This window comes from Gambusia affinis, linkage group LG01 (genome assembly GCF_019740435.1).
Source record: "Gambusia affinis linkage group LG01, SWU_Gaff_1.0, whole genome shotgun sequence".
Lineage (NCBI taxonomy): Eukaryota > Metazoa > Chordata > Actinopteri > Cyprinodontiformes > Poeciliidae > Gambusia > Gambusia affinis.
The window spans coordinates 8,785,623-9,014,175 of record NC_057868.1 but is presented as its reverse complement, the minus strand read 5'-3'; the positions used below and the strand labels follow the sequence as shown (position 1 = coordinate 9,014,175).

General features: G+C 39.8%; 8 protein-coding genes and 1 non-coding gene across 29 annotated transcripts; 3 read left to right on the top strand and 6 right to left on the bottom strand.

Annotated features, from left to right (window-relative positions):
- The first annotated feature begins 57,156 nt into the window (after window positions 1–57,156).
- tardbpa (TAR DNA binding protein a) lies at window positions 57,157–63,845 on the top strand. 3 transcript variants are annotated; one of them, XR_006371222.1, is made up of 7 exons: window positions 57,160–57,891; window positions 59,287–59,450; window positions 59,577–59,717; window positions 59,910–60,080; window positions 60,538–60,622; window positions 61,423–61,569; window positions 62,336–63,845. XR_006371222.1 is itself a non-coding variant. In XM_044123053.1 (6 exons), the coding sequence occupies exons 1-6, from the start codon at window positions 57,651–57,653 to the stop codon at window positions 61,515–61,517; spliced, it is 897 nt and encodes a 298-aa protein (XP_043978988.1). In that variant the 5' UTR covers window positions 57,160–57,650; the 3' UTR covers window positions 61,518–62,329. The 3 variants fall into 3 exon arrangements, 2 of the variants coding, with proteins under 2 accessions (XP_043978981.1, XP_043978988.1); XM_044123053.1 differs by lacking the exon at window positions 62,336–63,845 and having other exon boundaries at window positions 61,423–62,329; XM_044123046.1 differs by lacking the exon at window positions 62,336–63,845 and having other exon boundaries at window positions 57,157–57,891; window positions 60,538–62,329.
- A 940-nt stretch (window positions 63,846–64,785) lies between these two features.
- On the top strand, window positions 64,786–65,001 carry LOC122840532. The gene has a single exon (XR_006372255.1). It is a non-coding gene; the product is annotated as a small nucleolar RNA U3 (small nucleolar RNA).
- A 1,100-nt stretch (window positions 65,002–66,101) lies between these two features.
- On the bottom strand, window positions 66,102–73,086 carry pgd (phosphogluconate dehydrogenase). The gene is made up of 13 exons (XM_044123034.1): window positions 72,937–73,086; window positions 72,448–72,523; window positions 72,159–72,338; window positions 71,340–71,405; window positions 71,127–71,245; window positions 70,941–71,010; window positions 70,714–70,848; window positions 70,429–70,618; window positions 69,435–69,565; window positions 68,537–68,670; window positions 68,135–68,234; window positions 67,640–67,762; window positions 66,102–66,631 (listed from the first exon to the last, which is right to left on the bottom strand). Exons 1-13 carry the CDS (start codon window positions 72,942–72,944, stop codon window positions 66,512–66,514), a joined length of 1,452 nt encoding a protein of 483 aa, XP_043978969.1. The 5' UTR covers window positions 72,945–73,086; the 3' UTR covers window positions 66,102–66,511.
- A 471-nt stretch (window positions 73,087–73,557) lies between these two features.
- On the bottom strand, window positions 73,558–135,279 carry kif1b (kinesin family member 1B). Of its 14 annotated transcripts, XM_044122937.1 has the most exons (50): window positions 135,029–135,279; window positions 133,375–133,526; window positions 116,226–116,302; window positions 115,949–116,128; window positions 115,626–115,694; window positions 115,214–115,392; window positions 114,504–114,615; window positions 112,919–112,996; window positions 112,759–112,824; window positions 112,572–112,589; window positions 112,211–112,286; window positions 111,748–111,826; window positions 111,486–111,628; window positions 110,873–110,914; window positions 110,336–110,407; window positions 108,537–108,670; window positions 107,626–107,705; window positions 106,666–106,741; window positions 105,518–105,597; window positions 105,067–105,173; window positions 104,504–104,587; window positions 104,129–104,309; window positions 103,965–104,037; window positions 94,488–94,593; window positions 93,634–93,782; window positions 92,054–92,232; window positions 91,548–91,688; window positions 90,010–90,264; window positions 87,765–87,883; window positions 87,447–87,532; window positions 87,150–87,279; window positions 86,705–86,858; window positions 86,443–86,533; window positions 86,236–86,354; window positions 85,743–85,798; window positions 83,773–83,881; window positions 83,604–83,670; window positions 83,380–83,464; window positions 82,906–83,011; window positions 81,722–81,836; window positions 81,514–81,647; window positions 80,706–80,767; window positions 80,472–80,617; window positions 79,238–79,498; window positions 79,088–79,159; window positions 78,884–79,005; window positions 77,976–78,128; window positions 77,594–77,786; window positions 76,641–76,759; window positions 73,558–76,556 (listed from the first exon to the last, which is right to left on the bottom strand). In XM_044122937.1, exons 2-50 carry the CDS (start codon window positions 133,478–133,480, stop codon window positions 76,514–76,516), a joined length of 5,484 nt encoding a protein of 1,827 aa, XP_043978872.1. In that variant the 5' UTR covers window positions 133,481–133,526; window positions 135,029–135,279; the 3' UTR covers window positions 73,558–76,513. The 14 variants fall into 14 exon arrangements, with proteins under 14 accessions (XP_043978872.1, XP_043978857.1, XP_043978862.1 ...); XM_044122922.1 differs by lacking the exon at window positions 110,336–110,407 and having other exon boundaries at window positions 108,537–108,748; XM_044122927.1 differs by lacking the exon at window positions 110,336–110,407 and having other exon boundaries at window positions 90,010–90,261; window positions 108,537–108,748.
- Window positions 135,280–137,514: 2,235 nt separating this feature from the next.
- Window positions 137,515–154,297, bottom strand: ube4b (ubiquitination factor E4B, UFD2 homolog (S. cerevisiae)). 2 transcript variants are annotated; one of them, XM_044122901.1, is made up of 29 exons: window positions 153,949–154,297; window positions 152,504–152,723; window positions 150,966–151,101; window positions 150,686–150,773; window positions 150,342–150,486; window positions 149,982–150,207; window positions 149,317–149,787; window positions 148,381–148,488; window positions 147,396–147,537; window positions 147,006–147,106; window positions 146,770–146,884; window positions 145,033–145,116; window positions 144,716–144,772; window positions 144,155–144,271; window positions 143,818–143,916; window positions 143,615–143,728; window positions 143,237–143,435; window positions 142,925–143,063; window positions 142,752–142,851; window positions 142,402–142,529; window positions 142,155–142,253; window positions 141,765–142,000; window positions 140,955–141,081; window positions 140,688–140,832; window positions 140,114–140,248; window positions 139,752–139,943; window positions 139,399–139,573; window positions 137,952–138,098; window positions 137,515–137,794 (listed from the first exon to the last, which is right to left on the bottom strand). In XM_044122901.1, exons 1-29 carry the CDS (start codon window positions 153,970–153,972, stop codon window positions 137,730–137,732), a joined length of 4,134 nt encoding a protein of 1,377 aa, XP_043978836.1. In that variant the 5' UTR covers window positions 153,973–154,297; the 3' UTR covers window positions 137,515–137,729. The 2 variants fall into 2 exon arrangements, with proteins under 2 accessions (XP_043978836.1, XP_043978844.1); XM_044122909.1 differs by lacking the exons at window positions 148,381–148,488; window positions 149,317–149,787 and having other exon boundaries at window positions 153,949–154,294.
- A 1,022-nt stretch (window positions 154,298–155,319) lies between these two features.
- On the bottom strand, window positions 155,320–157,078 carry rbp7a (retinol binding protein 7a, cellular). Its single transcript, XM_044122887.1, has 4 exons — window positions 156,869–157,078; window positions 156,480–156,658; window positions 156,247–156,348; window positions 155,320–156,156 (listed from the first exon to the last, which is right to left on the bottom strand). Exons 1-4 carry the CDS (start codon window positions 156,939–156,941, stop codon window positions 156,097–156,099), a joined length of 414 nt encoding a protein of 137 aa, XP_043978822.1. The 5' UTR covers window positions 156,942–157,078; the 3' UTR covers window positions 155,320–156,096.
- A 574-nt stretch (window positions 157,079–157,652) lies between these two features.
- On the bottom strand, window positions 157,653–162,063 carry LOC122834434 (nicotinamide/nicotinic acid mononucleotide adenylyltransferase 1-like). Of its 2 annotated transcripts, none has more exons than XM_044122866.1 (5): window positions 161,977–162,063; window positions 161,536–161,675; window positions 160,632–160,815; window positions 159,315–159,439; window positions 157,653–158,306 (listed from the first exon to the last, which is right to left on the bottom strand). In XM_044122866.1, exons 2-5 carry the CDS (start codon window positions 161,648–161,650, stop codon window positions 157,903–157,905), a joined length of 828 nt encoding a protein of 275 aa, XP_043978801.1. In that variant the 5' UTR covers window positions 161,651–161,675; window positions 161,977–162,063; the 3' UTR covers window positions 157,653–157,902. The 2 variants fall into 2 exon arrangements, with proteins under 2 accessions (XP_043978801.1, XP_043978809.1); XM_044122874.1 differs by having other exon boundaries at window positions 160,632–160,779.
- A 43-nt stretch (window positions 162,064–162,106) lies between these two features.
- On the top strand, window positions 162,107–164,677 carry lzic (leucine zipper and CTNNBIP1 domain containing). Its single transcript, XM_044122851.1, has 7 exons — window positions 162,107–162,326; window positions 162,546–162,671; window positions 162,767–162,902; window positions 163,447–163,545; window positions 164,116–164,211; window positions 164,387–164,468; window positions 164,564–164,677. The coding sequence occupies exons 2-7, from the start codon at window positions 162,571–162,573 to the stop codon at window positions 164,617–164,619; spliced, it is 570 nt and encodes a 189-aa protein (XP_043978786.1). The 5' UTR covers window positions 162,107–162,326; window positions 162,546–162,570; the 3' UTR covers window positions 164,620–164,677.
- Window positions 164,678–166,687: 2,010 nt separating this feature from the next.
- Window positions 166,688–208,425, bottom strand: clstn1 (calsyntenin 1). 4 transcript variants are annotated; one of them, XM_044122811.1, is made up of 19 exons: window positions 208,135–208,425; window positions 191,996–192,118; window positions 188,844–188,873; window positions 187,184–187,379; window positions 181,920–182,128; window positions 181,323–181,472; window positions 181,045–181,230; window positions 180,037–180,285; window positions 179,116–179,237; window positions 178,861–179,023; window positions 178,376–178,426; window positions 177,312–177,469; window positions 176,217–176,365; window positions 175,853–176,097; window positions 174,444–174,614; window positions 174,211–174,356; window positions 173,974–174,109; window positions 173,117–173,301; window positions 166,688–170,593 (listed from the first exon to the last, which is right to left on the bottom strand). In XM_044122811.1, the coding sequence occupies exons 1-19, from the start codon at window positions 208,214–208,216 to the stop codon at window positions 170,399–170,401; spliced, it is 2,946 nt and encodes a 981-aa protein (XP_043978746.1). In that variant the 5' UTR covers window positions 208,217–208,425; the 3' UTR covers window positions 166,688–170,398. The 4 variants fall into 4 exon arrangements, with proteins under 4 accessions (XP_043978746.1, XP_043978765.1, XP_043978755.1 ...); XM_044122830.1 differs by lacking the exon at window positions 178,376–178,426 and having other exon boundaries at window positions 208,135–208,401; XM_044122820.1 differs by lacking the exon at window positions 188,844–188,873 and having other exon boundaries at window positions 208,135–208,401.
- Window positions 208,426–228,553: the final 20,128 nt, after the last annotated feature.

Sequence of the window (228,553 nt, the reverse complement as noted above, 5' to 3'; positions counted from 1 at the left end):
TCCATGCAGCCAAATTAGCATTTTATGAACCATTTATACAACATAGAGAACTACTTTTTGTTGTCAGTGAAGCACAAGACCAGTTCACATCTATTTAGGTAAAAGGATGTGCCAGTGGCCAACCCAAATAAAGCTTTTATTACCAGGAAGGTAGGAATTGCAGTTTTTATTTAACCATTGGCAGTGCAGGCCTATTTGAGCATGCCTGTAACCTACACTGCAGTAAACCTAAATTTGACACCCATGTTGCCTCACATGCTAAAACTAAAAACTAGAATTTATATACTACTTTTTTTTTTTTTTTTTTTTTGCATGGACAATATTTTCAATAATTTTAAGTTAGGAATATCAGTGCCCAGCTCACTTGTATAAAAAGTGCTATTAGTAGGCTCAGATCTCTATGTAGCTTAAGCACTGGCCTGGTGATGTCTAAATATACTATGAACTATATTTTACTCTGGCTATATGACAGTGACAGTTAGTTGGATAAGAAATTGTATGAGCAGATGAGAACATCGTATAGTTGTGAATTTCCTCCTGTGTTATTTTATGACAACTAAACCACTGTCTTTGTAATTTCTATGTTAACTTTCCCTGATTTGTGATTGTGACCCATAAAACGACAAATGTTTTACCTCATCTCCTTGTCTCTGATTGGCACAGTTCACAACAACTCAGAATCTTAATTTTTAACTTAAAAAAAAAACTCAGAAGAACCTGAGATTCAAAAACCAAATTACCCTTTTTATTGCCTGAAGTTATTTTTTTACGTTTTTACTAAAACACATGTTTTCACACGGATTGGACTTCAAATTAAAAACACAAAGTTTTTATGAGGAGGAGAGGTTTGTCCCATGGAGCTCTTTTAGTCACACCCCTGCTGTCTCTCCTCTAAATGCATCCTGTTTTGACCTATGAGATGTGAAATTGCTATAAAACGTGTAATCTGACTCTGTGTAACATTTGTTCCAGAATGTCAGCCCTCTCATCTGAGAGTGTAATGCCAAACATTTATTGCTGTAATTTGCAGCCAATACACCCCAAGAGTTATTCAGGTGTGAAGAAAGTAAGCTGGCACGCTGAAGCGCTTTTTTCTAGTATTCTATTAAACTCCAATTATCTCCCCTTCACTGCTTATTGAGCACTGATTTCTGAAATTTACCAAACTATTTGTTGAAAATTTGTCAAAAATTTTGCAGCTTGAAAAAGTTGTTACATAATGAAAAAAACAAACAAAAAGAATAAAAATGATTGCAGCTGTCTGACAGTTATGTGTGTTTGACAGCAATATCAACTCAAATGCCCATTTTACTGTCATCAAAATAAGTTTCAAATTGCAAGTAAGTGATACTATATTACTCTGGGCCACAAGAAGATAGTTAAATATAAAGTGTTGGGAATTTAGAAGAAAGAGGAGTCAAACGTTTTACTAGGACACTATCCATGCTGCTACAAAAATGTTTTTTCTGGCTGCAAAGCGTTGCTCAAAAACTTTAACATTTTGTTCCTTTTTTTTTTTTTTTAATGAACAATTTTGGTGAGTGGAAAAGACAAGCGCGCCTCCACGGGCGACTGAACTGCACACTTGCACGATGCTGATCGAAGTCGACTTATTTTCAGTCACATTGCATGAAGGAGCCAATGAAGTGGCGTTTGCCTTAATTAAATGAAGACATGTACAAATCTCCTTTAGCAGGTGGCAATCTTCTGGAAGGTAACTGTGGTGGCAGCTGCCTATGTATGGTAAACAGAGAGCATTTTTGAAAAGTGATGGTGACTAATAGGAAGAGGAGGAGGGCGGGAGGACGGTTGGACAGCTGTCGCCATGCCCACCTCACTGTGCTGACTTGGAGCGAAAAGGCCGTTCAAGCCTTTGTATACGTTTCTCCAAGAACATCTCAGCACTGTGTACACCTAGTGTTTGAGGCGGCGCAGAGGCACATTTGGTGTGACAGATGCACACAGCACCAGGAGCAGCAGAGGACAGGAGCTGCAGAACATCAGCCTGTGAATACAGAACCTCTTAAAAAAATAAAATAAAATAAAAAATAAAAAATGAAACGCTTTCTTATTTTGCCACTTTGCTTCACCTCAGATTTCAGTGGATTTCATTGGGATTTTCTGTCACAGAATGACACCCACTAGACCAGTCTAACAAAAAGCTATTATTTGATCTGTATCATCCCAATGGATCTCTGGCCGTATGTTGAGGGTTGTTCACTGCTGCTATATCTATATCTATTAGGTGTCTCAATCAAATAAGAGTATTCCCACAGCATAACGCTGCCACCATTCTGTTTTGCACTTTGTTTCATGTGTTTGCTTTGCTCCCTGCATCACTCTTCCAGCTCCAAAATATTCACTATGCATATACACACACATTTTTACATTTTTATTTACCAAAAATGTCCAAAAACTGAGGACACTTTTTCTTCTGCTTCATTATTTGCTTCCTTGTGTGTATATGTCACATAAAACCTCTGTTAAAGACATCAAGGTTTATGGTTTAAACTTGATCAATTCTAGCGGGCGGGAATTTCTTTCGGAGAAAAATGTCATATTTGTCTGTTTAACAAGCACAAAGCATTCAGATACAAATATTGTTTAAGCGTCTCCCTGATCCTTGTTGTTTGCCTCTTCACTCATGGCGGCAATATGATTTCTCCATCTAAGATATTTACATGTTTAGCCGGCAAACAATGAGAGGTAGGTGGCTACTTCCTCAATCACTTCCAACAGGAAATTAACATGTGGGTCCTCCGCGAAAACCGCCGTATCGCGGCAATCTCAACTTTTCCAGAGACAAACTGTATATTCTCAAATAAGAGACCCATTTAGGTCTGTGTTCAAAGCGCATTGTGTGCGGCGATATCTCAGAAAAAATAATTACAGAAGCTGTAATCACGTGCTCACAGTGAGAGAGAGAGAGAGAGAGAGAGAGAGAGAGAGAGAAACAATCCTTTCGTCAACAACAGTGCTGGCCACCACACCATATGGTGATGATAAGACGAGCAGGTAAAATCTAATTTTAATAAATTCCTAATCAGCTTGGAAGACTACTGAAACAACATAGTTAATGCAAATGTGTAGAGTCAGCAAGGTCTTCCACAGCTGCGTTTTTTAATAAGATTTGAGAGGCATTACAACGGCACTGCAGTCAATGTCACGTTGAGCAGCTCCTTCTGTCTGTGACTCCTGCAGACGGGGGAGAAAAAAGATCAGACAAATAAGGGTGGCAAGAGGAGGAAAACATGGTCACCTGTTTCAAAAGAGCTGAAATCTGATCTCTGGAGAGGGTGAGAGAGGCATATTTGGAGGTACTGTATGGCACATATCATCTCCCTGTGATCATTCACGCTTTCTAATTACAGAAGGTGAAGAGGGCCATAATTTTATCGTATTTGTTTTGCATCACTGCAAAAATAGAAAATGAGGGCTTGCCAAGCTGCACCAATTTACTTCATTTCGACCTTGATTAAAAGAAAATTAATTGCCACATCTCTCATTATGTTGCAAGCAGCATTTGGTGACGTGAATGGGGGGAAAAAATACAAATAAAAGGCAATGGCTCTAAGGGAATTGACCCGGTTGTTTCAAGAAATGTACATATTGCTTAAATGTTCTTTCTGTTGAGGAAATCTACCACTTGTTTGGGTTCATTGTAGTTTCTTTTAGAAGTGCTTGATTTTGAGCCAGGCCAAGTTTATGAAGTTGCCTAAAACGTATCTAAAAATTGAGAAAACAAACCTGTTCACTTCCAAAGTTATCAGAACCCATTTAACTTCTTCACATCCATAATGTGAAATCTGAAATAGACTGTAATCAGAAATTACAGCTGCAAAAACTTTGAGGTACAGTGGGAAGTATTTAAACCCCTTTAAATTTTTCACTCTTTGTTTCATTGAAGCCAATTTATGGAAGTAAATATGTGCCATCAGAATTTGAATAAAAAATACCTCTGAAATTTGAATGTTGTATATTAGTGCTTACTTTTTCAGTATTAAAATAAATTCAGAATATATTTTTAACCTAAAAAAAAATTCAATGTCATTATTTTTGCAGTAAAAAAAAATTCGGTGTAATTTTTTTTACATGGTTGCAATTTTCAGTTATTAAAAAAATTCACATTCCTATTTCAAAGTGATCAAATTTTCAATATACATATTTTTCACAGTTTAAATTTTCAGTGTTAAAAAATTCAGCATATAAAAAATTCAACTTTTCAAAATTCAAATGCAATATTTTCGTTGTCCTCCAATTCAACTTGCTCAAATTCGCCGTCTCAAATTCAGCGTCTAAAAATTCGCTGTAAAAATGGCCAAGGTTACTTCAGGTCACAGACATTAGCAATGGATGTCCGATTCCAACATCCACCTAATCACGTGACACAACCGTCATATTGAAGAAATACCAGCATCACCCAGGCTGGCGACCATGGAGGCGAACGCAAACCCAACGGTGAGTTTAATGCTTTCATATTTCTATAGTATATTTTATTTTGTGCATGAAGTTTGATACATTATCTTAAAGCCTGATTTAAAACACGGGTTGGGCCGTTGTTAATCTTACACCGTGTAGTGCCGGCATATTACATGTTGCTACCTCCTAGCACCCCCAGCCCCTCCCCGCTGTCCCACGTCCAATTTCCCCAGTTTTATTTCAAAAAGAAATACCACTTGGGTCAAGTCTAGAATCTTTAAAGAGAACTGATGGGTGGCGACATTCTGGGTTGTTTGTATGTTGTCTTAGGTGAGACTGAGACAGGCAGTCTTAGTAAAGTCGTAATTTTTCAGGAGATGCTACCGCTTATATGTCTGCCTTGTGTGCTTCAAAGAGGGGCTGTGAACACTTTCCGACATTAATTATAACCACAACCCCATTCTGATCAGCTACCGTATTGTTCAGGTGACTTCATTACAACATCATCCAAAATACTGCTTCTCTTATCTGACAATTGTTGATATACAATATTAATTTACATTCTTTTTACTTTGCCTAAAACCTCGTTCTGTTACCTAGCAACACTATAAACAACCGCCTTTGTTTTTTCAGTTGATTTTAACTAATTTTCAAGAAAATATATGCTTGTAAGTACATCTGTTAACTTATTTTAGATTAAATATCATAATTTAATTTAGATTACTGTGACTTCTCAATGCTGACCTACTGATGTCAAAATACTTTTTTATTTTACTGACAATTTTTTAAATGTTTTTTTTCTTTTTTCTCTTTTCAAGGAACTTTTGCTGAATCATATTTTTGATAGACTCCGTGATCGTTTGGAGCAGGAAGAAGCAGTTTTATATCTGGGAAGAGTGTGCACAATCAAAGGTTTGTACAAATGACAAGTTTCAATATGTGATGCTTTTGAATGTCTATAGTAACATTAGCTTTGTGTGGTCTTCAATATGATGAGATTTGAAGGGCAGTTTTTAATTGTTTATTACTCCATAATTGAAGGACTGAGCGACTGTGGAGAGATCTGTGGACGGCTGTAACGTGCATCTATTATGACGTGCTACACTACCTTAAAGAAGAGGGATACCTGGACATTTCAAATGAAGCACTCCTCTTCTGTTGCCATTAAGTCTTCCTGCCATGTCTGCAGGATGATCTGGATACTTTCTGCAGTGGCTGGGACAATCACCCACTTCGAACTGAAGCAACATGACTCCTAACCTGCTCTGGGTTCTTGGTCGTACACATCATCCAATTCCTGAACCCCACGGTGCCTTGACAGAGGTTATAAAGATTATAACGGAGGCTCAGATGTATTTGCTGAACATTTTATGTTCAGATTTTTATTTAATAACAATAGCTGAATAACGGCAAACGGCTGTTTGTAACCAAGCAACCAAAATCACCAGAAGGCAATCATGTTTTAACAAGATAACTATCACATTTTAATAAGATACATATGACGTTATAACGTGATAGCGCTCAATTTTTTTTCCTGTGACAGCAATACGCTTCCGTGCCAGTTTAAAAATTCACCATTTATGAAATGTAAAGCAAAATGCTGATCATGTTACCACAGAGGTGAATTTTAGTGCTTTTATGGTAGACATGTCAGAGAACAAAAATGTTCTAAATTTGTAATTTGTTTGTTTTTTTTCTTTACTCAAAAGGAACCCATTAGGTACATTTGTACATTGTTGTATTGCTTTACATTACTTGAATTATAAGAATCAGAAAAAGTTTTGTCTTATGTTGTTTATTTTCTAATACCTAAAGCATATATGAACTCATCTAAGTACATTCAATAAAATTTTGCATAAAAAAACAATTTCAGTTTCATATTTAAAACTGCCTGTACAAACAGTACTGACTCAGAGAAATGAAATATCTACTCTGAACATTGTGTTATTCTAGTTCCTCTAGTTTTGAATTTGACAAAACTAGAGAAATTAGAGTAACAGCAATGTTGTCGCTCTAATGAGTAATACATATGATCACATTTAAACATATGTATCGAACTTGTGATCTGACAAAATCAGAAAATTGAATTGATTCTACATTTCAACAAAACTGTTTTGTTTTAACAAACTGATTCACAAACAAAGAACTGCTACAGCTTAAATGTAGATTGTGGGTTTTTTTTGTTTTTGTTTTTTAACAGGTCGATCACTCAAAGCAAGCCAAAGCCAGACTGCGTAGAGGAAATGCATGCTACAAAATCCTCACTGAAAGAGTTGTAATTCCAGTAGTGACAAGGAATTCTTAGTGTTTTGTAGTTTCCACGAACAATCTCCACAGACAGACTTGCTGGCAGATTTTCCCATCCAGTCCAGAATTTCATCATGTCTCCTCTTCCTCCACTCCGTGGTCTTTCAGTTAGTAAATTAAGTAAGTGGCTTGCAGATTCAACAATAGCATCCTGACTACCCTGTAGTCACAAAATATATAAAAGACAAAGTAGCAGTTGAAAAAGGATTAGTTAAAAAGAAATTTACACTTCATGAGAATGATCACTTTTACTCAGGAAAGCTCTGTGCTGTAGGGTTCCCACCTTTCAGAAATTAAAATAAGGATCTAGCAGATGGAAAGTGTCATTCTATTTCACTAGAGAAACTAAAACTGCAGTACCATAAGTTTTAAAGAATAAAGAGACAGTATAATTTCTTCAGTTTCCCTCTTAACGTTTTAAAAAGACGCAGGTTGAGAGCGGCTCACCACGACTGCTAACTCTCTTTTGCACCCTAGTGTTTCTAGGCAACCGTGACATCATCAATGGTCCAAAGCGTTCTGGGGTCCTTACTAGCTCCCGCCACATTAGCTGAGCTTAACATGTCTTGTGTTTTATTTTTGTAATTATTGTTACACTAAATGTTTATATGCATGTGATAGGCGTTACTGTCGGACATACAGAAATACCGAACAAATCGCGTCTCGTTACGGGGCGATTCCGTATTTTACGAAAGGGATGGCAATCTTACTGTGCTCTTCTCTCATTAAAATTATAGAAACTATATAAAACACAAATAAATCTACAATTTGTAAGATTAACAACGGCCCAACCCGTGTTTTAAATCAGGCTTTAAGATAATGTATCAAACTTCATGCACAAAATAAAATATACTATAGAAATATGAAAGCATTAAACTCACCGTTGGGTTTATGTCAGCCTCATGGTCGCCAGCCTGGGTGATGCTGGTATTTCTTCAATATGACGGTTGTGTCACGTGATTAGGTGGATGTTGGAATCGGACATCCATTGCTAATGTCTGTGACCTGAAGTAACCTTGGCCATTTTTACAGCGAATTTTTAGACGCTGAATTTGAGACGGCGAATTTGAGCAAGTTGAATTGGAGGACAACGAAAATATTGCATTTGAATTTTGAAAAGTTGAATTTTTTATATACTGAATTTTTTAACACTGAAAATTTAAACTGTGAAAAATATGTATATTGAAAATTTGATGACTTTGAAATAGGAATGTGAATTTTTTTAATAACTGAAAATTGCAACCATGTAAAAAAAATTACACCGAATTGTTTTTTACTGCAAAAATAATGACATTGAATTTTTTTTAGGTTAAAAATATATTCTGAATTTATTTTAATACTGAAAAAGTAAGCACTAATATACAACATTCAAATTTCAGAGGTATTTTTTATTCAAATTCTGATGGCACATATTTACTTCCATACCAATTGCTAAAATCAAATCAGTTCATACTATTTCTCATTAATATCCACTCAGCATCCCAGGATATAAACGATCTTGTTGTATTTCTGATGGTGTGTTTAGTGTCTTTGTCTTGCTGGAAGGTGAATGACCATCCTAAGTCTTTTTGCCAGGAAAATAGACATTTTATAGCTTTTCTTTTAACATGGTTTTCTTACTGCTTTCTACATAAGTGCTTCACGCATTGGAGTTGTGGATGTCCGCAGCTCCTCCAGAGTTACTGTGGCCTTCTTGGCTGGTTCTCTGATTAAGGCTTCCATTGCTTTACATGTCTTTTTAGGCTGGGTTTGTACAAGCTTGGCATTTTCAGATGGTGAGCTGCACGGAGCTCTGCGAGATGTTCAGAGCTGGAGATATTTTTTTTTACAAGCAAACTCTGCTTCAAACTTCTCCACATCTTTCTCCTTGACCTGTCTGCTATGTTCTTTGGGCATCGTGATGCTCATTGTTCACTAACAAACCTCTGACGCCTTCACAGAATAGCTGGATTAATGCTGAGATTAGTTTAGGAAAAAGGTTAACTTTAATTGCAACCTATGAGACTTCTCACAAGATTTTATTTTTGGATATCAGTGTAAAGGGAACTGAATACAAATGTTAGATTTTTTTGTCCTCCAAGCTACGGATCATTTCTACTTCTACTTCAAAGTCATATACCGCTTTGTGTTGGTCTTTATTAAATCCTAATAAAGTACATTTAGGTTTGCGGTTGTAACCTGACAAAATATGAAACAGTTTGCGGGATATCAATGTTTAGGCAAAGCACTGGAAATCCCGTTCAGACTACACCAGCCTTCGCGTCTCCTCCTCTCCCCGGGGCAACACATGTCTCGATGGATCATCTTCAGGAGTTTTCAGTAACCTGCGGTGTGTGATTACATGAGAATTTGTCCCAGAGAGGGCTTCCAGGAGGAGCAAAATGCTAAATGCTATTTTTGAACTGAAATTCGCCATCAAGCGGCTGCACCTGTTTCCCTGGGAGAGTAAACAGAACAGACACTTGACGGAGAAAGGCTCGTCCCCTAACACGCACCAAAATCTGAAATATTTATTAGCTTTTGACACTCTTTAAAGTCGCAGCCTGGGACAAAGAGTACCCTGTTCCTCTTGCACTTGTTGGGCTATACATAACATCCCGCCCCTTTGCTTCACCCTGCTGCTCTAGCTGCTCATGTGACCGCAGAGACAGAGGCAGGTCGACCCTACACCTATTTGCGGTTGGGTCCAATCAAAAGGTCTAAAACTCTGTGTTCTGGTGTGAACATGTCCCATGTTAATATTTCATGGTCAGTCTTGAACTTGCAGGCGAGCGCGGGGGCGCCGGAATCACTATTTGCCATGCCTCGTCAAGCCAGCCGTCGTGACAGCGATGGGGACATTTGAATAATTGATTGAAATAATGTAAAGTAATCTGGCCAGCTTTCATTCTTGGCTCACCTTCCCCTAATTCTGAGATGGCTCTCAGTTGACAGGGGACAGTAGGGACATTTAAGGACATGGGAGTAACATGGAGGAGGACATTTTACCCACCATTACCCATCGTCTCTTATTTCCCAACTGGTCTTAACGGTGAAGTTGTGGTAAATAAAATGGCGTATTACACCCGCCCCTCAATGAGGCATGCAATCTGTAATATGAGCAAGAATAGGCGCTGTCTTTGTGCGTAATATAAATATGTAGCGCTTTGCTGTTACTTCATGGGAGATTTAAGGAAATCGCTTCCCCTTTTGTTCCCTCATCCTCCGCTTGACTTAATAATTTTCACAAATAAAATAAAACCTGCATTAAAGCCTTTTGGTCATGCATGACGAAGCATCCTTACTCAATGAGTTTAAGCAACCAGACAGCTGTTACACTCACAGAGGGAGAATTTAGAAGAGAAGATGCCTGAGAGTAAGAGCGAGGAACGTTTCCATTGCTTTTCAAAAGTATTCACACCCCTCAAACGTTTTCTCACCTGGCCGTTTCAGAACCCTGAAGTTCAAAATGCATTTTATTGGAAATTTGAGTGACAGATTGACACCAATTGGTCTATCATTGTGAAAAAGTAATCTGGAGTGAGCTATACATCAGCATCAGCATTATGCCCTTTTTTACTCTGAAACCCCTGAATAAAATCATATAATTTCCTGTTTTATTATGTACATTCAATATGAATGAAGCTGTACTGTGAAGATCTAAGAGGTTTTGTTGTAGGAAAGCTGTGAGCAAACAACATCATGAAGCTCAGAATGGAAACTTTTCGGGCAACATGTAAAACTAACACTGCACATCATCATCAACACATCATTCCCATGAATTAAACATATCATTGGTAGCATCATGCTGCGGGCTTTCTTTTCTTTATCAAAGTTGGGGGGCATGCGGCCAGACTGGGTTGCCGGTTCACCTTCCAGCAGGATAATAACACTAAACCTACGACCAGAGCTCTGATAAACTGGATTAGATGAACATAGATTTATATGGAAAAATGGCCCAGTCAAAGCCCAGAGCTAGATCTTATGGAAAGTCTGTGACATCAGTCACTACAACGGCAACTAAACGTCGTTACACAAAGCATTTGTTCAGTGGAGCTGAATATAAATGCACAACACACTTTTCAGATATTAAGAGATTTTCTTTACACTTCATACTTGGTGTTTGTCTATATTACTCAAAGTGTAATATGAAATGAAAAAATCATGAACAACATATAATGATCTTTGATTTTGTTGTGATCTAAGAGCTCTTCACACTTTTAGGTCTCTCGACGGCTAAACCATTCAAATATTGTTGATTAATGCTGCCGATTGAAAAAGACGAACACAGCCGTAATTTTAAAAAGCAAAACCTGCAACTTGTACCTGGCAGGCGTTTGGCTTTTGGTTAATAAGTGCTTAACTCCAGTTTTTCCTCACTCGCCGAGAACGTTCTTAACAAGTAACAGCTAATAGATTTGTTCTTAAGTCTGACTCTGGGTGTCCTTCAGGATTTCACTGCCAGCTTCTGCAGGCATTTGCTGAAACACCGCGGGGACGTACGGCGTTCCTCACAGTGTTCTGGCGGGTACAGCAAATCACCTGATAGGCTGTTTATCCTTGAAAGCTTCATTGAATACCTAAAACTCCCCTGGCAGGAGCGCAACTTGACATGTCTGTCCTCGCTACAGCTGCTATTGTGTGCACAAACCGGTGTCATTTAACACACGGCCATAATTCAGAGAGGATGTGAAAAAAGAAAACAAAAGGAAAGTTGAAAAAAAAAGGAAAACTTAATCACATGCAGGGGTGCAGTTTGTCTTTGATATGGCAGCCAATAGTTCTTCTACTCCTCCTCTCTTGTAGCAAATAGCGGGCAGCCACTGAAAGTGTTCAGTTTTAGGACATAGGGGTCACACCTGTTGTGGAATATGATAGAAGGCTTATTTATAAACTTTCTGAGCTCTAAATTCCTCCTTCAGAGAAAACGCTGACGCTCAGAGGGCGAAGGGGGGAGCTGAAAAGTTGGTTTAAAAGCTCAGCAGCAAATGTACGAGCAGGAGAAATGAGCAAGACACAAACTCATCACACAAAGTTAAACGTTTTGGGTGAAAGAATGGGACCTTCGCATTCAATCAGAGCCATTTCTGTTTAGACCTTTTGCAGAGTAAAGCATGCAGTTTTAAAATAAACATATAATGCACAATATAATACACGTCGGCGTTCTCCTCTCAACTGCTACCGCTGCGAAAACACTCTTTAAATCATGTCACTTTGTGTATTCGGAATGACCTTCACTGAGTCTTGGTGGTAATTTGAAAAGCAAACACCACACAAGGATGGCCTCTGCTAGACGCTGCGCTTTGTTCCCTAAAAAAGGCAAAAAGGTGCTATTGGGTCCACGGCAGAGCGTCTCAACATATTGCCTAAATTTAGGTGCTGAGTTATGGCTCAGGAGATATCTGTGTGAACTCCCGTGAAGGATGAAAAGGTCGGACAATGCTGAGTGGATTCTGAGAGGAAGAGGGGAGAAGTTATGGCTGTGGGGGAGAGATCTGTGGTGACTGAATGACACGACAGGTACAGCTTGGTAAACATCCGACAAAGAAACCTTTTGCAGTTGAAAAAAACATATGTGTTTTTTTATTTTCTTAGCATGCTTCACGTTTTAACGTAACTGGGCATATTAAATGTTACATATACACTGTGTAATATTTTATTTAGTTGCAGTTTCTTGAAAAACTAATCAAACTCTGTGAAGATTTTTACATTTTGCCTCTTTAGAGTCACAAGTCTAAATGCATTTTCAGGGATTTTCAGAAACTTTAAAGCTGGAAGTAAAAGTCATATGGTTTTAAGTTGATTTAAGTTACGATTTTTAGCAAAACTCAGGAAAATGTTAAGTATTTTGGTATTCATTTTTACTTTGACACGTCTTTATAATTCTGACTTTAGAATATGTAACTTCACCTAATTTGTAAATAGAGTCAGTTTGTGAGTATTTATCAGTATAAATCCACCTGTTCTGTGAAGGCCTCAGGAAGTTGTGAGAGAACATTAACAAACACTATATACACCTTAACGCAGTGGTCCCTAACCTTTTCATTACCACGGACCGGTCAAGACTTAGCTATTTTGCTGCGGCCTGGGGGTTGGGGGTGTTTGCTATGTTGGGGGTTTTACTGGATTTTCTTCTGGAATCAGGACATTCTTGAGTGGAATTGGTTTGTGTGTGGTGTGTTGTTCCTGTCGTGTGGCTGGACACACGAACAGACCGAACTTGTTGGACGTTTTTGAAGGCGTCATTGCCTCATTAGCGAGCAGGTCACCATATCATGCAGAGCTGACTTGGAATGTGGGAGTCACCGGTCCAGGATAAATCCATTCTCCTCTCTCTTCTCTGGGCCTTTTCCCCGTCACAAAGAAACTTTTCAAAGACATCTGATCTGTTTCTTATTCATTTTGCTGCTTGTGGGCTCAATGTTGGTGCGCAAGACGCAATCGAGAGAATCTGGTTAAAGGATTTTCAAAATAAAAGATCCTCCAGACTCAAATAATACATAAAACGGAAATATTTAATTATTTATTGCGCGGCCCGGTACCAATTCCGCGGCCGGGGGTTGGGAACCACTGCCTTAACGTTTAAAAGCTGGGTTAAGTTATAAAACAATGTTCACAATGTTGAATATCTCATGGAGAACTGTTCAGTCCATCATCCAGAAATGGAAATGGTGACATGGCCTTCAAGCAAAGCTGACACAGTGGTGGCAGCATCATGGTGCGGGGATGCATTTTACAGCAGTGCACAGAAGCTGGTTAGGTTGGATGGAATTAAGGATGGAGTTCAATACATTACAGTCCCAGAAGAACACCTGGTGACAACAGGTGACAAACTGAGGTTTCTCCTCAAGCAGGACAACGACCCTGTGCAATTAGCCAGAGCTACAAAGGGATGCATTAGGTCAAAGTATACTCATGTGTTAGAATGACCTAGTCAAAAAATTTAATCTTTTGTAAGACCTCTACAAGATTTATAGCCTGCAGATGTGCAAAGCTGGTAAAGAGTTACCCCAGAAACTTCCACCTGTAACTGCACCGTATAAGTTTTATCAGGCGATAAAATGCAAATAGACAATTTTCCAATTTATACTTCTTCCTCCTTCATAGTTACTTACTGCTTAGAGTTGGATTATCGCTTAAAATCCCACTAAAACTCCTTGAAGATTGTGGTTGTGACCTGACAAACAGAAAAGCTCAAGGGGTCTGAATACTTTTGCAAAGAACTGTACAGGTCACACATACACACACACAAAAAAAAACCAGGAAAACCATACATTCATTTAGCATCAGAGGTGTCACAGTCCAGATAATTTACAGAGTTTGGCTCTAAATCTTCCACCAGGAAGACACTAATAGAAGCGTCATCATATTCTGCTGAGCCCCTCTCTCCGTCACTCTTGCTGTGCCATGCAATGTTATGTTCCCTTAACATTTAGCAGGGTTCAAGTCATTCTGCACTCCTCAGGCAGCTGCGATGGCTGGATTGCGCGTAAGTAAGCAGACACTGCACTTTATTATAGACATCTGGGTATAATATTAGTCACCTCTGCCAATACCAGCAAACCCTAACAGGCGGACCACGTGACAAGGCGCAACAGCAGACAAATCGATGGTACAAAACAGATTGCGCTGCAGAAGATTCCCCTCCTTTTTGCTGACAGGCTGCGGGACAGTTTGTGCTTTAAAAAATAGCGACATCTTTTAAGGTGACCCCCAGAGTGCTTCTTATAAAATTACAAGAGACAGAAATCCATTTGCAACCGTGCTATAACACTGAGATTACATTGTTACTTTAGAGCCTCGGCGCAAATTAATTTGAGGTTCATTTCATGTATTATATAAATGGATGGTGGCGAGAAAATTAAATCCCAGCAATGCGCATTTCTTTATATTGTTTTATTTTCTGCAGAGGGTGTTTTGGATCACTGTGCTTTGCCGTTCAATTGGCCAGCGGGGCAAGGTTCCAGTAGATTTAACTCTTTTATGGCCTCAGCTGTCAGAAGGAGGAGAGGACAAACACAATCAAGCATGTGTTGTTTGCGAGAATAAAACGAAAGGACTAAATATCTCCAGATCTATGTTGTGGGAGGATATTTAGAGAATATCTGCTGAAAATGTGGAAAAACGTCATGCTTGGGAGCACCTGCATTTTACTCGCTCGCGTTCACCTGCCACTGACGCCCAGTTATTGTATCCTGATGATTTAAGGTGTATTTACTCAGAGGAGACTGCAGGACTGTAAAATGAAAAGTTCTGTTATTGGATTACTTAGTTTGCCTTACACTTTTATTTTCAGCTGTAAGTCATGTCGTAAGTGCAGCTTGTCAGGAAAAAATAAAGGCCAAGCTTTTTAAAAGTCCGGCGGGTGATCGGACCGCTTGATGCAATTTAACAGGAGAGTTTAAAAATATGACTCATGCATGTAGGAGATTTATAACTGTAGTTTATAGATATACGTGTATATTTTTTTTCTTTTTAATATGTTGTTAAATTGGTAAAAAAAAAATAATGTGGAATTCATCAGTTTTTATTTTCACAATGTTTCAGTAGTTCTAGGATGTTTTATTGGATGCTTTTTATGATAAAGTGTCACATTAGCGAGCAACTCCCCTTTTCATGCTCTGCTGCCTCCAGGATTCCGACAAATTGTAAAATTATATGCTTTTCAAAACTGTAATTCAATATCTATAGAACATTTAGCTGGTTGAGTTGTACTTGTGCATTCTGCAAAACTCAGAAAGTCAGATTTAGCAGTGTGAAAGAAGATATTTACACAGAATTTGATAACCACTATTTCAAAAGCTTTGTCACTATAAAAAAAATCTTGAATAAATACAGATTTTTTTAGGGTGCAGTTAATGATCTCTGATCCCTTTGTTTTGTAAAAATCCTTCCTTAAAATGTTAATGTGAGTACTTTACTACACCCTTCAACTAAGTTTTAAACTATGTAGATTTAGAGGATTTTGTCTTTGTCAGTAGCTCCAAATATGATTGATTGACTTTGCTCTTATGTTAGATCAGAAAAACACTTTATTCTTTACAAACATGAGATGTTTGTCTTTTAAATGATAAAAATCAAGACCAAACCAGTTGTTCACACGCTGTTTTCTTACTTCTGCAGCTTTGGAAAAGTAATCAAATCCATACTTTTCAAGTGTGTGCAGAAACCTTTTGGGCCCGGATAAACACAGTGGCTTCTCGCTGGCTGGGCCCTGCACCCTTTGGATCCGACACCAGTCACACATATGGAAGGGGTTCAGAGCGTGTCGTCGGTGCCGCCCTGTCAGGTAAGAGTATCTGAGCGCCTCGTCTCCTATCTGGGGACCTTGGAGCCATGTGTCGACATGCATCGCAGTGTTAGCTACATCGCCTGGTCATATCGGGGACAGGAAAGAAGTGGCGGAACAGAAGCGCTCCAGATGTTCTTCATCAGTGGGCCACAGGGGAAGTCTGTTACCGCAACACCTGGCTCATTCTGCTCGGAGCTCGGCGGCGCAGCAGTGATGCTCCGCTGCAGTCTGGCTAGCTGACTGGAAATAGACTGCTTGAGGATGGCACACACAGCACAAAATGCATGGACTGTGTGTCAGGAAGAATAGCCAATTGAAACAATGGCATGTGCATGACATAAAGTGCTCATGTTGTCATTTAGAATCAATGTCAGAGCAGTTTAGCTCCAGTAATGTGCATCTTAAACTGGGAAAACACTAAGAAGCTTTCATTTTCTTTAATGTGAAGCTGTTTTATCATCTGAGTCAGTAATCTTGAGCATACCGAACACCCCTGACTCCTAGCTTTGACCTTAACCACGACTGATTTGGAGCATTCACGCCGCAGAAAGAAGCATCTGAGAGCATGCAGAGGACAGCGAGGAGGGCAGAAACCCAGGTGAAAAATGACAGATGCCACGCTCAATAACACCAACGTTACCATCTCCTTGACCCCTCAGGTCATCAAACAGCGACCCAAACTCGTCTATATATTTTCCCTTGCGGGATCAATGTTGGCATAAATTTGAGGCCTCAATGACAAGAATAATTTAGAAGTGATCTATAAATGAGACAATGTTGCTCGCCATGTTTATTGATGCACAGCATTTGCCTTGATTGACAGTAAGCATGGGGCTGATTACCAGTGTCAAGATGTGCCAAGGTTTCAAAACCACTAGAATTCCCCATTAAACCACTATTATGGTTAAAATGACCCTTTAACACGATTTCAGAAAATGTTGTAGTGTGATCAGGGGTTTTCCACGGCTGAATGGAGAAGAGGGGTACAGTGCTCCCCCTCACATACCCACAAACCTGTTGCTGCGTGCTGCTCCACAGCTGGCTGAAAGAAGAGAACTACACTTTTCCCACATAGGGGAATATTTGATAAGTTGCTGACATTTTTCAGAAACTTTTTTTTTAAGATAGGGAATTGTAGAAATATTCCACAGTCAGAATTGATGGTAATTAACTAGAAGCTAAGGGTAATCCAAACAGAAATCCAAACATTTTGTTTACATCCAGGAGGTATTTGCAAGTAAAACATTAATAACATACATTACATAAAAATACCTCAAAATATCAAAATGTATGTGTCACTGGTCAGTGCTTCCACAGTCATGTTCTAGACTCAGTAAAGTGGCTTCAACAGTCCAGGCTTAAATTATATGAGCTGGATGAATGCATTTAAGTGTATTTAAGGGCGTGGCCTTAATCACACTGGAGTAAGCAGCTACCTATATGTATGTGACTCAGAAAGAGCATTTATGTCCTTAAAAGATTATTGTTTGACTCATGTTTTGGATCAAATGTTTATTTTCCCAAATCATGTTTTAAATTCCTGGTCGGGCCAAACTTATAAATTCTAAATGACAAGGTGGGAGTTCCCATATTCATGCCCACTTTTATCTAAAGTTTATGTTTGAAGATCAGAACAATAAATTTATAATTTAATTAACGACATTATGACTGTATGTCATAGTAGTTTAGCAGAATACATGCTTCTTTTCGGTTTTAAATATAAAAGCAGCTGGATGACAGTTCTAGCGGCTTTTTGTTTAAACATCACAAAAAAAGGGTTTTGTGTAAAAATATCCTAAGAAATAAAACTAAAAAAAAATCTCTGACATGCAGCTAAATGTGCGTGTGTGCGTGTGTATTGAGCACACCTTACACTATTTGGTGGCTTCATCTGATGAGTTCAAGTGTGTACTGAGTAATCGATGTGCTCTGATTTTCTTCTGCTTTTTTGCTCTGATCAGCAAAGATAGGAAGGACAAATTGTTTAAGGTGTCTGAATAAATAATTATATTTATGCTGAGCCCAACATACACCACCCTCCACCCCCTTACTTAAGTCAAATGAGTCTGACTTGAACCCCCTCCAGGGATCACAAGAAAAGCAATAAATGTGTGAAATGTAAACTGTCATTAATGAGCCTCTTTAAATGATTATTTTTCTTTTTCACAGTTTTAGATTTTTTGTGTGTGTGTGTGTGCATTTTTCCAAAAATGTTGTATAAAAACAGACATCAAAATAAGGATTTAAACTGCAAACCTGTCTAACAGAGCCTGTGCAGACACCATTTTCCTGCTTAGAGGACAAGATTATTGGACTTCACGCTAATACTGTTTTGCAAAGCATAAAAGCCTCTCGCTGATAAATATTAATTTGAGCCTTCATGATGTATTTGAAAATTCCAGCTAAAATGTCACCACATGGAACATTAATGTAATATTTCAAGGCCTGAGAGCAATACTCATATTGATTGCATTTATTCGACTCTGGGGAGGAGAAATAATTCTTCAGTGTGGAGACACATCTGGTAGCCAAAGATGCGGAGCAGGGAATGAGAAAATGCAAAATAACAATAAAAAATAATAGGACTTGTATTTAAATGCATTATCCTCCGGAATTGTTTGGATACCAATGCCCTCAGATTGCAGCCCAGAAAAAGACAGATGCAGCCGGGTCTTTTTACTGCTACCTCTGAAAGGTTTAATTTTCTATGAAGTGTTTAATAACCAACAAGAGAGGCGCAGATCGTTTGCATTCAGCTATTTTCTCTCTTAGCTGCCTGCCATTCGCAGCAGGTTCCCCCACCATAGGATAAAACTCAGCAGCTAGGGAAACATCTCATGCGCTGCACTTTGCAGATCTGCATTTGCTCGTCTGGAGACAACTTTCAAGATTCTGTCCTTTGTTTGCAACGATATTGACTATCAGGGAGTCGAGGCGTCAGAGTGTCTTTGTGCAAATGAAGAGAAATCTGAGAAACAGCACTTTGACCCTGAGCCCATCCATCATCAGTTCTGCAGGCTGTATTATTAAGTGGATTATTTGCTCGTTTGGGTCTTAAATTTGATAACTTATGTTTTAATTAAGCATTTCCGTTCACTTTATGGCCAAATGAGGTAGCTTCTGTCTGTAAGATCCAAAGTGATAAACAAGATCTCTAATAAAGTCTGTGTGCCCTTAAACCAAACAGTTAACGACTCAGAGACGCCTGCCTCCAAGGTGTTAGTTACAGTTAAGGGGGGGAATGTCACAAACTTCTCTTAAAACATGTGGGACAGTCTGGGAAAAAGTGTCTTTACCACACTACACAGTGCGTACAGCAGAGAATATGACTGCACTTTTAAACAAATGCACCAAATAAAAGACATCTGACAAAAAAAAAAAAAAAAATCAAAATCAAAAACTTTTTTCATGTTGACCAGATTTGATACTCTGTACGCTTGTGGCTGATACGACACGGCTAAAGCGCCCCCCACTGGCGCTTTTTGGTACTGACCCTTGTACTTCAAGCTCTTAGGAGCTCCAACGGATAAGATGCATGCAGCATCTATCTATCTATCTATCTATCTATCTATCTATCTATCTATCTATCTATCTATCTATCTATCTATCTATCTATCTATCTATCTATCTATCTATCTATCTATTCTTTAGCCAGCTGAAAAAACAGGAATGTAATCAAGAATATGCAAAAAAAGTCACTGTTTAAATATTTTCACATATCCCTTTGACACTTATTTTAATAAGAAAAAAAAAATCTGTAAAGAAGACACAGAGTAAACTGTGTCAGCTTAAAACATCCGTTAAAGTAAATTTCTTCTGACGGAAGTCGTGGGACATTAGTCTTAAGAAGTCAGATAATATTCTGTCTGTGAGGCTTAGTGTAACAGAAAATAACTTTTTACATCATAAGTGATGTATTACTTTATTCTGTCTTGTCCTGAAATGATACAAACTGTAGAAAAACAACATTGATTGTTAATTGAGTAACAGATTTTCATAATGGAGAGAAGAAATATGTAAGATGGAGGATGATGCTGCCTGTTCCAAATAAAAGGCATCTTTTAAGTGACAACTTGCATATCTAGAGCTAATTAGCAACAAGCTAATCGATTACACTGAAATATTGGACAAAAACTAAAGATGTATTCATACCCCTCGAACTTTTTTCACATTTTGTCCGTCAGAAATTATGATTAAAGCTCCCACAAGGTAGTAGGTACAACAAAAATATGTAAAAGTGTTCTCTGAAAAGATCAAATCAAACCCTGTACATCAAATGAATACAGGCATCACCATGTTGAAACATAGTGGTGGCAGCATCATGCTGCTGGAAGACTGTTTTGAGGTTGCAAAAGATTTAACACTGGGGCATTGAATCATATTTCAGCAGGACAATAAGCATACAAATACAGCCAGAGCTAATGAAATGGTTTTGATTATGAAAAGGTGCAGAGGGAGCACAAATTACTTCACAATTATGCACTGATTTTGTTGGTCTAGACTCTAGAGCATAAAATCCTGACAAACAAAACACAGAAGTTCATGGGTATAATGTTAAAATAGAGCACAGGTATAGGAGACAAACAAACATTTTGCAAGGCTCTGTAAAATTAGTTCACCAGCTTTGGTGCAGACAGTTCCCTTCTTGTCTCACTTTTGACTCGAGCCTCATTTTCAAGCTTCCACCACGGCTCATCTGAACTACCCTTCAGGGTGTTCTTTCACTCCTCCACGTCACAGGGAACCAACACGTTTTCTCCAAAATCACAACAATAAACATTCAGCCAAGAACGTGCTAAATAATGGATTTGCTCAAAAACCCAAGACAACTCCTTCAAAAAGCAAATACCTTTTACCACCATCTGCAGCTGGCACCTGGGAAGATGGGCTTTGTGTGCAGCAGAGTGAGGAGGGAAATCAGAGTTTTGGCTCAGACAATGTGAACATTTAAATAAGAAATGGAATCTGAGCCCGACTGTTTACTTTGTTCCTCAATTCCCGCATCGGTTTATATATGAAAGCAACATGAAAAAAATAAAAAATAAATAAAGGAAAGAAACAGAAACATTTTGAGAGTGAAGAGGAAACAGAGATATCTGTCTGTCAATCCAGCTACCGATCCTGCCATCTAGACCTGCCTGTTTTCGAACCGTTACAACATGTGACACGTACCAGAAGTGTGTAGCTGACTGTTTTGGGCTAAACGAGTTGGCCAGGGTATCAACGGCCGCATCAGTGAGATGGCTTCACAATGACAGGTGATTTAATGGCTGTCACAGCAGCACCACAAGAGAAGAGACACAGGATTCCAGTCAAAGCCAATGTTTGGTGATGAATCGCTGTCACGCCAGAGGTAAATGCAACACTAATAGACACAGGAATATCTACTGTTAGCCAGTTTAGCTAATGAGCGTGTTCTTTCAGAGAGGTGGTGTCACTTTTGTGGGTTGGATCCATACAGTAAGGAGAGAAATGAGGGAGCTTGTATTGGACTGGGTGTAATGAGAGTCATAGTCAAACGATTGTGAAAAGCTCGACGGAGGAGCGCAAACATTTATTACAATAAGGAACAAAATGCACATATTTTATAGCATATAGAATACAGATGCATTGTGTATTAGAAGCAATAAATTGAGCTCTGCTACAGTAAAATCCTAAAACATTTGTTTGTAAACACAAAATGATTTTCTGACATTTTCTACTTTAGACATGTCACTCTTTTAAAACTATGTCGGCCCAAATAATATTTAAAGATGACCTTACTAGATTAATAGGAACCAATAGTTACTTTCCTTATTGCTAATATCTTTCCTTTTTGGCGTTGTGTTGACTGTTCTGGACGGGCAAATAGCTGTGACCTCTTCTTTTAATCTGCTGTTGATCAACCACATAAGTGCATTTGACTCAGTATTTGGCTCTATGTCTAGAATTTTCTATTGAATACTGTATCAAATGTTTTTGGTCATTACTACTAAGAGGCATTAAGATTTGTCAATGGTGGGCAGCAGCATTGATTTTGCTATAACATTATCATTATTGTTGTTATTCCTTACTAATCTGCCGTAAGTCCATTATCTGTTAATATATTTTACAACTAAGTCAGCTTGAAATATTTAGGTCTAAAATTAACCATAACTTTGGGATTTTAACCTCGCAAAGACCAGATTGCTAACATGCAAATACAGTGTGAACTGGATATGGGAGTTAAATTAAGCACAATTTCATGTAATATAGGTTTTATTTAGAGATAGTGTTTGGTCGTTTTATAGTTGTGTATTTACTGAATGAGTAAAATCACTTTTTTTCTTTTTAAGTTTGATTTATCTTGTTAGTGTCTGTTTTTTATATGTTCAAAATAATGGTTTCATTCATTCTCAGCTTCATTATTTATTGCAAAAAAGAAAAAAACAACTAAGAAAAATCAAATAAGTTTTCCAGTGTATAATTATATTGTTATCATTATGGGATAATGATAGTTATTACCAGGTCGTAAACTTTCTCCATGTTATCTTGAATCTAACATGAGCTTGGAAAACCTGTCATTGAACATAACAAAAGCAAAATGCAATGCCCAATGGCAAGACCTTGTTCAAAAGGTAGAAAAAGGACGTCTTCCATCTGAACAACTGAAAAGTGGTTGGTAACTTAAAAGAGAAAAGACATCCATTTAAAGATGTCAAGTGATGGTTAAATATTGTAAAATATGAAATCCTGGCTTCCTCCAGAAGTTCTTTAGTAAGGCTGGATTTAAACAAGACCTGTGGACTAAAAGTGGAGAGTTTCCAACATACAGCAGTTTCTGGCAATAGACAAGGACAGACCAACCTTAAATAGTCATAAAAAGATCTCCATGGACCCCAAGTGTTTAGAGGTATGTGTGAGAAACTACATCCACTTTTTCTCCTTGAATGAAGGAGTCAAATGCTGCTAGTCAAATGCACTTAAGTAGCTGATCAACAGCAGAATAAGTGTATCCATAAAACAAGAGGTTACAGCTATTTGCCTGTCCTGAACATTCAGTCTCTCAACACAAAGATATTAGCAATTATCTAAGGAAAGTAACAATTGGTACCGATTAATCTACTAGGGTCATCTCCAGACAATTTGGAGCCCAGAATCCGTGGGAAAGATCATTTACAGGGTTAAAGAGAGCCACCAATCTTCCAGCCTAGGTTACAGAACGCATCGCTTGAGAAACTGAAACAAAGCCAAAGCCCTTTGCTACACTGATACCCTCAGCGTAGAAAAGGTAGCATGTTATCACAACATATTTTTTTTTAAAAATGTGTTGTGATATGTGGCTCATTTTTATTTGATTTAGGTAGAAAGACAATTTTTTGGAGATAGGCTTAGAAAGTTGGGTCTAAGCAAACTAAAGAGGTTATAAACTACTTTCTTTGGACAGATGTGCAAAAGTGAACATTTCTATTGCTTTTGTTGTTGCTTTGTCAGAGACATGTTGCCTCATGCAGTATGACGTTACAACAAAACGTCAGAAAAAAGGTTTAGACAACAAAAATGTCAGACATAAGGCTGTAGTTTATTAGAGAGCATAATTTTTTTTAAAATAGTAACTTTTTAACTGGTCTAAAACCATGCAAACAATCAAAGTGATCTGATTTTTTTTAAAATCTGAAATGCAATGCAGTCTCGTTTAATTACAACATTCATTCATTGCTTAACTGGTCGCAGTCGAAAACATGATTTTGCCTTTTCAATTTTTATTTGTGATTTTCAGAAATTACTCACAGCGACGTGGATCGCTCTTTGCAAACTTGCTCTTTGAGAATGTCCACCTGGAAGGGCATCCTTAATGCCACACTGTGTGCTGTCAGTCTGTAAAGTATGGGGGGGGGCTTCTTTTTGCTGATAGGGAAGTATTTGGTTTCCAGCTCAGATCAGTCAGCATTAAATCAGGTCCAGTGATACTCAGAGTGGAGACTTTCTTTAAGGAGGAAGGTCATGGGAAGTGTTAGCGTAACACCGGGGCAGAAGCTGACACAGGCAGGCACAACCACCATCAGGTTGACTTCTAGATAGAGTGGCTTGAAAAACTATTCACAACCGTTGAGCTTTTTTTCTATTTTGTGACTTAATGCTACAGAATTAATTGTATTATATTAGGTTTTGTTTTTTTGTTTTTTTGGGGGGTGGGGGGTTAATAGATCAGCAGGAAGGGAAAAAATACATAGTTTTCCTAGATTTTCACAAATCAGTCAGTATTTTTGTAAAAACACCTCTCACTGCAGATATAGCTGCATGGATTTGGCAGCCTTGTACATGTAGAGCCTTCCCACAGATTCAATTAGATTTAGACCAGCGCTTCTACCACATGAATATACTTTGATCTAAGCCACTGCCTTGTAGCTCCAGCTTTATGTCTGGGGTAATTGTCCAGCTGTTTAGTTGAAGTGTCATGTCATTTATGGTAACATTTCTTGCAGAATTTCCTTGTGTTCAGCTCTGCTCATCTTCCAGATTCCAGCTGATCAAAAGCATCCACTCAGCATGATGCTGCCACCACCGTATGTCACTGTAGGAATGGTGTGCTTGGGCTGATGAGTTTGTTTTTAGCCACACACAAGATTTAGCATGTAGACAAGAAAGTTTAGTTTCTGTTACACACCTTCTTCAATATATCTGTGTGTCCTACATGATCGGAGAGAACGTTTAAATTTCAGCAATGTCTGTCTTTTTGCCACCTGCCCCACTGTTTTTTAAAGTCTTCCCCCCACTTCTCTCGGCGTTGTGTTGGTATGTCACATGAAATCCCAACTATATAAATTTAAGTTTGTGGTTGTAAAGTGCCAAAATGTTAAAAACCAGCCCATAACGCCGTTTCCCTCCATGGGATCAGATTTATTGGAAGTCAACCAAGAAAACTGTAAGTTTGGATTTCTTGTCTGATTTCTGGTCTTGCTTTAAATTTCCACACAACCTTTATGCCGTTAAGAAACACAGATTGTGAGAAGAAAACAAGAACTAAGCTCCAGAGCTCAGAAAAAGCCGCAGACAAATTTTTAAAAAGCGTCTTCTAACATTTTGTCAAATCACACCAAACCTCTGTCGTCCAAGCAAAACAAATGCAGAAGCTTGTCTGCTTTCTCCCCTCTGCGCCTCTGCTAATATGCAGGATTTCTGATCCTCATGCGACATTTCCAGTCTCTCCAGCAGCTTTTGTGGGATCACAGACTGGTGCTCGTATTTCAATTTCATGTACTGGAGCCAATGTAGATTTACAAATGTGCCGATATAAACTGAGAACCACAAAAAAGCTCAAGTCACTGATCTCACAATTACTTAGTCCCGTTGGCCATCCACCCAGTCTTTGAACTGCCTTCCTGCCCTGGAACGAGATGTGGCAGCTCCACATGACGTCGCTCGATTCACAGAGGATTCACAATTACTTCGTGGTCTGTTGCGATTACAGAAGCCAAAAAAAAAAAGCAGTCCTGAAGCCTGTTGGCCTAATTTGTCTTGTTGGGGGTCTCGCTTAGCCCCCACCCCCGCCCCTGCACCCATGTAACTCACCGTATGCCTAACACCCGACCCCATCCTACAACCCCCCTCACCCCAACACATTCAGCCTCGAGTCCTCAATTGCTTGTTTAACTTGACACATAATTACTGTGGAAATATTTGTGTATTTTGTATGAGTGCCACAAACTGCATTGCAACCAACTGCCAAGTCCTCGCAGCTCCCTCTGCAGCTATCGCAGCCAGAATCCCTGATTAAAACAAGATGCTTTCATTAGAGCCAGCTTTGGAAGAAATCACTCCCAGAGATGGGCCTCTCCCTGCCAAGCCCTGCCGCACTCGCATTTGCCATGTGTGGAAATGCCTGCATGCTCTTTCTACCAAAAAGGGGCTCTCTTATTTTCGTTCGAACCCAAATGTGCTACTGAATCACAGCTCCTCCATCAAAGTGGCGCTCTAAGAGCCCACAGTGGAACTCCACTCAACATGAAACATTGCTCCTAAAACCAAAAAGAGACGTTATTACTGTAAAAAAAAAAAAAAAAATCCCTTGGAGTTTGAGGTCACGGCTATAATTTTTCACAAAGAACCCTTTAATTTCGTACTTATTTAATAGCTTTTTATAATACGATTATGGTATTATGCATAAAATGAGCACTTTTAAAAAGACATAAAAGGAAATTAAGTAGACGCCTTAATTTTAATGACGCTCCTCGGTTTGTGCTTGCATTATTGCTATTTTAATTCTAGGATTTTTCCAAGAAGTAATTTCTTTTAAATTAAAGAAAAGTTCCACACATTTATTTTCATATATTATGGGGGTATAAAGATCTATTACAAGTCAGTTTTAATATAAATTTATTGCCGCATTCTCCACCTGAAGCATGAATGTTAAAATGCCACATTCAGCTTTATTTCCAGTGTTTAAAAAATACTTAGCAAATGCATTTGGCAACACTATTGATGAGAATGTTTGCCGATCAAACATTGGGTTTTGTTCAATTAAATTGTCGGGTTACAACAACATCAAACTTCAGTGTGTTTGTGTTTTCTGCTCTAGTACAAATTATTCAAATGACTAAATGGCCTCTTTAGCATTTAATCAACTTCTGGAGAGATCCGGTAGCAGACCAGTCATCCCTGCTGAACCAGGAAACATCTGAAACATACAGGACACCACAACTTGAGAACTGACTATGTAGTTTTTAGTTTTTGCTTCATCCAATCAGATGTCCTTCGAACTCATGCTGCTTGTGTACATTTCTTGAATCAAACTCCACAAGAGACTTTTCCTCTTTCCTCTTCATTTTATGACTTCTCTTTATGACAAATAGTTCTGGCAACAGATTATCCCTCCTGAGCTGCTGCTTTTCTTACTAGTGCTCTCCTTGCGTAGCTATAGAGCAAACACGGACAGTCATCTTTTGGCCGTTTTGCATTTCTAAACATTTCTGGCAAATGTTCAAGTTTTCGGACATTGTTCTACAACCTAAGTCTATTTTACGCTGTTTTCCCTGACCTGTCTGCAGGATTTCTTGACCTTCTTGGTCCTGTTTGTTTTCCAATGTTTACCAACCTCTATGACTCAAAGAACAGCTCAATTTATACTATATCACACAGCTAGACCTCTGCTTACTAATTGCAATGATTGTCATGGATTTTATTTAACTGTATTTGAATTTTTTTTATTTATTTTTTTTTAAAAGCTGAATAAAATTCCATGTCATGTTTATAAATTGAAATTTGTGATTGTAAGTTAACAAAATGAGAAAAAGTTATGAACAGTTTTACAATGCACCGCAATGCATGTTCAGCAAAATTATTGAGTCTGCTTTTATAGCTGGTAAATATCTTGCAAATAAGCAGTGGTGTGAGAGACGTGACTGTAGCAGGTGAAATGCTCTGTGACAAGCAGTGAAGTCATCCTCCAGAGGCAGTGACAGGCGTCTGAAGGGTCCGGGTCCGCTCGGCCCGTCAGCTTTGACTCACCGCTGGCCCCGAATCATCAAAACAAAACAAAGTCTGAGGAGTCGCCGCTTGATGTCTGTCGTACAACTTTTAGATCCCACTTTGTTTCCTCATTTTGTTCACTTATGCACAAAAAAATGTTTGAGAAATAGAAGCAACTGGCATCCGATTTCAGGAGCAAAATAAGTCAAATAGGACACTCGAGACAGGGCTGGGGGGCACTTTTGGGGTAAATTGGGACCTCATTCACAATATCCAAAGCAAATTATCTTCATTAGATTTCCAAAACCATAGCTGTGATTTGTCAAGCTGTGAATGATAATGAAGTTGTCTGGTTAATGAAGGACTGAAGATGCTTCCACAATCATGATCATCTTCTATATAACCCTTATGAATATTTAAGGATCTTTAATTCTGTGTACAGTATAATTACGTGCTGGAGCCTGGCGTCGCCGCAGACTTCACAGATAAAGTATGTAATGGAGGAAGACAGACCTGGCTATATTTTATTAATCATTGGGATTAATTAACTGGTGATAATTTCGGATGTTACAGGATCGACGGGGAACCGTGAAAGAAGGAAATGTGCAATGAAGAAGATGAACGCATTTCTGTGAAATTTAAGTGTGAGAACAGAAACAGGAACTCACCTTCGTAGCTCACGCAGGAGATGTTCAGTGCTTGTATACCAGGCGAAATGTATATTTGAGGGACTTTCACTGTAAAATCAGTGATTGGGCCCCTGAATGTTTCTTATTCTTCACATTGCTCGAGTTATTTGGCTGGCAGCAGAAAAAAGGGACATGTTCGTTTTCCTGCTTTGGGAGTAAACTGGAGAAGATTTGAGTCTCATCGTGGAAATCCTCAGTCAAATAAAACAAAGTGGGGCTGCATCGATGCTCTGTCTTGTTTTATATGATGGCTTGAAATAAATGAACTTTAAATGGAACCTTGGCAGCGATTCGAGCTATTGATCGATTGGAGCAGGAGCTGAAGTTTAAGGGCACAGCTTTGCCGGGGCTGGGGCTGTAACTGGAGTAATGAAATTGATTAGGCCAAGGGAGGGGGGGTGACAAGCCAGTAGAGTCAAGCCCTTGATGTAAGGAAACAAGAGTGCCACCTAATTGGGGTGTAATATGGGTCTTTAGAGGACATTAAGCACACAAGTGGCGGAAGGAACGCCACTCTGCTGGATGGAGCCAAGATGATGTTGCACCGGTATTATTATTTGGTAATTATTCACTCAGATGATTGGATTATGAGAATCAAAACTAAGAGTCCAGCCAAGGGTCATCTAGTCGCCAAACTGTAGAAGTAGTCTGAGCAGAGTCTCTAAAATTGAAATACGGCTCAAAGTAAGGCAGGAAAAGAAATACAGATTGGTCAAACGAAACAAGGGACAGTTCACTTGAAGATGTGTTTCGTCTTTATGTTCAATAAAAATTACAAAATTACATAGTAAGACTTGATGCTCTGTTTTGTTCCCTAACCAAGGGGTTGGACATCCTATGTTCAGGGTGTGTGGCTCTTACACAGTGTCTCTTAAAATCTCTGGCCAAAACAAAAATAATTGAGAATATTAATTGAAAAGAAAGGTAATACAACTAGTTTTAACTGTTTTTACGAGTATTTGTGATCAAATGTCGTTCCTTTATTCTTGAATCAGCCATGTGTGTTCACAGGTGAACTGCAGCAGACCCAATGAAAACCTCACGAGGAGGCACAGATGGTTGAGGACCAACCGCTCAAGGGTTTTCCTCCGATGTTTCGTCTGAGTTACTGGAAACAAAATGACTTTTTGACCTTCCTCCATACGAAAACCTGTAAAACTGACAATCTACTGACATGTTTAGTCTAAAACAGTAAAAGATTTTCGCAAACAATTTTTTGAAAACATGCATATTCACGTTTCAAGCTTGTAAAGTAAAGCAGAGTGATTAATTATGATTAATCACAGCATGAGAGTGTGATCAATCTGCTTAAATTGTATAACCTATTGACAGTACTAACATATGATGCTCTGGAAAAAAATAAGAGACCACTTAAAATGATCAGTTTCTCTGATTTTACTTTTTATAGGTACACTGTAGGTTTGAGTAAAATGAACATTTTTCTTTTATTCTATGAACTGCTGACAACATGTTTCCAAAATTCAAAGCAAAAATGTAGTAGTTATTTGCAGAAAATGAGAAATGATCAAAATTACGAAAAAAAAAAAATGCAGCGCTTTCAGGCCTCAAGTAATGCAAAGAAAACAAGTTCATGTTCATTTAGAAACAACAGCACTAATGTTTTAGTTCAGAAATTAATATTTAGTGAAACAACCATGAGGTTTTTAATGGGGTTCAATGGGGTTTTCTTCCAGAGCTGTATATCTTTACCAGTAAATGTGGAGTTAAATGTCCAGTTAATATTTTAATATAAGAAATTAGAGGAACAGGGCTTGGATGTTTGTCCAGGTAAAGATATTCCCGTCAAGAATCACCGCTCCACATTTTACAGAATAAAATCACTTCTACTCTTTGGTATTCCTTTGACTGATGCAAAGATTTTTTTTTTAAATCAGAGCATTTCTAATCAGTTTTATTATTATTATTATTATTATTATTATTATTATTATTATTACTGTGTGTCTGACTACTTTCAGAAGTAAAACAGAAAAACAGCCCTCCTCACGTCCTCATGGCTGTTATTAACTCTGGAGTAACTCCGGCTGGGATCACAGCGAGTGCACTGTCCCACTGCCAGCAGAGGACCTGTCCAGTGCATGGGGGCATTTATCTCCTGGCCTGAACTGTCTCTCTCAACAGGACGGCCAGAAGTTACGGTGCATTACAAGCACTTAGCGTAGTGATATCAAGGTTCACCTCCGATTTTCAATCTCAGGCCAGAATAGTGGGCTGGGAGGCCGTCATTAAAAAGCCATTACATGCCCATATTTCATATCCCACTCTCTCCTGTGTTTCAAGGTGTTAAAAGCTCAATGTATATTTCCTCTATATTTAAGCAGCAGGACAACGGAGCAGCATATAGCATCTCACCAGCAGCCATTGACCTTGGCCTAGCCAGCCTTCATTAGCTTTTAGACACTTATCAGTCATAACTGGGTTTGTCCTCTCCGCAACGTTTCCTCCTTCACTTCACTTAGGCTGGAAAATAATGGCTGAAATCCATTTATCTGCCATTTCCAACAAGTGCGTGACATTAACAAATTATCTACTTTTCACTAAGTATGGCCAAGGTACCCTCTAAAGGATTCCTCCAGTCCGCTGGCCAAGGTCAGACCTTTTTAGAAACTGCCTCGTTTTGCTTCCTCCTGAGCTATTTTCTTTCCAGCCCATCTTTAAATATTCATTCTGCTTTTGCATGCCGGGCTGAGATTTTATGAGCACCATCAGCCGTATTTCTCCAAACACACATCTTTATTTGTTTCTGAATATTTATGCTCCACTCCGACTTTATAACTCACATCCTAGGAAAACATTGATCCAAGAGGCAAATGAATCTAATTAGGACCTCTTTCTTCTGTGCTAGATATTGACTCGTTTGAAAGGTGCCTCTCTCCATTCCAAGCAAATGTCTCTGGAATGCTAAGTCCCAATCCCTTTAAGGAAAACTTCTGAACGCTGATGAGATATTTTCGTCCATAAATGCTGTCCTGCTCAGATCCACTGTGGCGCCTTGATAATGTATTGCTTTAATTGCAGGATGTCATCAGTGAGCTAATTTCCACTTTTCTGCGACCCCTGGGCAGCATAATCTTTCCTCCCCTATTTGCAGACGTTTATTGTTCTTTTTGAATGCAGTGCTGTCAAAACGTATTTCCCCTCTTAACAGACTCCCACCTTCTGTCTTTCTTTTTTCGTTGTTGTTGTCAGATCATCAAAAATTTAAAATCAGTTGAAAATCATCCAACTCAAAGGCAGTTTTCAAACAATGATTTGAATCATTGAGGGAAGACAAAACTGCGCAATTTGCCCACGTCTGAAAATAAGAGTTTCAATTTCATGAGCCACCTCCAGACATGATTACTACCTGAACTGTGAGAAATCCCTTGATGGTACAGAATCTGTCCGACAACATGAAGTGGACTAGAAGAGCCGCGAGAGTTCAAGGAAGAAAGCCACCGCCACTGTCTGTTTCACATCACCATTACCGAGTTATTGGGAAAATGTTCTGTGGACTAACAAAGTAGGAAGCTCTGTAAACCAGTACATCTAATATGAAATCAAAACAGCTTTCAGAGGGCTGCACAGTGGCGCAGTTGGTAACACTGTTGCCTTGCAGCAAGAAGGTCCTGGGTTCGATTCCCGGCCGGGGATCTTTCTGCATGGAGTTTGCATGTTCTCCCTGTGCATGCGTGGGTTCTCTCCGGGTTCTCCGGCTTCCTCCCACAGTCCAAAAACATGACTGTCAGGTTAATTGGTTTCTCTAAATTCTCCCTAGGTGTGAGTGTGTGTATGAATGGTTGTTTGTCCTGTATGTCTTTGTGTTGCCCTGCGACAGACTGGCGACCTGTCCAGGGTGAACCCGCCTCTCGCCCGGGACGCAGCTGGAGATTGGCACCAGCAACACTCCAGACTCCATTTAGGGAAGAAGGGTGTAAAGAAAATGGATGGATGGATGGAACAGCTTTCAGAAAAAGCTGTGGTGTCGCAGGGATTAAGCACAACCCACAAAAGGCGCCACAGTTGCAAGTTCGATTCCCGGTCAGAACATGTTTTTTTATTTTCATTTGTTTGTGTTAGAACAACAAACTGCATTTCATTTATTCATTTTGAGAAGTTGCCGCTTCTTTTCTCTCTGTCTTTACCTACTTTCCTGTCTTTGCACTTTCAAATGAAGGCCATTAGAGCCAAAAAAAAAAAAACCCTTTAAAAGAATAAGAACATCATATCTAGACCCGGTGCTCACCAGTCTATGTCAAAAGCAACTCTGGAAATCCTCGTCTAAATAAAAACGAAAGAAAAGAAAAACCAAAATGAAGGTTTTGAAGTGGCCTAGTCAAAGTGCAGACTAAAATCTGATAGGAAATACCCTCCGATGTAGCTGAATTAAGCAATTCTGCAAAGAAGAGTGGATTAAAGTTCCTCCGCAGTCATGGAAAAGACTCATTGTCATTTTTCATAAACCCTTGACGATAGATGTTGCCCCTTACTGACAACACAATTTACGAAGTTCAGGGGGAGATTATTTTCAAAACACAGCTGATTTAAAAATTAAACCAACATTCAACTAATGGCTTTATTCCGATTTAAAATTGTTTGAAGATCTCCAGTACAAAACTGTGACAAAACAGAGAAAACCTGTAAGGGGGTAAATACTTTTTCACTGAACAGTAACTGAATAAAAATTTAAAAAATTACATTTTTCAAGCGTCTTGTGAAAGCAGAGCCACAGTGTAATCTCTGCAGCACACACTCACACATGCAGAGTCTCGACCCGTCAATCTGGCCAGCAAGGACACCGGGGGGGAAGTGATGATGTACCATTAGTCAAGAATCATCTCAGCTGAGAAGAATCTTTGTTCTTGACACAGAAAACTTGTGCTCCGTCTCGATCAGCAAGGAAATGGGGCCTGGCGAGGCGTGCGTCGACTTGCATTTGTCTTGAGTTGCTCTCCCAAGGCACCAGCACTTGTTCACAGCATCACGCCGTCGGCTTTGATGTAAAGCCCCTGCATTTTTTGCCATTTTGCACAAACCCGAATCTAAAATATTCTGTCGCATTCCATGTAGCTGATTCCTATTTAAAGCGGTCATGATTATTTTATTTTGCTACATTAATGGAAGTACATTTGGGCTGCAGGAGGACGGTTGGTGAGGAATTTGCAATTCACATTCCCCCTGCATGATTACATTAAGAGTATGTTGTGTCATGGTTGATTAATGTATCGTGTTTTGCTTAAAACAGGATTAAAATATGAAAAGAGACAGAAATTATTCTATTACAAAGAATGATCAATTTTTAATCACCCACTCAGAGGGAGAAAAATGCGGCAGAGAGGAGTGCACTGATCGAGATTCTGCAGCAATTTGTAGCGACGGCCAGAGACACATTCAAAATAAACCCAGACTGAGCTTTTATTATGTGAAGCTTGACTACAACAGATGACTATCAATGCATACCGGATGTATGCGCTGCACAATACTGCATGGCACATTTATGTTAAGCCTAACAAGCTCATTGTAGTGTGTAAAACCTATTTCAACTTGTATAATCTTGTTATTTACTGTAGACATCCTTATAATTACAGAAGCAGTCTTAAAATTTAATGAGCTGTCTTTAATTTCAAGGAGTGACCTCTCATGAAGGCATTAATAACTGAGAAATACAAGCCAGAGAAGAGCTTTAAACTGGCAAGAATGAGATTTTTTCTTATTTTTATGAAATGCTCTTTCTATTTGGAAAATAAAAGCTCAATTTAGTCAAGTAATTAACATGAATATTGCAGAGTTGGAGATTTTGGTTGTGTCAGGAACTGTTGTTTTTTTTTTTCTTAGACAAAGTGTACGCGGTTATAAACATGGACATCCAATCCCACTTTCAGCCATTTAGCCTGACCATGGGTTACTATGAATTAAAAAGAGGGGCCTTTATGTGCGACCCCACAGCACAAAAGGCTACATCCATAACTTATAGAGACAGCGAGGCCATTAGCTGCCACTGCCGGGCCACCTTTACATAAGACGGGGTGGAGGGACTAATCACTGAGCTGAGAAGTCAAACTGCGGTTGGATGTCCGCTCTACCCAGAACCCACTGCATTTACAAAGAAATCCAAAAACTGTTAGGGCCACTCAGAAATATTCTTCTCGTGTACAGTATGTGTTTTTCATCTTCATTTGTCTGTGTTAGAGCAACAAGCTGCATTTCATTTATTCATTTTGAGATTCCATGTGATGGATCAAATTGGTAGAGCGTTTTCAAATGTGTAACCACTTTTCACTGCAAATGCTACTGCAAGTCTTTTCGGACATGGGAAGAATTTCTTATTTACTCTTCTTTGCTAAACAGCTTGATCTCAGTCAGACGGGATGGCGAGCGTCTCTGAACATCATTTTTTAAGCTTTTCCAAAGAAATCTCATTTGTGATGCACAGGGATAGTGTTTTCAGGGTTCGTGCAGCATTTCGTATGCAGGTCAGGAGGTTACATTTTTCTAGCATCTACCCAAAGAACCCCTTTTCATATGTTTGCTGTTTCCTGTATACGATCTGTGGTAAACTACATGGAATTTATTCAGTAAATGCCAGATTTTTGCAGAGCACAGCCAATAGATGAGTTGCTTTTTTTTTTTTTCCACCTGAGCTGTTCTTTACAGCAGTTCCTCCAGAGTAACCGTGGGCCTCTGGGTCAGGCTGTTAGGTGAATGGATTTGTCTTGGTTTGTTTTCTGTCATGCAAAACTTTTTTAATTTTTGGAAAATGGATTGAACAATATATTTTACATTATTTTATACTGCTATCATCTTTGAAATAAAACATAAGATGATAAATACAAATGCACAGCAGATGTTTTAAGCTTTAAATCATAAAAAACTTATTGAAAACCCAACTTAATTTTCTTCCCCTTAACAATTATGAACTACCAACTATTTGTCTGTGAAATAAAGTGATAAAATTTGGAAAGGTTTAAGGATTCTGAATACTTTTCCCGAAGCACCCTAGCTCCACTTTGAGCAGTGTTTCAGGTCTCCTTACGCTTAATTTATCTGTCAGCATCTGAGATCAGTTAACATCAACTTGTGGGTGAATGGAAGTCTATTTAAGATGAAAATAAAAAATCCCCATTCAATTAAATCCATATGACTTTCCAAATGCGGGGGAGAAATCAAAATGTCTCTGAAAAGCCAATTATTAATGCTGAAGCAGTGCTTTGTCAGAGGGCAAGTAAAGACAACAAAGAGTGACTGCTGAACCAGAACCACATGGACTCAGGGTGATGATACCAACAGAGAAAACAACAAACCATTAGCAGAGTGAATCCCGTCTGAGCTGCACGCTGTCTGCAGTGTAACGACTGCTGGGTGACTTAATGTAACTACTTTTAGATTATCTTTATTTTCTGCTATTTACGAGCCATATTGTGTTTCAACTGAAGACCCCAGGAAAGCAGAAGCAGCCGCTTCAACGTGAGCGAATGTTGACGTTCCCTTTCTAATCTTTTTAAATAAAGTGTAACACAAGTGTATTTCGATTGTGCTTTGTCTAAAGCGGTTATGCTTAATGTAAAGTTGCAAGTTCTGCAGAAATAAGGTAAATGATACCGTGTATCCTCCTTAAAAAGGGTTTGCAAACCATTTGGTCTGACTGCTCTTCATATTACCTTAATGTCTCCCAAAAGGCCAAAGCCAGGAATGAATTATTGATAGCCATCATATGGATTGCACACTGTGGCTCCACATGCCTATTAGAGGGTTTTGTTCATTCATTTACGCTAGCTTGGACTGCTGCCTCGAACGACGCATCACTCGTCTTCTTTTACTTTTATCCATTAACTGTTAACAATAACTGACTTCATGCAGCTCTTTTGCTAAACAATTAAAACACAGGATTGCTGCGAGTTTGCAGCATGTTGCGTGTTGTGCGATGTAGTGGCGCTTTCACTGACTCTAACCTGACCTTTGACATATTTGGTTAACCTGCAGACAACCTGAGACAAGCATCTGGGGTGAAACAAGAGGCTAGGATGTTAATTGCAAAGTTTAACAAAAAAAAAAAAGCAGAAACCTGATTTTGCTGATTCCCCTGAGAACTAATGTTGGACTGTCTTATAAAAGGTCCCCCAGTCTCCCAGCAGTGATTTATTGCTGAATTCCAGTCATTTTCAATACATTATAGTTTTCAAATTGTGTTTAAATTGAGTGTAGAGGAGAAAAAGCCATTAGGAGATGCAGAAATGAAGATTATATTTAAATATTCATGTAGATGGTACCTTATTATTGAATCTGTACACTAACAAAATCAATATTAAGTGCAGCTTGACATAAATTTATTTATGAATTTCGACTTTCTAAGTACTTGCGTTTTTTCACTTAAAAAAGGATGAGCATAATGCTGTAATGATATCAAAACAGAGTGTCAGGGTGCATTAGTCTGAGATTTTATGAACCCGCACATAAAAACTCAGGAGCGTCCCCGCAGAAGTGCTTACTGTGCAGAAATGTCGCTTTTTACAAACATCAGTCATTTTACAGCCCCGTATCGCGGCACGCTCCTCGGCTGTGGGTGATAGTTAGAGAAAGATGCAGTCATCCTGTTTGTCCTAAATCAGATCTTTGCAGTAAGCCTACTTGTATTAAGGCTTGGGAGTGGGACTGTGTAACATTTAATTATAATGGATGTCTCTCGTCGTGCCTAACCTGTCCCCCTAACTCCTCCTTGTTTCCAGGCCATGTCTTTGTTTAGACAACAGTCCAATGTGACATTTATGACATGAGGACGCTGCAGTTCAGAGAATTTTCCCATCGCAGGAGTCTTAATACGGCAGCGTAAATATTATGTGAGTGGCTGTCGCTTGTTTAAAACCTCGAGGATAATTATAAATGCTCCACTGGTAATAAAGGATCGGCTTGCTTTCTTTTACATTTCAGTTACTGTCGGAAGATTAAACGAGAAACGGCAACATTTTTTCCCTGAATGTCAAGATTTTATCGTGCTTTAGAAAAAAAAAGTGTTTGATCCCATACAGATCTTCTGTTTTTGGTCTTTTATCTCACAGAAATGTTTCACAATATGCAAAGAAAAATTAGATTTCATGATAAGGTAATTATAAAATGTTTTATTTGACAAGTAAATGCTGGACTAAATGTAATCTGCAATTTGCAAATCATAACTTTATTTACTCAGGGGTAAGAAGGCTATATGAACCAATCTGACCCCAAGTCAAAATAAAAACTGCCCCCTAAACCTAATAACTGGTTCCACCACCATTTGCCATTTACACCATTTACCGTACAGTGACTATTTTACATTTTTGTTCCACTCTTCTTTGCAGAATTGTTTTAATTCAGCCAGATTAGAGGATTTTCTAACATGAATGACTGCTTAACATCATGCCACAGCATCTTAATTAGATTAAAGTCTGAACTTTAAATAGACCACTCCAATACCTTCATTTTGCTTTTCTTGAGCCATTTAGAGGTCCACTTGGTCATAGAAGGCAGAATTCATAGTTCTGGTGTTTTATGGTAAATTACAGAGGACCACTAAACAACCACCGCAAAGTTCAGCTGCCATCTTCTTCTAAAATGTGGAGTCCTGAAACCTTTGAAATGACTTTGTAAACCTTTCCAGAGTGGCAGGCATCCATTTTTTTATGTCTTTATTTCTTGAATTTCTTTAGATTTGGGCATGGTGTGTTGCTTTTTGAGATATTTTAGCCTACCTCATGTAGTCAGACAGGTCTTGTTTCAGAGATTGTTTTTTGATTGAACTGGTCTAGCAGTAATCAGGGCTGAGTAGCCTTTTCCAACAAATGTGATTGATCACACATCTTTTTTTTTTCCCTAGGTCAAGGTACCGTAGGTTTGAGTAGCTTCTTTTCCTGTAACAAATGAAACAATAATTTAAAAACTTAGCTTGTATTTACTTGGGTTATCTTTTTCTAATAATGCAATTTGCTCAATGAGTTGGGACATTTAAGATAATTTAATAACAAAAACAGAATAAATCTGCAAAGGAGTAAATCCGTTTTAACAGCCTCGTATGCTGACGATAGATCTCAAATCATTTTCAATTTTTATGCCTTTTCAAAACAGTTTTCCCTTCTTTTTTTTATAGAAATGTGAGCAAAGTTAAAAGGCTCTTTATTGGGGCAGTCACATCTCTGGCACAAGATGATGCCATAAAAGCAGGAAGGCATTGAAAAGCAAAACATCAATCTGAACTAAGAGGGGGGAAGCAATAAATCAGTGAATCATAGCCTTCCGCCCCGCCTTTAAAATCATTTAAACAGATTCAAAAACCCCTGATTCTGCTCGGGTCTGTCTGTAAGCACCCTTATAAAGCCTTTATGTGCCTCAGACACAGGGGATAAAACCGCAAAACCCTATTGAGAGACAGGGGGTAGAAAAAAGGGCATTGTTCCTGAGAAGTGGAAGCTTTAAATGTTTGTATCGGTATCAGCATCAGGAGGCGGAGATGGCCGAGTAAAGATCGAGGAAGTCATCTATCCAAAGCAATCCTCTCTAATAGGTTTTACAAAGACTCTCAGGTTTCTGTTTCAGTGCATCAGTCCGTTCATATCTACAGTTGGAAAATTTACTTAGGTTTATCAGATGCACCGTGCATCCGAATTATGGCAATTTACTTATTTTCCTGTTTAAAAACATACCTGGAGCTGGTTAAGTTCAGGGCTGGTGGCTGGAGTGTATGAGGACGTGTAAGTATATCTCTGAGTCATCTGATCTTCCCCTCTGAATATTAGATTACAGCAAAGTTTTAAACGAAATAAGAACTGCTATATTATGTTTGGAAACTTCTGTGATTATAATAAATTTAAAGCGGCAGAAAGTTTACAAATGAAATTATTCAGGTGCCAAAGAAGCAAAATATTTAAGTAGACAAGCACATTAAACATCTTTTATTTTAGTACAAGTTATATTCTACTTATTATATTTTTGCTTTAAATTTGAAGGGTATTGTAACACTGTTTTTTGTTTTGCCAAGAATGTTCACATATCTAAAAAAAATTCTTGTTACGTTGGTCTAAAAGAGAAGAAGAAAAGAGCATTTTTTGTTGTTGTTCTTTACAGTTCCAAGTGTTCAACTTTGTCAGAACAGAGTATATAGCTTTTGAAGCGTTGTCACTAATTTATGTGCAACAAATCCCTACCTGAGGAAATAAAGTTCACTTCTGTTCAAAGCAGTTTAGTCTGCAGTGAAAATGCTGTCAAAATTCATTGAAATGCAGTGTGGATTTCTCATTGTTAGAGGGAATGTGACAAAGTACATACAACCTGGAGGGGGGAAAAATGTGTTAAAGACTGTGAACGTTCGCACAATGTGCTAAACGCGATATTTTGACGGGAATTAATTTTTTTCAACATGTATCCAGAAAAACAGAATCCGATAATAAGGTAATAAATGAAATGCATGGCCCAAGCTGCTAATAAGGGATGTATACAGGTGAAAGTCATTAGCAGTAAAGCTTTAGTGTTTAGAGGAGAAGCTCATTTATTTTTACAGCTCTGTTCATTCATGTTTTTGCCTGAATATGATGTGTTTTTACCTGAAAGAGTGTTTTTCTGGTGGTAATGAGACCACTGTTTAGTGCTTCTTCGCACTGCTTATGTGTCCTCTGTCTGTTTCAACCCCTCAGTCTTCCTACATCCCTGTTCACCCAAGAAATGGACTCATAAAAACCATTCATGCTAAATGAAAAAGGGCACCGTAAAGCTGCATTACACCGGGATACACTCCTCTGCACCTTCCATCCTTATCAATATCACCCTTCGTCTCCTCACATATCTCTCCTCTTCCTGGTCCTCTCGAAACAAAGCATAAAAGCCTTAGAAAGAGGCACAATCTGTCATTCCTGTAATATAAGATAAAAGTCTTTAAAAGCTGAAGCACAAGTTTTTTTTCTTTCCTCCTTCAGCCAGCAGCTTTAAGACTCCTCCATGAGATTAGCAGCATAAAGAACAATATATTACGCCCAGAAGAGCTTAGTGAGCACTGTCTGCTTCCATACATATAAGTCAATTTATATTAGAATTTCCATACATGCATTTTCCTGTTACCACCAATATGCAAAAATGGTATTTACTAACAAATACTGCATAATGCACTAGAGGCGAGGCATCAATAACTGTATTTTAGGACTTAGGAGAAAATGCAAAAAGGCAGAGCATAAAGATGGCTCCTATAAAAGTGCACCACATTAAACAGGAAAATGTCAAAAATAAAAAAGATGGCTCCGTGCTCGGGAGACGGCAAGTCATTTATCTGTGAAGAGGGAGGAGGAAATAAAGAGCTTCCATGGCAGCTCTTGTGTATTTCATACACTAACAAAGTCAGGTTATCTGTTTCCTGCTGCCAGTCCTCCAGCCTCCATCAGAGACCAGCAGAGAAAGAGGACAGGCTAAAAACATCCTTCATGTTCTGAGCTCTTCTGTTAAAGTTAAGAAAAACGCATCCTTTCTTCGCTTGCATATTGTGATAGTTGTCTGATCCATTTATTTGAAAAGGGTTAAAATAGCTGATTTGGAAATGCAATCTTGAATAAAAAACCTTCCGTTATACCTAGTTCAGGTGCACCAGTACTCCGCATAACACATATTCTCCTCTGAGCAGAGAAACAATGCTCTGCAGGTTTTTGTGCCGAGGTGTACTGTTGCTTCTGTTGCATTTTCTCCCACTGGTTTGACATTCAAGATCTCTCAATTATGTATGAACGGCAAGCAATATCCTTTACCGCCAGGCCCCGATGCAACATATTTCATTTTCAGGGGCGGTGGAGCACAATCAGACCCTCTGCGTAATTACGACTTATTAAAAATGATCCCAAATTATCGGCAGGATCTGAGAGCCTGTGTTTGTGTCCAAACTGAAAACAGTTCCCCAGATTTTCTCCCAGACAACTTCCCTTGGGTGAACTTTCTGTCATCAAACATCACTGTCCTTAGATCTCAGAAGACTACGAATTAATTAACAACAGTGATTGAATTTATACACATGTGCATGTTTATTCCACAAAGCACCAATTAATTCTTTTTTTTTTTTCTTGGATGGTCAGACATGACTAGTCATTAGAAAATCTATGGCAACCTAACTCAACAGAAACGTGAAAGACAGAAATAAATTGGTTGCAAGGAATCTTGTATATTTCTATAAGCAAAGATGCTAACAAATTATGTTGGAGGCTGTTGCACAGACCTACAAGAGGACTGGAATAAAAACACCACAACTGAAAACAAATCCTGTTTTACAGCGTGTTCAAATGTTCCCCCTAATGAGCGGAACAAACTTTTTAGAGAACTTTGAGGTCTACTTTGGATTTCTTTCATACGATGAACTTGAACTGATTAAAAACTTGACTTAAAAGGACTTTCCATTCACAAAGTGCCATTTTATAGCATAATCGAGTAACTGTTACCTGTAATTCTGATAAAAAGGCTTATATCTATCTATCTATTAATAGATATCTATCTTTATATATATAAAGATAGATGTCTTTATATATATCAAACTTAAAAAGAATTGATGACTTGAAATTAGAGAAATTTGTTTCTCTTTGGGAAACGGGTAATCTGGAAAAATTGAGCTCCTCTAGCTTCTCCCAGAGCTCCTAGTGCTAACTAGAAACAACCAATCAGTGCCAGGAGGAGGGTCATAGCGCTGTCAATCATGACCATGTGCGTGCCGCTACACCCTTCTAACCTAACCCACTTGCTGTGCTTCTTTCCATCAGCAGAGCCTGTCTAGGCTAGTTAGCATGACCACCGATGAAGGCAGATTAACAGTTTTCCTGGAAAGGTAAGTTGATTCCTTGCACATTTTGCAGTGAGTTCACAAAGTTGACTGACAGTGCCAAGAGTCCTCCTCCTGACTCTGATTGGTTGTTTTAGGTCAGGAGTGCGTTTCTTCAGACGACAATAGAAGCGCAGAGAGGAGATTGATCTTTTCTCATAATATACTGTTCACTGGCATGGTGACGGTTTTAGCAAATATGTAAAAGACATACTTTTTGTAAAAGTTACATACTCCAGCAACTATTCAATAATGATTGTTTTATAAATGGAGAAAATATTTGACTGCTTTTGGCAGAAAGACAAATTTTTTACCCTTCGAGACAACAGCACGGGAACAGTTGTGTGTGTGTGTTTGTTTGTGTGTGTGTGTGTGTGTGTGTGTGGGGGGGGGGGTGCACGTGTGTATGTAAGCAGGCACAGTTCATCCCGTCATTGCTGTGTCTTCAAACTTCACTTTTTTTAACTGTCAACACCCTCTGTATGAAAAGTTACCCCTTTGTGAACTACTTCACGGCGGGATTGTGAAATTAGTTTAAAGTGTCTCAGTGGTGAACTAGGAGCATAAATTAATTAAGTTTTAACCTCTGTGAACCGAATTTACAGCTTGTCCTTGTTAGGGATTTACTAGCGCTACAGTAGAATTATAAAAGCTAACATTAGCTCTGCATCTGCTTCTACAGGAAGTTAAAAAGCAGCAGTTTAACACTTCCACTATTTGTTGCTTGAAAAAAAAGAGACATTGACTTTGTTTTTCTGGAGATACATTGCAGAGAGTCTGTTCTTTGGTCTTGCTCAATTTTACCCATTTCATATGTTGATAAAGCTTGTACAATGAGCAAATAAGACTTGGCTTAGTGAGTGATGATATTAGTTTTTGAATTTAAGACCCATTTCACTTTCTACCTATAAAAGGAGAACATGTTATGAGAGCTACTTCATCAGGTGCCCAGCTAAATTAAAGACGTATGAGTGAAAAGATCAACAGAGAATACACTAAATGAAAATAAGATGGCAAAGGCTACGTCGGAAATACTACGAGAAGAAAATGTTAACTGTAAAAACGGTAGAACAGACTAACTCAAAATTTTAACTGTAAAGACATTTAATAAGTTTCAGCACGTCAGTCAAATTTAGAACGAGATCCTTTTAAAAGTTAAGCTGGCACGATACAAGGTAGAAGCTAGTGTTAGCGCTGTAGCCCGGCTAACTGCTGCAAAAGATAATATCAGCAGCTAGCAAATGGATGCTAATTTTAAATGTTTGTTTAAAAACTTGCATATGCTTAAAAGAGAAGGCAAAGATGTTTGGTCAGACTGTCTTTGCTTTGTGTTGCCTATTATTTGATCATGCAGAACTTTGACATGTTTCTAATTTAGGGTAAACTACTGTAGATGTGATTGACAGAACTTTAAATACAGTAAAATCCGTATTCACATGGTAAAATTCTGCGTTTGCCAGAATTTTGCCATATTTTATCGTAAATTAGAGATGTTTTTTTTCTTACAGACCATGAATCTTTTTTGTTATTGTTCTAGACAGAGCACCTGACAGTGGTGGTATTGGTTAGAACCTTGTGGGAAATATAATGAAACAGAAGTTGAGGTTTCTCATATTTAAAAATCCAATAGGCCTACAGCTACAATAAACGGTAGTTGCACTACAGTAATAAATTGTTGGGTGTGTTATTATTATTATCATTTTTTTCATCAAATCTGTAGTACCAGCCCATGCCTGGTTGTTATCATCTTCTATTGTTAATTTAATTCATCACAACAAAGATCCACATTGTAAATTCTTCTTTTTTTTTTTATTTGTTTTTGTCTTACATGTTATGACTTCTGAGGGAAATCAAATGCAATAACCCTCTATTAGTTTATTTGTAGCAATTCCCTCTTAGAAAAGAAAAATTATTTCCAGCCTGTCTGACCCTCAGTGCCTTGTTATACTTCTGTGACTAGTTTTCACTCCTGATACACAGTCTCACAATAAAGAAAACACAGTTCAGCACAGAAAAGACATCTCAAACATCATGTTTACCCTTCACACAACACGGCGAAATTAAAAATGGATGAGTGCCCCATCCATTATTTCAGCCTCCAAATGGCAAAATCTGTATAAAGCTCTGAGTATCCGTCTGGGTGAAAATAAATAAATCAACTATGCACTTCAGCATTTCCTACCCTTTTTTTTCATGCAGATGATGTGTGTTTGCAGAGGGCACAGCCTGCTCTTGAAAACATGATGAGCTTTCCAAGCTTATATAAATAAACCAAGTGTTTATTTTTTTTCTTAATTAGATTTCACATCTTTTCTGTTAATTCGGCCGATTTTGTCACTTTTCTCAGGCAGCGCATGTAACATTTAGACAACTCTGTACTTGTCTCAGACCCACTTTCCCAGTTGAATCCTCCCAATCTGAAGTCCCCTAATTTGTGAACACGGCGGTGTCAGAAGCAATTTTGCTGTAAAGTCACTAATTACATGCAACATCGACGCAATGTGGGGGGAAAACGTTAAAAATTTAGCACCACAAGACAAATGGAAAAATGCGTGCTGAAACAAGGAAAAGAGGCTCTAACATTCACGGTTTTCCAATAAATAATACATGACTTTTTAAATATTTTTTCATACTTCCTCGCTTTACGAAGACTCGCCCAGACTGGCTCCAGTGTCACTCTCATTCCTGTCCCCTAAAATAAAAAAAGTATGTGTTTATGACTTTTCACATGCAGCCCTGCTGTTTGCATCCACTCATTAAGGGAAAAGTTTTCTATATGAGGCATTGTTCTCTCGGGCTGGATCCATTAGCAGCCTGTGTGTATGGAGCTGGAAAAACAATGGGAGGAAAAAAAACAAAGCGTGTTCATTTTAAACTAATTAGTACATGACAAAACACAAGTACGTTCTCTTCCTCTGCAATAAACCATTTGAGGACAACCTGGACCCGATCGGGGCCCTGCAATTTGGAGAGGGACGAATCTGAATTAGCGGAGTCAAAATGAGATGTACTTCTTCTATTTTACGGCAACAGCTGGAGTGTGGTTCTGTTGGCGGTGATATGTGCAGCGTAAAGGTGACAGGAAGTCTGATAGACTGTTGGTGCATCAAGTCGATGGCAGCACAACACAACCTGGCTTCTGACATGCCGGGACGGCGGTGCAAACAACTTTTTGAAGGCATTTCTCACAGCTCCCTTTACACAGTAATTATATTCCAAATCATTATGTGTTGTAAAATCTATTGACCCCTGGTAAACTTGTATTTACCAAGCTGGAACAGTTAATGAAATAGTCTTTTAATTAGCTCTCCTCTTAAGGGTGGAACTTCTGACGAGGGTCCCCCGCTTTGTCTCCGTTTCGTGGCCGACTGAAGTGTGCAGATCCACTGTTCCAAGATAAAACAGCAATGTCTTAATTAAGACTTACCGTTTAGCTGTTTACAGTCTAACTCGAGCGGCGCCATTGTACCATGGGGACGGCACCTGCCCGTTACAGAAATACTCACCACTCTACAAATCAATAATACTATATCATAATTTCTTCTTTTGTTGTTTTGTTTTTCTATTTTTGAAGGGTCGTTTTTCAAGCTTGACTGATTGAAAGTGGTCCGACTACTCAAGGTAACAACTGGAAGGGGGGTGGTGGAGTGTGGAGTGGAGAGTGGAGCGGGTGGGGTTTCTTTGCAGCTTGTATAATGCAGTCTTTGGCAGGCTCTCTCTTTGTGTTGGATACATTAGGATGGAAATGTGCACCAACTTAAAAATGCTCATGTGAAAAAACATGGAATGTATTAAATTAATGGTCTCTTTTGCCTCGGGGCAAGTAATGAAAAGGGACCCCCAATGAGTTCATTTTTCACGGCTTTGGTTATGCATTCAACACTCTAATTGAATTTCAATGTAAGTTTTACAAAGTCTTTATTATAGCGACTTTTGATGTAAATTACATGTGATCTGTCGCGGGACTTTGGCCCATTAAGTAATTTAATTGTGACATGCACTTTCTATCTGCACACTTCTTGCCTTTATGCCTAATTCTTCCTCATCTACTTTGTCAGTTTCTTCTGTTATTAGTGCTGTTCATGAGGATAGAAGAAATTAGGCTGCAAATGCTCTCTGCAGCTTTCAGGTTAGGAGATGTAAAAGCATACCTGATAGCTAAATGTTTTTTATATACTTACAAAAACCGTCTATCTACCCAACTACCCATCTATCTATCTATCATCATGAGTCCATGATTTCCACTTATTTTGTGGAAAATTAAAGCCAGAGTCTCGAATTAATGGAGAGAAAATTTCAGACGTCCTCACAATCTGATTGCAAAGTTGAGATCTGATTTCTGATGTAGTTGTACTGAAGTCTGACTGATGAAATAAAAATGTACTTAAACAGATTGTTACCATTGACATACCTGTCAGGGGTTTGTTAATCGTACCCTGACAGGCTGGAGGTTATTTATATTGACTCAAGAAATTTGTTTATTTGAGAAAACAAGGCAGACATCTCTCAGACAATAATGAAACAATGTAAAAGGAGTATTATTTTTTAAGATACTTATAATTTCTACTTTATTTTCTTTTAAAGGCATGCCAAAAACTATTTATACCATTCTTTTTTTCTCCGCATCAGGGGGTCTTTTTGTGGGCTCTAGTGTCCCTTACATGACAGTAGGCTAACAGGAAGGGGGGATGGAGAGGGGGGAAGACATGCGGCAAATGTCGTCGGGTCCGGGAATCGAACCCGCGACAGCCGTGACGAGGACTCAAGGCCTCCAAATGTGGGTTGTGCTATCCCCTACGCCACCACAGCACGCCCATTTATACCATTCTTAATGATCAATGGAAAAAAAAACAGCAGTCAAACCCTTCCTACAACTGCTGACCAGATTTTTGCATGTTTCCACTATTGTCTTGACTATTTCACTTTGGTCATGATCTCCAACTCTTTGAAAATGAAAGGTCTCTCTGCCATCACCCTAATCTCTAACTCCCTTCAAAGATTCACTTAGTTTCAAGTTGAGGATGCGACTGGGTCAATCAAACACGTCCAGCCAAAAGAAACCTAATAATAATTTACTTATATTACATGGAGTGAAAACCCTTTATCTCTCTGTGGTGTGAGTAATTTTAGAATAATTTTTGGCCTAACTATGAATCTGTTCATTTTCATAAAACATTTCAGATACATGAAGGAACAAGAGAGTTCTCTACTTTCCTATTGACGTTATTCTCAAAGTCACTGGCTCCAAGTCTTCCTCAGTTCAACGTAATCTTTTTGCATAGCTCTGAACTCACTTAACATTTGGTTAAGGCATTTTGTCTAACTTCCAATTTCCAGGTTTGGACATGTGTAACTTCACTTATAACAACATGTCGTAAATAATCTGAACATTTATAGAGTATTTTGTGTCCCAGACTCATTTGCATAAACACTGCTAAACACAATTATTTTCTCCTTCCCAGTTTCATTATGTTCTTGCAAGCAGTCAGACTTTCTTGTAATGAGCTTAAGGTGGATCTTTATGTACTTTGTTGATCTATGGTGACAACTTTTTTTTCTTTCAGGTTTTTACAGAGGCCACGTGCCTCTATAAAACTGGGCTGGCAGAACCTGCAGATGGTACTTAAAAGTCAAAAGAAGGATGTTTGCAGATGAGTGCACACATTTTATCTGAGAAAAGCCGATTATTCTATGAAGTACAGTGAAATTGTCTATGATTTTCAGATTTATGCTTCTCAGAGACATTTCTCCACCTCTGCATGTGTAAAAAGATTTTAAACGGTGACCTCTCATTTCTTTTGCGAACATTTCCAAACTGGAAGTCAGCTTTCTGTCTCCATCTAGTGTTTTTGTCAACAGTGGCTTATTGAGCTCTCAAGCATCTTGAACATAAATAGAAAACCTCTTTTCCTGTAACATTTTAGAAACAGAAAAGTGTTTAAAATAAAATGTACGCACTCTGAGACGACGGAAATCTTCATCCGAAATTGTACACAGAACTTGCAAGGCGACATGCGAGCGATCCATCTGAAGCACGGAGACCGAATTGACCCGATCATTAAGTAAGGAGGAAGAGGCTTGACCTGATATTTCCTCTGTTGTTTGGTCAGGAAAGGGACGTTATTGTAAAAAGGCCTGTAAAGACAAATAACCCCTCTGTTGCCATGGCAAAGGCACAAACAGTGGCGGCTGAAGACAAAAGAGCGCGGGACGATAAATCCAACACTGTCAATTTTGTTTAGTTTTGAGGGTGTTTTTGTGGGAAATATGGTTTCAAAACAAGTGGTCACGTCAGCTTTTCCACACCGAAAGGGAAGTCAGATCGGGGGGTTTTTTTCATCTTTTTTTTTTTTTTTTTTGAAACCAGCCACATTTTCTTCTTGGGCCCTTTTTTCCAAGGCTACGACATCCTGATTGGTAATAGGAACATCTGACAGCATATTTTGCCTCTGGATCAGGAAACTCCTTGTACAGCTGTATACATGTTTTTATAGCCTTTGGCGGAAAGGGTATTGTCTTTAAAGAAGGACGCTTTGTCCAGCCTTCAAATTTAAGTGGAAAACCATCCAAGCAACTATGTTTTGTTTTTTTTTTCCTCATATGGTCAACAACGACGAATGAACCACGCAGATCTGTGACATGCTTCAGATCAAGAAGGGTTCGGCTTGTTAGAAGACATCCTGGTTAAAAAAAAAATTAATAATTGTCAACCTGAATTCTTTATACAATTCAGTATAAAGAAAGGAACAGAGGGTGTTCCTCAAAAATACCCATTCAAACAGCCGGTCCATCTCGCTTCACCTTTAAGCACGTCCTCTCTCAGCATTACCCACTCTGATGAAGAGTGGTTATGTCGCTCAAATACAAGAGCTAGACACCAAAGAGTCTCTACAGCCGCACACAGTGAGATCTCTGCCCTCTAAGAAACCTTAAGACATTGCCAGAGCTGTGTTTTATCTTGACAGTTTGTTTCACTTTGTTTGCGTTTTGTCTGTGAAGCTTTGGGATGAAAGAACAGCCTCTGTGAGCTGCGTCTGATTAGAATCTAATTGTTAACATTCGCTGCGCGTCATTTTTTTATTATTTTTTTTTTCTCCCCCGTCGTCAGGTACGGGCCTCTTCCCCGTTACGTTGGGGGGACTCTCCCCTTTCTGCTCGCTCCTGTGTTTTACTCAAGTACTAGTTAGCACCGAGGTGGCAGGAGAGGAGCCCCCAGCTCGACATCATCGACAACAACAACAACAACAACAACAAACAGGAATTGATGGCGAGTGTTTATTATCTGGTTTAATTGCTCCTCATCTGGAGGATCTGACAGTTGCGGTTAATGAGCGAGGGAGAGGAGGCACACGCTGCTGGCAGCCTGTTTCACCGTGGAAGACGTGGAAGTGTATGTGGGTGTGGGTTTGTGGCGAGAAGAGGATGGATCGCATTCCTAGCTCAATGGAAGATGAAACATCAGACTGCATTAGGCCGCTACATGCGATTTTTGTAGCGTGCGCGCTAGCGAGATCACCTGTACAGTACCTTGTAAAAGTGTTCACACCTTGTGAGCAGAAGCTTAAAGCAAGGGTAAGTTGTAAAAGCTTTGAACGTCTCGCAAAACAATGTTCAGTCTGTGGTCTCAAAAAGGAATGAGTATTGCACAAATGCGAACCTTAATGACAGGCTGGATGAAAAGAGCATCGGGGAAACAGCCAAAAGAACCTTGGTCACTCTGGAGGAGATGCAGAAACTCACAGCTTGGAAGAGTCAACCAAAAGGACAACTGTTTAAAGAAAGCCATGATAACCTATGTTCGCTGTTTGCCAAAAACTCATGTAAGGGACTGAAAACATGTGGAAGATAATCTGATCAAAGAGGAACCAAAATATTTAATCCCGCACCTATTGATTATGTGTTGCCTAAACCTAACACTCAGTAAAGCTATGTTAGAGAATAGTTAAGACTTTCAAATTTGGCTTCCATTCAATCTCAATGGCCATTGAGTCAGTCTGTGCAGATGAATTAACCGAAATGTCAGTGTGTTAGAGACGTATATGATCCTACAACGCAACGACTCAGTGGGGCTAAATACAAATGCACTTTTTTGATATTGTCTACATTTTGCATCATTTATCTCCTACTTCAAAATAACACGTTGCTTTTTTGGTGGCCCATCACATAAAATCAGATTTACAGGCACAGTACCAACACAGCACTGTAGGTCTGAATTGGCTTAAAGCAAGGGTAAGTTGTAAAAGCTTTGAACATCTCACAAAACTCTGGCGTGAGTCCTGTACAGTAACCAGATCATCTGCAAAGGCAGGATATCATTGAAATCGGGCCTCTTCCTCAGTTTTTCATATGGCCCGCAGCACACCTGGCTCACATCCAGTCAGGTACAGCTTGACTCAAAGAACCATTATGATCAAGTAGACAGGAGACCTGGAGGATGAGAGTACTAAAACAGAGAAAAAATAATAATAATAATTTTGAATTGGACAAGGGAAGCCTGCTTTTACACATAGCAAAATAAACACACACCACCACAACTATGCCACCAGAGACTCCTTCTCCCATTCATAAATTTCTCCTCCTGAGAAAAACCAGCATTTCTCAAATAGGCCATACCCACCCCTTGCCTTGCCTCAGCTCAGTGGGCCCACATGGGAACAATTAGTGGTGTGCATAAGTTTGGCCAAGATCTGTATAGCAACCGGCCACATCTGTTTTTATTTACCTTTTTTGCTAGAGAATGCCAAGAGGACATCTGCTACTGTGCAATGCAACTGTGGTTACATGCGTGGTTGACCCATGATTCTGTAATTACCCGCTGAAAGAGATGAAGAGGCTCGGCAAACCACTCAGAGCCACACATAGCCTTCCTCCAACCTCCTCTTCCTCCCTCGTGTGTCTCTCCGTTGGCATGTGAACCCTGTCTGCCTTGCAGAAGTGTCATTTAACGGCTTAAAGTTGCACACAATAATGATTTTCACTTCATGTTGGCATCGTTAAGTCTCCTTTAATGGCTCCTTATTTCAATCAAAGTGGGATTAAATGCATCTGCTTGAGAGGAAATGAAACGAGATACACTCACCTACTTTCCTGATCTGATTGCTTGTTTGTGGTCACATGACAGAAGCTGCACGGTTTTGTTGCTGAGCCTTCTGGTTTTATAACAGTGCACATTTTCTGTGGTTTTGCACTTTCATGGTTGAGTCTGCAGAAATGCTCAAACAACACGCGGCGGGTGAAGACAAGAAGATATGCAAAAACAAAGAAAGGAAAGACTTTACTAGTTTCAATTATTTTTCCAAAAACCTAAGACGACCAGTAAGGAGGACCTGTTTATAGCAGCAATGAGTGATTATCTGCAATGACAATGAAGACCATATATGGATCACTTAACAGGAGCAATATGTGTGTGTGTGTGTGTGTGTGTGTGTTGGGGGCTGGGTGCTACCATGCTTAGCATCCCCCAGATGAGCAAACCATATGCTCCGACTGAAATTACAACAAAAAAGAAACAGTATAACATGAAAGAGATTTTTTAACTTTGTAAAGACACTTAACAGTCGATGCACAGAAAGGCTAATAGCCGCAATAGGCCACATGAAAAGAAGGAGGATGTTGGTGTGCCTTTTTTCTTTTTTTTTGCAGAGCTTATTCCATTTCCTGTTCATGAGTTCACAGAGCAGATGGGAACCAAAGGCTCTAGGAAGTTTAGATTTTCTGCCCCATGGCCCATTGTATATGATGCATGTAACTGCAAAACATTGCGCTGTTGTCATCTACAGAAGCTTTGGTGCATGTCAAGAGGTCACAATAACAAAGGTGACAAGAAAAAGGCTTATCTTTGGAGCAAAAACATGTATTTCTTTACCTCAGATTTCTTTACAAATATGCAATTCTGTTTTGCATAATTATGTTTGTGATAAGGTGAAAGCAAGAGAATACAGCAAAAATATTGGCAATGCAATATTACCCTGTGTAATTTATATTTTGGGTTATGACATGTTTGGGGTATAACATGATTTATAGCATAATTAAAAATTAGTCTGTTTGTGCGGGAACAAAAACTCGCAAAACTGGTTCGCTTGGAACAGGCCTGGAGGGCAAGCTGCAGCCTATTAAAAAATACTGTAAAAAACAGTCAATACTGCCCTCTCCTGGAGGTTAGGAAGACTGCAGTAATGACAGGTAAAGCTTCGTCCAGCTCAGAGCTGATTGAGACAACCAGAATATAATACCAAAGAAACATGGCACGATGTAACTAAAATATTTAGTTTTATTCTGTTTAGCTATGAGACGAAATTAACTTGGTGTTTGTGTCTTCTGCTGCTCAGAGAAAGGGATGCACTTATTTTAGATCACCTGCACCTGTCAACGTCTGGATTATCTCCCCTGCTGGCAGAGGACAGCTCACATTTCTCCTTATTCAATCGACCTTAGCGAAGGTAAACATATGCATGGAGTAAAGGTGGCAAATTAAGCAAAACTGAAGATATATTGATACCTGAAAATGTAAAGATGGATTTAAAAAAAAACGAGGCAAAAAATAGAAAGAGGAAAACTTTTTTTTTCTGCTTTGGAGAAGTAGTCACACCCATTGAATACTTTTTTTTTTTTTACATCCTGTCAGGTTACAACATGCTTTACTTGTAACACCTGTTTTTTCCCCCAATACAAATCTGACAATTGTGTATTCATTATTGAGGCAGTATTTTTGTAGGGACACTTTTGGCATAATGTTTTAGTGTATTTCTCTAGCAGTTCTGCACATGTTGATACTCATATTTTTATTTTTTTTTTGCACTGAAAAGCTAAATTTCAGTCTGATTGTAAAACATTTGTGAGCATCAATTTTTAAGTCTTATAGATTCTCAATTAGACCTGTGCTGATGCGACACAAATTGGCTCAGACTGTGAGATTAGGATCATTGCCCTGTTGGAACGTGAACCTCTTCCCCAGTTTCAACTCCTTTATAGCGTCTAACAGTTTTTCTCCCTGAATTACCTTGTGTTGACCCATTTATCCTTCTATTTTTGCAAACCAGTCACACATTACAAAAAAACCCAGCTGCAACGCTTCCCTCAGCACAATCTGTGGGTTCAGATCACCTGAGTCTTTGTGTTCATTTCCAGTCCTAAAATACTTTTCTGCTAGGATTCCTGAAATTGTCCAAAGCTTTAACTCTGCTTTACGCAGCAGAAATCTCAATAGAGTCCAGATGTTCGTAGATAAACCAGACATGTCAGAGACATTTTGCTGTCAAAGCAACGACTTGTCAATAGTAGATCTTAATTCCTAATGTTAGGCACTTAGTCTATTAAATCTCACTTTAGGCAGAGGGTGAAAAAACTCAGCACAAAGTGTTCAGGTTAGGCATGACTGAGTGACAAACAAAAACAGAGCCAAGTGTGGCTCTATTAAATGCAGCGGAGGAGCTAATGGTCACAATAACATCCAATAATTAATCACCTCTTTAGTTTTACTGTGTTCATCATCGGCACACTCACCTTCGGATGGCACTATGTTCTCCATGCTCCAATGCATTTTGTGATTTGTCTCTTTGAAGGTGAGCACATCTACTCTGTGGCACGCCTGCGGGAGATGTTTGTTATCAGCACAGGGCTGTAATTGCTTATAGCTGCTTACCTTTTGAGCAAATGTGTGAAAAGTTTGTTGCTGCATCACACAACATTTGTGTTGTGTCATTTTAAAGTTTAGCCAAAAAAATTTACCTGTACTGTAGCACTATCCTTGATTTGCAGTATTTGCATTGCAAGAATGGTTAGTCACCAATTGTATGGTCTCCTCCTCGCTGAACACCAGTGAGCACCAGAGCTTCATCATTGCATTTTATTTATCATTGCTACCTCATCTGGTCAAACCCACGCATTGATTCAAAATTAGAACCAATACGTGGGTAAAATCAACTCTTATTTGGAGTTGATGTTATTAATAACATCAACTCCAAGAAGATAACAAATGTTCTTAAAAGTGAAAAAAATCAATAAGAGCAAATATCTGGAGAAACAACCTGGGTCTAATTTGTTGTGCATGAGTCTGTGAAACGCTAAACTTCTGGTCCTGTGTATAAGTTGGTGTCACTAAATTAGAACATGATTACCTAAGCTCTGTCCATCTAGTCATATCATCAATGGAAAAATGTTTGCCTTGAAGCTCAAATTATTTCCCTTAATGATGGGCTTGGTCACATTTTTTCACCATCAGCAATCAGAATGGACCTTACCAGAGGGGCCGCTTTTCATTGGATGATGCCCATTCTACGTAATAGCGCGGCTACAACGTGCGTGGACGTCACACAAACACATGCTAATGTAATGCTAGACTACTACCATACTAGCGTACCAGCATAAAGTTTTCGCATCAACAATCGAAAAATAATGGTTCTCCATTGCCAGTGGGGTATTTGTAGTGGTGATGTCAGATATCCTGATCGTATATGTGGTCGGAAAATTCACAGATTTCCAAAATCAGGAGCAGAATGCCATGCTTGGATCAAAGCTTGTGCACGACCGCATGAGCAGCTCAACTTTGTAGGATCTACAAAAACAAAGGAGTGTGTGCTAGTGTAAGTATTATTGCTTTGCTTTAATAGTTAAAGCAAAGCAATAATACGTCTTGCTTTTTAAAAATTTATTAATTCATTGATTGATTAATTAATTGATTAATTAATTAGCATTTTGTCGGCAGGGATGGGCCAACAGCGTCCCATCCTTATCTCACACCAGCAGACGGAGCCCGAGTGCACACATGATGTGTCTGCTACACAGTCTTATGTTAGCTAAACAGATCAATATGCAATGTGTACTGTATCTGACATACACTAAAGATTTTATTTTAGCAGAAAAGGCTATGGACGAAACTGTTACTTGTGTTAGCCACTCTAGCACCAAGTGCAGTGTATCAGGCTAGCCACACTCAAACATTTGCCAACACACCACAGGAATCATCCACTGATTTCAAAAGTAACCAACAAAACGATGAATGCCCGACTTACCCAGCCTTGCAAGAACAATAGGCATCAGTGATCTTGTCCACATCTATATCGACGCTGAGGGTGTGAGGATCTGCCGTTTTCCTCATCGACCGAAAGCATTTTGCTATGACGTGCACAATTTTGGAGGCATCGCGCCTCAAGTACCTTTATCTCATCTAAAAACAATGACAAGAACTTGTTAGTTCCTCTGTCCATTGTTGTAGATGATATTTGTTCAAAATTAGGCAGAAATGATGCACTAATTGAGACGGAAATACTCCGCAAAGAATCAGACCAAGTGGAAGACGCCATGTTTACATAGAAACTTCCATAGAAACAAAGCGCCGCGAGGCTTTATTTGTGAGACTTCAGATTTTCTAGGTCAGTTGTGGGCGGAGCTTGGTGCCACCTGGAGTTTAGTTCCACTTTTCATGTCAGTGGTAATTAAAGTTATCTTCAGTGACATGCGGTGAGGTTCATGGCTGGTGAGGCACTGACTTAATCAAAATCGTTAGACCCCCTGCATGTTATTGTTTACATGCGGAAATTTCGCGCATGCGGACAACATTGAAGGGCAAAAAGACTACTTTCACATGCCATCCATAGCCGCGCTGCCAAGGCAGAATAATTCCGTTAACTCAATGAAACTTGGAAATATAGATATTATTAATTTTATGCTATGCTGTGCTGCAAAGGGGAAACCCGTTGAAGTACAACTAAACCACCATTTTCTCGCTCTCTCTATCAGCCAAGCTACACGTAGACTTGTCGTGTGTAGCTCCCCTTGTCTACTCTATCACTAGCTCGCTGTTACTGTCTCTTACTCTGCAGACGCGGAGTCACAATGTCTGGGATCATGAGCGCCCCCTGCCATGAGGCAAAATAACTGCCTGCCTCACCTCGAGGCTGTTCTCTGCTGTTTCTGATCGCTCCTCAGCGCACAGTTGGTGACACTGTATATTATATAGGTAAGCTAAATGATGGTTATTAAATCCAGGTGAAGCTCAGCTCGTTGCTGCCTCACCAGCTTTACTTCCGAGCATGTGAATGGGAAATTGCGAAAATTCAGCGATTTTGAAGAAAAAATTATCAAAATTGGTTAAGCTAAATGAAAAATAAATACTTTATAGTACAAAACACAGGGTGAAAATAGCAATATAGATTATCTTATCATTAAATTATTCTTCCATGATGACAGCACGTCACTGGTTATCATACATTGGAGAACAAACAAGGTCACAAGCTGAAGGTATTGGATCAGTCACACTGTCTGATAACAGCTTTGAGAAGAGAACCATCTTGGGTCACAATGTCTTTTTTATTATTGCACTAAAACTGTAAATTAAGTGACTTTTGTTACATATCTTTCTCTACCAAACTTTTGCAAATACTTTCAATTTTATTTTCGTCTTCAACTTTGGGATTTAATAAATGATAATCAGGTAATTCTTTGTAAGACCGGACTCAAGTCAATCATGACCCAGCCCATACTTTGATATTTGAGCCCTCTCCTTTCTGCATTGCAGAAAACACAACCTGCTTTACAGAAACGCACATGAATCCAGAATTTAATTCACTTTCAAATGTAGAAAATGAAAGAATTTATTAATTTCACTTAATACATGTAGGTTTTTCTAGCAATGCTTATAATCCACACAAATGCTTTCTAATAGTATATAAGAGACTGTATTGCTTGCTTCTGCTTTCTGTATGTCTTTCTGATGTGACACTCCCAACCAAAGTTCAGTTATTTTGTTTATTACTAAGAGTATTATGCAGAAAAATTATAGTTTGAAGGGATTTACCTCCAACATAACCATTTTATTTCTTATTTGTTGTATGTAGTAAGTCTCTACACCAGCCTGTTTTATTTCAGCATTGTCTGCACAGAATAAAGACTATACAGAGTAATTAATATTTATAACAATTATTTTTAGGAATTTTTGATACAAATTCACGGTAATTATTTTAAGTTTGCTATACATTTTTAAAAAGTATATATCCAATTTTCCAGAATATTAAGTGAGTCCCTTTTGTTTTGGTTTTAACGTGAGTCGTCGTGGTTTTGCCTTAAAAAGACGTCACTTCGCTTAAGATTTGTAAATCAAAAACCGCAAGACAATAACATTATCAAAACATCAAAAACACGAACTATAATTTATTAATAGCGATTACCAGTGGTAATAATTTTTATTTCATTTATTTTACTTTTCGACCTCCCCTACAGAGACATGAAAGTGAGCTGTTCCAGTATGATGATGTCATCTTTACAAGGTGAGCGGCCATTTTGTTAGCCGTGTGTAGCTGTGCAGATTTCGTTAATCAATTTTCACCGAAAACAACAACTTCTGGAGGTTTTTGTTTACATTGTGTTTTCGATTCCGTACTTGTAAGCCGGAATAAGAATTGTTTACTCGCTGACATTAAACATAGTCATTCATTTTCCGAGCTGCTTTGAGTTTGCTAGTTCTTTAGCTAGCTGGCTAACTTGTTTACGTGTTCCGTTGAGAGAAAACATCGGGCTTTCATGACCGCCAGCTTTTAAATGTTACAACTGTCAAATGAGCACGGTTTGTCCGCTCCTGACTGCCGTTGCTGTACATTTGTATCTTTTATTTAAACCGAAGAAATTTTGAGCCACGTTTAAGACCTTCCAACTCGCGTTGCACCTCAGTAGTTAACCAGCAACTTGAGCTCCGTCATCAGCTGACTGCTCTCGGACCAGCGCTCAGCCATCCCGGAGCAACATGTCAGAGCTGTACATTAGGGTGGCTGAGGATGAGAACGAGGAGCCCATGGAGATTCCCTCAGAGGACGATGGGACTGTTCTACTATCCTCGGTATCAGCTCAGTTCCCGGGGGCTTGCGGTCTTCGGTACAGAAACCCGGAGTCCCAGTGCATGAGGGGGGTCCGGCTGGTGGAGGGCGTCCTGCATGCACCAGAGAGCAGCTGGGGAAACCTGGTCTACGTCGTCAACTATCCCAAAGGTGAGACAGGATATGCGTTTTCCTGTTGTTTATCACCAGACTGTCTGCAAACGTTAGCCTGTATTCAAAGCGAGTGTGCAGTCTGTCAGTTTAGCAGCTATTGCACAAAACCCACTATAAAATGCTATTTTTATTCTGCATTACTAGTTGTGTTACGTTGTAATCAAATGCCTAAAGACAGCAAAAGCTAACTCAAAGCACAGTACAGAGGCTTTCTTTAGAGTTTGCTGTGAAAACAATACTTATCAACCACATCAAAACTCCTTCATAAACTTCTCACTGTTTCAAAAAATAAATAAATTTCAAGGTTATCTATATAGAATGTATCTTTCAGGCATAGTTCAAAAAGTAGTATAATTAAGAATACAACACAAAAGCACAAAACTAACATACAGACAAGTCAAGAAATCACAAGTTACATTAGGTAAATGATCAACATAATTCAACAGAAATAATTTGCTCTCCTAAGGTATTAAAAGCCATCCAGTAATAATTTGGTTTTAGATGAGGAGTAGTTTGGTCCAGAACATAAGAGCTACAAGTGCCTGTCCATTCGGAGCATCATTAAATGAGCAAAAACATGTTTAAAACCACATATAAAATGAAGAAGGGCCAATAATAAGAACCAATTAAACTGTGGATCCAGCGTTTTAAGACTTCAAAATACAACAGAGTTCTAACATTAAAAATGGATCCCCATGCGTCTGACCAAATCTGTTTGTCAAAGTGAAGGTTTGAATTAAACATCAAGGTTTGATGTGTGACTTTTGAAAAGGACGCAAGCCATTCAGATCTGTATGAGAAGTGTCAGAGGCAGGATACGAATGAAACAAGACATTATATGTTCTGAAGATGAAGCCTAAAGAAATCATCCATTTGTAAAAATAAAACTCCACAAGTGAGAGAGAGGAGCTAAAAAAAAAAAAAAAAAAAGAAAAACAATATCAAGTCCTGTCAGACAGGTAAGACCTGAAGCAGTCTGACCTCAGTATTGTGGCATTAAAGGACAAATGAAACTGTCGGGTCAAAAGCTAAAGTCAAACCGAGTTTCCTGAATCTGTACACCAAAAAAAAAGTCTTGAGTTTAAATGCTTTCAAAGAAAATCAGGATATGTGATTGTGGCTTGTGACATAAGGTTTTTATTTTTTATTTTTTTACAAATTTATTAAAAACCTGTAGCAAATGTTACCTGTCAGTAAGTCCTGACATTTAAGCTGAAGCTGCATCATTAATAAACGTAGCTATATATCAAATACATATAATGGCACAGAATAAATTGCCTTGGTTCATAGTTGATTCTGTGGATGTTTACTTTCCGTTCTCTGTGCGTCTAATTAGATTTTTGTGATTGTGTTATTTTTTTCTTATGCCAGTATATTATTTGTTCTTTGCAGATAACAAAAGGAAGATGGAGGAAATCGACGCAGCGTCGGCTGTTAAAATCAAAAGAGGTTTTCAGAAAACGTCAGACCTCATAGTCCTCGGGTTGCCTTGGAAAACAACAGAACAAGACTTGAAGGATTATTTTAGCACCTTTGGGGAGGTCATTATGGTGCAGGTACTAATGTCTCATTTAACTTTAAATGCTCCTGTTTTTCCCCCCCTCATATTAAGCTCTAACTATACTGAATAGCAATTTTAAAGTGGAAATTAATCTGGCATTCTCACTCTTTGCTGTTTCCAGGTGAAGAGAGATGCAAAAACTGGCAACTCAAAAGGTTTTGGGTTCGTCCGCTTTGCAGACTATGAGACGCAAACTAAAGTCATTGCTCAGAGACACATGATTGACGGACGATGGTGTGACTGCAAACTTCCGAACTCAAAGGTTATCAGGACACCATAACAGAATACTCTAGGAAATGAGAATCTGATGTTTTCTTTCGCTGTTAAGATTTAGTCGCATTCCTTCGTTATCAATGTTTAGAAGATTGGAAAATCACTTTTTAAGTCATCACAATAGATTGAACATAATCAATCGCTCTGTCTATAATCTGACTGGGCTTCTTTCTCTCCCCAGGCATCTCCCGATGAACCGATGCGGAGCCGCAAAATCTTTGTTGGCCGCTGCACAGAGGACATGACGACGGACGACCTGAGGCAGTACTTCATGCAGTACGGCGAAGTCACTGATGTCTTCATTCCCAAACCTTTCCGGGCCTTTGCATTTGTCACGTTTGCTGATGATCAGGTAAGAGCTGCTACTCCTCACTTACACTGAACAGTAGCTCAAATTTTAAGATAGCTGATGTTACAGTAAAAAATGAATAGCATTCACACCTCTCAGACATTTTTCACGTTATTTATTTCATATCCACAAATGTTTGTGTACATTAAACTTGAATTATTTTACAGAAGTGAATGGGTTAAAACTTAATTTTTTTTTGTAAAAACAAATGAAGTACATACATTTTCTTTCCCCTTTAAAAGTAAGAGCTCCCTTATAGTTGATCTATCACCACAATTGTCCCTAAAATTACACTGAAGTCTGCAGTTGTAATGCGTGAACTTTTGAAAGGGGTTTATACTTTTGCAAAGCATTGAATTAATAAAGAAAGCACAAACTATTAGGAATAGATTTGCTCAGCCGTAGACTGAAGTAAACAACAGTCTGTGGTGTTAAATGTTCTCCTTCTGTTCTTCCCTAGGTCGCCCAGGCTCTGTGTGGAGAGGACCTGATCATCAAGGGCGTCAGCGTGCACATCTCCAACGCTGAGCCCAAACACAATAACAGTAGGCAAATGATGGATCGGGGTCGGTTTGGGGCTGGCGGGTTCAGTCAGGGGTACGGCAGTAATCGCGGGGGGCTAGGCAGCGGTAGTGGAGGGGTTAACTTTGGGGCTCTGGGCCTTAACCCAGCGATGGTGGCAGCAGCTCAGGCAGCGCTGCAGAGCAGCTGGGGAATGATGGGCATGCTGGCTAACCAGCAGGGCTTGACCACAGCGGCCGGCACAGCCTCTACCACCAGAGATCAGACGTATAGCTCTGCCAGCACCAGCTACAGCAGCCCCAGCTCAGCCAGCCTGGGCTGGGCCGGAGGCACTAACACGGCCTCCAGCAGCGGCTTCAGCTCCGGCTTTGGCACGTCAATGGAGTCGAAGTCTTCTAGCTGGGGAATGTAGAGCTAGGTGAGAGTTGATGTTTTCTCTCGCTGTTAGGCAAATCTGGTAAGTATACCTACAGGAAGGAATGGCTTATATCTTATTTAAGAAAGAAACACTGCCTTTTATTTTATTAAAAGCGAACATTTCTACTGGTGTGACTGACAGTGTAGTCATGCATTGAATGGGTAAAGCATTTAGTTTGTGGAATCCCCCTACGTAGTTTTGTTTGTGAGAATATGTTACGAAGAGACGGCCGTGCATGCACCATAACTACTTATAAACGTGCACGAGTATGTTGAGGTCTCCCTGCAGTCCGTCGAAAGCTGGCTGTCAGATAATTATATCAATTTATGCATCATATTGTATTTCTTTGTTTTGTTTTGTTTTTCTTTTCTTTTGGAAACGCCTTCATGAACGTTTCTTCCGCAGTTCACCAACTCTTTCACAATTTCCCGGGAGGAGTCGCTTCATTGGCTGCAATGTTCGGCAGATCTCAGTATCCCTTCCCCTCCTCCCACGTGTAAATGCTTTATCGTCCGAGAACACAGCTTCACTCCGCGTATACAGTGTTAGACGGTGGGTGTTGCCTTTCTTTTCTCTCCCCTGCCCCTCTTTTTTTTTTCCCCCCTCTTTTAGGGATATAGAAATCTTGTCTGCCCCTGTCGCTTTTTGATCTCGATGAGTGGATTTGGTGTTGGACCGAATGAGAGTGAGCAAAAGGAAGGAAAGCAAGAACTGTTTGTGCTTTATTTATATATTTTTGAAAGACAAATGCCTGGGAGAGGTGAGAAGAACCTGTGGCTTTGTGCGAGTGTGAGAGGAAGAAGCAAAGTACGTGTGTGTTCTCAGTGACCATCACAAGGACATTTCTTGCATCTCAAGACCCCTGAGTTTTCTGCTTACTCGTATCGTTTTTCTATCCATCCCTGATTTTTTTTTTTACATTTAAAGAAAAAAAAAACACTGAATTGTCAAGTGCTATAAATATCTGTATCTTTCAGTAGATCTTTTCTTGCTGTCCAATGCGATGTGAATGCTCGTCTTATTTTCTCCTTGTTACCACCCTCTTTGTGTGAAAATGTGACTTTGTTTGTGAAGTCTGTGTGAAGGGAGGGGGAAAACACTGAAAGAGTGCTGAAGTTTGGAAGATGTTCCTGGTGAATGTTTGAATAGTTCCCATTGAAAGTTTGTGTTTGAAGTGGTTTCGAATGCATTTTTCTATGTTTTGTGAATCAAAGGGAAGTGTGAAATAAAACTTAATTTAACTAGGGAAAATACCCTCTTGACAAAGACTTGTTTTTGACTTTAATTGAACTGCCAACACTTTAATTCACATGTCTAGGGTCGCCGGATTTGGAAAAAGCCAGATTTTCTTCTGAGCCCCAGTTTGGAGTCGGCGACGCTTGATGACGAAGCCGAAATCGCCTTAAATCTGGGAAGGATCTACGTCGCCTCATTAGCAAGAAACATTCGACCACTCAGCTAGAGTGATATCAAAATTTTATTCACATATTTGTTTGTTTTGACACATTGGGACCAAAGTCATCCTGCTTGTTAGAAATTTCATTTTGTCCTCCAAAAACTGTTCAATTCTACCTCACTAGATCATGTTCAGAAATACTTCACACGTATAAAACCTTATATTATTTATTGTGATCAAAAGTTGTATAGGCATAGCAGGATATGTTGATAGCTGTTTACTTTCATGAAGACGTGCATTGGCATTTTTCAGTATAAAGACCTGAGCGCAAAATCACACTTTGTGTATTGATACTAGTGTTGCAATGTAAAATAAAAAGTAGTTTTTTTTTTTTGTTTTGTTTTTTTAAGTTGTATGTGGTCTCAGTTTTGGTAAGCATGTTATTTTTTACTTCAGATTAGCTGATAGTTTTGTAGGGTTATATATTATTATTTATTCAGTGCTGTGATTTTCATTTAAGACCTCAGATTTACAACTTCTTCTTTTTTTTTTTTTTTTTTAAGTGAGACTGGTGTATGGATTAATTACATACAAAATTATATTTCAGGTGAATGCTTTTTGTTTGTTTTTATGATAAAAAGCTAGAAATTAATGTCTTCAAATATTTGAATTTGACCTAAGATCAAGTTGTAACAAACGAATTTGAATAGAGCGATATTGTGTTGCACGTCATGAGATCTTTCACATTCTGACCGACTGACGCACAAGTTGCGATGAAAAGGAGTCGTGTCCCCCCCCCCAACTATTGGTTAAGCAGTCATGCAATTCTGCAAAGTGTTACTTTTTCTCAATTGCTTTGGCGCATTTCTCTGCTTGGAATCTGTTTTATTTTTATGACTAATTCAACTTCTACAACATTTAGTCACCATATGTCTCATCATTTTTCAACAAATTGTTATTGCTTTCAGACACGAATCGATTGCTTCCATGAAATTCTAACGTCATTTGCTTATGTCAGTCCAAATGAACTATACTTCTGAATCCTGGATAGTCATTCCCTATACGTCATTTCATTGCTGGAATCGTTACATACCAAACTGTTGAGCTAGTTTTCAAAATCTGTCAAAATTCTGCATTATGTTTTATTTCTTTAAAAAGTCTGCCAAGTTGAGCAATTTCTCTCAGTAAACCTCAACTTTGATTAATATTGTTTACAGTTGTGTAAAGCTTTTCTCTGTTGTAAAAAAAGTTTGTACTTGGCTTATGCATAATTCTGTGAAAAAACAACTGCATAGAGCATAATGCAGTAAAAATGTGACGCATTTGTATGCAGGTCAAGGTTGTGTTAACAAACAAGGAATTGTACTTTGGTTTTCAAGCACTCACAGCTTTCAAAATAAAATTTAGAGGAAATAAAGATAACTGAGCAATATGTGCAAGTATTTGCAGACATTCTTTTATCATAAAGAAAAAAGATTGTTGTGACCATGCAAAAGTGCTTATTTTGTTTCACAGCAGAGCAAACGACTAGACAGTAGTGGCGTATAAGTGTCCTGAATAAGTACAGTAATGTGTAACTAAACTACTTTTTAAACGCCTGTGCAAGTAGTGTAGTGTTCTTTAGCATTTTCAGGTAGTGTCAGCAAGGTCTGACGTTCTTGCATGAAAAGATGACAAAGCCACTTCACTATCTTCTCCACAAACATGCCAGGACTTTTGTTTTAGATGCCACTGAGTTTCATTGACCTGCATATTTGCTTTTGGAGGAATTAACTATCCATTTTGAGCGAGAGTTACAGGCTACGAGTTTTTAATTGCATTTATCATATACATCACGTATATATGCCTTTCTATTGATCATGTTTGTTATTTGGCTTCATTTAGGAACACTGAAGACCGCATACTTATTGAATAGCGACCCCCAGTTTGCATGTAGCAAACCGTGATACGGGGACAGTGCCTCTGTTGTTAGCATATTCTACCACATGGGATAGTAGCATCTGAGCTGTGGAACGCTAAAACGCAGTGCCTTGTGGGTAACAAGAGAAGATAAATATATAAACTCCTACTTATATCCGAGTTTTTCCTATTTTAATGCAGCATTTATATTTAAGGTATGAGTTATGATTCTGTTTTATGTATAGCTAAATTTCTGGAAGTTGAGAGGTCACCTATTTTATGTAAATAAGCATAATTTGCAACAGGATGCTTTATACTTGTAACTATTGTAATTAAAACCACCAAAATGGGGTTTGTGTATATGTATTAAGTTTTACATTAATTACCTGTAGAGATTTCAACGCGTTATCTGCACCGTCATTGAGAAGGGCAAGGGGTTTGTACAAGAAGATGTGGAGGAGGTTTGATGAGTCAAGACTATACTTTCAGGGATCATTTCTATAGTTTGTGACTTGAGAAATGCGTTTCTAATCTGTATGGTCTCGCTAACCACGATGAAGAGTAGGTGATACTCTATCCTGAGCGGGAAGCTTGCAAAGAAAGGTGACCGACGTCACGTGTTCCTTGCATTTGATGACCGTTCACTGTCTCCTTGGAGACAGCGAGGGCTGGAGTATGATCAGAGTGGTTGTGAGCACATTGTTAAATAAAATCGCATATCTTTTATTTAAACTTCAGAAAGAGTTGAGAACTAATCCTAAGTATTTTCATACGGTTATGTGGTGAAATCCACCCTTTTTCCACTGTGATGTTAATCTGACCTTCAGATTACCAAAACTATTTCTACGTGTGCATTAAGCTATAAACACTCAAAAGACATGAATCATATATTTTTTTCTTCTCTGCCTGAAGGCAAATCAGTCCAACTTCTCTTAATTAAGGTCATTTAGAATTATCAAAATTATTTATACTTGCCACAACCACAAGTAATGGGAATATGTGAATATTTATTTACTTATTTACTTCAAAATAAGGACGATTACCATCGATGAGGGAAAGCCCAGATGATGACGTCGTGGCTTCGGAAACTTCTAGTAAGTTAATTGACACATTTGATTTAATTGGAAGCACACCTGGAACACACCGCTTAAGACATCAGGAAGAGAATCATGCAGCTGCACAGGTCTGGTTCATCCTTGAGAACAATTTCCAGATGCTTGAAGGCGCCGCGTTTAAACTGTTCAAACAATGATATGCCAGTACAGACATGATGGGAATGTCCAGCCTTCACACCACTTTGGAAGGAGGCGGGTTCTGTGTTCCAGAGAGGGAACATTCTGATCTGATTGTGCAAATTATCCTCAATAAAATGAAAAAGAAAAGACTTTGTGAAGAGGTTGCTGAACCCGGTAAGACAGTAGTGAAATGTGTTTTTGTATCCAATGTATTTAAACTTCTGGTTTTATCGAGTAATTTGAGACGGATTAAATATCCTTCCACAATAGAGTGCTGGACCTTTGGCCTCATTCCTCCTGACTGGAAGGATTTATCATGCTCTGCTAGGATAGTAGCATGTTCATATTTGTAATGTAAGGTGTTCAACTTGACTAGTTGGAGTGTAGCTACAGTCTTCCTCCAGCAGGTTGTGCTGTGGCACCTTGATTATTTCAAGGGATCTTTTTTCAACGCTACTACGGGAGTCTGTGATGAGTTTCCTAATTTAGAGTTACACACAAACAAACCTTAGCCTTGTTCACAGCTCACACGGTGTAAGGACCATCAAAGCTAATTATAAAGGGATTGAGATCTTTATTTAGCCTTTTACAGATCAGTGCAGCGCTTCACCTTAATCCAGTGTTAACGCTGGGTCCAACACGACTGATGAACGTTAGCCTCGTGTCCAGATGAGGTCAGCGGGTTGTTGTGTGTGATTGTTGCTACATCAGAACAGATCAGAAGTAGAAAGCCAACGCACAAACACTATGGTCCCATTTCTTGATAAATAAAACTGCAAGAGGTCTCTGAAGAGTAAAAGTCAGGATGAAGCTGAGGTTGGTTATGAAAGCTGGAAGGTGGGACACAGGCTCTTCTTTTCCAAGCAACGTCCTCTTTTACTCATCTTATTTGTGGTTGTTTTTTGTTTTGTTTTTTCATTATTTTTTGTTTGTTTGTTTTTTAGCACCAGGTGAGGGTGGGTTGTTAAGCGTTGTAGGAAGAAGAGGAGACGTTTCCGCCGTGGCCCGTCCAGTTGGTGTGGATGTAATGCCCGGGGTTTGAAAGCAGCTCGTATGTGTGAGCGCCAAAGTAGTCCCTCTGGGCCTGGAAACAACAAAATCAAAACTACATGAGCACCACTTGATCTTGCTCACATCTGAACCACAAATGCCAATGTGTTCAATTGTAGTTTTTATGTGATGGATCAACACATTAGTACATTATCTTGAACTGGAAGGAAAGCTATAGTTTTTAAATATTTTTAAATCAAATTACAAAAAAAAAAAAAAAAAAAAAAAAAGCATGTTTATTTGAATTCAGCTTTCCTGAATTAATTCAGCAAAAACACACATCTGCAGCTCTTTTAGGGTATGTCTCCACCAGCTTCATGCAGCTACATTCTTTGCCAAAGATCGGCTAGATTTAGGTCCAGACTTTGACTAGGCCATTTTAACACTTGCATAAAATTTGCTCTAAACCAGTGTACTGTAGGTGTTCGAACCCCGGTGTCCAGTCTTTAAAACCTCCAACAGGTGTTCTTACAGGATTCATCTACCCGTCATCCCAGTAGATGAATGGGTAGATGAATGATGTGATGCTGCCCATCACCTCATGTTACGACAGAGGTGATGGGCAGCATTTCCTCTCACACACAGTGTTTTACGTGTACACCAAAAATTTCAACTTCCGATTCATTTGACGATGACTTCTGCTGTCTCTCCAGCCTGATTTTTAACAGAACGCCAACTTGCCTTGCTCCAAAAATAATAAGACTGCTTCTCTGACTAAGCAGTCTTGGTCACAATGGTTGATGGATTGAACAGTGCTCCATTAGACGTCCAAATCTTTAACATAAATTCTCCACAACTTCCTCCCTGACCTGTCTACGGTCTTGTGGTCTACGTCGTGCTGGACTATTACATAAAACCACAGCAGTTTGTGGTCGTAATACGACGAAATGTGGAAAAACTGAATGTACATGTGGTCACAGAAACAGTTCCCAACATGCAGCTCCTACATGTTCTCTGTGTGTAATCTGACCCCCTCGCCCCCTTTAAGACTCGACCCTCCGCTCAGTGGGAGCCGATTCGCAGCAGCTGTTGCCGTGTTTACCTGCAGCAGGTTGGCAGGCAGCATGTCGTGTCTGTATCCGTCGTAGAAGGACAGAGCCGTGGTGAAGCAGGGCATCGGGATGCCGTGCTGGACGCCGGCGCAGACCGTTCTGCGCCACGACTCCTAAAGACAGAAGGTAAAAAATTAAAAAATGAGAGCTTCATCCAAGCTGCTTACATACAGCACATCTGGTCGGGAAGAACAGATTTTATATTTGCAGCAAGTGCTAAACGTGTGAATCTGTCTAAATTAAAATAGGTTCAGTAAATTTTAAAATAAGGACGTCTTGAAATCGGCTGCCAGGCTTCGTTTTCCCAACAACTTGGACCGAATTTACTTGATCCGAAATGGAAAGAGATCTTAGCAGACAGATGAAAGTTGCAGCAACAAGTCACAGCTTTGCATCACAGCTTTTCTTTGTAACAAGAAGGAAATGGACTTTGTCAATGTGGCTGTTGTAAGCTTGGGTTTGCTCGACTTCCCACTTCCTCATACCTGGCAGTCTTGCACAGCATTACTGAAAAAATTGTCCAGCAACAAGTTCTGCAGGTCAGCGTCTCGGTCAAACGCCTCTTTGATTTTACCGAGGAAAACACTGGAGAGAGAGAGAGAGATGTTGTATGTAATTTAGATTGATGCAACACTTTCCATCAGATAATCAATCACTGTCTCATCATTCTTCACTCCATCTGACTGTAAAGGGAAGGTCACACTTTCTTCCACTAAAATTCCTACATTACAACACAACACAACAACAACAACAACAAAAACGATCCAATTTAACTTCCTTAACATCACAGCAGTAAAAGCTTTTTGTCTCAGCTTTACTGAGAAAGACGTTCCACTGAAGCCTTATGCATCATAAAATGAGGATGAAACACGGCTGAGGAGTAGCACCTTCGGATGATGCAGCCTCCTCGCCACATCAGGGCGATGGCGCCGTAGTTGAGCGTCCAGCCGAACTCTTTGGCCGCCTGCCGCAGCAGCATGAAGCCCTGCGCGTAGGAAATGATCTTGGAGGCGTAGAGAGCCTGCAGAAACGAAAACGATCGCTTTAACAGGGCAGGATGTGTCAACGTTAGGACACTTTCATAAAACCTGCGAGAACTGCAGCTTGTCCTTCATAATAACTTGGAAAGCAACGATATTAAACTGAGCCACACTTTTCTACATGTATCCATTTTTACGACATTCTTGAGTTAATTCAGTTTAGGCTTTCTGAACTTTCTAAGAGATTCAACGACTGCAGCAAAGCAAAACTCAAACTCTGTTTTAGGTCAAATAAAATCCTCCTGTCAGCAGCAACAACAGTAAACTTAATAATAGTAAGTTATGGTGTTTACAAACCTTCATTAGTGTTACTTTTCCGTTTAATCTATTGTTATTTTTAGCTTAGTTTACCAGATTTTGGGAGCAACATTTGTGTTTATCAGGTTCTGACACATCTGTAGCCAAAAATGCAGATGAGATTTTGTGATGCTTTATTTCCTCGGATAAGCCGCAGCGCAATAAAATCTAATAAACAGCACAATTTTCAGCTCCGCGTTGGCCATCTGGAAAGCAGATTGTGCAGGTAGCTAACAATGTACTGAGACAAACACATTTTGAAATTAAAGTTCTGAAATATTTGACAAATGCTACAATTTTGACTTTAATACTGAATATTATTGTTGTCGTTTTAACCCCTTAACTGCCAGCCTGAAAACGTTTCCATGTTATCCAAACGGTCTGTAATGATAATAATAAAATAATAATAATAATAATAATTATGTATTTCAGGAGCCCAATTCTCCACCTTCCTAATGTCCTCCAGGAAAGAAGCCTTGTTGCCGTTGAATTTGACCCCCTGGGGCCCGGAGAGGCTGCGGCTGGCCTGGACCCGCTCTTCCTTCAGAGAGGACAGGCATCTGGCAAAGACGGCCTCCCCTGAGACGCAGGAAAGAAGGGAGGGGGAGAGAATACGAAATCTCTCAGCAGACGTAGAGGAGCTAACGTGAAAGCAGCACAATCTCGTCAACAGAGCACTGTTAAGTTACAATCAGCATGACTCGGCATTATTTATGTAGGCGTGTCACAGAAAGCAGAAATCTTAAGGTTTAACACATAAATAATAAAATCCTTTCCTACTGTAGAGACTCTTGTTTAGTCAGCATGACTTTGCGAAAAACAAACTTTCCAGTTAGATGATGCAAGAGAAAAACTGATGAGGCCTCTGAAATCCCCCCCCCGACCCCCATATGCATACTGCTCCACACAAGCTGGGACACTCCTCACACAATGGAGCTCTTTTTAGTGTGCGGCGGCCGACAGTAGCAGAGCGGACGGCATTAAAAAAAAGCTAATCCTAACAAAGCCTGGATGGGTTTGGTAACGGGCCGGTTCATGCTAAAATAGATCAACTTTTTCTCTCTGAGCTGATTTACTTACAGTCGTGCCCTAAAGTGAGTTCTCTCTGTTTTTGTAATGTTCTTCATTTACTTCGGAGATAATCACAACAATACAAAAGTAAACAACAAATCCAAATCCTTCTTATGTCACTAGAGAGGAGCAGGCAGCCAGAAAAGCCTCCAATCTTCTTAACCTGCAGCCTAATAGCAATCACATCTAACAAACGCTTGTTGACTTGAAATAAATCTGACCTTTACTCTTTAATAACTGTCTGGCGCTGTAATCCTAGCAGGTGTGTCCTAATCCTTTTTGTTACAAGGTGTGGAGTTTACTGAAAGAAACCAGAACTGCAGGAAGATGAAGGGAAACGAGAAACTTCCTGATTTCTGATTTCCTCCTACCGATTAAAGTGACGGGTGTGCCGTACTCCAGGGCTGAAATGGCCGTCCATTTCCCCGTGCCCTTCTGTCCGGCGCTGTCACGGATCTTGGGCAACAGGTGCGTCCCATCGGCATCCTTGTATTTAAGGATGTTGGCCGTGATCTCAATCAGGAAGGAGTCCAGCTCTGTCTTGTTCCAGCTGTCGAACGCCTGACCATTTGAAAACAGAAGGGAGTTAACGCGGCACCGACAAGAGACGGGGAAAAAAAATAACGTCGACGGACGCTCTTCTCCCCAAACCTCACCTGCGCCATCTCATCGTGGTCCATCTCCAGGACGTCCTTCATCAGGTGGTAGGCCTCGCAGATCAGCTGCATGTCTCCATACTCGATGCCGTTGTGAACCATTTTTACGAAGTGACCCGCGCCCTCGTCCCCGACCTGCCTCGCAAACGCACAACGACGTCAGCCTGACGCCGCGCAGCCTGAGCCGCTGGATCCTAAATGTTTAAAGAAGACGCGGCTGCACCCACCCAGTCACAGCAAGGCTCTCCTGTCCCAACCTTAGCAGCAATGCTCTGGAAGATGTCTTTAATATGTGGCCTTTAGAAACGAATAACGTCAAATGTTTATATTTAACCAGCCAATTGCAAACGTTAACTTTTAACCAGGAGAGGAAAAAGAAAAGGCGACTTTCAGTATTTTGTTTTAGGACCCACCAGGCCTCCTTATGTCCCCCTGGCATGAGCGAGGGTCCATAGCGAGCTCCCTCCTCTCCACCGCTCACTCCGCTCCCAACGAACAGCAAGCCCTTCTCTTTCAGGCTCTTACACCGCCGCTGTGTGACCAAAACACAAGAGCAACTTTGAAAATTTATGCTGGGAGATGAAACAAAAAAAAGAAAACGTTTCTGCCAAACTTCTATGACTTACAGTCGTGTCTCTGTACTCAGAGTTGCCTCCATCGATAATGATGTCTCCGGCTTGTAACAGAGGAACCTGTGAAAGAAAAAAAATTTTAAAAAATGATTGGATCTTAAAGTGGATTTAAGATGAAGGCATACTGAGCTTTTACAAATGAAATGATTTCATAATCGTTTACAGCTTATGTGAAAACACTCCAAAGTTTAAAATGGAGATGCACCAATCATCTCAGCTGATGCTGAATTTCTCTCTTTTTTTTTTTTAAGTCCGAGCTGATGATTTCAGATTTCTTTTCTACAGATTGTCGGTTTTAAATTCAACAGAAAATGAAATTATAACAATATTCTTAACTTGATTTCTTTTTTAAAATTATACTCCCCAAAATTTGTCAATTTTTACGCTGTTTATTGCTGTCTTTATAGACCACAACTTGTTTTTTTTTATTGTTTATGTATTCAATGAGTATGAAAAATTATTACCTCCCTCTCTATGCCACATAAATGAACAGTTCTGCCTTTCCCCACCTTTCTACTCTCTTCTCTTGCTTACGAGAATGAAAAACATGGCTGTTTAGTTTTCATTTCCACACCTTAAATATATCTGTATACCTGGTGTTTATTCTGGCATTTCAGCAGCAGTAGGAATAATTACTCCATCTCTAGTTAAAATGAGTTCAGGTTGGCCATTTTGTTTTAAATCTTTGTGCAAATATATAGAAAGGATTGCATGTTTATCAAAGGTATCATACAATTGGACTCTTAAGAATACAATACTTCATAGTTTAGCATGACATTTGTTTTCTTGATGTTTTGGTAGAAAAACACCAACCAGTTTATCAATGAAGTCATCCACTGCCTGTCCAGCCTTAACCAACAGGATGATCCTCCTGGGCTTCTTCAGCTTGGACACCATGTCCTCCAGGGACTCGGCTCCGACCACCTTCGAGCCCTTTGCCTCGTTCTGCAGGAAGTCGTGCACCTTGGAGACGGTTCTGTTGTAAGCGCAGACCTGCAGAGCAGAGATGTTGCTCATACTGACGAGGGGAAAAAAATCCACAACAACAGCAGAACATGATGTACCAAGGAGAAATGTAAATAAAAGAAAGTCAGGGTCTTACCACAAAGCCATGGTCGTTCATGTTCATGATGAGGTTCTGGCCCATGACAGCCAACCCAATCAGTGCAATGTCTGCTCTGAAATCAAGAGGAGTATTTTAATATATAATGTCAGGACCTGACGGCATGTTGGCATCAGACTGAAATACTAAAAAAACTTTTACATCACTTTGGTATGGGTTTCCTGGCTCTTTTACTAAAGTAAAGGGCCTTTAGATCAGAGCCCAAGATGACTTCAATTCCCAGAGTACAATGTGATTACTGAGTCACTAATCCGTGTAGTTTTACATGTTAAATGTCATGTCAAATATTTATTTGTACTTATGGTTAGAGGTTTTTAGATACTCAGGAAGAAAACTACTAAAACTTTGCAACAGAGAAGAATACCCCTTTTAAAACAGGATAAGGAACTGCTAAATCTAAAGCATAAACGTCGACAACCAATTGTTGTGCCACTGCCAAAATAAGTACAGCGTATTTAGAAAACTTACTGAGCCATGATTTTCCTCGGGTAAAGTAGCTGAAAGGTAAGACGAGGTAAAATGAGAGTCGTGCTGCTTCTCCTCGGGTTCTCCTCTCTTGGTGCTTGCTTCCTCCTTCCTCTGTTCCAAACATGATCCAACAGATTACGTACGCCCACGTACAGCATCCACCAATCAGAGGGCGCCTAGATGACACAACGCACTTTGGCCGAGAATTCTAATTGGTCCACAACGCTGACCAGAGACATCCTGCCTCCTATTGGCTGGTTCGGTGCTCAATCACGTTACACCCTATGGAACTGGTTACACCCACATTGAAGCTTTACGGCTTGGCTAAAGTGCGCCTGTTAAAAATTGTAATAGAGAATCAAAATTTTTAAAAATGAAAGGCGGCCTCTCGGCTCACGTTTTAATTTCATGTGACTAAACATTTCCATTCATTTCTAAACTCTTGACTGAAACAATTTAACCCTTAGCTTTATACATACGGTAAATAAAAAAAATACACTGAAGAAAAATATTAAATGGGAATTCAGTAAACTTTGTCATAAACCTAAAACTAAACTTTGTAAAAATAAATAAATAAATAATGAATGTTAAACTGTTCATGAAAGTAAAATAAAAGACGAATGAAGACGTTTTTTTATTTTATTTTGATGACGGCATTTGACAAAATAGTGTTTGTTGCTAGTTTCATAATTGGTTCTTGTGTTACTTTTATTAGCTGTGCTGTTCAAATAAACTTCACTTGACAAAGAAAAAAAAAAAAAGCAGGCATCACACATTCTGCTAAAGCAGTTTGCATTTTTCGTTTTTTATTGTTGCCTCATTCACTAAACAGTTCAGTGGTGCAAGATTACCATACACAGAGTTAGGATATCTGCATGACACATCTATGCTATACAGCGGATGGATTATAATTATTACAAATACAGTAAACATATTTACAGTTTAGTTCAAGCTCCGTACAACATAGATATTTACAAAATAAGTATGAAAATGAAACCAGTCTGACAAATAATGTACAGCAGTAAAATGTTCAGGTCTTGTCCTTTTATTCTTCTTAATGCACAAATCCCAAAGATACTGTCAGAGGGGGGCTGATGGAGATATCAGGACTAGTTTTGTTTGAAAGGCATCAACGGAAAAAAGAAAAAAGTCACATTAAAGAGTTCCATCATAATTTTAGTCTATAGCTACGATGTGTTATATTCCCTGATAATAGATTAAATAAACTAATAAAAATCACCTTTTATTAAGATTTCAGACACCTGGCCACCATGCGCCGTTAGCAAATATCTCTTCAAAAGACGAAAGCAGACTTCTGAACCGCTTTCTGGTAAAGAGGAAGCACTAATGTAACTCGCCTCCATGAGAAAAAAAAAAAAAAAAAGGTGCAGTGGGTCACATCTTAGGTCCCTTTTAAAGAAACGGTGAAAAACAACAAAAACCAAACACCCTAAATCCTACATTCAACTCTCTCTCACTCTCAGTTCAGGCTGCCAAATCTTCATTTGGATCACTATGAGCAGAACAACTAAACCGCACAGACTTCACTTGATCAGTTAGTTGAACCTTTTATTAATATGTGCAAAGAGCTGCAAACTAATATGTACATTTTAAAAAAAAAAAACGATAAACACATAATCCATAATATACTTCTGAAAATTACCCACTGGGGTGAAAATGTTTGCTCTGATGTTCTTCCACATGAAAAAGCACCACTTTTCCCCCCCATCTCCTAATAAATGCATAGATGCACGGTTTATATCCTACGATGAGTTCTGCAAGCACTTCCTGACCAGCAGGTTTCCTGACCTGTGATTGGAGGCTAACTTATCGCAGGCACCTCTGTCTCTGCTCTCGTGTCAGGTGAGACCGCGGGCGAACTGCTGGTTGGTAGGCCAGAGTTTAACTACGCCCTTCCACGCAGAGACAGAGGCACCAAGCAAACATCCTCACCAACAAAAAAAAGCAAAAAAACCCTTTCTCCATGTCGTCCCTTTCATCTTTTCATCCAGTGTAGCTTTGATATGTGCTCTCGTTCTTGTTCCTGAAGCTCGGATACAATCCTGCATTACCTGACCTTGCTATAGATGCGAGTTAATGTGCAAAAACAAAAAGTGCAACACGAGTAAATGCTGGTTAAAAAGAAAGAAAAAAAAAGTAAATGCCCTTTTTTACATTTCAAATAACACAAAGAAACTTTGAGAGATGAAAATTATTTTAAAAAGAAGGGGCAAAAAAGAGTTAGATGGGTTGTTGGTTCCTATGCAATTCAGGAAGCTGAACAGAAAATGAAGAAGTGGTCATGTTTGTTGGTGCTGAAATGGACAAAACTTAATTTTAGAGGTTTTACCCAACGAGGGGAATGTTTCATCATCCTCCTCCTCAGGCTGTGCCTGAGCAGCTTCATCACCTTGCATATTCTCGCAACCCAGCAACTTCTTCACTTCTAATCGCGTCTTTAGTTTCACGCACATGTGACAGTGGGGTAACAAAGTTTGGGTTTATGTTAGCTGTAGAAGCAGAAAGAACAGCCTACCGTGGGATTTGAGCATTGCAGTGTTTTAAGCAATGAGCTGTTCTCTCTCTCTCTCTCTCCCGTACCTCCCCCTCTCACGTCCTTCTTACGGTGGAACACCAAACGGAAAAATAAGTACTCCTGCAGGAACTACCCGTACAAAAGTTGTACATTTTTGCTTCTTTTTACCCAGTAAGCAAGTTTTGTTTGTTGTATTTTTTAAATATTTGCACAAATGCTCAAACTGACACTGGCACTACCTGGGAGTTGGTGTAAGTACAGTGGCTGAGAGGCGGGATCCAAGCATCACGGATGATTCGGTGCTGAGCTCGACAGGATTTCGCTTGGAATTTTAAAGTTTCGCTTCGCAATTCTCTACTAGCTAACAATTTAAAAAAAAGAAAAGCAATACCAGTAGTAAGTAATAGAGCATAACTAAGAGATTGCTTTGATATATTTGCAGATTTTTTACTTTTTTTTTTTTTTTTTGCAATTTGAGTTGTTTTCAGGAAGCAAACCTGGTGTTCTCCTGGGGACTGCTGCTGCACTTTTTATCCGAGCACGTTATCAAAAACCAAAACGCAAAAAGTTAAATGAAACTTATTTTGGGAGACAAATAACACTGATAAGACTTTTTTTTGTTTGTTTGTTGTTGGGTTTTTTTTACAGATGATTGGCAAACTGAAAATTAGATTTTTTGGAGAGCCGTGCACACACAAGTAGACTACTACGACATGCTACAAGTCAGGAAGTTCAGGAATGACGACAAAGCGGAAAGAAATCAGACCCGTCGTAAAAATTTAAAACACAAAAAAGCCGAGGGGGGGAGGAGAAGAAGAAGAAGAGCTCGGGGCGCCGGAGGGACGGGAGGGGATGGGCCGGGGAGAGGCAAAGTTCAACGGAGCTTAAACGTTTAGTCGCATGAAAAGTAGAGACTTAAGCCACAAGTCTACTTACAAGAGGAAACCTTTAAGACTCACAATAATTAATAAGTGTTAACACTTTGTTTGATCAGAGGCTGCTCAGAGAGAGCGAGAGCCGCGCAGATTCCTTCGGCTCCGCTCAGTTCTTCATCAGGCCGCTGCGCCTCCTCGCCAGCTTCGATCTGAGGGGACGACATGTTGCGGTGAGGCAAAGGTGCATTCATTCAGGAGGAACTGAAGACGGCATATGTAAAATGTAAAAGTACCTTATCGTCCCTGCCAGCAGAGGGTTAAAGGCGTACAGCCAGTCGTTCATATCTTTCTCATTGTTGGCCTGCAGAAGGATTCCTCGATGCTTTGTGCACACCGCAAACGTGTTGGGAGTCTGCAAACATCAAATATACATCATGAGACACAGCTTTATCAGACTGACTGGAAAAGTTACTTTTCCGAGGTGGAGAGACTAAATAATTTGATTTAAGCCAACGATTTTCCATAAGAAGAAGTGGGTGCATTGACATGCACTGAATGAAAGAAAAGTTGAGAGAGTACTCTCCCCTTTAGGCGCCACCAAAAAACTCATAGTATAATTCTGGCTGGACATTTGATCTTATCAGCACTAGCAGATCTCCTCTGAGTTGGTTGGTTTCCTGGCAAAGATCCTGCTTGGTTTCGATCAAGACCATTCCAGAACTCTTTCTATCTCGGTTCTTCTCGGTCCATATGTTGATGTGACGCTAAGCTCACCAGCGGAGACACTCGTGTTCCAGAATATTCCTGAGTTGTTACTGAACATCACTGGTCTTACATCTGAGGGTCACAGTTCAGGTCAGATGGTTGATATTTGGACAGGGTTGAGTGTCATGACAAAATAATCTCAAAAGGCAAACTGAAGCAGCATTAAGCTCCAGGATGTTTTATGAACCAATCCTGCCAAAGGAAGAGGCCTAAAGTCCAAGCATCAGGTTTCTCTTACACCCACAGAGGGACACTTATTCTGACACATTTAAAGAGGTCTTGATTGATGAAAATCCACAATAAAGTAATGGCTCTAGTTCATAAAAAAAAAATTACTGACGCTGTATGTTGTATAATCAATCCACCCTGGAAAAAGAAGCAGCTCAAACAGATCAACGAAAGCCCAAAGATAATATGACATTTACACTTATTATGAGAGAATTTAAACTTCTGATTTAAAGAAGCCAAAACAGACGAGCACCTTGAGCATGGCCTGCTGGTCTTCGCTGTATTCCACCTGGGCTGTGGAGAGGTTGAGGACGCCTCGCTCCACCGGGTCCTTGTCGCTGTTGTAGATGAAGACGTACGGGCGGCGAACGACCACAAAGTGCTTCACCCACGTGTTGGAGCGCGGCTCCATGAAGCTGAGGAAACCTTTCTTAGACACCACAGACCTGAGATGAAGCAAATATATATTTAAACATTTTAAATGACCTTGTTACTTTGTTTTCCTAATTATCTGACGCTCTGACATCCTCCAGGATGCACACATGCATGTTTGCCTTGAAGCTGAAATAACTCCTTTACTACACAACTGCTGCAGGTCAGACAATTCAGATGAGCCGCCATCATTTATTACTAACCCCGGCCTCATTTCCTCAATATCAGGCACCAAGTTTAAGAACTCGTTCTTTCCAGCCCGAGCAAGATAGGACATCTCCAGAGTGGGAACCATTGGGAAGTTCTCATAGTCCGAGCAGGAGGGACTGGAGGCACGGGAGTTGTTCTCTGGGGTCCTTTAAGACAGAAAGCCGAGTTAATGTCAGAATTATCCACCGTATGATTTAAATGTGCTCGTATTGCATTATGTTGTAAACAACGGCTTGCCACTTCCTTCACGCAGACAGATTGTTTTATAAGATTTTGTTGTCCGACCATCAAACTTGCTTTATTTTTAGTAAATCTATTGTATCGATTGCTCTGACATTTAAATAGATTTAAAACAAAATATTCTGCCCATTTTTAATGTAAACCTTTTTCATACATTATTAAAAATACACTAAAAGACCGAAATAAACAAATATTTCAGTTCATTTTTTTAAGTACCGTAAGAAGAAACTAAACTGCAATGAAACAGAATACATTGCATTCTGTTTCAAAGTTGTTTTTTTTCATTTTGGTGTTTATTTTAACATAAAAATGTGATAAGTCCAGCTGCTTCTGCTCCATTTAATAAGGCCGCAATTATTAATGTTGATTATTTTTTGGATTAACTGATTAATAATCAGATAGCAAAAGGTGCTGATAAGAGATTTTCCTTTAACAGAATTTGAACCAGGTGAAGCTAAATCTATGAATGTTTTTACCACAATACAACAACAGAGAAAAGGCTTTCTTTTTGTATCTTAAATGCCAACTGTGTAAAGTTTTTGTTTACATTTATTTCGTAAATGTTAAAACTAGCTGAAAAAAAAAAAAACAATAATCAAAACAGCTAATATACACATCCTCCGTGGCTAATAATGCACCAATATCAGGAGAACATTATTACTTTTGGTCTAAGGAGCTGCAGCGGGAGTCAGCCAGGGAGGGGCAGGTGGAGGAGGGCGTGAGGGTGGCGCTGCTCAAGCTGGTCACCGATGGGTCCCGTCCGATGGGCGAGATGTCAGACAGCTGGAGAGAAAGGCAAAACGTTACGCAGGTTCACGCGTTCAAACGTGATCGGAGCGAGGAAAACATCCAAATCGTTTCTCACCTTGCAGTCGCTGATGCTGTTCACCACCTGGCTGTATTCGCTGTTGAAGGTGTGCGTCAGCAGGCGCAGACACTGCAACACAACATCCGTCAGTTCCAGGAAGCTCAGAAATCACCGGCGTGTGTCTGGCCGTGTGGGGTTTCTCCTCACCTTGGAGGCGAGCTCCTTCTCGCGGTCCACCAGGCTCTCGATGTCCGCCGAGTCGTAGCCGCTGCTCTCACTCGGCGTGATGGCGCTTTCGCAAGTGGCGCTGGAGATCTGCGAGGAGATGGAGGTGGAGGTGGACAGGGTCCCCGAGCTCATGCTGGGGGACAGAGAGTCGCTCAGGGACTTGGCGATGGGAGTCGTTCCCACAGGAGGCGCCTCTACCAGCTTCTCCCTCAGCAGGAGGAAGTGACGGGTCTTCTCCACCTGAGGGGAGGTACGAGTCGCGTTTCTTTTATTTTTACATCATCAGGTGTTATTTGAACTGCATGTTTTCACAGCAGCAAAAGAACATGACAGAGAAAGGGAACTAAGCCTGTCGCCATAAGCAATTAATCGCATGATAAATTAAACTGAGCTCGGTAACTTCCATTGTGATGATTAATATTTTTTTCGAGGGGCAATTTTGTTTTCCAGAGACTTCATAATTCATTTTATTCATGGCTTCGCTTGTATATAGGTTGTTATTTCAGTTTTATGTTTTGTTTTATTTTGGATATTTAAAATGTCTTCTAGTTGCAGTGTCAAGTAGGGGTGCACCCATAAATCGACCCCGATTTCCTTAATTTTGGGAGATCCGTGATCATTTTTAATACTTGCATGTGGAACCGATCAGATCCACCGATTTTATCTACTTTGGCAAAGGTCTAAAAATCAGCCACTGCCCTCTTTTGCTCTGCTATGACAGAGGTTTGACTGACAGACCCATGGTCATGTCTGCACGTTTGCTATACTTAGAACATTTCAGACAAAAAAATAATAATAATAAATCACTATTCCTTTTAAAGATTGGTCATCAGCGACCATATGGGAAACTGCAATAGGTGCACCCCAAATGTTAAACACTCTTTACAAAATTAAAGTAACTTGGTCTTTGAAGTTGCAATGTTACGCTATTATTAATATATTACTTGAAAATTGACTCAAAACATTGCTCTGACACATTATCGTGCAATAATTATTGGGACAATTTATCGTCCAGATAAATTTGAGGGGAATTTCACTTTTACACTTTGTTCTGTCTTTCACATAGGGTCAATATATTCCTGCCAGTGTTTTTTTTTTTTTGACCAACTGGTTTATAAAAGTTTAGCATCCAACCTTCCTGTGAGTAATTAAAAATGATTTAAAACATATTTTTTCAACATGTGAATGTGAAATTTGATTTCCAAACTCCCACCTCATGCAGCTGCTCGAGTTTCTCCAGCTCCCACTGGTGCTCCAGGATCAAACTGTCCCCTCTGGGCCTCCATCCGGCCAGATTCTCCTCCCCTCGCACGTAGGCCACTGAAGTGTCCAGAACCTTCCTCCTCCTCCGCTGCATCCCTGTGCAGGAGAACCCGGCTTGTTAACACAAAAGGCAAAAAAAAACAACTATTCAGATTCTTCTTTAAATAATTTTCTCCTTGTTTACCAGGGCTTCCGGTGTCAGACATCTTGCACAGGCTGAGCTCATAGATGCCGGTGACGCGATTACTGTAACAAAGGAGCAAAAAATAAGTAAAATAAATGAAAAATTCTGCCAAAAGAGTATGAAGCAGGTAATAATTGGACATGATTGTATGGTCAAAAACCAAAAGAATACAATTTATTTATGGTCAGTGAACACACCATACCTAAACACAAACAGGGCTTTATTGACTACACTTATCAAAGTGGCAGTTATTACTCCACAAACAAGTCTTAATGTTAGCTATTCAAAGTACCAGAGAAGTACTTAAAATAATTAATACATAAGAAGAATTAAAGGAGTAAGAAGGTGTTTTTCTGCTGTTTGATAAAACTACTTTTAAGCTTCAGACCAGCAGACAACAGAAATACTGAATGTTTTACAGCAACATTCTCCCTCAGTAATGGAAAGGCTGGATGTAGAAATATTTGTAGCCATCTGTAAATCTCTGAGAAGTGTCCTTATTCTCAGGGGAACACACACACAGACATCACTGATTACAATTACTACAGCCGATCATTTCATTTATTCTACGAGGCACCAAAGACAATGTAAAACATCAATTCAAATATTTCTGTCGGAGTTTTCCACCGACGGTAAAATCATGTTTTACACTCCCGGTCAAAAAGCAAAATTGTAATCAGCAGGCTAAAGTTGTACACAAAAAAAAGAAGCTCAAAATTCAGATTGGCTTCTTTTATTGGAGTGTTATACATATTTATTATTATTATTATTAATAGATGCACCAAAGTGCATCAACCTGCAGGCTTACCAGTCAGGAGTTTTGGAGTACCCACTCCCAAAGAGGTTCCTGAGAGAACGTGGCGGGGAGATCTTAGCGTCCCGGGAGTAGAACACCATGCAGATGTCTTTAGTGATGATGGCGGGCTGGATGCAGTGGTCCAGCTGAAAGCAGAATGTGAGTGAGCCGGCATCCGAGACGCAGCGAGATCGCCGTGAGACACAGCGGAAAGACAAACCTCCAGATATGCAGACAGAGTCATGTAGATCTTCTCTCCATACGGAGTGACTCGGTTTAGCAGGAGGGAGTTGTGCAGCGAGCTGTCCCACACAGCTTCAAAGCGATAGAACGTTCTGAGGGGGAAAAAAAACAAAAAAACAGAGGAAAGCAACAAGAGTTGAGCTTTCTCGTTTGAAAAAAAAAACACTGCTGTTGTGTTTCTCGTTGTGACATGGAAGGTTGGGATTTGGCTAAAGAACTGGTGTGTGGATGTGCACAGGTCTAGATGGCTGAAAACGAAACTTTCTCACAGGTTCATGGTGACAGGATGCCAGGACAAACACAGAGAAAGACACAAAGACAAGACACAAAATAGGAGCTGGAACATACTGAGAATAAAGTTCAGCATGATGCAACTAAAAGTAAAGCTACCTTTTTGAATATACTGATATGTATTATTTTTACAAACCAATTCCTTTTCGGTGAGGTTACATTTATCCTCGTCTACCAGCAGGGGGAGCATTTACCCACAGACAGTGACCTTACTGAATTTTAGGGTAATTAAAACAAAAAAACCAAAAGAATTTAATCAAATTGAGGTCACAGTAGGTCAGCTCACAACTTTTATTTATACTAAAGTCACAAACAAATAAATCTATAAAAGTAGTACTGATCAGGGCGCATTTGTCCATCAACATTTTGAGCTGAGATTTTTAGGAAATGAATGTTAATGGAAACAAAGAGATATCTTATGCAATACGCAGGGAAGGGGCTTAGGAACCAAAAATCTATTAAACGTATTTCTAAGAGTCTACAGGTTCTAAAAGAGAGACATAAAGGTCCTTCATTGAAGGTCTTATGCTCTCTGATGAATGGTACCTATCAATATCCTTATCAATAGAAAGCCTGAGGACAATCAAGAGTCCAGCAGCAGCAGGAGGAAAGAGTGCACAGAATAAAAAGAGAAGCACAAAGAGTCAGGCGACAGAAACAATAAAAATCAACAACTTTAAATTAAAACAACAACAGAAAGCTCATGCAATGAATTCATTTTACCCTCAGAAACTATAAAGACAAGAACATTTTCACATATTTAAACACCAAAACATAAAAAGCCTGCACAACAACAAACCGATGGATTTATCCCCTTGTCAGGTTTAAAGTTCATCAGAGCCAAAGTGACTCAGAGTCCAGTTCACCTACCTGTTAGTGTTGTGGGTTGACTTGATATTCTTGGCAGAAATGATGTTCAGGGACAGGACGGCGTCGGCCGCGCTGTCGTCCACCTCGGCCTTGTTCCTGATGCGACCTGATGGAGAATACAACGGCATGACGCGTCAATACGGTCGCTGAGACTTCTTCCAGTGAGCAATAAAAAAAATTTATACACACACACACACACACACACACACACTACAAACATCTGGTCAGAGTCCAGAGGCTGAATGTGAAAAATGTGAAAAGTAATTATTTGGTCCATCTGTGGCAGCTGCAGTATATAAAAAGCTTAGAAAGAGAAGCTGCCTTAAGCAAAACAGAAGCCTCTCTCCTCTCCCAAAGGTACGTGTGGTATATTCACAGTAAAGCCTCTTCTAAAGGGTTTATCCTCACTTTTTTACCCCGTGTTACTGTGCAGTTTCCATTAGATCAAGTGAAGCTCACAGACAGATGGCTCACCTACAACCAGCTCACGAACATCCTTCCAGTGGAGCTCGCTGCCCTTCTCGTGTATAAGAGTCACTGTGATCCTCCGCTGGATCCCCTGCAGAAAAAGATGAAAGGAGATCAAGATTGCAGCTTAAAAACCACGGCAACAGAAACAACTTATACATTAGTATTATCATAGATAGACAAGTCTTTATCTTATGAGTTTTGGGGAGTGGAAAATGTTCTACCCTTACCTGGTGCAAAAGGTAGGTGCCATGGCAGGGCAATCCGCCACTGTGGTCCACTATGGCCGGGATGTACCTGTGTGTGGACAAAACCAGGTTAGACTTTATCGATAGGCTTCGATGCGTTTTAAGAGGCTGGATTCATCCCCCCGGGAATGGTGCAGAGAGACACACTCACTCTCCGGTCGGCTCCAGCTCGCTTATCTCGAACCAGACGAGCAGGTCGTACTTGCTGACACACTGACCCAGGTTGGACTTGGTGATGGTGTTCAGCTTGGTGGCTGGAACTATCAAAAAAAACAAAAACAACAACCATCAGATAAGTATTTTAAATTCGATATTCCACTGAATTTCAGTGTTTAATACAAGACAACATAGTCATGTCGTACGGGCACATTGCTGAGTCTAGTGGATTATACAGGGCTTTGCAAAGGTAGAAAAGCTTTTTTGTTTTCATCAAAATCCCAACCATAAACTTCAGTGTGTTTTTTGCGGACATTGTGATAGAAAACAACAAAGTGAAGGCAAATTTTTACAAATGAAAATATGAAAACTATAAGGTGTATTTGATTTTTTTCCCCCCCGTTTAATTAGTAAATAAAGTCCCTTGCAATTTAATCCAGAGGATCGTTAGAGAACATTAGTGAACAAACAACCTCATGAAGACCAAGACACACAGCCAACAGGTCAGGGACAAAAAAAAACGGTAAATCACCCTGAACCCAAATATCCTACAGTAAAACAGAGGTGGCAGCATCATGCTACGGGGACGCTGTTCAGACTGCGTGCGATTCTTCAACAAAACCTGGGAGAGGCCGAAACTATCTGAGCCTCAACATGCATCCAATCTACAATCTATTGACCTATAGATCAAAGTATACTGATGTGCAAGGTCGGCCTAGTCAAAGTCCAGACCTAAAATCCAATTGACATTTTGTGGCAAGAGATGAAAAGAGACCATCACAGACTGATCTGACTGAGCCTGAGATTCCTTACAAAGAATGGGCAAAAACTTCTGTTTATAGATGTGACAAAGCATTTCCAAGTAGAAAAGCATGCCACACTTTTCAGATTTTGATTAGTAGAAGCTTTTTTTGTTGTTGTTGATAACCCACATATCGTTGTTCTTCCTTTTATTGAAGTATTTCATTACAGCATCACAAATGTGAGAAATCAATGAGTGTGAATACTTTTGCAAGGGCCTGACTGAAAGGTGAAGACAGTGTGAGGAGTCAAATCACAGATCACACCAACACTGACCGCTCCCTGCTGTCTGACACATCAGCAGTATTATGCTGCTGATGAAACCAGCTAATCTCTCATTTCTGTCATACCTAGCTCGACACTATTCAACTGCCCTCCGTAGTCTAATCAGCTGTCTTTTGAGATTAATTGCCATTTTACAACCTGGGACGCAATTTAAATTTCTGCAAATATGGGACATCTACTGGAAGGTAGGAGCTCCAGTCAGTCTAAGCAGCAAGGGGAGGTTTGAGCTGAGACGTCGGGACCCAAACGTGTCCGCAGCCATCACTGCAGTGCTCCGATGTGCACCTGCAGGCACGGAGCAGCACGAGAACAAAGCGCTAGTCTAATCACAAAACAGCATCTAGAGGCGGGGGGGGAAGCTAATGCCTCAACTGCTACCAAGTCCTGAGTACCAACCGTGGTGCTTAGGCACAGTGAACACGGGGTCGTGCAGCGCTGAGAGGAAGGGGAAGTGTGAGAGCTGGTCAGCCTCGTCCTCCAGGCTGGCCACGGCGGAGGAGGCGAGGGCGTTGGCGTGCTCGGATAACGTGTCCAGCACTGTGCCGTTAACATAGCCTCTCACGAGGTAGCAGATCAACTCGATCTTACGGGTGTGGTCTGGATGGGCGATGTGTGTTTGTGTGTGTGAACGGCAGAAAAGATGGGTGAGTACATGTGTGGGGGGGAAAAAAGAAGAGTGGGGAAAAAAAAAAAAGGCAGGACAGAGTTGGGTAAGAGGATTATAGAAAAATGATTCAATAAGACAAAAAGGGATCCAAAGGAAGCGAGAAATGAAAAAAGGACACGTGACGTATGATTACGTAACAAAGTCAAAGTTACGGGGAAATGATGGTGACAGAACATTTCACTATATCGCGGTGTTGTGTGATGATTAGTTACCTGGTTTGGACAGAGGCATGGGGATCGGGTAGTATTTCCGTGACGGTGTTGGAGGACTGTTAAAAAGAGCAAGAAAGGACATTTTAGTGAAAAATGTGTCTTCAATGAAGAACCTTTACCCTAACCGTTGAATATTTCCACATTTTGTTACATTTAAGTCACACATTTTTATATGTATTTAATATGGTGGGCCATCAGAAAATAGTTCCCTGTGTGAATAATTTGTAAACCACATTTTGCTGCAAGCGCTGAGGAATACCTTTTTTGCCCTGCAACTTTTAGATGTGCCTCTGCTGCACCACACCTGAATAGAATAATTAGGTCATTGGCAGGACTCTGGAGAACTGATCTACACAAGGAGGAGGTAATTAAGCCATTTCATTCCAGTGTTTTGTATCTGTGGCACATCTAAACTGTGCAGGACAGCGAGCGGCCTTTGAGGACTGGAGTTTGACACCCCTGCCACAGAAGGTATTTTTTAAAAGCTGCCAACCTGATCAGGTCCTGGCCGTGGATGTGCAGCGGGTGCTGCTGATAGTGGCCGAACACCTCGAACACGATGGGCTTGCTCTTAATGTACTCAATAAAAGACTCTGTGACCTCCACTGAAACCTGCAAAAAAAAAGAAAAGAAAAATTTAGTTTCTGGTCATCAGGAACAGTTTGGATTAGAGGAATGACGTCCACATGTCTGTACTCACATTCTGGACGTGGTAGAAACCCAGCGGAGCTCCTTTGCCGATGTTCTTCAGAGGCTCGGTGGAGAAGGCCTCATCGTGGCGGTGGAGAAAACTGTAGCAAAACGTGAACGCAAGTCAGATTGATTAAATTAATTCAATTTACACACAAACATGTAATGCTGTTGCAGTTTTCCTAAGCTGAAGGCTTCGTGAAGCATCGCAAACCGATAATTCCAGGCAATCTAAACAGCGCTGCTCTTATTTTTGAAGAATGTCGACTCACTTGAACTGGCAAAAGATGTCGGCGTACTCGGGTGGGACGCCGCTGGCCTGGAGGACAGTCACGCGGAAGGTGAAGATGCTCCCCACCTCCAGCTGGCCTGCCAGACCCTCACTGTGACACAGCTTGGCGTCTGGGATGTTGCCCAGCTTCAGGTCTGAGGAGAACAACAGGGTCATCAAAAATTACCACAAAAAAAACTTACAGCTGCTGGCGTGTGAACTGCTCCTCTTTATTCATCATTCCTGCCTTTCACAAATTTGTTTTTTTTTTTTTAGCTTTGTAAAAATCTTCTCACACAGCAAATAAAAGCCCCTGCATTCGCCTCATTTACACGACAAAGCTCAACTCTGGATCCAGCAGGGACATCTGCATAGCGTGTTCTCCGGCGAAGGGCAGAAGAGGCTGAGAATTTACGAGTGGAGAGGTGAAAGTCTGGCGGCCGTACCCATGTCGTTGATTCTGTTGAGCTCCTCGGAGGGTGTGATGACCTCTGAGCTCTGACCCTGACCCTCCACAATGCGCAGTTCCTCCAGGGACAAGCCAGAGCGGGTCATAACCGTAGAGGGAAAGTCATTCTGATTGGATGGATAAAAGTCGGAGACATTAGCACGTAGCTGGTCTAGACAGGGTTTGAGTTTTTAAAGTTTCTTTACCAAGTTGGTATTTTTGGAGAGGAAAAAAAAGAAAGAAAGAAATAAAGCGTCTTGAGTTTCAAACTGCTTTCATGTGACTCCAGACTCACCTTTTTGAAGTATTCATCATCAAAAGAAATCTTGGCAGTCCCCGACTGTCTAACCCCGGACCCGTAATCTGGAGCCTCCTCGTCAGCTAGAAAAGAAACAAGCCCTCCTTTTATCCTGATCTGTCACCAACCTAAACTGTCAAAGCACATCAAAGGGAATAAATAAAGGATCTGAGGGAATCTCTGCGTTGCCAGCAAATCGGATCCCTCAGGACTCTCCCACATGCTGCCATTGGAATCTCAAAGCCGAACTTAGAGCTACACATATTTTGTTGGTGTAATAATCCCGGAGCATTAGAGATCTCATTAATTACTCACCAGCTATGGCCTGGACCCCCACGCGCAGGAAGCCTCGCACCTCGCCCTTTTCTGTAACTATGGCAACCCGGTGAACAAGCGGCACAGGATACAGCAAGTTGCTCAGGTACACAAAAGCTCTGAGAGCAAAAAAAAAAAAAAAGGGAAAAGAGAAACAATGAACAACCGCTGCAGCTGTGAGTCGCTACGCATCATTAACTGTAGCATTTATTTAGCATCTGAAGGTGAAACGCAGAGGTTTAAAAATGTAACATGTTTGGGACAAGTTATTAACAAATATATACAGTAAAATATTAGTGACGGCAAAGTAAATTAAAAGGCAAAAAAGACAATGTAATGAGCAAGAGCTACTTAAAATCTCTTATTGTACTTAATAGCTACATTTTTGTGTCTCAAAGTTTAACAGTGGAATGACTGATCAGCAGATTGCAGCAGTAAAAGCATTTTGCAGTGTTGGCCATTGGCCGTGCTGGTGTCACTGACATTTCGTTACGCAAGAGATGATTTGCAATTGCAGCGCTCCTAGCTACACGCTGTAACAACCTGCAGCCGTTCAATGAAGACTAAAGCCCAAAACCAAAGCACAAGACATCCATCTGTAAAATATCTGAAGTGAAAGTGATGCAGGGACCAACCTGCACCCATGTGTTGTCTTATTTGGATGCACCGACACCACTTATTGCTAAGATATTATGTTTTCAGGAGGAGCTTCTCCATTTTGGGTTAGTCTGTGGTTACTTATGTTGCTACTTGTGTCGCAAATTAAAAGTAGCAAATCGACCAGTCTGCCACAGGCCTTTTTTTACTGAACATGCATCAGTTTACATTCACTTCAGGGATATTTATACATATGTACAATTTTCTATCATCTGTTGAGTCTAGAGGAAGTAGTGTAAGGTAAGGTAGCTACAGGTTATTGTGATTGGAACCGCAGAGTAAATGATCACATTTCAGGAGCAACCAAACAGAACCAAAATAAATGTAAACGAGGCGGCAACACATAGTTAAATATAATTAGGTCCGAGATTTCAACTCTTGTGACTGTTTGCCTCCAAAATTACTGAAAAGAAAGAAAACTAAACTACAAAAAAAATAAAAAAATAAAAAAAAAACAGCTGAACCTCACTGGTTTGAGCCTATGGGTATGAAGTGATACAACATGAAAAGGCAACGTGTTGGTGCAAAAACAGGTGCGCAAACTGGGCAATTTTACTTGGAGGTGTTAACAGCACTCAGTTATATGAAACCTAACTCTATTCAATGCATTTTAATTACTTAAAACCTGCAGATTATAAGCTGTTTTCCAGCTATATGACCATATGCATGAGCTATCGCCCGTTTTAAAAAGCAAAACTAAACATTGAAAAATTCTCTAATTTCCATTAAACAGAGTTACTTAGTAAGTTTTAGTCAGGAATCACTGGAAGCAAGCTAACGCAACCAATGCATAATAAATTAAACACAGCTGTCAGCTACACCATGAGTCAACAATATATATATATATATATTTTTTTTTTTGCAAAACAACATATGAAGCATTAACCTTCACATTATTATAGATGTTTTTTAGACTGCTTTAAAGGCATTTTTTGTGGTTTTGTTTTTATTTCAACTGCTAAATACACCCACTAAAGAAAGTAGATGATAAACTGTTTTCCCCAATCGGTCAAATGACAAAAGTCTGAGTTCAAACATTTCCGAAATGAAATGATTTCAAAGTAAAACAACAAACAAAACGAAAATAACGAAACAAATCAAAATGAAAACAACCCAAGTTTAACAACTGAAAAAGCCAAAAAAAAGGACAAGTACTTAGTTTTCTTAATCACAACAAATAGGCCGTTTTGACAGACAGATGGGAGTTAATGCAGTCAGCAGAGTGTGGTGGAGGAGGATGAGACATCTCACAGGAGGACGACGGCAGGAGGTGATGCAGGCTTTTCATCGTTTCTAGTCCAAATTAAAAGTAGATTTTCGACAGCCGACCTCAGAGCACAGGAGGATGACAAATTACGTTAAATTAAAATAATACTCCACTTATTTCCTGCTTCTCTGAGTCTGAGAAGAACAACAACTACTATTACATGTGCCTCCGTTTCTTCAATTTAATTATTTTCAATCATACTCTTATCTTCGATACTTCAGCTACTCTTCACTGCATTCAATTAAAGTAAAACAAGCCAACAGCAGCTCTCCTGTCCCAGCCTCTGTGTGCAGAGGAAGAGGAAACGCCCAGATCACCGACCTTCCCACCAGGATGAACCAGGGGGAGCGGTCATAGAAGGGGTCCTGCCCGTCGCTGAAGATGTCCGAGCCCTCTTCGGTGCCTGCATCCGAGCTCGTGTCGTCCACAAACGCCTCGTCGTCTATGAAGTCCGACATCTCGCTCTGGCGCTCGTCCGCCAGCTCGGTGATCTCAGAGTCGGAGGTGGAGAACGTGGGCGAGGGCGTTCGGTCGGCCAGGTGCTCGTTGACGCAGCCGTTGAAGATGGGAGAGCTGCTGGGGGAGCGAAGGTTTGGGAACGGCGGCGAGGGTAACAGTGGAGTCAAAGAAGAGTTAAAAAAAAAAAAAAAAAAAGCTTCAGAAGCTTTGTGAGGCATCAGTGATCTCATTTCATTTTGAAAAATTCCTGCTGTTTTTCTAGGTTTTAAGGGTTCCTACACATTTTTCATTTAAATATTTTAGACTTCTGGAGACTTAACTCTCCAGAGCTCTCAGTCCTTTGCAGAACATAAAATCCTAAAGCTCACTATATCTTTGCAGGAGATATTTCAAAAGTGGATTCGAATGGGAAATCTTCAAAAATAAATTAAAAGGATGGAAAGAGAAAAAAACAACAACAACAAAAAAACAGGACAAGTGAAAATATTTATCCAGACCTGAAAAATACTCAGATCAAATTCCACACTTGTCCAAACTGTGTAGGAACCCTGCTTCAATTCAAATAATTAAAAAGGTAAAAAGAAAGCCTCACTTTTCACTGCATTAATTACAAGCATTCATTTAAAGCAAAAGCCACTTTTGCTTTAAATAAGCTTATCAGTTTAGGATTCACTTCATAAAGAGCCGGCATTAAACCAATCGCAGGTGTCACAGCAAATACCAGGAATGGTATTTTAAACCAACATGAATAACAGCACATTAATGGATTAGCATGTAAATCTCCTCACGTACGCCGTCTGGAAGAGGATAAAACACAAAACGGCAACATCCCCACCTCATGTTTGCATGAATTATAGAACGCATCAGGAAGAGCATAGCAAACAGTGACGATACAAAGTGATGCAGAAATAAAGGGAACACAACAAATGGTCACAAAATCACAAAATGTGATATGAAATAAAATAAATACACATTCAAATTAATAATAATAAAAAAACAACAAATAAAATGGATAAACAAATTTAAATAATGAACAAAACATCATCTGGTATAAATGACAAAACTTGATGTGGGAAACATGTGACATGACTGACAAATGAATCTCCAATGAGAAGTGATGGCATGGAAAAATAAAATGCATGAAGAAATCCTAAAAGCTTCAGTACAGCTTTGGTAAATAATACCGTAAAAAAAATAAAATAAATTTAACACAAACAAATAACACAATCTAATTGCTCTTCTTAAAATGTAGCAACATTTTTTTAAGCCAACTTAAATACCTGATAATGGTAACCAACCCTTCCCTGGTACTGTTTAACAAATTTGTTACAAAAGCACAAAAAAAGCAAGAACCAAAACCATTTCGTTGAAATGTGTAGTGTTCATAGTCGGCTACAAACCTCCCCACGAGCTTAAACCAGTGGAAACGGTCGTAGAACGGGTCGTTTCCTGTCAGAGCTCCCTCTCCATCGCCGTCCTGGTGAGTGGAGGCCATTTCTCCAGCGCGGTCGTACATCTCCCTCATCTGCTCCAGCCTCTGCCTGTAAATGACCACATGCACTCAGGATTAATGGATGCAGGGTAGGAATCTACAGCTCACAAAAAGAAAAAACAAAAACTGGACGGGGAGAGAAACTGATGATGTTTAGATGATTTGAATTTGACTATTTTCTTTGTAGAAATAAAAAAAAAAAAGAAGGCAAAAATAATTCAAAACAATGGATTTTTAAGATACTGTATATAAATGACTTCCTTCACATTTTTGAAACTCCTGTTATAGATGCCTATATCTAAAGTCAGAGCAATAATCGAACAGTTTGCAACAACTGTAGTAGAAGACACCGTGTAGTCCAACTACACTCATGGCCACATCGTGTGTGTGTGTGCAAATTGAGGTAATTATTACTTGAGTTTTTCCAGGGACCAGTAGTGTGTAGCTCCATTCTTCAGGTCCTGAACCTCGACGGCGACCACGGTGCGAGGGAAGGGTCTCGGTTCGCGTTCCTTCTCCGGCTCCGGGGGCAGGAGTTCAGGGGGCAGCGGAGAGTACAGCGTGTCTGTCAGCAGGACGAACTGGAACTGGACCTGAGGAGGAGGGAGAATTCAGAAAGGACGTCACCCTCAACGAGTCGCTTCAGCCTCAAACTATTACCAAAACGTGACTTTAAAACATGCAGAGAATGAAAACTCAAGATGGAAAACACCGTGGGAAGTGACTCTTCTGTAGCATCTTGCAGTTTATGTGGAGTGTAAATCCCTTGGCTTCCTGGTGGAAGGTAAACTACAGCAAACCAGCTTTAGATTTGCTCCCACTTCCATTTATCTAAGTGACAGTGGATCAATGGTGCATACTGGATGATTTAAAAGTCAGACTAGAGCACCGTTCCTCTAACATTCCCCCCCACCACCACATTCAGTCAACATTACATTAAAGTGTCACATCCTGAGCAGGTAGATGTAAAACTGTGAGGGAGATGCAACGTTTTAGCTAAATAATATCAAAAGTAAGACACGCAGAGTCCACCAGAGTCATCATGTGTACTTTGGTCTCAGTTTTCTGTTGTGACTGTCAAAAACTGTTTCACTTCTAAACATCAGCGGATGCTTTGGGTTTCCCCCGTGACGCCCTGGACTGCCTGAAGACATCACACGCGTTTGTGTTTAGAAATCTAGCCGGCAGACTATGCCAAGTATCATTTCTAGTCGCACGAACTATTAGAGGATCATTTAAAAGCTGCAAGAACGAGAGAGAGACAGATGCCACCCAAAAACACCCCAAATGAGAAATGCAATTCAATAATAACTGTCTTCTCCTGGGACAAACCAGTCTAATTCAGTCAAATCCAATTCGATCCAAAATTGTCATACATAAAAATACCAATATGACCAAAACTGCCCATCTAAAGTAGACCTACTTATTTACTTATTTTTGCCTGATCATGCAATAAGTATTAAGAACAGGCCAGTTAAAATATTTTTGTATTTTAACTGGATAATCCCAGAAACTCTCTGATCCAATTAAAGTTCTGACTTTGATCCACTGAGAAAAGGTTAAGCATAAATTACCCAACAGCGCCACTCACTAAGGATGATGTACATTTCATATTTCTGTATTATAAACAATTTCCGGAACATTTCAGAAATATACCAAATAATATTTGACCTTTTTTGGTAAGGGACAAGACCCGACTTTAAATGAAAAAAACTAATTTGCAATCTAAATTTGATGCGTTTCACCTCCAGCAGATGCAATTAATCCACATTTTCCTCAGTCTTGTGATTTCATCACCATTCTCCATCAGCTTTTGGCCTCTTGGACCCAATTTATCTTTACTTATTTGAGGAATCAAAGTTTACCCAAACGACTCATTATTGGCCTGCAGAGCGGGATTGCATTACCAAATATTGCATCAGACCAGTCCTCTGTTATTGCAGTATAACGCACATTGTTATATTCATCATTAACAGCAGCATGATTTCTCTCACTTTTTTCTTCAGCTCCACACTGATGGCGTTGGCCTCCTTCAGGTACACGGCGTTCCCCCACAGCTGGTCACGCAGGGAGGTGAACTGATGGTACCGCCACTTCCTGAAGGCCCACTGAGCCAGCTCAAACTCATGCTGCGTCCACGGCACTGTGGAAAACACACCAAGCAGAGGTGACATTAACACAATGCTCATGGCGCATTTTAAAGGCAAATTAGACCAGGGGAAACATATTCTGAAAGGTTTTTACAGAACCGTTTGGATGGTTTAAACCTCTCCACGGGTTCAAAGAATGTTAGATTAATGGAAGAAAATCAGCATAATTCATAATGTGGAATCCTGTAGGCACATTTCCTGCAAGAAATGACTGTGCAGAGACAGTAAGGCCGTTTTAAAATCCAAACTGGACTATGTTTCCAATTCAGCTCCACACAATTTCTAAAAGTGTCAACTTACCAGCAGCAGCTGGACTTAAAACTTCAAGCAGGATGATGAAGAAATGGAAAATGAAATAAGAGGAACTACAGTTGTCTGACTTTTTAAAACAACTTGTAGCCAATGGGCTGAAACATTAAAATAGTACGGTCATTTAAACATCTAGTACTTAACATAAACTGTTATGTTGGATTAGATTTAATGAATCTATAGTCTGACTTCAAGCAGAACCTTTTGGAGGGAAATTAGAATGACTATTAATATCTTAGAATAAAAGATGACTATAAAAAAATTATATACGCACATCCCAGTAATTTAGGCTCTGGACACAGAAAGTGGAAGAAAACACACAGCTCATTTATTTATATACTTTTCACTCATGGCTAATGCAGCGAAAGAAACATCTTCTTAGTACACACCTTCCTCCTCTTCTTCCTCCTCCAGCTCTGCCTCATCGGGCGTCTCTGCGACCAGAGAGCGCGTCTCCACCTGCTTCTGGAGCTCCTGCAGTTTGCTCTCGTAAACCTGGACACCAACACACAGGGGGACATGGACAGCTGTCCATCAGCTGCACACACAGGTGAAATCAGCAACACAATTCAGCCCGAATAACAGCCCAGGACTGACGCCAGGAACTTTGCTGCTGAAAACTTTGATCACTTATCCAAACAAGATTGTCTGCAACAAAGGCGTAAGTTTACTTTTTTTTTTGCACAATCTAGAATGATGGGCTTATTTAAGTATGTTGCAACATGTCAGTACGCATTAAACAGCAGAATACTTCTGTACATTGTGTAAAAATATTATGTATTACTTGGAACAACAAAAAAATAAAACATTTCCAAACCGATTTGATTTGTAAATCAGAGAGCAAAATCCATCAGCATGCATTATTAAAACTTAAAATGCCAAGTGATTTTTTTTTTATGTTTCATTTTTTTGCTTCAGTGGGAGAAGAAGGGAACCGGGAGAAGCCGAGTCAAATGTAATCCAATGAGGGGCGCCATCATCACCACCATCATCATCATCATCATCAGAGAAGGACAGGCAGGCTGTGGTCCCGATGACCTCATCCTGTTTGTTCACAGTCTTCTGGGAAACAATGAAGTCTTTTCATCTGGTGCTGACCTCCTTCGCCTCGCTGCTGAGAACTACCGACACCCGAACTCTCTGCTCGACTGAGAGAAGACTTACGGTGTAAAGCTGGCAGAACCGTCACTATTGTAAGAAACGTCATACATTAGAATCAGATTCACAATGCGCATATAAAGTGTTTAAATATTTTAGAAATGTAGTACTTATAGGCTTTCAAAAAGCCAAATTTAAGCCTCTTTTCAACACACATGCATTTGTGCAACACTATCAGTGTATGATGATCGCAATCATGAGAAACAAGATGGATTTTAACAGATTACAATTCACATGAGTAGACTACTGGACTCTACCTTTTCAGGGCTTTTCACCTCGTCTTTCACAGCTTCTAAAATATTAAGTGCTGCATCCGTCCTCATCACAACATTTTTAAGATACCTGAACTAAACTCTGCTTCTGACACCTGTTGTTTTGTTAGGGACTTCATTTCAGCAACACTCTTCTCGAGCAAGTTTTTTTGTTTTTTTTTAAATCACCTGGCATTAATGTGAGCATGTGCTGCAAAGCTTTATTATTGGCTCGTATATTCCTTTCCAACAAACTGTTTTCACTCTTTACAGAGACATTCCCAGCAAACAGAGAGTGTGCTGGCTGCTGCACTATCCTGTCCTTCAGTGTCATGTGACCTGCTTCTGCAGACTGTCCTAAACCCCCGCGCACGCACGCCCACACACACACACACACACACACACACGCACACATACACACATTTCTTTCTGCTCAGGGAGCAGATGAAACACTAGTTAAGTTTCTTCACCTTCAAAGCAAAATGCTAAGTAGGGCTACTTGGTAAGGAAAAACAATATGTAAAATAATAATGAAATGAGTTCATGTTTAAATTATGATTACTAAACACAAGAAATTAGTTTTTCATTTAGGTATGCAACCGACATCGACCACCTGGATAGACAAAAAATGTTGACAAAACCAACAAATTCAGTGATTTACCTCAGAGCAGCAGTTTAAGTCAGATAAAGAATATCATATTTACTTCCTGCCTAAATGAGGAGGTCTGGCTCCAGCTGGTGATGGACTGGAGCAGCCAGGCATCATGGAGAGGGAGTAGCCCACGACAGAAACCCACTGGTCTTTGAGCTGCGCAAGAACATTATGTACTTCCCCAAGTCTCCAAAGAATTTACAACATCACCAGAAAAAGCTGCAGAATTGTCAAAAGTCAGGAGAGGGCTATGGAAACTTGCTAAATATGTCGACAACATTGCTGACTGGACAGCACTGGTTCAGGTGGATCTTCAGACAGACAGAAGCATAATTGCAAATCTGAATATGGCCAGAAAACTAAAGAATTGATTTTTTTTGATGATTACGAGGCATTTTGATTACATGATGCCAAAACCCTAGTCAGGGTTTCCCTCAGTGTATTATAAGCCTGGCGGGCCACCAGGCTTTACTTGCCCCCCACCTGGCTAATTGTTGTGTCTTTATTTAAATCTGTACTTGTACACCAGCAACAGTAAAGACAGATTAAGCTATGGTTTATAGTTGACACATTGAACTGTGCCTCCCCCTCACCTTTCCATTGACCTCATGCTATTATTTCACTTTATGATGCCTGCACGTGCACCTCCAAATGTTTTGTAACTTTCAATATTTTTCCAACAGAAAAACATGATGGGCTGCTAGTGGACTGCCCTAGCGCTCCTACACCCAGCATAGCAGGTTTTCTGGAGGAAACCCTGCAAATGCCACGTTTATGAAGTAAGAGAATAGTTTTCTTTGTAGGATTTATCCACACATTAACTGGGCTACCCTGTGACAGACTGGTGACCTGTCCAGGGTGACCCCGCCTCTCGCCCGGGACGCAGCTGGAGATAGGCACCCTCCCCAATAGGGAAGAAGGGTGTTCAGATAATGGATGGATGGATGGATTAACTGGGCTACCATTAAAATATGGTATGAGCCAAATTATTAGGAGTCATTCAGCATAGCACTTCAGGCAACTGAAGACATCGAGGGAAGGAGAAAATTGTGAGTTTCTTAAGAGAAAAAAAAAAATGTAAGTGGGGTTCCACATGCTCAGTGGTAGAGCAGACACATCATATTCACAGTCCTCAATGCAGATCCGGTCCGATTCCTGTCAATCTACTAAGGAGTAAAGGCAATTAATTCCCCAAAGACTTTATGAAAATAAAAACATCTGGGGTTGAATGTGTCGCTTTGGAGGCATCTATTGAAACAGAAGTCATCCTGCAGAGACTTGAGTTTCTGCTGTCAAGACAACCTACCAATGCAGTTCCATGAACATCACTGATGTACATGGAACACCACAATAGTAAACAATGAGCTACTGATGAAATTCAGAGCTTTGGGAATTGCAGAGTCAAAAATCCATAATTAAATGAGTATGACTAAAAGTCCTGATCGGGATCTCTGTAGGTCTACAATTTTATCCTGTACAGTATTGAAGAAAAACAAACAAAAATAAAACTCTTTCGTAGAAAATCTTCAAATAAAAGTAGGTAATTTTATTTCAGTCATCATTTGAAAAATAAATTCTCCAGCAACACACTTGTGTCCTTTTGTTTTGCAAATATACTTGTAAATAATATTCATCAGGTCTTATAGGTTTGGAGAAAACACCTAATAAACTGTAAAAGCAACAGCACACACAGTCAAAATGAGGCACATACTGATGATTCAACAACAAGATGTACAACACTTGTATAGAGGTTATGTGCTTTTCAGAAGAAAAGAATACTGTACAGAGTTCATTTGATGTTTTATGCATACTTTCCAGTCTAACTGGTCAACATCAGAACTGGAGCAATTCCGTAATCGCTTTTTTATAAGGAGCAGGTCCTATAAGATATAACATGCAAAAATAGATAGTCAGAGAGGGACAGTAATCATTACATTCAGTCTGATAGTCTTTAAAACATCTTCCTTAACCATTTGTTTCTGATTATATGTTATGAAGGACATCTGATATCAAGTTATGAGAATTATTGGGATGTTTGAAAGCTGCAGATGGAGCAAGTAAAAGTCATGAACAGGCAAACCTTTCTGCTAAAACTATTCCAAGCAGCTACAGCACAGAACAATCAAAGGGAAAAACAGATGCATTTCTCCGAATGATTGGATTTTTCTGTCTGGATCCAACAAAAACTGAACAGTCCTCAAAATCTCATTTAATATGGACATTTCTCCTGAATAACAAGTATGCAAACATTTCAAGTCGTTGCCCTTCCTCCAACATTTTTTAAAGGCCAGACTTTGGGAACCATGACAACACTCAGTGGGTATCCATTGACACAAAGTGAGCTCTGTGCTTACCCAATGAACCACAAGACTAAAATTTTAAGGCTGGACCAAATAAAAAAAAAAAAAAAAAGTAGTACAATTTACATGATGAAGATTTTATGACTTGGGGGGAGGGAGGGGGAAACTGCTGAATTCTTCAGAAAGGTTTGGACTATAAACTTAATATCTCAGCTGTGTGTCTCAGCATTTCAGCATTAAATCCTTAATGAGCTCCAAGATTTGAAGAAAGAATAGATATCTGATAGGGGGAGGGAAAAAAAAATCTTAAAAATCAAGATACAGGTTAAAAATAACCATCACTGTGCTCCCTGGGTAAATACACGGCTTGGAGTGGAAAAATACTTTAACAAAAGTGGTGGCAGTTACATGAAAAAAAGCACAAGAAAGGATACAAATAACAGAGCTGCTTGCAAAAACAACTGAACCTTTTGGTGTGTTGTGAAGTTTCTTAAAAAAAAAGAAAAGAAGAAAAAGAGCTAGCACAGTGAATACATAGGAAAAGAAAAGGAAAATACTGAATCGCAAATGCATAGCAGGGTTAATAAAGTTAGTGCATAAAAAGGCACTTATTGAATATCACAAACAATTACTACGATTTCAGTCTCAAGTTAAAAAAGGCGCACCTTTCACTGGTGCTTCAAGTTCTTCAAATTTAAATGAGCAAGAATAGTTTGATTGCTAAGTAGGGAGAATGGTGATTTATGATTTGTATTAAAAGAAAATGTCTAAAATTGCAAGAAGGACTCGTCTTTTTTTCCATCTGGAACTCAGTCAAATGGCACAAAAATGAAATAAATACCAACTGCCTTCTGTTCCTCATTTGGGCAATAACATGCCGTAGGGCTGTGGCTTGAAACATTCGTCATCAAATCAATACTAAAATGATAAAAATGTAAACTCGGAGATTCAAACAGGAGCATAATTTTGGCAAATCAAAGCATGACTCATGAATTGTCGTACATGCTGATAAATGGACAGGCGAAGCGTTGCTCTCCTGTTAAAAATAACCCCCTTATCGTCTTGTTGGCTTTAAATCCTTGTGACTCTCTCAATGCTCCTGAAGACGACCGACACACACATACACACAATGCAGCAAAAACTGATAAAAATGAGGAATAACATGATCATGATGATGAGAAAAGGTCTCTCTTTTTTTTTTTTACATTTTGAACAACACTTGGATCAACCTGTAACACATTTATCAAGTGCAGTAGTCCCAGTCAGTTTTGCTGTTGTGATCTGTAATGCGTTTGCCTAAAAGTAATAGTGTTTGAAACTAGCTCTGTCCCTCGGTCAGTCAGACTGCCGTCTCTCTGCTGGCTTTTAGATTGGGAGCGGACATTTGCCTGCGCATTCGTGGAGGCGGCTGAAAGCTGAAAGGAGGGATAGCGTGGTCGGCGTGGTGGTACTGCTGGTAGCCGCCGAAGCCAGCGTCTGTGTACATCACGCCATTGTAGTGGCACGGCGGATGCTGGTAGTGAGGCGGCGGCTGCGCTGGTGGGTTGGGGTGGTAGAAAGCCTGCGTGTGTCTCCTGTTCTCGGGCGGCTGCAGAGACTCCATGGACCCCGAGGGCCGCCGGCGGTGGTTAAAAGAGTTGCTGCGGGCGCGTTCGTGCAGCTGCTGGGTGTTCCTATAGTTTTGTCTGTGACCCTGGTTTAAACCTTGCTCCGAGTCTCTGCGGCGCTGAACTGATGTGTTCGGCAGAGGCGGGGTGACGTGGACGACTGAGGCAGCCATCTTGTCTCTGGGCTGCACTGCTTCTTCAGCAGGGCTTTCTCCTTCCTCTTCCTCTACAGCTTCTTTGGGCACCTTTAGCTCTATGACTTGCTGGTCTGTAATGATGATATGAGTACCTGGACTCCATGAGTTGCGGTGCTTGGGGTTACTTTTGAAGGGGAAGCGCAGCTTACGGTCTTCTGGTGGGATAAAGCGGTGAGGTCCAGGATGTCGGCGGAGCTGCTTGGAGATTTCTTGCTGCTGGAGGTTCTTGAGGCGTACCTGCTCTTGGCGCATCCAGCGCATGTGACCTCGCTTTATGGTGGAGTCGTCCCCTGCGCATTGGCATGTTTGTGCATCCACGTCCTCTTCCTCTGGCTTCTCCTGCACCGGAAATTTCTCTTCCCGAGGGCTTGGGGTTCTAGTCGCACTAGTGGGAGCTCCTGCCACGGGAGGCTTTTCTTGGCCCTCCGGGGTGATGAGAGGAAGAACCTTTTCCATTTTCACCATTTTATTCCTGAGGGCACGGATCTCCTCGTCCTTCATGTTATTCTGCTTCTTCACCTCCTGCAGGATGTCCTCTAGTTTATCAATGTGCACTTTGAGATCGTCCATCACTACTCCTCCGGGCCGAGCGCCATTTGTAATGGCGTCCTCAATGCGCTCGTCGCCGACCCCGACAGTGTCCCAAACATCCCGAGCCACGGCTCTCCACGAGTCCCGCTCGTTCGGGTCCTTCTTGCAGTAGCTCGCACAGAGCTCCTTCATCTTCACGATAGCCAGAGCCTCGATCTCCTGCCGTGTGTGGCGGAAATCATTCAGTGCTACCTCGTAACAGATCTCTTTCACCGCCTGGATCTTCAGATCGGAGATGGTCACCCACTTGGAGTCCTTGGTGATGCGCCGGCGTTGGGGGATCTGGTACATTTTAACTGGTTCTCTTTTTTTCCCACTGCTGGGTAAGCCACATTTTTTCACTATGGTCTGCAGCTTGCTGGGCGGCAGCTTTTCCCTCAGGGAAGTGATCAGTCTCCAGCTCTCTTCACAAGACCGCTTATCTGAGTCATCCCCACTATCAGAGTCTCCATCCTTGAGAAAACAACAAACCAAAATGGTTCCCAAAAAAAAAGGAGAAATTACAATGGGAAATCAGGGAGAAGGATGAAAGAATGGTTTTAAAAAAAGAATGACTACAAAAAAAAGGTATGAATATGCAACATGGGAACATAAACCTAGAGCAAAGTCGGAGTCATGGGCCAATTAAAGAGAATTTCCCTGGATTTGTAGGACTTTCTTTGCAAAAAAAACAAACAAACCCTTTTTATAAATTATATTCTATGTATTTAGCAATAGGGATGTCCTGATCAAAGGAATGCATCAGACTTCGTTTGCAATCTGACCTGATTAAATGGCCAGTGTTTTCTCTCATCAGGTGAGTCTCTGAATAAACTCACCTCACACTATCTGTTTCACTGTCTGTGATTGTGAAAACAAAGACTAGCAAAACTAGACTAGCTGGATTAATGAGCTTGGTGTGCTCAGATATTCACACGCAGTAAAGAACTTCGCAGAAAGCAACAACACTATACTTTAAAAGTCGAGCTATTTAAAGCAACTTGCCAAGTTTATGAAGCAATACAACTGAGTTGTTACAGGCCAAATTACCGGTAATGTATAATATCAAAACTTTCTGAAAACATGTTAAAATTGGCCAATAAATTCAGAGAACCTGTTTAAACCAAAACCTTGTTCAGAAAATTCTCATTTTAATTTACCAAAAACTGTCCACAAAATAACCCTAGTCAGAAGAATGGATCCTGCAATATCCAGAGCATCATTGGTGATAACTTATAATGGAATATATTAATGCATGTAATAGTGTTTGACTGTATTTTAAAGATACTGAATTTTCAAACATGTCTACAGAATTGATATTGGACTGCAACATGGTATATATACAAGTGCCTGTTCTTAAATCACAACAAATCTTGATCAGGACAACCCTACTTTGCATACATCGCAACGGTAAAAGATGTATGGCGCCATGCAGAGTCACCTCAAGAATTTCACTCAAACTCAAGATGGGAAAAGAAACTCAAATGCAACAGTGGCTTCATTGACATTCTTCTCAGTTTTCTGTATCTTTACCACTTAAACGGCCACAGTGGTATAAATTTATCATTTTTTTAAATAATTGGGAGCAAATTTTCAAGATGATTGTGTTTCCTTTGTTGCATATTAATAATAAAAGTAAAAGCATGTCTATAATGATCAGAAAGGAAATAACAGACGATAGTTGCTGGTTGGCGCACTTTTCTAATGATTTGTGATATTCCTCTTCTTAATTGAAAGTTTTACAATTTGACAGCTGGATCCCAAACATGCGACAGCGGCATGCACATAGGTGGACTTTGGAGCCTTAGTCCAGAAGGTTTGAGTGGCTTTAGTGTTAGCGGCGAGTTAGAAGACAGAGTGTTGTTGCAGCTGATCAGAAAGTCAGTAGAGAAGACGACCAGCAGTGAGGGCAAGTGTTAATTCACTACAAAAAAGTTGTTAGTTGGAAAAACAAAATGCAGTTTCTCATTTTTTAAATTTTTTTTTTTTGTAGACAACAAACATTACAGATCACAACCAGTCGACACTGACGGTCAGTTTTATTGTGTGTGTGTGTGAGACTATGCCTGAAGCCAGAAATGGGCATGTGATGTCTCTGGTAAAGCGATACTTTAATGGCTGACGTTTTTGCAGATGATCCCACGGAAATATGAGAAAGGTCTTTGTGTCGTTTAACTGTGAGCAGCGAGAACTCCACTGTGAAGCCGCGCCCTCAGTGCGCTACGCTAACAAAGAGAGGTAGCCAAAGAAGTCAATGAGAAACCACATTGTCACTATCTGTCAAAAAATAAATAAATCTACAGCAGGAATATTTTAGTTACCACAATGCATTGAAATACGTCAGCAACTGCATTGAAGAAATGAAACTCAGGACAAAAACCAGAGCAAGAAAACTAGAGGAGAGATCTAATCCAAGCAAATCAACAGCCACTTCAAAGAGTTGAACAGCTCAGCGGTAAACACTGCAACTTAGTCCAGAACCAGTAGGAGTTAAGAAAACATGCTAATAACATGAACCATGCAAAAGCAGCATCTTTTCAGAAGAGAAGGGAAACCTGTGGTTTAGTAACACCAGGTATTTGGTTTAAAAACATTTTGTGTTTTTCATATCAAATCTGATTTATCTTCAAGGTGCTGTTTTGCAAGACTCAGATCTACAATCAGAAACATAAGAAAAGTAGGAAATGGGGAATTTGGAAAGTTGAGCAATCTAAGTCTTGATCGACTTTCTATGGAAAAATTTCAGTTAAACTCAGAAACGGACACAAATTAAAAGCTCATCTGTCTCAAACCAGAAAACTTCCATGCAAGAAGAACAGACATGCACCAGAAGTAAAAATGTAATTCACACACTCAGTTCACAAGGTCCCAATTTAAACTAGTATTTAAGAAACTAAGCAGAGCTTAGAGAATCCTGGTTTTGAATTTTCTATGTGGAAATACATTTTCCTAAAAAAAATTCCACACAAAACAACCCAAATTAGGTAAATCAGTCTAGAAGCTGCTTCTAGCTAAAACAAAATTAGCTTAAAGTAAAAAGTACTATAAAACCTCACTCAGCACTATTCTCTCTCAAACATTTTTAGGAAAGTCAAGTGGGTCTTGATTTTTTCCATCTTATCCCAACTCACCAATCGCTGTTGCTCCAGTAGCTGGTCTGCTTCTTCCTTCTCCTTTTTGTACAAAATTTCCATCTCGGTGAGCCTTCATAGGTGCAGAAAGAATGTTGTGATAAAGTCAGACAAAAACAAAAACCTAGACCTTTCAAACAACGAATGGAGGACGGCTCCAATACCTTTTCTCCATTTCCTGCTTCATGTCGATGCCCTGTTTCTCCAGGAGCTCTCGCTGAGCAAATGTCCAGTCCACAGGCTCGACGGGGGTCTCAGCGGTCGGCGTTTTCTCCCGTTCAGCTCGAGCCTGCTCCGGGTGGTTAAAGCGGAACACGTGGTTCTTTCCCATAATGATGCGGTTGCCTGAACAAAGGTGGATCCCAGGAGTTTCAGAGAAAGTCAACCAAACATGAACATCTCGAATTTTATGTGGTCCAACACCCTCATAAACCAAAAATAAAAAAATATATATAACTACCCATAAAATCGTCACAGAATCAAAAACATTTACATTTCTAGTTTTAAATAGATAAAATAGCTAAACAAAGGACACGTACCTGAACGAAGTTGGATTGCTTCCTCAACCCGTTTGCCATTGACATAGGTTTCAGATCCCTCACATGGCACCAACATGACAATAACTTCAGAGTGGGAAAAAAACAATTATCAGACTTAATAGTTTACCATCAATTAAAACTGAGTCAAAGAGTAATGGGTTTATGTTCTGATTATAGACAATGGCAGCCTATTTTTTCAAACATTTAACCACTTTTATTCACTTACAAAACATGCATGGTAGCATCTGAATGTATTTCTGGAGCAAATTAAATTCAGAACATTTAATTTTAGCTTGATTTTTTGCTCTCCAAATAATTTTTATTTTCTAGTTTTTCTACTTTTAGAAGATATGGTCAAATTTTTTAAAACAAAGTATTGAGATAAAAATAAACCAAAAAACATGGTGAGTAGAAAAAACATTAACTTAATTTCACAAAGCTTTAGTTTTAAGTGCTTCCATCTTTAGAAATTACTCTAAGCCTTTTATCAACAACCCATTATGCACCATAATAAATAAATATAAACATTAACCAACTGGGAAGAAAAATAATTGACGTCCCACCATCTCCATTGGCGTTTCTTTCACTTCGGAAGATGCAGTGTTCTTCCTTGATGTGGGCTCCACTTAGAACAATGTCCTGTCTCCTCTCAGCGTCAGCCTGACCGACCCTGTCACAAACACAGAGTCCATTTTGAGAGACCAGGTCTTCTGTTTCGCTGTCAACCATTTAGAAAATGTAGCAGATGTCAATTAGACCCACTGAGGCAACACGCGCAAGAGGCTAGATCTAAAGTAATGTTCTCATCAGTCGGTGCCCCCCAGCAGAGGAATAATGTAACCAAATACCTCAAAAGAATAGTCTACTAAAAGGACAAGGAGAGAACAGTCACATAAGATGGAATAAAATGCTGGCAGTGCCAGATTTTAAGCCTCTGACTCCTCAGGTTTCCATTGCTAGACATAAAACATTAGAAAATGTGCAGAGCCTCTGAAACTTGTAGGTTTTGGTTACCTTGTAATCCCATCTTTGATATAGTAGAGCAGACACTCAGACATTAGAGGATCCTCATTCAGGTTGACCAGGTGTGGAGTCTGTAGAAGAACAGAAAAGAAAAAGGAATTAAGATCACCACAAAACCTTTCACCAGCTTCAGGCAGCTGTTCTACATCTTCTGTCACACCAGGGAAAAATTAACAATTGTGGTTTTCTAAAGTATCTGATGCATCACAAACAAACTACGGGTGATCCTACGGGCTACGAATGCAAATACAAACTAACCTTCTTTGGGGAAAACACCCCATTAAAGTCTGTATAAAGATCACAAGGCTTCTCTCTGAAATGCTAACCCGTGGAAAGGAAGACAACAAAAGGACAAAAATTTCAGTAAAAGAAACTGAATATGAAGATATGAACAAAAAAACAAAAAATAAGAAGCAGAAAATAATGTGCAGCAGCCAGGCATTATTTCTCTAGAACACAACATTTGGAAGAGGTTTTCTAAATCCAAAGCCGATTATTATTCTGATTTTGTTAACAATTGCACACAAACATAAATTGGAGTTTTTTTACTGACGCCACACACTGCTGCTTCTACTTGCAGTGGAGATGGAAAGCCTAGTAAGGCTAATAGCTTAAATAAGAGACTTTGGCAGTAAAAGGTCTGAATCATCAGAGTGGAACAGAGTAGCATTTTTAAATAATACACCACTGTAAATGATCTGACTTCTAACTAAAAACAAGTCATAAAAGCATAAAAGTTTAGTTCTAAACCATGGGAACAAGCACAGAATAGATACTACATTACGACCCCTAATTCTAGGGACCAATCTACTGCTGGAAAGATACTTTTGTCTAATCATTCAACTAAACAAACCTTCTTGGCAGAAAAGCAATCAAATTGCTCCTCTAATGCTCCGTCACAGCTAAGCTGAGTAGGTGGAAAAAAAAAAAAAAAAAGAAAGAAAGTGGAAAGAATGACAGAATGACCGAGTGGATTGTGAGAGAAATGCTGACAGTAAAGGGAGGGCTCTCTTGGGGGAAAAAAGATAAGTTGGAAAACAGAAGTGATGGGAGACAAGGCAAGTATCCACACCCAGAGGAATTATGACTGATTTCCCCTCCATCAATGCCGCTCGGCGTGTCATCCTTTCCTTCCCTACCTTTTTTGGAGAGAACACACCCAAAGTGCCTCCGTCTTCACGGATTGCCACGCCCATCTCTGCAAGCAGGGCCTCCCTGTAAGGAAGACAACATGTATGTGTACTCAGACAACAGCGTTGCATAGTCAATAAGGACTTCGTAAAGAATGTTACACCTCTTTCTGATGTCTTTTAATTTCATAAGACATCTCTAATGAGAACTGGAAGAGGATGAGACCTAACAACAGACTAGAGTAAGTGATTTTGTCTGACTCAAGAGGATGGACAGCAGCAGGACTGCAGCCACAGATGAGTGGATAAAGGAGAAAAAAAAAAAGAGTGCAAGAAGGGTGTTTGTGCAGCAGCGCAAGGCGACCAAGACAAGGGAAATGGACAGAATTGGTGCGGCGGAAAGTGAGAAAAGCAGCAAAGAGGAATGAAGAGACAGTAGCAAGAGGTCTGATTGCAAGTTCTAAAGATTTAAAGATGAAAATTAAAGGCATTAAAATGTAAGGAAGAAGAGAGAAAAATCAGCAGGGCGCGTCATTTAGAAACAGAGCATTTTCCACTGAGCTCTCCAGGGAGATGTCAAGAAAACCACATTTAGCTTTACACACAATAATAAATAATAATAATAAAAAAAAATACAGTTTCAAGCAGCAGAGTAATAGATGAAAGCGAAAAAGAAAGAGATCTGTGTGAGACAAACAACACCTGTCACATCCACACATAAAACCCAGCAGGAAGTAGGCCTGCACAGCGGATTGCCTGATTGGGAAAGTCGAACACAAACAGCGCCTGACGTCACGGAGGTGTGGGGGCTGCTTTTCAAAGCCGTCACACCAGCCGACACGCATCGAAGGCAGACTATGAATCCCAATTAGGTCTGACGGGGTGGATGCACATGGAGGACACGCGCTCCTTCCCCCCCTTTCAGGATATGCATATGGAAATAAGAATACGGCGTCTGATTGTACTGACCTCTCCATGCGGATTGCTTCTGTCTTCCGTAGTTTCTCCTCCCAGGTTTCATTGAGCTCAGCAATGATCTTTTCTGATTCCTGAAAACAAAAGTGGAAAAACCCCCAAAAAGAAACAGCTTAGCGTATTTTAGTTAAACAAACCTCTTTGTGGACTTATTCTCATGTACTAGTAAGAAACAGCTTTAATTATTTAGGCTGAGGCATTTTCTTTTGAAATTAAAAAGGGGCTGATTTGGACTCTTAAAGCAGGGCAAGTTGTTACATTTTGCAGTCATTGGCTTTTTATTAAAACATCATAACAGTAAATATTTAATGAAGCAGATCACAGGCATACAGTGTAAAAACAGTGCTTGGGGAGAATCACATCTATAAGAGGCATAAATGTTGACCTTCACTAAAATGTTTATTGTTTTCATTCAACTAAACATGATGATGTGCCTCACTGTGATCGCTACGAGCCAATAAGAATTGAATCTATTTTCGGCTTATTTCCTCTGTATTTGCGTCGGTGCTTGACGTCACTGGGATGACAGACAGATTGGGAGCCATGGTTGTCATGGAAACTGCAGCTCCAGCTCAAGGCGGGCTCTTGCAGCCTCTATGTTGTTGCCTTGTCTAAACAGCAAGAGCGTACACAGGAGCATAGGAGCGATATGAAGCTCGGAGAGGACACACGTGGATTTAGATGAGAAGTTTTATCGGCGTGGGGGCCAACATTGAAGCACTAGTATTTAGATATTCAACAATATTGTTAAACAAAAGCAAAAGCTGTGGTATTAAGGTTTTTACTTGAAGCCGATTTCAAATTTGGAAGCTTAACAACGACTCTCCGCTTCTTACTGGTGTGCAGAAGTGCTTTACTTACATTTTGACTACAGTAGGAGCACAAGTGTTGTTTACTCCAATTACCTTGAGTCTTTCAATGGCCTCCTCTCCTCCAGGTGTGGACATGATGCGTTCCTGGATGCTGGTGACCGACTGAAGACCCCCCTGGTTGCACAATGCGCCAGAGGACGGAGAAGCTGTCAGGGAACCAATAGGGGCTGTGGAGAAATGGCCAGGGCGTTGGTTCTCTGAGGCTATCAAGTATCTATTCTTATTGTTCTGAATGTCTTTGAGGTCTGAGCCAGCAACAAGAAAGAGAGAAAGATAGAAGTGGGGGGGAGGCCCAGGGTTTAGGGTGGAGGGAGTAAACACATAAATGAAGGAACCAAACATCAAATAGGAAGATAAAGGGAAATAGAAAGATTTTGAGGGGGGAAGGACACAGGAGGGGAAAGACCAATGTAAGACACACATTTTACATCAGAGGGTTAAGACAAACAACCACAATGCAAATTATCTACAGAAAGCAGCAGTTTTCACTCTAGGAGATTCACTGGTCCCATTCAACACCATTCAGAGAAGAATGACTAGAGCTCAGCATGCACTCACATTCACTACTATTTTAAATACGAGTCAGCATTACAGACCCTGTGTGAAAACTGCTGTTAATTTATTAACTACAGGATGGAAGTGAGATGGAGACTGCAAGAGAGTGCAAGAAGAGAAACCAACTGACATGCTGCCAAAGTCCAGTCTGCAGATTGGTTGATTAATTTGCTCTACACATGCGGTCTTAAGAGTCAGAAACACAGCAAAGCAGCAGCTGCCTCACTGAAACGATGGCCATGAAGGTAATTAAGGTGGCCTGGAATGTGCTCTCTAGAAGATCCAAACACTCAAAAAGAAGATGAAAATTTGGAGTGATCAGTTCATGTGGGGCATGTAGGCTTAAAACGGAAAACATTACCTAAAAAACTGAGTAGCAGTAATGATTCATTGTTATTTATGTTTTGAACATGAATTATTTTCCAAGCTAATTGATGTACTTATAATTGCTTAAAATCTACAGCTTCAATGTGAGTCTTCCAGCCAACATAAGTTCACCAAGATGATTTATACACAACTTTATTTAATAAATTCCCACTGGAAACAAAAGCCTGTTACAGGTTAAGGCTAATCAACTTACCGCTCATGGAGCTAACATTAGCTTAGATGTCAGAAACAACTATGCATTACATGTTTAAACTGTACAAGCTAAAATTATCAGTTGTCTTTATAAATTACCACAACATTTTTTTCTTCCAACTCATTAACTAGTCCACTTGCAGGAGTTTATATGAAGCTACATGGCAACAATTGGTAGTAAATTGTTAAAACTCTATAGCTAAAATAGCTAACGCAATTAGCTTCAGACTTACTTGCAACCTCAATTTTCCTTTTAACACTCTTGTGTATAGTTAATACACAAGAGCATATTAGTTATACACTTCTCTATATAATTAATGAAGTGAGGAAAAATGGCCATGTTGCTTATATTGCTTAGTTAGTTAGCAATTGTCTGACAGCAAAGAAGAAAAAAATGAATGAACTTTTACTCAAACATTTGCAACTTTTACATGTTCCTATATATAAAACTGAAAAAGCAAGGATCTGATAATTAAATTTTGAAATAAAAGAACTTTTGAATTTCCTAAACTTTGCACCACTCATTACAAAGAGCAAGTGAGCAACTACCTTTGGTTCCATTTCCAAAGAGAGGGCAGAGGTGTATTAGCACAGGGCACACTACAAAATTATTCAAACTATTAAAGCAAACTACGTTAGTCAACTCCATATACATATACACTTCTGAAGCGACTACTTATAAGTAAAAGTATATGCACCTTTCCGTATGTAGATCTGAGCCTCGCTTTGAGAACTCAGAAGTGCCATTCTAAAGCTTTGAGCAGTGTCACCTGCGGTGGATGATTAGTGAAAGAAAACAGAATAAAAAGCAGCAAGAACCAATGGCAGCAAGAAAAGAAGCGTCAGACAGTGAGTGAGAGAAGGTGAGACATGGTTATAAAATGATCAATGGCGGAGAGACTGATGTACTACTTTAAATTTATACATAGCAGGATTTAAACCTGCAAAAAAAAAAAAAAAAAGCAGCTGCCTCACCCCATCATTCTAAAAAAATAACAGAAGAGCAAGCACGAAGCATAGTAACCTACTGGCATGCTAACCTTTGCCAAATCAGACTACCTACAAAAGCCTTGCATTTCTGAGTCTTATTTCTTAAGCCATTTATGGCTCTTAAGCAAATGCATGCAAAGCTGGCAGCAGACTTATTATATAAGCAGTGGGGGTCCTAAGCAATTAGCCTTTGGAATTTTGGCAAATAGTGATATACAAAACATAACTGGCACACATATACACACATTTGATTCCACTTCCTGGGTAATCATCGCCCATTGGATCAACTAAAGGGGAGGGAGCAGGAAGAGATGAGAAGGATCAGAAGTCAGTGCTAGTATGAGAGGAATAACTTGGAGAAATATTTTAGCGCTAAATGGAAATGATGACAAGGACGAGACGCAAGGTCATAGACTGACCGGTTAGATGCCAAGTTATTACACAAGATATAAGCAAACATTAGCAAGTAGGCAGTTTATTATACATTGCGACACTTTGTAATTATTCATACTGACACTGCTGTCTCTTTCCTAATTGACAGGCCTGTGAGCCATTACTCTTGTGTGTAGCTAATGAACTGAGATATTTCCATCTGGTTTACTTTTTGTTGTCAGGCACAATAGAGGAAAGCATACTTTCCATCGGGAACCCAAATACAAATTTCATAGGAGAAAATAATAAATCAATACCTACCAATCAAAGTGTATTTTGAAAGCATATTATTCTGAATTAAGCACAAGTACAGACACTTGGATAGGAGGGAACGTGAACGGCACAGAGCTTTGAGACAGCAATGAACAGAGAAGTTGTTGCCAGCTTGATGGAGGCAGTGTCTGAACAGTGTGGCTGTGCACTCACTGTCCAGGATGTCTCCCAGGCCCTGAGCGCGGAGCAGCTCCTTCAGTCGGGCCACTTCGTCCTTCAGCTCACGCACCAACTTATTGTTGGGATCCTCATTGATAACAGCGTTGCATTTGATGTTCTTGGCTCGGTCAGCGTAGCTACCAAAAAATTAAAAAATCCCCATCAGGATTCATTTGTGAGAGTTTCAACTATTCAGCTTGTGTTTTTTTGTTTTTGTTTTTTTGCTGTTAATTTGAGCTCATAGCAATAATCTTACCGAAGTGTACTGAGAGTTTCATCGTAGTTGATATCTGCAGGACTGAGGGCAGCTACCATGGCTGTTCTTGAATTACCACCTGATGAGAAACGTTGAGGAGGCATTTCAGTCATTACTTTGAATATTTTTTTTTCCCCCTACAGTAAATTAAATAGTAAAATTTACAGAAGCGAGGAAGGGCTGAAGATGCACTCTGTGCTCTTTAAATGCCTCTTCCGAAGATAGTAGGAGCTTCTCGTATTATTAGTTTGAAATACAGTCTGCTGACAGTGTTCTTCTTAAACTTGGCTCAGGGTAAGGAACACTTGCTCTGGATATTTTTTTCTTCCTTTTATATATTACCACTTCATTTTCTGTTACACAAATGGGTCACTTGCTATGCAAAAATAAAGACTTCGAAACACGTGAGAGATGAAGATTTCAACAGATTAGCACATTTATCAAGTATCACTAAGGTTCATACCAAGGTTCTCCCTCAGCAGCCAGGTCAGAACAGAATCTCTGTAAGGGATGAAGTCCGACTTTTTCTTTTTCTTGCTCTGCAAAGGAACAAAATTGCTCAAATTAAAGCTGGAAAATAGGTTTTAAGAAATTCTCAGTATAACAATTTTTCATAAAAAAAAAAAAAAAAACACTGTGAATCACAATACAGGCAGAAAACTATTCTAATGACTGTCTGCATAATTTTGCATGTTGCCTAAAAGCACTGAACATTAGGCGATGAAACAGGAAGAGTTGAGTCTGTGTAACTTTATTAACAGTATGAACATCGATGAAATGATGACGTTTTTGGACATTAGTGCTTTGGCTGTCAAAGTGTTTACCTTGCTGGTACAGTTATCCTGTGTAAGCAGGCATTGAAAGGACAAGAGGAGAGAAAACAGAGGGGCAGACGTTACAGCATGCCAGGCGACAAACACGCCCCGAGAATGCAGGGTCAAGTTCAAGAGAGGAAAGTAAGGCCGCAGGAGGAGGAAAGAACTGGTAGAAAAACAGGCATAAAGCGCTTACCACTTCAGCCAAGGCAGAGATGACTTTCCCTAATGTGGTGAGAGATTTGTTGATATTTGCTCCCTCCTGAAATAAAACAAAACATATTAATTAGAACACATAGGAATGATATCCACTGTCGATTGGTGATGCTTTGTGCCACTTTAGGTGAGACTCTTACCTTTAGCCTGGTACCTTTGGCTCCAGTGGAATCTGCACGTTCACTTCCTGCCAAATCTACCAGACTAATTTTACTGACCTGAGGAGAGAGTGCGAATCCATAAGATGCCAGACTTTATAAATAAATTAGATTTGCATTAAGGAAGTCTAAAGGGTGGTAGGCTATGGTACGACAAAAAAAACAAATAGATTTTTTTCCACACATTTAGATAATGGGCATCGATACAAGAGGCTCTGATGAAATAACGATATTTCTCTTCAGATGAGAAATATGATTGAACATAGAAACCACAATCACTCTTATACAATTTAGTCAGTGATTATAATGTCAGAAACATATGATGCAGAACTAAAACCGTTTCTATAATCTAACCCAGTGAGTTTATCCGTCACGTATTTCACATGGTTCAACTGGGAAGAGTTATGAACGAAACGTGATCACCAAATTAGATCAAGAGTTAGTCTCACCTAAACACAGCACTTTAAACCAGAGATTACTGACCTCATAAGAGGACCAAGTATTATAGAGAAATATCTACAACATCAACATTTAAGAGGCAAGTGGTTAAAATTCATCCAAATACACATTTAAGCATTCCTGCTTGGTGACATGCAGCCTGGCAGTAAAAACCGATAGAGTGGCTGAAAACAATGGCCATTGTTTTCAAAATAACAGCGATCTTTGTGTCTTTACAGCGTCAGAGGAAATGCTGGAAGTCAAATCTAAAATGGCTCAGTTTCCCCCCCTTCTCCATTCATGGCTGAATTAAGCCATTTTCCCAAAATCACAACAGAATGTAAATTTTCTAAACAGTTGTTTAAGTCAGTCTGGCGAAAGCAAATGCAAATATTTTCTTAAATTATAACACATTTCAAAGACACATATTTGATGGGGGGGGGGTTCAAAATACCCCTGTTGTCATTAGGCAATACTTTAGTTTTAGGCAATGCATTGGCCAGGCCACAAGAACTCGTTCTTTGTTGATGGGTCTAAACATTTTTGAATCATTAACCTCTTGAAAAACAAAATAGTGGGCCAATTTCAATTTACTTGTGGAGTTAATCGGATTTTTAGTTCGTATCTCCTGCTGTTAAGGATTTCATGAAGCCATGTATGCTAACAAGGCTTCCAGGATCTCCAAAAAACAAAAAACAGGCCACCAGCATTACACACCCTACATCACACTAAACAGTTTACACTTCATCATACTAAGCTAGTGCGGTTTAGTGTGGGCATTAATCCACACTGGTTTAGTGGGGCATGAGATATTTTCCCAAATATTCACCCGTTCTTTCATGCCAAACCCACCTAAAGTACGTAAAGCTAAAAAACAGACTTAAATTTTTATTTTTTTAGCCGGTGATCAACAGAAATGAGCATCTGAGTCATGTAATACCAATAAGAAAATCCAAGAAACTATTAAAAACTCCAAAGTAAAGTACACATATAAAAAAACTGCTTCTGCTACTTTAATTTCATAGTGGGTACCAACAATCGCGCCATCATTGATTCTGCTAAAAACAATGAACTCTCAACATTTAACCACAAAGGATAAATGTTTCTAAGGGTTACTGCCTGGTCTGACCTTTTCTGTGGTGAGGTCCGTCTCGCTGTCATGTTTCTTCTGTGTGAAGACGATGGTGAAAACTGCATGGGACCTGCTGCTGGTCTCGTTCATGTTGGTAGCAGCAACAGTTCTGTGTGTAAGCACACAGGGACGTAGTTACCAAATCGCATCAAAACAGACATTAAACTGATGCTACCTCTATTAAATTAGTCGCTGTGAAAAAAGCTGTATGAATAGTTTTGGGTGTTGCATGCACCATCATCTCTGGGCTTTACACCTATTAGGGTGAATTGAGTCCAGGGGATTAGTTTGTGTAGCGGAGGGGGATAATATTGTGAGGACTCCATACAGAAAGTGTACAAGGCACACTGTGAAGAACGGCCACAAGGGAGACGCAGGCTTTACACGCCACGTTCTGGATATAAGCCCTCTGAGTCAGCAGAGGGAGATTAAAGCAGAGTTCACTCCTCCTCACAGCAGCTTTCACAACACAGCAGAACATCCATGCATTTCCCATTCTGTAAGTTCTTCATGTGTAAAATGTGGGTTAGCAGTAAATGAATGAGAAGTGATTTAGCATAATTGGAGGACTCAGATCTAGCATCTTAAACTACTCATGCTGTCGGTACAGAACTCACTTCAGGTTTAGGGTGAATATTGTCTTACCAATCATTCTATATATTCCCATCTTCCCTTATGTCTCACCTTGACGTAGGGGCTTAACTTACCTTGCTTTGTTTCCTGCATCCATTAAATCAGCAATGTCTGTGTAGGATGTAACAGCTAGCTTGGACAGGTCCTCCACATAGGGACCCAGCAGCGGATGCTCTCGCACCCTCAGGTTCCCTTTGTTCTTAGGATTGAGCAAATCTCGCACCCGTTCACAGTAGATCTCCATGTAACTCACCTAAAAAATAAAAAATAAAAAAAATAAAAATATGTCAGCATACATTTTAAGTTTCAGAGTTTATGTTCTGGAAGGCTGAGGATTTAAAAAACATATTAGTAACTCTAAACAGGTACATCGATCTATATTCGAAACTTTCTGGGAGATAAAGGCTGAAAAAAACCCTGCTAAATATTGTGAGTGAGTCACCAGGTTGGCAATAGTGGAATAACCATTGTAAATTGTAAATGTACCTCCACTGAGTAGGACAGTTCCTCTTTGTTGCAGTCTTCATTGATCTTCTCAAACAGATCTTCACAAAGCTGGAACACAGAAAAAGAAGACTGTTAATTTACATTAACTGAATTTGGAAATAATAAACAGAAGGGACAAAGAAAAAAAAGCAAGTGAAAAAGGCAAAACATTTAACAACTTAATCACATGATCTCAATGATTAATAAAGATCCACAGAGCGAATGTTCAAGAGAACACCTCTAATAATTCAGAAAAAAAGTGTTGTTTTTAAAGGTGCAAAACCGCTTTATTCTGTGTAAAGCAATCATAAAAAAATACAAACCATGGGAATGATTCCTTCCTGTCCCTCCTCCTGCTTGCCCATCATGGTGTAGGATTTGCCAGCTCCAGTCTGGCCGTAGGCAAAGATGCAGACGTTGTAGCCCTCGAAAGCATGCTCTAGCATTTCCTTTCCGATGTCGTTGTACACACGGTTCTGTGATGCAAAGCAGGGGTCTTCTGGCTGCAAGGTGGGAAATAAAGCATTAGGATTTGCAACTGTTTAGGCTCCCAACAGATATTAAAAATACATTTTCCAACAATCTGCATGTCTTACTCACCGTGGTGTGTGACCAGTAGGAGTAATCGAAGCTGAAGGTTTTTGCTGGTTCTTTGGGGGCTTTGGGGTTCAGGATAGCTGAGGAGATGATGGAAACATAAGGAAAAAGGTTAAAAACATCTGGGGTGGTATGATTCACTTATTACATCTTTGTTCATACAGTTTCAATTAAAACCTACAGCGACGGAGTAACATGTATAATGAAACCAAAGAATAAATTACACATTCCCTTCTATGGCTTTTAAATGTCAACTACAGGTTTTAAATAATTCAATGCAGCGTAGCAAATTATAATTCATTAATTTTTTTGTTGGTTTGAAAAATACTACCCGTTGCACACTTTTTTCTCTTTAATTAAAATAAAAATCTGAATCAGCAAGTCAGACCTCAAAAAAGGACCAGAAATATCTAATATGCATTTATCCACTGTTTATGTTATGCTTTGCTGCCAAAGAGGCATTTTTGAATCCCAGCACCAGGAGTGATATATTTGAACTTAAAAGTCACGAGTCAGTGACACATTACATCTGCTTTTATCTTTTTTAAGGAACATAAAACGGTTCAAGTCTTCTCAACCAGAGTGACTTTATTCTCTAATGAAAGTTAAGCCAGAGTGAAATAACTAATAGATTTGATTAAACTTGTCGCAATCAGCAATGAATCACATGATAAATAAAAAAAAAATTATCTCTATTATTTCTATTGTGATGATTAATGTACTTTGAATGGTGATTTTGTTTACAGAGGTGTCATAATCAATTTCCGTTATGATTTCAGTTGCATTTTATTTCTTTTTATTTATTGTTTTTGGTTGTTGTGTTTTTATTTTGGATATTTAAAATGTCTTCCAGTTCCAGTGTTGCATGTTCTTTACTAGATTAAAGTTTAATTGGTCTCTGAGAGGGCAAGCTTGCATTATTATGCCATTATTTTACAGTGATTGTTACTAAACAATATTATCGCAATAATTTCTGGGATAGTGCATTTGTTATCGTGGCAAACCTATCTTTTAGCACCAACATACTCGAACGGTTCTGCTACATTTCACCTGCTTCACACGTGCTGACACAGTGTTTCCACACAGCCCAGCCGGTCCCCGAAGCCACACAAGCATTTCTTGATGGGAAAGAATCTGCTACTATGTCTGGTATGTCGTCCCCCTCAACCACGCTGGTTGGTACCCGCAGGACAAGAGTCCCGGCTTCATGGCTGCCCGCTGTAAATGTAAATGTAATGCAGACGGAGAAGGATGCTGCTCTGTTTGGATGAACTCGCGCTACAGCAACCGAAAGCTTAAGAGTGAATGTTTGCTCGTCTTTAATTTAAAAACATTACAAGGGAGCCCAAACTATTATTACGAGCAACATACTGAATGTGTGCATGCTGCGTTTATATTTGCAATCTTCCAGAAGAGGTGTATAGTGCCAGCTCCAGGGCTGTAATTAGCGTTGTTGTATTTAATTGTGTCCTGAAGCTGATGAGCAAATTCAAGCCCCTTTGGCTCCTTCAAATCAGGGTGCTTGAGAGGCTTTTTGCAACGAGATGTCGCCAACAGAGTGCCTTATATGCTCAGAGGAATTCAGCGCACTTATCAATAATGCAGGAGAAGAGGAGGGACAGGGATTGCATATCGCCCTCCATGGGTCACATCATGCTGACAGGAAAGCACTGCATGTCCTCTGAGCTGCTTTGCATTTAATACGCGGCGATTACGTCTGCACCGAAACAAGCTTTCTTTAAATAAAAACGATGCATTTGCTTCCGCGCTCTGCAAGCTTCAGGTTAAGGTGCTCGGCCACTGCTTCCATATTGGGCCCTGGAAGAGGATACAGAGAGATGGGTGGCTAAATAAAGACCATTTTCACCTCTGACCTGCCTCCGGAGGGAAACTGGAGAGTTGGCATGAAGAAATCAAGGGGGGGATTTAGGTTACCGATGCCCCTCTTGGCCTTTCCTGGAACAATCTACAGTTGCTATTAATGAGCTGCCACCCTTAGCTCGAGAGGCTACACAGCGGTACGAATGAAAGATATTGGCACAGAGGAGCTTTGGCGGCAGGTGGATGGGGAAATCTCAGCCTAGGGAATCAACAACTGCATTCCAGCAGGACAAAGCACTTTCTGAAATTCCTAAAGAGCATTTCTGGATTCCTATCAGAGGTATGGTGTTACTTAGACCTGTCGCGATAAACAAGAAATCGATTAATTGTACGATAAATTAAAACTATCTACGTCATTTTAATTATCGCCTTTATCGTCTCTTCCAGCCTTTTTCTCTTTCTGTTGATGACGCTATATGAAAAAAGGCTCAACTCCGGTGCTCTCCACTGACCCTCCCTTCCTCATTTCCTTAGTGTAATGTCCAGCGCACACGACACCATCTTAGTGCTGTCAGTCGATTGTCGGCCCATTTTCAAAATCTGAGACCACACATTAGCCGACAGACATCCTTGGTATAACGGTTCCATCAGGTTCGATCGAGCCGTGTGATGTCCAACAATGGGCACCAAATAATAGCTATAAGTCCAGTTAACTAATTTTAAAACCAGGAATTAATCAATGTTTTACTACAATCTATCTGCAACGCATGCAGCTCTAGTGTCAGCGTAACATCCTGACTGAATGAAAATCATTAGAACCGATTTATTTTAACGAAGAACAGCTGAAAAGTTACCGGGTTCATCAACGTAGCGATTTCGCTCCAACTCCTCCCATCGTCATTTCTATATTCTTTCCACGAAATGTTTTATAACCATTAATGTTGTTTCCACATATTATCTCCAATGTCCGCTGGACTTCGGGTCGCGCCGTGTCAGCTGTTTGGGATTCCCCTCGGTAATTTCCCCTCAGAAAGCAGGAGCAGAATCCGGCTTTCTGATTGGCTACCTGTCACATTCAACAGGCTGCGTTAACGATCCCAGTGGGGAAAACCCTGATTTAGATCGGAGCGCCACAACGATCTAGCGTAACACACCACACACTACAGGATGATCACAAGCCACAATCTTAGTACGATAAAAGTTCTAAGATTGTCATAAGGGGAAAATGTAGGTGTGAACTAACATGTAGTGTGAACTATTGCATCAGGTAGTCGATGTGCCCATCTTCTCTATTTAAATCTAAGGATTACTGAAGGGCAATATGGTAAACAGACTTTATAATCTGCACTCTTTTGTTGAATGCAGTATTTATTTACACTTTGGCTTTAAGTTATTTCGTTTTTATTCAAGTACCTTTTTGTTAATGGAGACTGAGAATCAATTTTATTTTTATTTTTGGTTGTTTTGTTTATCAGTTCCAGTGTTAAGTGTTCTTTTTAAAATAAAGTGTATCTATCTTTGCCAGGAAATTGCATGCATTATTACGTCATTTCCATTAAATCAGTGTAAAAAGGTTTTCAAACAATACTATCGTCTATCGCAATAGTTTTTTGAGACAATTAATCGTTCAGCAAAATTTGCTATCGTGACAGGCCTAGTGTTACTGTTTAGAATAAAAAGCTATTCAATCATTCTTATGCAGCATGCTCGGCACTTTTGACCACTCAAAGCATAAAGTGTGTCACTGCGTCAATGTATCAGATGAATTAGTTCTTATTAAAGAGAAAGATAGGAGGGGCATTTGATGCTATTGTACACAAAAGTAATAAAAATATCCTTTTGGACCAGAAACCAGCATATGCCCTCTGATATTTTACAACTCACAACATACTTGAATGTCACAAATTGGCTCAATGAGGAAACAAACCCAGCGGGTCTGCAGTAAACGCAGACACATTTACACTTAAACTCCAGCAGGAGTTGCACTCCTCCATCTTGAGACGGAAGACGCATTTTTGCTGCCTCATAAACGACGTCATAAAATCTGTCCCTCTCAACCATGGCAACAGGTATAGGACCAGACTCCGGTTGCCATAACAACTTCAACTTGGCACAATCGGAGGGGATGGGGGGCGGTGGTGGGGGGTGGAGGATGCGGCACGCTGCGTTCCCTTTTTCTCTCTCCTCTCCAGCATTCCTCATCACCGATCGCTAAAAATTGCTTTAAAATACAGATCTGTGAACAATGACTGTCTATTTAAGTATGGATTTATGGCTTATGGCGGTTCCAACACAGGAAACGTACAGAAAAGCCGGTACTGAAAAGCTGTGGGATTTGTAACGTAAGACATTAAGCCACTTATAGCGTCGGATCCCATAAGTGATGATAACTTTCTCTACCCAAGGTTTTTTAAGTAAACCACTGATACAAAAGGTATGCAGGTGCAGCCGTTGATATCATCATATACTTCATATATAGTCAGAATTCATCATTGATTTTTATTTGCTTTAAAGGTTCCATGCATAATTGAGACAATTTATTCAAAATTCACTGAAATGTTATGTGCAGAAAAGCTACTGAAGGCCAAAAAAGGCCATGAGAAAAACTTACTTTCCCCCAATTAGAGCTGCACTGCATCCATAGATGCAATTCAGGACTGGGATTATGCAAGCACACCACAGGAGCTCTCTATTTCAAAGCAAGGTAGGTAGCTGTTAACTAACCACATCCTGCCATCCAGAGAGCATCACTCAGCTGGTTATAGCTGGGAGACATTTTCTGCTACAGCATACAACACGGGGTCTCATAATCCAAGCAGGAAAGCTTAGAAGAAAAAAAAAAAACAACACACCTCCCTAATTAGGCTGTTAGGAGGTCTCCAAGCACCAGATGGGGACTAAAAGCTTTCGCCTTTCACCTGAGACACGCAGAGAGAGTCTAAAATGGCTGAACACATCAGCCTCTCTTTTCAAGCGAACCTCTAGGGAACTGCTAGCTGTTCGCTCAGGCTGATCAATGCCAATTTAGGATCGCAAGAAGGAGAGGGTGGCAGGAAGTGAACCCATATGTAGACTTTAAAAGGAAACAAAGAAATGCCCCGCTAAAAAACAGTGCAGACAATCAAGAGGATCTACAATTCTGCAGCAGAACTGAAAGAAAAGAGAAAACTAGCAAACACCAAGACGGCTGCATGAACTGAACGCACTCAGCATGTTCATGTTCGGTTCATGCGAGGAGTTTTAAGAGCGTCATGCAGTTCCAGAAAATGTTCTGTTCAATGAGATGTCTGTTGCTGAATACAAAGCTCCTTAGTCTATCCTTACACACCAGCTGATATTGCGGTAATTCATTTGAACATTTCATTTCCCATGGCAACCTTATTTCATTCAGAGCGTAGGGAGCTTGACTCCAGTTGCCACCGAGTTGGAGGAGGCAGCCAACACCGTCGACGCGTCTCCTGATCTCACAGGTACATCAGAAGGACAGGTGAGATGTGTCTATTTAAACCAGCATCCACGTTTGAAGATGAAGTATTATCTCATTTAGATTTTCTCCTTCAACTCACTAAGAGATCGGTAAAACAGTACGATGAAACAAAACCTTTCTAAAAACCTGGTATACCTTAATACAGCCCTTAAAACATTGAGGGAGAAAACAGTCTAAAGATTTTCTTTTAGTGCCGACGAGAGTTAAAATACGATCATCTAATTAAAGCACTAGAACAAAATTTGAAGAATTTTTGTCCTTCTATCACACAAGTTAAATATGAACATTTACTTCAACTCTGACTTTTTCATGTAACTTCCCTGCTACCTCTGTGAATAACAAATGAGCCAATGACAAACTTTTTACAAACCCCAAAAGAGCAACACAATCCTTCAGTACGTGGCAACATGAGCATTTTATCCTAACACTGATTAAACCAGCAGAATACAAACATGAATAATTATGTGAGTAATACTAACTAAGTTACTAAGGTGCTGGTGAAGTTTCGCAGAGTTGTTCCTTTCTATTCAGGTAGTTTCATTATTTGACTTTTGCCAGGGTGAGTTGTTAAGACATTTACTTGGCAACAAGCACAGCTGGCTGAAAGAAGACTAACACTTTCCCCTTGTGAATAAGGATGTCGCAAAAAAAAACAAAACAATTAATTTTATTATGAATTCAAATGAGCTCTGTAACTTCAATTTTATCCTACGGGATAAAATTATGCTGTTATCAATATGGTGTACTGCAAACCATATTACTTGAAAATGGTCTCAAAACAGCCATATTATTGTTTATCACAATAGTTTCTGGGACAATTTATGATTCAGTAAAATTTGTTTTTATGACTGTCCCACTTGTCCACAAGAAAGATTCACCTGTTTCGGAATAAGACAGAACAGTCGATGGCGCTGCAAAAACTACAATAACTCAGGTTATGCCATTTTAAATTTACAGTTAGGAAGCTATAGGCTGCACTGTAGAAGCAATATTTTAAATAATTGCAATTAAATTGTGTTACACATTTGTTAGATTTTTTTTTTTTTTTTCTGTAAGCAAAATTAAACTGTTGGATTTTTACTCGGACTTATTCACAAATGCCTGTGACCAGAGCTGCACAATGTCTCTATGTTATATTAATCTGTGCCAAACACAGAAGACAGTTTAAATGCAATATTTGGTAGATAATTCGATTTCAAGTGCCATGCAGATACACACTACATGCTAAAGACACATTTGGCCAGTTGGACCGACCTTCATTATTCACAACTAAGCCTGTTGTTATATATTTAGCTGGACAACAAATTGTCCCCAGTAATCATTGCAATAAACAATAATATTGTCGCTTTAAAACCATTTTCAAGTAATATAGAGATAGTGGCGTAGTAATGCTAGTTCACCCTGTCAAAAACCAATAAACTTTCATTTTATAAAGAACACTTAAGACTGGCACTGGAAGCTATTTTAAATATCCAAAATAAAAACACATCAACCAAAAACAACAAAACAGAAATAAAAAAACACAAAACTGAAGACATGAATAAAATGGATTGTGACGTAAACAAAATTGCAGCTAAAAAAAAAAGGAAATAATCAAGCTCATGTTAATTTATCATATGATTGATCGATTAGTTGCTTATTGTGACAGGCTTGTTCACAACCAATATTGTTATCGCAATATTAAACAACATTTTCAAGAGCATCTTCTCCTTATATTGCGCAGTTTTACATATATTTACTGGATATCTGAGATAATTATCACCCGTTGAGTATTTTATTATTTGATAGCACATAAAAGAGTCGCTCCCTTTGTTTTTCCTCACCATTTCCAGGTGATTCAGAAACAAAAATCCAGGAGCATATTAGGGCCGCATGCCGTTTCCCTATACATCTTCATAGTCTGCCTGCCTGCCTGCGTCACCGTTTCTGCATGAGCGCCGAAGCAAAACAGTTGCTGACATGAGACCAAGCTGAACCACAGTAACGCTAATTTGGCTATTTCGTCTCCAACAGGAAGCACGAGGCTGGAATGAGGTGGATGCTGAGGGGACCTCAGAAATGTTCTGCGCGTTTTCATTTGTGCTATGGCATACTGTCTGTGTGTGATGACCGTTACCAAGGCTGCAGCGCGGGTGACAGAGTTATCGCTGGCTGCAAGGCTAAAAGTAGCGTGTGAGCACTGCTTGGCACATTTGACAAACAGCTGAGCTTCCTGCAGCCACAACACAAGCCGTACAACATCTCCAAAACAGACAACGTGTCCCACTGATCGCATTGCGATTTCACCAGAGGTCTCATAAATATTCCACAAACGCAGAAAACTTTCCAGACAGGAGTTTGTCTAGTCATAGGAAGAATGTTCTATACTAAATCACTTGTGACAAGGTTTCTACTCTCTAAAGCACACTTTGAGATTCACCTGGTACTCTGAGAGAATGTACCAAAAGTTGGAAAGATATAGATAAAAAAAAAACAAAAAAACTCCATTGTTAGAAGGCAGATCACATCATATTTCTCTTCCTACGGGGGAGAAAACAAAAGGTGAAAAATAAAAAATAAAAGAAGGACAGGAAGACACCAGGACAAAGCATTGAATGCGGGGTAATGCAGCTGACAACGGGGTCTGCAGAAAACATTAGGTAATTTGTTATGACAAGGCTTTATGTGCCCAGTCCTCCTTTGTAACAATGACTCTTTTCACACTGCTGTCCTCCTCCCTCTCCCTTTGTTAAAAGAAAAAAGGTCCTCCAACTGGATAATTCGGCTTTAAAGTGATGAAGTTCTATTAAATATAAACTCCTCAACAAATATAAAAGGGCTACATTTGTTTTAAAGCAGAAGAATAACTTTCTTATAATTGTGCCTAGGTCTAACTCGAGCAGGAACTAAGAGCTACAGGAAGTCGATGTTGAAGCGCAGCAGTCTGCAGACCTAGAGGGCCATTGTCGGTTTGGGTGCATCCCTACTCCGGCTTGCCTGAATCAGATCCATAAAACCTGCTGACATGCCAACATCGGGTGTGTTGCATCCAGTAGTTGCAGGAAGCTGGCCCTCCAGGACTTGGAGTTGCTGACCTCTGTGTGGATCAGGATTCCCATTGAACTCCCACAACCTATCGAACTTAAAAGGATTGTGTCGGACGTTTAAGGTGACATCAAGTAGGAGAGAGCAGGTTCGACACATTTGGCAACAGGTTTTCCCTCTTCTTAATCAAGAGGAGTAAAAACACAATCCCACAAGCTACTGACAGAAAGTCAAAGCAATAGCTGAAAGCATGTCTGAGAACATAAATTTGCATTTAACCTTATTACCAAAAAAAAAACAAAAAAACATTAATTTAGTCCCCATCCCAGATTTACACCAAACAGACAAAAAAAGTGACACATACATATAAATAAAGTGACTATAGACGGGGTCGCTCGCTGAACTAGAAAGCAGTGGAGGAGGTCACAGTGTTGGTCTTTATGCCAGCTGTTCCCGTTCTGCTCTGCTGTCTATTTATACAGCAGCAGATGGCAGTTAGTGCTTCGCATGCCGACAGACTGTCAGTGACAGGAAGGAATGGACAGATTTCAGCCGCCCAATCTTTCCGCTGAACTCCCGAGCCAAACCTTACATACACCGCTCCCTGACACCAAACTGGGGGCGCAAGCGCCTTTGATAGCAGCAGCTTAGACGGGCTCAGCGGCCGGGGATCAGAATAACAGCGACTGAAGGGGAGGTTTCTAGAAGAGAAAACACGCCAAGTCAGCAGGACTCCATTCAGAAGCAAAACAAACAGAACTTCAACAAAGAGAGGGGACACAAGGCAGCCCGTTAGCTGATGTGTTGGGTTTAAACTCAAGAGGGGGAAATTATTACCACAATGGCAAAAAATAAATAAAAATAAAAAATACATTTCCCCGGTCAGCAAATGCACCAAATGATATCACTTTGCGGCAACAATCTTTGGTGCCGACGAGGTTAAATTCAATGCTCAAAGCTAGTTTGCAGCATTCCTTATGTTTTAAATCCGTTCCTTTAAAAAGGAAAACTAGTTTTTACACCTTATTGACAAAGAGTGGCTCTTTCAGACATAACAGGGAGGGTGAACATGGCACAGAAATACTGTTCTGCTTGATTTCAACTTGATTTGGAAGACGCAGAGTTTGGAAATGTTGGAAAGACTTCAGGAAACCCAAGAATTTATTCCAAAGGGAAAAGCTCTCTGCTGAGATTATATGCTAAACCCAGATCAAAATGTCAACTGTAATTATGTACCGTTTTAAAATACTAATAAGGTCCTGTTTTACAGCGACTCCTATGCCACACAGTGTGACATCCCCTCTGCTCCCAGTAAATATAGAATGCCATTTGAGTATCTGGTAAAAGAGCTATTGTTCAGGAATCAGGATCAGCAGTCTGACGAGAGCATCTCTAACCAGGAGAGGACTTAAAACTTCACGAATGATGCCTCAAAAGTCAAAAGATATTTCTCAACACGTCCTGTGTCATGAAAAACATTCAGAACAGCACCATAATTTTTCTTTTGGGAAGTGAGATTGTAAATCTGATACAACGAAACAAGCAGTTCTTTCACATTTTTTTTTTTTTCTGTAAGCGGAAATGGCTTCTACCTTTCAGCTCAGCTTTATTTACTAAAACAGTATTGTCACATCCTGGATTTTTGTTTGAATTTCATTCTGCTGTTTTGATAATTCAAACACTTCTGTGCTCCACACTCATAAAAATTTAAATTGTGCCTTCCAAATATCCATTTATTTTTGACCATCAGTAAATTCAAAAGGAATCAATTGCCCTAAATCTCTTAACATGACAGAGGAGTTTCCCAATTTGCCTGAAAACAGCAGTGGGGATTATCATATGATCCGAGCAGAGCAGCTGAGTGGGAACAACAGTGTAAACCAGGCGAGGCGGTGCAGACGGGGGAAAAACACACACAGCCCCGTGCATTCATGGCACACAACAGGCGCCCATTTTACAGAGCGGTGACCTGGATTTCCTCGACCAGCATCCCCTCAGCAACTCAACTCTCACTTTAAATGCTTTCTGCCTTTTATATAATCATGACATCATGAACACGGAGGGGACAGAAAAATCTATCAGAATCAACTTTTCTTTGATGCTCGTCTAAAGAAAGAGACTTTTCAGGTAGATTTTATTGTGCATTTTGCATGTTTGAACATAAAATCAGCTTCACACTGATGCCTTAATACATTTGCAAAATTATTATGGTTACAAAAATAACTTTGTTCACACACAAAATAATCCCGAATCAGCTTCTTGGCCACCAACAAGCTAGCCGTGCTACGACTGCAAAGCTGGGGAGCTCGTTTCTGCATGCAACCCTTGGAATCTGGAAGAAAAACAACAATACGCTCACTAGTCTGGAGCGAAAACAGAGAAAACGAAGGCACAAAAACGCCGTGCTCTTAAAATGTGGGAAAGTTCAGCCTTTTAAACAGAGCTGAGGCAGCGAACCAAACAAAGGTAAAAGAATCAAAGAGGGAGCATCGTATCGGGAAAACAAACATGTCTTTATCTGCTTCGTCATCGAGGCATGGATGAACGAATGCGGGCGGAGGGAAAAAAAGAAGAGAAAAACACTGCCGGTTGTGGTGTAGAGAAGATGGTGGCGACGCTGGATTTGACCATCTTCATTGAAACATAATCTACATCCAGCCGGACACGCCCAGCAAGAACAACCGCTTCTTCCCTTCAAGTGCCATGTAGCTAAAAGTACGGAGTCGAAACATTGATGTTTACATTCTTAGCCGTCATGCAATACCTGCAGGGAGCCAACAAGTCCCAACACACATGCAGACTCATAAAGGTCCGTCTTCAGTGATAAGAAGAACAAAGGACGCTGGGAGTGCCGATATGCCAGGACTCTCATCTCAGCATCCCTGAGTCACTCAAACCTGAATGAGACCGTCTGAGTTCAGACTAAATAAAAGCAGCTTCTGTTATCAATGATTCACTTTGGTACTGAAAGTTCACAACAATTATTCTACGCGCCGAGCATTTTTAATCCCGAGTCGTTCGTGTCAAAGCAATCTGCTACAATGGTAAACCTCAGTGTGGTTATGTGATGCTGCCTCACGCTGCGCTGCACGTGAACAGCGCTCGTGCTCGACTTTCACCGTCTCTGCTGCCGAGGATGCGATTAACTACCTCCACTCACTCAAGAGTGGGGGTCGTTATTAGCTCATCCGATATCCAATATTTCCTCCGAAAAGCTCGCTCCAATTGCACCGAGCTCATTTGCAAGCTGCTGGAACAAAATGTGAGCTGTAAAAAAAAATGAAGAAAAAAAGAAGAAAAGGACTGAAATGAACTGAGCAAGTCAGTGCAGGAAATTGGTGTTCTCACAGCTATTTGGCACCTTTACTCACTTTTGAAAGAACAACAGAACTAACTTTTATGAAGCACACAGCCTGTTCTGCTATTCCTCATTATTAGCTGTACTTCTTCTATTTGTTGTTTAATTGCAACAAGTACTTTTAATACGGACTTCAGAGCCTGAAACAACAAACTACAAAAACGGACAATTTTAAACAGGAACGGTTACTTGACTGAGGCAGATCTATGAGGCGCAGTGGAGCCGACGATTACGTAGTTCCTTCAGTATTTGAAGAAACTGATCACTTTGCTCTTCTGACCTCGGCCACGTCAAGTGCATTCCAGTCTGTGGGATTCCTCTCGCGGCTTTTTACTGCCATGCTGTCAGTTGTCATTCATTTCCAAACACTTATTAATAAAAAAAATTATTTAGTACTAATTAACAAAGTCCCAATGGCTCAGTGGAAAGTTTTAGTGCAGCTTCAAGTAATGCTGATTTGTAATCTAAAAACTAATTACTGAGTAAATCATAAACGATTTGTTTAACGAGTAGATTACTTTAAATTATTTTTAATCATAGCGACTGAATTTCTAATAATCAGAGATATAATAATGTTTACTCCACCCCAAACATTTGGAGAAAAAGGTAAGAAATCTCTTCAATCCTCACTTGAAGCTAAAGATGCAAAGAGAAGCCAGCTGGTGACTGGCGCTAGCTGGACTGTGGATTATTCAATGATTTATGTGGCGCGAATGTGCCACACTCCTGCTCTTCTAATCGGCATAAAATCTGTTCAGATTTAAAGGCAGCGTCTTTAATTTATCAATATATTAATAAAAGCTGAAGTCAGAGGAAGCCCACAGGCACAACCTGCTATTTAAAAGGGAAAAGGTTTTAGGCTTTTCTGTCGTTTATTCAGGCTTCAAGAGTGCAAGCGAAAGCTAAACGTTCAACAAACAACAGGACGGTGAGTGGAGTCAGCATTTAGGGAATCTCAGCGTTAAAGTAGAGGTAAATATTCTCTAAGGAATAAACTCTTTATTGAAAATAGTTCTTAAGGGGCGTGCTCAGGTGGCGTAGAGGGTAGCGCGCCCCACGCTTGGAGGCCTTCACTCCTCAACGCGGCCGTCGCGGGTTCGATTCCCGGACCCAACGACATTTGCCGCATATCTTCCCCCCTTTCCTTCCCTCCTTCCTGTCAGCCTACTGTTGTATAAGGGACACTAGAGCCCACAAAAAGAACCCCCTGGTGGGGAAAAAAAAGAAAAAAGAAAATAGTTCTTAAAATTAAAATTCCTGAAGAGAAACTGGAATTGGCTAAAATTAGCATCGGCGAGTCAAATCTGTACGAAACCAAAGATCGCAAACTAACCTCAAAATTCAGTTTGTTGGCATCTCCGTGTAAAACTGGCAACAGTTACCCAACATATTTACTGCCAACACAATCCATTACAACACACTCTCCAATTTAGCCTTTAAAAAGCACAGGTAAACCTAGAATATTTGTGAGAAGTCACTGCATCACTACAAATAATCAAAGTTGAGAAATGCAGCTCTCCAGTGGGAATATGGGAGTATATCCAGGAAAACCCTCATGGGTCAGAAGGATTACGGCGGCAGGGCGTGGCGGCCTGAGGCAAGCCTGGTGGATTATTGGTCCTAATTGGGTCAATCGTACATGTGTGAACAGGATTCATCACACCAATGTTTATCCCTCAAACAAATATCTCCCTGAATGTCCCACTAGTATTCCTTTCAATGTCAATACCTCATAAATAGCAGATAATAGAGTTATTTCTGCTGCCTGTTCGTATGCGTTAACAGACAGCGAAGCAGAGCTCGTTTCCTCCCGGTGGGGATTTTCTAATGTCACCAACCACTCAGCTCTTACTGAGAGGACACTCAGTGGCATTATACCTGAAAGGTGAAGGTTTAATTGATGTGGTGACCTTTTGGTTGCTTTATCAGCTTGTCACTTTGTTTATACTTCAACACTGGGCATAATACTGAACAGCATTCAGTTCGTGAATATGTGAAAAAGGCTTCGCCATTCATCTGATCTGAAAGACGAACGAGTCGTGGTTCTGCAGTCAGATTTTTTATTTTATTTATTTTTTCTGCTCACTGGCTTAAAGAGAACCGACATAGTTTACATAACAAGATGGAGACGAGCCTGAATATCATGAACTGAATGAATGCTGTGGATTATTTAACATTTGAAACACCAATACAGATCAGTAGAACTGGCCGCTACATCTCTCCTTTATAACCACATTAGCTCTGGTATGTTTCAGGGCCGTTACTGAAAGAGGGCCTTTGCCTATTTCCAGGCTGGCTGCAGAGGCCACGCACGCTGGATAATCAATTTGCTGCTACTCTGCATGCATCCAATCCCTGACAGCCCTCTGTGCATTGTGAAAAGACTGGGGGACGGAGGGGAAGACGGCTCGTCCTGCTCTTCCTGCCCCCCAGCTCTCTCTTGCTCTGTGCTGTCGACACAAGCACACGGATGGACACATATGCCCTTGAGCCACCACAATAGGGGGAGTGTCATGGCCCCTCGCAAACATCTGCCAAACACCTACACGCTGACCAAGCAACTCGATGAAAAATGCCAGACTGCATGCAGTCCCGTTTAAGCCCAGAAAACCCTTGAAAATAGCATGAAAATGCATGTTAAAGGCAGCGTTTGGTTAGCTCTCTCTGACCAAATATTGAGTTAATTTATACAAAGCGCAATATACAAATTGCTTAAGCATGTTTTATTACATCGAGCAGCTATGACTCAGAATTACCTCACACTAATGTGATTTTTTTCAGTCAAGCACAAAATCAACCAGCCAGTGATTAAAGTCAGAGTTTTTTTTTTTCGCATGGTGCTGTTCAGTGATCCAGAGGTCAAGAACCAGAAATACATTTTTTCCCTCTCCATTCTTTAAATGTATCAAATTAGAGTTTCCTTTGATACAGAAAAAATCTGACATCAACTAAGGCTGAAAACAAAATCTGTATGTCAGATCCAAAATATCAGAATCAGCCAGTACAAAAAAAAACAAAGAAAAAGATTTTCGCCTACACTTCTGATGACATTTGGGTGTTACACACTACAGACCCAAATAGAAAAGCACAGAGAAATAGTGTGCTGGCCAGAATCGTCCAATTAACAGATTGATCAGTCCTGACCAATGTCCGGATGGTTGAAACTTTAAGAACTTAATTCCAAAGAATTTATTTTAAAAAGCAAATCGTTTTTCCTCTTCAAGTCAAGAGTTGTCAGCATTTGGACTCAAAGAGAGAGTGAGATGTTCAAAGGATAAAAGAAAGGGTGAATGGAAAAGACTGGAAATAGACATAATATCAAACTATTTCAAAGGTGGGTACCCTTAATCATTCAGCCTCTACTGGATTTGACAAGGTTTTCTTCTTCAAAACCGCATAAAGTTCATACTGGTTTATCCGTCATGTGATCAGTAATGAGAAGATTTTTTTTTTCACCTCTGATTGGAAACTATTCAGATGAGTCACGTCCATGAGATAAGAAAATAAGCCAAGGCAATGTTATGAAAACACACGCACAAACAAAAAAACAAAAGTATTTCCTGGAGTCTCAAACAGGTCATTATGAATTTGAGGCTGAAACCACGCTAGTCCAATATGCTAAATATGACAAGTCAGGATGTTTGAGGCAATCTGCTAGAGCATAAACGATATGTACATCAAATCGCCGTAAATGTAATAACCCCTACATGTTGGACTCAGTAGGTGCAGTTAAAACTCTCAGCATCCTAATAGGACAGCGTTCTCAGCATACCATCTGCAATGAAGACCTGATGAAAGAAGAGCATGGCTCCCTGCCAGCCTCTCTCTCTCTGTTCTGCAATCTGGCCATGTGATGAGGAGGTAGAGCAGGCGGTGCTGCAGCCTACTCCTCTCCCTTACTTCCACGCTCGCTGACTAACCCCCACCTTAAAAACGCTGCATATGCCACTGCAGTTCTGCCAGAAACCACAAGTTCCCCTCTAGCTTCTTTTGGGTGACATTGGAATGATGTAAACCCGAGGATATGGAGTAAAGAAAAGTACTGGGGATTTAACAAATCCTCTTTTTGGTAGACTGCGAGAGATAAAGAGCAAGTGAGGCACATCTAGGAGGGACACTTGATCTTATAGGAGATTCATACAAGCTTAGACTAATGAGGCTGATAAGACTGACAGGAGAAGAGCTGAGGAAAGCTAGAGAGACTGTAAGAAAAACAAGTTTCCTCTGCCAGACGTTGTCGTGTTACTGGGTCATTCGCCGGTTCTGCTAGCGTCAGGGGGGACGGTGTTAATCATCGGACCGAAGCAGGACATACAGCACTGTCATGACTAAGGAGGCAGCTAATACTTCACAGCACCTGATGACTCACGATCACAAATAAGCAGGTTGATCACATGACTTTTAAAAAGAACATTTTCTTTTTCCTTTATTCTTTTAAGACACACTTCATATCCACAAGGATGCCTCAGTTAGGATATTAGAGTATGTGACCTATTCAATTAAAACATTTTTAATTTACAGCATCTCGATCTGGCATCAGTTCTTTTTATTAGCCAGTTACAAACCCTGTCGCTTGTTTCAGCCCGTCTTATTCGTGTTTAAAAGTCCTGTGGCCTAGAGACCGATAAAAGAATCACAACTTTGGCACCAGTACATCACTACCTTACTTACTCATCTCTTGAACGTGTTGTTAAAGGGGATGAGAAAAAACTAACAACAAAAGGGCATTACAAATTAATAATTAATAGAAATTCAGAGATAGCTTTCCCTCGCAATACAGATTTCCATCTTATTTGACGTCTGAACTGCAAATTTTAGATTTCACCAATTCAGCTTTTTTTTTATTATTATTTTAAAAGAACACACAAAAAAATGAAGATGTGCTTCGAGTTTCTTAACCAACTTGTTGACTGACTGCTGCATCCCCAATAATTATGTCAATAAATCGCTTTGGTTTTTTAGAAACAAACAAAAAACAGAAAACCACGTGAAGTAAAAAGTTCACTAAGTGAATGAATAACTTTAATCGATAACGTTTTATTTGCATCTAGAAGGTGCAACACAAACTGTTAGTGTAAGCCCAGAGATAATGCAATCATAAACTACAGAGCCACAACAATGGCTGTGATTGAGCCCCGATGAACTGGGTGGTGATTGCAGGTTGGTCTTTATAGTGACCTCCGGGTCTCCCCTGTCAGGAACCAACTGTGGATTTCTCCCACAGACTCCTCAGGCATGTAGGCCCCAATCAGAGGGGGAGGATTTCCCCTCTGCAAGCCCTTTATTCCCTTTCAGTCTGTTTTGCCTTAACCGTCCGCCATTCAGTTTGCTCGTTCTCCGGCTCTTAGCAAAAGACCTCCAGAAGAGAACAGCACTTGGGAGGACGTGCAGACAAACCTGCATGAACTCGAAGACGTGGTTTGTGAGGTACGCTCTCATGTGCGTGCCAGTACATTACTTACTTGTAGTGTTTCCTTGCATCTGAATGATACATTTTGACTCCTTGCCCGTTTCCCTGGAGTTGAAGGGTCGGACTCGAACAGCAACTTTTACAGACGCCCCAGACATTCTTGCTGCTCAGGTCGGACTCCCAAGTAAGACTGCTTTTATATTCCTCCAAAAGAAAAAACACACAAAAGCAGCATAAGTACATCTGCGTAATCGAAAGTATTTTACCAAAATGCTAAACAGAATCCACTCAATACATAGGTTCTATATCAGCCCTACAGGCATTTAAGAATAACATATAGTACATATTATTTATCTGTCAGTTGTGGCATGTAACAGTTTTCCATTTTTGTCTGTGTAGAGTCAGTAGTCAGTCTGCAGGGTTGATTATTAAAGCTTTAGTGCCCACAAACAATCTATGTTTAACTTATTTGAAGAATAGTATATTTTCTTTTTTCCAAATCACCCAATAGTCTACTAGGTCATGTTTTAAGGTAATTGTACACAAATGTCCAGATTTGTGTACAATTACTATATATATATACATATATATATAAAAGAAATCTAAGATGAACATCTTGTAAATTTGAAGCAGAATATTCTTTACTGCTGTTTTTAATGGTAAAAATATATTCCACAGTAAAGAGCATTTGATTGAATCAAAGAACTATAACAAGTTAAGAAACCAAATTTACACTGGCTACAGGAAAAGACAACATTAGTCAGGGATTATTAAGCATTTCATGGAAATATCTATAATAAAATTTTAAATTAAGCAACTTCTTGTTATTTCTGACCCCAACTGTTCTATTTTCTAACTTACAAATAGTTATTACATCTTTAGGAATGTTCTCTCCCCTCTTAACATTCAAAAGTGGACACCCAAACATAATTGTTTAATGGGCCTCATTCAATCTTGGGTCGCCACTGTATCTATGATTTTACTAGATTACAACCCGTGCTTCTTTCTGTTCGCTTTTAGCCCATTTCAGCTCTAGATTCCCAAATTGTCTCTTGTTTTTTTCCATATTCTAGCAGTCAGCCATACTTGCTGAAGCATACGCCCATGAAATTCTATCTCCCCCCTTTTTCTTGCTGAGGGCTACCGCGGGACAACGAGCCCGGGGGCCCCGTCTGCTGCATGCGACTCTGCATTGGTGCAAATAAAGAGCGTCCATTTCTAGCACTTGAAAATTAAATTCGCCGATGTTAAGAAGTGGGCTAATCCTCCTCTGCTGAATGTTGTGGGAAGAAGAGTTAAGGCTCCCATTAGCAGCGTAGGCTGGGACGCACTGTTCACGTTTATTCAGCACGAAAGGTTAAAACCACTTACTGGAGTTTTAAACCATAATTGTAATATTTGTTCCTTTGAACACTGCTAAGACATACCGAAAGGTTTGTAGTTGGGGTTTCTATCAACATTAAGAGCAAGCAGCTAACCAACTATGCATAAACGTAACACCTTTGAACTAACATCATTTACTTTGCTTATTTCATAAAAATAAAAGTAAGCGTACATTCCGTGACGTAAAAATGCAACAGACACGCAGCTCTATGACTAATGTTGGCACCAACAGACAGCTGCTCGCCAGCAGAAATTAATCTGACATAACAACCATTAAGATTATACGCATAATGCGTGTACCCAGACCGATCGTTCACACTCACGTTTGACGACTCTATCCAAGGCGGCACCACGGGACAGTGGGGAGAAGTAACGTTAGCTTGCGGGCGTCAGGATGTGTTGGTGCTTTTTAATCAGAATCTGCACACACGTAAACTGCTACAATGTCCGCTTCCGTGGAAAACACCCATTATAGCGGTATCCTCCGTCGTATGGATATGTAAAGTATAAAATGTGAACAAAGTGACTCGGTGAAATAGCTTGGTTTTTTTTTTCCCCCCGTAGCGACAGAAAAAAAGCGGCCGCCCGTCTGCGCCCGAGCGAAAATGGAAATCGATGGATCGCCTTGATTTACCGAAGAGATTACGTCAACTCCCCTTCAACGTGCTGACTGACAGGCCAACGGACCAATCAGCGCAGAGAGTTGGGTGACTAAGACATCAAGGAGCCAATGAAATCGGAAATCTGGGGTGTGGGTGGAGCCTCTCTCTCTCCATTTTTCTACCGTGACGCCACACTGCAGGATTTCTACCCCACCTCTCCCAGCGCCGCTGTCACTGTGACGCTAGGGTCACCCAAAACCAGCGCCGCCTAGCGCGGAATTGAATGAGCCTTTTCTAATGATAAAGAATGCGTCCTGCAAAACTATTTTTTATTAACAATAAAGGAAACCAAAAGGACGGTTTATGGTGCAGTCCCTCTGTATGTTTTTATGTAATGTATGCATTAATATCTACAACAGAATAGCACTAACGTTGTAAGGCTTTTTGAATTAAAATTTAAATTCTTTTTAGTGGCAAATTATACACTTTGTATTCTTAAATTGGCTACATAGCCTTCATCAATTTTATAATTATGAAAAGGGCTTTTTCAGCTGAATTTGTTTTACAAAATAAACAGTTTTTCTTTGTAACAGGTAATTTTGTTCTTGAATCTTAAAATAGGGTGAACATATTTAATTTCCTTAGTATTTATAATAAGGTTTTTCTTAGTGCATGTCAATGCTTCAGCCAAGATCAGAGTCTGCCTATTTTCCGACCTGCATGTTAAATCAGATTTTTCTTTCCTTTTTTATATACATATTTTTGGGTCATTAAATGGTAGTCTGGTCATTTTCTAGTAATCAATCAAATGAATCTTTGTCTATGATCTTTTTGACATCAAGCAGAATCAGTTAAATACTACTAAAAACACTTTTTTTAAAACTGCCTTTGAAGCAATTTTGCTTTTCATGTCTTTTCACATATCAGAACACTAGTCTTAAAAGGAAATTGCAACATTGTATTGACTAGAAAAAGTGAGCAGTGCATCTAACATAGTCATATCAAATAGACATTGTAGTGATCAGTGAGAATGAAATACACGTTTGAGGTTTCTGAAGCTTATTTTAAGCCTCAGAAACATGAACATAATGTATTTTTATTTACATTTAATGGAAATTTCTGTACTCAAGAGATGCTCATGGTAAACCTATCTAATTTCAAACTACACCAAAAAAACCACCTTTTTCTATTATTTAACCCCTGCTTTGCTTTCAATTAATTTGTCTGGTTTAATGTGTAAAGGTGGATGATTTAACAGAATCAGGTGCTAGTTATGGAGGACAGATTCTGACATAACTGGCAATAAACAGAAATAAATGTTAGAACCTGTCCTCCTTGGATCAGCTTTTCAAGTAAATCAAAAATCATTATTGTTCAGGAAAGAGATTTGTAAAATTTGTACAACATTGTCAGGACTTGAATAATGTTCTTGCACAGAAAAAGTGCCTGTAAATACTGTACAAGTTTCCAAACTCCCCAGTCTCTGTCAATTGTTTGGACAATTCTCAATTTCTAAATATACCAAAGCTGCCAAAGACCTTCAATGCTCGTAGATATGCAGGAATTAAATAGGAGGCATGTTTATCATAGACTTGAATGGAGCTTTCCTGTTAAAGGAGATACTTTCTGAGCATTTAAAGAGCTGAAATGGCTGTTGCATGAAATTTAAAGTAACATAAAATAATTGCCTATCCATAAGGAGCTCTGTTTCGGGTAGTTTTTTTTTTCCATATTTGTCTCTTCCCTCACTCCCCAACCTCTTCTATAACACAGATACTTGACCTTGAGGTGACAATTAGGCTTTTATCTTCAGATCCAGAACACATACAAGTAAATCAGATCAATGAAGTCAGCAGCAAAATATAACTAAACAGTTTTTTCTTCTGAGGTTACTGCTTATTACGTTCAAAGACTGAAATAACATTTCCTTTGAAGATTACATTAGCCTACATCCTTTATGGTTCCACTTGTCGTCCATAAGCACAAACATGAGCTGAACAACACAAACAAGTTTACCAATATTCACACTCTACTTGGCTCTGCTCTCACTTGAGATTTTTATAAAGCCAAGACAGCTTAAAAAAAAACAAAGCGACCACTGTAAAGATGATCAATGAGCTTTATGCAAACAGATTTCTGCCAAACTGCAACACATAAACCAGCAACTGTTAATTATCATTTGATATAATTCACACAAACTCAAGAGACAAACTCAAAAGTTTTAACTTTATTATGTTTTGTTTTTAGAACCATGATAATGGTTTGAGACAAAAAGGGTAAATGCAAATAAAAATCCAATCAGGTATCCTTTTTTTTTTCCTCCACTCAAAATGTTCTCATTGGTAGTAGTGACATTAAATTCAGATGATTTGGAAAGATCCCTTCAAATCAGTAACGCCGCTAGACGCCAACGAAGGGTTTGTTAGAAAGGCCGAGCGCCCTGTTTCTCCCTCATCCAGGCGTGGATTCTCTCCTTCAGCTCAGGCACTGCAGGAGTAAGAAACACAAACAAAAACAAACACTTCAAGTCAACAAATTTAAAAAAAACAAACAAAAAAAAAAACGTCAGAGTTGTTTCTTCCCATGTTTAAGAACTTTTTACTATTCTTGCTCGTTCAACAAAGATCCGTCATAATGATGTTACCTGACTCCAGCATGCTCTCTGTGAGGGGCTGCCTGTTGAAGGGATCAGTGGGGGAGTTCAGCAGGTGGCGCAAGATGATGGATCTGTCCATAATGTTCCCAGAGGGCAGCATCACCGGGTCAGTCATCAGAGTGTCCATTAGAGGGTCTAAGGTAATATATATATATATATATGCAAGATAAGATTAGGAGAAAAATACAGTAAACCTTTTTGAATTATGTATGTATTTTTTTTTTTTATTCTAAAATGCAACATAAAATTTATAATTGTTTAATTCCAAAGTTTAGAGCATTTTGGTTTGTTTCCACCACATAGCCTTCAAATTGGTTCACCAGTTCGAACTGTGCATTGAGTTTAGAACCAGGCAGGTTGTCAGTTCTCAAAAACACAGTTTTAACCAAAGACCAAAAAATATAACTCGGTATAAAAACAATGCATGTTTTCAAAAACACTGAGTGCGAATTACCCCAAAAGGTCCATCCTAAAGAGCTGAACAGGTGCTTTAATTGTAATATTAGTTCACCTAAGAAAACAAATAAACCAAATACCCAATAAAACCTTAAAGAGTGCCCCCTATTTATTGAAATGTCAGAGCTGTTCATGTGAATCCTGTAGGTTACAAAAATAAGAACCAGGCGTGCGACATTGTAACGACACCGACAGCTGTTATGCCCGAGTCCTGGATGGCACACTCCCATCAACTGTGGTGGGCTGGCTGGAATATCTGGGAATCAAAGCCAGTATGCAGACCGCATTCTCTTTGTGGATTATATTAAGTCTGTGGTTACAGGATAGCTTTGCTCTAAGCTGTCTATATGATCCGCAAGAGCTGCCAAAACCTGCAGCAAATTTCTGGAATTCAATGAAGACCCTCTCTATCTACACTGACCTGAGGGTCACACCGAAGCGGCTGTTTCCCCTGGGGGCAAAGGTTCATTTACGCACTGAATATGGATTCCAGAGTTCTTACTCTGCATTTACATATTACAATGTATTGCTTATGAACAACTCAGATTTGACATTGGAAAAAAAATAAAAAATACAATTTGTGCTTCATTTAGCACAAATTGTGCTGTTTCAAGGCAGTTATTGATGCCTTGAAACATCAAGAATCCATCCTTCCGGTTGACTCTACGTATAATATTTTTTACAAAGTTTGCAACCGTCTTGTTTTTATCCTTAAATATTTTTAAAATTTCTACGTAGATAATACTTATAAAACTTGATTTGTGGTTCTTTGGGTGGAGTCAGTTTAGAAGTAGGGATTTATAACTTCAGTTATATAATCCATGTTATATTATCTGTTCAAACAGACTTCATTCTTTATTGCAAGGAAATAATAGTAGAATATGTGCAAAGTGCAGAAGACTGAGAATAAAGTACTGATTTGGCTTTGTAACAGTTGCTAAACTCCCAAATATTAGCTGTGCTGATTGGCGAAACGAACCTTTGAACTCATCAGGTGCGTCGCTGTAGTCCATCTCTGACTGGGAGTTCTTGGCGACTATTTCTTCAACCTTCTCAGATAGCAGCTTGAATTTCTCAATGGCAATAGAGGACTTAATACCAGCCTTTCTCATCTTGGAAATGACCTCCTCAAAAAGCTCCCGGCTGTATGATCGCTGCGAAGAAAACAAAGATCCACCACAGTGTGTTAATGACATTGTGAAAAAGAAAAAGCTATTACAGGGCCACCACTTTACCAGGTATAAGGGTAAACATTTTCAATAGGAATATTCCCAAATAAAACACTATAAATTTAGTCTCTGAATCAAAATCTTTAATGCAGTCAGTGCCAACCTGGTCATCTGCAATCGCTTTAGCAAAGCGGGCGCAATCCAGTTGAAGGTAGATGTCTGTCAGCTGGTCTAAGAGCTTTTTGGGCTCAAAGCCATATTTCTCTGGGTTCTCCACCTTCAGGTCCCGGCACTTGGGCCCACAGAGCTGCTGAAGGTTAAAGTTCAGCATAGCAGCTAAACGAGGTCCGAGCTCCTGTGTGAAGAAAAGAGGACGGGCTCAGAAATATTGTCTGGTTTAAGGTCACCAAGTCAGGCTCATAATTACGACTTTATGTGAACAATTGGTTTCTTATTATGGAAATAGCTTCACTTAAAACATGGAGTGACTCTTGTAGAGCGTGCAGAGGAAGCAGCAACACTCACAGGCCTGAGGAAAGGCTTCTGAACCTGCTTGGTTAGGATGTGGAACATTTCAACCGTTTCTGTAGCCAGCGCCAGATAAGAGCGAGACACTCGCTCGTCCTGAGTCAGCTGGGACTGGCGGCTCTGCTGCTGCTCCTGGAAGTTTGAAGAAGAAGAAAAAAAAAAACTGGTCGAATAAACTGTGCCTTAACATATCTGTTGCCACGTTTTGAAACTCAGAATAAACATGTACGAAAAAAAAATACCCTATCAATATTACTGCAACACAGCAGGGAGTTCTTGATTAAAATAATAATAATGGAACAAACTTCCAGAAAACTGTAAAACAGCTGAAACACTGACTTCCTTTAAACCTCAACTAAAGACCCAATTGTTTAGAGTTGTATGTGAAACGTAATCAATTACAAATTTGTTGATGGAACTTGACTTAATGTTGTGCTTTGATTGTTGATTTTATGTTGCATTGTGTTTTTGTGTCTGATATGATGTAAAGCACTTTGAAATGCCTTGCTGATGAAATGTGCTATACAAATAAAATTTGATTGATTGATTGATAATAAAGTAGAGCACAGACTCTGGGCAGCTGATCCCACTGCTCCTTATTCTTCATCTCTTCCTGAACTTCATGGATGCGCTTCAGGGACTCGAGGCTCTCGTCTAATAAGAAGGTGGTGTCGTTTATCAGCATGTTGATGTAGCGCACAAACTGTTTGCCAGAGCTGGGGGAGACGAGACGAGATACAAGCTCAAAATCAGGTTGGAAACACCCAAAATGTCTCAGAATTAAGCGTCAACCGGTTCTTCTCAATCACGTATCAATTTTTGTAATCGACAAACTCACTTGAACTCCTCCATGAAGGTGCCATGGTGGGCAATGTTCTGCCAGAGACTCTTGAAGATGGTACTGATATGGTACCGTATAGTAAACTTATCGTAGAACTCGCTGGTAGCACCAGTGTGCTCAACGTCTGAAGAGAAAAATGCAACAATTTAGTGAAATACTAAAGAGGAACATCTGTATTTGTACAAAACCTGGACTTAAGTTCAAATTTTTTTTTTAAAGTACACACGATTCAGTTGACTAAATATTGTGACGCAACTCTGTTTTTAACATTTAAGATAACAAATTAGGAATAAATTATCCCCAACAGAGTAGTTCAAAAGAGAAATAAAGTTGAATTTTGTAATTAAAATGGAAAAAGAAAACTCATTCTGCTTTAGAAGCGGCTGTTTAGGGTTGTCGACCTGCTGGAATGTAAAAAACTCAGAGTTGACAAGTACATCAAGCAGAAAATGTGGAGTCCAGCTAAGCAGCAAAACCATTTTTAAAACTGAACTATCACCTGTTACAAACATGAACATTTAACCACTGTTCTAAGCGAGAAGGTTGATTAAAATATTTTCAAAGCTGATGTATTGACTAATGAAGAGAAATATGAATAGATTAAAAGCTGTAAATACAAAAGTCAGAAATCAACTCAGTCCATTCTCACGATAACCTAAACGTTATCGTGCCATATTTCTCTGGGTTCTGCCAGATACAGATATTGCACGACTAGGATTAGTCACCACACTAAATATAGGAGCACGCAAAAGGGGAAACTCTTCAGTCAAAAGCAGACAGTTTCAATGTACAGTGGATCAGACTCACCAGTGTAAAACTTCATGAGAGCAGGGACCAGGTGTTTGATGGACAACGGGTGGTTCTCCATCATTTCAGAGAATCTCTGAGTGCGAGGCTGTACAGCAGGGTTGGTGACAAACAGCACTTCCACCAACTTGGCTATAAGGTAGGGGTTCCGGATGTAGTGCTGACTGCAGATGAACACTACCAAGAAGGTGACAACATCCTGGACACACGGCTCATACAGAACCTGGGGAGAGTACCTGCAAGGAATAAAGAGGTAGTAAACAAGGGAATTCTCTGAAGTACTATGTGGTGAAAAATGCAAATTATTCATACAGGTGAAATAAAACTTTGCAAAGGAGATAAAATTATTTCATCCAATTTTACTTTGTCTTAAACATGTGAAGGACTTACTGCACAACAAAAAGCAGAAACTCTGCCACGTCTTCAACATAAAACTCCGGCAGAGCAGCAAAGCTTTTGGGAATCTCAGGGTTCAAAGGAAGGGTAATACTGTAAAGAGGAGAACATTTTGTGGCGCAATGTTTATTTTCGAAGAATGGCATGACAGAAAAGAAGAAACAAGATAAAAACAGTTGTTCTTTTTCTGTTTGCATTTCGACAAACAGTAGCATGGTCAGTCCGTGGTATGCCGACTCACTTGGGGTAGGCCGGGTCCACCATGCGAAGTATGAGCTGAATGACTGTGCTGTAAAACTGCAGGCATCTGCGGAGCTGGTTCTCATCCAGAAGGCCCACGTCAGAGCACGCTTTGGCTCGCACCAGTTTCTGACCGGACAGTCACACATGATAAGCATCACGTCTCAGGAAATACGTTCCCTTGCATAATCGCTTGTTTTTCAGCTTTTCAGCACAAAGGACAAGTACGAGTGTCCAAACGGAGTCAATTCTAACAGCAGATAATCCTGGTGTGTCTGTGCCTTTAAGCCGGTCCCGAGGATTGGATCAATGTGTAGCAGACAGACGGTAAGAGAATCTACCAGGACTGACCTTGAGCTGGGTTTTACATCGTTTCAGCATTTCTCTGTGCCGACTAGCCAAGGGAGAGTCCTTCCATTGGCTCTCACTGTTTTTCAGCTCCTCTACAGTCCTAAAACGTGAAACAAGGTTAGAAATAACTCACTGGATGAATAAGTTATAACCGTTCGCCGTGTACAAACTACCTGTTGAGTTCACGGATGGCCCGCAATCTGCGGATGTAGCGCCGACAGCTTGGCAGGATGGACAAGTGATGAGTGTGAAGAGTCAAGAAAAAACACTCAGTGGGGAACTTGGGCTCTGAGAACTTTGAGGGATCCTCATCTGATGATGTTCACACAGACAAGAAAAAACCCCAAAACATTACACTTATATAGATTCTATTTTCGCCAAAGGAATAATCATCCTAAATAAAGAACAGAAAGTTGTATTCATTTTATTTACTTTGGGGTTTGACAATCCACTCTGAAAGTTTTTTTTTTTTTTTCTCTACTTACGCAGCTCAGCCATCCAGCTTTTTAGCTCCTCCATGGTGGCTTTAAGACGAGTCTCTTCCAGGGTGACAACAAGGCGACACCGTGGATGGAAAATGTAGTATGGGTCCACTGTCTCCAGTTTTATCTTCATGCTCAGCTGCTGCAGCACCCATAAGAAGTTGAGCATGAAGCCATCTGTCGACACCAGCTTGTCATCAGTCTGAGAGAAAGAGAGAGACAAAAAAAATAATAATAATGTTGCTTGAAAAACTTGTCAAAACCAGAATTTTACTGAGAGGCATGTTACGGGTGCAGTTTATTTTTCTTTTGACACAAATCAGAAACTCAAATACCATGTTCAAGCTGCTGTTGTGTGAATAAAGGATGTGCGCTACATACCTGCATCTGAGCTTTCTTCACATTGTAGTTGACTAGAGCTGCCATGTAGTTGAGAGCTAACTCGCGCGTTTCTCCGTTCAGCAGAATATTATGGAGAACTTTGAAAAGGTCACCCTGATGAGGGAAATAAATGATTATGATAAGAGACTAAGTTAAATAAAAGTCAAAACAATAAAATAAAACGGAAACGTGTGAAGACTCACCCTCGCTGACTCCAGATAGTGCTGCAACGACTGGCTGACAACTCGGGTGTTCTCCATGGTGATGGCTGGGCCAGAGAAATACTTGTCCCCTACTTTGGTCTAAACAAGAGAACAAGTCATTTTTGTTCAAAGTCCCAAAGGTTTTAGGAAATGATGGCGAAAAAAAATAAAAATAAAAAATTATATTGCAAGCATCCGAGCCTCAGTGCAAGGTACATAAATATTTATCAAATATTTACTCAGCCTTCGCAGAAAGGATGTTTATTACAGTGATATTGCGATTGTTAGACTTTTTATATATTGCGGTGAAATTATACAAGTTGAATGTGCAACTTACATCATCCTCTGCAAATACTGAAAGGCTAAAGAACGCCCCAAGGTAGGACAGCCTCTGAATTTCTCTCCCACAACCAGGGCTCAGAGGTTTGGGACACCACAGAGGAAGTGATGTTGCCTACACAGAAGAAGAGGAGTGACAGATTTACATGGTACACTAAATAATAAACAACAAACTGGGCATTTTCCAACCCAGAGTTTCTGGGTAATTTAACAACCCAGAATAAACCATTAAATATGATTATTATTATTATTAGTAGTAGTAGTAGTAGTAGTAATTCTCTTTAGAGTATTTATTTGTGCATTGTGGGTTAATAAACAAAAATCTATAAAATTAAAAACCAAGAATGAAAACTTAAATTGATTTGCATTTTTCATTTATATTTTTCATTTAAAAAATAACTTGATAACTTTAGACATAGAAAAAAAAGTATCAAAGGAGGGTTTAAAATTACTTCTCCGTATTTAATTGCAATAGAAAAACCATTTGTAGTTGTTAAATTAAATGTTTACAAACAAAAATAATCTCTCTCATAGCTCTGAAAATCATACTTATACTCACCAAGTTGCACACGGGATGAGTCTTTCCAAACTTAATTTCACAAAGCTCAGCTAATGCCTGTAAAAAATAAACAATCTTTGACTTCTTAAAACTTAAAAAGAAATATTAAACTACTTTAGCATAAAGTATTCGTCATCTGACAGTAAACGTCAACATTTCATTATTTCATCTAGATGAAATGAAAGGATCTGTCAAGAAGAAAAGCTGTCAGTCAGGCTTTTTTGCAGCTTCTTCCCTCTTTGCTGCCAATTGTACTTTCAAAGTCTTACAACTATGATATTTCTCCCTTTCCGCTCTGCGGGCTTCTGTCTTCTTACCATGAGGGGGAATTTAAAGTTGTCGCTGTCGAAGGAACATTCTTTCACTGCCAGAGCGAGCCCATGGAGAATGGGAATGAAGATCTGGAAGACATGTTTGGAAATGCTGGTGTTAATTAGTACGACAACTTTTGGTCTCTGTTGTTGGCTTCAGAGACGTTCAGAAGATTCTCTCATTATTTACATTTATAAATGTAAAGTAAAACTATGAAACAGAATGAAATCATTCTGTATTGGTCATTTAAATGTAAAACGCAAAATATGGTTTTGTGGTGAGCTCACTTTCCTCTCAGCTTGCGGACTTAAAGCTTATTTGTAATTTTGATAAAGCTTGCAAAAAATTCATTTACTGTTCAAGATCAGGAAAACATCCAATGGTGTTATTCCTGCTGAAAACTGCTACGAAATATTAATCATGAATAGTCTGCATTGTTCTATCTCTCTGATATATGATGGCCATTGTCATTCAATATTTCATCTATAATGTGATTTCTGCTTTCTTATTAGTGTATTAATGAAAGATAGAATCCATGAAAACGTAAAGTAATCACTAGTTTTTTTTGTGTAATAATGATGTAAAACCAGTAGATGATTTATCATCAAGTCTTCATTTTGCAACATGTTTCACTCTAACCTATGCAAAAGAGAAGGAATTAGACCTCATCTCCCAGAACTTTGTATTTTACACTCCTAGCTTTTCCAGAACCAGGCTGGTTAGTTAAAATACAGTTGCTGCTTTGAAAATATTACGAAACTTTGGAGGTGAAATAGAGCCCCTTTAAGCTATACAGCAGGAATACTTATTTCTGCTCGCAAGCGCAACATTCAAACTCTAAGAGTCAACACACACAGCAACAGAAGAGTCCAGACTGCGATTAAAACGCAGTGGAATCACACCGATACAGCATTAATCTCAGACTCTTCCATCAGCTGAGATATTTCACTGTATCGGATTATATGTGATCTGCTCTTCCTGGAGTCTCGTTCAGCTGCTTAGTGTCTGGGAGACGGTAGAAACAAAAAGGAGGGGCCTCCAGAAGGAAAAATCAAAATGCTGTCATTTTCTAGAATACAGACTGAATATTTTATTCGTAGTGCAATTTACTCAGCTATTTTGTGTAGCATAAATCTCTGTAATTATGATGTAATTATAATTACATCATAATTATAATTACACATGCAGGCACATGCAGATGTCAATGTGCTTTCATGTTGACTGCAACCCAGGAGAAAATAATGCAATTTCTGCTCCAGCACAAATTACATTATTGCCTTCCGCACTAACCAGTTAGTATGGAAAGCCACTGTTGCCAAAGTTTCCATACGTTTTGGGCCCAGAGCAGAATCTTCTTTGATAGAAAGCAGAAGCACACCATGATGTCTTTCCTTCAATAATAATGAATTGTTTGCTTTTTTTTTGTCCTTCCAAAAATCAGAAAAAAGTTTATATGTTATGATTCACGTTTTGAAGACTCCTAGCAAAGGAGTAATATAGGAAAATTTGAAAATGACTACGATTTTGACTGCTGGGCATGTTTTATTGTAGCGTTTGGTATCAATTGTTTAAGTTTCAGTGGGGAACAGTGTCTCGAAAAATATGTTTTAGATATAAACTGATTAAACCGATTAAATTTGTATTCAGAGGTTACACAATAAAACTATAACTCGTGATTCTGCCCGAGCGTCTGAAATAAAATGGCAAACTGGTCATTGAACATAGAAGGCTGTGCTCCCCACCTGTTTGAACACTTCCTCTTCCTGGTGGGTGATGCGCACCAGCTCCTGAATAAAGCCATACGGAAGGTTCCGACACAGCATGTAAGGTACCAGAAGAGACTGTTGAAGGGGGCTCCTACGCGCAGTTAGAGGAGACAAAAAATAATTTACCTTCTCTGGATGCTAGGAGAAAGAGTAGTTGCTATGGAGACAAAATAAATAGCTGAAATGGAAAAAAAGTGAATGGCTTCACTCACCGAGGCTGAGTCAGTGCCCCCTGCAGGACAAGGGCAACATGGGAGATACACTGAGAGCGAATGTTACTGAGAAGCTGGCTGACATTTGGTTGGCTGCACATCTGAAAAAATAAACAAGATAAATTATCTTCCTGGTTCTAAAATGGGAACGAGAAGATGGATTTCACAGAATCAGATCAACAAAATATATTTTTAAATAATGTTCTTTGAACAAGACTGGAGCTTATCAGAAATAAGACTTTAGCGTCAGTCATTATGTCACACTTATTCATGAAAAAAAAAATCAAAAAATTAACAATGTTTTAATTCATCCTCTTAAGTCAGTTTTCTTATTCATCTGGAGATAAAGACACAAATACGAGGAATCTCCTCTTGCAGACAGTTGCCTACCTTGGGAGCTTTCCTCTCCTCCATGCCAACACTGTCAAAACGCTCAATGAGGTAGTTCAGCATCTCTGTCTCTTTGCATGCTTCAATGGTGAAACGGTCGCTGGCTGAATCGCATGACATCCCCCCTCCACAGGCACCCAGACTAAAAACAGACACATGAAACACAAGAGAGAGGATTGTTAGAGAAAACAGAAGAAAACCCCGCTGTGTTCGGGAGAAGTTCCATCACATCAAACCATCGTTTCAACAAACGCAAAACTCTGAAGGATCCTGCAAGGAAACAAGCTTATTAAATAGCATCGCAGGTCTCGCCAGAGTTTCAAAGGGGGACAAAAAGGGCTTAGAAGAGTTCGAATAATTAAAATTGTTTGCAGCAAAACCTTGCAGGCAAAACTCACCTTTATTCGAGTCTCATGTCATTTCATTTTATTTACGCATTTGCCAAAACAATGTAGAGATAAAAGCTCAAACTGCTGTTAGTGGTCAGCTGCAACACGGTACGAGTGGCTTCAAAGCCCAGTATGCATTACACAAAACCTGGTTATAAACATGCAATGCATCGACAAATCACCACTGCTCTCAAATATAATGTGTGATAATACTTTAAAACACAGCTTTATCAGGCTATAATGTTAGCAGTGCAGGGATGCTAACTGTTACTGACAAACTATTTAAATCTATTAGCCAAAGATACAACAAAGTAAAATGGCACAATAAGCCACAAAAATGTCAAAATCAGAAAAAGGTTTTCCCATCTACTCCCACCAGAGATGTTGTTTAATACTTACCAACCACATGTACATATAAAGAAACACTTAATGAACCATCCAACAGCTGGACGTCCATCAGTTTCTGTTTTCTGACTCGTATATTTGCACAGCCCTAGTGGTAAACCTGCTGGGGCCACTGGATGGACCATGCAGTAAGCACATCCATGTGCAAGCGTGCACACACACGCATCAACACACACCGAGCATTGGTGTACCTGGACCCAAACTGAACCTGTGCAAAATCCTCCTCCTCCTCCTCAGACTCTTCATCACTGCTGTCTTGAGACATGTCAGAAAGGGCAAAAAACAGGAACGACAAGGGGCTGACAGGACGAGAAAAGGGAAGAGGTGAGAGAAAGAATGTATGGACAGGAAGAGAGGAGAAAAAAAAATAACGATTTGGAATGGTAATAACTAAAAGACATGGAGGAAAGTAGGACAAAGAAAACAGTACAGCTTTGTAAGCCCTACTATGGATGTGTACTTGTAATATTTGTAAATATTTAAGCTTTTCAAAGTGCAGCTTTAACATAATAAAACAGATACCCCCAGAAGCCAGGACACGACCTACTATAGTGAGACAAGGACACTTTAGCTAGATCCCACTTAAAAACTTTAGACACATTTAGAAATGGATTTATCAGACCCAATTCCAAGAGTCAGATAGAATTTATATGCAAAACAATCAGGAACCCTTACTACATTAAACTCCTGTCTGATTTTCTGTCCGGCTCACTCTAAACAAGCTGTTTGTGCAGTCTATATTTAAAAATAATTGCATTAAAATTAAAAATGGAATGTGTGTGTAATGACTATGGACACAACATTTTTAGCATAACATTTGCTTGCTGGACCCCGTAACTTTTATAACCTAGCTCTTTGCCATTAGTGACCAATAAATCTCTAAGTTGTTATAGACCAGTAGTCAATTTCTACAGCTAAAACAATCAGAGATTTGTCTGAGTGAAAAGTGACAAAGCAGGCTGAGAAAAGAGAAAAGAAAATCGGCCCAACTTATAGATTAACACACACCATGCCTAACATAAAACTGTGGGATTCACAAAGAAAAAAATAATTGTTTTTTAAATTTTTTTTTATGTGTTTATTAAATGGATCATGTCAAACACACATACAAATGACAGATGAGATACCTAGATGATGGGATCCTGGCAGCAAAGGCAGCCTGTCGAGAACTCGGTCTGGGAGAAGGAGGCACCACGGGAAGGGGCGGGGAAGGGGGATGGATGCCTGAGCTGGGCGAGCTCAAAAGAAGGGACTGGGGGCTTAAAGGCGTTGCCGGAAGCGGGGTGTTCGGAGGAACGGAGGGCGCAGCTGGGCTGGGAGAAAGACCAGGGAAACTATATCCTCTGTAAACTGGGCTCATGGGAGTAGAAGCCACCCAGGGAGTGGTGACAGAGTAGGGTCGATATCTCTGAGAGATGGGCATGGGGGTAGATGACGGATTGAGGGATTGCCTAATAGCGGCGGTGGCAGGTGGGCTGGGGGGAACTACAAACTGTGGCGTACAGGGTGGAGCAGGTGCAGGGGGGGTAGAGAGAGACGGGCAAGTCCTCTCTGCTGCATTCAGCGCCATTGGATGAGGACTATCGCACCCATACAAACTGTGGATAGCATTGATAACAAGATCATCATTGGCAAAAAGGGTCTGTTGACAATGAAACCAGGGCAGAATAAAATGACAAGAAAATCCACAAAGGAACTTCATGAAAAAAATAAATAAATAAATCAGCAATCTAGTTGCCTTTCTGAAATATAAACAGTTGATGTGCAACAAAACGGGAGTCTGGGTATTTACCTGGACAGAGAGCTGGCTCCGAAAGACCCAGCACTGGGGCCCATCGGGCTGCCGCCTTGGCTAGAGGGCTGCACCAGCGTCAGCCGGTGCTCGGAGGATTTCGCTGCCGCAATGGGCTGGGAGGTGGCGGTCAAGCTGGCAAACGGGTTGTGGACATTTGACTGGGATGACATCATTAAGACTTCCATCAGGATCTGGCTGATGAGGTCTTTGAAGTCAGAGTACACTGCAAGATTCACAAAAAGGGGCAACAAACAGCTTATTTAAGGCAGAAATGAAAAGTAAATGTTTTTAATTTACAATAAAGTAACTGCAGTTGTAATGGGAACACAAACACACAAAGACGGTTCAGAAAAATACCATCTTTAGGGTTCTGGTGAAAATCTGCAGCTAGTGAAGGGAGAAAGATGACATCTCTGTCCTGCTCCTTCCACGATACGCGGAGGATTTTACAAATCAAGTGCAGAGCCTGATCTTCAGAGACATCAGAGTTTGCAGACGTTTCCTGAAAAAGCAGAGAAAATCTTTTCACAGACTAGAACCGCTTCCGGGTGATCGGGTGACAGACATGCTTCCAGGAATGAAAGTTACCGAAAATGAAACAAAGAAGAGCCCAGTCAGAAAGTAAACAATGGTGTTTAACCTGGAGGTCTAAACAATAATGTTATGTTAAAGCCTGACTTTTGGTTAATGCAACCCTTTACCTTTTCAGTTAAGTTTCTCTTCTCCCTGCGATCGCTGTCCTCCACCTCCATGTTCTCAATCCCTGAGTCCACGTCCACCTGGGACATGCTGAAGAAAAGAAAATGTGTTAAAACTCTGCAGGCTTGTGAATATCCTACAAACATTTTGAGCCAATTAGTTTATCCCCAAACGTTCTCATTTCTTTTCCAGATGATCAATAAAACATTTTTACAGCTACTTTTTTATATCAATAAACAGTATCTTACAAAAGTCAATTTAAAAAAAAAAAAAAAACTTTACCTCTTTTCACAGGAGGCAGGGTCAATGTCCATGCTCTGCGATCGAGACAAACTCTGAGACTGTGTCTCGAGGCTGTTGGAGGGGGAGCTGGAGAGGGAGCTTACACCTTCGCTGCTCTGACTACCATATGCCACCCCTGCAGGAACATTAGTCAAAAAAAAGCCCCAAATTATTCATATATCTGTCATATTTCATGTTAAAAAAAGTATGAATTCAACCAATGAGTTTACTTCTGACAGAAAATTAGGCCGGCATCTCTCAAAAGATAATGAACAATGTAGAAGGAGAACTAGGTTTGACAACAGTAATTCAGCTTTACTTATGTTTTATCAAGAAAAAGCCAAAAGGTGTCAAAAATTATTATTATTATTATATCAACCAAAAACATCTTTGTTGGCAATGAATTCCTTTTTATAATAGCATGTTTCCAGTGGTATTTTGACAATTTATCTTTTGGTGTTGAACTCCAAGCCTTTGAGGTCGGAATGTCTCATTGCCGTTTTCCTAATCCTCAGCTCTCCCCACAGACTCTTTATCAGACTGAGTTTAGGCCCTTGGCTGCGCCAACACAAAATGTACATTCTTTTCCAATCAAAACAAAAACATAAATATTTATTTTACATGATTCTGCCAGAGGTATGAATAATTTTGGGCCTAACTGCAAATTTAAACATCTGAGGCAAAACAAATGGGTGTCAGTAGCCTGGACATTTTTTTTTTTTTTTTTTAAAGCCATACGCCTAGGATGCGAAGAAAGACAGAGAAAGACAGGAGTATTCTGTCCTTGAACAGTTGGGAAAGACTAAAAGTGTAAAGGTATGAAAAGCAGCTGCCAGAGTTAACCAACTCTGAAACCACAAGTACCACGCATGTTTACTACTTTGCTGTTAATATTTGCTCTGTGTGCAACATGATTACAGGTCAGAATTACCCTAAAGAAATTTAATGGTTGCTAGGAGGCTGGATTTATATTGAAAATATTTATTTAATCATTTAAGCTACATCCCTTGGAAGCGTATCCAATAGCCAAGTAGAATAGTAAGAATGAAATGTGTATTAAGAGCTATTATTGGCTCCTTTAAGCAGGTCTAGGTAGCAGAAAGCACAACCAATGTTTACCAAGAAAATTCCACGAAATGTATGTGTCCATATGAGCAACAGTAGTGCAAAACACAGAGAAAAGCCTAAATTTCCCCTCTGCCCTACCCTGTCTACCCTTTATGTCTCATATAAAGTGATCACAGCAAGCCCTTTGTTATTCAATGTTCTCATTTTTATCTCTCAAACATATATAAAGGCTGAAATAATTAAGATTCCTTACAGAAATTTTGCTCAGACAACGGGTTTTTAATCCTGTGTGGCTTACAGAAAATATATCAATTACAGATAAGTACAGGGTTGAGCAAAAGTTCACAAAATATGGTGCTACACATGTAACTGTTAGATGATAACGTTTAATCCAAAACACTTCTGTCAGTTAAAGTCATCCGAATAAAATGCAAGAGTGCAGCCATAACCAATAAACTTTTATTACTTACCAGAGGTGCCCATAGGGGATGTGGCAGGAGTACCACTGTGGACATTGAGACCCAATGATTGAGAGGCAGCTGGTGGTACAGGTTGGGGTGAGACACCTGAGGGGCCAGGGAGGGGTCCAGGTGGGGTCTCTCTCTGTGGGGACGTGAGAGGAGTACTTAGGGGGGTGCTGGGTTGTGATGTCTGTCCTCCTGCCAGCCGTGCCAGCCGCCTTCTGCGAATCTTTAATAAAAAATACAAACGATAAATTCAGAGAAAGTGAAGCAGATATACACAAATATCCAGCCAGCTGAAATATTTTCAGGCCGTTTCTAATTAATTACACAGCATTACTCCCTAGTCATGATTATTGTAAGGCATGCCTACAGTATGTGACGTTGAAGAGAAAAGGTTTTATTTTATCAAGTGGTTGTGAAGGGAGTAATAAGATAGGCAAAATGCCCAAGGTTGTGGGGCAATTGAGCAATGCCCTTGCAATTTGGCCTTTAAGTACCGGTAAAGATAATAATCAAGTTTTTATCTTCAAACCTCTTGACAGTAGGTACTATATTTTTTCAAGTTTAGGTAAACTTGAAAAATTATCAGATGAAATTATACGCAGGAGACCTATATTTTTCAGACATCCACGGTGTAAACTGAGGCTGGTTATGTTGGAATAAAACTATTACTATATTTTAAGATATTAACAATCAATGTAGTTCTGTATAATTTTTAAGCCTAAAAATGGTCAAAATGCGCAACATTGTAAACAGAGTCAGGACTTGGAGCTAAGAGGATGACAGTATATTTTCTGCATGAGGTTTAAGGAGAGCAGCCCCGTCAACACTACTATGGTGGTCCACTGTTTTTATGCCCCTTTCTGCTGAGTCGTTTCTCAAACACTGTTAGCAGGTCAACGCTAGCAGCATTAAGAAAATTTACCGTTAGAAGACGTGGAGTAACACAAACTTAAAACTAAAAAAGTATCCATGTTAGAAGTGAAAATGACCAGCTGTATAAATATGTCTTTCGCTGAATTTATATAAAAAAACAACAACAACAACAACAACAACAACACCGTTAAACACAGCTTGTGAGCTAACATTAACCAGTTAGCAATGTGGTCCTGCTAAATGACACGGCACAGACAGTTACACGACTCTCCACTGATTTCTTCAACATAATATTTCAATTATGAATTTACTTAATTTTACAAAATTAGGAGCCGAGTTGTTCAACTCGGACATAACTATCTTTCTAATAAGAGAACTGTAGAATCAATCAACTGAGCGAGTGATTCCTTCCTTTGACGTTAAGCTAACATCTCTGTTACCTTTTGTAGCAACCAGGCTCGCTCTACAACTCCTAAAAGCTTGCGAGATGAAATGTTAGGACTGAAAATAACAACATCAATGTAGTGAAGCTTCGCTCCATATATATTAAGGGCATTCATCCATTGTCACCTTACCTCGTCTGCGCTCAACTCCTCCATCCTGGCAGCTAAGCCAGCTAGCTATTTCACTTTCAGTTGCTTCGGAGTGCCAGCCAGAGCCAGCTAGCTAGCTAGCTTCGATTAGAACTGAATATGCATAGTTTAACACGTTCAACGAATAGGTGTCAGTCTTGATTGTCGTCAAGGTAAAAACTAGGACACCGATATATGGTAGATGGCGAGATGCGGATCTTTCAAAGCGTCTCTGGTTTGGTAGATTTTCTACCGAGAATCAAACAAAAAGAAAAGTAGCTAGCTATTATATACGTCAAAATACAACAGCGGCCATTTTGGCTCTACTCCACGTCACGTGATCTCAGAGGGCTCAGGACGAGTGTTGCGTCACTGCGTCGAAAATATTCTTTGGGCACAGGCGAACTGGAGGAGCAATCTAGTTCTTTAATGTATTTTAATCTAGTAATCTACTAATCATTTGTGTGTTTCGGTTTGCATTCTTAGTTATGGCAGGAATGTTCCTCTATAAACATTCAGTCTGCATTGCCGTTTTCTTTTCTTTTTTTAACGTAGATTTCGCCTTGAGATATGAACAATAGCAAGATGACTTTTATATGACGCCAGCTTTCGCGCAGATTTTCAACTGAAACCTTTTTACCCAAGATATTTACACGAGAGGATTTGGGCAACTGAAAAAAAAAAATCGGCTTAATATCTAAGATTAAAGTCATCTCTTTTTTCCTCTAAAAGTTGCCATTTTTATTTAAATTGAATCAAAAATGCTTTATTAGTCCCAAAGGAAAGCTAAGTAATTCAATTCAAATTAATTTGAAATCAGAATGATTAAAATCAGAATTCTGACTTTTTTCAGCAGCCCTATTTTGAGCGTGAAAGTGTCAAGACTTTTACACTCACTTTACGTCAACCTATTTTAAGGAAAGGTTAAAAAGTAATAGAAAACTAACAAACACATTTCCAATGTTATTTCACTGTGTCCACCAAACAATTTCTGCAGACATGGTAAGTTTTGTTTCTGCTGAAATGGGAAAAATTATTTTACACTATTGCATTTAGTGTTGTGTTCTAAAATAATTTTCACATTTGTAACTCCATTGGTCTGGTTTTAAACTCTATGTTTACTCTTGTTGTTGTTGTTTTCCTGGGTAACCAAGAACCTATGGTGTCTCAGCTGAAACTGTGAAGTCCAAAAAGCAACAATAGCTCAGTTATGTTTTGAATGAATTGAACTTATCTCATTGTTGTAAAAATAAATAAATAAAAATGCCTGAAACTAAGATCATTCCCGTCTTGCAAACAAACATTTGTAGTTGTTCATGGTTATAAAGGAAATTGAAAAGTATTCTTTATATATATATTTTTTAAAAGTACTACCTGAAACCACAAACCTTAATGTACAGTATTTATCGCCATTTTAAGCACAATGGGTTGCATATCTGTGAATTTGGAGGAAAGTGAGGTATCTTTTTTTTTTTTTTTTTTTTAATCAAATATCTAAAAAGTGTGCATGGATTTGAGGTTATCCCCATTGACTCAAAGTTTCCGGTCTATTTCAAATCTCAATCCACTAGAGGTCTGAATAATTTTGGTCTCAACCACATAGAAAGTAGATTTACACCTCTTACTTTCACTTCTTTTGGTGGACAAATATCACAAATTACAGCTTTTATTTGAACAAAATTTATTTAGCAAAATTCAAATCGTACAAAAATGTATCTCAAACATATTTTAGTATATCTTACACTTCTTTTAAAAAATATCCACATGAATAATAGTTTTACAATTAAAACAATAAATGCAAATTAAACAGAACAGCTCTCAAGGAGGAATTTCGAACAAGAGAAAAACCAAAAGTACATTTAAACTGTTTTCAGCCAGCTGAAACGAGTTATGAAACATTCCTGATGCTTCACCTTATGAGCTTGAATGTAGCTTCAGTATGCAGCGTAAAAGTGGTGCAGTGGTGCCATCTAGTGGCGTAAGTTTGTATCTTAAAACGCTACAATTTTTTTATCCTGATCTGCGCCCCCGGGAGCCCCTGACTGTCTCTAGACTGATGAGGCTTTCTTTTCTTCAGGGAGAGCAGTTGTGGATCGGACACATGCTGCCTTCCAGCACCGAGTGAATTCTCCTTAAACATCTCCTTCCTCTTTACTCGTTTGCATTCTTCTTAAACACCTGCTTGCAGACCTCTCCGTCACAGTACAGCTCCTGAGGTGGAAAATGAGACAGAAATGTTTAGTCAATATGAAACATATAAAATTAAGACAAGTCGAAATTTCTTTGTAATTTCATTCCTACCAGATGGAGCTTATCGCCTTCGACCCAGTGAGCCCAGCCTCGGTTCTTCTTCTCTCCAATCTGCTCACACATTAGTTTATTCCCCTGCCATGTCACTGTCGACTGCGCACACGGAAAACAGGGGGGGGAAAACCGAGAGAGAATAATCAGAATGGGAGCAAAACGTTAGGTCAGCACGTTTCATGCTTTATACAAACACCTGGGAGTGGTGCGTTTACAACATCCATCCTCACCTTGATGTGCCCGTTGTCCAGTCCCTTTGTGAACTCTTCAAACTCTTGACCGATTTTGAAGGAGATGGCGTAGTTTCTGAAGGTGCTGAGAGTTTTGATGATATACTGATCTCCCTGCTGCTCAATCACCTTTCTCAGCTTCAGCCGCAGGGCAATCTTTCTCAAATAAATACTGATACCTGGAATAGTGAAGAAATGTTTTAGGAATGCTTTTGCATACTCTTTGGCCACAGTCTGATAAATACAATAATAACCCTGGTGTAAAATCCCAGCTCAATGTCTCTTTGTATATTTGTGTATTCACAGCACAAACAAATTTTCTATTTTTTTTTATTTTATTTTTTTTTGAAGTTTTCATCCTATGGAGTATGTTTTTAATTCAAACTCACCAAGTGCGCTCATGTAGCCATCGAAGTTGACATTGCTGATCATGTCCCATGTTCCACGCAGACTGGCAGGCATGCTGATTTCTCTTACCTTCCTTCTTTAAGGGTTTACTGGGAGCAAAGTGTGATCTCTGAACTGGTGATCCAATGCAGATGAGCCTTAATATGTGCTGCTTTCAGAAAGTCCCCGTGACACACAGGCAGGTGTGTCATCCCTCCTGTTTCTGTTGAAGTTAAGATCATGTGAGGATGCACGAGGCACTCTCCTCACTCCCACAATAGAAATGGAAAGCAAAGACTTGTTAGACAGGTTGACTGTCAACTGCTTTTTAAGCTAGGCCTCAGGAATTAAAACACAAACAAAAGAAAGAAAAAAACCCCACAGACCTCGTTTTTTTACTGTCAGAGAATTCTACCGATATTTAGCTAAAAAATACAAGAATTTTGTGAATTAATTTGAGTACAATTGAAAATAATGTAAAATATCCAATTCTAATATTATACAAAAGTAATTTAATGTTTTAATTTTTGTTAACAATTAAATTTAAACTGCAGCAAATCTCTCCTGACCTCAAACCAATTTAGGTTACATTGTTATCAATGTCATACTCAAAAAATTAAAGAAACCTGTTTATTATTAATGCGGCACAAATTGCTTAGTCCAACAAAAAGTGTTTGCAGAGACTTTGGCTTGTTAAAAGTGGGAGAGGGAGTCTGGAGTGCATGGAAAATTTCAGTTCTGAGTGAAAATATATGATGAGAAGACAGAGTAAAAGCAGCGTCAGAATCATTCAAGTATATTTTTATTCAATAAAAATTATTTGATAAATTTTTGTACAAAATATCAAATGTATAAAACTGTTTATTTGTAGTTGGACTTTAGCTCAGATGCTTTATTTGACAATGCAAAATGAAACTATAATTATTCAATTACTACAATCTGTGGAGCAGGCGCTACTGAGAGCACCAATAAAATGTGTGACTTGTTTGAAATTCACAGCAAACCGGTTTCTGTTTTTTGTAAACATGTCAATAAACTATCCGCTTGTAGAGGCATCAGAATATTTCTGAAAAGGTGCCAGAACCACATCAGCGTTCTTCTGCTCGCTCTCGGCGCTGTAGAGGCCGTGTTCCTGAATGTAGCGGATGACGCTCTCCGGCAGCAGGTATCTGACGCTTCGGCCTCGACGCAGCGCCCGGCGCACGTGAGTCGCTGAGATATCGTTCGTCACCCATTCATGGACGACTTGGATGTTCTTGCGAAACTCCCACAGCTCGTCTGACTGGTTGATGAACTTGTGTGGGTCGCTGCCGCTGCGGGTGATGCAAACCAGCCCGTACCGACCCACGATCTCAGCGACGTCCTCCTGCTTCCACAGATTGGGGATTCCAAAGGATTCGAGGACGTCTGCCCCACACAGCAGCATCAGCTGAGGGCCATCTGAGGACAGGGACAAGGAGTTCAGCTCTGAAGAGGCTCAGATGGGGCGTAACAACACCTGTTCAAAGATCTATGAGACGACAGCTTCAAAATAAAACTACGATTCTGTAGAATCAAAGACTGAATTTTCCACAGTTCCCAGTCTGTTTCTGGACCAATTTTAAAATAGTTCAGTAAGAATGAACGGCAGATCGATCATTAGATAGATGGATGATTGTAAAACCAATAAATGGATGAATAGACAAAACATGTAGATATTAAGATAGGAAATAAAGTTGGAAAAACAAACGTTTTTCCATACGTTTTGGTTTGCATACTTCTCCATAGCTGGAGAAAAACCTTTTATAAAACCTTCTTTATGCAAGAGTTGAATACTTCCTGTTTCAGACTCTATGAAATGGGATTTATAACACAGTTTCTAAAGTCAGCTTTGTTGCTGACTTTAGAAACTTACCTGTTTCTTTGGAGGTGTTGCCTTACAATAACATCGATAGGTGTGCTTATTGACGTTAAAATAAATAAATACAAATACAAAGTAAATAATACAAAAGTAAATGAAAGATGTTTGGTTTTGGTTTAGTTTTGCTGACAAAGGAAAACACCTTTTAGAAAACCTGTTTACAACCTTTAATACTTTTTAAACATAGTTCAAGTTTAATTAATAATGATAACATTATTATTAATTAATAATAATAATATCATTGTCATAACTCCTGACACTATTTTTCACATGACCAGTTATTGTCTTGCTCTTGCGTGACGCAGTTTTGCTTTAATTTCAAGTGCATCTGTAATTACCACCTTTTTGCCCAGGGGCAATTTTCACGCTGCTTCACTCTGACAATTCACTTTGTTGGTTGTGACTGGCTGTCGTCCAGACCATGAGACAAAGTGCCCACACCCTAAAAGAACTGCATTCCTTCACTTCAGCAGAATGCAGTAAACTGTAAATATGCAAGAACACAACATCTATTTACTTACACTACCTTAGACATATTCATAGCTTACCTCTTTTCCTGTGATGAACTGAACTCGATATATAATTCTCCTCTATACGTCTCTTCTTTGTATACTTGACGGTGTCCACATTGTCCCTGTTATGTTCCCTAGCAAGCAGCTCTTCATAGTGATGCCTGTATGATTAAAGATAAAACAGCTATATAGTCAAAAGCAGCTGTTCAAACCCCTCAATCCATATGTGTTTTAAGACAAAAATCTACATCTGTTATTATTCTATGGAAACATCTTGGAAGTTACAGGCTGGTCTTTTTGATCTATGGGCCAAAAAATATTCGATGAGCAAAAATATTCCCCAGTCGCAATTTCACGAATCCTAAATATCTTGTTCGGCATTGAAGCTAAAATTGAAGGAAATGTTTTATGATTGAATGAAAGAAGCCCTTAGGCCTTGCATTTAGCTTCTATCCTACTTTATATTTACCAAAGGAGAGAGTCAGAATCTCTGAGAAGTAAAAAAAGACAAAAGGATCAGTTAATTATTAATGTCTGTAGAGTGCGCTGCAGCTGCCGTCAAACTATGTAGAAACCAATAAAGTAACAAAAATTTGATACCCGAGTGATCGTGTCTCACTGCTCCAAATGGTAACGAGAACAACTATTCCAGCTTCAAAATGTGTTGAAAATAATGAGTTTTCTTTTGCTCAAGAAGTTTTATTGTAGCAGCTCTGCTCACATATCTGCACTTCCAGGTTCCTGGCCTGGTGTCTCCATATCCCACAGACCTATTATTGCCATCTAGTGGACGAAGCACGTAATAATCACATCGCCCTTTCTTTAATGTACAAATGAAATGAAGGTAACATGTGAAACTGTTTACATGCAACATAACTTCCAACTAATTCTAAGCCTACTGAAAGGTATCAACATTACTCCACATACATTTTGTTACAACATTCCAATTTATTTATTTTTTTTATTTTGCACTTATAAATTCAGTACATCACATTTTCCACTTCCTCAGAACCTTTATTTTAAAATTAGCTTTTTTTTCCCCAAGCAACAAAGCTGATTTTAGAAAATGTGTGATGAATCCCATTTCATAGCGTCTGAAACGGGAAGTGTTCAACTCTTGCATAAAGAAATAATAAAAAGGTCTAAAGTCTGAATAACTCAGATACAATAAAAAGGATATTAAAACTTTGGAAGATTTTACCAAAGTTTCAAATCAAGCCATAGGCACCTGCGTCTAATGTGAATATGCTTAAAGGCTAGTTGTCATCACAGATAGATGTAAAATAGCTAAAACAGAGTGAGGGGATGAAAACAAAAACCAAGAGAAAAATGTTTTGTGAACTTTAAACTCACCGGATAACTTTAGCCGTCTCCACCCAGTCCGACTGCTGGCTCTCCCAGGAGTCCACTGTGATCCAGTCTGAGCTTTCTGTGGCCAGTCTGGCCATCTCCACCCGGTGGCTGGCCTCAATCAAACCCTTCTTCTTATAGGCATCACCCACTGGGGAGATGATTCCTTTTATCACACTGTACTGACCTTACACACAAAGGAGATATAATTTTGGTGTTTAAATCACAGTGGGACTGTGATTTGAGATGAATAAAAAATAGAAACAATAATGAGTTCTGAAGAAATATTGCAAAATTGAAGGTTAGCCTCAATTAGACCAGGTGTCCTTTCCTCCACTTTGCACCAAGTTTAAAAGTGCATTATTTATTACTGTGCAAAATGAAGTAACACAAATGATAATTTATGCAGTTTCCAACTCTTCAAAAACACTTTTTAAGTTTAAAATTAACACCTTAGAACTGCTTAAGGATTTCAGTGCTTGAAGGAGGCCTTCAGCACTAGACAGCATTAAATCCATTTTTAGGATACTTTAATTACAACCTTGTCTTCTGGTCTATAGTAAGTCATGTAAAACGAAAGTGGCCATCCCTTTAAATTCTACAATTGTGGGCATTTTGTATCCATTTAACCTTACTAGGGTGTACTTTCTTTTTAAAATATGCTCGACTGCTTGGAAAGGATCTATGAAGAAATAAGAAAAACCATAATAATTAGTTAAAGATGATGCTGCAGGATTGTTGTATTAGGCAGAAGACAGTAGAAGCACATCACAAATTTCTCCCTTTCTTCACGGGCTCCAAGTTCATTTTAAGATCCAGTTTTGATTAGGTTTGCAAGATTTCACAGGGAAGTTGACAGAAAACTCTTAACAATAAAACAAAGGATGTGATTTTAAATGGCTTCAACCTGTGTCTTCCAGGTGATCTCTGGCCAGTTCAAACATCCTCAGGTGCATGTTAGTGATGGGGTTGAAGGACCCGCAGGCCAGCAGAACCACTTTGGATGTACTGGGGTTCTCCATTACTCATACTGGTGCAGGATTTGCCCTGCAACAAACACAGCAGCTGACATTACTAAGATGTGATTTAACGTAGTCCCTTTAAACCTAGGCACACACACACAAAAACAAACCAAGAGAAAATACTGAAGGTTTGTTATGCTGAGAGGCTAAAATAGCAGAGCTATAACTAGAGCTAACATGTGTTAGTCTCGTTAAAGTTGAAGTTCCCATTGTAATTTAGATTGTTAGCTCTATAAGTTAGTAACGTGGAGGTAACCCAAATTATCTTTAAGAAGACAAACGAAAAATAACAGTTAGTGTTCAAAATAAATAGTACGCTTTCGTACCTATTATAAAATAATGCAGTTTCTGTTTTGCTCTTCTATTAGCGGATGTCAGCTGTTTCCTGTACGTAGCGGACGTCGAGGGCTACGTAAAGATAGACAAATCTGATTGGACAGAATTTACGAGAGCCGCACCCACGTTCTGAAGTTACGTTCATGGTCACAAATGCTCAAGACTTATGCGACTCGAGACAAACAGTAAATAGTCTTTTTACTAAAATAGTCATTTTTTTAATATGGTGTTTTATGCGGTGGTTCTGTTCGCTATTCTATGGTTCTTCCCATTAGCCTGAAGCAAACGTCCTCCGTTCCTACGACTTGTTTATAACTGGTTATTACAAAGACAATTCACGGTGAGATTCTGTGCTTTAGCATGCTAGCTTGCTGTTAATGTCAATGTTTATCTGAGCCTTCGGATTTATTGTGTAAAATAATCAGGAATAGTGACCAAAGATAGTAACCACGGTGAATACAGGCTTCACCAAACATCCATTTTTGTCTGTTTGGGACTTACTGATTAATGCCAGCCAGTCTGTTGCTTGTTAATTTGCTTCCTTAAATCTGTCACCCAGAGTTTGGAAACAGATTTTTAACAGAATGGCATCACGGGGTAAGTCCGAAACCAGCAAACTGAAGCAGAACATGGAGGAACAGCTTGACAGGCTGATGCAGCAGCTTCAGGACCTGGAGGAATGCAGGTGCACTATAAACCAATCAATAAACTCATTAACCTCTACTTTTATCTACTATAAGGTCCTTATCATTTCTTTGTTTTGTTTTGTTTTTTTCCTAGAGAGGACTTGGACGAGGAGGAATATGAGGAGACAAAGAAAGAGACACTGGAACAGCTGGAAGAATTCAATGACTCACTGAAGAAAATAATGACAGGAGACATGACACTGGTAGATGAACTTGGTGGGATGCAATTGGTACGGACATTTATTAATAAGTGCTTTCTAAAGCGCAAAAAATAAATGTTAATTTTAATTTGATGAAACAATAACCTAACCCATGCAGTTCTGAACTGAAGAAGCCCTTTGAATAAGTCCAGTCGCCTTTATTCAAGCACTTATATGTCCTGGATGACTGACAATTAACACTAGTATACATAGAAAATACTTTTTATTGTTTTTATTACTTGGTTTTTCTAATGCTGTTGTGGAGATCAATGGCTAGTTTGTAACATTGACAGATCAAATATGACGGAATAATCAAATGAATTAGTTAGGATGAGATTTAACAATTGTTACTTAAAATCATAATATTAGAAGTCAGTATTTCGACTTAGCTGTTCCCTAATTATGAGAAGCTGCAGTATCTGACAATAATGACTCAGATGTTGCATAATTCGCTTTTGGCTACCTAGTTGGTAGAACGTAAAATTATAAGATCCTGTGGTTAAATTCTGAGAATTGAAAATGTATTTCTAAATTTATCCCACTATCTCATTATTATAGTCTTTATCTCCATCAGGCAATCCAAGCTGCCATCAGCCAAGCATTCAAAACCCCCGAGGTGATCCGACTTTTTGCAAAGAAGCAGCCAGGACAGCTCAGGACCCGACTCGCCGAGGTTTGAGTTACACTTTCAAACATGCACCGATCAGTCACAATCTGAGAAATGGTCAGAATGTTTTGTCAATCACCTTCAGCATGTTCAAGGATTGACTGCAGCATTTTCAGAATTGGTTTTGTTCCGTTTTGTCAAATTGTTAAACCTCCGAAACTTTTGCTGCTCAGTTCTCTCCTGGTTTTACCAATAAATGCATCTCTCACCGCTTTGTGTCCTCCAGTGCTGAAGAGCCGATAGACTCCATTGCTCCACCGAACAGCAGACAACCAAAGCCCAGACCAGATCCTTGATTAAATGGCCAAGTCTGTGTCGTTATATTGATGTTGGCGTCAAAAAGGCTGTAAAAGACCTAAATTCGGTTTTGAATGTATCCCCTCAAAACCTGCTTGCTCTTTCTTATCGTCATGAACCCATTCCTCTGTCAGTCTTCATGGAGCTTTGTTAGAATCGTTCGTGCCGTTAAATCTTTTGACTGATTAGCGTTTGGCTCACGTCACTCACTGCACCGTGTTTTTCTTTTCCATGGCTCTACCTGAAAATTGTCCGACCTTTGTGTGACATTCTGGGCAGATGGACCGAGACGTGATGGTGGGGAAAATGTCTCGGGAGGTGCACACGCAGCAGAAAATGGAAATCCTCACAGCCCTGAGGAAGCTGGGAGAGAAGGTGACGAACCCCGCGCTGCGCAGTGTGATTCTGTGGCTTCTGCTAATGTTTCCATGCAAAATTCCCGTCGCAGTTTATTTTAGTCGTGTGGCAGCCATGATGTTGACAGACCGATCGATTTTTCTTTTTCTAAAGGGCTGTGACATTGTAGGTGTTTTTTTTCCCCCTCTAACAGCTCATTCCAGAGGATGACACATTCCTGGCTGAAAACGCGACGGCGACTCTGAGTCAGTTTGAAAAAGTCACTGCAAACCTGGGTGAGCAGAAACACTTTATGCAAATCATTATTAACTCATCGTTCGGTTTGTTCAATTACCAACGCTCATCTTGTATTTCTTTCCTTTTCTTTCAGGGTCGGAAGACAAAATTATGGCCTTAGCCAGTTCTGGGGTGAAAACCCAAGCATAGATAGTTTACAAAATTACAGTTATAACTCATTGTTGTTCTTATTTAAAAAAAAAAGAAGCAAAAAAAGAAGTGTGCCAATTAATCAAGTTTTGCAAAAAAAAAAAAATATTTGTGCACTTTTTAGTGTTTCTATAGATGCAAACATTTTTAATAGTATTGTTTTATACTTCTTAACTTTTGTAAATTTCAGTTATTTGTCCAAGTCTGTAAAATTGTAATATAGTCGGTACGAATACACGCAAATGAATGTAGAAGACGACGGCGCTGTGATTTGTAGTGTTGGTTTGTTGTCTGCTGTTTTACAACCTGAAAGTTCATCGAGTCTTAAGGTTTTAATTAAACTGAAGTTGTTTGGATAAAAAATATTGTGATCTTGAGCCTTTATAAAGCTGCCTCAAGGCTTGAGCTTCATCATTCAAGCTAGAATGAAAGTCATTACTTGTTGTCTTTTAATGATTATTTTGTTTGTTATTATTATTTTTAACCGTGGTTAAACACAAGAATTGGGATCACCGGTTTGACTTTATTGTGACAAGAAGAACGTTTAGAGCAATCAAGGTGAGGCAAGTGCAAAGCACGGTGTTGGTAGCATCGTGCTGGGGTCTAGATATTTGCCCAAAGTGGAACAATGAATAAGGAGGATGACTACTATCAAATTTACTTGAAATCAACAGGGAGATGGTTCGAACTTGGAAACAGCTGGTTCAAACAAGAGAATGTTCCTAAAAAACAAATCCAAACTGGATGTGTTTGGGTCGCTTTTCAAAGCTTTTTGAAATGTGATGCCAGGAACCGGGCAAGTTAAATAAACTACCAATTCTACCAAGATCAATAAAATATAGAGTTTCGCCAAAAGTCTTTTAACAGATGCAAAAAGCACATCTATGAGATATTAGTCGCTAATGGGAACTAATCTAAGAACAGTTGGAGTTGTATACATATTTTTCAGGCGTTACCTGTATGCACAGTTTTGACCCTGTTTGCATTACTGAAAAGCAACAATAACAAACTTACGCACCTATTTCTTGTTTTAAAAAAATAAAAATAAAATCACAGAGCTTGTGTTGTACGATCGTCCCATGCTGGAAAGCTTGGTGTAAATTAATATCCAAAAGGCCCAAGCTCAAAGATTGGTACGTAAACTTCTGACCTGGACTGCGGATCATTTCTGTTGTTTGCTGTAAGAAGCATAAAGTGACTTCTGATTGCACAGAGCCGCTCCTCAACAGGTCCAGTAAAAATGGTCTTTATATCGATCATGTGTGAAGTATTGTGCATTTCAAATTTAAAATTACAAGTATTACAATTTACTTCTAGAAAGTATACCGGTGCATCCTTGATGAATATTGATTGTATTTAGAATAACACTTCTTTTTTTTAAACCGTATATTAAAGTACATTTTAGAAAAAGCTGTTGATCACCTTAATTATAACCAACCTAGTGTTTTTCTGTGGACATTTTAGTGACCAAACTGAGCAAAACTCGCATTTCAGTGCTGGTAGAACAGCATCATTATGTTACAGGAGGACAAAAAAAATATTTGTTGATAAGATATTTGAAAATTAGTTAGACACACAAGCATTACGATGGAATCAATGCATTAAACATCGATTTTTAAAGGTTAGCTGTAGTTACTTCTTGTATTCAGCGGCTGTGGGAGGATAAGTATCATGCGGTAAGGTTCAGTGGGTTTATTTTATTCCTCCTACTGTCTATAACTATGACTGTTAGGTTAATTATCTCTAAATTGACATTATTTATTAGAGTGTGTGTATGTGTGTGTGTGTTGATGTGTGGCCTGTGATGGTTTGGCTTCCTGGCTTTTAGGCATACTCCATAAATCTTCAGTGATGTTCATGTTGGCAGCGTTTAAATTTGATTAACCTGTGATCTTAACTGTGATCTTAAAAACAATGTTGCACAATTTTTACTCAACACCAGAGGGCACTATTGCTCCAGACGTTCTGCATGCAGGGTGTGTTATTCCATCCCAGAAATGCATTTTAAACAGTGGCACAGCTTTTGTAACAACTCAAAGAAAAAAAGAAAAAACAAGGACAGGAGGTGTTTACATCCCATCAGTTCATCCTTTATTTTGTTTAAGAGCGAGCGTCGACTTGGCTACAACCCGCCTTCCGGCTGCTCGGAAAGTCAGAGCGGCTCCAACAAGCAACAAAGGAAGCATCCAACATTTTTATGCAGACATCACAACCGTTTGTCCATTTGAGCAACATCTTAAAGGAAACAGCAAAAAAAAAAAAAAAAAAAATCAAATAAAAAAACAACAATCTGGTCTGGAGGGTGATGGATGTGTGAAACAAGACAATCTCGAGAATCAGTAGTGCGTCACAGACTCCTTTCTCCGTCTCTCCTTTCTCCGTCTCAACCCCACACGGGACATTCACAAACGTGTGGCTCATGCAAAGTTGAATCCTAGTAGGGGCGCTACGGCCTGGCTGCGTTTTATGGCAAGAAGTGACTCGGATTAAGGGGGTTGGAGTCATGGCGGAGGCTTGTGTTAAAAGCATTGCTGACTTTTGAACTGGACTTTGAACTGTCTGACACGATGAAGATGCGAGTTTTGGAGATGGCAGGCCTTACTATGACTGCGTAAACTTCATGCTGCCCTCAGAATCACTTCTCAACAACTCTGGCGATGGGACACGGTAAAAAAAAAAAAAAAAAAAACAGAAAAAAGAAATCACCTTCCACTGTACACAGACAGCAAAATTTATTAGTACGCCCACATTATGCTGCCAAAGCGATTTCTTCATGTACTGTACATCATTTAAAGGTGGATTCAGTACAATATCTATAGAAGATACAATATGGATCTACTTTCTCTACACATCAACAAGGACACATGACATCTAATGTAGAATGTTTGTAGTTTCAATAAAACTAGCGGTGGACTACAGTCACTACAAGCTGAAAAAAAAAACCCATCTTCTCAGCTTTGTGAGAAATCTAGCATCAAACAATAATAATAATAATAATAAAAAATGCCACAAATAAAAGAAAGTGGATAAATGTGTTTTTTTTTCTGTTAGACCTGCTAATTTTGCAACGATTGGCGAAAAGGCACTCCCCACCTCAGCTGGCTCGGACCTGGCCCCGTGCTTTACGTGTCGTCGTGGAAGGGAGACTGGTCGTTAAGCAATTAACTGGAAATTAGAAACAAAAAAAAAAACAACAACAACAAAAAAAAACTCTTTAAAAGAAAGCTCTGTCCCCATAAAGAAAATCACATTTGGCCTCTGAAAACAGACTCATGCAAAAAAAAGAAAAGAAAAATAACCAAAATCAAGCCACAATGCTTTTTGTAAACGCCACTTCTGGGCCATGCAATGCCCCAAATCTGCTAGTGATTAATGCAGCTTTTAGTACCCTCACACTAGAGTAAAGCACAAAGGATCGTCATCTTCTGGTTTTGTAAGACAAATATATTTATATATATATGTATGTACACAACAGTGACGGACAACAGTGTCTGAAAGGAGACAGGCTGGTCACATTTTCCCAATCGATCGTATGAGCCTTTATACTAAACTCCAGCAGGAAAATTAAGTTTACCAAATGTAAACAAATATGTAGGAACAACTCTACCAGTGTGGTTCCATGAACAATAAAGTCTAGTGGTATATTGTGAAAAAAAAGAGAAGTTATTTTTAAAGTGTTTTCCTGCTGAAATGGAGCAAAATGTGTGATGCGGTTTCGGAGCAGGAGAGTAAGTTCAAAATGCACCGAATAAACGTATGATCATTTTAGGATTAAACAGCCGTACTGTGGAGCAAAAATTCCTTTTTCTCTCTGAAAAACAATCCAACCACCACTGGACCTCGGTGGAGGCGCAGAGCAAATCTCCGCTGGTCCAAACTCCTCACTTGTAGGAAGTTCGGGACCTACGTTTCAAAACCTTGCAGCCTCGCTTTCCTGCCGTTTGCAAAAGTACCAAACGTTGTGAAATAAGCGCAGCTGATCTGAAAAATAAAATAACAAAGATTCCTTCTGTACAACAACGAGTTCTACTGGGAACGAAATGAGGTGAACGCCAGGAGTCGAGCATCGCCACCTGTGCAAGCGGAGCAAAGCGTGACGCGTTGATGGGCCAAAAACGCCACGATTTAAGAAATAAGTCATTTATTAAATATTTATGTCTTAATCATTTCAGTAACATTAGACGAAGGAAGTGATTTAGCTGTTATTATTTAAATATTACAAAATGATATAAAGCATAATTAAATGTGGAGATGGTTGATTAATATCTGAATTGACAATGTTAAAAATAGGAAGTCTTTCAGAATTTATTGAAGTATTTCAAAGTCCTGCGGTGGCAATTCCTTTTAAGGCAATAGAACAAATACAATGATAAAAAATAGCTTGGTGTTGGATGTCTAAAAGCATCTGATAGGAAGTCAAATTTTAAAAAATATAAAGAAATTCTGACTCTGCTTCATTGTGATAGGCTGAAACTGTGGTACCGTCCAACCAATCAGAGGTTAGGGAACCTTTTATAACAGGAAGTTATTTCATGATGACAGAAAATCTGAAACAATTAAATAAAATTATAAAATTCTTGTGTGATTTTAATATGTTATGAAATTTAAAATCAATCATTTTCACATTTCATTCTGTAATCAGTAATTTATTGACATTTCTCTTTGCATATCAATCCAAATTTTGCTCATTAAGTCAGTATTGCATAAAAAGATTTGAGAAATGATTTATTCTTCAGATTGTGGCGCTTTTGGTCCTAGATAATAACGGAGCGAAAACCTGTCAAATCATCCTGCTCACGAGAAAAGTGCAGGGACCGGTTTCACTCCTCGCGAAGAAAAAAACCGATCGAAAGAAAACGTCAATAAAACGGACACCACTTTGTCACGAAAACCTCCGCGTAACAGTCCCGGGTTTCTCATCACGAGGCAGACTTTTGGGAAAAGCACGGTGGAACAGCTTCAGCAGAAATTCAGCGACATGCTACAGCCTGCGGTGACACAAATATTCTACATTACATACGGCGTGTTTTTCTTTTCTCTCTTTTTTTTTTTTAAGATATCGAGCCCTGCTGAGCGGGCTTTCACTAAACACATCGACTAATTACATTGTTTTTGTATTTACAAAAAAATCTTTAAAAAGCAATTCATTTCTCTACACGTAAGACTTCCCAAGTTTTCCTCATGCACTAAAACAAGAAAAATGAAAAAGAGAGAGAGAGAGCGAGAAAGAGAGATTGCAGGCTACTTTGATAAAACTGCTCCACTGTGGACTACAATCAAGAAAACCGAAGTCATGGCAAGCGACCCTAAAAGCATTAAGCCAAAGGATACACATCGGGAAATCTGAACGAATCTCCGCGCGACAGCCTGACTGAGAACAGAAAGTGCAGGGCTGGCTTCCTCACACACTCCAGAAGAAAATGTAGGCCAAGTTTTCCCAGGGAATTAAAAAGTATAATAAATAAAAAACATAAAGTAAAAATCAGCAATCCGGTGATGACTACACTACACTGAGTACCACCACGAAGATAACAACAGGAAAGCCTTGACCCTATACGCTGAAGGACTCTTCTATACTTTATTTATTCTTTTGTCGTCGTTATTATTTTTTTTTTACATTTTTTTTTTTTTTTATATATATATTTATATCATGGCTCCTAGACATGAAACTGCATGGAGGGGTGCGTAAAGCGGTGACTGTGGCTTGGTTGTGTGTGTGTGTGTGTGTGTGTGTGTGTGTGTGTGTGTGTCAGAGCATGTGTGGGGGGCTTGGTGTGTCTCAGTAGGTGAGGGTGGAGTCGTCCCACTCCAGCTGCTGCTGTCTGCTGGTCCCCTGCTGGTCTTCTGGCTCACCGCCCTCCTCGTCCTCGCTGCTCTCTGACTCAGCGCTCGTGATGTCGTCTTCCTCCTCCCCGTCCTCGCTCTCTTCCTCCTCTTCCTCCTCCTCCTCGCTGCTGTGTTGGTCCTCATACGTCTGCATCACAGGGTGCAGGAAAAAAGGGGAGGGGCACGTTTGGTTACTAATGCAAAAAAAATAAAATAAATAAAAAAAGAAAGAAAGAAAACGGGCAAGATAGATCCCAAACGTGTTTGTTTGCACATAAAGGTGCTTTGTCTGTGGTCTACATAGCACTGGTAGTTGTTTTCCATCCTTTCTACTAATGATCTCCTCCCATCCTTCAGCTACCATCATCATAAAATGCAGGGTTGGCCTGAAAGCTAATTTGAGATCTTAAAGGAGGAGAGATGGCAAATGAGTACAAAAACGGTAAGATAGCGAATGGATTGCAGCTTTAATAGCGGTTTTCAAGCAACTTGCCCCTCCCTGACTACTAACAGTAGGGTTGCACAGAGTGCTGCTTTCGCGCCGATCACAGATTCAAAATCGTTAAAAAGCCTGACCTTCCGATTCTAATTTTGGCCAATACCAATTTCTTTTGTCTGAATTGTTGCCAAACATAGCAGGAGTTGGAAACGGTGCGGTGGCTATTGATAACTGCAGAGACGTAAATAACCTGGTGGGTGTGTCAGTCAAACGTCTCTCACAGCGGAGCAACAGAGGACAGTAGATTATTTTTAGATTTTTACTGAGGTTAATGGGATCGGTGGATCAGGTTGGCTTCACATGTGAGGATCCACCAATCATCTCCCAAAGTTGAGAAAATCAGGGACGATTTTTTTTAGGGCATTTTACACCCAGTTTTGTTGTAATGTTTAATTGAAAGTGCCGCTGACATCGGGGTGCTTGTAACATTGCAAAACTGATCGCCACTTTTGTGGTGCTGCTTTTTGGGATTTAGCAGCAGTGTAAAAATTTACATTTCATTTTGAATATAGTTGCTTGAAAATCAAGACAAAAAAAGTAAATATTCAGTCATTCGTGGCCAACTATGATTTATGTTATGCATTTATGACACTGTATCATCCAGTCCAAGACATTTCTATTTAATTTAAGACTAGAAAATGATCTTATAGAATGTTCCAACATTTTAAAACCCTTTGTTGATGTTACTAATGCTGTAGAATAGATCAACAAAGAGTAGTCCATAATTGTGAAGAACTTAAAAATCAGTGCATTCGTATTGAGGTGCCCTGGGGCTTTTTAGAGGATGCCTCCAAACGTTTTGCTGATATAGACACTTAAGTTTCCTAAACAGTTCAGCCAGATTGGAGTGAAAGGGGTTGTGAGCATCAATTTTCATCAACACTGTTTTATGGTTAAGCTCCATGCATGTACAGTTGTTGATCTTAGCTTGAGAGTTTCTCATTTTGTTAGTCTGGTACTTTTTTGGTTTTCTGCCTCTCCTGGTCATGAGTTTCTTTGTCTCCTCTTTGCATTCCAGTCATCCTCACGTTGAGCTGTGGTCCGGTTGTCTGTTTTCAAGTTTCTGTGCGTTTAGTTTCTGTTCTGCCGTTTGCGTGGATTACGTTGCCTGCAGCCCCTTTCACAAGACGTGTCCATCGCAAACCCACGCAGCTGTTTTTAAAATGAATGTGTGAGCGATGAAAAGAGGTGACGCGCAGCATCAGTGTCAGCACTTCATATAAAATCTGTCGGGAGTCGGAAACAATTATGGTGGGAGGACTCACAGCAGCCATCTTGTCCTTGGCTAAGCAAGGGCTTCAAATCTGATGATTTCTGAGTTTTATTTTCGGTTAATGATGGCACTCATCAAAATGTAATGCTTACTGGTTTTTGCAATTGTTGACTGCGTGGAGTCGTTTATAACTTTGTATTCTTGTGTTTCCGTGACGTAAAGCGCTCTCGTGTGTAGCTGAAATGTGCTATTGAAGACAGAATGTACAGAAATTCAAAACATGCATCCTTTGTTTGTTGTACTTCACATATTCTGTTTTGTAACTGAGACACAGTTTAGAGAAATGGTCTTATGTCTTGTTCGGTTTTCAGTATTTCGTGTTTTGCTTCACTGAAATGTCTCTGAACAGAAAAGTTTTTCTTATATTTCAAGGGATTTGAGACCAAAACAAAACCAATCTCAACATTCGTTCTCTAAACATTTCTCGTGCAGAAAACCATTTTAAAAAAGATGATTTAAGAGAATTTTCAATTCAATTCAAAACTACTTTATGGATTAAGAAATTAGCTCAATTTAAGTTATTGCACAATTAAATAGTAATGTTTGTTTCCTTATTTTTTAAAGGGCTTCCTTTAGCTATGCTTTGTTCAAAATTTCAAAAGTTCAACATTCTGCCAAATTACTGAGATTTATAATGGTGACTTACATGGAACAACAAAGGGACAACAAATCTGTTTTTCTTGGCTAAAATAAAAGCCATAAACAGTGAAAAAAGACACAAAAATAATTGATTCATTCTTGTTTCAAATGCAAGTTCTGCAACAATGTCCCTCCATCACGGCTTCTAGGACACAGTCACAGCATCACACAAGATCACTAATCAAGTCTAAAGCTGAACAATCTTTTGTTGCGAAGTATTTCATCTCATTTTGCATCTTTTTCTTTTTTTTTTTTCCTACCTCCATGGGGTTAACTGTGATGGTGAGGGCCGAGTCGTCCCAGTCCATCTCGTTCTCCTTGCCGCTCTCCTGGTCTCTCATGGAGCGCTGGTGTGCAGCCCGGATGCGGAACACGCCCAGGATTATCATGAACACCAGGAAGCTCACACACACCACAATGACAATGGTGGCAGCGCTGGGAACCACTGCAGAGAAAACAGCCCGAATCAGAAAGCAGCCGGGGGGTGGGGGAGTGGGTGTGTGTGAATTGATAGAAGGATTCCGGTTTTGTGAAAGAAGGCGCAAGAGCATTTCAAGGACAGCAGCAACCACCGTGTGTCAGAGCTGCACATGAAGGCGTTTAGGAGCTCAGGTGTGTGTGTGTGTGTTTTCTTTAAATAGCTTTTTATGTCTCCTGCTCCACTTTCCCCAAAGTGATCCAGATAGGACCTCTGTTCTGGACCAGGAGTGTTTGTCAGATACCAGAGACTAGAATACGAGGTTGAGCTCCAAACATGGCCGGTACAGATGTCACAGACTTGAGCTCAAGTGTAATCCTTAAACCAACGCCATAAAATGAAACTAAAAGGGAAAAAAAAAAACAACTCGTGTTTCACAGACGCCCTACTTTGGCTAAATACGCAGTAATCCATCTGCAGCAGCGCCCGCCTTTTAACAGACCGGATCATTTCTAGAGCTTTAATTAAACAGATTTGATTTCAACACTTAGCATCAATACCATCTGCCTATTAAAACTGGCAAGATACATGTAGATAAAACACAGTTTTATCGGATTTTGTACAACATAACACAAAGACAGTGTTAGCATGATTAAAACAAACCAAAAAAACATCCAAATGTTCCACAGATTTCAGTACCAGAAGCCTGGTGAGCGTTGACCAGGTTGTGACCAGACAGATCGACAGAGGCATGATGGACAGGATTGATGAAGTTGGGCTGCACCATGGCGTTGTTGGCGTGCTCTACGGGATTGGACGTGTGGATCACATTAACCTAAAGAGAACGGAGTCCTCGCCTGTAAACTTCTCCTTTCAAACAGGGAATTTTGAGGTGTCATAAAAATGACAGTGATGTGCTGTCAGGAGTGTTCCTACCTCAACCTTGAAGTCGTTGCTGATGTAGCGACCGTTGAGTTCAGAGCAGACCAGCTTGAATTTCCGGTCAAAGAGCGCTTCGGTGTGCCAGTTCTTGTAGCGGATGAGGTGCAGGACCTGCTCATAGTTGGCCATAGTGTTCACACCTGGAAGACGCACAGAGAAGCTCACGTAAATAAAAGCATCATCTCGGTGGAAGCTATCCATCTATATCTTTCTACGGTGTTGGGTACCAGTTATGACGAGGCCCAGGTTAGATGAGCTCATCTCCAGGGCGCGCTGCTGCAGCTGAGAGACGTCCACCTCCAGGCTCTCATGCTCGCCGTCCAGCTCATCTCCCACCACAGACACTTCACACGAGTCCAAGTTGTGCATGATCTCCTCTGACACAACTGTCTCTTGAACTGAAGGAAACCCAGCAAAATAAAGAAAAGAAAAACACATTAATAAGACCAGATTCTGCTATGTTTTAATTGGGTTTCTAGGTTTCTTTGGCAAAAGAGTAGCAACAGTCACCACTGCTTCTACAACTAAGAAATGCTGGTCAGTTGCAATAACTTGTTTTAGTTGCTTAAACAGGCAATGGTAAATGAGCAATTTGAAATACCTCATCACAAACTGACCATACTGGGAAGAAAGACAGAGAATCTTCATCAGCACAAACTGAGTGTCTGCATTGTGTGGCATTAGGTGAAGTACTATAATTAGGTAATTGATGGGACATTAAGTAGCAGTAGTGTGGGTTTTGTAGCAGTGGTGAATATCTGCAGCATCAATTCTTCATCTGAGCTGTGATGCTAAATCTAAAGAAATGTTTATGATGAAAAATACATGCGAGATTGTTTTATGATGGATGTCAAACTGAATTTCCTACAGTATTTAAAGCATATTTCACAGCAAAACAAGAAAAAAAGTAGTTATAAATGTTTCTATATTATTTAAGAGTGGCATAAAAGGTAAGAACCTGCCACCTGATATTAATTTGTCTACATTCAAATCTTGAATATGCAGTCTAGCGATTGTTGCAGCAAATTAATTTCTCCGGCAACTACAATTAAATGATTTTTAACATCGACGGTGACCTTGTTTGCTGTCCGGTCATGAGAGTTGGGTCAGATTAAAGCAAGTAAGAGCAACTGATCTTGCTAAGCCCCTTTTGTCCCATATGGCGTGCTGCTCACAACAGCACATTGTACCTCAGTGTGTCTGTGTCGGCTCTGGAGCATGTCTATTGTCCTTCCTCGTCTTGACCCATGTGGAAGCCCGACAGACAGATGGCACGGCTGGTCGCTTACCACGCCCAGAAATAAACAACTTAGCTCTGATTTTGTCTCATTGTGTCTGTACAGAGCCCTCATCCTCCAGGCAAAGTTATTGCCAGCTACAGTATCTCTACACTGTTACAAATCATTCCTGCAAAGCCCTTCAGGTTATTTATTCAAGAAGGAAACATATCAGCAACGACTAAAAATTAAAGCTCGGATCAAGACATTCACTCTATAGAATAAATAAATATAGAGACAGCTGAAGTTACACAAACACTCTGGTTAAAAACATGTCTGCTTGTTTTTTTACTTCGACTAAATATTTTATTAATTTTCTAAACTGTAAGGTCTTGTTTATAGGTCCAGGTGTCCCTTACCTGTGGGGTCATCGTCAGCGCCTTCTGCTGCTTCCGACTCTGGGTCGGCCTCCATTTCCCGGGTGATGGTGCTGACAATGCGAAGCTCGGGGAACAGAGTCACGCCTTCCTGGCTCTCGAATTCAGCGGCGCTGCGGGCGAAGTGGTCGATGCCGCTCAGGCTGATCTTCGGCTCCTCGGGCTGCAGCACCATCACGTAGCCTTCAGCGTCTGGCACCGCCACGCAGGCGTCCTCGTTCAAACACCTGGCGGAGAGTTGACAAATCACGGTCGTAAAGGAAAGAATCCCTGTTCTCTAATTTAGTGTACATGCTGTCCACTCACAGGCTTCTGGGATTTATTACGTTTTGCTTCTGGTACTTACTTGACAGTGGTGGAGATGCGAAGGTGCCTAATGCCTGGGGTTGGGAACTGGCGGGAGTTTAAGTAGGAGATGTGCTGCATGACTTTGTCAAAGGCGCCGATGTCGTCACCTTCCACTGTCAGAGAGGACTGGTTGGGGTTGAAATCAACCTAAGTGAAGGAAATGAAGTAGGAGTTTAACCCAAAAGTGTATTTATTTACTTAAAACAGATTTTCAAGTGTAAAATCCCTGGAAGTTGAACCATTACGCCTTTGGATTTGCCTTTACAACAATGTGCAGACACATAGTTGTAAAGGTTACTTATGAGAGAAATAAACATTTATTTAACACTTATCTGTCTGCTTTTCAGCATCATTAAACCCTTCTAGTCACTTTCTTCTTTTACAATTCACATAGAAAGGAATCGTGTGACAGAAGAACAGCCTTCAGTGTGGAAGTTGTTACTAATAGAAGAAGACCTGCTTCTTAGCTGTGTCAATTACAGTTGCGGTGCTTAAAATAGTGTCAGAGGAAGCACAAAGATGTACGAGGTTCTTTAAAGGGAAACGATTTTCAAAGTGTTTGTTATTTATTCATGCTGCAAAATGTGGAAGAGAGCAAGACTTTTGGATAACAAGAAGGCTGAACAGAGTACAGGAGAGGGGAATGGTTTTATTGTTTTGACCATTCAATTTCTGCCTGATATGAGACAAACTGGGTTATAAAGCTCTACATTCTCTAGAGTCTAGAGAATATACGTACAGAGACTGTGGTTATAATGCCAAACAAGTTGATGCCATTTTTCAAATGTTAACATCACAATTATTTTTGTTTTTGTTCTGAAAATTCTTGTCTCAGTCCTATTTGCAGTGATCGCTGTCTCACACAGTAAGAGTTAGCCTCTGCTCTGCTCACAGCAGTTCTGGTATCTTCCTGTATTATATTCTAACAAATTACACATACTATGTAATATATTACAAAAAAATAAATAATAATAAATAAATAAAAATCAGTACGATGGACATAAAAAATCACTATAAAATAAACAGCTACGATCCGTGTGATATGTCTTTAAAAGCAACTGACCAGCCTGCACGAGCCACTCTGCTCCCTCACCTTCACCGCTGAAGCTACTTCCTCAGGCAGCTGCACATCCAGGCCTTCTTTGCAGGTGTACAAACAGTCGATCACCTTCTTGTTCTCCAGTTTGCCAGAGCGGATGATCAGGCCTGCAAGGTTTCCTCGGAAAAACTGAGCCATTCGGGCATTCCCGCCTGGTTCAGGATGTAACAACACGGAAATAAGTAAGTTACTTAAGAGGGGACTTCGATGTTTCAGAGCTGACTGTGGGAGCGTGCTGTCTCAATGAGCAAAGCCGGCATGAATGAAGTTCATACAAGTTAGTTAATGTCTCCCTTAATGAGACAGGCAGATGATGGATGAGCTTATGTATGCCTTCAGCACATGCAACATTTAAATCAATGAAGTGGAGCTACGAATGTACAGTGAATAAAGATATTACAACAACAACAACAAGACAAAAAGGAGAGGAAAATAAAATAATAAAAAAAATCTGCTTTTCTCAGCAAATTGTGACAAATGACAGAATTTCAAGACGGGAAAATTTAGATATTGACAAATATAACCTGTAATACTGAGCTTTAATTACTGCAGAGTTAGCCCAAAACCGTACATCGCAAGGTCAAACGAACCTTCAGCCATGTGTGTATTTTTAGTCAACTGCAGGTTTGTTATCTGATATGCAGGAGTTTCGACAAGGTCACACTTGACGGTATGGATGAAAACACGCGGTCGGATCGGAGTTGTTTTTGTGCTCTTTATGTTTCTATTTCTGTTCTGCTGGAGACAGAGTATTGGCTGAAATAGAGGACAAACCTCCTGACTGCTGAATATCTAAATAAATTATTAAAAAGAAGGTGAAGAAAATGAAAAAAAACTAAACAAAACAAAACATAACAGGTAGGACGGCATCACAAAACTTATTAACAGCCCATCATGCTGTAAAGAGGGTTGATAAACAAGCAAACAACAATCTTTGCATCTAGAATGTTCCTGTCATTCTAGTTAAAATGGCGTGAAGATGCAGGTAAGCTGTTAGCATGGCGGGACGTTCTGGACACATGGACATGTCTGAGGAGGAAGGGAAAGACTTAAGCAACCTGAGGTGGTCTCAGGGCCCGCCTCAGTGTCATTGTCATGTCCCGAGTTTTCTGTAATTGGACGGAAAACGAGAGAGCAGGGAAAGAGAGAGGAAGGAAGGTTGAGGATTTTTGCAGGAGAGACTACAGATGCTACAGAATAAGAAGATCATGCCGCATCAGTAGCGATACCCAGGAAGAGTAAAAACAATATTTAGTGACTAAACAGTCACTAAATGCTAGATATTTTTTATTTATTTCATCATCATACAGTGCTTTATGAAAGTATTCACACCTCTTGAACTGAAATTCAATTCAAAATTCAATTTATATCATAGTATTATGTCTTATAAATTTCTCTCTTTCAATCTATGTAAACCAGGATCTTCAATGACTGCCACTGAGGTGAATCTCCAGGACAGTGGTTCTCCAGGATTTGTGTTGGAAACCTCTGATATAAACTGTGAATGCTTATTAAATAACTTGAAGGGAATCGGAGTGTCTACCTTGCCAACAGGCGCCAACTGTGAGCTGAGTCTCGATCTTAGAGGGGTGCAGAGGGTAGTCCTCTGTGACCATGAAGGGCTCGAAGGCCGTCCCATCCACAAACAGAGAAACAGTGGGGAACTCCACGTTGAGCACATAATGATGCCACTCTTTGTCACACACCTGTAAACACGGCAGTTAACAAAAAGAAAAAAAAAAAGAGTAGAAAGCTGTACGGGCAAAAACGGAGCTCGGTTTGAGAAGTGGCGGCTGACCTGGTCGAGTTTCCAGTGGAACTCTGCTGGTTTGTAGTTCTCCGCCTCGGACGGATCCTGGCGGAGGAGAAGAATTAGCCTGCAGTTGTGAACGTAGAGCGAGTAGTGGTGTCTGTTCATATCTACAAGCAGGAAGAAAGAGGAAAAGATCAGGTTTAGACCCTACTCTTTATTTAATCTCCTGAAAATGTGACAGCATCTTAAATTAATAATAATAATAATAAAAAAAAAACAACTAACATTACTTTGTTCTCGTTAGAGCACCAAAATTTAACGTGTGGTGGACCCATAAGAGCAGGATTCATGCTTCCGTGACACGGTGCTAAAGAGAGGTCACGGACGGTGCGCTGACATCACGAGCCTCAGAGCGTCCTGTCCGAGACGCAGCCGTTCTGATGTAATCCTTCTTATATAAGCAGCCAAACTGAAGCTGACGAGCCGCCACAGCCGCCTGCTCACTGATCCCACCAGAGACTTTACAGAAAATAAGATCAAGGCAGCCTGTGACTGATCATATAGTCTCTAAAATAAAAGGAAGCACAGTCAGTGAGCAGAGGTGAGAGCGAGGGCTTGCACGCTCCAGTTGGCGCAACACAAACACTGATTATAACTGTGGCATAAGTCTGAGCCAGAGATACGACGGCTATTTTAATCCCGTGAACTAGCAGACCAAGTGTGTGCGGAGGTAATGAGATGCCGAGGGAACTTGTCACAGGTTTGACCTCAGATACTCACCTTTCAGATGCATTGACCTAAAGAGGAACGACCTAGAGTCAGCTAGATCAGGTCTGAACTTCACAGACACATAAAGATAATTACAAAGTCTGCCTTCTATCACCTGAAGAACAACGCTGACTTTTGTTAGTCTGATCAGAGAGATGCCGTTTTTCTGCAGAGTGTCGGATTGTCATAGACCTCTACCTGTTTTGTCTGAGTTGCAGAGGATTGTCTCCTTTTCGTGGGAGCCGGGTCCGTGCCTCATCCACACAGAGATGGTGAAGGGGTCCTTCAGGTTGGTGTTCACCAAACCATCGGGCACCTTGATGGCCTGGGTGCCGTTGAACTCAAACACCTGGTCGCTATCGTGTCCATTATCAGTGGGCAGTCCCACCGTCCAGTTGGCAGAGCTGCTCGGAGCAGGAAGGAGCTCCACGGTGCCGGAGCTGGCTCCTGAGATACAACGACGGCAGAAGCAGATTTACGTATCTACACTGGATTCTGTTTTGTGTACTTTTGCTTTAACTTGAAAACATGCAACTTTAACATGTCATGGTTCATGTTTTTATAAGGGAACAGAAGTAAAGGTGGATTAAGTGAGTGATAGAGGTGAAAAACAATGCCTAACAAAAATATTCGCGCCCCCCCCCCCCCCAAACTCTGTTTGCGTGTTGTCAAATGGCTACAGTGTATTTTATGGCTGGCTCAACACAACATTTTACACAACTGTAAAGATGAAGGAAAGGAAACATGGCTCTCACCATTTGTGAAATGAAAATCATGAAAAAAGAAATACATGCATATGTATTCTACCTTCCTCCATTATCATCTTTCTCTGTAAATCGTCTGTAAGTCTTGTTGGGTATCCCTGCCAGATGAATGTGAGTCAGTCTCATTTGATCAGATCTTTGCCCTTTTTCCAAAATGGACATCGAGCAACAGACTGATATAATTGGTTTCTGGGTCTTTTAGGATAGATTGTGAAATACGTTTTAGTCTCATCTTGGTGACTGATAATTAGGTGACTATGGAAGGAAACTGGATTTATATTATTGGGACTACAGGAGGGCGACATATTCAACTCTCATTTTTGCATAATTTTCTGTCCACCTGACAACTGTGCGTTTGTAAAATGTAGAAAAGTTCAAGAAAAAGAAGTCCAACTTCGAGCGCAAATTATTAACATTTCCAGCGGAGTGTTTATTTATTTACCACACAGCTTGTGCAGTGACTTCTCAGAGTACGTGTCACGGTCACAGCCCTTTCCGATGTGGTTGGTTTCCAGTTCAATACTGGCCCGGACGAAAGTGATGGGCACATCGCAGGTCTCCAGGTGCATGCTGGGGAAAAGAGCCAGGCTACCGGTGCCCGGTTCATACTCAGTCCTTTTATTGAAGCCTGAAAACCAAGAGAAAATGAAAATTGAGAGATTAAAGGAGTGATGATCTGTGTAGAGTTGTAAAATAGCATGGAAAGTTTGACTTTCAGACCTTGCCAGCTGGGTCTGCAGGTGGGCTTTATGCTGATTTTGACCAACACATCTTCAGAAGCTCGGTTCTTCCCGCAGTCGTAGGCGGTTACGGTCAACTTGTACATGTGCTCTTTGCCGTAGCTCAGCTTCTCAGTGTTCTTAATAAAGCCTGATAAGGCAACAGCAAAGGGGAATAAAACTCAAGTTTAGACCATTTTTCTGATTAAACTGACATTCTTCTAAACTATAAAGATGTAACAAATATAAGACCCTCACAAACAGCCCAAAAATATTAAATTGTTGACGTAAAGGAAGAGAAGAAGATGGATGGCCACTGTTGTTGAGGTGCCATTTTGAACTGTCTTTAGTTCCTTCTTATCTGATTCTGATTCTATTTTTCAACAAAGAAATACGAGACATACCGACCACCCTGGATGATATTTGCAGAAGGCTGCCATTGCTTGCGCTGAATTTTAAATGAAACCCTTGTGGCGTCAGTTTGTACACAAATCAATAGACACCTTGATCCGTGTCAATACAATCCATTATCTCAGCCGCGTGCTGATCCGTTTTCCAAGCGGGGAAAGACAAAGGCACGCTCCTTCAAGGTCCTCACCGTCTTTGTCGATGGTGAAGGGAACATCGGGCGTGACAATTTCGTAGCTGCAGATTTGGCTGAACTGGAAGGAGCAGTCGGCATCCACCGCCTCCACCTTCAGGATGTTGTCGTATTTCTTCCCCTCGATCACGGTGGCTTTGTACGTCTTCTCCTTGAACACTGGGGAATACTCGTTGATGTCGTTCACCTGGATGTGGACGGTCGCCCTGAGAGGAGCAGGAACACGGTTGGCATGCTTCATCAGCAACAAGGATTTCAGTAGCAGCATTTCTCTATGCAAAGGAAATTAAAAGATCTATTTGTGTGTTTACCAGGAGTTGCACTCAAATTGAATGAAACAAATTCAATTTTCAGTTTCTGTTTAAATAGTTTCTAAGGGAGGAGTTGTAGTGAAGAGCAGATAAAACTAGAAAATTCCTGAAGAAATTTAACTGGGGCCTGCCAAAGTGTGCCCGTCGGTTTGGACCCAGCGTTGTGATGCTAAGAATTAGCATCAATGCTAAAGAAAGCTGCAATGTAATCAATAGCATGTGGAGAATCACAAGAATGTTAAGTAAGCTGGACATGCAACATTCAGTATGATAAAGTAAGTGTATTAGCTAAAATGAGCAAATATGCTAATATATAAATACTTTCAGTAGCATGTGGGTATCATTAGAATGTTTACTGTCATTTACTTACTCCATTAAGTATACTAAACATGGCTAATAAGTCTGAAAAATAGAAAATAGCTTATTTAAGCTAAAAGGCTAATCGTTAATGAACTGCCTTGCTGCGCAAGGCAGTTCCTCAACCTCGGATAAACAGATAATGCAGAATGTACCGCCTCGCGTGCACTGTCCAGAGGGGCATTTTGAGGCTTTTATTTTGAAATTTGCAGTAAGCTTCATATTAAATGCCCACACTAATCCAATGTGTAAGAGTGCTTTGGATAAACCAGTCACATAAAGCCAAAAAGAGCAATTACATGATGTAAAAATTCCCAAGGCTTTTATTTTGAAATTTTTGTTAAGCTTCATTTGAAAGGGTCAAAGTCATCCCATGTGTAACAGTCATTGGATTAAATCAGTCATATAACGCTCAAAAAAGCAATGACCTGATGTAAAATTTTCAAGGGCTTTTATTTTGAAATTTTCAGTAAGCTTCATTTCAAAGGGCCAAACTCATCCCATGTGTAACAGTGACAGGGTTAAATTAGTTATATACAGCCCATAGCAGCAAGTTTTTCTAAAGGCCAGCTCAGTCCTCCTCTGTTTTAACTGAACTACTAGTTGAACTACAGTGATGCGTATTTGTAGTCCTCAGCAGCTCTCCCTGCTCTGGGTTCCGTTGCCATGGTAAATAATCCTCTCTTCCAGCTGTGAGTGAGACATCCAGGGGGAGACAATTCTCTGTTTGAGCCAGCCAGTTTGACTAAAAAAAGCATTGCAAAAAACTGTTTCCGTGCTCGGGAACCGTAATACATATTCAAAACCGCTTTGAAGCATATGAGAGGGCTATTTGTCGCTCACATAGTCCCGCCATTCATATCTCTACCTCACTCACAGTATTAACAGCGATGAGATAAAAAAGTGTGTGCCAAGGTCTGAAATTTTTCAGAAATACATGGAAGTGAATCAGTGAGATCTGTCTGCTACCCTGGCGCATGACTTTGCTCTGAAGCACCTGGAGAGAAAACTGTAAGCGCTAGATAATTTTTGAAAACATTTGACCGGAGCAGGCACGCGTATCAATGTCATGACCAAGTTTGATACCAATCATGCAATATTTGTGAGCGTGAGGGCGAGTTAAAAAATGATTTGGGGTCAAAATGTCGCTCTGACTCTCACTCTAGCGGGTGCCTTCACACTCTGATTTTTCCAAAAATCAAAAACTTTGGGTCGCTTAGAAAGAAGTTGTGGACAAACCATAATACATATTGACGTGCTGTCTTCACTTTAAAAGAGATCACGGACGTATCTACAAAATGAAGTTTGAATGGCGTTTCTACATAAAGTTATGATTTACACAGAAAATCCTCAAAAATAGGGTATTTTCAGGATTTACTGGTTGCCTCGTCCCCTTGACGACGAGACTTGCACCTGGTGAGCTCGTTAGTGATTTTGGGGTCGTTTTTTGCTTTTTACGTCGCCATGGTAACTCCAAATCCCACCAAAAGTAATAGCTCCAATGCCGGGTTCGAGCCGCACGTTTTGATACCACTTTTGTGGGTGGGCTCGCAGCGGTACGAGCCGCATTAACGGAGACGGAAGAAAAATAAATAACTAGAAAATTCCTGAAGAAATTTAACTGGGGCCTGCCAAAGTGTGCCCGTCGGTTTGGACCCAGCGTTCTGATGCTAAGAATTAGCATCAATGCTAAAGAAAGCTGCAATGTAATCAATAGCATGTGGAGAATCACAAGAATGTTAAGTAAGCTGGACATGCAACATTCAGTATGATAAAGCAAGTGCATTAGCTAAAATGAGCAAATATGCTAATGTAAGCATAAATACTTTCAGTAGCATGTGGGGTATCATTAGAATGTTTACTGTCATTTACTTACTCCATAAAGTATACTAAACATGGCTAATAAGTCTGAAAAATAGAAAATAGCTTATTTAAGCTAAAAGGCTAATGCTAATGAACTGCCTTGCTGCGCAAGGCAGTTCCCTAACCTCGGATAAACAGATAATGCAGAATGATATCATTGCACCGCCTCCAGCGGTGCACTGTCCAGAGGGGCATTTTGAGGCTTTTATTTTGAAATTTGCAGTAAGCTTCATATTAAATGCCCACACTAATCCAATGTGTAAGAGTGCTTTGGATAAACCAGTCACATAAAGCCAAAAAGAGCAATTACATGATGTAAAAATTCCCAAGGCTTTTATTTTGAAATTTTTGTTAAGCTTCATTTGAAAGGGTCAAAGTCATCCCATGTGTAACAGTCATTGGATTAAATCAGTCATATAACGCTCAAAAAAGCAATGACCTGATGTAAAAATTTTCAAGGGCTTTTATTTTGAAATTTTCAGTAAGCTTCATTTCAAAGGGCTAGACTCATCCCATGTGTAACAGTGACAGGGTTAAATGAGTTATATACAGCCCATAGCAGCAAGTTGTTCTAAAGGCCAGCTCAGTCCTCCTCTGTTTTAACTGAACTAGTAGTTCGAACTACAGTGATGCGTATTTGTAGTCCTTAGCAGCTGTCCCTGCTCTGGGTTCCATGGTAAATAATCCTCTCTGCCAGCTGTGAGTGAGACATCCAGGGGAGACAATTCTCTGTTTGAGCCAGCCAGTTTGACTAAAAAGCATTGCAAACAACTGTTTCCGTTCGGGAACCGTAATACATATTCGAAAACCGTTTGAAGCATATGAGAGGGCTATTTGTCGCTCACATAGTCCCGCCATTCATATCTCTACCTCACTCACAGTATTAACAGCGATGAGATAAAAAAGTGTGTGCCAAGGTCTGAAATTTTCAGAAATACATGGAAGTGAATCAGTGAGATCTGTCTGCTACCCTGGCGCATGACTTTGCTCTGAAGCACCTGGAGAGAAAACTGTAAGCGCTAGATAATTTTTGAAAACATTTGACCGGAGCAGGCACGCGTATCAATGTCATGACCAAGTTTGATACCAATCATGCAATATTTGTGAGCGTGAGGGCGAGTTAAAAAATGATTTGGGGTCAAAATTTCACTCTGACTCTCACTCTAGCGGAGCGGCCTTCACACTCTGATTTTTCCAAAAATCAAAAACTTTGGGTCGCTTAGAAAGAAGTTGTGGACAAACCATAATACATATTGACGTGCTGTCTTCACTTTAAAAGAGATCACGGACGTATCTACAAAATGAAGTTTGAATGGCGTTTCTACATAAAGTTATGACGACACAGAAAATCCTCAAAAATAGGGTATTTTCAGGATTTACTGGTTGCCTCGTCCCCTTGACGACGAGAGATGCACCTGGTGAGCTCGTTAGTGATTTTGGGGTCGTTTTTTGCTTTTTACGTCGCCATGGTAACTCCAAATCCCACCAAAAGTAATAGCACCCCTCCCGGGCACGAGCCGCACGGTTTGATACCACTTTTGTGGGTGCGAGCCGCATTCCGGTAGGCGGATGAATAAGTTAAGAATAAAGAAACATTCTATTGGGTGTAGAACAATAGGTGCCTGCCATGCAATGCATGGAGGCAGTGACTGACTTGCTTCGCAAGTCAGTCACTGCTCTCCTTATGCATTGCTATGGGCAGGCCCCAACTAATTATCTTCTATTGTGGATTAAACTTTATTACCCGGCTTCTACTGCCACTAAAGGACACGCAAGCGTATCGCCTGGCTTCACATCAATTTATTTATCCTCTGTTTAGTCAGAAAAAGCTCACTGGCGAATATCTTTATAATTATTATTTCTTTCAAGCAACTGTGTAATTCTACTAATTATTTCTTATTACTTTCATCCTGTAAAACGTTACATAAAATTTGTTACTACAGCTTAATGGAGTTTACAGTAATTTATCAAATGTCTGTCGAAGCCCAAAAAAACCGCATAAAGCCATGCATCAGCAGAATAATGAAGCACTACATTAACAAACAAAAAGGTAAAACATCACAAAATAAGCAACAACTATTTCACAGACTAAATATACCTTGGTATATATTAATACGAGCAGTGGAGATCGTGTTAGTGTGACCGCAGGAGCCAAAATCTACGGCCTTTCTTAACTTTGCTCTTATTGGTCCATCCCATCAATAAGAAGATAAATGGGGCTCTTCGATTGGCTGCTTTGCAAGCAACATCCAATAGCGTGTAAAGGAGCAATGTGCCTCGGTTTTTCAGCTTCACCAGCTGGGTTTTCTGTTAAATGTTCAAGATATACTCGGCGAAGAAAATCTGCGCATAATTTGGAGTTACATTTCACAGATCAATTCACAAACAGGTGAATATGCAAATACTGAACTGCAAATAGTTGGGAAGCATGGCTTAAAGCACATCCTTGTGTTTCTCTTTTTGATCACACAAGGTTGTGACATTTAGAAAAAAAAAATCTCTCTGTCAGTATTCTGGCATTTAGAGAAACATGAACTTATCTAAAGCAGAAAATATTTAGTCTGTTTTAATTACAGTGAGTAAAGACGCCTTTGTTTATATTTATACAGTGTATGTAATAATGCATAAATCTGTGAATGTAAGATTTTTTTTAAACCAGGTTAAAGTCTATAAACAGACTGTGTAATAAATCAAATCAGGGATCCTCTGATGTGGCCAAGCTCGACTCACTTGTGTGATTTCTTCATGTTGGCGCCATCAGGACCCTCTCCACAGTCGTAGGCCTGGATGGTGAAGGTGTGCTCCTTCTGCAGCTCACAGTCGAGCTTCTCCTTGGCCCTGATGACCCCCTCGCCAGTGGACTTGTCCAGGACCACCGCCTCGAAGGGGACATTCTGCCCGTGGATCCTGAAGCCGCAAATCTCACCTGAATGTGTCGGGAGTCAAAAGGGAGTTTGCTCAGAACAGCCGATGAGAGATGTGACATCAAATTTTAGATAAAATAAAACAAATAAATAAATAAATTGTGTTAATTGTGAAAAAAATTTTTTTTTTTAAATCCACGCAAAAATAAACAAACAGCCACAAATTTTGGGAACCAAAAGGTTGTAGGTAGAGAAGTGCATGGAGTCTGTGGAGGAAGCCAAACCGCACATCATGTGGGTGAGTAGTCAGGGTGAGGGTGAGGGACATTTGAGATAACTTCGTTTTAATTTCCAAGCCACTTGAAAACCAGTGCATCCAGTCATGCAGGCGGAAACTGAAAAAAACGTGGACAGGCATTTCACAGGAGCACTCAGGATGTTGTAACAAACGGAAGTCGTGAAACAGAGCTTTTAAAAAAAAAAAGGAATACAAAGATAAAGGCATATTAAATAAAAAAAATAATTAAACGTAAAGGTGATAAAACACCAATTCATCAATCAACACCCCCCCTCCACCCACCAATAAAATCTGTGAAAGAAAAAAAAACAAAAACACTTCCAGTAAGTAGTTTGCACCGTTTAAAGAAAGTCTTCCTGTGTAATTCTGCCTGCCTCCCATCCAAAAACAACTGCAAAACAAACCCAGAAACCACACGGAAACTAAACCAGCACGATAACAGGATCCAAAACAAAAAAGCACTGGATGAGAACTGGGGTTAGAAATATCAACTTGCTTGACATCCACATCAAATGACTGCAGCCATGCTAATGGTTGGGATTAGTGGCGGAGAATTAAACTCAAAAGAGATCCACCGAGGCGAGGGATGCAAAATACAGAAGCTTTGCAGCGAAGAGAGAGAGAGAGAGAGTTTGCATCGGTTAACAATCTCAGCAAATTCACAGAAATCTGCAGGAGTTACTCTCAAATACTTGTAAGAGGAAAAGCCCAATGATGAGCGCGTGTGTATTTTTATCTTTTATTGGAGTCAAATTCAGCTGTGGGATTTTAGCTTTGGTTCATTAATAGACATTTTAAAAGCTGCCAAGGTTATTTTAATTGAACTTGCTGGACAAAATGGCACCAAAAAGACAAGAGAACTCCTGTTTTCAAAGGTGTTTTTTTTTGTTTTTGTTTTGGAGGTGACAGCTGATACACTGTTAGGGTCTGCAAACTGCAATGGATGTCTCATGCACAGATATTTCTAAGAGCAGTCGGTCCCCACATCACACTTTTCATCCAGTTGTTTCAGCTCTTTAAAAAAAAAAAAAGTCAAGGTGAGGAGGGGAGAGGGGGGGAAAGAACCAGCGAAAAACAAACGAGGAGGTCAATTACAGAGCATGATAGGAGTTTCTGTGTAAAACGTGTGGATGCTGCTTTTTTATGTTAGTGGGTTAATCGTAAAAAAAAAATAAAAATTGAAATAAAAAATAAGCACAAGGCAGAAGAACAAAAAGCCCACGATCACCTTCTTTGGTGAGGGTCACCTCAAAACTCTCTACATGGAGGGGAGAGGAGATAAACCCAGATAGGAAGAAAGTTAGAAGACACGTTGAGGAAAAGAAGAGACATTCTTGAGCTGTACACTAACACAACCAACATCAGAAAAGATCACGATAAGGAGAAGGCTCTCTCCGAATTAAAAAATAAGTTAATTTTAAAAGCACATAAGAAGTTTTGATTTTTTTCCCTGGAGATGACAATAAGGTTACAGATAAGAATCCCACTTTCCAGAGACTGTATGGTCACACCCTCAGGCTTTGGGTGAGTCATTGACCTTGTTTACAGATGAGTTTTGCCATGTTATAAGCAACATTTCATACAAACTACCTGGAGGCTTCTGTGAAGGCCTCCATAAGTTCTCTTCAGGGATTTCTTCGTTTGCTTCAGAAGCAGGGATCAGGGAAGCCATATTTTATCCGGCGTTATCTCAAACTTAAAATTTATTCGCAAATGCTAAATAAATACGTTACTAAGGCGAAGGACGGTGTCAGCTTTTATGTTCACTAAAAGTTAATTTGGAAACGCATCCTTACCTAATTCTCGGGAATTGAATTGGCAGGTCTAGAGAGTAATTATTCGTGATTTGTGTTTCTTTTTTGGGTTAATAGCACAGTCATCCATTAGCCTTGTGTTTGCTACCATACTTCCAACACTTGATTATGATGCACAAACTTAAATGTTTTTTATTGGGTTTTATACGACAGACAAAGCTGAACAAAACTGTCAAGTTGAAAAACAAACAAACAAACAAACAAAAAAGCAATTCCTGGGTTTCTTGATTTAAATTCTGATCTCATCTGATCTGAGAACCTTCTGCCACATGTTTGCTACATCCTCTGCGTAGCTGCAAACTGGACTTCTCGTATCTTTTTTCCAACAATGGATTCTTTCTTGTCAGGCAGATTTGTGGAGGCCACAACCAACAGTTCTCTTGTCAACAGATTTGAAACTTTGCAGCTTCTGCTGCATTACTGAGGGCCTCTCTGCTTTTTTTTTTTTTTTTTTTTGGGGGGGGGGGGAGTAATTTTAATATATTGCAATATTGCAACTGTTCCAAATACCTTTCATTCATGGTGGATGCATTGAACAGTAAGCTTGCCTTGGACTAATTGTTTTGAAACTTGCTGCTTTAAACTCCTTCACAAATACCCCTGACCTTGTCTGCTGGGCTCCCACTTCTGTTTTCAGAAATATTGTTCATACTAGAACACCTGTGATTTTATTCCAAAATATATTCAGTAGCCAAAATACACATTTATATTTAACTAGGCATGCTACAAACAAAAGATGTGTTTTTCCAAAAAGTTAGAACTGATGTTCAGAAGAGAAGCGTGCTGCTCTGTGCTGTGCAACTCTAAAATGTAATCCCTACCGATGTTATATTTTATAATAGTAAAGAAAACTTACAGCAGAGATGAAACAATATTCTAGTAAACTGCAAACAATGTAAATTCCAAGTTATAAACTGAATGATACTACAGCTGACCGGGAAATATATTTATTCTCCCATGTTGTTTGATTTTTATGTTACCTTTAGAAATTATTTTATTGAAGTAAATCATGAGGAAGAAAAATAGCGCCAGGACTGCTGTTGCTAAATGTGGATCTTAAATAAAGCAAACTTTTCAGATTTGTATCTGTGGAAAAATGTAAAAAGCTTTACTTTCTGCTACACAATCATGCACTTTTTTTGCATCCTTCTATCACATTAAATCCCAGTAAATTAAATTTAAGTATGGAAAAAACTCAAGGGCTACGAATACTTTTAAAAGGCACATGCTAACTTAAACCGCAACTCTCCTACTGCAAACATGAAGTTATTCACTCTGATCTGACTTAAAGGCGTGTATTTGATTGGGCCTCTGGGCGCCCTGTGGGTCGGCTTAACGGGGAACCCTCTTAGTTGGCACAGATGGAGGGAATCTGGCGTGATGGAGCAGATCATCCCTGCTGCCACGTGAAGCCCGACTGCTCGCTCTGCCTCCAAAGAGGCAGAGAGAGACAGAGACAGTTCACAGGGACACACAGTCCGTTCATAAACGCCGCTCATCAAAAGGGGAGCCCCCGTTGAAAGAGGTGGGCACACCAAGCTGTGTATTCAGCATTAATTTGCTGCGAAGGGAGACAATCATCATGCAGAGAATGAAGGGTTTTATTCTTGTTTTTGCAGGCTTATCGTTAAAAACAGTAACGGCGCGGAGGTCCGCCTTAGCGGGGCCGTCACCTTCCTCTTCGCTTATGTCGTCTGTTTTGGTTGAAAATGTGGACGCTGAAGCCTCCCGGGGTTTCAAGATGAGTAATCCTGGATTAAAATGATCACATGAGGAGCAATAAAGCAGATAAAAGACCGTGCAACTCATCTGCTGATTTAATGCCCGACCAAAAGTCAATGGTGATGTGATTAAAGACACCGGGAGAAAATGCTTTTCTCATAACATTAAACTCATAAATTGTGGCTCCCCTCTGGGAAGAATTAAAGAAAAAAAAAAAAAAAAACCCAAAAACTTAAAAAACAATTTTGATCTGATAAATCAAAAGGGACAATCTTGCGGTATGGCAGCCAGATGTCCATCGGTATTAAAGGCAAGTCATAAAAATCTTATGGTTGAGTCACATGTGTGTACCACCGCAGAGAAGGAAACCATAATTAAAGCAACAAGGTAAGATTTAACGGTTCCTGACCTCCTCATGCTGAGTCAGCCGCGGTTTTAAATGTTTAAAAAAATAAAAACAAAAATAAAAACAAAATAGTTTATCTTTATATTCATTCATCACGGGAAAAATTAAAACTTACTAAAACGCGCAGCAGGATGGAAGACCTTCATACATTAACCATGATGCATTTGTGATTTCAAAGCCTGGCGCTCAGAATAGATCAGAGGCTCTACTTCCGTGTTAAGAACAGCTGCCTTTCTATCTTATTTGGGAAGAAATAATGAATTTGACAAATGAATAATTCATCATCGGCCTTTAATAATATATATCAACTATCTACATCTGTGAGTCACACAGTAATACTGCTTTCTCTTTCATTTGATGACCTGAAGGTGATCTCAACAGCAGGGTTGGCCATGAGCTGGCGAACGAGCGGCAGCAGCGTTAAGCTTTCTCTCTCACCTGCGTAGCGTAAAGGAGCGTCTTTGTCCAGCGCAATTAGAGGGGGGTCCAGAATGACTTTGTCATCGTTCTCCGTCACAATCCCATGGTACGTCGTCTCGATCCACGGCTTGTGCTTATTGACTGTGAGGAAGCAGAGAGAGAAAACATCAGCGACGACAGATGATAAGCTGATCACAGCTTTGTCTCGGCGGTAGTGGACATATTCAGAATTTTTTATTTTATTTTTTTTAACAAGTTTCTTCCTATGCTGGAATGACTTTTATCTCGCCCATCCCCCCCATGCGGCGTGGATGCATTTTTAATGAGGTTAGGGATGCTTTTAATGTTATTTTTAGAAGTGGAGAGACAATCTGCAGCAGAAACCAGAGAGCCGATGAGGAGCGGGCGCGAGCATCGCTGCAGAAGAATTAAATCACTTTCTGTGTTACATCTACCCTCTTCCGTATTACCTTCCAACCTCCAGAAAGGAGACCAGATTGTTTCAAGATAATAGCAACTGAGAGGGTTTTTTCCCCCCCCCCTCCACATATTTAACATTCAAAAGACATATTCACTATTTTCGTTTAGTTAGCTGCAACAGACCAAACAAGTAGATGACAACGACAAGGTCAGGTTTGGGGTTCTGTCCACTCGTCTGCATAGGAAGCCTCCCAGCTGCAGACGGGACTCAGCAGGAAAAGCTGCAGTGAGTGACATATTTGGGATAAGAAAACAGGAGGAAGGCAGCTCTCTTACAGTCAATATGCCCTGCCTCCGCCACGAGAGGGAACAATGGCGTTAAAGTGCTACTGATCTGCAGACGTGACGCTAACACTTGGTGACAACCGACTGAGGAGCAGAGATATAATGACTGAGCTAAACCAGGCTGCACCACATTAGGAGAACATGCATTTATGACACTGTTGTTGAATAATGTATATATTGTGTGGCTTATGAAGACTTTTTTATATTCATATTTCTACCACATTTTCTAATAAAAAAAAAAAAGGTTAAAGACGACAAGAAATTGTTTGCAAGAAAACAGTAGCTGGGCTTTAAATATAGAACCTACAAAAACTACTGGGTGGACAGACGGACGAATGGATGGATAAACAAACCAATGGATGGGTGTATGAATCGTTTTTGAATGTCTGTAAGTGCAAACATTTTTCCATACTTTATTCACCGTGATGCAGAAGACATGAACGCAATTGCAGAATTTGAGAAATAAAATGGAATCCACTGAAAAATGTGCAAACTTGTAATATTTCTGAGGTTGACCAAATCAGGGGAAAAATTGAGGCGCTTTAATGTTTTAATTTAACCTTCACAGTGGAAAAAAAACAACAAAAAACCAGGCCTTGTTGGCTGCTGCAGCTCACTGATGCGAGTTTACTCAGGCATGTAAGACAGAACTGAGTACAGCATGTTGCTGTAACTCTGAACACAAAGAATAACGGTTTCCAAAGTAGATGAAATACTATTTCTGCAAACTTTTTCTGGACCGAATTCACTGATCGCATGATCAACGAGGCATATCAAAACAGGAGCTGGTATCATGTCAGTGTTCCACTTTGCAAAGCTTGTTAGCAGTATATGCAGACTTTTCAGTTTGCAAACTTGTTTTTGCAAACTTTGTAGCCCTATGTCACAAATCAAATAAATAAACAAATAAATAGTAAATGTTTTAAACATTTTAACAATGTTGTTAAAAATAAGAATTTTTAAGCTTATCTCTGTTTGATTTAACTAAACAAACCATTTCTTTACCAACAAATAAAAGCTAGAAAGAAAATATTTTTCTTTTTTATACATACAGATCAACATCATCTCAGCGAAAGCTTCTATGAGGAATGACACCTCCTTCGCTCTTTGGAATAAAACTTTTTAATGACAGTTCAGGCACATAAAAAAAAAATAAAAAATGTCCTTATTGATTTTTAAGCCACAAATGAATGCTCACTCTGCCTATCCAATTAATGCAGCATACAATGTCCCATACAAATGATTCAGTCTGACTCAACCATCCATGCATGCACCAGATAGACAGCAACAATAATCTACACAATCAATGGCAGGAAATGATCGACCGCAGCAGAATGTTGCCAAATGTTACGTGGGATGCTGCACCGTGACATAATCCATCTGAAGTTAAAATGTCTCCAGAAGTTCATTATTTTTGATTAAGTGACAGAATTAAATGTGTTTTCAAGGTCCCACTGCAAGGCACTCTTTTTTTTTTAATTATTCTCTTTTTTTAATTCACAATTTTTAGGAAAATCACAATTAAACTATTGAGCTCTACTAAATGAGTGGCGCATCAATCATCACAATTTTTTTCCGTTTGAAAACGGAATCAAAGCAAGCTGCTGAAAGCCTCGTTTCAAATACCGGTAATGTCTGTAGAAAAAAAATAAACAAATAAGCTGTAAAGATTTTAAACATTAATTATTATACCTTTTGAGTTTCATTCATTAGCAGAAACAAAGCAGCAGGTCAAATAACCGGCTTACTGAGGCTGTCAGACTAAACAAATTAACTCAAGCCTTTTGCTTTTGGGAGTGTGAAACATTAAACTTATATACGTATGAGTTAATGCAGACATATAAAAAAAAGGGCTGGATTTGTTATCCCCATTCTGCTAGCACAAAAGCTGAGTTTGGCGTTTTCTCTTTTTTTTTAAGCATTAAACTCACTAAAACAAACACTCTGCAAGATAAAAAAGCTTTTTAAGTTTCATACTTAAAATGCTTGAGACTTAAAATGCTAGAGTCTAAAACCAACAATTCAAATGATCCACATGTTTAAAGACGAGACTAAATATTCCTCTGCAATACTTGGATCGGCTACTATTGTATCATCACATGATGTAGAGTACTCATCGCTGATTGCACAATCAGTAAAAAGTAATTACAACCTGCTTGAATAGATTTGCAACCTCTACAATTGACAGTTAAATAGTATTATGAAGGCCTCAGTGAAGGAAAGTGATTTTTAAAGCTACTGCCACCAGCAAGTATCTTTATTACAACATGTTTTTATACATCATAAAATTAAAACTCCTGCAATAAATATTAGTGACTCAAATGGACAAACTATGCAAAAGAAAGACTTCTGAAAGACTCTACCAGTCAAACCAAAACAAAATGACTTTATTTTTCGGCATGCCCGGATAAATCCCATCCTCCAAAAGCGGCGCTCGATATGAAAACCTCGATGTGCTTATGAGTGATTTGGAAATGACCCAGCCCAATAAATGGCTTCGCTAAGTGACTCGTGACCTGAAGTGAAGTGGATCTCTTTAGGCGGGCCGCTGGGACAGACTGCCGCAATAATCAGCTTTAGCTTCCACATTGTCACAGTTACGCTGAGCTGGGTCACATGTGGGCCTGTTGCTCGACCAAGAGCCGCTCGTGTCATGGCTGTCATCGCCAAGGTTCGGTGAACCAGGAAAGAGTGTTACTGGGTAATTTAGTAAAGTATTTCAATCTGATACAGAGGGGGCGGGGAAACAAGATAAGCAGGACTTGCAGTATGACGGATGGACGGACAGACATGGCTTGAAGAGAGGCTCCTAAATAAGGGAAACTCAAAGACCATCAAGTTTGCTCTGCAAGACAAGCCAAAAGCCTGACACACGTGACTTGCTCCCAACAATGGCGACCCAGATTGGCAGCCCAGATCCACTGAAACAAGAGTCGGTCCAGATACATTCACAGATGGCAAACTGTGGAAGAATGCAAGCAAGTGTCAGCGTGAAAACAAAAGAGGCAAACCCACACAACCAATGGCAAACTCAAAAGCTCCGCTACAATGCCGCTGTGCATTGCTGGTTAAATTCAAGTCTGTCTGATTCTTACACATGCAGCAAGAATTGCATAACATTTCTTTTAAAGCATGAAAGTCATTGTTGTGAAATTACCAACAAAGCCCCTTTGACAAGACGGCTTCATCTCCCCTCCCTGCAAGCCCCCACCAGAGAGAGATAACGTTTGTTTGTGTTATTACTGCTCACACATGAAAACAAAGATGCAACACATTAATCTGGTTCATTCAAATCCTATTTATGTTATTGTATGCAAGAAAAAGGGGAGAGAATAGTTGTACAAGGAGGGAAATCATTAGGAGTCATAAAGGAGTAAGATTAGAGGAAGTGGTTTTGAAGCAATGCACTCTGGGAGGGAATTAAATTTCAATTAGAGGATTTCCATGCTCAGAAATTAAGCTTAAAAACTCAATGCAACGCAATCATACTGTCATCAGCAAAATCTGAAAATTTAGACAAATGATAAATGATGGAAATCCTGGGATGTGTTAAGGTCTTCAAAAAAGCGCCAAACTAAAAACTTTCTGTTTAAAGAACTATTCTACAATTTGATGACACCCAATGATTGATGGAGACTTAACAAACATGCGGTAACAAATGGACGGACGGACAGACAGATGGAATAATTTTGTAATTTTGGTGAATTTAGGGACAGATTAAGATTCATAAGTAGCAATAATACAACTCTCTAATTTTCTGCTTGCTTTAAAACTACTACCACTTTCCCACTATCACTTTCAAAAAGCCTGCAACACATAATTTATTTTATGATGAATGCTTACTATATTTAAATATCATATCGAAACAAAGTTTACAGAAATTGGTTTACATGTGTTTTGGTGCTATAAGAGAAATTTGGAATCCATGAAAAAAAAAACTAGGTACTCTAGGTACTCTACTTCTTTTATTTAATGTGTGCTAAAATCAACATTTATTTCTGATTTCTGTTATCAGGCCATGCCATCACTTTTCAGTCCAGGAATTATTAAAAGGGTAAATGTTGAAAAACTAAAGCAGAGACAGCCAACAAATAAAAGGACTATTTAATAAGTGGGTCGGTATTTATTTTTTTCCTCTGTTCCATGTTCAACTGACTTCAGGTGCCAAACATGGTATATGAAGATTCTGCTTTTAGGGAATATATTTAAGTAAAATATGAGGAAAACGTGCAAGCCTGAGAGTCTTCTGTAGTTATATTTGCCACAAAACACTTTGTGGATATAAACAAAGTGAACAATGCCTTCAAGGCAATTCCGTTGAACAAACGTTAAAGGTAAGGAACATTCAGAAAAAGCCTCATTCCCCTTAATAGCAGATAAGTAAAGATTATGAAACTGCTACTGAAATACAAGAGCCAAAGTATTAATAGTATTAATGCAGAGCAAAGTAATAGAAAAGCTTAAGCTTGGACTCTGTGGGTCAGAGAGGAGAAACATCTCTGATATCCACACATCCAGGTAAGGTGAATTTACCAGAACATTGAACCAGTACACCAGACACTAGTGTACTGGGTACATCAGTACACCGTACATACTAGAAAAGTATAAAAACTTGAGGAGAGTTAAAATTCACATCTCAAGCTGTGACTGTATGAGCACAGATGGTGGACTGCTGAGCATCCTCCGATCCCAGCAACAGAGTCCTATGCAATCCTGTTACAGCAAACAAAGCCAATAACATTTAATCCTGTGAAGGAATGCCACTTCATTCACTCCAAAGGTCGAACAAGAACCGGCAAACAAAACAGTAGAGCCCCCTGCCAAGGTTTTATTGTGCACATGTGGGGAGATGCAGTTTCATAACAAAACAAGCATGTGAAAGCACAGGAAAATAATAAACATTACATTTTGGAGGCTAAAAATGTTTTGGAGAGAAGACGTATGGATAAACAGTAGAATAAAGTGGTTGCTTTTGACCAGTAGTTCCAAACCATTTAGAGACCCGCTCTGCACACCTGGACAGGGTCCTTCCTCTCATAAAAGAGCAAATTTTTATGAGATTCCTGCTATACATTACGTAACTTGAGAAATGTAGTTTCTTTGAATATTATTATGAAGCCTAGGCTCACATTCAAACTGGAAGACTCTCTAGCCCCACCTGCATGATCCAATCGGCGCGTCCCGCTCATCATCAACGACCTATCAACGCCAGACCAAGCTACGTCACGACCAATCACAGACGAAGCCCCCCGTTGATAAGACCCATGGCATCTTCCGCTTTCCAGCTGCACTCAACCCACATCCACCCCTTCACCTCCACTCTCCCGGCTCTTCCGGCTCGCATCCTTCACCGACCTCCACCACCAGTGTCGGGTCCCGGGGAACGACATTCCTAAACAGCATCGGGAATGCTCATCCGAGCTTATGGCAATTCACAGCTCGGTGTCCTCAGCCGGGGCCCGAGCGCCAAAGAACTTTAATTCATGAATGTCAATAAACTTTTTTAATCGCTGTCTTTTTCATCTGAGTCTCTCCAGATTGAAGAAATTATTGATGCTCTAATCAATCAGCCAAAGCTCAAAAGCTGCCAAGTTTTCCATAATTGGCTCTGAGCAATGATTGGCAGCTCACTTAGAACAGCGTTAGGATATTTATGTTCAATAAATGAATCAAAACTGAAAAGTTTGACTTTTTTCTTGGTCTGTAAATATGTTAACCAGTTATCTGCTCTACTTTTTGAGCTTAATGAGAAAATAATAGAAGAAGGTTGAGAACATAAGTGCTAAAGTTTGACATTAGCTTCAGTGGTAGTTCTAAAATGTGTCTATTAATGTATATTAATGTATATTTGGTCTTTGAACTACAAAAATTAGCTGCTATAAGAGTTTGAGGAGGGGGTCTCAAGTATATGCGGATCCCAGACCTTTCCAAACACCGCCGATCCACTGTAATCCCTTTATTTCAGAAATGATTGTCTCTATAAGAAAAACCTTGAGTGCAATTTGTTTAACTGCCATCAATGTTTATTGGATTTAATCACCGATTATTGAAACTTTTCTTTAAAAGGTCTAATGAGAAAAATATCCTGCGCTGGATTTCACAGTAAGATTAATTACCCCCAAGACCAACAATAAATAAGTAAATCTGCATATTTTATGCAACTTTGCTAGAGTTTGATTGTGTGAAGCATCTTGATCTGCGTGAATGTTAAGAAGGTGCTATATAAGGATTCAAAGACTAACGGACTGAATTATTGCAAATTGCACACAAATTAGTTTGTAAGTACTGAAGTCTTACTATTGGAGCTCTAATTATTTCTTAGAATAAATGACGAAACATTTCAGCTGGGAAATACGACTAAATGAGGCCAAAGTAATAAAAATGCAGTTATGATGGTTGTTGCAATCACAACGCTGCAAATCTTGGTGTTCTATTTTTGTCTGAAAGAACATTCATCTAAATCTTCAGCACATCTACATTTCAATAATCCTTACTTTTCCTGACACAACATTATAGATTTTGAGAGGCTCCAAAGCATTCTGCATTCTTCACATCTAAATAAGAAACATTTAAAAAGAAAATACTCGACAACAGTTCGATTTTACTACGATAATAAAAGGCTGTTTTTCTATGTTGGTATGAGACTAACTTTAAAAAGCTCTGTTTAAAGCTATGACACTTTCTTTAATACTATATTTAAGAAAAACAAAAAACAAAACAAGTACAACTGCTAGGCTTGGCAAACCCAGTGAATGAAGTAATGTAACAAACATTCACATGGACACAAAGACTGAACCCCGACCTATACAATTTGACCTATAAACCGTGTGAAACACTTCCTGGGAGAACGGGACAGACACAATGGCTCTTGGTAATCCTGAGATTCAATAGTCCCCCACCACATCGCTGTTCCAGACAGCGCGTCTCTGTGACGTGGAGGAAACTAAAAAAAATCATTAAACAGCAACTGCAGCTCTGATAACATGTGGCAGAAAATCTAAGACTCTTTCCCTAAGAGACAATTAACCATGGCTTGATCTGGAGCATTTGCCAAAGGTTTTTCACAGATCCATTAGCCGCGCGAGCCCCGAATACCCGTCCTGATTAAGGAAGTACATCATATACGTCTGGCCACAGGCTGCTGTTTGCTCAAGAGGAATAACAAAGCTCTCTACATTGTAGCAGCGGCCTGTGATTATCAGATGAGGGTTTATAATACAAGCAAACCTCAAAGGGCTTGTTGTGTAATAATGATGGCGCAGTCACGTGTTGCGGCCGCGCTGCGGTGTGGAGCTCCGCTTCATAAACCAAGCACCAGTAGTTATGGCAGCAGCCGGAAAATCATCTTCTCTAATCGCATCACAAGTAAAGCCAGAACGCAAAACATAATAGGATTGAGACAATGATTTGAGGGATGGACTAAATATTTGTTTGTGCTGATCATAACAGATTTAGTTCTATCTTAAACTATTATTAAAAAGAAGACACGGATAGAAATGCGTATGAGCAAACCCTGACTTGTTGGGGAAGAGCGTCGCTGCAAGGTGATGCTGCCACCACCATGTTTCACCAGCAGGGTCAGAATGGTGATTAATCTCAATTAGAAGCAGAGGATAACAAAGGGATGGGGAAAATTACCAACATTGAAAGGAGTGTGAATCATTTTACAAAGTTTTCTATAGTAGGGATGGGCATTTATTGTACTGTTCATCATGTATTGTGATAAATGTGTTATCGTGACAAAAATTTTGATTTATTGTTAAAATAAATTCCAATCGTCCATATTGTCAAAGATGCTAGTTTTATTATTTTCTCCACTGGTTATCCAATAAAAGTATCAATAAATATCAATAAATTTGAAAATGTGTGTGCAGTTGGTGATTGGTGTGCTAAAGAAGCATGTCACAACTGGGTATATTTCTCTATAGAAGAATTTGTGTCCCTACAGATACCTAAAAAAGAAACAATAACTAGCCTACTGAATAGCTTGCATCAGTTTCAGTGTTTTTATTTTTAAGTACATGTTTGATCACCTGCATTGCTAATAAATACGAAGAATTATAAATTCTTAACTGAAGGCAGCACGCTCTCTGGAGTAGACCGACAGTCTCTTTGTTTGAGGCTAAATAAAGCCCGTCTGTTGCCTGGTTGTTCATACTTGTCTTATTAGCTGGAGCAGCACACTCAAGAGGAAGGGTTTATCTGCGCTCAGACAGAAACGCCAGACTTTGAAGTGCTTCCCGAGAGAGTCTGGGACATTTTTGCTGGAAAATAAAAAGTAAAAAAATATTCTAAGGATTCAAGAACACTGATAACCAGGAGAAAGGCTTTAGAAAACAACTGTACTTTCAACAAAAAAACCAGAAAAAAACAGCGCAGGGCAACACAGAGACAAACACTGCCTTTTGGCAGTGTCAAATACACCTCTCGGCCTTTTTCTTAGTCAGCAAAGACGAATAGACACTGCAGCCAAAAAGGTGAAGGTATGCAGTGCATGCAAATCCTAATTACTGAAAAACTACAATTATGCTGAGAAGTGGATGAGGAATAATCAATGAACAATCTGCTCTCGGTCTCAAACGGCGAGCACACTTCTCTGTTTGTCTTGCCTTGCAGGTTCCTGAGTTCACCGTCGCGAGGCGCTTCCATCACAGACCTGGGACTGTTCTCAGAGGCCCAAGAAGCCATAAAGGAAGGTCTGGGGCCTCAGGGGCCCACAGTCCCAAAACATACAACTCAGACAGGAAAGCTTCTCAGTTCCCCTGCCAGGCAACGGCATTTGTTTGTCCTCTGTGCAGTCACAGCCGCCCAACGGCGGGAGCACGCCCTGGATGACCGCAGAGCTCTTCTGAAGAGGGGGGCTGATGGGTGGCGGGGGGTTTGGAAACAATGCAACCTTAAACGTAACTCAACCAGCTCTCTGTGTGAGCTGCACAACAGCAGCAGTGAGGAAGAGAGAGACGATGAAGCTCTATACAGCTGCTGGAGTGTAGCGGCCCTGCAGCAGGCGACGGGATCTCTGGTTACCTGTTTCCCATGGAACCTGAATGTGGATGTGATACGCCCCAGTGTGAATAGCTCTGCTGTGGCTCTTTTCTTTCCCCTGGAAACAACAGGACTCCAGGGAGAAAGGCAATCATAAAGAGAAGATGTACAATCGGGAATTTGGTTACACACGACTTCTTAAACATCTTCTCAAAGGGATGACTCAATTCTCAAAGGGATGACTCAAGGAAGGAAAGAGGGAAGGAAGGAAGGAAGGAAGGAAGAAAGAAAGAAAGAAAGAAAGAAAGGAAGGAAGGAAGGACATAAATGACTCAAGGAAGGAAGGGCAAAAGGGATGAATAAAGAAGCAAAGGAAGGTAAGAACAGAAGAAGGAAGAAAGAAAGGAAAGAAGGAAGGAAGATTTTCACAATGGAATTGTGAATCAAGTGTGGAAATATAATTGTTCTTCCACTCGCATTTTTTTTTTCCATACTTAGCCAGACCTGAAAAATACTGAAATCAAATTCCAGACTTGTCCTGGACAATTTACATGTACATATCAGTATTTAATTATGAGTCCATCCATCCATCCATTTTCTGTTCACCCTTGTCCCTAATGGGGTCTGGAGGGTTGCTGGTGTTTATCTCCAGCTATGTTCCGGGCGAGAGGCGGGTTCACCCTGGACAGGTCGCCAGTCTGTTGCAGGGCAACACAGAGACATACAGGACACACAACCATTCACACACACACTCACACACACACTCACACCTAAGGAGAATTTAGAGAGACCAGTTAACCTGACAGTCATGTTTTTGGACTGTGGGAGGAAGCCGGAGAACCCGGAGAGAACCCACCATGCACAGGGAGAACATGTAAACTCCATGCAGAAAGACCCCGGGCCGGGAATCGAACCCAGGACCTTCTTGCTGCAAGGCAACAGTGTTACCAACTGCGCCACTGTGCAGCCCTTATTTCTTAGTTAGAAATTCAATTTTAAGTGCAAGAATTTACCAAAAAAAGCTATATTTCTGCTTTAAACTATTTTTGTCATTGAAATTAAAAATCAGTCACGCCAAACTTTTCACCTCCACATTGATGTTTTCCCACAAGCATAACTAGGCAATAAACTAAAGGTATTCTGCTTTTCTTGGTGACTGACAACTTCCTAGTCATCCGGCCAACTTAATATTCACAACTAAATGACCCTTTCTTAACAGTTCACCGCCCCCATTCAGCTTGTAAAGGCACCAACCAGCGGAAAGTCACCGCCGACCCAAATAATAAGAATCCAGCGGTCTCAGACCCACAGGCAAGTTAGCAAATCAAAATGCCTTTGCATCTTAGCACTTGGGGGATTATCTAATACGCACATTCTTGAGGGGCTTGAGTTGTGATCTCTCAAACAGTGACCACACTGTTACATGCTGCCCAGTCAAGAGTCCAGCCCTGGAAGCCTTTCACTGAGAGAAAACGCTGCTGGAAAACATGTTAGACCTGACATGTGAAGAACAGTGTCTGCTGGTAAATAAACTAAAAAAAAAAAAAAAAAAAAGAGGGGGAAACAATGATTGTTTTTACCAGCTCTCAACCAAATTTATGACACATTCATGATCAACTTTTCAGGCACAATTTGGGATAAAATTCAGAACAAGCATACATCTAAATTTAACAGGGTCTTATTGAAACAACCAATCAAAGATCCTTTAATTTCATTTGAATGTAGCTACAGACTAGCAGGCAGTCATTCTATCAGCTGTCCTCAGCAGCATTTTATCATCCTCTTAAATACAATTATTTTTGCTACCGGCTTAGTCAAAAAAGCGCAGAAAAAGGTCCTGAGTTTAAACCTGTTATTCGGCTTTGTGTGCAGTTTTCTTCCTGAACTCCATTTGACTTCGCCCCCCACCCCGACCTCCTGAGATGGTTGAGTTTTGCAAAGAGTGTGTTTTTGCTAGAAATGCAACGTAGACACGGGCTGTTATTAAAAGTAAAATAAAATGAATCCACTGCATTGACTTAAGATCTAATTACAAAAAAATTCCCACTGCTTCAAAATATTTCAAACTTTCCTAAGTTCAAGCTTTTGTCGATGATGCCTTTCTTAAAAACGACAATTTCCCTCATTTGGCTTACATTAATGTTAGCAGACCTGTTCTTCAGGGAGATACCTTAACCCTTTAACCATTATCCTCTTGACATTTAACATTGTCATTTTAGAGGAAAAACAAGTATGTAAACTGATGAAGAATAACAGCTCACAACATTGTCACTGGAGTGGCATGAGAAGGGCGAACAATGCGGCCATTGTCAGCCGTGTGTATTCATGCAATTCCTAATCGCCACAACACGGAACGATGACTTACAGATCAGCAATAGCTTCGAGGCTTAAACGGGGCTTAAGTGACGGCTTTCTGCAACACATAAGAAACCTGAGCTCCCTTCACTTCTGAAGGGGTTGTTCAGGTCTGTGGAGTTTTATATATATATATCTATAATTTCTTTCTGGGATTTTCCAGCTGATTTATTATCAGTGTATGAAAAAGACTGGTAAAAGTTAAACAAGGTTTCCCTCAGAAAACTTGCCAAGCCCGATAGTTAGGAGCTCAGCAGTCATTCATCCAGCAGCCTGTCGTGTTTTTGAGTTAATTTATTTATTTTTTTTAAGTTGACCATAAAGTCTTAAAAATGCAAACATAAAAAAAAAACCAAAAAAACCCCAAAAAAAACCTGGTGGGGGTACAAGTAAAGCCTGGTGGCCCGCCAGGTTTATATATTAAACCCTGGTTTAATATATACTTATATGAAATATTAAGGTTCAGCTTTATTGTTATCTACCGAGAAGCACCGATTCAGTTTTCTATGGCCGATGGTTATTTGTGGTTTTCTTCAGAGTCCGATCTCTGGGGAAAAAATTATATTGTTTGCATTTTCAAACCTTTTATTGAAATAAAACCGTTTCTGAAAGTACATCAAAACCAAAAATTGTAGGGTGTGGTGAAGCACTTAATTTGAAAGATTGTTAGTTTTTTTTTCAATCTTCAACATGCCAAATGTCAAAATAACCAAAGAAAGTCAAGGGAGCATTGGCCGATTTTTGATAAAGCAGTGAAGTATATACTTAGTTTTATTAATGAATTCTATGAAGATTAAATAAACCCCACATGTTGAGGCTTGGAAAGAACATTAATGCATCTGACTTGAGTTTTTAATAAGCTTCAGCCGTGTGAGGAGAACCCATATGTTAACGCCTCACAAAGCAGGGCATCCAATTTGTTTGACTGGAATTAACTTAATTCAGTGATGAATGAGCCACGAAACTTCCCAGCAGCCAGTGTTCCCTTTGTCCGATTGTTTGCACAGAAGAAGCCCAGGCATTGCAGCAGACCTAACGTTTGAGTCGAGAACATGGTGGACAAACCCAGCAGCTGCTCGTGGGTACAGAAAAAGAAATAAATGACATGGGTGGCTTCTGGAAAACAAGGAAGAAGCACTTTAATGACCGGAAGTGTCTCCGGTGTAGCAGGGAACGGTAGTTTGAACACTTTGACCAGCACAGTATGAGACAAATTCATTTGCACTCTTGGCATTTTCTTGATGGCGATGAAATGATTCATACACTCTAAATACAAACTGATGTTTACCAAAACATGTGAACTGAACCTTTAGCTCAATCTGTTTCATATAGAGCTGGCATCCAATCAGTTCTTAACAAGCTTTCAAGACCAAGAACCACAAGGGAAACAAACCCTCGGGAGTTTTTGGCTTCTTCATCTCGCTGCCAGATGGCTGGTAATAAAAAAATAATAATTAAAAATAGATGGACAACAAGCCATGAGGCGGCGCACAAAATAGGCAGGTAACCTTTGGTTAATAAAAGATAAGCCCTCCACAGGTTTTCTTTCCTGATAAGAGCAGGGGAAGGCAGCAGGTGCACTTTGTACACACAAACTGGGATGCTGGCACGTTTTGCACAGCACTAAGTATTTGTCGGTGTTCTTGGCCTTTTGATGGATGACAAAGTTACTGCTGAGCATTTTCAGCTATTTCACATGGAAACTGGAAAAAAGAAAGAAAAAAAAGTTAAATAGGCATGGATAAAGCACTCCCTTAATGGCTACCTTTGAGTTTAGCCATTCAGTTTGGTATTTTCTTCAAAGTGTCGTCACGTTGTATTCATGAGTGTGTAATGAAAATAGACATTATTTTATTAATGTGTGAACCAACGACCTTTTCCCAACCTGACATTCACAGTCAGAAGAGCAGTGGAAGTGAAGGTGGATTTGTCATCTTCTGTCAGTAATAATCCCAAAATGATAAAAGTAGGACAAAAACACAAGTTTTAACATGGCTAGTTGCAGATGAAACACATTATTTGACTGTAAATTAATGCAAATGCACCTCACATTTCATAAGGTTCTGAATTTTATCTTTTAGATGTCGAGATAAGAAGTAAAATCTATAAATTCAAACATTATTCTCTGCTTTAGGTCATTTAACCAGACTACAAATGTTCAACTCCATTCCAGATTGTTCAGGAACTTGGTGATTCTATGAAAAGTATCATTAGCTTGAACAATGGATTTGCGGCTGAAGAAATTTGGCAGGATAACAAACAGGTTAATCACATAACAGCGAGAGTTTAATTTGCTGTCATAACCGGTTCAACCGCACAACACATTTCTCCAGCACAGAGTGAAATTGGGGTTAAATGCGACTGGAAATCAATCTGACAATTGGTTCCAAAGGTGCTTTGGAACACATGTAAAACATATCTACCATTGTTTCGCTGTGGTTGTCACAGGCAGTATGGTGGCCCTAATACAGCTGAAAAATAAAATCTTAAGATTTTTTTCGCACCAAATCTGAATTCAATCGATTGGTCTCCCTTTCTTGAAAATAAATGATAAGTGACAGAAAATATTATTTGTATTTAAATCTTCCCTGCTCGTAGTTGACCTGAATTCAAAGTCCAACTAAGTGCAAGATATGAAACTTGTAAAACAAGACGGTATTCCCCGGGCGGGCTGACATCACTCTGAATTATGGAAACCCAGGAAAGGGAGATCAAACAATATAATCAACACTGAATCACCGCTAATGATTCAATGTCTGCAAATTGCTCGAACATACGTGTATGTTTTTAAAAAAAAATAAATAAATAAAAGGAAGCTCCTTATGTCTCTTGTTTGAACGGCCTTCTTTTCAGGGATCATTTCCTCCAGTTCACACCCAATTTCCAAATTTGCACAATCAAGTTTTCCCACAATATTTTCAGCCCTAACAATGGGTAGCTGCCCAGGCTTGCTGATAACGTCCAGTGACTAACATACACACCTGCCTCTCACACACCCTGGATCAGGAAGCTCGCTCTGGAGATCCAGTGCATTGAGTTTAAGGATAAAAACAGTCTATAAATTCATGCAGTGGAGGTGGAGGGGGGGTTATCTCTGAGAAGGGAGGAACAGGGAGGGAAAGGAGGGAGGAGGACCTCCCTGCAGCAAATAAAGGCATGCTGCAAAAGAAGGGAGCAGCAGCACTTCGACTTTGTACAGTTTCTGCTCATAAGTAGGCGCAGGTCTTTCTGCTGGAGCCCCTCGGCTCATAAATATTTACATCCACAGACAAAAACAAGGACATGTGAATAAGATCTGCAGTGCGTGGCGGACCCAACAACAACACGCATCGCGATGGGACCACAACCCAATCATTTGGCCACACACTGGAAACACAAACATGTCATACTAAATGAATGCTGCAAATAAAATAAAAACTCTGTTTTATCTATCTATCTATCTATCTATCTATCTATCTATCTATCTATCTATCTATCTATCTATCTATATATATATATATATATATATATATATATATATATATATATACAAAAATTAAGCGGAGTACATGCAGTACCTGCAATAAGGGATTAATAATAATTTATAAACTCTGCAGAGAGGGTGAGGCTTGTTTTATTCTTCATTTTAAAAACAGAGAGAACGAAGCAACCCAAAAATAGAAATAGATTGAGATGACATAAAGGGGTCGTCTTGTACGTTTTATTTTATCTGATTAGATTTAAGATTAAATGTCACAAACTCATAATAATGAACGTTATTGGTGTTGGAGTTTGTGCTGGTCTATTATCATCGCGGGATGCACTTGCCACCGGCCACATTCATCCGCTGCGGCTCCACACTGGACCCACCATCCCTGAGCAGGTTAGTGGTCGGGCATCCGTCAGCCCGGCTATACCTCCGCAAGTTCACCTTCACGGCTCCAGAACGGAACCAGAAGGCTCCGGGGAGCCGCCAGCCTCCAGTCCCAAGCAGAAGCGAGCCTGTCAGAGGCTCACACAGACACAGACACACAGAGACGCAACGGGCTCAGAAAAATCCCAGCTTAGTTTACCTTTAGCTGCCTCCACCGCGCATATTAGTCCGAGGACCAGTCCGACTGCGGATGCAAATTGTTTATTCCCTCGGAACCGCATCCTGACTTTGAGTTCAGCCGCGGGGAAGTCAAACACAGCCTTTTTCGGTCCTCGTCAGTCAGGCTGTAGCGTTTATACTGAATAGAAAAAATAAAATCCAGGAGATGAGTGTCGGTTACCACGGTAGCTCTAAGATGGCCGTCGTCGCTACCGCCGCTCTGCTCTCTCTTCAATCACTGATTCTCTCGCAGTTTTCTGCCGGCTGCGTTCTCGGACTGTCGGAAATCACGCGGACGTGTCCGCACAAACTAGTCACCACAGTTTACATAATCGTTAGAGAGTGGCTATAGTTTAATTGAACATCAAAATGTTACACAAGTAAGTAGAGGAAATATGTAATATAAATAAAGACTTACAGTAATAAATAGTTTTCAAAATGTCTTTTCCTAGAAAATGGGTCTGAATTTTACGTAGTTTTACTGATTCCACAAAAACTGAAGCACATAACCAATGAAAATCATTGACTTTAAATGTAAAATTGAAAATTTGTTTAGAGTTTTTTGAGTAAAGAAAAGAAAATATACAATAAATTTCTCCAGTTGTTGCTTTTTTGTCACCTTCCAGTGTGTGGATCATCAAACAGTTTAATATTAATCATTTAAAAAACGAATTAAAAGCATTAGTCACAATATTGGCAATGACTCTTTAAGGTGACTGGAGGAATTTTGGCCTCAGCATAATTATCTCGAATCAGCCACAATGGATGATTTTTGAGTGTCAGTGGCCTTCATTTGGCTTTTTCTTATCCATTTTAACGTTGCCATCATTGACCTGCCGCAAAGTAGAAAACCTAGTTCCATGGTGTAAAATCAAAAACTTCAAATATAAAGAGAAAAATGCTGAGGTCCATTCCTGAAGAGTGAGGGTTGGCAACTGTATCAGTTATTAAACCAACAACATTTATTAAACTGTACATACAAACATATTTAATTTAACTACACTAATTGTTTTTCTGTGATCTGTAAGAAAGAAGAAATTCATGATGCAATGGTTTCTTTTTCCACAAAGACATTAACAAGATAAAAAATCAGAGACAGAAGAATGTAGCCTATGTAAGGGCTTAAAATTTTATCAGTGGATTACAGAAGGTAAATCTACAGATACAGTAAATGACTTCAAAACTGTTTAAAATGATAAATCACTAACTGGCTAAATAGATTAATTAATTCTTTCATTGGGCGTAACCAAGTTTCCCATACTGAGTTACTAAAGTGTGATAGCAGAGAAAACAGAAAGGTAAAATGTAACACAAGAGGAAGAAACAACTAGAAAATAAATTAAATGAGATGAGAACTGAATAACAAGATATAAAAAGACCAAAAAATCACCCCCCCAAAAAAATCAGCAAAGCTGACAACTTAAAGAAAAAACTGTCAAAGGTGACACATTTCCATATCAAACTGTAACAAGTGAAGTGGAAGTTTTATTCTGTTATAACTGTGTGAGGGATTTGTGAAAGGTCAGCATTTTGGGTGGTTATATGTCTAACAAATGTGAAATGAATTGATACATCCTTCCTGAGCTTTTATTATCAAACATCCACAGTAAAATGTGTGTTTCAGCTCAGTGGGATTGTTCTTATTTGTCTTTCAAACAACAGCATAAGGGCCTTGGATCTCATAAAAAATTTTTTTAACTAATTGTCTTATCCCTAAAACAATGTCATCTCATTATATCATGTCAACAGGAAATTTTAGTAAAGGGTCACACATTTTCACCTCAAGCTGTTTCAAGCCAGCTGACAATGCTTTAATGCGGGTTTTTTATTTCTCATGCAGTGATAATTATTTATTATTGTTTTAAACAAATGTAACAACCTAAAGGGAATCTGTTGAGGTCCCTGTAATGTTTACACAGTCGCTCTAACAGAAATTTCCATGGTCAAAAGAATGCAGGTTCCCGAGCATGTTTTCTTCCAGATGTTTACTGAAATGACTGAGAAAACTACCAGCTGTCATCTGTCTGTCTGACAGATTGTGTGATGATGCAACATTCAGTAAAACCTATGACGCAAAGGTGCAGATGAAGAAACTTCCTCTTGTCTGTTTGGATCAGAAAAGTTCTCTAGTCCTTTGTTATTAGCTGAAATCATGTTACTGATGCATAAACTCATGAATTATATTTAAATTGAAAATATTATAGCTTAAACGTGAATAAACTCAACTTTAATAAAGGTACTTCACTCACAACAATACTCCTCATGTGTTGTTTGTGTTTGACAGATTCTTTATTAATTAATGTTTTGCTCCATGCACTATTAGTTTCTCCTATGAGTCCACAATCATTCACATATGCTGAATGGACCTGGAATAACATTGACCATCATCCACTTATTTGTTTTAGATCTATCTATCTATCTATCTATCTATCTATCTATCTATCTATCTATATATATATATATATATATATATATATATATACAGAAAGGCAATTCCAGGACACAGTTTATATTTTTACCAAAGTTTGCCTGGGAAATTGAAAATATGTATCAAAGTGTCAACTTAAACTGACAATACTGAAACCCATGTTCAGTAAACTTTAAACATTAACTTGTGTTTCACAGACGATTCGCGATATAAGATTTGTTTATTCTTTTATCCTTACATTTTCATGGGTTTCGTCTGTTTCCCCAACTGCAGATCAAAAACAATCCACTTGTCTGATTTTGTCAGTTCTATTCACTTAAAGCTAAATAAACACGCAACCCAAATTCCGAGCTTGACATTCGAGCTTGAAGGCATCACAAGTCCGATGTTGGCCAGTGACGTCAGCGGTGTTATTGTGGGAGCATGCAGCCTCTTTAGCACAGACGGCTAAACTGAGACCAAGGGCCGGGGCCCAACGCCTCCTCCAATCCGATCCAGTGATTGTGATACTGACTGCATTAAAGCGCGTTCTGCAGTGGAGGAGGGTCAGGTAACAGCTGCATTTTAAATCTAGTCACTTTCTGTAATTTTGGATGTAACTGAAAGATATAAAGTGCAACTGTAATTTGGAGCTGAAGATGTCATTATGCACCTGCTTTGTCTGCAGGGAGCACAGTGAGAATCCCTGACATCTGGAAATGCTGACCTGTTACTTTGTGATCTTTTCTTAATAAACCATTAAGAAACAAATTTAGTATTCACCCAAACCACATCTGTCTGATATGAAAATGTGTTTAATGATCTGCAACATGTAAATGTGACAAAAAAAGCAGAAGCAACATCTATCTCTATTGTGGCATTTCATTTCCAGAATCCCTGTAGAGCCATACAGGAAAGATGGAAGCTGAAACTATAAAGGATACGTAAAAACAACAACAAATAAATAAAGAAATAAACGACTTGTCCTAAAGTGGAAGATAATTTCCAACAATCCTTCCCACTGTAACACAGCTACAACACATGCATACCAAAGTGAGAATAGCATCTTCCTGAATTGCAAATTGGGAGCTAGTTTCTAATCAACACCCTTCAAAACAGACAGCACCCCTAAGGAGAAGATGCCAAGTAATCACAGAGTTACTTCGGCACATACATTTCTAAATCTGCATCACACTGAGCAATGTTAGCGTACATTCCACTTATGCTTGAGTAGCTTTGTTTGAGGCTATCATACCTCAGAAAGCCACTTAAAAACAACATCATGAGGAAAGTCCTGTTGTGAATTTAAGCTAATTTATTTCGCGCATCCTTCATTTGTAACAGTGTAAAGCATCCCTTTGTTCATTTACCTCAACTGGAAAACAATAACAATTTGAAATAACATAGAGGTAACCTTTATAACCCTTGGAAGTGTCTAGAAGCGAATGTTCTCTCGCCACTGGCCTGACAGCTGCAATCATCACAAGTAAACAGCGGAGAATGACCACAATTAAGTGATGAGTCTATAAACAAGGAGAGTCTATTGACTTCAGAGCAGCAGCAGAATTGAAGAACAGTGCTTTATTTGTTCCCAGCTTGGCAACAAATGAAGTGATGGAGGGAAAGCGAACATTTCTTTCTCTCACAGATGTCTGGCACTCCAGGGAACAGATAGTGGCCATTGTCGTGCCTTTGGGGAACAATGCTGAGCAGTAAAAAGGCTTGGTGGAAAGGTGTGAGACATCAACGAATAATCACAACAGTGTTACTTCCTCCAGAACATCTCGCACACTTGGCTAATGGCCCCACTGTTTGGGATTGCCATGATTGCCGATGCATTCTCTCTGTACTGTGAAAAGATGTTTAAAGCCCTTATTTTTGTACAAATTGAATGCACGTTTTATCATTTAGACAAGGTAAATAGATTTTTTCTCCCCTTTTTTTTTTTTTTTTTTTACAGAAAATGTATTTTATCAAATGAAATCACATCTCATAAGTGTGAAAACACAATACCACTAACTTTACTGTATTAGATGACAGTTTCAAGTGGGTAAGAATATCTGCTAAAGCGCCATATACTTTAAATGTTTCATGCCAAAAGGAAACGAAATGTATCTTCCCCTCAGAAGAACTAAAACATGAAGTGTACTAAAGTCTGGAATATGACGTTAAGCATTTTGATTCACTTCGCTTTTATAGTTTATCTCAACAGAACATCTCTTCTCGCTTGCGCTTTTGAGTGTGTTTCCAGATGGGCATCAGGTTGCTCGGAGGAGTGTGTGTGTGTGTATGGGTTGCCACGAGTTTGATGTTATTGTTTTTAGGAGCTTGGCCCTTGAACCCCACAGAAGGTCACCTCTGACACGCTGTTGGGAGGGTTCACACTGCGGGTCAGGCTGGCGACATGCTCTCACCTCCTTGGCTTTATTGCCTCAGAGTATTTGGGGAGGGGGGGACTGTCATGGCTGTCACAATATGTCCAATCAGTCATCAGTGAAGGGCAGGTCCTCCTGGCTCCCTGGAGTCTCACATTATGAGCAGAGAAAATTAAACGCCTCGTCCACAGCAGCTGATGAAATTAGACAAGTTGGACTTCGTAACGTCGTCGGGATTGTTCAAATGTAAATTAGTGGGTGGGAGCAACTGCATATCTGTACACCAGTGTTTTCAATGTACCAAAGATAGCTTTATAGCAAAGAAGCTCTTTAACTTTTGAGGATATTCATAGCTTTACTACCCCAAATTTGAACTGGAGCGTTGCTAAACCACTATGCCACATAAATACTGATATTATTGCAAGTTGATTCTTCAATTTTGTACCCATTGTCACTTTGTATTTCCACTTTTTACCCATAAAGCCCATGTGCAAGTTGGTGTAGGTTTAGCTTTCTTAGTAGTTAAGTATTTTCATGAAGTATGTAGATAAAAAGTCAAAATAGTAGTATGATGAATGTGTAGTATTTTCTGAAAACGTTGGAAAACACCTTTTTCCAATTTATTCAGGTTCTGATGCTTTTACAGATCACTCGACTCACACACAAGTGATAATCACTCCTGATCAAACAGAAATATGACTAGACTAAATGGAAGGCTGTCAAATCGAAATGGTGAAGGAAAGTTTCTCCAGGAGGGTATGAATTTACTTCTAAAGCATCCCATGGAAAACAACTCTGTTACACACCAGAAAATGTCAAGTAATGAAGCCAGAGAATGATTCAAAAAATTCAAAAGGAATGAATACCAGCCAGTATTAAAGGGAGCTAAAATAATGTAAATCTGTTCAAAAACACCAATATGGCATTGTGCTAAGGCTTTCAAAGCATCACTAAATTCTTTATGCTTTAGTTCCAGACTGGCAGAATTTTTGTTAAAATGTGCATAAAAATAGATATTATGTGAAACTGTGGTAGCAACATGTTATGATGAGAATTAGCTTGATACATGCAAAGATGATAAAGGACTGGTTCTAAACCTAACGTGTAATCACTCAACAAACCTTTCAGTAAATTTGATCTCTATTATTTGGTGCAAGCTCATAATTAGCATGTGTTCACCCCCACAGTGGATGGATTTAATAACAGATGTAGAAACAAGACGCGCAGCCCACCCACCATAACAGACCCCCAGCTGAGACATGTCTGTGATTAAAATCTGTGATCCCGGTCTTTCTTGTGCAGGAAAACCTGATGTCCAGACAGGAGGAAGTCAGTAGTTTGCTCCTTCATTACCCTTAACTGAGGCTCATGGTAAGTGGGTCATATGGAAATGAAGGGATTTAAAACAAACAAACAAAAAAAACCACTTTAAATCACTTTTACCCACTCGCTTATCAATGTTTAGATTTACTTAGAGCAGAAATATTCCCCTCTTCCAGCCGCTGATTTGCTGAAATATGTTCTTGGGACAGGATATTGTGATTATTAAAGTTAATCACATGTATATCAGAGGGTCTCTAGTCAGACTGGTGATACCACAGCACTGGTTCCTTTTCCCTGTTTTCTTTCAAGCTGTTCATAATTAAGCTGTTACCCAGCTATTAACTGAAATTAGTGATAAGTACTTCATCGGGTCACTACCCCAGACAGAGAGCAACTAAACGCACACAGTCAGTCTGCTGTTTGTGTTTCAGAGGACTTTTATGCAGCTGAAGATAAAGTTTGCAGCTGAGCTCTGTAGAACCAACTCATCAGCACTGTGCAAGCTGCTCCCGATGCATCCGTTTGGTTAATTACCTTTATTCATTACAGATTTTGTTGAGCTTGTGCTTTTCCTCCTCACCCCACACACAAAAGTCAGAATCTTGTCCAAGTTAAAAGGCCAGTAATGCAATAAGTGATTATCCTGAATGGCTCACTGTGCTCTCTGTTGATTAAATTTATTTGATAAGTAGGAGGGCTTGGCTTCCCTGATGTGATGCAGACACCTCCAGGCCTTCCTGACCCCAGCCCTCCTTTTGGGGGATTCCCACTTATTTTCAGCCCGTCTGGGAATCACACTTAAATCATGGGTTGTCTTTGATTGGTAATTTTCCATAATGGGGCAATTATTGGTGCTATAATCAGGTACTAGCAGCCCAGTCATTTAATAGAAGTTCAGCTCTGATCTCCAATTCTATTTAAGAAGGTACAAACACACAGATCCTAGAAAGCCAAGCCTCATCCTCCAAGGATCGAACCAATGTCCATAACAAACTCAGAAACTGCACCCAGCTTTCAGTACATCTATTGTTTCCCCCTAACAGTTTGGGAAGGCTCTTGACTTACAGCCAGACCACACCCCATTAAAAATCTGAACAGTGAGCACTGAAGCTCATCTTTCAACTACGCCTACAATTGTCTACAAGGAACAGGTCACTATACCAGTAAGGATATGCTAGCAATTGGTCCTGCAGCACTAAACAATAAATATTCTTAGCCTACTAGTGAGTGCTTTTTTCATATTATGCTAGTTTAAGGCAGACAAAACTACCGGATCCTCATTGAATGCACGGCTAGTGGTTAAATTTACAAAAGAAAACCGGTCAGTAGTGATGTTACGTGATGAGCTGAGGCTTCGAGGCCTGTGTCGAGTAATGGAGGGGGCGTTTCCGTAAAGCGCGTATCGAGGCTTGCTTCATTTAGGGGAGGAGCCGAAAACGATGACGTCCGAAGCCTCGCTGCCCGGCTGTACCACGTGACTGCTTCGGGAAATGGCTCAGATTTTGTCGCATGTTTGACAGCTTTATAAACCCCACAGGCTCCATTCAAAATGTGGGTTGTTGTAGAAGTAGTTGCGGTCTGTTGAGAGAGTGGATAGAGTTTTGATAGTTTGGATAGCAGAGTTTGGATAGTGGTTATTTAGTTTGAGACAGGTAGGGAGAATATATATATATATATATATATATATATATATATATATATATATATATATATAGATATATATATATATATATATATATATATTATATATATATATATATATATATATATATACAAACACTACAACTTCCCCCACCCAATAGGGCAGTTTCACTAGGAAGTCATAGGAAAGCACGGGCCGCCGCACGTCGTCCACAACTCCTCGTCCTCTGAGAGAGATAGAGAGAGAGAGAGAGAGAGAGAGAGAGAGAGAGAGAGAGAGACAGAATACAGAGACAGAGAGACACAGATACAGAAAGAGGGAGAGAAAAAAGACAGAGGCAAAGAGAGAGAGAAAGACATATAGATCTAGAGATAGAGAGAAACAGAAAAATAAAAAATAGATATTTACAGAGAGAAAGAGATAGATATATACAGACAGAAAAATAGAGAGAAAGAGAGAAAAAACAGACAGAGAGATATAGAGATAGAGAGAAAAAAAAATATATATATATAGAGAGAGAGGGAGACAGAGAAAGGAAAAAAGAGAAAATCCTATCCTGTCCCACAGCTATCCTATTTTTAATTTTAATTCTAATATTAAGGATACGTGAGTTTTCACCATGATTTAACTTGAGTTACCTTGAACTCCAATACCATCATCAAACACATCATAAGCAGATTTGCTCTGGAATAAGCAAGGTATTGATCTAAATGAATTTTTCCCCCTTTATTTATTTATTTATTTATTTATTTTTCTGGGATTAATATTTAATGTTTTTAGACTTTATTATTTCAGGACTTATAATTGGGTTATTTATTTAATTTGAGCTTTTTACTAATAATCTCACTATTATAAATAGGATTGGTTAGTTAGTTTTGAAGTTCTTAATTTTTATATTAGGATTTTTAAGATAGCTGTGGGACAGGATAGGATTTTTTTGTATATATATTTCTCTCTATCTCTATTTCTATATATCTCTTTCTCTCTCTCTTTGTCTCTTTTTTTCTTCACCTTTTGTGAAGTCATTCCCAAGAGCCATAATAGACAAAAATTCAATGCATCACACGTGTTAAGATACAGCTGGTTGTGATTATACACCTGGCCAGTAGGTGGTTTCGTGTGCACATGAAGCCTCAAGAAATGAACCCTTTCTCGAACCAGTTGGCTCAAGTGGTTCAATGCCTCATGAGGCTTCATCTCACCATCACTACCGGTCAGCAGCAAAAACTGCCAGGATAAAAACCAGCGGTTAATGAAGAGTAGATTACTGAGAATCAAGGAAGAAGCCAGTGAGGAACAATACAGAAGGAAGAGTTTAAATACAGGAGAGGTGGCCGTGACTTAATCACAGGTGAGTGGGGACAGCTGGGAGAGAGCAGCTAGAGGAAATTAGGAAATGGAAAACAGGTGGGAAGGAGAGCAGAATGGCAGGCAAAGAGAGGACCAAAAAACATCAAAGCTCAGAGCTGAGAAAGGAAAGAAAGTAAAGACACAGGAACACCATAAATGAAAGGGGAAAAACTTGAAGCTAACAGGAACAATAAACAAAAAGAGACACTAGTTGAAAGTCTTCAAATAATGAGATTAATGAACTAAAAGAATGACAAAACTAAAATGGCAAGACCTAAGGAAATGAGCTATAAAGAAATACAAACTAAAAGTTCAAACACCTACAGATTAACTGTAGTACATAGTTCTAACTGCACAGTGGGACATTTAGTCAGCCCAGAAAAATCTATATTTGTAAATACACATCTGTGGACTGTTTTCTCAGTGAAAACGTCTCTTAAAGCTTTATTTCCAGCTCTCCTTGTCTCTCCCTGTGATCAGTTAGAGGCCAGTTTTGGTTTCCCATTTTCCAGGTATTCATCTGTGGTTTCTCGTGACCTTTTAATCATCGATTTTTTAAGTCCTCTGACATCCTCTCTCCTCTCAACCCTTCTTTTCTACCTCGTTTTTTTTTTTTTTTTTTAATTCAAACTGGTTTTCTCTCAGAACAAAATCCATCAGAGCAACACAAACATCCAGTGCTCACTCAGGCTCCCAGCTGTGCCCCCTCTCTCCCGCTCCTCTCCTGCCTCGTCTCCCGTTTTTAAAATGTGTGGCTGCGAGCTGCGATGTCAGCAGGGGGAGAATGAGAATGGTAATTCGTGCCCTACTCTCGCCTCTGCTCGAAGGTGAGTAAGCACACCTTTTTCTCCAATGAGACGGTTGGATTCGTCTGTGATCCTGCAGTGATGTCGGCCTCAAACTGTCTACAAATGGCTGCACCATTGGAGTGTTTAACTTGGAGTGAGATAAATCAGACATCTTACCATTGGTGCTACAAAGTAGAATACTTGTTTACATGTAAGGTCAATGAGTAATATTGCTAGAAAAGATAAAATATCTCATCCCCCCTAGAAGAGATGTAGGTCCTGTGTGGGTCTGACAGTCCTTGGAAAGCTCTAGAATTGTTAACACCCACAAGAGGTGTGTGGATGTATTTTCCATAGAGGTTACAGTGCAGCTCACTGGGACACTTTTCAAAATAGACCGTCACACTTCTCATTGTGACTCTATTACTGATTCCATGAGGACACTCACAAGCAGAGGACATGAAACCTCTCCCAACTCTAACTTTAAATGTTAAATTTTTATTAGAAGTTTATTTTTGAAACTCTTCACTGATTAAGAAAGAAAAAACCTTCTAAAGCTTGTTTTATTTTCAATATGTTAAAAAGAAATAATGACTGGCACTGACTTGTTTGCATTTTTGTGGAGGAAATATATTAAATTTTTATTTTTTAATTCAATAATATTTGAGAGAGAGTAAAGTCTCAACCAGAACTATGTCAAGACTTTGACTGAGCCACTCCAAAACCTTCATTTTATTAACGGACTTGCTGGTCTGCTTCAAGTAATGGTCTTGCTGCATGGCAAAAAAAAAAAAAAAAAATGTAGTACAGAGGTCACAAACTGACGGTCAGGTTATCCAGGTCATGAAACAGCACAGCAGCCACAGACCACCATGTCTGACTGTCGGCATGTTGTATCTTGATGTCGGCATCAAGATAGTTTTGGGTTATTTTTGGTCTATAGGGGTTTTCTCCTTTCTGTGGATGCTGTTTTTGTTATTATTGAATCACAAACACTAAGCATAATGGAGACAACTGAGGCCTGAGGTGCTTTAACTGTTAGAGCCATTCTCAAACTGAAAGATTTCAATGATTGTGTTTATTATCCGTAGCTGAATTTCTTTAGTTAAGAGCTTGATGTGTTACTGTTTGAGTTTTTAACCTTCATCTTGTTGACAGGTTGTTTTTAAAGAAAGTTTTTTATTCCAGGCATCAGGCAGTAACCAGGCCTGCGTGTTGCTTGTGAAATAAAGTTCAGCTTTCACTGAAAATCTATTTATTTGGAGTGATTCACCTAACAAGATGTCTTTTTTTTCTCTACAAAGAGCCAAATTGAGCTTTTTTTTCTTAGATATTTGAAATCGTCATTTGAGAAGCATTTTATTTTTACTCGGTTTCTCTATATCTGACATAAAATGTGTCTGATTTTCTGAAACATTGAAAGGCGACAAATCGTTAAGAGGGCAAATACTTTTTCACAGCACTTAACTTTTAACCTCTGACCCTCATGTGGGCCACGCTAAAATTAGGCCTTAAAAATGATGCTGCAGGACAGGAGGTGAAGCGTAACGTCTTCCCTTTGGCAGATTCATTTCATTACACAAACAAACCAAACCTCCATGCCTCCTAGTGATACATTTCAAAATGATATTTTTGTACGCTGAGCTGAATAAGTGGCTCCCGGCATGCTCCCGGCATGCTCCCGGCATTCCCCCGCCCCGCGTCGCCCTGCTGGTAAATCCGTCCGGAACATTTCAAGAATCTGTCTCAGAACAAGATAGTCCTGGGACAGCTGCCCTCTAATTTTGAGTACAGGGCAGGAGGATCCGGGCGTTTCAGTCAGCGCTGAGAAATTGGCTGAAATTAAAGTGGCAAAAAAAGAAAAAGAAAAAAAAAACAACTGAAAAATGCATTCTGCGACTGCAGGGCTTAATGGTTTCTGCGGCACAGTTTTATCAAGGGATGTGGAGGAGGTCAAGACCTCATCCCGAGGCGCAGAGTGAATGGTGAATGGACAGTCAGTTAATGATTCACCCAGGCTGTATCATCCACTGTTGCCGTAGCAACAGCACCTGCGTTCAGGTAAAAAAGCACGAGCCGGTGCCACCTTTCTGATCAGACAGTGGAAAAATGAGTACGGTACACTTCTCTCTGTGTGTGGCTGCTTATGCTTCTACCATTAGCTCACAAGATCAGCTCGCAAACAGCCTTCAGCCACCGATGTGTGGATGCAAAAACCTACTGCTGCTGCGTCAGCTGTCACTTACAGTGTCGCATGAAACCGAGTTGGATCGTTAGAGCGCATCGACGTCAGAACACTGGTGTACGGAAATGCCTTGGCCGTCTTGCTCCTCTGCTTTCTGTAAAGCTTTGGACTCAAGAAAACGGTATTCAAAATGGTTTTCTTTAGATTTATCAAAGTGTTACGTTGGACCCAAACTAACTTTTCGCTCATTTTCATACTGCATATTGGATTAGCGTATTGTGCTGCAAGAAGAAGATGGCGGTCATGTTTTTCAGCATGTCCTCTCTTTGGGAACCACACTGCCAGTTTTAGGCTGCTTTCTTTATGCCTCTCAAACTACTTCTTTGGAACTACTTCTAAGACAAAAAAACAACAAAAAAACATGCACATCCTAAATAGGTGGCAGGTGCTCAGCAATAATCGAGTTAAGAATATATTGAATGGAGAAAGAAGCGCACACTCATTCTTGCATTATTTCTTTGCCTTATTTTATTGCACCAATTGGTGACATGTTGAGAATTTCCTTTAGGCACACTCGAACCTCAGATCAAAAGTTTAAACTACCTAGAGAACGTCATTAATCTAAGGAAAACTAGTTCACGATATGAGAAGAAGCAACAAAACCCAGAGTATAAGAATAAAAACTATAACTTTGAAGGCCGTGTCCTGTGCACAGAAAGCTAAAACTGCAGTGGTTAACAAGAGGGATCATCAGTAACATTTGGTCAAAAATGATGGAGATGAACAACATTCCAATTCTGAAAAGGGGAGTGGCAGCATCATGTGGTGGAGGAAAGGTTGGCGCACCTCCCAAAGAAGAAGGCATCATGAGGAAAGAAAACTGTGAAAAAATTTTTCTTAAAAAAACTCTAAAGACATCAGGTCACGTGTCTCTTTATGGACTTTACATGAACACATGGTTATAACTATAACTGTCCCGCTCTGGGGTCAACATTGACTTCCTGCATAAGGAACAATCTTAAGAGAAAAACATTTAAACTACGTCACATTGACTCGTTTGTCAACAAAATACATTTTCCTGCAGATTGTCTGGTTTGGTGGTTCTAATCCAAAATTTCAGCAATTTTATGTTATTAAATAAAAATTTTATTAGACATTTTGAGGTTATTGTTAGTTAAATTTTTAGTAGTCTAGGTATGAGTCCCATTTTAAAGCTCTAACATTAGTCATTGTGAAATAAGCTATTTTGGGGGGCTTGGAAACATAACTGCATGCTGCATCAAACTTCTGTGCTGTGAAATGAAATGACTCATGGGCTGGTCCATTTGTTACCAAGAACTGCTTAGCAGAATCCTTCCACTTACAGGTGCATTCCTCACATTAAAGTGTTGAGTTCACTCTTTGAAAATTTACGTCTAAAAGTCAAGTTTTTATTTAAACCATAAACAAAAGACGCCCCAGATGCCGAGTTAGATATTTGGTAACATCCACGATTGCTTTCTCTTCAACCTGCTCCCAACAATGTCAGCTTTAATATTCTCCCCCCTGCAGCAGCGCCGCTTCCTCCGCCTGCCCAGACTCACTTTGTCAGAGCAGGCGGCCCGGCAGCCGACGGACAACTACAGCGGCCGGCGTGATGGATGTCTGCTCTGAGAGCTCCAGCTGAGAGCGCTGAGTCATTCAGCAGATTCCTGCCGATCAGCAGGACGCTCCGGCGCTCCAATTATTTATCTGAGATCAAATCCCCACCCCCCCAAAAAAAGAAGCCTACCTCCCAGTCAGACATAACGTGCTGTGTGGATCAGAGCTGCTGGTTTTTACAGTGCACAAACGTCAGAAGGAGTTAAACGGTTTCAATCAAGGGAAATGAGTCACACAAGCATAGTACGGTCTGTCTCTCTCTCTCTGTGACCGAGTTTGTGTTTTTGCAGACTCCATCATCTGCTGAGAGGAGAGCCGAGTAATAAATACAGCTTTGAACTTGAGAGCTCGGGGTCTGTTTCATTAATCAATGCTGGAGCTGCGGCTGCTGCTGCTGCTGGCTCTGCATCAGTCTTTTCCCTCCCCTGCCTCTCTGGCTTGGGGTGAAGTAGTGGATGGGTGGAGGTGTGTGTGCGTGTGTGTGTGTGTGTATGGGGGGGGCTAACATTACTTTTAGGTTCAGCTTTTTAGGATTCCTCCTTCAGGCTGTGGAACTAAAATAGAAACCTTTGGGGAGTTTCAGCTTTATTTCTGCTGAATCTGAAAGAAAAATGAAGCTCTTGGTGTCAACATTTACAGATAATAATAATAAAAGCAGGATAAAGTTTGATAAAAAAAAAAAAAAGTAAGTTGTGGATAATATATTTCTTCAGCAGGGCGTTATTTTTGTAATGGGATCTTTTCTAAACATTGTCTAAATTTATGTCGGTCCTGCAGCAACAGGACGCGCTCAGCCTTTTTTTAGTCACCATGTTACATACTTCAGGCCTGCTGGCATTCCCTCAATCTGGCTCTGAGACAGTGGCAAGAGTTGATATTTTAGGCTCAAGTGATTATGTTAGTGTCTCCCATCTGGAAATAATAATAATAATATTAAAAAAACTACAGATTTTTTCCCATTCTTTCATGACAAAATAATAATAATAAAAAAAAAACACTTGGAAACAAAATTTTTGTTCATTGTGTGAAGTCACTTTCTTTCCCCTCCTCGTGTGCATCTTTTGCAGAAACCTCCTCAAAGCTGCAGCCTGCATTATGAAATACGCCTCCCGTTGACGGAAGCAGAGGAGTGGGAATCCTGGAGGTGGATAGAGATCCTGAGAATATTTCGTGGAAATAAGCTGCTGTCAAAGCGAAATCACAGCCACAAAGAGCCGGAGCAGATGGCAGGAGCCTTCAGGCTGAGCTGTGCGTCATTACCCTCAGGTGGGCAACAGAGTGGAAACCGCAGATCTTCCTGTTACTGATGCCGTCTCTCGTGGTCGGAGTTTGACTTGGTAGAAAATGGGAGTTTGTGTGTGTGTGTGTGTGTGTGTGTGTGTCTACTGCACAAGTAATTGAACATATTGACCGACAGAAGCGTTTGTGTTGTAGGATTAGACTCATATTCGGACTAGGGGGTTAAACTTTTTCACGTTTTTTCATGTGACAGCAATAAATCTGATTTGGAAGACATACTTGTGAAGTACAAGGAAAAGGATGAAATTTCTATTATTTTCAAATAAAAACAAAAAAAAGTTTTTACAGAATGGAGTAGAATAGACATATCTTTTTGTCTGATAGTGGGGAACTCCAGGTGTCACGGGAGCAAGTAAAGCATGATTACTCACAATGAAGTAAAACAATATGAAAATAGGAACAAATTGTACAGTAAGGTCAAAGTGCATACAGAACAACATACTGTTTACAAGAAGTAGAAAAGGCTGTGAAAAACCGCAGGGACGTGACGTAAACATGCCTGCAGTGGTTCAGTCAGGACTTTATAAAAATATTTTTTGCCGCCGTTACTTCTGCAGGTCCTCTTGGTTTTGTCTCTATCAGGTTTTGCACATTTACAGACTGACACTTTCGCCCAGTCTTCTTTGCCAAATAGATCCAGGTCAGTCAGACTGGATGGAGACGAGTCTGTAAACAAGAGTCTCGTTTCGATTTATGTCTGGACTGTAACTGGTCCTTTTGCGTGTTTGGGGTTGTTCAAGCTTCAGTCTGAGGTATGTTGCAGATTTTAACAGAACTCCCTCCAGGATTACAGCTTTCTCCCACAGCTTGATGCGGCCACCACCATGCATCATAGTGGTGCTGGTGCAATCAGTGTTCTTCCCTCCACCTGTTTGCCGTGTCTCAACTGCAAATGGCTTCCTCTCATCATTGGCTTCCTTCTCACCACTTTTGTCTGATTCAGAAATCTGGGACACATTTTCTCACTTTTCCCAGAGTGAGGCCGACAGAGGGAACATCAGGATCCCGTTTTTAGCACAGCATGGCCCAGCCTCATGCAGAAATGTTTAGCTGTGATGCAACATTTCCGTCTTTCAAAACGATGAATTGAATCTTTTTTTTTAATTATTATTATTATTGCTTCTGCTTCCAAAAAAAAAAGTTTGCCAGACCCAATATAAAGTAATCGTTACTCCCTTAAATGTAAATCTATAAATTATGTCAACTTGAAGGTCTCCTTTTCGAAAGCATGTCAAATTTTAAAAATTCATGTTTTTACATGAACACGCTAGGTTTACTAATGAATTTGAATGAGAGAGCGACTGATCAAGGCTGATGAATAAAACGGGGCTCCATTTCCTCTGTGGTGAAAACTTTCGACCCTTTCGAGCTGCAGGAGCTGAGAGAGAATCTCGTCCATTAGTCATGAGGTTGAGAGTGCAGGCATGGCTTCGTGTAGGACGGGGAGGGATTCTGCAGCATCGTGCTACGCCACACTCGTCTTCTCTCGTCCTCCTCCTCGTCTCTGGATCCCTCCCGGCTCAGCTTTAATGTGTTGAGTCACAAAGTGAGAAGGAGGGACGCCTCCCTCCCTCCCCTCTCTCTCCTCCGGCCGCCGTGCTCGCGCTTTCAGCTCGCCACTCTCGCTTTTGAAGATGAAAGCTGCAGCCGATCAGATTATTTTCCAATGAAGTTGCATTGATCCTACTTAGGTTTATCAAGGTGGGTGTATTTTAGTCGGTGCTGCTGCAAGTTGAGATTTTCCTCCCTGGAGGAGTTTCTCCCACCCTCTAACCCCTTTCTTTTTTTCTTTTTTTTTTTTCTTACAAATGACCAGCCCAGGTGTACATAAAGAAATGAGAAAAGATTAGCTCTAGTGCTTCAGTTCTCACTCTAATATAATACATTTATGCTAAATATATCATCCTTTTGAAAATGAGAACTGGATCTCAAATGGGGTTTTTCTTGGTTAAATAAAGGAAAGGGAACAAAAACATAACTGTGGGTTTTGCTGATTAAACTTAATAATGAAAAACTGAGAAGACAAGTCCGATTTCCAACATCTTGTTCACTTTGCATGATTTTTAAGCAAATAAAATTGGGCTGCTGGCAAAAATGAATAAAAACAAAATCATTTTTTCCTTCTGCATCTTGATCATCTGAGGGCAGCTTCAGACTTTTGAATATTTTACAGGATTATCTTTATCCAGAATATCATGTGGGTCACGTCAAATACTTTAAACTGAATCTGCTGAGGCTTGTTAGCAAATAGACTTGAGCTCATGATGGGTTTGTTTGGATGCGTTCCAAGCTAGATACAACAAGAGGCTGAAAGTATGAAGAAAATGGACTCAAAGTGAGCCAAACATGCAGATTCCAGCCTGGATATTAAAGCGGACCGTTAGCTGTCAATGTTTATGCTTTATCCTCCAAATATGTAATGATAAATTATTATTCTCCAAGTCAGAGAGACCCAGTCAGCAAAAGGTAAAGCAGGCATTCAATGTGCTGTTTGTCAGCGTAGAAGGAACATCAGATTGCCCCGATGAAGGTTAGGCTGCAGTGACTCTAATCTTCACAACTGAAGATTAGAAACTAACTTTAGTCTCAAAAATTCAAAAAGTCCTGAAATAGGCAAATGCGAACAGGTCTACAAAAAAATGTTAACTTCAAAGAGAGACTGGGGAGACGACAGCAGCAAAACTGAGCTGAAAAGTAAATATGTAAATAAAGTACATATTTACTGTAAGTGAATGACTGAAATGAGGGAGAAGGGCTATAAAACAAATCATGACTGAGATGAGGAGTGAGAAGAAAGTAAGACCAGGAAAAAAGAAGTGAAACAAAAACAATCCAGTGGAAAATAAAGATAATCTTGTCAAACACAGACCTAAGAAAACAACTAAATGAACTACAACAGAGGAATTCGTCTTTTTCTTTTCTCCTTATCAAAGTATTTACTTGTCCATTTAATAAAGCCATAAATTAAAGAGGAGGAATAGCTCAATGTCCCACTTTGGTGGAGTTAATCTACTCCACTTTTTTTTGTTGTTCAATTTAGTTGTAACTCCCAAAAAAAATATATTAATAATAATAATATATATATATATATGGTGTCTCGTTACTGACCTTATACTGCTTAACAGTATGGAAAGCAAAGCTGCCTTCTGCTGCAGTGACGGCTGCACTGTCTGACTTTGTCACAAAGAAATCTGTGACTTTAGCCGAAGAGCTTTCGCCTCTGGCTGCTTTCGCGTGCTTTGCTGAATTCACGTCCACTTGCAGGTCGTTGGCACCTTTGTTTGCCACAGACACATTAGTGCCTACCTTACACGTCAAACACTCCGCCTCATAGGGATCACGACCTTGACGAAAGCACGGGAATCTTTTCTTTAATTTCTCCGTAAACGTACACTTTCGTTTAGGCATTTTTGCCGCAGAATCGGCGGACACACATGTGCTATCGCCTGTCACACTTAAAGTTTAACTAGTCTAGCGGCCGGTGTACAAGTCAACTCGGGTATCTTTACTTTTCCCACACACACTCGCACACATAATGCAACGTGATTGGATTTGAGGAGAAGGGCGAGACTAATTTGCCATTCAAAGAAACCTGGAATGGAGTGGTGGAACGGAGTGGCAATGTAATCACAATGCACTGTAAGGTATGTAATGTGTTTTGAGGCAGTTGACCAAAATCCCGGACGATTTTTAAATCCCCCCCGGACATTTAAAAATCGTCCGGGGGGACGATTTTTAAATGTCCCCCCGGACGATTGTTCGGGGGGACTGTTCACCCACTAATTGGGAACGTGAGCTGGGGTTAGACCGTCGTGAGACAGGTTAGTTTTACCCTACTGATGATGTGTTGTTGCAATAGTAATCCTGCTCAGTACGAGAGGAACTTTTAAGGACATGTCCTTAAAAGTAGGACATGTCCGGGAAAAAGAGGACGTCTGGTCACCCTATGCTGGCTAAAGCTGCCATGAAAGAAAACAAACAAAAGGAACCATTTTTATTGGGTATTAAATGCTCGGGCGAGAGGCGGGATACACTCTGAAGCTTTTGCATCAAAAACATATCCTGCAGATGAAATTAACCGACTAAAGTTGTGTTTGTTTTGACCCGTGTTTAAAAAACAAAGCAAAACAAAAAAACCCTGAAGCTACTGAAGTAAAGCGAGCCGGTGTTCTGTTTATCTGCTACACATAAATCCGTCCTACTTTGAGGTAATGCGCATGCGCACATCAATGGCGTCACTTACTGCACACTCAGCAGATTTCTTATAAATACATTCTACCTGTGGAAGTTTGGTTTCATGTGTTTTATTTAATCGAATATTACGGCAAGCTTTATTTAATTTATTTTATACCTGGCTTTTATGAAGCTACGTCATGTTTTTAATTTACATGACAGGCAGCTTATAAACATATTTAAGTGGCTTTAGTTTGCCGTCTGCAATGTCGTTACTGTTATAAACAAGTGATTGTTTGACGGTTAATCAGGACAAAATAACTTAATTCCAATAAAACCCTGTTTCCCGTTTTATTTTTACAAACATTACTTAAATATTTAAAATATTTTTAAAAAGGTAGGATATTCTGGCAAAAGGATTAGTGCATACACTTATAGCTTTTCATTTTAAACGAGTAGGATATTCGGATGAAGGAAGTGATCTTCTTGTGGTTTCGTCATGTATTCAAATTGTTCCAGTGCTAAGCTAAGCTAAGCATTAACGCCTAAGCTTCCACTTCAGTCACTCAAATAATGTTCTCCAATATATTTAACATTAACACAACCCGCTATAAATTTTCGGTTGGACGAGTAGCACTGACAGATACACTTAGCTATCTATCCGTGCTACTGCAGGAAAATCTGGCGAGGTAGCACTGATAGTCAGAACACCGGCCTCACACAGCTGCGTAACGTGACATGGCAGAGCTGGTATAGCAGCTCCACGCTGGCGGCTGCAGGGCGCATAGCTCTGGATGTGATCCGTCTGACATCAGATAAACACAACGTCAGGGCTCACGTGGATGAGAGAAAGAGAGAGAGAGCTTATGTTGCTGGAAGTAGAGGAAATGTGCTGCATGCTCTCTCTCTCTCTCTCTCTCTCTCTCTCTCTCTCTCTCTCTCTCTCTCTCTCACTCACAAGGTGCACTCTGTGTGTCTCTCAGCCAGCGGGAGCCAATTAGGTCCAGTGTAAGCAGGGCGCTGCTGGGCTTCTGTTTGTCTGAGGCCGTGTGGTAACACTAATGAATGTCATCGACACAGTGGGGCAGAAATCTGCTCTGTCATGCAGACAAAAATATCTAATAACATTTCAGACCGTCTTTCCTTCACTAATAATTCCTCCCTCCATTGTCCGTATAACCCGTTTGTTATTGTCGGGTCACAGGTGTGTCTATCA

What these genes read in the sequence shown, in the direction of transcription:
- LOC122834434 (XM_044122866.1), bottom strand. Translation starts at nt 161,650, where the DNA reads ATGGAGAACCCCAGTACATCCAAAGTGGTTCTGCTGGCCTGCGGGTCC. An exon ending in AGATCACCTGGAAGACACAG is followed by an intron (nt 160,816 to 161,535) that starts GTTGAAGCCATT and finishes TTTGTGTGTAAG; the next exon opens with GTCAGTACAGTGTGATAAAA. An exon ending in GAGACGGCTAAAGTTATCCG is followed by an intron (nt 159,440 to 160,631) that starts GTGAGTTTAAAG and finishes TTAATCATACAG; the next exon opens with GCATCACTATGAAGAGCTGC.
- tardbpa (XM_044123046.1), top strand. Translation starts at nt 57,651, where the DNA reads ATGTCAGAGCTGTACATTAGGGTGGCTGAGGATGAGAACGAGGAGCCC. An exon ending in CGTCGTCAACTATCCCAAAG is followed by an intron (nt 57,892 to 59,286) that starts GTGAGACAGGAT and finishes TGTTCTTTGCAG; the next exon opens with ATAACAAAAGGAAGATGGAG. An exon ending in GCAAACTTCCGAACTCAAAG is followed by an intron (nt 59,718 to 59,909) that starts GTTATCAGGACA and finishes TTCTCTCCCCAG; the next exon opens with GCATCTCCCGATGAACCGAT.
- pgd (XM_044123034.1), bottom strand. An exon ending in CTGAGTACAGAGACACGACT is followed by an intron (nt 71,246 to 71,339) that starts GTAAGTCATAGA and finishes TTGGTCACACAG; the next exon opens with CGGCGGTGTAAGAGCCTGAA. An exon ending in GGGGGACATAAGGAGGCCTG is followed by an intron (nt 71,011 to 71,126) that starts GTGGGTCCTAAA and finishes TCGTTTCTAAAG; the next exon opens with GCCACATATTAAAGACATCT.
- kif1b (XM_044122922.1), bottom strand. Translation starts at nt 133,480, where the DNA reads ATGTCTGGGGCGTCTGTAAAAGTTGCTGTTCGAGTCCGACCCTTCAAC. An exon ending in GATGCAAGGAAACACTACAA is followed by an intron (nt 116,303 to 133,374) that starts GTAAGTAATGTA and finishes TCATCTCCTCAG; the next exon opens with CTATCCTGAACCCCAAAGCC. An exon ending in AAGCAGGAAATGGAGAAAAG is followed by an intron (nt 104,038 to 104,128) that starts GTATTGGAGCCG and finishes GCACCTATGAAG; the next exon opens with GCTCACCGAGATGGAAATTT.
- ube4b (XM_044122901.1), bottom strand. Translation starts at nt 153,972, where the DNA reads ATGGAGGAGTTGAGCGCAGACGAG. An exon ending in ATCCCCTATGGGCACCTCTG is followed by an intron (nt 151,102 to 152,503) that starts GTAAGTAATAAA and finishes ATGTTCCTGCAG; the next exon opens with GGGTGGCATATGGTAGTCAG. An exon ending in AAGAGGAAGTGTTCAAACAG is followed by an intron (nt 145,117 to 146,769) that starts GTGGGGAGCACA and finishes CATGTCTTCCAG; the next exon opens with ATCTTCATTCCCATTCTCCA.
- lzic (XM_044122851.1), top strand. Translation starts at nt 162,571, where the DNA reads ATGGCATCACGGGGTAAGTCCGAAACCAGCAAACTGAAGCAGAACATG. An exon ending in AACTTGGTGGGATGCAATTG is followed by an intron (nt 162,903 to 163,446) that starts GTACGGACATTT and finishes TATCTCCATCAG; the next exon opens with GCAATCCAAGCTGCCATCAG. An exon ending in TCAGGACCCGACTCGCCGAG is followed by an intron (nt 163,546 to 164,115) that starts GTTTGAGTTACA and finishes CATTCTGGGCAG; the next exon opens with ATGGACCGAGACGTGATGGT.
- clstn1 (XM_044122811.1), bottom strand. Translation starts at nt 208,216, where the DNA reads ATGCGGTTCCGAGGGAATAAACAATTTGCATCCGCAGTCGGACTGGTC. An exon ending in AACATGAAGAAATCACACAA is followed by an intron (nt 182,129 to 187,183) that starts GTGAGTCGAGCT and finishes TGCTCCTCTCAG; the next exon opens with GGCGACCGTCCACATCCAGG. An exon ending in GTCACTGCACAAGCTGTGTG is followed by an intron (nt 180,286 to 181,044) that starts GTAAATAAATAA and finishes GTTGTATCTCAG; the next exon opens with GAGCCAGCTCCGGCACCGTG.
- rbp7a (XM_044122887.1), bottom strand. Translation starts at nt 156,941, where the DNA reads ATGCCTGCCAGTCTGCGTGGAACATGGGACATGATCAGCAATGTCAAC. An exon ending in TGGACAACGGGCACATCAAG is followed by an intron (nt 156,349 to 156,479) that starts GTGAGGATGGAT and finishes CCGTGTGCGCAG; the next exon opens with TCGACAGTGACATGGCAGGG. An exon ending in AAGGCGATAAGCTCCATCTG is followed by an intron (nt 156,157 to 156,246) that starts GTAGGAATGAAA and finishes TTTCCACCTCAG; the next exon opens with GAGCTGTACTGTGACGGAGA.